Here is a 243,793-nt window from a genome sequence, read left to right on the forward strand (position 1 = left end):
AACTTTTTTACAGTCTGGACCCAGTCTCTCTCAAGTCATGCTCATCAGGAAAAAAAGTCACAACGTTTTTTGTGGAAAAAAATCCTTGAACAATATATTTAACAGCAATATTCCATTGTATTGTCTTAACTCGTTATCATTTAAAATTAAAAGTATTCACTAAAAAAGAGTGGATATATGTATATATATAACTGATTCACGTTGCTGTACACCTGAAACTAACACAACATTGTAAATCAACTATACTCCAATAAAAACTTTTTTAAAAGACCTAAAACATTTTACTTTATTAAAAAAATTATAAAATAAAAAGTATTCACAAAAACACTAATTCAAAAAGATATATGCACCCCGTGTTCATTGCAGCATTATTTACAATAGCCAAGATATGGAAACAACATAAGTGCCCATCAATGGATGAATGGATAAAGAAGATGTGATATATATATATATAACTGAATACTCCTCAGCCATTTAAAAAAAAAAAAATGAAGTCTTGCCATTTACAACAACATGGATAGACCTTGATAGTATTACACTAAGTGAAATAAGTCAGAGAAAAACAAATACCATATGGTTTCACTCATTTGTGGAATATAAAAAACAAACACAACAAAGACAAACATATAAATACAGAGAACAGAGTAGTGGGGGAGGGTGAAATGGGTAAAGGGGATCAACTGTATGGTGATGGGTAGAAACTAAATTTTGGGTGGTGAGCAAGTGTAGTGCATATGGAAGTAGAAATATAATGTTATACACATGAGACTTACGTAATGTTATAAACCAATGTTACCTGAATAAAGCATATTTCAAAATTAAATTAAATGAGTATTCAGCATGAAAACTGTGTTTGCAAAACAGACTCATGTTTTCAGTGTTTGGAGCAAGGATCTTTTATTACGTAGTGACAACTCAAAACTTTTGTAATCCAGTGTCCTTGAGCAGTTTTTAGTGAAACTGTGCAAATAAAAGAGGTCTTTGGAGCAGAAGCATCAAGGAGGTTACGGGATGGTTTATGGAACAGGACCCCTGCTACTGAGATTCCTAATTTCTCAAAAAACAGAAAGAAAGAATGAAATTTATATCACTATTTCTAACACTAGTGGGTTATTTTCAGCTATTTTATTTTTAATAATTTAATGTTTTATAAGTAAATATAGACATACATTAATAAATGGAAAAAATTCTTTTAACTTAAATACCAAATAACTTTTTAATTTTAGAGCTGTCGTTTGAATGGGGACCAGTTAACATTTGGAAGATGAAATATGAGGACAAAAAGCTAATTAAGTTATCTGATTACAACCAAAGGATACTTCAAATGACAATATATGATAAATGCCTTCCAGGGTTTTAGAAATCACAATACATTTGATCTTAATTTATTTTTATTTCACTTTTCTTTCTTTCTCTGGCTCTAATATTCAGAACTATATTAACTTACCAAGATTTATTCTTTTCCCTCTTGTGTCACTTCCATATAAAAAAATTAGCTACTTCTGTTAGTAAAACTCTGGAAGGATTAAAATTAAGAACAAGAGCTTTGGGCTTCCCCGGTGGCACAGTGGTTGAGAATCTGCCTGCCAATGCAGGGGACACGGGTTCGAGCCCTGGTCTGGGAAGATCCCACATGCCGCGGAGCAACTGGGCCCGTGAGCCACAACTACTGAGCCTGCGCGTCTGGAGCCTGTGCTCCGCAACAAGAGAGGCCGCGATAGTGAGAGGCCCGCGCACTGCGATGAAGAGTGGCCCCCGCTTGCCGCAACTGGAGAAAGCCCTCGCACAGAAACGAAGACCCAACACAGCCATAAATAAATAAATAAATAAGTAAAAAAAAAAAAAAAAAATAGTGTTATTCAAAAAAAAAAAAAAAAAAGAACAAGAGCTTTGTAACCCTCTTGTTAATTGGGAACAACATACGACTTAAAGCCTAAATAAAATGTGCTTAAAGTGGATTTTCTTCCACTTCTGAAAGACTTGGTCCTTTTGCCTGGCTGTCCTATAAGCCCATTGGGTTTAATGTCTAATAATTTTATTAGATATATTATAGTGTTGGTTCCACTGGATCAGTTTTTTCTGAAAAAAAAAATGGTATGCCTTTTAAAATACGAAGATTCAAGTTTTCTTTAATTTACAGAAAGTTTTCTTAAATTACAGTTTAAAATATGTAATTCAAAAGCCCTCTTTTCATGCTATTCTGCTATACTGTATTTTACATTTACATTATAACTCATTGGCAGAATTTAATATTTGGGAATGTCTTTTGTATGAGGCTTTGTCTGAGCTGTTTTACGTGTTATTATATGAACATATATATTACCTATTTATAAGCTCAGTAGATAGGCATTAATATTCTCATTTTTATAGCTGATGACTAAGGTTCAGAGCTAGTAGCTGTCAGAACTGGGACTTGAACCACGTCTTTTCCCTCTGCAAACCATATATTTTCCAGTACATCATCATCACGAACAAAACTTGGACGTACACAAATTATATAATCACGTAGAAGGGAATACATATATATCCATTTTTAGATGTTCAATTATCTGAATTCGAAGCAATGTGAAAAAATTTAAAATGGCCAGTCTAAACAGTTTTTTTTTCTTAATAGTAATGTACAAAGTCCTCCTAGGTGACCTATTTGTTGACCTTTAGTAATAACTTACTTTAAGTAAGAAAGATGCAACAAGATGAAGTTCTAGATATATTTGAGTCAGAAAAAAGTATTTACACTTACCTAGATCTGTCTCCTGATTCCATAGATGAGAAAACCCAAGACCCAGAGAATTGAAGGCAAGTGTCCAAGATGATGTAACAGTCTGTTAAATTCAGAGCTGGAGCTTCTTCGAGCATTTGAAACAGTCTTTAATAGGAGGAGAGTAAGGTACTAAGAGGAGTTCAGTATAATTTAGAACTAACCTTACAAGAGGATTTGCCTTCTTCAATTAATTTTGACCTTCAAGAACTGGATAGAATAGAGGAACAATGACTCAGTGTAGCACCTGCCAAACTTTACATGTTTATTGCTTTAATGACAATTTTTAGTGCTTGAAAGACCCTTACTTTGACCTTTTATAGAGAGGCAAGCAAAGGATATCTGGCGAAGCCACCCTGCGTAGTTCACTAATGGGTGTCTTGGTGGTTTGTTCCGACCATTACACTATCCCTTTATTAGTGGGAGGGGCAACTGTAACATAATACACATCCAGACAGAACAAACCATATTATGGCAGCAGGCACTGAGGCAATGGAAAATCTGAACACTCATTATAGAATGAGATGCAGTTTATAGATCTAATATTAGCAAACAAATGTTATACCGTGTGCTTCTCTTAGGACATCTCATGTCTTCTCATAGGGGATGGTTCTTCTTCAGTCTGATACGTATCTCATCCTTTCTGCTTCTGAAGCACTGGTTTGCTAACCCTCTTCCTTATAGTATATAGTCTTCTCAATCCAGTCTAATATGAAATGAAACTGCTGCTTCCATGTTTGGGGCATATAATATAGGCCACAGACATTTTTCAGTCTCTCTGTATATGACTCAGACTGTTAGTACTTACCTGTACTTACCTGTTTTGGACTAGGGTAATGGTAAAGTAGAGAGATGAAAAATCACCAATTTTTTTTAATGAGGTTACTCTAGAACTCATTGATGCAATGGTGAAGCAGAGAAAATAAAGGATAACACCTAGCCTTCCAGCTTGAGCAGTTAGATAGTAGGTGGTAATGCATTTTACTATTGACTGATAGGACTAGAATAAAAGTAGGTTTGGTACAAGGGAAAAATCAAAGATTTCATTTTGGGCTCATTAAGTTTAAAAACCCTATTAGACACCTACATGAAGATATCAGGGAGGCAGTGGCAACAGAAGAGAAGCTTCAACTGGGAGTGAATTGGGGAGTTTTCAGCATATAAATGATATTTGAAGCCAAGGAGAATGGCTGTAATGAACAAGAGAAATATAATGAACTTGGTCTAAATTTTACATGCCACCTGGTGCCAAGGTCCTTGTCCTTTATAATGTTGATGTACTTTTCAAATGTCTTCCTTGGTGGTAAGTACTTTTCAAATGTCTTCCTTGGTGGTAACTAACTGGGGATTTACAATTTTTTCATTTCACTTCTGCTATATACATTAGGCAACAAATCTCCTAATAAATGGGTTATTCTTCATTTTTCTAAAGCCAGTGGCTTGTTGTTGTCTTTTTTCTTTAGTGAAGAATATGTGGTTTATTTTATATTGTATTAAATAACAATCCTAACATTAATTAAGTCCCTATTGCAGCATTGTCCAAAGAGCTTTACATATATTTATTCTTTACATTATTAAATTCTCACAGCAATACTAAAAGGTAGGAACAATTATCATTCCCATTTTATAGATGAAGAAACTGAGGTTTAAAAGGGTTGCATAACCTGCCCACGATCAAATTGTTTATAAGTGGCAAAGCCAGAACCCACTTGTAGAGCCAGTAGTTTTTACACATTTTTTTAAACAGGGGCATTATTTTTAATACTGTATCAGGTAGCACCCCACAGTGACAAAAGAAGAAAGAAGGGGCTGAGGCCGGAGACTCCAGGACTCAGCCCCTTCCTTCTCCTACCTACTTCCCTCTCTCTCCCTCCCTCCCTCCTTGGAGGCAGCCTCTGATGAGCTTCCATGGAAACCTAGAGTCCATTGACCTCACATCTGAATTTCACTCCCCTCGCTCTGTTCATGTAATCACATTTAATATTTTGATTTCTGTTTCACAATCATATCATATCCAATTTAGCACGAATTCTTTCTAATCCAAATGTCTTCTATTTGTATTTGTAATTGTCTTTGGCCATCGCTGTACAAAGTTAGATAATTCTCTAAATGTCTGCATTCTGATTTTTTTGGAGATGAAATGAATTTGAAAGTAAATTGCTCAGAATTAGTTATTTGCTTTTCTAGTAAGCAGTATTCACCAAAGCTTGTAGATTTCTCTTCCAAGCTAGGCATATTCACCTCTCTCTCTCTCTCTCTCTCATTTTATAATTATCATATTGTCATCATAATATATAATAGCAAAACCTATTTCAGAATTACAATATTCTTTATAAAGATTTTATTAATTATATTTTGCTGTTGTTAGTTAGAGGGGAGTGTTGAAAACTTCTACTGGGAAATTATTTTTCAATAAAATGAATTATTGTTACTATCACTGTAAGAAGAGAAAAGCATATTAATTCAAACATGTAGCAATCCAACAGAGGAGAATAATACTGTTTAAAAGTAGAGGATATGTTAAAATATCTATATCCTTAATTTCCTATCCTCGTAGATAACCAGTAAATGGATGGAGTCATTTACTTACCTCTTACTCATTGCTTCTCAGACCAGCAGCACGGACAGTGAACTTAGACATTAGAAATTTACTGGGCATAAGTTCACACAAACAGATTGAAGTGGGGAAGAGAATCAGTCAGCCAAATAATTGCAAAAATTGCACCACTGCCTTAAATATCTTGACCGATTCAACAAATGTTGAACTTTCGACAAAAGAATTCCAATAATAATTACAAGCCTCCCTTTTATTTGAATATTACATACAAGGTTGTATGTACTATAACTAGCTATAAAAAAACCTCTCTGAATTTTTTTTTTTTCCCCTCCTGGGTAAGTAAGTCCAAAGATGCATTTTAGATATTTAAAGAAAGAATTTTCCATTCAACTTGTGTCTCAGTAAAAAGGTATGTCTCTAACACAATGCTATAAATCAACTATACTTAAATTTTAAAAAAAGAAAAAAAAAGGTTGTGTCTCTATTGTCAAAGTGCTTTTTTTTTTTAAAGGAATTCCTTTATTTTTATTATTTATTTATTTATTTATTTATTTTTGGCTGTGTTGGGTCTTCGTTTCTGTGCGAGGGCTTTCTCTAGTTGCAGCAAGCGGGGGCCACTCTTCATCGCGGTGTGCGGGCCTCTCACTGTTGCGGCCTCTCTTGTTGCGGAGCACAGGCTCCAGACGCGCAGGCTCAGTAGTTGTGGCGCACGGGCCCAGTTGCTCCGCGGCATGTGGGATCCTCCCAGACCAGGGCTCGATCCCGCGTCCCCTGCATTGGCAGGCAGATTCTCAACCACTGCGCCACCGGGGAAGCCCTGGCAAAGTGCTTTTAAGTGTATTTATGAGCCTGTGAGCTGGGAGCTGTCCCATGGGACAATATGTACCAGTGCCTCTTTCTCTTCCACCACAAGAAAAATACCCAGAAGGACCCCTTCATGGCTTCTGGCCAGCACACGAGATCCACGGCTGCCCATTAGAGAACTCAAAGACATTAGAAACAGGTATCATCCTTCTAAAATGAGGGTATATGAACTGCCCCAAAGGGAGAGCCAAGTGCTAACTCTGTTGGTAGCACTGCAGGGTAGGTTGTGGGAGTGATATTGTCAACCCTGAAAAGGTAAGGAATGTCCCCCAAATAACACCATTGGGCATTTAACTAAATATCTTTAGCTAGATAGGAACTCAGCTTAGACTGTGATTTTGGAACTGACTGAAAAATCCTCCCACTCTTCCTCATGTTATTGTATGTAATTGCAATATACAATTTTCCAATAATGAAATGATTTTACTGTGACTTTGATGTTCATGTATCATCTTGAATTTTACATTCCACTTCAAAAAGTTCCTTTAAGTCACCTATATAGGAGGTCGGCAAATTCAGAAAAGGTCTTAAAAAATGAGTCCCAGATGATGTGTCAAAGTTTCCCCCCGACCCCCTTAAGATTTCTCTGGATTCACGTCTGTCCCTTCGACTTCTCACTTGTGACTGTGGAATCCTTATGCCACTTTCATGTTCCTGCTTAAGGGATTGCTGAAGAAACGTCTATAACTATGAAAATCAACCGCTGCTTCTTGAAAATGTTCTCCAGATGCATCACTCCAGGGCGGCTAGTGAGACTCCTTACTCCTCCTCTTCCAAGTCACCTTGGGGCCAGAAGAAACCTTGATTTGAGGACAAACACCAGAGTCGGCTAGATCTCACCCACAGATTTAAGGAAAGCAGCCTTGCTCAGCCTCTTTCATCTTCCTTCTCCTTCTGCCCAAGGGAGTGTTTGCTTTCCCCAGAGAGCGAAATTTGCTCCAAGCAGGAATTGTGAACATAGACATTAGCACTTGAATTTTCCTTTAGCCATCATAACAAATAACCAAGAATTAGTAAAATGCACCATTTAAATGGAAAAAGTAGGTTTTGCAAGCAAAAACCAAAAATATTATTCTCTTTGCTGGTGTCTTATTTTGGTTATTGAAATTCTTCCCCTCACTTCCGCAAACCCTCTCCAGTGTAAGGAGCCTGCCGCACAAGGATAAATGTTAGACTAATACACCTGACTATTCTTCCAGAAGATAACGGGTATGTGTGTCATCAGAACAAAGTAAGAAGGGAAAAGAAAGTCAGAGTCACCCTGAACACCAGCAAACAAGTCGTCGTAGCCTGGGGCTCCTGCTTTTCCCCCTTGTCTCTCCAAGGGTATTGGTGGGACCGGGCAGTGGAGTTATTAGGTGTCTGGTATCGGGAATGAAAAAAACTCAAATTAAGAGGAAGGCACATGCTCACGTTTTAAAAACTCCTGGCAAAAATATAATTTTTCAAATTATTAGGAGATATAAAAGTATATAGGCAAATACATCATTAATCTTGAGCATTGAATTGTCACAGTATAATAGCACGTAACATGTTTGTCATTCTAGCGACATCTGTTAAAAACAAATTTTCAAAATGCCATTTGAATTCGCACAATTGATGAAAAGAGTGACTTCTGGAAGCAAACTCTGCTCCCCCATTTAATAAATATTTGACTTTGAACCAGTTAAATAACATTCTAAGTCTCAATGTCCTCATTTGTGAAAAGGAAATAATAGTGCCCATATCAGAGCACTGATTTGTGTGTTATATGTACTAATCCGAAAAAAAAAAATCTTACCAGAATGCCTAACAAAATAAGTCCTCAAAAATATTAGCACTACCTGAGAAAAGCATTAGTGACCAAACAAAATAGCCTGGAGGAGGGAAGAATTAGAAAAGAGGTCCTGCTTTATAAAGATGAACATCAAATATTTAAAATCTGGATCAAAATAAGCTAAGAAGGGACATAATACAATTCTTAAAAGCACACCCCAAAGTATAGACTGAAAATATGTTGGCAAAATGTGTCAAAATGACAAATTTATGCACTAGAAATATATAAGAGGCTATTAAAGAAAAACTGGGATGCTTTGAGGCATTTTCATATTTATTTTGAGAGACTGTTAATGGAAAAAAAATGACCCCCTCTCAAACTCTTTTCCAGCATTACCGTTTGGAGTTGAGAGCTCACTGAATGCACAAGAACAACATTTTTTTGTCCACTGATGAGAATATACACGAGGCAGAGTTTCAACAGAGAAAAGTTACTATTTCAAGACAGTGCTGAGCCCAGTCATTTATTCATTAGGCCAACAACTATTTACTGACTGCGGTCCGTGCTTGGACACAGTGAAACACAGAGGATTGAAAAACAAACAGACAAAAACCAGAAAGCAGTGAACATAAGCAAACGTGGCCCAGTTGTTTCCACATGTTGCCTTTTATCAATAATGATTCAATGAACATGGGTGTGCAGATATCACTTCTGGAACTTATGGTCACCAAAGGGGAAAAGTCTGGGAAGGGAGGGATAAATTAGGAGGTTGGGATTAACATAGACACACTACTATGTATAAAATAGATAATCAACAAGGACCTACTGTAGAACACAGGGAACTCTACTCAGTACTCTGTAATAACCTATATGGGAAAAGAATCTGAAAAAGAACAGATACATGTATATGTATAACTAAATAACTTTGCTGTACACCTGAAACTAACACAACATTGTAAATCAACTATACTCCAATATAAAATAAAAATTTTAAACAAGAAAGAAAGACGTTAAGAAAGAAAAAGAGAAAACAAACAAAAACCAAAAAACAGTGAACATAAGCAAATGTGGCCCAGTTGTTTACATATGTTGGCTTTTATCAATAATGATTCAATGAACATGGGAGTGTAGATAGCACTTCAAAATCCTGATTTCAATTTTTTTGGATATATACCCAGGAGTGGGATCACTGGATCATACAGTAGTTCTATTTTTAATTTTATTCATTGTGGCTCGCAGGTTTCTCTCTAGTTGCAGCGTGCGGGCTTAGTTGCACTGCGGCATGAGGGATCTTAGTTCCCCGACCGGGGATCGAACCCATGTCCCCTGCATTGGAAGATGGATTCTTAACCACTGGACCACCAGGGAAGTCCCTATTTTTAATTTTTTGAGGAACCTCCGTACTGTTCTCCATTGGGCGGCACCAGTTTACATTCCCACCAACAGTGTGAAAAGAGTTCCAATTTCTCCATATCGTGGCCAACACAAATTTTCTTTTCTTTTTTGATAACAGCCATCCCAGCAGGTGTGAAGTGATATCTCATTGTGGTTTGATTTGCATTTCCCTGATGATCAGTGATGGAGAGTATCTTTGCGTATACCTGTTGGCCATTTGCCTGTCTTCACTGAAAAAATGTCTATTCAACATAGAGAAACAGAGAATAGAACGGTGGTTGCCAAGCAACTGGGGAAGGGGGAAATGGACAGTTGCTTTTCAACGGGAATAAAGTTCCAGTTACGCAAGATAAGTGAGTTCCAGAGATCTCCCTCACAACCTCGTGCCTGTAGTTAATGATACTGTATTGTGCACTTAAAAGTTTGTTAAGGGGATAAATCTCAAGTTAAATGAAAGAAAGAAATAAAAATAATAAATAATAAAAATAAATAAAATTGATTACGGTGAAAGTTAAATTTTAAAAAAAGCAAACATGGCCCACACTTTCACGGTACCCACACTCCACTGTCTGGGGAGAGGCTGGACATTAACCAAATAGCAATCCCAATGGTTGTTTATTATAAACTGGGCAAAGAGCAAAGTAAAGGAAAGAAATGTGGCCCTAAGAGATCAACGAAAATAGGAATTACTGAGAGTGGGGTGTGTGTAGTATCTGGAGAAGAAAGATTTGTGCTGAAATCTGAAGAATGAATAGTAATTAACTAGGTATGGCGGTTGAGTAGAGGATTGGAAGTGGTGTTTCTGGTCTTAGGGAATAGCATGTGCCAAAGTCCTGTGGTGGGAAAGAGTAGGTTTAGCTGAAAGACACATGGGATTAAAACAAGCTGGAGAGCAGGAAGCGGGGTGGGGGGGGGGCAGAAAAACCGCATAATCAGTGACAGCCACTATTGCCTTAAATCCATATGAAGTGAACAGCATTCCCAGCTGAAAACTCAATTATGACTCTTTGTCTCAGCATCTGATAAAATTATGGAAACCTCCTTTTGTGGTGCAAGCCAGTACTTAGATTCCTTTGATAATCATGGAACAGAAATATTGGTAAAATAAAAGGCAGAAAATTGTCAGAGTTTCACTGCATTCTCCCTTTATTCCTCACCAATGTCAGTGCTGAGGAATGCCCCAGGAACATGCACGCCTCTCCTGCACTCTGTCTAAAGATGGGATTCGTCAGTTTTCCAAATGGTCTCAGGGCCCCAGAGCAGGTGCAGTTCACTCAGAGGGCGAATGTCCTCATTTTCACTTTGGGCAGAAATCAAGGGTAAGTGATGGTGACATGCAATCACAGTCTTCTTTTATTTTACTTGAGACACTGTTAGACCAACTGCCTCCTATTCTTTTGTAAAAACATAAAAGTAAGCAGCATAATTTCTAGAAGAGGGACATTTAAAAGAGATCTTTTAGACCTTATGTTTCTCCTTATGCATTATGAATGGCAGAATCCAGCAAGTGTCTTAAGGACAATACAGACGAGACTCACACCATTAATCTTATCCACGTCCAACGAGAAATCATTATATGGTGGCACTGGGATGACTCGAGGTCCTCTAAGGGGACTTCCCTGAGGGAACCTGTCAAACAGGCTGTTAGGACAATCCAGGTGAGAAACGATAAGGAAAGGCAATAATAAGAGGGATGAAGGAGATTCACTGGGGTGACTTAGGGATTAGTTGGAGAAATAAAAATGAGATTATTTTGGGATATTTTGAATTTGAGTACCTGAAGAATGTACTGTCCAGTTGTCCAAGAGCAACTGGATTTTAAAGCCTGAGACTCAGAAAGTTCTGGGCTGCAGATTTCAGATCTCTCAGATTAAAAATAATGGATTTTAACATCAGAGGTGACAGAGGCATCCACAAAAAGTGTGCAGAGTGAGCAGGAGAGAAGAGGGGCCAGACATGGTAAGACATGGTAAGAAAGTGAGCTCTCGGGGACCACGGAGTTGGGTGAAGAAGGAAATAACCAATGATGTTAAAGGCTCTGAAAAATTTCAGTGAGATGAGACCTGAAAGGTTCCCCATTGTGTTTGACAATTAGTAAGTCTTGGTGGCCTTCGCAAGAGTGATTTCAGGGACTTCCCTGGTGGTCCAGTGGTAAAGAATCCACCTTAGAAGGCAGGGGACGTGGGTTCCATCCCTGGTCAGGGAACTATGATCCCACATGCCTCAGGGCAACTAAGCCCATGTGCCACAGCTACTGAGCTCACGCACCCTGGAGCCTGTGCGCCAAAACTAGAGAGAGAAAATGTGCACACCACCGCTAGAGAGAAAGCCACGCACCACAACGGAAGATCCCGAATGTCGCAACTAAGACTCAACACAGCCCAAAAAAATAAATAATAAATTAAAATAAATAAATAAATAAGAGTGATTTCAATAGAGGCAGGGAGCAGACGTCAGATTTCAAAGGGCTGAGGGATGAATGGCAGGTAAGAAGGTGGAGTGGGGGGGGGGTGTGGCCTAAGGTTCTGAGATGCTTTGATGAAAAGAGAGAATAGGTACCAGAGGATGGGGGGTTGGGGAGAAGTGGTTACAGATCAAGGAGTTTGCGGTGGTTGTTACTTTCAGGTGTTTCAAGCAAAAGGCTAAAATGGAGAAAGTGAACAGGAGTCAGGATTCAAGTTCAATTCAGTTACTCTATAAACTGGGTAAAATCATTCAATTCCTTAAGAACGGATTCACTTTTTAAATTTCTGTAATTAAATATATGTCTTTATAGTCTTCTCTTAGAAAGGGTCGGTGTTCAATTCAGGGGAACCTGGGCTAGCCATTTGGTGCCTTGACAAGGAAAAACCCTTTTTCGATGCTTTAAAAATAAATGTTTCCATCCAGGCCCAGCAAGGAGAGTGAACACAGCTCAGGGTTAACTCTGTGAGGCCGAGCTAAGTAAAGCCTTTGCCTAAGGCTCCAAAAAACCCATTTCTGGAAGATAATAATGTCCAAATAACTGTTTCTTGGGGGAAATAAAAAACGCAATTTCTACTCTTGGGAGTAGGCATTTTTGCCTATTCGTTCTTTTTTCTAATTATGGGTTTCATTACATTTCATCAATGCATAGGCTTATCTCTGGTTGAAATAGGTCTGTTTGTCAAGGCTCCAATTTACTGTGTCTGGGATTTATCCTGGGTTTGCTGACCTCTGGCAAAGCTCTGCCAGGACTGGATGCCCTCCTTTTCACTAAGACTGTCTTGACAGATTGCCTTAACTAGGGGATCTCATAGGCATGGAAGACGTCCTTGCTCTGGGAGGTTTCTATTTACTTTTGGTCTTAGCGGCATTTGTCTAAGGCTGGGCCGCATTCTCCCAGAATCCCTGCCCCTTCGTCTCTTTATGCACTCAGCGCTACACCTTGGTTACGAGCCGACCCTTTGTCACGACTGCTGTTTACTTGGAGAGCTTAAGGATTTATCAAATGACCTAGATAAAGGGACTCGATGCATGTCATCTGTGTGTTGTCCAAAGAAAAGTACGACTTGTTTCAGACCTAACATGACTACAGATCACAGTTATGAATGTATCATCTTGGAAGTGTTTGAAGATGACTTTAAAAAGAAAGAAATTTAGAGGTCAGTAAAGAACAGACTATTGTTGACAGAGAAGCTAGGTAATTGGTATGTTATGGAAGGTTCAAATCACCAAAAATGAGCTGACTTTGACTTTAAAAAGACAAAATAAAATGAGTATGCTCTCAGCCCCGTGTTCTGTATGTAACCCTGCACCACTGCTAATGGAGATAAAGGACAACCGTGGTCAGATCATTTTCAAATAATTAGCAACTTTTGGTTAACAGGCCATAGACATTATATTTATTTGTTTTTTTGTTTTTGTCTTGTTTTGTCTTTATAATTTTTTAAAATTTATTTTATTTATTTATTTTTGACTGCATTGGGTCTTCATTGCTGCACTCGGGCTTTCTCTAGTTGCGGCGAGAGGGGGCTTCTCCTCGTCGTGGTGCGCGGGCTTTGCATTGCGGTGGCTTCTCTTGTTGCAGAGCACAGGCTCTAGGCATGCGGGCTTCAGTAGTTGTGGCTCGCGGGCTCTTGAGCGCAGGCTCAGTAGCTGCTCCGCGGCATGTGGGATCCTCCCGGGCCAGGGCTCGAACCCTTATCCCCTGCAGTGGTAGGCGGATTCTTAACCACTGCGCCACCAGGGAAGCCCCATATTTATTTGTTATTCAACAAGTATTTATTGAATTACTTACCAGGCATTGTTCTAGGTTCTAGAGCTAAAGTAGTAAAGAAAAGAGACAAAGTTCCAGGCTCATGAAGCTTACATTCTAGTAGGGAAAGACTGGCAGCCAAATAAGCAAGGGAATGCGTACTGTGCCAAGTGGTGATACAAATAAAAGTCAAGGAAGGGAGATCGGTAGAAAGGGAAGTGTGGTAGGGGAACGCCTCAGTGAGGGAGCCTTCTGGCAGAGGTGTGAGAGAGGTAAGGGAGCAGACATGCTCGTATCTGGGGTGAGGACATTCCGGGCGGAAAGATCAGCATGTGCAAAGGCCCGGCACAGGCAGTGAGTGCCTGGTGTGTTTGAGGGACGGAATGCGTGGGAAAGAGGTAGGAAACGGGTTGAGAAGTGAGAGGTTGTCAGGTCATGCAGGGCCTTCCAGCACGTGGCAAGGATTTGGGCTTTTATTCTGAGTGAGATAGGAAGGCATTGGAGGGTCTCATAGTCTAAATTAGGTAGTTCTGGAGTCCATTCTGTATACTCTGTTGAAAATGTAACCATAGGGGCACAAGGGTGGAAGCTGAAAGAACAATTCAGGAGCTATTGAAATAATCCAGAGACGGCAGAAGATTGTACCAGGGCAGTGACAGCAGAGGTGATGGGACACAGTCAGATCTCTTTTAATGGTAGAGAAAATGTGCTAGTTAATTGGATGTACGATGTGAGAAAAAAAGCGATGAGTCCAGGATAAATCTAAATTTGTGACCAGAGCAACTAAAAGGATGGTAAGAAGATATTAGGAGCAATAATTTCGGGGGTAAAGGGAGTATCAAGAGTTTGATTTTGAACATGTTCATTTGAAGATATTTATTAGACTTCTACCTAGAGGCAGCTCCATATCCAAGTCTGGAGTCCAGGGGAGACATCCAGGCTGGAGCTAATGAATCTGAGACCTTACAAGATGAGACTGGGGTGAGATAGAGGAGATGAGATAGGAGGTGAGACAAAGAGACAAGGTCCGTGGACTACGTCCCGGGACTCTTAGACTGAGAAGGGCAAGGAGAAGCAACCAGTAAAGGAGCAGCCAGTGTGGGAGAAGGAACATCAGGAGTGTGTGGAGTCCACGCCAGGCAAGGGAAACACTCAGGGTGGTGGTGGTGGGTCTTTGGGTTAGTCTGTGTTATCAGCAGAGTAAGAATAATAAGGGCTAAGAACAGACCTTCAGGGTTAGCCCTATGGAGGGCATTGGAGACCTTGTCAAGAGCAGTTTTGCTGCAGTGATGAGGGTCAAAAGTGACTGGAGTAGTGACAGTGGGAGGGGAAAATACAGAAATAATGAATATGGACAGCATATTAGTTGTTCTTCAGTGAAACAGAACCAATAGGATGTATATATACAGAGAGAGAGAGAGAGATTTATTTTAAGAAATTGGTGCACGTGATATGGAGACTGGCAAGCCAGGAGGCTGGAGACCCAGGGAAGAGCTGCTGTTGGGGTGCAGGGCTGAAGGTGGTCTGCTGGAAGAATCCCCTCATCTTCCTGTCCTTTTCTATTAAGACCTTTGGCTGATAAATGAGGCCCACCCACATTACGGCAGGTCTCAAAGTCTACTGATTTAAATGTTAATCTCATCTTTTAAAAAATACCTTGCAGAAACATCTAGAATGATGTTTGATCAAGCCTCTAGGTACCATGGCCCAGCCAAGTTAATTCATAAAATGAACCATTGAGACAACTCCAGGAGTACTGTCGCGAAGAGGAGAAACATAGGCAGTAGGTGGAGGGGGATATAGAGTCCAGAGGGTTTTTTTGTTTAGGATAAGAGGAATAATAGCATGATTTTGAGGCTGATAGAAATGAAAGTGTGGAGAGGGGAAAATGGACAATGCAGGAGAGAGAGGGGAGAACCGCAGGAACACTGTCCTTGAGTGCGTGAGAGGAAAGGTTCCCGTGCACAAATGGAAGGATTGACCTTTGATGGGAACCAGGAAAGTCAGCCCTGTTCCAGGAAAAGTTCTGAGGATAAGACCCAGTGTGGGGAGGAGAGTCAATGCGGAGATAGGAGCTTATCCAAGTTGTCTTCTGAATTCTTCCATTTTCTTAGTGAAGTAAGAAGCAAGGCCACCAGTGAAAGGTGAGAACAGAGGAGGTATTAGAGGCTTGAAGATCCAAGGAAAGCTATAAAACACTGGTCAAGAAGAATATGAGATTGAACCGCTAAGGAAATTGAATAGGATTTTTAGATTGCATTCAGGATTCATTTAAAGTTAAGTGTCATGAATTGAAGGCATGATCAGTCTGCACAGTTGTGTTTTTCTGCAGCCATGCTCAGCAGAACCACTGCAGGCGCTGGGCAGGCTAAGAGTTTGAATCCATCAGACCACAGGCATTTGCCAGGTGAATGCAACGCAAGGAGAAAGGGGCAAGGGAGTGGAGAGTTCATGTGAGGGAGTGATTATGATGATAAACCATGAAGCCGAAGCTGCATAAGAAAGGAAGTATGAATGTCAGGGTGATGAAGGACAGAAAAAAGCTGGTAGGATCAATGGATGTCTTGTTGGGGTCAAGAAATTGCTGAAATTGGGATCCTAGAGGGAGTGAGCTGGAAAATAGGCGGAGGGGGTTGGGAGAATAAAATACTGAAATTATGGAGATTACAGAGGGGTGTCAGTCCTTGATAATGGCAACTGCTATGGTATGCATGGCTGAGGACAGTACCATCAGAGTAGAGAAGACAAAAAAATTCAAAGGCCAAGGTATTTCAGAGTTGCTCTCTATGGATATTGAAATCACCACCATAAATACAACAAGAACACCATTGGAGAGAGTGACAGTGAGGCAGGAGCTGAAATCAAGGAATGAGGGAGGTGGCTTGGGGGTTGGTGTGACTAGTATGGAGGGATAGTGGGTTGAACAGTCTGATGACATGGAGGCCACGTTGGAGGAGGTGGTCCCTCCCCCCGCCTCCCCATCACCGTAGGCAGGAACGGAGATGGGCCTAGAGCTCTGCTGAGGGGTTTAGGAAGAGACATAAAGTATAATCAGCGAGTGACAAAGAAGCAAGGAGTAAAGTTCTCCCATTTCCAGACACCCTGGGATGAGGGTTGTGGGAAAGGAAATGGCCATGACCTGAGGGGGCTGCAGGGGAGGACACGGTGGTCTTGGGGCTGGGCCCAGTTTCAAGTAGAGTGAGCAGGTACTGGCGGATGTCAGCAAAAAGGCTGAGGATGGAGGGGAGATGGGAGATGCAGGTGATGTCAGGAGGGGGAGGGGCGGGCAGGTGAAGTGAGGAGGAAGAAAGACGGATGATGATTAGAGTCTGGGGGTGAGAATTCCTTGCTTCCTGTGGGGACTGATAGGAGTAAAGATAAACAGTGTAAAGAGAAGAGTCTTGATGTTCTCAAGGCAGATAGTTCATATTGCTAATTTATATTGTTAGGAAAGAGCGGTGACTACTGTTAGTTGGCATGACTTATATTGGGGGTGGGCGGGAAGAAGAATCTCAGACACCGTTTCCACTCCCATCTCGGGAGATACGATGGCAGGAGCGTGTCTCATCTAACCTGAGCATCATGAATTCCTGGTCCCTCCTGGCTCACTCTCTCGACTCCAGGAGCATCTAGAGCTCTTGGCGCCACGTTTGCCTTACAGATTAGGTTTTTTCTCCTCAGCCCAGGGGCTGGATCTCTTAACCCAATTTGACTTGGACTCGGTGCCAAAGACTTCCATGAACAGTCTAGCTAACAGTCAAGGTCCTTAACTTTGTCAGAACAAATCTGTCTCTCTCAGCAGAACTTTTTTCCAAGGCTCAGCTCCCGCTGTGCCTACATTTGCACTGAGTTAAAATGCCAGAGTCAGGACAGCCTGGAGCCATAGCGCTGGCCTGGGTGGGAGGAAACTTGGGCTCCAATCCTGCCTTTGCCTCTAGGGGGAACCCCACACCTCTCTCAGCTTGATTCTTCGGCTGTTGAAGGAAAGTGTGGAGCTGTGAGAATAGATTCAGCTCACAAATTCTCCAACCGTCCCTGTGCTCAAATGTGGTGGGCACACCAAATGATTATTCCTCAAAAGCACTATTCAAGAATGAAGGAAACTAGAGGAATGAAGGTAATTTTTTTCAGTGATGTGCTCTACATCAAAAGAAGAATGTCAGGGCTTCCCCGGTGGCGCAGTGGTTGAGAATCTGCCTGCCAATGCAGGGGACACGGGTTCGAGTCCTGCTCTGGGAAGATCCCATGTGCCGCAGAGCAACTGGGCCCGTGAGCCACAACTGCTGAGCCTGTGCGTCTGGAGCCTGTGCTCTGCAACAAGAGAGGCCGCGAGAGTGAAAGGCCCGCGCACCGCGATGAAGAGTGGCCCCCGCTTGCCGCAACTAGAGAAAGCCCTCGCACAGAAACAAAGACCCAACACAGCCAAAAAAATTAATTAAAAAAAAAAAAAAAAGAAGAAGAATGTCAGATACGTTTGAGATCACCCCCCATGGACAGGGCAAGTCAGAGCGACAGGATGCAAATCCCCTGCAGCCCAGGATCATTAGGGATGGTCTGGAGACTGAGAGAAACACTTGTGGACCCGATAACTGAGAAACAGGTCACAAATTTGAATGCCTACAGAGGCCTAGAAGGAAGTAGAAGGAAGTAACATGGGCCAGCTGTAATACAATAGGGCATATTAAAACTACTTCATGGGTGTTTGAAACAAACAAGCAAACAAACAAAAAACACTTACAGGTAGATTTGACCTTCAGGCTTCCAATATACAAAGAGTATTCTAAGGTTACACATGGGAGAAATGCAAGTTTAATCAAGGCATGCAGAAGACTGTGAAGTCCTCCGAAGTCTCCAGTCACAGGTTAGCGAATCATACAATCCTTGGCACAGAGAAGGTTCTCCTTCAATATTTCTTGAATGAGTGAACATACAGAGTCAAAGCACTACAGCAACTATTTAGACCAGTTGTTTTCACATGTCTTTTGGCTTCTTTTCTCTAGTCAGGTTTCCTGGGAAACAGACTGTCAGCTGGAGACGTGGGTACAGCTGCTTTACTAGGAAGACGCTCTCGGAAGCAACACCTTCTTGGGTCTAAGAGAAGCAGGACTGGGCAGGGAAGGAAGTGAGCTGGGAAGCAGCTGCGACACAGACCCAGCCAGTCGCTCGGGGAGCTCTGAAGCTGGGTTGGTGCTTCAGGGAGCCCCGGATTGAGGCTGGGGGCTGGGCCTTTGTCATCAGACATGAGCTGCCCCTATGAATGGGCAGGAGAGGGGTTCAGCTCTGAGCTGTCGTCAGCCAACACCCTGGTGGCTGGGGCAGTGGCTGCCCGGCCCTAAAGCGGGCACGTGGGCACTGCACCATGGCATCCCCTCTACTTCTCAACCCTTCGGTATGTGAAACCGCACAGAGAAATTTAATGTAAAGCAGAGGCAACCAGAGTTGCTCTGGTTATAAATGGGGTGCAGAATTCTACCTCACCCTTGCCTTTCCTCTCCTTACTTGCTTCCTCCAGGGAGGCTCTAGGAAGGCATCTTCATCTTTGACCGTGAAAACAGCCCTCAGAAGTTACTCGCTTAATTCTCAAGAATCCCCTCATCTGAGACCCTAGAAAGCCCCTTCAGGGAGACCTCACCCCACCTCCCAACTAGAGAGCAGCCCTGCCCCCCTTTCATGTCCCACCTGGGCTCTCAGCACCCCAGTGCCACAGCTCACCTCCTTGGCAGGGGGCTTGGGGGAGCTACACCGCTTCAGGGGAACCACTTAAATAGCACACGTCGCCTTTTTAGGGAATATTCTCTGATAGGGGTGAGATGATCTGAAAATCATGATCAAGGGTTCTTTCACTGTAAGTGACTCATCTCTGTGGCGATTGCTTAGGTTTTCTTTCTCAGAGAAATCTCCCCGGCATACTTGGCTTCCCCTTTGAAGAACAATATAATTATAGAAAAGAACAGAGAGCGCCATGCAGATTAAAATGACAGGTTCTTCATCCTTACAGGCACCCCAGTGCTGAACGGAACGGCACTCAGATGTCCCTGAGTTCACCTTCCAGTGTGCACTTTCTCAGAACTGGAAACTTTTTCAAAGGAGGCATGCTCGCTGACTGAACTCTCTTTTCTTTCACGTAACCACTTACCTTCCTTGCCTCATGTTAAGGAGCTCATTAAATTGCCTCAGACCTGTTTATTTTCCCCAGAAATTGCCTCTCTCTTAGTCTCTCCACTGAGTTTCTTTGATATCTTTGTTCGAATAATACGTCTGAGTTGCTGCTGTGACATTAAAAAAAGTCCTGGTCGCGCAAAATGGCCTATCCACCGCATCCATCATTTACAAGCTCATTCCGCAAAGCGAGGTCTAGTTTGTATTCATGATGCTTCTCTTTTCTCCTTCCCTGGTCGTCCTTTCACCTCTCGTCACCCTTCTCCCTCACCCGCTCCACCACACGCACTCAGCTCCCTAAGGGCGATCGCGGAGCAGAATGTATGCCTCCTTGTCCCAGCAATGGACCATCTTTTTGCTCATTATCTGTAGCAGTGCATTTGGCTGGATGCCTATTTATTTCCTCTGCTTACTCAGCTAAAGCATGTCATCTGGGAAGATTTCAACCATCAAATTCAAGAAAGCAATCTGAGGGCAGCGTTTGAAAATGGAGACATGTTATTGACACATGCTACAAATCCGCGGTTTATGTCGTGTCCATGAATCCTGTGCCAGCTTCTCTTTCATTCAGGCACCAAAATAAGGAAAGATGACACACAACAGCACAAGAGCAGCCCATCAAACAACCAAGAAGCTGACATGCTCAGCAGGACTCTAGGAAACTTGCCATCTCGCCTGTCAGAAATAACCTTTTCTTCTCAGTTCTGTGCTCTTCTGAAAAGGTAGGGAATGATTGCTTACGTTTCTGAGGTTGGCACATTAAAAATTCCAGGGAATAGCACACAAAGCATTTGATGGTTTAAGTGGGACATTTTTTATCTCAATAACACAGGCTCCCTTCCCCCTACAGAATACAGCTCCCTACCGGGACTATCTTCAGTCTCTGCAGAAGCCCCAACCTCCACCACCTCTTCCGATGGTCACTGGAGGGGGAGCTTCTACACCTGCCCTTTAAGATAAACTCAGCAGACTCTATAGCTGACAGCCTTTCCCTCCACCTGCTTGGGCTGAGACTTGTGAAGCTATTGCGCTAAGAATCATCCAATGAAAACCCCAAGTGGCAACACCACGCCACGCCAGAAGTAAACATTTTTCCAGATACACACAGTACATCCCTTTCCCACAAAGGCCAACACTTTTAATTTCATCAATAAATCATTTGTAATCAAGATATTCAAGCTCAGGTTCAAACAGACTGGAAGTTGAACTCCTGGAATTGACAGGGATAAATATGTCAGATGTAGACTTACATGGATAAACAGTAGAAAAGAAGGATCTATTACCTCAGGAATTCTTTTAAAAACTGGAAATTTGACTCAGACGTGAAATTAAAGTTGAAAGCTTATTAAGGATTTGCTCTTTTCTCAGCTCCCATACTTTTGATTGTTATTTCTACCATAATCTGAAATACACATTCTTGAAAGTGATAGCTCTGTCTAGTTCAATTTGTGTAGCTTAACTGGAAGAAGAGAAACTTCTCTTTATATTCCATCAACCACGTAATCAAATTAACTTTAGAAATTTCATGTAGAAAAGAGTGGTTATTTACCTCTGAGTTCGTAGACACATGTCACCTAGAAGCACTTACAGAGATACATGTGCTCTGACAGTCACCAGGTCCAACTAAAGGAAACACAGAGAGGTGCTTTTTTGTGTTTTCAAAAACAACAGTTGATGTTTTTACCTACACTGAAAATCACAAAATAAGATGGTCTCTCTATAAAGTGCATTATGCGTAAGCTCAGATTGAGTGGTGTTTATAAACCAACCCATTTTGGAAAGACCAAAAGTGAAAGACTTTTAGAAGTAGAAGGGATTATATAACTGAAACCCTTTTATTTTATGAACGAAGCTACTGAAGGAACATCTACCCCTACTTCCTAGGATAAAAGTCACAGACCCCACAGTCAACAGTCCCGCCCTCTACCTACTTCATCTGAAATTTGTGAAGCAGTTATGACCAGAATCATCCAGTGAAAAACCAAAGGAGCAGTGCCACACCAGGATGAAAATTTTCCTCTGCTCTCTTCACTCAACATCCAGTGAGTTTCTGTAGTATGCTGCTCCCTTAAGAAGAAAAAGCATTTGTTTTTCACAAAATAATACGAAGTATTCTGCTTTGTAAATGAGCAATAATATGACAGATAGAGATTATTAAATTACCAACAAGAGGTCGCTTACTTGGAGACCTGAGCTAGTCAGAGAATTCTCATATCCTGTGGTCTGATGGTAATCACTTCTCTTAACAACAGGGATTGAATATCAGTTTGGAAGGAAGAATCAGAAAGCCAGATCCATGCTGTTTTTTTTAAAAAACAGAGACAATGGTAAAGTGCTCTCTTATTTTTAAGGCGCATCAACTGAATCTATAGCTTATATTTATTATATAGTTAAATAGCCACTACAATTTTCATGTCTTCTGGCAATTTTCTTTTGCTTTATAGGTTAGGTTTAACAACAAGGCCACCTAAGTGAATATCTTGTGATTTTCCTATTTAAGGGTTTGCCAGATCTAAGTTATTTAGAAATATGAGGTTTCCTAACAAGGGAGAGAGACTGAAATCAGTTCTTCAATCCAGTAAGCTCACTTTAACGTGAATGGAATCTTGAAATCAGTACTCTAGGTGGGGAAATACTTTCTTGCTGGCATGACCCCTAGTCACAATTATTGAAGGATGAATACTTCTGATTTTCATTTAAATGACTTTTCTAGGATATAGAAAAGTAAAAATGAACTTCAGCTTGTCTCATGCAAAAAGTGAATATAAAAATACAATATGCATTCAGGGATCCAGTGACCACTGGCATCTGAAATTATGTCAGTGAAATGAAGAAAATGTTGTGAGTCTCTCAAATTGTCAAGACCAAGCTGGAAATGTAATTGTTCAAAAACCAAGAGTAGGATGGAAGGTGCCAGGTCGATTAAATTTCTGACAGGCAGGGTTAGGAGTTGATGGCCACTTCTGGCCGCTATCTCTTTTGGTTTTTACCACATTATTTTGCAAAGTTTAAAAATAAGACAAGGCTATTGATACAAGGGCAAAGGGAAACTATAAGGAGAAACCATAAAAACTGAAATTTATAAAAACTGAATTTATAGCCTATAAAAGACAGTTCAGGAGAACTTCAATTTTTGGATATAAAGTCTTAACCAGACTCGTTAATGCCAAACTCAGTTACTATTTTTTCAAAAGACAGATAAGAAAGCTCCAAGCGTAACTGCAAACAAAGAAAAATAAATTTGAAACAGATGTCATAAAATCACCCCCAACTCTTACTTTTTTAAATTATTGAAAAATCATGAGCTTGTGTATACAAAAGCTTACTGGAAAAAAATAGCAAAACATAAACACTGGGAGATCTTTCAAGAAATAATTACTGTAACTAGAGTCCTGAGGGAATTGGAATACTAAGAGAAGATAAATCTTAGAATGAATAGGCTTCAATTATTCCCTGAGATTTTTTATTTTCTTAAACCTTAAATGAAGTACAGTAGAAAAGGATAAATTAGAAGGGCCCAGGCAAATTTTTTCCCCCCTATAAACTTGATTCCTACTGAAGAACCAATGTTCAAATCTATATATTTTTTAAATATTTGAAAGGATCAGACTTTCTTTTCTTCAGGAAAATCCAATGGCCCCAGCTCTTGCCTAAATTTCATTCAGCTGCTCCTAATAGCTTTTTAATATTGGTTCCATAGCTTAAGATATCTGGAAAGTTTCCAGGATAAAAACCAGTAAATGTGCAAATCCTCACTATGAACCAAGAAAAGAAAGTGTTTATGACAAAATGTACCATCTTTGCACTAAATTTCCAAATAGTGGGTTTTGACATCAATATTTTGCTTCTGAAGGTGTAAGTGATTTAGGCAAAAACTTACTTAGATTTTATTTCCCATGTGGAAACCCTTTAATTAATAAGATTTTCCTCTTCATTTTGGTAGAGTTGTTTGGTGAAGTTTAAATTAAAAATTACATTTAATGACTGAATAGAGGGTTGAATAGATGGATAGAAGAGCAACAAATCAAACAGGATAATGGTAGAATCCAGGCTATAGAAAAATGGGTGTTCACTATACACTTTATTTCAAGTTTACTATGTATTTGAAAAATGTTATCATTAAATGTTGGGAGAAAAAAAAAATCAAAGTTAAGAAGGAATGACCTTTCCGAACTCCACCAACAGCAAAAAAAAACAAAGGCTTATTTCACCAGCTGCAAGTCAAACCAAACAGCAATGAACTTTCAAGTGAGTCCGCGATGGGTGACTAGCTCATATCGTGTAGCGGTATTAGACCCAGAGGGTTGAGTCCAAATTGAAGGGCATTTGGCAGATATTCCAGGCATTCTAGATATTTCTAGCCTATCTGCAAAGCCCATACCCTAGAGATTAGGCACTCAGAGGACCTCACGGTGCCTAAGGCAGACAGAGAACAGACAGGTCTAGACAAAATAGGACCACAGGAGTCCGGAACTTCCCTCATTTCCCCAAGTACCTCTGTCCCCAAACCTGGTTCTCTTCTCTCTTTACCCATCATTAGCAAAGTCTCTATCAGTTGAGAGTGCCCAGCAAGCACCACAGGCTTCAGCAGCCACAGGAAGAGGCCTAAGGCTCCTGGGAGCCCAGGTTGGGGGACACGTCTGCAGCTTGGGAGCAGCAGGGCCCTCAGTGGGTTCAGATACACAGACAACCTGCAGCCCGGGTGGCCCGGAGAAGTAGTCCAGGCAAACAGCCTTGTGCCTTCTGATTCTAGGGCTGGCTTGTGGCCTCAGATTTTGTCATTTAGTCATCTGGGGGAGACAAGAGCTTTTCGGTATGCTTTTTTCAGGTAGAGAAAGGCCAAGTCCCATAGTTGTCAATGATTCTAGGTTGCCATGGGGCAGCAGTTCTCAATGGTTTTGACCTCAGGAACCCTTTAAACTTTTAAAAATTATGAGAGCCTCCAAAGTGCTTTTGTGTATGAGGGTCATCTATCAATATTTATAACACTCAAAATTAAAAGGGAGAATTTTTAAAAATATTCATTTATTCATTTATTTTAAAAATGGCAATAATGAATTGATTACATATTAATGTAAATAATCTTTTTAATGTGACATGTAGCCTCTGGATAACTTTACTGCTATTCACTCTTGAAAGAAAGAGAGTGAAAAAAAAGGGGGAATGTTTTAGTATAGTTATGAAAATAGTTTTGACCTCGTGGTTCCCCTGAGAGGGTCTTGGCACTCTCCCTCCAAGTAGTCCTGGAACACACTGTGAGAACCCCTGACACAGAGGCAATGGCTAAAACTTTGAGGGTTCTTGACCATATCTGCCATTGTAAAAGTAGCCTCCAGGTTGGTAATCGTAGTACACACACACACACACACACACACACACACACACACACACCCTTTTGTAGTAGTAATGAGCTTCAAGGAGAGGTGAGTGACCTACTTACTTTTTACAGACTACCAAATTGGCTCAGATAACTTTGACAATGTAGGCAGATTATCCTCCAGATTTTAATTCTTCAAGGGGTTTTGCTTTCTTCCCCTTCTGAGCCTTTAAAACTGATTTTTAACAATTTAGCAGCTTGGAAACACAGTTAACAAATGATTTCCTCATGTTCGCATTCTTATGATGTAGATAAATAAATTGATTAAACCCAACACAGGTCATCAGCGGACAGAAGACTGGTCTTTACCCTCTGATGGGCACCTAGGTACGTCCTGCCTCTCCACACAGGTCTCACTGAGCCCACACGAGCTCCCCGGGCGCCATCAGGAACCAGGTTACTGTTCCTTTCCTCATGTCCTTTGTGCAGCAAACTCCACCTTGTTCTGAAGGCCAACCAAAATTGTATTTGGCAATCTATGAGCCATTCTCATCTAATGACTCAGAAATTCTAAGCCCTGTTTTTAAGAAAGAACAAACTGAGCCACAAGGAGGAAGTAAATGTCCCCCGATCCCGTACAATTAATCGGCCTGGACAAGAGTAATACACAGATCATCTTCGATCATCATCATCCACAATCCAATTAATTGTCTCCTCTGCCTCTTTGCAAAGTAGACTGCGTTCCTGACTCAATAAGTCAAATGTGTTTGTCTTTCATGTTAAAACTGGAAGGGCATTTATTTATGTTATACCTCTTTTTTGTACCGCACTAAAACAATGCCGAGTTCTGCAACAATGAACACGATTTGTGTTGAAATCTGAACTGCAGAGTTGTTCAAGAGCAAAGGCTGCCCTACATTCCTTCAGCGTCTCCTCTGTGGGTTCACACAGCACTCTCTCTCCTCAGTGGCTCCTCAAGAGGTAAAGACTTTGCTTCTTCTCCTCTCCAGAATTAACTAATTTCAGCACTAGTCATCTCATCCATTCATTCATTCATCAGCCAACAAATATCTATTAGACATCAATCACATGTGTTAGATGCTGGAGATACATGGCCTCCATGTGTCTTTCTTACAAGGTTATTCACATCCGCGGAGAGTTCCCGAAACCCGTGTGATCTTGGTAACACTGCTGTACCTCCTAAACCCAAATCCTCAGAGCCTTGCCACCACATCTCCCAAAAGACCAACAGGAAGAGCCCCACTTGGTTTACTTCACTCACACAGATGCTGCCTTCCTTCTGTACAACTATCCTCCACGAACTGCCACCTCCTCCATCTCCCAAATCCAAATCCAAAATCCAAATCCAGCACGCCAGTACAAAGTCTCGTTGTTTTTTCCTAATCTGAGTAAAGACTGTCCTTTCCCAGCAGGTTCTCTCCTCTGAGCAACCTTATCCAAACTCAGAAACTGGTTGCATATGTGAACGTGTCTTCTGTCTCTTGCTCCCCTAAGAAGGTCTCATCTTTTGGGAATTTAATTCTTTTAGACGTTTTTGAGTCCATAGCTACTCCATGGCTTTAAAGAAAAGTATGACTGGGGGTGGGGGGGTTCATTTAAAAATTTCTTGTTGTTTCAGCAGAAATAAAGGTACTCCTACATTTTAACCAGAAGTGAAAACTAATACTTCTTAATGATGATTTAAAATGCAGTGTAAGGAAGATGATGTACAATTTACTCCTGGTAGACTCATAAAATGACCAAGTGTGCTTCAGTAACATCAGCCATTTCCCCAAAGGGAGAAAAATGACAGATGGTACTCTTTGAAGAAAAATGAAAAGGAATAAATGCTGCCTTCCATTCTAGTAATTGAAAAATAGCTTCATTGCTGCTGCTAACACTGGAAATTTCATACCATCTGTCTAAAGTAGAGACCTCTATTGTTAGGTATTAAAATAGCATTTACTATAAATGGAGTTCGTTATAGGCAGTAACTGTTTGTAATCAAACTTCCATAAAGATTTTTGGTCAGTGAATGGAAAATAAGCACAGATATACAATGAATGGGACAGGATCTACAGCTTTATGATCCATCTTGGTCAAAGCTCTCCTTCCTCAACTGGCATTAGCATCATGGATTCTAATATAAATTCAATATTGTTATCAGTCTATCAATATGTTTTACAAAGAGTTCTGAATACTTTATGGTTTAGAAATAATCTTCCAAGAAAGTATCATCTGTAGTAATTTACCGCTGCTACAACAAAGTACTCCTTCCCCTAAGCTGAATAGAGCTACACAGAACTGGCTTTCTCCGTGAATCAGAACATAGATTAAAACATATAAACATTTTAAAGCACTGTGAGTCTGAGAGTCTGCTTTCTTGCACTGGAGTGTCCAGAGCCAATCAACCATGTAGTCTTACTCATCAAGGAAAAACGGAATTTTTTAATCATTGTTATAGATGAAGACCTCTTTCTATGACACCTGTGTATATTTTATGAATTATTCTTATAATTATTTTCATGAATTTGTTCAAGGAAGGTTCTAATTTTACAAGGATATTGATCTAGGAATAAGTGGCAGGCAAAACTATCCCTCCCAAGAGGTCATCATTTTTTTTTTTTAACATCTTTATTGGAGTATAATTGCTTTACAATGGTGTGTTAGTTTCTGCTTTATAACAAAGTGAATCAGTTATACACATACATATATCCCCATATCTCTTCCCTCTTGCATCTCCCTCCCTCCCACCCTCCCTATCCTTCCCCACTACATGGTCACAAAGCACTGAGCTGATCTCCCTGTGCTATGCGGCTGCTTCTCACTGGCTATCTATTTTACGTTTGGTAGTGTATATATGTCCATGCCACTCTCTCACTTTGTCCCAGCTTACCCTTCCCCCTCCCCGTATCCTCAAGTCCGTTCTCTAGTAGGTCTGAATCTTTATTCCCGTCTTGCCCCTAGGTTCTTCTGACCATTTTTTTTTTCTTTCTTTAGATTCCATATATATGTGTTAGCATATGGTATTTGTTTTTCTCTGACTTACTTCACTCTGAATGACAGTCTCTAGGTCCATCCACCTCACTACAAATAACTCAGTTTCGTTCCTTTCTATGGCTGAGCAATATTCCATTGTATATATGTGCCACATCTTCTTTATCCATTCATCTGTTGATGGACACTTAGGTTGCTTCCATGTCCTGGCTATTGTAAATAGAGCTGCAATGAACATTTTGGTACATAACTCTTTTTGAATTATGGTTTTCTCAGGGTATATGCCCAGTAGTGGAATTGCTAGGTCGTATGGTAGTTCTATTTTTAGTTTTTTAAGGAACCTCCATACTGTTCTGCATAGTGGTTGTATCAATTTACATTCCCACCAACAGTGCAAGAAGGTTCCCTTTTCTCCACACCCTCTCCAGCATTTATTGTTTGTAGATTTTTTGATGATGGCCATTCTGACTGGTGTGAGATGATACCTCATTGTAGTTTTGATTTGCCTTTCTCTAATGATTAATGATGTTGAGCATTCTTTCATGTGTTTGTTGGCAATCTGTATATCTTCTTTGGAGAAATGTCTATTTAGGTCTTCTGCCCATTTTTGGACTGGATTTTTTTTTTTTTTATATTGAGCTGCATGAGCTGCTTGTAAATTTTGGAGATTAATCCTTTGTCAGTTGCTTCATTTGCAAATATTTTCTCCCATTCTGAGGGTTGTCTTTTCATCTTGTTTATGGTTTCCTTTGCTGTGCAAAAGCTTTTAAGTTTCATTAGGTCCCATTTGTTTATTTTTGTTTTTATTTCCATTTCTCTAGGAGGTGGGTCAAAGAGGATCTTGCTGTGATTTATGTCATAGAGTGTTCTGCCTATGTTTTCCTCTAAGAGTTTGATGGTGTCTTGCCTTACATTTAGGTCTTTAATCCATTTTGAGTTTATTTTGTGTATGGTGTTAGTGTTCTAATTTCATTCTTTTCCCAGCACCACTTATTGAAGAGGCTGTCTTTTCTCCACTGTATATTCTTGCCTCCTTTATCAAAGATAAGGTGAACATATGTGCATGGGTTTATCTCTGGGCTTTCTATCCTGTTCCATTGATCTATATTTCTGTTTCTGTGCCAGTACCATACTGTCTTGATTACTGTAGTTTTGTAGTATAGTCTGAAGTCAGGGAGCCTGATTCCTCCAGCTCCGTTTTTCTTTCTCAAGATTGCTTTGGCAATCTTGAGATTGCCAAAGATTTTTCATCATTAGTGTATAGGAATGCAAGAGACTTCTGTGCATTAATTTTGTATCCAGCTACTTTACCAAATTCATTGATTAGCTCTAGTAGTTTTCTGGTAGCATCTTTAGGATTCTCTACGTATAGTACCATGTTATCTGCAAACAGTGACACCTTTACTTCTTCTTTTCCAACTTGGATTCCTTTTATTTCTTTTTCTTCTCTGATTGCTGTGGCTAAAACTTCCAGAACTATGTTGAATAATAGTGGTGAGAGTGGGCAACCTTGTCTTGTTCCTGATCTTAGTGGAAATGGTTTCAGTTTTTCACCATTGAGGACGATGTTGGCTGTGGGGTTGTCACATATGGCCTTTATTATGTTGAGGAAAGTTCCCTCTATGCCTACTTTCTGGAGGGTTTTTTTTTTTTTAGAAATCTCCATTTTAATTTTTATTTATTAATTTATTTATTTTTGGCTGTGTTGGGTCTTCGTTTCTGTGCGAGGGCTTTCTCTAGTTGCGGCAAGTGGGGGGGGGTCACTCTTCATCGCAGTGTGCGGGCCTCTCACTATCGCGGCCCCTCTTGTTGTGGAGCACAGGCTCCAGATGTGCAGGCTCAGTAGTTGTGGCTTACAGGCCCAGCCGCTCCGTGGCATGTGGGATCTTCCCAGACCAGGGCTTGAACCCGTGTCCCCTGCATTGGCAGGCGGATTCTCAACCACTGCGCCACCAGGGAAGCCCTCTGGAGGGTTTTTATCATAAATGGGTGTTGAATTTTGTCGAAAGATTTCTCTGCATCTATTGAGATGATCATATGGTTTTTCTCCTTCAATTTGTTAATATGGTGTATCACGTTGATTGATTTGCATATATTGAAGAATCCTTGCATTCCTGGGATAAACCCCACTTGATCATAGTGTATGATCCTTTTAATGTGCTGTTGGATTCTGTTTGCTAGTATTTTGTTGAGGATTTTTGCATCTATGTTCAGCAGTGATATTGGCCTGTAGTTTTCTTTCTTTGTGACATCTTTGTCTAGTTTTGGTATCAGAGTGATGGTGGCTTCATAGAATGACTTTGGGAGTGTTCCTCCCTCTGCTATATTTTGGAAGAGTTTGAGAAGGATAGGTGTTAGCTCTTCTCTAAATGTTCGATAGAATTCGCCTGTGAAGCCATCTGATCCTGGGCTTTTGTTTGTTGGAAGATTTTTAATCACAGTTTCAATTTCAGTGCTTGTGATTGGTCTGTTCATATTTTCTATTTCTTCCTGGTTCAGTCTCGGAAGGTTGTGCATTTCTAAGAATTTGTCCATTTCTTCCAGGTTGTCCATTTTATTGGCATATAGTTGCTTGTAGTAATCTCTCATGATCCTTTGTATTTCTGCAGTGTCAGTTGTTGCGTCTCCTTTTTCATTTCTAATTCTATTGATTTGAGTCTTCTCCCTTTTCTTCTTGATAAGTCTGGCTAATAGTTTATCAATTTTGTTTATCTTCTCAAAGAACCAGCTTTTAGTTTTATTAAGAGGTCATCATTTTAAATGGAAATTCTTGCTCTATGATCCAAAAAGAAAAAACAATTATTTTTTTAATTCTCTTATCTCTTAACTTCTGTTGCTTATCAAACTGGAGTCCTTTACCCTAATTACTCATCTCCCACTTTGCTGCCCCAATGTCAGCACACACACACTTGACCTCAGCATCCTGTCCTGGCAGGTCCCGGTAGGGCAATACTGACTCCAATACCCTAAATGAGGAACCCCTGAACTTGGAAAGTCAGATCGTTCCCCTGTTTCCTTGACCACATTCTTCACTCCCTCTTTACAGTATTTAGTAACAGAGGAGTAGCATGAGTATTGATGAATCAGCTTGGATTTTTTCCTAAACAAAGGTCGACATACATCTAAATAAAGGTTGTTGCCCAGAAAGGCATCATCACAGGAGGCTTTGCTCTTGCTGTGCAAAGATTTTTTGAAACTTCTCATTGGGAACAGCTTTTAAAGCCCGTGGTGCCACAGCAGCAATGGTGGAGCACAAATTGCCATAAATAGTAGATTTGATTTTTGAGAATCTATATAACAGGACAATGTCATTTGTTTAGGAAAATACCTTGCTAGAACACTTGTGGGTGGAAAGAAGTTTCATACTGCATGGTCTACAGCAGTGGCATAAAACACGCTTCACAACAGGATGGAATCTACTGAAAAATTCCACTTTACCATGAGCAATGCACTTGGGTATTTTCTATCTGATTCTATTTTCTTAAAATGCTAGTTTCAAATTATGGAATAAATTTCTCAGCCCACTACTTGATCACAACCTGCAACTGTAAGAGCACTAGTCTAAAAGGAATCATTAAAACATAGAGAAAGCTAATCTACTTTGAATGAAAACTTAACAGGAATTTGGAGGTGAAAGGGAGGAGTGGGGAAAATGAGGAAAAGGGAGGTAAAGACTGAGGCACATGGCAAGAGGTTGGAAGCCAGAGAAACTGGCCAGGGAGAAACCCTCAGTGACAAAATGAATGAAGACTTCTAAATTGAGGATTAATAATCTGTCTTAAAGTGTCTAGGGACAGCAAGGTAATTAACCACCCCTATTGCTACAAAACAACATTAAAATTGTGCTGCATTTTACAGTTTTGTCTTTGTTGCATTTTGGAGAGACAAGTAAGAATGATGTGTGCATAAGGCAGAATAAAAAGAGCTTGGAAAACACAGCAAGATCATTCAGAGACTGACATAGTTCAATGAAGTTAAGCTCAGAGCCAGTAGAGACCACATAAAATAACTCCCTCCCTCCCCTAACACTCCCTTGCAAAAATAAAATAAAATCTTTTCATTCTATACATTATAGTAAAAAAATAATAACTAAATAAATAAATAAAATAAAATCAACAACAACCAAAAACTCAGAGATATTTCAAGGACACTAGATGTCTTAGGGCTTGTAGAGTGGAGACAAGTCTATTTTATTTGAGTCTCAAAGGCTAGGATGATTGCAGATGGGATCAAGGTTGCACACCCACAATTTTATTCGTAGTCAAGTCAGGTGAGTAAGGAAAGTTGCCTAGCTGGGTATTTCTGTTTGAAGGAAAGAGTTTCACAGGAAGCAGGCTGTCTGTTGAGCCCTGTTCCAGTGAAAACATCAAATATGGGGACTTCGGTCACTCTCTTTGCTTTGCATAGATCTTCTTAAATACTTCAGAACCTGATGCCTGGTCTGCCCTTGTGAAGACAAATACTGCAGAGCAAATTCTTTGAGCTCGAAGAAACAAACCAAGTCTGTCTTCCTTTGTTTCAACATATGGACCTTCTGAGATGTCAGATGTTTGGCTTTGATATTTGCTTTCTTGATCAGAGCGAAAAGAATCTGTTTTATTCAATATTTATTCTTGCCTTCCCTGGCCCCTGTGCTAGTTTAACCCATCCAGACGGCAAGTTCCTAAATCAATCTTGACCGAAGTGGGCCAGAGATCAGTAAGCTTTTATCGACCAGCGGTGCCACCTGAACCTGCTTTCATTGCTAATAAATCAATACCCAGGGAGGCTGGGGAGAGCCCAGGTCAGCTGCTTGCTCATTGCACGTGGGCCATCAGGTGACCTTCGCTCTTAGTCCAAGTCTATCCAACAAGGCTTCTGCCTAAATTCTTAGGGGACCTTATCCCAAACTCCAGTCAGCTTGACTTTGACCCTATGCCCCCCTGTAACCACTGAATCGTCTCACTTGTACTCCCTGCGCTGCAGGCAGGAACCCTAATAAATTGTGTGGATATACATACACCTAACTGACACTGACTGACTCTCTTCCCAAGACCCTGGAGCTCCAGCTGCCACGTCCCATGTCAGGAGCAGAGCTTCTTAAAGACCAGCATTGATCCAGATCGGATCTAGATGTAATTCTTCTGCCCACTGCCCCCATTCCTAACCATCCCTGGGCTGGCTCAGGACCCCTCAGTGTGTCTCACTTCACCCCACCTTCCTCCTCTCACTCTCCTGAGCAAGAGCATCATGACACCCATCCTGTGCCTGCACTCACCCAGCAGAGACGGTCAACGTTAGGCCATGTCAACCTACTTTTCGAAAAGAACAAATATTTTTAGACCCTTTCTGTTTCTCTCCCAAGATATGGCAGTATCTTCATAGAAATGTTTGTCATATTCATAATTTTCTGTCGGACCAAGTCTATCTGCTTACCTGAATCTTCAACAGTTTGAAGACCGTCTATTAGAGAAATCCAAATCTCTGAATTCTGGAAAACCACCTCATGCCTCACCATAGACGCCTGCTCTTCCCCTGTGAAACTCCCTCACTCTTCAGAAGCTCTCGCTCTTGGCTTAACGAATGTTCCCTCTACCTGGTCACGGTACTACTCAGAAATATTTTATGCACTTTAGTGTATACTCTTTGCTCTAAAGAATGGTGATTTATTTTTATTTTTATGCTGACATGAAATAACATATATAAACAAACACAGCATAAGATGGCCAGCACTGCAAATCAAAGCCTGCACTGCCCACCTGAGATATGATTTATATACTCCTCTGGGGGTAGGAGCTACATCTTTCTCTAATCACACCCTGTATATCTTTTTAAATTCCAGTGTATTTAAATTAATTTTGATCTAAGAAATTTAGTATCCTCTAATACCCTTGGAGATTATGGGTAATGCCTTAGAGCAATACTATACAGTAGGACACAACAATTGTCTGTCAACCATTTTAGCAACTCACAGAGACCCAAGTCCACATGTAAACAGATCAAATGCTTCAGAGTCACAGATCTTTCTGTATTTCAGATGCCACAGACAAGACGACATTCAAGGTACCCTTTTTCTTCACAGAAGTTCCTCACCAATTATTTAAAGAGGCAATAATTCTATTTTTGTTTGAAGGCAGGGTGGCGAATTCTAATTTTTTTAAATTCCTTAAGGAAAAGAATTATCACTGATATTTTAAAATTTCTTCTCTAAGTGGAGAAGAAAGTTGAATAGCACATGTGATGGTAAAACAGACGTTTCTCTCAAAAATTCCTTACAAAATTAAAGAGGCACCTTACTGTCTACCTCATTTTAGTTTTCTTCCATGACAGCACAGTAGTTCTCAAATATGTTTTTGTTGGAGCCCCTGCTGTTTGCTGAGTCTCCTCACTGCACCAGGTTCATCTGGGTGATGGCAACAGAATTAAGCGCAAAGAATCATTGGAAAAACAACAAGCAGCAGAATCTGTTTTGCTCATGTTGACTGCAATTCACCTATCAAACTCACTTTACTTTCCTGATCTGTGTGCTACTGACTTTGTCATAGGAAAATTAGTCTAAGTAATTTTAAAAATTATTTCTGGATTTCAAGAACAGATGACAGAATTTTATATGAATGTAAGATGACTTTGGGGAATTCTACAGAATTCCAAATGCATCACGAGTTGAGAGTTTGTTTCCCCTCATTTTCCTCTTGAAGGAAATTCTGCAGCTCAGGAAATCCTGACCTAAAAGCAAAAGAGCAGGAGACAGTAGCACAAGTAGGAAAACATGCCTCCCACCCCGCCCTCTCTCCCCCTGTAGAGGAGTCTGGTTGAGAATTTCTTCCTAACTGCTGCCAGGGAAGCGTAGGTGGTGCAAAGGAGTGAGTGTTCCTCCCTTCTGTTCCAACAAACTACAGCAAGATGCAGGTTGAAATTACTATCCAGAGAGATTTTAACAAGTTTCAAATGTTATCGCTGGCTGCTCAGAGACTTCCCACAAGGTTGCATTTACCTTGATGAATTCACTACAGCCCAAGGTCTGGTCTCAGGCTTGCAGGTTAAGAAACCTGACTTTACTGAGCCCTTTGGAAGCAGCTCTGCCACCCCTCAGAGGCAAACTTGCCTTCATCAATTCATGGAGCCCAAATGCCTGTTTATGGTCATCTAATGAGAAGCAAGCATATGGGAGACCAAGTTATTAGAGGGTTTCATGGCGAGCACAGAGGCAGAACTCAGGAGCGAGGTGATCTTAAAATGAATCTCCCAGTGAACGGTGCATCAGATGGTCACTAGCCGCAGGAATAGCTCCGCCAGTGAATCCATAATGTTGATGGACCGAACTCTCCTCCTCCCTGGATGGTGTTTGGACATAACAGCATTGATTTGGGGGGAAATTTCTTTTGTCTCAGCTATCAGACTGACCAACTCTTTTGGCTCAAACATGTATAGATAATACCTTGGCATCCACTCATTCACAACCACAGCAAGTAAGCCCACCCACTGTGTTCAACTCTCAAGCCCTCGAGAGGGCGGGATAGATGCCCTCTGTGTGCATAAGGCTTACCTGCTGTGGTTCCCATGTGCCCACAGCAGCGATTAGGTCAATTAACAAATCCACTGATAATTAATGAGCACCGACTCTGCTCCTGGAATTCTACTAGGCAGGATGATATACACAAGAGAGGTAAATGTCTCCAGTGCCCACATGCTTTTGTCTGTCTCTGGAGGGCAAACTACTGCATGTAAAAATAATTTAAACTACAAATGGCTGTAAAAGACCATAAATGCAACAAGAGTTTTAAATATGGAGGAATTATCATTGAGTTAAAATAGGAGTGGCTTCCTAGAGAAAGTAGGACAGAGCTAGAATCTGAAAGGTGAGTGGAAAAAATAATAAAAAGTGATTTTCCTGTCTGGAAAAGCAGCATTAACGAAGGAAATAATATGGAAATTAGTACAAAAGTCTGGAACGTATTGGAACATAGTAGGCACTCAAAAATATATATTGAATAAGTGAATGTAGTTAAGGGTGCAGAGTTGAAACACCATAAGAAATAAGATTCATTTAGTAATATGAGAAAAAGTAGACTAAGTTTGGAAATCCAGGAAGAGTAATATATATAGACTTGATATCTTATTATATACCAAAAAAATACTGGAGATTCACCTACAATAATTACTTTCCGAGTTCTTTTTTTGCTTTCCCAATTAAGAGGCCAGCATTTTTATCATGGCATAATTCCATCTGCAGAAGTGCTACTCAAAACACACTGTGCTTAGTGTGAAATTTCCAGACACATTACAGCTAATGATCCAAGTAGATAGTTTATATAATAACCATTCGCCTACAGCATTCTCTACAATTCTTTTTAAATTCAAAAGCTATTTCCAACTTTAAAATTATGAGGGTGGGGAAGACCCATTTATCCTCATTTATTTTTCCCTTTTCCCTTCCCCTCTCTTTCTACAGTTCTCATTCATTTATCCATTCAACAAATATATAGGGCTTATTATTTTTCAGGCCCGTGCTAAGAACACAGTATGTGCTGAAAAAGAAAACTGCCAAGATGTTCACCTAGTGGAGAAAATAGACAAGGAGAGGAAAGGAAATAAGGACTGCTCCACAGCAAAACTGTGCCGGATCAACTCCTGCATATAAAATAGGCAACTAGTGAGAACGTACTGTGCAGCACAGGGACCTCTACTCAGTGCTCTGTGGTGACCCAAATGGGAAGGAAATCCAAAAAAGAGGGGATATGTGTATACACATAGCTGATTCACTTTGCTGTACAGCAGAAATTAACACAACATTGTAAAGCAACTAGACTCCAATAAAAATTAATCAAAAAAAAAAAAAAAAACCTGTGACAGATGCAAAATCCAGGATTAAGATGAAGGGGCAGAGAATGAGAGGAGGGAAAACACTCAGACACAGGGCATCAGGAGGCTTCTTGGAAGGGGAGACTTGGAGTCAAGACCTGCCTGGGAGGAGCCTGCCGTGTGCATGTGTGTGTGTGTGTGTGTGTGTGTGTGTGTGTGTGTGTGTGAACGTCTGTGCACAGGGCGTGGTGCTGGAGTTCAGGAGCGAGGAAAAGGAGAAAGCAAGAATGTCTGCTTCTCTCTCCCCACCTCCTTCTGGTATAAATCTCACAGTCTGGTCACGAATATTTTTATAGTATGTATTTCATGGTGCTACTCTCCTTCTTAGGTCAAAGGAGGGTTCAACAGCAGTGAACCCCAAACAAATAAGCATTTTATTTTAGACAGTGCTAGAAATAAGTAGAAATACCTGCAATATAACTCTCAAATGACACTTTTAATTGTATAAGAAAGAAAAGCAGGAGATAATGGCATGCCATACATTTGTCATCAAACGAGAAACCATTATCGTTCATTGGGAATCAGCTAGAGACACCACAGTTAAAGTTACAACCTCTTCTGCGGAGTTAATTAACGTGAGAGGGATTTAATCATACAAACCAATGTAATGTCAAGGAAAGTCCCCACACACACCTCCTATGAAGTGGAAGTTTAGTCCCTATATCCCATGATGGCAAATGCTTAACAAATGAAGCCAAGGAAATAGGGGGAAAGAGGGCACGTGTCATTGAGTGCAGCCCCTGAATCACAGCACGCGAGGTCCTGGCCCAGCCTCTCTCCCGCACCAAATGAAGCCTCCTCCATCTCCAAGCTGCAGGGGACGGTACAAAGTGATTATAAGGAAATCCCACCTTTGAACACACAGACTGGTTTATGAGTAGAAATAGAACAGGATTTTTTAAGTGTTTTCTCAAAACCACCTTTAGAAGCGGGCTTTCCCCCATCCCCATCAATTGCAGCAAGTTGAAAAATTAAGTCTGCAAGTTCCTTCATCGCCTGAGTCCTTTTGCCTTAACACAGTCAGTCCCAGAAAGGCTTGTTCAATTTGAAGTCTGATCATTAAGGTAGCAGTGACTTAAAACAAATAATTGTGCATGGGAGAGTTGTTCCTTTCATGCAGTAGAACACAGAGCTCCCTAACATCCTGTTAGGATTCTAAATCATAACTGTGGCCAAAATAGGTGCTGATCCAAGCACAAAAATCCTTCTCATATTTGCAGTTCTGAATTAGAAGTGTCTGAATGCTATTTGGTTCACGAATGTTAGTAATGCAAGTAAAACTTCCTTTTTTAAAGAATTGTTTCTGTGTTATTTTTCTCTCATTTTTAGCTGCCACTATGAGGTTACCTTCAGACAGCTCCTTAGTTGCACAACAAATATACCTTAAAGATCTATTTTTTGTTCAGGAACCAGATTTGTCTGGGGGAAAAATGTCAGAAAATCAGAATGTCTGAAGAGCACATCTAGGTCATGTCCACATAAAGCAGAGACAATGGTACTTTGGTCCAAGCAATGGTAGGAGCCATATCTTAGTCTGACTTCCAGTTTAAACTGGCTCCACATCCAGGCATAGAGAAGAAAGAAGACTTGAATTATGTCCCCACCAAATGCTTATGTTGAAGTCCTAACCTCCAGTACTTTAGATGTGACCTTATTTGGAAATAGAGTCATCGCAGATGTAATTGGTTAAGATGAGGTCATAATGGAGTAGGATGGGGCCCTAATCCAATGTAACTGGTGTCCTTATAAAAGTCATGTGCACAGGGTGAACACTGTGTGAAGGCGAGAGGTATGCTGATGTAAGCTGAGGAACTCCCAGAAGTTGGGGGTGGGGTGCTGCCTAGAACAGAACCTCCCTTAGCATCTTCAGAAGGACCATGTGGTACTTTGCTACAGTAGCCCTAGAAATCTAATACAAGGACCTCACAAGTATCCCACAGCACTTACCTTCCTTATGAAGGAAGGGCTTCTTTCTCCTAAGCACATGTTAGAAACTCCCAGGTGATTCCCAGGTTCAGCCTGGGTAGAAGAAATCACTGTATATCTTCCCATAAGCCTGAAGAGCCAACTGTGTGACCAGGCAGGCAGGGTTCAGGTAGGAGATCACCTGGGCAAAGCCACTGATATGAGGTGGACCCCAGGCTTCCAGGAGAGAAAGAGGAGTGGAACTCATGGGGTAATTTGGGTGGAGCTTCCCTAGAAGAATTTCTAGATTAACCTAAGTTATGTTCACTTTAGGATTCGGGAATGACAAGAGAATGGGTGGGATGGAATCTTCAGAAGATCGTTTATGAGATGAACCCAAAAATTTCCTGGGGAGAAGGGAGAATCATATAGGAGAGAGTTGTTACACATGTTTTGTATCAGAAGAGTAGCATCGCCTTGAAAAGGACCATCCCAAGCACTGTTGAAGTTCTGCTATGTAGTGAGCCTTCTAGCCCCTCACCTATGGTTTCATGGGTGAAAATATAAAACACGGGAATAAAAATCAAAGTGTCTGTGGCACTGAGAGTTCAAATCCCAACAGAATGGGTACCAGCATTCAGGAATGAGAGCCCTCACTCCCTGGAGAAGACAGCATCCTGACAGGGGACACGGCGAGCCTCCCCAAAGGCTTCTGGGAGCTGTGTCTGCAGCATCCAGTCAGCTACACCCCCAGGAATAACCAGCAAACCCCACAATGTGGGGCAGACCACTATTGCACATGGCATGAAGAATCGTGTTCAGAACACATATGAAGCGTCTTCTAGGAACTAACTCCACTTCTCTGGAGGATCGTAAGGAGGGGCTATGGGCAGGGCAGGGCTATAGGGGAGGAACTAGAAAAATATATGCATTTGTGATTCTTCCTGTCATCCAATCACTCCCAGGAAAGGGATACAGATTTCTTCTTCACCATAGCTGACATGAATGGAGAGGCAGATCTGAGCACATGTCAGTCACAATAAACCCAAATCGAATTGGGAGGACTCGTGAGGGCTCTGATTATCTGGGACACTTTACCTAGTAAGTTCATACCATTATTATTTAAAAATCAATTTCATGAATGAGTGCCTATTTGTTAACACTCTCGCCTTATCAAGGGAAGAAAAGATATGAATATATGATTGATATGCTTCAAGGGTCCTTAAAACTTGGTTCAAATTACTGCAGAAAAGACTGACACCGAAGAGGAGAGATGTAAATGGAAAGAAAGATACGGGCAGCTCTGAGAGGAAAGGTGGTGTGATGCCATCAAGACCAATAGACCCAACCAGTAAAACCAGTAAAAAAAAAAAAAAAAAAAAAGACCTTTAAAAATGTCTAAAAGCCACATGATATACTTCCGACTTCTCTAACAAAGAAAGCAATTTGCCTTTTTATTAAGAGATGCCCCAGTTATGATTCTGGGGAAACTGAATCGCACAGGAAGTTGCTCAAGATCAAATAAGTTATTTTAAAAACTATGAAAAGACACAAAAACTCTGGAATTCCATCCGGTCCCTTGCTCTTGTCAGAACACTAAGCTTGTGACTTTGTTTGCAACACCCCCCAACCATAAAAAGAGCTCTAAGAGCATGACAAGGGCAGCAAACAGCTCTCCCTCCTATGTAAAGGAATCTCCTTTCCTTAGCCCCAAGGACTCTGAATTTTCCCTCATATTACCCATCGTAAATTCTGTCGCCATCTGTCACAGACGCCCTACTTACGAAGCTAAATGCTGAACTGTTGGCTTAAGGTCTTCTGACTAAAAAATGGGTGTTTCTCATTTCTGATCCACTGTATTTGGACACTGCTTTCCTCTGAGGAAACGCCGGCCTCCAGGTCTGACTGGGCTTTCTCAGCTGCCTAAGGGTGTGGGACCCAGGCTGGCCATGGGGAGAAGGGGTCAGGAGAGGGAATGCCCCTCAGAGCAAGTATTGGGATGCTCCCAGCTGCCTTTGTGGTGTGGGTGAAGGGGAAAATACTGATCAGGAACGCATAGGCACACTTGATGTACCGCAATACAGAGGGTGAGCGGAACACTGAGGGTTACGTTAGGGTCAAAACTATACCAACCAATCAGAATATTGGTCCACGAGATGGGATACAGAGAAGGAATGCGTGACAAACTAACCATTCAGTCTTCCTTAAACTTAAACAAGAAAGAAAGAGAGAGAGAAAGGAAGGAAGGAAGGGAGGAAGGAAGAGAGGGAGGGAAGGAGGAAGAAGAAAGGAAAGAAGAGAAAAGAAAAGATAAAGAAAAAAGCCCTTACTATATATCTTCTTTTCTCTACCAGCCTAGAAGCTTTGGGTCACATTTTACTTTCTGTAGTTGGTATTATTAAAACATAGGTATAAAAAAAACCATCATCTACCAATACCACCCCCTCCTCCATGCTGGCATATTCTTCTCTGTTGGGATCCTCACTCAGGTATTTAGAGAAGAAAACAGTAGCCATTTCTGGGGTGTGATGTTGCTCTCTTAGGGTAGGTATGAGATGAGGGAAAGGAGGATGTGTCCTCACCCAGCGAGGATGGTGTCATGTTACATCGGGGGAGGCTGGGGTAGGAGATGGGGGGTGTGTGTGTCATAAAATGACTTCCCGCACCACAGGGACTGTTTTCAGCCTGGTCCCAACAAAAGAAAAAACCTTAAGAACACAATTCCTATCTCTGCTAAGTGAGTTGGTCAAAGATGCCATTGAGCAAGAGACCCAGATACCAGCACATGAGGGACCACACGATTGCTGGGGTGATGAATAACAGCAGCGGGTATTTTTACAGAATGCTGAATGGAGAATAAACCACTTGGAAAGCAATTGACAAAAACTCTCTATTTAGGGTAAACTTCGAGATTTTTAGCATAAGGTCAGCCTAAAACTTCTGAATTTTTTAAAGCTTAAATATAGTTATTTATATGTCTCTGCATATGTACATTAGTCAGTGTCAATACAGAATGACATAAGGTGAGTCTGGTGTAGGATTTTCCAAACAGAATCAGTAGAAAATGAATCATATAAGATGAAATAAGAGAATTCCCCAGCCCTACTTGGCTAAGGATGCCATCAATTTCTATTGAGGAAGAATCGAAAGTTTAGAAGTTTATATCGGAACTTCATTGTGTATTACGTCTGGTTCACAGCATAACTGTACTTCAGTTAACTGTATGGTGAACTATTATTCTCGTTCCATAAGTTGATTCTGTTTCAAGTAAGCTTATTGGAAACCTTCTATGGACAATTAAGTGTGCTAGGTAGGCCCTGGAGATACGAAAAGTCTGAGTTCAGTCATTTTCAAAATCCTTTTGTCTTTTTGCAATTTCTAGTTAAATCCTCCTCGAAATATTGCCATAACAAGCCAGGTAGAGCCCAAAGGGCCAGTCATAACTCCAGTGGTCAGAGAGGGTGTACAAAATAGGTCATCATCCCAACTGAAGTATTCTGCCTTAAAGACTTATCCAACTGGGGGTGCTACATGTCAAAAATGCATTTGCTTTTTTCCTGATTGAATATTTCCATGAACTACTTTTCTGGCTGTTTTTGGCAACCATACAATCTACTAAAATGGAATTTTAAAAGTTCAAGGAACTTTTGAAATCAGATACCTAAAGTGCAGTTTGGACCTTCTGAAATTTTAAGGTGGATATTTTTGAATTGTACTCATTAATGCATGCTCCTCTACTAAAAGTGGAACAGCCATGGTTGAACTAATGTTTAAGTGATCTAACGACCCAGAAATCCGGGATTTCTAACACCTTGCTTTCATCTCTGGGCAAAACGATGAGCATTCATTAAAATAAAAATCAAACTTAAATAGCTTGGACTATTTCAAGCTGTGAACATCAACCGTATGTGCAAACCTGGGCAAGTTTTGCCTCTGTGGAATTTTGCGAGTGGGAGGAGGAAATGGATGATCAGATGACTGGACGGACGTTCAAAAAGATCCTGACACGGCAAGACAACCCGCATCCATTTCAGCTTCCTTAGAGGCACACAGAAAGAACAAACAAAAGCCTGGAGGTAAGGCAAAGAAAGCAGATTGCAGCTGGATGATAAAGCAACTTAAAGAGAAGATTCAATTAACAGTAAAACACATGTTTTTCTTAGGAACAAAGAGAAAAGAAGTAAAATTAGGGTGTTGGTACCTAGTAAATGTGTAACCACCACAAAGGGTTTGAAGCCAGGACAGTTTCTCAAATCAATACACTGCAGTTGACACAAAAACAAAAGGCTAAGACTCAACCTACATGAATCAGAAGTAACTTTTCCTCCGTCTTTGGTCTGCAGGGAAATGTTGTGGATATGTTTCCTTCTGCTTTCAACGACTCACAAGTGCCTACATAGGAATCGATCTATGAAAAGAAGCTGAGGAAGGCTGCGTGGAAACGTGAGAAGAAAGTGACAGAAGGTCTTAGAGTCTTTGTCACATGTTACTCTGTAGGGGATCTTGTTCACTGGGTTTTCTTACTCTGGGCATCGGAATCATGACTGTCCAAAACCAGTAGGGTTCACAGTGGGTTCAATACATTAGAAAAGTGGCTGCCATGACACTTTTTGTAACATCATTAAACAACTCACCCAGGTACCAACTGGATAGAACCATTTCCACTTGTCTTCTTAGGGTCCACACTTCTAGCTCTTCAAAACCAATCAGCGTCTAACTTTTCTGAGTTACATAGTGATAGATATCGACAGATGAGAAGCTGAAGCTGATTTGACTAATCCTCATCACTGCCTGGTGAGAACCAGTTTAAAAAAAAAAAAAAAAAAAAAAGATGTATTTTACCAAACCTTGTGGTTGTCTCCTTTACACAAGATATCGTGTTCTAGGACCTCCTTTCACTTGACCAAATACCTCTCTTTGCTTTGACTTGATTCTACTTCCAAATATATGTTTTGCCAAAATAAATGCTTGTATTTAGTTGTCAACTAAGAAATACAGGCTGAATTCATGAGGTTTTCCTGTTTTCCTGCTTCCCCAGATGGGTGTTTATCTGTTTCTCAATTTCCTAAAGAAGCCATTATAGCTTCTTCAATAAGTTAGAGATTCTCTGCTGCTTTTAATTGACCTGAGTGCATTTCACATTAAAAATAAGTAAATAACATGAATACTTAAGTTCACACAAAAATCTGCACATGAATATTTATAGAAGTTTCATTCATAATTGCCAAAAAACTAGGACTATCCCAAAGGTCCTTCACTTGCTGAGTGGATAAATACATACACACAATGGGATACTACTCAGCAGGAACCTTTTTATCACTAATGAAACTTGTGAAAACATGAATAAACCTACAATGTATCATCCTTAGTGAAAGAAGTCAGACTCAAAAGGCTATATGCTACATGATTCAATTTCCATGACATTCGGCAAAATGATCATAGGGACAGAAAACAAATCAGTGATTGCCAGAGTCTGGGAAAGGGTTGAATACGAAAGAACACAGGTGAATTTGAAGGATAATAGAACTGTTCTTTGATTGTGTTGATTATACAATTGCATGCAATTGTCAAAGGGTGAGATTTTACTGTATGTAAATTATATGCCTCCCTCAATGTTTGCTCTCCATCAGTGCCTGCTCATAACTTGTCCTCTTAAGATAGAACTTGTATAAGGGCAGGTAGATCTAAACTTATGAATTGCTCCAGAGACCCCTTCCAAAAGCTGGGGTAAATGGAAGGTATGGTGCCATAAAAAATGCTACAACTGGCAGGGGGGTTTCTAGGCAGGCCTTCAAACTCTGCCTGCCTACAAAGCAGGTCAATAATGGAACTCTTGGTTCTAGCCAGAGTATGGAAATAAGTAGCCAAGAGGCATATGCAAAAGGAAGATGGTAGGTCTGGATCAACTCATTCCTTTCTTGTTGCAGGGCCAGTCCTAGACCAACTTTAGAAATAGATGACTTGAGCCTTTGGCCTTCCGCTTTTTCCATAATTCTTTTCCCAATCTCCTTGCCCCTTGTCTTAGGTGACTATTGTCTTCAATCAATAGAAGGACCATGCTCAGTTCTGCCCTCCCTACCAGCTCCACCCGCTGGGTTTTAGGAGAGAAATCAGTCAATAAAACTGCTTCACATTAAAGTATAAAGAACAAAAAGAATCTTTTGCTTCTCCCAAGGAATTTATAATTAAAAAGAAATGCAGCACTGAGTCAGAAGGCAAACTGGTAAGTTATCTAGTTTAACACAACTTATTTTACATAAATAAATTTTAGCCTAAGATAAAGTTTCTCGCCCAAGACAAGAAGCTTTTTAGCCCAAATAAATCACAAATCTATAACAAAGTAAAAAAAAGAGAAAGCTAGTAAAAGGAGCAAGATTTTTATGTTCTGCGTATGGGAACAAAGTTAATGATTTGAATTTACTTAATTCCTGATGTCGCAAGTTGAATCACTTGTAATTTTTCTATTCTTGTTCTCCATCCTACAATCCCTACATTAACAAGTGGAAAGGTTTACATATGTAAATTCTCAGCACTTACAAATGAATCCATGAGACAAAAATCCAGCTTCTTTTTCTATTTCAAATCAGTAGGAACTTGTAGTAATCTTGTTGCACAATTTTCCCAAACTTCAATCATTAAGGCACTACCTTCACAATTTTTGCCATACCTGAGATCACAGTACTCACACGTCCTTAATATTTTTCTTTAGCTGAAACTGCATTAAAAAGGAAGACTTATATTACTAGTTAAAATGGGGGCTTAGTAATTAATTAAAATAAATATATCATTCTTAAGAAAAATCTCAGAAAGTGAAAAATCAGCCCTGCTGGTAGTCAGACAGGAATGTCCCTAATAGCGCAGCAACAATGTTTCTAACAGAACCTATGCAAAGCCACATGGCTGCTGCAAAATGAACAGTTCTTTCTTTTAAATGATCAGGGCTTTCTTACAATTAATATTCCCAGTGCCCTCTCCTTCCTTCTACCCTCTGGGCAAGTATCACTGAGATAGCGTTTGCCAAACTGAGCTAAGCAACAATCCAGAGTGAAGTTGACTCCCTCAACCCCTGTATCAGTTTCCTAGAGCTGCTGTAACAAAGTACCACAAACTGGGTAGCTTCAAACAACAGAAATGTATCCTCTCACAGTTCTGGAGGCCACATGGTATCCCTGGGGCCATGCTCTTCCTTGCCTCTTCTAGGTCGGGGTGTCTGCCTGCAATCCTTGGCACTCCTTGCCTTATAGACGCTTCACTCCATTTATATGGCCATCTTCCCCTGTGTGTCTTCACATCATCTTCCCTCTGTGCACGTCTGTCTCCGCACCCAAATTTCTCCTTTTTACAAGGACACCAGTCATACTGGATTGGGATTCACCCTACTGACCTAATTTTCACTTGATTATTTCTGTAAAGACCCTATTTCTAAATAAGGTGACATTCTGAGATACTAGTGGTTAGGATTTCAACATATCTTTTTGGGGGGAAACACAATTCAACCCGTAACAACCCCTTCTTAGAACCTTCGGCACGAGCCCAAACTCTGTACTAGGTGGGCCCCAACTCTGTTACTGGGACATTCCATGGTTCCTCTGTACCCTCTCCCTTCTGCAGTGAGTTGAATAATTTTTCCCCCCAGAAACAAAGGACTTTATTATTCATGGTGCAGAAAGTAGCATGAGCATCATGTGGGTTCGTGTCATTTCCCCATGTCACCAAAGTGTCTTGGGGGTGATAGAAGAGGGGCTAGTGGATGCCACATACACAGTAGGTTGCAGTGTCTGAGCCTGGGGTACCACAGCTGTAGAGTAACCTGTAATTCAGCCTGCTTTTCTTACTGGGCGGGGGGGTGGGCAGCACTATATCATCTGTCAAGGCTGCTCGCTGCCAACACAACCTTGAGAAATAGCCCAGGGAAGGATGGGTCAGGACCCTCAGTTCTTGGCATACTCAGCAAGACGTCATAGGAGCTTAAAGAGACCCGAGAAAATCTGTCTCTGAATAATCTTAACATTGACTTCAGATGTCTTCCTGGTGGTCTTTGACAGCTGGACTTCAAAAGTTCTAATATCACTTTTGATTGTTTTACACACCACTGGGGTATACACACCATGCTTTACTAAACTCTGCTTTAACAAGCCTAGTCTAAGCTCAGTACTAACCAAATACCTATGCTAGTGGCATAACATAATGGTTAGAGCATATAACCAAACCAGAAAGCCACATAACCAGCATTCAGTTGGAAGCACCTCCATCTATTAGCTGTAAGTTACAGATTCTTTCTAAACCCCAGTCATCTTATCTATAAATAAGGGTATTATAATTGCACTTACCTCATTTGTAATAAAGATTATATGAAGTCATAATGCATACAAAGAGTTCACTCTGCACAGCCTGGGCACATTCTAATTATGCAATTAATGTTGGCAATAATTATGATGATTGATAGTGATGTCAGTTACTAGACTAAAACTGTCTGGAGAATAACAGAAATACTAATTTCTGGAACTCCCCAGGATCCATGCAATTTCAGAATGATGGTGCTAGATTGGTGCTGAGAGATCCTGGTCCAACTTCCTCATCTGTTGGAGGAAGAAGCTGAGCACGTGACGGACTGGGTATCATAGGAGGCCACCTTGAGGTGTCTGTGGTTCTCATTGTCAACAGCACACAAAATCGAAAAGCTCTGCTGAACTCTTAGACACAACCTTATATAAGTCCTCTTTCCTGAAAACAAAGCACAGGCTAATGAATTGTTTCCTATCTGATTCTAGTTTTCCATCAGTCCCTTCACATGTCAATGTTAAATCCTCAGTAGGAGGATTTAATCACACTGAGGGTGGAAACAAAATGTGGCAACGATCCTAATAAAGTCATTTTTAGAAGTGAATTACATTGAAATGCCACCTATTTTCAATCCCCCACCTGGCAAGTAAATAAACAAAATTGAGTTCTATAACTAACTTTCTGAATCCTAGAACACAGAATTTTTCTGGTTGTCTAAATTTAAACACATTCCAAAAATCCAAAGGAAATGGTAGGAATGAACAGCCTTAAAGAAAAGGAGAAAATTAAAAATTATAAAATGTATCTATCTCTTTAAATTGTATTAACTCTATTCTTAAAATAATCTTTTATAAAGTGTAAGGTAATTCTTAGTGTTTTCCTTTATTCCCCTGGCCTCAGGAAGTCAGAATTGAGCCCAGTACTAATCGCAACATGAAGATTTAGCAACATGATAACCCTGGGTTTCTGGTCTGATTGGTTGCACATACCTTTCTTCTCTTCTTTTTCCCCCTCCTTCTTTCTGATCGCCTTCTTCTCCATGACCTTTGATCTTTCACTCTTTCACTTATTCTCACACTAATTGACAGTCTGCTTAAGGACTAGGTGTTGGCAAAGCGAAATGGAAAGCTGTTATCGCCTGAATTGTGTCTCCCCAGAAATCACACGTGGAAGTCCTAAGCCGCAGTGTCTCAGAATGTGACCCGATTTGGAGACAGAGACTCTAAAGTGGCCGTTAAGGTAAAGTAGGGTCATTCAGCTGGGCCTGATCCAATATGACTGGTGTCCTTATAAGAAGAGATTAGGACACAGAGAAGATGGCTACCGACAAGCCAAGGAGAGAGACCTCAGAAGAAACCAAACCTGCCAACACCTTGATCTCAAACTTCTAGCCACCAGAACTGTGAGGAAAATAAATTTCTGTGTTTAAGCCACCCAGTCTGTGGTATTTTGTTATGGCAGTTGTAACAGACTAATACAAAGGCACAATTCCTACATCTGATAGCTTGCAATTTAGAGGCAGGGGTAGTAAGAAGCAGAAAATTACAGTGTGGTAATTGCTGTGACACAAGGAAGCAAGAGAAAAAGAACTGATACCCATACTGAAGGTGGAAGACATCAGAGAAGGCTTCCTGGAGGAGGAGGAAAGGAGCTACCAGGCATTCTAGAACAAAAGAACAGCATGGGCTGAGACAAGGACAGAGTTATAACACACAGAGAGTTTGAGAAAGTGAACACTTTATTATAGCTAATATGTGGGTAGAAGGTGGGAGGGGAAAGTAATGGAAGAGATTGGAGAAGCAGGAAAGGGTCAGATCAGATGAGGCCTGATTTGCCTTCCTGAGGCCGTTAGCCTGGTTCCAAAGGGCAAAGGACAATAATGGAGGAATTGAAGCAGATGAGAGAGTGACAGTCAAAGATGACTACAGAAGGATTGTAGAGAACGGACTGAGATGATCTGGAAGACAAAACAACCTGCTAAGGGGTTATTAAACCAATCTAGGGTTTAACATTTACTTCTCATAGCTCCGGGAAGTCCAAGATCAAGGCGCCGACAGTTTCAGTGTGTGGCGAGAGCCCACTTCCTAGATGGCAGTCTTCTCGTTGTAAACTCTCGTGGCAGCAGGAATGTACTTGTTCTGTGGGATTTCTGAGGACCCCACTCTCATGACCTAATCACCTCCCAAAGGCTCCACCTCCAAATAACATGACTTTGAGGATTAGAATTTCAACATACGAATTCTGAGGGCACACAAACATTCAGACCATAGCAGCCACATTGCATGATTACAGTTTTATGAAATTTCCAAAACCGGCAAATCTATAGAGACAGAAAGTAGATTAGTGGTTGCCAAGGATTTGGAGAGAAGGGGTTGAGGAGTGATTGTTAATGGGTATAGGGTTTATTTTGGGGGTGATGAAAATGTTCTGAAATTAGACAGTGGTAATGGTTATACAGTCTTGTAAATCTACTAAAAACCACTGAATTATACACTTTTAAAGTGTACAGTTTGTGTTTGTGAATTTATATACAATTTATCATGTGTGAATTACACTTCAATTTAAAAAAAAACTCTGGACACAGAAAAAAAATTATCTATCATAACATATAAGTGATTGTTGAAGTTGTAGGCATGAATGAGTTTTCCCAGGAGGAGCAGGGGAGGAAAAAGTCATAAATCGTGCTTTTATTGTAAAGCCTGTAAGTCCTTTTTGAAAATGGCCCAACAAACAAACAAATAAGCATGAGGCTTTCCTTATCTTTTGGAGAAGCCGAACTCTTTCAAAATATCTGTGAATACTTCATAATTTATTATAACAACTTGGGATAAAATGTAAGTGACAGCAGCACACAAAACCAAGGCTTGTGGTGTCCAGCCCCTGCCTGGCCATAAGCTTTGCCCCAGTACTCACTGATATGTGCCGTCCAAGTCACGGCAAATGTCCATCTCTCAGTGATCAATTTGAAATGAGGCTATATTCTAACTTTAATATAATAGTTTATTCATTTAGCTATTGGTCAGTATCCCCACTAGGGGCTGTTAGCCCTTCAAAACAGTGCTTGTTGAGTATTCTTTGTTGTTTCGAATTAGCTTCTAGATAAATGTTAGCTGTGTAAGGAAAGATGGTGGGTGAAGGTTAATTGCACGAATATGTAACCTGTGGAGGTAAATTTCTTAATGTCTTTAAGGCTGTAATTCTATTTAGTGAATGCTTGTTAAGTGCAATATGTTTTAAAGCCGTGGATTTTGCTCACCTTCTACCCATGATATTTGGCAGTGTCTGGAGACATTTTTGATTGTCAAGTCTTGGCAAGGGGTGAAGGTGGGAGTTCCTATTCCATTTAGTGCTAGAGGCTAGAGATGCTGCTGAATATCCCATAATGCACAGGACAGCCCTGACAACAAAAATTATCCAGCCCAATATGTCAGTAATGCCCAGGTTGAGACACTCTGCCTTAAAGTAACGCTGACATATAACGGCCATAATATTAACAGGAGACCACCCATGTTCCAGGGTCATATATATGAGTCAATCTGGCATAATAATTTGTTGAAACGAGATCAGATTGGGGCAGGACTTATGCAAACTCTTACCAATTTTTTCACAACTTCTGCATTAAAAAGCCATGGCGTTCATTTTAAATAGCCCACATGGCATTCCGTAACCCATGTAGTACATCGTTTGTGTTTTTTTCTCTTTGCTCTTGTCCTCACATTATCTCCATCCATATCACAGACTGCAAACCAGTGGGGAACTATAATAAACAAGACAGCATCACCTTCTCACAGATCTACAGAGATCCTCAAGTTGGGCAGACCAATTTGCACTGAGCAAACAGAAAGAAGGTTGATTTTTTTTTCTCTATGCATTTAAATTAGCGAATGAAGAAGCTGGTAAAACAAGCTTATGGCCTGGTTAAAGTCTGGCACCTCAAAATTTCACCTCATTATGTGGGCTTAATATAAACGTGAAATCAACTTAATTAATCTTGACCATGAGAGCTATAAAATTTCTTCCCAGCAGGATTTCCCATAAACCCTGGGGGATATGCAAGACTAACTTAACCACTTAACTACCTTCCTCCTGGACCAGAACCCTGTGACTTTCTAGCCATTTCCTCCTTCCTAATAACTAAGAAGAGAATGAGCACTGCAGATAATGAGTGAGTATAAATGGACAGACAACAGAAATGTGCCCTGTTTTATGTTTGACAAAGACAATTCATCACTCAAAGTTTCAGCTCCTTGGGAATGGAGTGGTCTGTCTGCTTTCCAGCCTCAGGGCCCGGGAGGACTTGAAAATATCTCTCCTCCAATTTTCTGTCAACTGAGATAAGCCCAAGTGTGAATGTTGACAGTTTGGAGAATGAAGACAAAGCCTTTTTCCCTGAAGGAGCCCCTTTCCTGAGCCTCCCTTCCCCTCTGGAAGCCATTTGGCTGGAGTCTGTTAGCCTTCAGGACAGAGAGATAGGATTATCTGGGTTTCAGATTATTTCCAAAGAAGAAAGAAGGGTTTAATGGGTTTTAGGCCTGAATTTTTAATCACTCTGTTTTTTATTTCTGATTTATCATTGCCCAGGTGACCACCGACAATTGGATACATTGTTTTATGAATATGAACATGAATAATAGAACAAAGAATTGATGATTCAACTCACAAGTGACCATCACAACTGCCCAAAACTGGAAGCCAACTGTTCACACAAAGAGAAAAAAGTTACTTGGTAAGTGAGCTTAAAGGTAAATCCAAAATGCCCACATCAGTCTATTAAAATGAAACAAATGGATAAGCATTCTTTAGGTGAGAAAAAATTATAAAATTTCATTCATTAATCATTAATTAATTTCATTTAATTAATCAAAAACAATCCTAGAAAATCTGCTGTCTGCAAAATAGTCTGGTAAACTTTGTAGTGAACACAGAGATGAAACAAAGGTAGGCTCTGTCCATGAGGAAGATATAGTCTAGTTTAGAAACTATACTTATAAATATGTAATTATAATATAAGGTGGAGAAAGATAATAAGTGAAATAAAATCCTTCAACTGCTCTCATAACTTGCAGAATGAAGTACAAACTCCAGAGCTCATCAAACAAAACCCTTTATTATTTCGCTTCTGGCTACATTTCCTGCTTCGTTTCCTGACATTTCTCTATATGCTCTGGTTACTTCCACCGAAATGAACTGCTAGCACCAGGCCTTCGCACATGACTTTTCCCTTTAGCTGGAATACGCTTCCCACCTCCCTTTTCATCTAATCAACACTTTGCCTTCAAAATTCAACCCAAGCATCACTCGTGTAGAAAATCTTCCATGAAGACTCTTCTACACTACCCCTAAGGTCTAGGCTTCCCTCACTGTACCAGTCCCTGCTACTGCACCTGTCATGCCACACAGTAAACACTATTTTATTTGTCTTTCCAGCTAAGCCCTGAAGTGCCTAACACAGACCCTGAGCAGTAAAAGAACTTAGAAGATCAGGAGATTACGAGCGATTTCATACATCACATAAGTTGTACCTAAAAGAAAGTAGGGCTCGGATAGTCACAGGTCAGAAAAGGGTATTACATCCAGAATGATGGAATGTAGATAACAGCAAACTTGTGTACGAGACACATGCAAGTGTAGAGGCCATCCTGCCTTTACAGAGCCTTTACTAGGTGCAAAGAGTGTACAAGTTGCTTTATTAATTTATCTAGCTTAATCTTTACAGTAGCAAATAGCATACACTATGTCTAGGGCATAACACTCACCCATTGGAATAATGGGAATATAGGTGGGACAGGTAAATCAGGGCCATACTCTGAAAGAGGGGTTCGGACTGGTAATATTACCAACTCCTGGGGAGCAGGTGGACCTGTCTGGTTGTCAGAGTAACAGGAAGACCATACATGCTGGACATCCTGCGATATATAGGGCAACCCCTCACAACGAAGGATCGTCTGGTTGAAATGTCATTATGGACCAACGGAACGTGCTCAGAGATCTTAAAAGCCAGGCTAAGGAGTTGGAACATTATTTAGTAGCAAATGGGGAGTGGTTGAAGCCCTTATAGTGTCACAGGAATTGTGAGAATAAGACTTTTACCACTTGTACTTCCCCATGAAGCTCTGGTCACATCCCAGGGGGAATCCAAGGAGGAATGGCCGTGAAAGCAGAACTACTCACTTCTCCTTCTCAAGTGTAGGTGGAGATCAAAGCATCCTGGCCAAGAATTCATTTGGAAATTTGCACCATGCTATTCATCCTGCCCCAGATGTGCTGTATGAACAAACTGAAGCCCCACAGGAATAGTTCTTGAGCCTCCTCAAGCTTTTCAGAAAGGTTAAGCTTGGTGTTGAAAAAACAAGTTTTTCTTTTACTCTGAGTTGAGATTGAACTGGAAAGATATTTTTACTGCTTTTGGAAAAGACTTCAAATGAGCAACTTTTCAAAAAGAATGCATCATTAAACAGATGTCAGAAGTCAAACCCTGATCCAAAGGTGTCACAACAATGATGGTTGAATTTTACCATTGGTCTCGAGTGGCCCTGCTGGGAGGTATAGTCATTAGCCTTCAAGTACAAAACAAAATAACATCCCAGGCCCCTCATATAAGAAGAGCAGGGCCTGAGTGGTGTTTCTGAAGTAATTATAGACTGCATTTTGGTAGGGGGTGCAGTCCTGAGTGCTTCAGGTCTGGACACTTAATAGTGGAAACTTCAAAAGTAATGGCTGCGCTCTTCTAACTTATGACTCAGAAAATGCGGCAGAACATGGGAATCAGGAGGATAATTTAGTAATTTGACCATTTTGGTGGACAAATTTATACCTCTGTGTGGCCCTGATGGCCCATTTACAAAGATGCTGTGAGCTAGTATAAACCTCACACATCTGCACTCTAAAGATACAAAATATCCCACCTGGGGGAAAGCAAATGGATGCACTACATTCCAGAATTTCACACCACAGACTAGATTTTGCATTTTACGTTTGCCTAAATGATGAGGTTCTGTCTGTTTTCATCTCTTTTCCTTCGTTCTCTGCATCACCAGCTGCTACATATTTATTTATCTGGGTTTACAGAAGCACTCTGATATAAAAATTGTAAATGTCCTTCTATCCCCACCTGAATCCAGGTAACAACAGCTGGCTCAACCAGCTGCAAAATATCGTGTGCTAATGACTGGAGTGAGGGTGCAGAGGGAAAGGATTATAGATGTGAATTGCTGTAGTTAAGAAGTCAGATCTCCTTTTTTATGCATTTTTCTAAAGGCCTCTATCTCTATGCGCAGATGCTAATGATGCCGAATTTGTGGGATTCTCAGCATGATGCTCTAAGGAGTCCTTTCTTCATTCAGAAGTCCAGAATCAGAGAGTGGCGAGAAGAGGGAAGGGGGATTGAGTTTGATTGGATTACTTAGTTACTGATACATTAAGGTTGCCAGAAAAATACATTTACATTTGAATTTCAGATACACAAAGAATACTGTTTTAGTATAAAGTATATCCCATGCAATATTTGTCCAAGTATTGCATGGAACGTACTTACACTCAAAAACTACCCTCGTATATCTGAAATTCAAGTTTAACTGGGTGCCCTGTGTCTTGGTGAAATCTGGCAACCCTAATTAAGATGGAAAATTGATGAGCAGAGACATCCATTCAATTCCCAAATTTCAATGTGTTGAAAGGGAGGAGTGATGCCATTCTTAACGACCACAAAGGCCTAATGTTTTAAAATTTGCGTTTAGCTTTGAGGTAAGTTGGAGTGTTTACATGTAAATATGGGTGCGCTCTGATGTTCTAGGAACTCACATCACTAAAAACTAAATTCACAGCACTAAACGTTATCAGTACTTCTCCAGCCTCTGTTCCCTCCCCCGGCCAAATCATCCCAGCAACACATACAGGCTTCTTCTCAAACTAACGGAAAGCAGAAATCAAAGCAGGAAGGTACATGTTTGCCAGTCTTTCCAGAATTTACAACTGAGTTAAGTTTTTATGTTTCAAATAGGAGCTTTTCCTTATTAAAGTCTGTACCCAAGGTCTTAGAAAAGTAGATAGTCGATAGTTTGCCTTCAACCAGGACACAGTGCAAATATCATTGGTATAAATTTGGAAGAAAAAAATAAAAAATGATATGCTATGGGTACATTGAAATGTCAATATATTGTGAAAAGAAGTGTTAGCTTTGGTCTCCAGTGGTAAACCAAGTAGCTGTGTGCTGCTCAAAAGTGCATAGGTAAAAATTCCATCACCTACCAGAAACCCGATGTGTCTCCTATCTCATTATGTACTAGTTGGGTCATGAAGAGAAGCACAAGGCGGTATGTGGGAAAATCAGCAAGCGTAGGGAAGCAAGATTTGCCACCCCAAAATGTCTCTTTGGCATGTGGGTTATTTCAAGCTGAAAACAATCAAGGCCCAAAAGACTCAGGAAGAAACTCTGACCTTCTGCATAACTGCCTAAAAGAATTTAGATAGAGAGCCTGTTCCAAGAATTGAGCTATCACCAGATATATCTTCAAAGAATATGGACTTGGTGAAGTAGGGGAAACTTGGCAGGGCCTAGAGGTCAGGGTCCTCTCTGTGTCCCCTTGTCACTACAGGACTCAGCAAACATTTGTTTATCAAACGTTTGCTTTTCCATCTCCATTTCCTTCCTCCCCCTTGAAGTCTCAAACCATACCCCCGACATTCTCTTTTGTCTTTAATTGAAGATGTTATTTAAGGTGAGGGCTTCAGCCATTTTGGCGAGTTACTCAGTCTTCCTGGATCTCTCCCATTTGTACATGTTATTCAACTTTTGTTTGATTTTCTCCTGTTCATCTGCCTCATGTCAATTTAATTCTTAGACCACTCAGAAGAACCTAGAAGGGTAGAGGAACATTTCTTCCTCCCCAACACAAGCATTGCTGTTAAAGCTCCCCTGAAAATCCTAAAGATGGACCGGAAATATCGAGACAACACTATCTTCCCGAAACAAAGGTCAGTGACACAAAGGGAAACTGTACTGTAACAAATTCTGCCTCTCAAGGTGGAGAAAACTTAAGCATGTGAAATGCAAAATGACATAAATTGTTGAGATTTCTGTGGTGCTGCCTGATGTACAGCCCAGCCAAGTAAACACAAGGCAGTGTAAACAATGTTTACCAACCATGTCTCCTCAAGATGCTGTGGAAACAAGTTACAGCTGTGGCTTTGGAGGGACCCAGACTGCCGCCTGGAGATTTCAAAGCCAAGTTATTTGATGTACAAATCTGGATTCAAAGAGCTTTTGTGAAGTGGGAGAAGGTGCCAGGGAAGCACCTTCTGGAAACAACTGAAGACCAGACATGAACCTATAGATTGAGAGATATGACCTGAGGAGACTAATAAACTAAAAAGATTCAGGAACAAGAACATGATCCCAGAACCTTGATTGTCACATTATTTGGTAGAGATGTGACTGGGAAAACACTATAATTTCAAAACGCACAAAAACAGAGTGGGTGTGAAAGTCATATTATAATTTCTCAAATACAGACCTTAGTTCAATCCAATTTAATCTAGCGAGCATTTAGTAAGGCCCAGATGAGTGAGTTAGTATAGCAATTACCACAGATTCTTAGCTGAGCTGTAGCACAAAATACGAGGGATTCCTCCCTTCCTTTTTACCTCTTTCCTTCTGAAAAAAGTATTGCCATCTTTGGGGTTTAAACATAAATTTGAAATGGATTGAAGAAGAATCCAGTCAGAAAGGGTCAACTTATGAATTAGATTTAGAAAAGTTTGCTAATCCTAGCTTTGATTTGGGAAAGTAAGGATAAATCCACCCTCAAGATTAAACCTCAGGATTTATCAGCAGGAGAATTTTGCTGACCTTCAATGCCCTCCTGGTATAGGAGGCTAAATGAAAAGTCTAAGTTAAAGTGATCTAAAACTGTGACTCTCGTAATTTAAGAAAAAAAAAAACACTTTAAGTAGAATCCACAAATATATAAGAAATTATTGCAACTTATAAATATTGGTATATTGAGACTGTGATAAGGTTCTGCTACCAAGAATAGCTCCCAAGTAGCCTAACATAAGACAGCATATAGAATATATAGACTCCTTTGTATCCAAACAGTAAGATTTCCTGGTTAAAGGTAAGACTTTTATCTGGGAGAATCATTCATTAATTTATGTGCACTAACACCGCAGTGCCTGATTGACAAGTGATGAAATAAGGTTTTCGGAGAGAAATGAACACCAAGCAGGGTGGATGGACGAGATGAGGCATTGAGGCAGCAAGAAAAGCAAGAAGAGAGAGCTTGGAGGTAAGAGGAAAGATGTTCAACAGCAGAATGGAAAAGCCTCAAATAACTAACTTTCTGCCAAATGGATCCTAGGCACATCAGAGACCAGAAGCATGCTTCTCAAAGTTCAGCCAGGATACGATGATATATCCCCACCTGCGAGTCTAGGAAACAAAACTGAGCGACTCCATAGGCAATGAAAGTAAGAGGTGGCAACCAAACGAGAATAGAGTGAGTAGTAAAATATAATGGTGATTTGGGGGAGAAAAGCTACAATTCGGTATGGCTGTGCCATTTGTGAGTAATATGATTCTCTGACACATGTGGCAATAAGAACTTCACAATTTCCAGCATTTTCCTTCTCCCAGGATATTGCTGCATTGGATATAGAGACCTTTCAAGCCATCCTTATTTACCACTTTAATAAATATTCATGAAGCCCTTTACTGTAATCCTTTCAGGCTCCCACACTGCAGGGGTGCTACCATTAAGCTATTCCACAAGCCCCTTTCCAAATAAAATGCTGTAATGTACATCTGTTTACACCCTGTATGTTTTGCAGTTGAATTTTCGTACCTGGAATGTTTACAGCTTGGCTCTAAAAGGAAATGCCACCTGCATTTGAGATCAGGATTCAGTACTGAATGCTAAAACAGAAAACTCATCTGAGGCAGTAAGCCTCAGAGAATCTACTACTATTCATTTTTCCTTCTCTAGCCTGTTGTCTAGAACAGAGAACTGCCTTACCGATTTTTCTCCTGGTAGCTACAAAAATGAACTTTTAATCAAACACAGGTTTTCCTAGTCATTTAAATTAAATTTACCAAGCCACGGAATGATAGACTTATGTCTGTAAGGGGTAACATGTTTGCAGAACTTGATACCCTAAGGAATTTTGCCTCCGTCAACAAGATTTTCGACAGCAAGTTGTGTGCGACTGCCAAGTGCTCTAAAGCGACAGCTCAGCTGCTTGCCTTTCCCTTTTTTCTGCTTTCTGAATCATTGTTCCCAGCCCTGGGTACTTTTTCTGATGTCTAGTTTTTCATTCACATTAGAATGGTTTTGTTTTGTTGATTTGTTTGTGGTAGGGAGCCTCTCTCCCTCTCTTTCTTTTTAGAATTGCTTTCAGGCACTACATTGACTCTTCTCCGAGTTTATTGATTTGGGTGTGTATTCACGATTTCCCGTTGTTTCTGGCACCTACTTCTTCTTAGGACATTAATAGAATTTTCTCTCTCTTGCAGTTTACATTTTGCCTGCCCTTGCTTCAGCTAACACCAGGTCAGCTTCAGGACTGCAGAGAGTGAAGGACAAGTCAATGATTTCCACTCAAACTGCGTGACTCTAACATGGGACCGTTTACTTCATTTTTATTCCATTTTTCTGCTTCAGTCATCAAAGCTTTCTGGGTAGTTCAGCAAAGATGCACTAGTTGCCATTGTTACTTAACTTAATTCTTACCTTGTGAAGATTTCCCCCACCCCCCCAAAAAGCAAAATCAATCAATCAAAATAAAATTCTTACTTCTCAGCAAGGACATGAGTGAAATCAGACAAGGGTGGCTTCCCTTCCTGTTGCTTCCTTTTGATTTTTTTGCCAGCATCTTTTCACTTTCCATCATGTAGTGGCTTCTTGTTCTCCCTATTCTCTCTCCAATTCCATCCACCTCAAGCTCCAGCTGTCCACTTGGAAAGGTTCAGATACATGACTATCTTATTACTCTGAGGATTTAATAGAAAATACCTCATCATCCAAGAGAATGAGTCTCTAATGGAAGAATTTCATTCCTGACAAATAGAAAGAAAAGAGATTTGAGGACAGAGGGAAGTTTTCTGATGTTCTTCAAATTGTGCCAGATTTAATACTTCCTTGATCTGTACTCTCTTTTGAAAACTGGATTTGAGGTACCTTATAGGAATACACCAAAAATTAACATGATAAAATTAGGGGTGAGGGTACAAAAAATAAAAGAGGGTAAGATAAGTCAGGGATAATGTTACCACACAAAATACACACACACAACAACAACTTGAATGATTGCTAGAACTGGCCTATTGCCAGAAAGCATATCAATGGTTACCTGAGAATAGGGGTTGGGGGTGTGGGAAGGACTTTGAAGGAGCATGAGAAAACTTGGGGGGATTATGGGTATGTTCCTTATCTTGATTGTGGTGATGGTTTCACAGGTATATGCCACAATGTGCCGAATCATCCACTTTAAATATATGTATCTTACTGTATGTCAGTTATACTTCAATAAAGCTGTTTAAAAATAAACACAGAACAAAACCTCTCAAATGCCTCTCTTCTATGCACATTTCTCTCTCTGGCTCCACCACTGGCCCTAAGCTCTAGCAGGGAAGGAGCACGTGGGTTTAGCTCTGCCCCTCCCAGGGCGTGGTCTGGTTCACTGATGCCACTCAGTAAGTATCTGGTGAATCGTATTGTGATGTCTGATAGTAATGGCTACCATTTCTGGTGTCTATTATCTGCCAGCACTTTTCACTGATTAACTCTTTAACCCTCCCCAAAGTTCTCTAAGTTGAGTCCTGTTATTACTCCACTTTGCTCTTGAGGAAACCCAGGCACCCACTCCAGGGGCCTTGCTCTCTTTAATATGAACCAGATACTGCCTTTATGCATTACACTCAAAATAAATGAGAATCTTCAGAAATCTTAAGCCAAGACCTTAGAGCCTGTGGTGTGGGGATGCCAGAGAGTTTAGGAACTAAGATAATGAACCCAAAAGACCAAAGGAATAGGACTAAACTTGGCATTAGAAAATTTGGTGTTAAGTCCCAACAGGGCCACGTCAGAGTTACTGCAAGGATCAAATGAAAAAATGACTAGAGAATTATCATGTCAATTGAACAGCATCATGATCAAACTCCAGGATACATCCATTTGGATGATAAGAATTCTAATTAGGAGAGAAGGTTCATATAATACCTAGTTCTCCCTGCAGCACACTTCCCCTCCATTACAAAGATAAATTTAGATTTCACATGCCAAGCAGCTGGCAGCGTAAAACAAGAGCCACCTCTTGTCACTCTCATAGTCGTATTGTTGCCACATGTAGCATATGGTTCTTTCAGGATCCTCACTGTTGGCTCATTCTATAGTCCTGAGGATCTCATGGAATGAATATTTTGCTTTCATCGATCTCTTTGGTCTCTACTATTCTGTTTGGTTCTTTTATTAAATGTTTAATTATAAAGACATCGCGTATCATGTTTGTACATTTCGTGAGCTTTGTCCTAAGCATCCTAATTGCTACATACCATTTATTACATAAGTCACCTACACAAGAGCTAGTCCAGAAGACGCCATAGCACAGAGTTATCACAGGAAGTTCATTGCCTGCTATGCCACAATTGCTAACGTTAACTGTTCATATTATCAGGTCCGTTTAATAGAATTCAGTGTTGTGTTAGCATAAATGGGTATTAAGTTGGAGGTCCAAGTATGCTTTAAAAGTTTTTCCATTGAAATTAATCATAATTATATACTTGACTTAGAAATTTACTTTTAGAGGGGTTTTCGGGGGAACAAATTAACCCTTGAGTAGTGAGGGAAAGGCTATAAATAATATAAGGAATTAATATAATGGCCTTTATATTTTAAGCCCACAACATCCCATTTGTTGGGCACTGTTTCCCAAATTGAATTCAAAGAAACAATACGGGGCCATTGTTTGGATGGAAAACACTGGTTGAAATTAAGTCAAGTAAGGCTATATTGTAGGATTTCTCAAAAGATATAATACCCAAGAAGAGAATATAGAACAGAGTATTTCCCCAAAATATATATCTTACACTAACGTTTCCTGGTTAGAAATGAATGTTCAAGTAATTTGAAATTTAGTTGGTTGAAAGTGGGAGACATTTAAGGATATAATCAGTATGCAGTGAAAAAAATAGTCTTTTGAATCAGAAGACCTGAGTTCAAATGCTGACTCAAAAGCTTTTTAGGCAAGTGATCTAACATCTCTAATTCTTAGTCTCTTCATCTGTAAATCAAAACAATAAAAATAAGAATATCTATTCCACTGGTGTGTGTAAATGAAAGCAAAATGCTATGCAAGTGAGAGTTAGTTTGGGGAAGCATTCAGATTTTTCTAGTTCTCCTTCAACTACTCAATTCAGGGTCAGTAAACAGTTCACTAAATTCTGCAATGTATTTTAGATTTCTAAATCCTTGGACTAATTTAAAAGGTATTTGCCATAGGTAAAATAAATAGGAAGAAGGGGAAATGTCTTCACCTTGGGAGGTCTCTACTCAAAGGTAGGGTTGACTTAGGCAAAAGCTCCAGGAAGCTCAGGCATCACTCCATAAATTGCCTTTCCCTTTAACTTTCATTCTCTTAGAAATCTTCTCTTTCTTTAAGGAGTTTTATACTCCCGTATAATTCATACTACAGTGTTAGTGACAGATATAGGCATATTTGATTTTTAAATGGTTTAAGGGAAGACATATAGGGAACACTGGAAGTATTTTTTATTCCAATATTTCTTCTTCTTTAAGGCTGAATAGTATTCTGTTGTATGTATATACCACGTATTAATATCTATTCATCTGGCAATGGACATTTAGATTGTTTCCACATCTCAGCTATTGTAAATATTGAGATTTCAATTCTTTGGGTACCCAGAAGGTGGGATCATATGGTGTTCTATTTGCTGGACATGGTATCCATTTCTTCTAGGTTATTTAGTTTGTTGGCATATAATTGTTCATAGTAGTCTGTTTTAATCCTTTCCTTTTCTGTGTCATTAGTTGTAATTTCTCCTCTTTCATTTCTGATTTTATTTATTTGAGTCTTCTTTTTCTCTTAGTCTAGCTAAGGGTTTGTCAATTTTTTTATTTCAAAAAAACAAGTCTTAGTTTTGTTAATTTTTTTCTATTTTCTATCTCCTTTATTGTTGCTTTAATCTTTGCAATTTCCTTTCTTCTGCTAACTTTGGCCTTGGTTTATTCCTCTTTTTCTAGCTCCTTAAGGTGTAAAGTTAGATTATTTATTTGAGATCCTTCTTCTTCTTTTATGTATGTGTTTATTGCTAGGAACTTCCCTCTTACAACCGCTTTTGCTGCACCCCATAGTTTTGTTTGGTATGTTGTATTTTTGGTTTTGTTTGTCTCGTGGTGTTTTTCTAATTTCCTTTTTTATTTCTTCTTTGACCCAATGGAGGCTCAAGAGTATGCTGTTTAATTTCCAAATTTTTGTGAAATTTCCAGTTTTTCTTTTGCTCTTGATCTTTAGTTTCATCTCACCATGGTCAGAAAAGATACTTGGAATAATTTCAGTCTTCTTAAATTTGTTGAGACTTGATTTATGGCCTAACATGTGATTTATCCTTGAGAAACATCTATGTGGCTTGAGAAGAATTTGTATTTTCCTGTCCTTGGGTTCAATGTTTTGCATATGTCTGTTAGGTCCATTTGATGATAGTGTTTTTCAAGTCTTATGCTTCCTTATTGATCATCTGTGTGAATGTTCTCTGTTGTTGAAAGTGGAGTGCTGAAATCTCCTACAATCATCTACTTCTCCCTTCAGTTCTGTCAATGCTTTTTTATTCAGTTGCTCTGATGTTGTGTGCATATATATTTATCATTGTTACATCTTCCTGGTAGATTGACCTTATTTATCATTATGTAATATCCTTTTTTGTCTCTTGTGATAGTTTTGGAAAGTCTATTTTGTGTAAATATGGCCATCCTGCTCTCTTTGGTTACTGCTTGCGTGGGATATCTTTTTCTATCCCTTCACTTTTAATCTATGTATGTTCTTAAATCTGAAGTGAGTTTCTTATAGGCAGTATATAGATGGATTTTTTTTTAAATCCATTCAGCCACTCTTATGTTTTTGACTGGGGAATTTAATCCACTTATATTTAAACTAATTATTTGTAGAGAAGGATTTACTGTTGCCATTTTCTTGTTTTCTGTTAGTTTCTGTTTGTCTGTCTTTCCTGCTCTTACTATCTACCTTTGTATTTTATTGATTTTTTTTGTATTGGTATGCTTTGATTCCTTTCTGCTTTTCTCTTGTGTACATTCTATAGGTGTTTTGATCTAATCTGCTATTGAATCCCTCTAGTGAATTTTTCAGTACAGTTATTGCGTTCTTCAGCTTCCTAATTTGTTTGATATATTTAAAAAATATTTTCTATCTCTTTGTTGAAATTCTCACTTTTTTCATGAGTTGTTCTCTTGACTTCAGTAAGCATCTTTATGACAGCTATTTTTCATTATTTTTCAAGTAGATCATGTAACTATGTTTCATTTGGGTCAGCCTGGAAACACATCTTGTTCCTTTGGAACATCTTCCCCTAATGTTACATTGTTGTTGACTCTTTGTGTTTGTGTTTTCACACATTAGATAAAGCAGGCACCTCTCCTTGTCCTCACTGACTGGCCTCATACAGGAGATGCCCCCACCAACCTGGGGACCTCTACCAACTCTTTCCATCCCCAGGGAGAAGCAAGCAGCTGTCAGATGGCTTTGTGGTAAAACTAAACGTGAAGCTGAAGAATGCAATAACTGTACTGAAAAATTCACTAGAGGGATTCAGTAGCAGATTAGATCAAAATACCTATATGGGATGGGGAGCTATACCATCTGCTATTCCAAGCTGCCATCTCTAGTCTCCCCCAGGCTGCTAGACTGCAGTGGACCCATCCTAGTTCCTACTCTGTGAGGACAAAATTCAGTCCTATAGGGAGCCCTCTCAGAAAAGTTGGGTGCTGGATGTGTGAACCAACCCATTCCCACCACTAAGAGAAGCTGAGAGCTAGAGAGGCTCTGTCTGATCATATGGTGCTGCAGTGAGGGAAGGGACTCTGGTATGCTAATTACAATATCTAGGTCATCTCAGAATCTATTCAATTTAGCTACTTTTCTTTTGATTACAAGTCATATTTTCCTGCTTTCTGATTATTTCACGATTTGTGAATATGCTAGACCTTGTGGATGATACATTGTAGAGAGTGGATTATGTGGCCTTTCTTTAAGTGATGTTGCATTTTATTCTGGCAGGCAGTTAATTACTGACTGATCTTTTCAATCCTGTCAAGTTTCATTTTCTTCCTTGTTAGGACAGGTCTATTTCAGTCTTGTCCTTCATCCTAAGGAATGGCCCCTAGTCCAGAGGGTGATCCTTAATCCAAAGGCATGAGCAAAACAGCCACTTGATTTAAATGAAAAGCTGTGCTTCTCAAAGAGACATATAAACAGATCTTCTGCAGTGCCTGTGATAACTTGTTAGTTTAAAACAACTAATTTTTAAAGAGATAATGATGTGTCCTTAGCAGACTTGTGTCTTCTGGTCTTCATATAGTCACTGATACCACCATCATCTGTTTCATAGATCAGAAATGTAAGTTACACATTCATCATCAACCTGTCTGAGAAAATTAAATATCAGTGTTCAATTTTTCAGTAAACATTTCTTTCTCTTTTTTAAGTCATTGCTCTGGATGGTTTGTTGTAAAAAAATTTTTTAACTGCCAAACAATAAAAGAAATAAATAGTTGTAGATTAATACTATAAAATGAATGAGTTAATGGAGCAAGTGCATTCAGACCACTCTCTAAATTCTCTGTGGTAGGAATGTTTAGCCTCTAGCTCTCACACAAATTTCATATATATGTATAATTCCCCATTTTCCACTGACTTCACTGACCAGCAGCCTGATGATTTTGTGCATCTTGAAGGTTACAGCAAAGCTATAGGACAACTAGCTGATATACCAAGTGGCAACAGGTAACAGGCATCAAATATTTCCCCTATCATAATCTGAAACAGGAAGGAGTTGAGTTAGTTATCCTTTGCTATTTGTGTCCAGGAGCACTTGGTTGTATCACTGGATGCCCTGAAAAAATAATGCCCTTTAAAGGATATTATTAGTTATCTTGAGTCTGGAAAGATTCATATTAAAAGAGAGATAGGTCATTGTTAGTGGTCTTTCATATTTAACCATGCTTTAAGGTTATTAAAGGGAGAACCCTTTACCCATGCCTTTAATATAATGTGGGATGAGACCATAGCAGAAGATAAAAGGATAAAATGAAGGTCTATCAACCTCCACTGTTACTGTAAATGCAACTATTAACAGTAAGATTAAGCATAATTAAAAACCATATCAATGCAACTAAATAATTTTTAAAACTGTATTTAAAAGAATTTGGACAAAACTTGGATGGATCCCAGGGCAACTGCTATAATTCAGGATTGATTGTGCCTGGCAAACTAGAATGTGTGATCACCCTGATAGATAAGCTATTTAAAGAACAGTGAAATTCTTAAAAATGAAGAGGAAGGAGGAGGAGGAGGAGGGTACAGAGGAGGGGAGATTATGACTATATGAGAAAGAAATTATATATCCAAGGCAACTTGGAAAAATGAGACTGTTTTTTGACACTAAAAGATGCTGTTTCTGTTCTGGTTTAGCCTGAAACCATGTGCTGTTGTTTCTTCCTACCCCTTTCCAAAAATGATTTGTGTTTACTTAACTGCCAAAAGGGGTGAACTAAATATTGTATAAAATCCCTCTAGGGGCTTTCCTGGTGGCGCAGTGGTTGAGAATCTGCCTGCCAATGCAGGGGACACGGGTTCGAGCCCTGGTCTGGGAAGATCCCACATGCTGCGGAGCAACTGGGCCCGTGAGCCACAACTACTGAGCCTGCGCGTCTGGAACCTGTGCTCCGCAACAAGAGGCCGCGACAGTGAGAGGCCCGCGCACCGCGATGAAGAGAGCCCCCACTTGCCGCAACTAGAGAAAGCCCTCGCACAGAAACGAAGTCCCAACACAGCCAAAAATTAATTAATTAATTAATTAATTTTTTAAAAAGTTGCTATGTTAATAAATAAAGATCCTTGAAGAAACAGGAAGGCAAGCAAATTAAAAAAAAAAAATCCCTCTAGCTTTCACATATTGTGGTCTCTTTCCAGCCTTTTTAAGCCTAACACATTAAAAAATCAGAAACTTTTCTGTGTTTTACAACAGGTTCAAAGCTAACTTAATTTTTTCATCATCACTCTATTTTTATGTTAATAGTTCATCACACACACTATACAGAAATATTGCATAATTCCAGTGTCATGTAACAATCTTCATTAAGCGACTTAGGTTTTATTTTCACCTGTGAATTTTAAACATCATTACTCCACGTGTGAGGAGAAGTAATATTCCTTTTTTCTTTGCATAATACTTGTCATTCCCAAAGCTATTTCTAATGAAAGCAACTCTCCTGATCCTGAAAAGAAAACCACAGTAGTCACCGTCTTCACCTCTTCCTCCTTTACTTTCAGCTTACTCAGCATTTACAACTTAACACTAATTAATTTGTGTGTCCCTCATTACATGTGCACTGATTGGAGGTGGCAGTTATGGGCTGAAAAGCTCGTCAAGCAATTTCATCTTCTTTCAGTATAATGAATACACCAGGAGTATCAGCCATTTCCTGATCTGTGGACTTCCAAGCTGACAACTACCACCCTTGGTCCCACATTGAGGACTGGTCACTGAACTTGACCAGGTGGTAACTCTGACCCTCGGCCCGGCTCCTAACCCAAGGGCAGTGCTTACACCCTTGGAACCGGAAATGCGGGAATGATCCTCATGAGAAGAGGGGATGTGTCAGTTCTTAAACTGTGGGTTTCTATAACCACCACCCTTGAGGACAAGTTCAAAAGTATGAGCTCTCATTCTGTTTCTGGGCAGCATCTGCTTGATCCAACCCAGCCCTAGGTATTCATATGCTTTCATATGTACCCATGCTCACAAAGGTTTTTAAGATATCAGTAAAATATAAAATATACAAACAGCTCATACAACTTGATAACAAAAAAAACAAACAACCCAATCAAAAAAATGGGCAGAAGACCTAAAGAGACATTTCTCCGAAGAAAAAATACAGATGGCCAACAGGCATATGAAAAGATGCTCAACATCACTAATTATTAGAGAAATGCAAATCAAAACTACAATGAGGAACCACCTCATGCAGGTCAGAAAGGTCATCATTGAAAAGTCTATAAATAACAAATGCTGGAGAGGGAACCCTCCTACACTGTTGGTGGGAATGTAAGTTGGTGCAGCCACTATGGAAAACAGTATGAAGGTTCCTCAGGAAACTAAAAATAGAATTACCATATGATCCAGCAATCCCACTCCCGGGCATATATCCAGACAAAACTATAATTCAAAAAGATACATGCACCCCTATGTTCATAGCAGCACTATTCACAGTAGACAAGACATGTAAACAACCTAAATGTCCACCAACAGATGAATAGATAAAGAAGATGTGGTACATATATACAATGGAATACTACTCAGCCATAAAAAAGAATGAAACGATGCCATTTGCAGCAACATGGATGTAACTAGAGATGATCATACTAAGTGAAGTAAGTCAGAAGGAGAAAGACAAATACCATATGATATCACTTATATGTGGAATCTAAAATATGACACAAATGAACCTATCTATGAAACAGAAACAAAATCAGGGACATAGAGAATAGACTGATGGTTGCCAAGGGGGAGGGATGGAGTGGGAGTTTGGGATTAGCAGATGCAAACTGGTATATATGGAATGGATAAACAACAAGGTCCTACTGTATAGCACAGGGAACCATATTCAATATCCTGTGATAAAACATAATGGAAAAGAATATGAAAAAGAATGTGTATATATATATATATGTATAACTGAGTCACTTAGCTGTACAGCAATAATTAACACAACATTGTAATTCAACTATACTTCAATAAAAAATAAATGAAAAAAAGATATCAGTAAGATATAAATAAATTGATCTCCCTTCTGCAAGGTTAAAAGCACACTGGGAATGGGTCACAGATTTCACCTTCAAGGTTAGAAAGTTTTAGGGTTTCATCTCCAGATTCTGGCTACGGCTGTGTCCCAGCCATGAGAATAAAACAGGATCCCCGAGAGCCGCGCGTCTCTAACTGAGCACTGTGACTTACTGCTGGGTCCCGAGTAATCCAGTGGATCTTGATCAGCAATTTTTTTTAATGAAACAGAAGAGAATTGAAAATGCCAGAAGAATGCGCCTGTACTAAGCATGAGCATTGTTTTCTGAAACATTCATTTAAGCTTCGTGTGTGTACAATGGGTTGTGATGCAAAATATAATTTTTTTTCCTCTGAGTATGAATCAAAACAAGTTGGAGGAACACCACTGCCTTAAGTAACTCAGTATATTTACTAAGAAAGTACTTATTTGAAGGCGCAGGTGGGAAAAAGAATGAGGGCTTACACTATAGGGAGGATTAGAACTAAGGGCAGAAAGTATGCATTGTAAAGGACAAATTTCAACTTAGCCAATGGAAGCACAATCCCTTTCCAGTAATGAAACATCCAACCTCTCCAACCTCATGGGGAAATGGGTTGCTATTTTTAAGAAGTAGCTAGTTGGTCAACTGCATGAGCTGTGGAAACAGTGATTCCTGCATTTAGTGAGTAGTAGCTCTGGATGATTTTTATCCACTCCTTTGGATGTCTTTATTTTTCTACAATGATCACAAATTCCCAAGTTGCTGATTTCTGCTATTGAACTCTTAAGTTTTTAAGCTATTAAGGATGTTTTTTAAAACCTTTTTCTATAACTTGGCCCTTTTTCTGCCTTTTAATATATGCCCTAATTTTAAAATAGCACTTTTAGGGTTTGGGACTGAGAAATTTCAAAATGGTAAAAAGCAAATGCTGTAGTTGAAAAAATAGTCCAAGTTACGTTCCATTTTATTTCTTTTTCCTTTATGTTAAAAAAAGAAGAACCATGTATTACAAAATAGGCAAGAACAAATAAAATAATACCAGTTGCAGTGGGAACACTTTGAAATTAGTAGTTATAAAAATAGCCTTATTTTCCACTGAAGGCTACAGCATATTTTAAAATGAGAAACTCTATAAAATGGTATTAGTATGCTTGTGCTTCTCAATGAGGAAGGCATATAAATTCAGGACAGGATGTTATGTTGGACAAAGATGCCATAAAATAAAATAAAATGAGTACTTGTGTGGGTTTTGATTTCTAATTTCAAAATTCAGCATGCTGAATTTATGGCTTCTCAGATACAGGCCTGGACCCTAGTACATGGTCATAAAAGGTTTAAGCATTTTGAATAGGGATAGTCTCCAATAAATAGGATGAAATGCCAGCCTGGGTTTTACACAGATCATTTTGGTAAAGAAAATTTACAAGTAGAGCTCACTTAAACTACATGTGGTTCCACAGTGGAGGAGGGTCCCCGGAGAGTGGTGTGACTTGCTTGCCAGAGAGAATGTAGACTTGGAACACCGATCTTCTGCTCTATCTTCCATTCTCTTTCTTCCATTCTATTATACCTAAGCTAATGGCTCCTAATTGCCAAAAGGAATCAACTAATTCAAAACCCACAAAGCGCTATACCCTACATTGGCCTTCAGGGTCCCCCATGGGTGAATGTAAAGCCGGTGGAAACAAGAAGTGACTTCCTGAGACAAACTGGCAGTTCACCCCAACATAACGAGCCTTGGAAGACGTGTAGGGTCACAAGCTTTAAAAGGTCAAAATTCATTTTACATTCAATCCACTCAGAAATTCAAGTGCAGTTAAGTAAGCTATGCTGATTAATTCAATTTCTTTAAGCATGCAAAACAGACATTCTATATGGTTAATCACAGGGGTTGCAGTATCTACTAAATTACTTCACAAACTTAGAAATCATATGTATTCCTAGTATGGAAGCCCAAATTTCTCACCCAGTCCAGCTTTCCATCAGCAATAAAATTTCCACTATAGCTTAAACAAATTAGTTGGCATAATGAATAACACCCATGAGACCTAGAACATTCTCAATTTCTTTTTACTTTTTCAGTAATGTAGCTGCCTGTGTTCCTATTATGTAGAAGAACGAGACAGAGTTGGTACAGTGGCCAGTGGTCTAGGATGACTAGATTTTAAAAGCCCTAGGAATTAATTTAGGCTATTTACACCCTGGGAATGTGGCGTCAACCACTTGTCATTGGCCAAGAAGTTCAAGAGCTCTCACCCTCACAGATGACTGCTCCTTTCTGTCATAATATAATTAGTAACCTCATTACACTAATGATTTTATAAAACATATCCCCATCTACGACCTTAGCCTTTGCCACTGGTAGGAAAGATATCATGTTAGTTAAACAGGATTTTCTTTTCATATGTTCCACACTTTTCTCACTCATTAAAATCCCTGCTAATACAGAAGCATATCTTCTTCTCTCATGTCTGGCTCTCTGCAGTCATTATTCCTTTGACAGCACTTCTCATCTGCAGCTTCTTTATCATATTCCTTACCCTTTCTAGTATCATTTCATAAAATTCCTTTTTATTTCCTTTCAATCCCACTGTCTGCTTTTCAGTTCACGGGCACTTTTTATTCCCGTTGCTCCCTAACTAATGAATCTTTTCAGTCCTTCTACTATCTAATCTCTTAGGCCTCAACAAGATTTTCAGAAGTTCAGACTTCAACGTTGTAGGCCATTCCAACTTACTTTACTGTGTAGAGCAAGGAAGTCTGCTGTGTTTAATTATGCTGTCTCTTAGGATGCTCCCAAGGGCACTCGTGAGTTTTAACTCTTCTTTCTAGTGCACCAAAATGACTCAGTTTCTCAGTGCACTTCCAAAAGAACCTACTAAGTATAACATCCCTATTCTGCTGCCATCTATAAAAATATGTCTTTGGAGCAGCTTATGGACTCTTGGGTTTGTGGGGTTTTCTTTTCTATTTCTCAGCCTTAATTAAGCTTTTTTGATTTTTATATCTCAAAGCTACCCTTTTTTTAAATTGAATTGTAGTTGATATACAATATTATATTAGTTTCAGGTGTACAGCATAGTGATTCAGTATTTTTAATAGACTGTACTTCATTTAAAGTTGTCATAAAATATTGGCTATATTTCCTCTGCTGTACAATATATCCTTGTAGCTTATTTATTTTATACATAGTAGTTTGTGCTTCTTAATCCCCCACCCTTATCTTTGCCCTTCCCCCCTTTCCTCTCCCCACTGGTAACCACTAGTTTGTTCTCTATAACTGTAAGCCTGTTTCTGTTTTGTCATATTCACTAGTTTGTTTTATTTTTAAGGTTCCACATACAAGTGATAAGATACAGTATTTCTCTTTCTCTGTCTGACTTATTTCACTAAGCATGATACCCTCTTGGTCCATCCATGTTGTTGCAAATGGCAGAATTTCATTCTTTTGTATGGCTAAGTAATATTCCATTGTGGAGATATCTATCCTCACAATGGCATATATATATGTATATTTCACATCTTCTTTATTCATTCATCTCTTGATGGACCTTTAGGTTGCTTCCATATCTTGGCTATTATAAAGATTCTGCTACGAACACTGAGGTGCATGTACTTTTTCAAATTAGTGTTCTGTTTTCTTCGGATATATACCCAGGAGTAGAATTGCTGGATCATATGGTAGTTCTATTTTTAGTTTTTGAGGAACCTCCATAATGGTTTCCATAGTGCTACACCAATTTACAATCCCACCAACAATGTACTAGGGTTCCCTTTTCTCCACACCCTCGCCAGCATTTGTTATTTGTAGACTTTTTGATGATGACCATTCTGACAGGTGCCAGGTGATATCTCACTGTGGTTTTGATTTGCTTTTCTCTGATGATTAATGATGTTGAGCATCTTTTCATGTGCTTGTTGGCCATCTGTTTATCTTCTTTGGAAAGATGTCTATTCAGGTCTTCTGACCATTTTTTAATTGTTTTTTTTAAATATTGAGTTGTATGAGCTATTTTTATATTTTGGATATTAACCCCTTTTGATGATATCATTCAAATCTATTCTTGACCTGAGATGACAAGTTGCCATTCTATAACTGACCCAATTAATCCTAACCAGTTCCTTTCCACTTAGAACAGGATTCATTCTATATGAGCAGGAGAGGAATGGGGCCAAATCTTAGTTCACCTGTGCCTCTGACCTCCTGCTGGAAAGAACCAGCCACACCCAGCAGTCCTCTGTCCGATGAGATTTCTGAGGACTAACTCCAATTCCAGGATTTTCCAGACAGTACATGTAGTAGGTAGACTGCAGATTCTGGCTTTGGGTGTTTGTAGATTTGCATTCCAGCTCTACCTCTTACTAACTGCGGGATCTTAGGCAAATTATTTAACCTCTCAGATCCTTGACTGCCTCTCAGGGCTGCAGTGAGGAAGAAAAGACATGCATATAACATGGTAAGGGTTAGCTATTATTATCTTTATCAGTAGGACTTCAGCAAAGTGTTAATTGCTTCTCTTTCATTTATTTAAAGATGTTGGAATTTCACAGTATGTTGGGGTTAGAATAACTTCCTTGAGTTTTCCTACTTTTTTTTTTTTTTTTTTTTTGGCTACACTGCGCGGCATGTGGGATCTCAGTTCCCTGACCAAGGGATCGAACCTGCACCCCTTCATTGGAAGCGCAGAGTCTTAACTACTGGACCGCCAGGGAAGTCCATGAGTTTTCCTACAGCTCAATCTCTATAGAACCTTTATATTTTAGATACTATTATGAAAAGGACCATGTGGAAGAAAGGAAAACAATTCAAGACTAACAGGTGAAAAAATAATCCTTGTTACCCAGACAGTATGTTTCTACAAGATGGAGATTTTCTTTCATTTTTCTTTTCCATCAATTCAATCACTAGTTATTGTGGGCAGTACCATGCTACACTCTGTGGAAAAATCAAGAGAAGAGATAACCCGTCTCTGACTTACAGATGTCACAAGGTGATTCAGGAAACCAGACTCATATACATGAGTGGTTGTCTATACAGGATGGAATATAATTAAATGCCAGCAGATATGAGCTGGAAATTAGGAGGGGCTAGTTTGGTGCTCTAAACACAGCTGACCTTCAGGCAAAGCTCCTTAACTAATACCAGTAATAGTTTATAACCAATCCCATCAGAAAGTATATGCCTGGCATTCCCAGATAATAATTTTCAGAACATAAAAATGTGTTGTCCTTGCCACTAATACCAGTAGGGTCTGTAAAAGTTGGCTTCCTGTTTTTATCTTAATTAACAAATAAAACAAAATAAAGGGAACAAAAACTTTTAAGACACACTACATCATAGGAGAGCTGCGTAGAGAGCTAGAGCAAGATGAGTGGAGTGAGGGTCATTTTACCCCCAGGCCCTCGCAATTGCTGTAATTCATACATATTTGAGATTATGTTCCCGGGAAACAATCTTATCAGCAAGCTTCCCTCCAGTGTTCACCTCTACAAAGGCACTTTCTTCCCCTAGATTCTTGTCATTGTTCCCGTCAACTGCTGATGAGAGATCAACGGCCCAAACATACCCTGCAGCCTATCTACCTGGAGCACAGGACCCACCGGAAGCTAAGAGAACACAATTTTTTCTTCTCGGATAAGCGTCTCTCCTTTGTTACTTTATCCTCAGGTCTATGAACCCTTCTGGCTTGAAAAAGAAACACTCTTAAGAATCTTAATATGAAAAGAGGCCAAGAAAATATTACCATTCACCCACCTGAAGCAATATCCAGTTATTACAGTAAAAAGACAGAGAAAATCTGTGTTGGGTAGAAATTTCATTATCTTGCAGGATATTAAAATCTTGATATCAAGGTTGTCAACAATGTGATAATAAATGCAGCCCTAAGAGTGATTGCTTCTTGAAATATACCTTTAAAGATCATTTATAATTCAGTAATATCTCTACTACCCTGACTGCTAATATTGATTAGCAGTCAACTGCATTTATCAACTGCATACAATGAGAAATTCAGGGAATAAGAAACACAAAAATGAAGAGAAGCCAGAAGGAACTTTTGCAGGACAGTTTTTATAAAGGGAAAAATCACCTTGCTTTTCTTTGACTTCTGGTTTCTCTGTAATAATAATAATAACCAAAAGGAAGCTACAATTTCAATAGAGAAGTAGAAAAGATACAAAGAATATACTAGAAACTTACTATAATACTAAACTTGACTTCTATATTCTAAGTTTAAAAATAAAATAAAACCAAAGGTTATAAAGAGATCTTCTGGCACCTTTAGTAAGATAGCCCTTATGGTAAGATTCAAAGTTGTTAGGCAGAGCTTTCTTAGAAGATTCCTGTAGGCATTTGCCATGCTCTAAGAGCTGAAAGCCAGTATTATTGAAGCCTGTAGGACAAGATTCACAATGGTATGTAAGGCTCCCAAAGTTCCCCAAGTTTGGGAGATGGACCAGTGTATGCAACATTCAAGCAAATAACTCAAGAGAAAGACCTAAAAATGCTCTGTATTATTTACTCAAAAGCATAAGGTATGTCCCCCCAGAACGTCTGTTTCTAGAATGGTTTCTACCCCATCTTACTTTGGACGCACTGGTTGCCAAATAGTACTTTAGCAAATCCCAGGATATGGATATGTGGAATATTTAGGAGGTTATATTGACAAGGTCACCCAATCAACAATAGCCCCAGCTCGGATCCCCCATGGTAGCCCCATACCAAGAATGGGTCCTTTCAAGTTACTATATCAATAACAATTGACTCACCTAAACTTAAGGATGGTTAGTGTTTGAGCATCACTTGCCTAAGTATTCCTATCACCAGGCCCCGTCTTTTATATTCCTGTCCAGAAACAATTCTTGGGATTTCCAGATGACCCTTTGTGTCCACCTGGGTCATGGGAACGTTACTTAGAAATGAACACTCAACAAAGAGGACAGCTGTATCACTATAGCCAATTTTGGCTCCTTGTGCCTCTGAGTCCATAAGCAAAGAAGAGAGTTACTATACTCGTCGGGGTGACTGATCCTGACTACCCAGGGGAAACTGGACTGCTCCTCCACAACGGAGGCAAGGAAGACTATGTCTGGAATACAGGAGATTCCTTGGAGTGTCTCTTAATATTACTGCGACCTGTGTTTAAAGGCAATGGAAAACTACAAGACCCAATCCAGGCAGGACTAATAATGGCCCAGACCCTTCAGGAATGAAGATTTGGGTCACCCCACCAGGTGAATAACTACGACAAGCTGAGGTGCTTGCTGAAGGCAAAAATAATGTGGAATGAATAGTAGAAGAAGGTTGTTATAAGTAACAGCTATGACTATGTGAAAAAAAAAAAGAGCAATCGAGTAAGAGGGTCTAACTGAGAAGACCTTATGGAACGCTCTAAGAAAGCATATAATTAACCTTTAGTTTAAGGATAGCCACATGTGCCCATACAATCAATCCAGCCTGCCATGGTGTGGGAGCAAAAGAGTAGAATATTGGCCATTTCTCCTCTTGCTTGTTCGTAATCTTTACTCTCAGGGATTCCTCTCTTTTCTGACCTCCAGATCCCAGTGACTACTTGGAGATTTTCTAATCCTTTAGTCCAATTATCTCTTAAGACCCTATGCTCAGCAATTTGGACAGGCTGTTTCTCCTTTCTCTGTGTTTTGAAAGTGAAGTTAATAGCTTCTGTGAAAAAGGTTTAAAGGAAGATTCTTCCCTTGGCGATAACAGGTTACTTGTTTACATTCTTTTCCTTTTTAAAAATAACACTTCCACACCCCCCACACATACATGCCACAAGTGATGCAAGGGAACGATGAACATTTATAAAATAAAAAAATGAAGACTCGAGCAAGGTGTTAAGTAGGAAGCTTTGTCCTGTCCTCACAGAATTTTGGCTGAAGCCTAAGAGCTGAGAACACAAAATATTTGGTGTTTACATATTCTAAAGAAAGGGGATGATCAATATAAAACATGCTAAGAGGTGACTTTTTAAAAAACCCAGACAGGTAACTTCAGCTCCCTTACCCCCACCTCAAGCCAAGTAAGGAAGGCTTCCGGAGAAACACTCACAGATGGTGGGAATGCTTTCTAGGACAGAAACATCCTCTGATTGGATGCTTACCAAGCTATATAAAGACATGGGTCCTTTTCTACTAAGGGTCCTAGAAGAGTGTGGAAACAGATATCTTGAAAAACCTGATATGTGTCCCCTTGAGTTTAAGCAACACAGACACTGCGGCCTGACACTTACTTGGAGAAATTCCGAAGATAAGAGACTAGCTGGAGTTGTCCTTCTAGCAGAGTAAGTAGAGAGCCTGTAGTGAAAGCAAAATGCCTTTCCAGTGATGCATTTACCCGTGGAAAAGAGCAGACCCCACAGAAGTTAGCTGGGCTTGCTTGATCTTGAAAGATACATTATCCAAGATGTGTGCCAAGGAGTTGGGTGATCCCAGCAGAAACAGGGCGTGAGAGATGAGCCTCAGCAGGCTAAGTAATAAGACATTAGTCAGAGTATGACAGGAAATTTCAAGGGGGAGGATTTCTGAAGAAATCTGTATTAGTTATTTTTTCATACCTATCACTGTGAAAAAATAGAAATATAAACTTTGGAAACAACTCACAGTTTCCGTGGGTCACAAGTCCAGGCATGGCTGAACTGTGTGCTCTGCAAGGCTGCAGTTGAGGAGCTGGTTGGGACTGTGGTCTCATCTGGGGCTCGACTGGGCAAGGATCCACTTCCAACCTCACGTGGTGGTGGGCAGCTTCAAGTTCCTCGTGAGTGTCATGTTGAGGGCTTCAGTTTCTTGCTGACTGTTAGCCGGGGACTGCTTTCAGCCCTTTGCCACATGGCCCTTTCCACAGGCAGCTCACAACATAGCAATCAGTTTCAAAGCCAGCAGGGGAGATAGAGTCCTCTCACAAGAAAAAGAAATGCTTGTTATGAGAGAAAGAGCCAGCCTTGGATGTTTACCATGACCAAGGGCATTTGGGAACCAAGGGAGAGATGCAGACAACACCAGCCATCTGAGATTTAGCTCTCCCATCTTTCTTCCCTTTCATCCAATCCTGGAGGAGCCAGGACCAGCAGCACGAAGGACAGGAAATGAAAGAACCAGGAGTAGTAGCTGAAATGTCAAGCCATAGTCCCTTCCCCTCCGTAGACTGAGAGGGCAGGGAAAAGCTTCAAGATAAATGAGGTTACATTTTTTTCTATTATAGCTAAATAAACTTTAAAAATCTGGACCCAAGACTCTACATGAACACATGGAAGTGACTGAAAAATCTATAAGATCATCAAAGATACCATCTTAGGAATATCATTGAGGAAAAAGTCAATGTGTTCTATAGTTTCACTTCTGTTAAGTACAGGTTGATCATTAAACTATTTTTCATGAGCTTATACAGGAGGTTTCAAGAATCAGTGAGAAATACTGATGTGCACAGGACTCATTTAACAAAGAAAAGGGAAAAGGAAGAGAAGAGGTAGTAGTAGAAGAATGAGGAGGGAAAATAGGAAGAGGAAGAGGTTGAGGAGGAGAGAAGAAAGGAAAGAAGGGAGGAAGGAGAGAGAGAGGGAGGGAGGATGGGAAAGAAAGAAAAGGGAAGAGATCGACTCAGCAGAATCTTGTTTGTATGAGACATCTAGCTCAGACATCATAGAGGAAGGGCAAAGACCAGTGAAAGATAGGTCGTTTACTGATTTGTACCCAAACAAGTCTAGTTTGTTCATAAAACAGATTGCCTCTGCCTTCAAAGAGTTGATATTTCAGTAAAAAGTGAAACTAATTACTATTAAATCATTGAATTACTCCCTGCTCTCTCTTTTGGATTATATTTACACCTAATTTAAATTGCTATTCAAAAGCCAATCAGATAATGCCTCTAAGTAGCGTTGTTCATCTGAAAGATACACTATCATTCTTTTTCAGTTTACATAAATAAATTTATTTTAAATTTACATAATTTGGTTTCTTTAATCAAAGGGGAAAAAAATCAAAAGTATCAGAAGTCTCAAAATGACTTCTGTGTATCTCTCATCACCTCTAGGCCTGGTTTCTGGTCATGATTTTTTTTTACTCCCTAGGCTCTGTCTTCTGTTAGTATCCTCTATTTTTCTAAATATCATGCTTTATTTTTGCATCTTAATTTTTAAAATGTTAGACATTATTAATTTGCCATTGTGATAAAGGTTTATCTTTCTTATACTACTAACACACCATCTCTCACTCACCTTTCCATCGCACCACTATTTTAAGTTAAATAAATCATTATTTGCTATTGACTTATGTGGGAAAAGTGTGTATGTAATATTTTTTCCTGCAACACGAAGTTTAAATCCATGATTACAATTTTTTTCTATTTTTCTTTTTCCTAGTTTATAGTTGCCTAAAAAAAAAAAAAAAAAACAGGCTTGGTCTAATTTCTCTTCATGTTTTTTCTAAACACAGTGGACCCTTGAACAACACAGGTCTGAACTGCACGAGTCCATTTACACGTGGATTTTTTTTTTCACTAAATACGACAGTACCACATGATCATGTTGGTTGAATGTGCAGATGCAGAACCACAGATACAGAGGGCCAGCTGTAAAGTTACATGGGGATTTTCAACTACATGGAGGGTTGGTGCCCTTAACCCCCTCGTTGTTCGAGGGTCAACTCTCATAAACAACACACCTTTCCTCAACATCTGCCTTCTCTTTGGAGAGCCACCCTCTGGAGTTGTTCATTCTCCTGCTCCAAATCAGACCGGTTCTTTTGTGGGCTTTCTCCTCCCTATCATTTTGGGACTTCTTGCTGATTCCCTGGGTTGGATCTACTGTTTTCATAAGCCCATGTCTTCTATTTTGGTTTACTCTCCTGTTTTCTTGAAGTACATCTTCAGCTTCCTTTAAAAGGTTCATGGCAAAAAGAAATTTCTAACTTTCTGCTCTATCATTTGCAGATGGAAATTAACTTTACGAAACAGGGTAACAAAGACTGTTAAATATGTTTAAAGTACTAAAGAGATAGATAAAGTTTCTTGATGATGACTGACTTATTGAACAAACCTTAGGAACCCTATGGATTTTTTTATGTGATAATAAATGTCCTCATTTATTAAGTCAGGTTTTTTTTTACTTATAACCAAAAAGCTTCCTAACTTCTACACATCTCACAAAGTGTCAAGATGATCCAGGTAAACAAGGCTAGAGAGGAACCAACTTGTAGCCCAGTAGTTATAAACTTTGCTCTAAGTATACCATAGAGACTATACTGCCATAAAATAAAATTAATTTAGAAATAAAAGCAAAAGATATCTGTAATCAAAACAAAAAGTAGGCATTCAAAAGTACATTTATAAAAGAGTTATTCTTAAAGATGTACTCATGGTAGAAACTACCAAGTACTTAGGAGTGAATGACAAATTCTACACAGCGAAACTGGGGGGGATTCAGCTAAAATGGTACATATTGATGTTTATAGTACTAAGTTCTAAGCTATTAAAAAAATAAGAGACTCCTGACTTCAAGAAGCTAGAAAACTAACAACCAAGGAAGTAGAAGGAAACAAATATTAAAGACAGGAATATATGTTAATGAAATGAAAAACAAAGCTAAAGCATCAAAATAATTAAAATCTAATTCTTAAAAAAACTAATAAAAAATACCTCCTGCAAGACAGAGGAAAAAAGAGAAAGGGAAGAAATAAACATTATTAGCAACAAAAATGGGCATCACATTAAGAGCTAAAAATCAAAAGAGGACACAGAAAATATGCAAATTAACTCTAAAACTTTAATGAGAATAATAACTTTTTAGAATTCTATATACCTTCCAATTCTCAAGAAGAAATAAAAAACCTCAATACATCTACAATAACCACTAAAGAAATTTAAGTGTTAAAAAGCACAACTGAAAAAAAAAAATCATAACCAGTAAAACAGTTAAACTCCTCTGTATGTGTCAGGAACAGATCATTCCTATCTTACACAAGCTATGTCAGAAAATAAATAGAAGCTCTTGCTTGGCATTAATCTTTACTAATAGTTTCAAAGATATAAGAAATTAAGAGGCACTGGAGAAGCAAAGAGAGGTCCTGTACCTCTCACATCTCACCCCAGAGCCATACTCCCCAGAACCACTTCTCTGGTCTTGGAAACAAGACCTCTATAAAGTACACATATTATTACCTCACATAGCAAGGAACACTGAGGTCCTAAAACATCTGCATTTATGCCCCAGATAGTTCAATAGTTTACGTACATTCCCTATGTCTCACAAATCTATAGATGCTAGGTTTGTTACCTTAAGTGATCTTAAACAGAGACATCTTGCTAAGAGGATTTTGAAAATTAGGATTCTCCTCCTGGCAAATATCATTAGTCTGTTGACTGGGACATCCACTTACTAGCATGTTTACAAAGATTTTTCAGGATACATTCACCTATCTTCTTTCCTGGGAGAAAGAATGATAGTGCAGCTGCTTTTACTCCTTTCTCCTCTCTTGCCTGCTGATTTTATGAGGCTGATGCACCCTCGATGTTCTAAACAGACAAAGGAAAAATTAAGATCAAACTCATTTACAAACATAAGTACAAAAATCCTGGATAAAATGCTAGCAACATTTCTTTTAAAAACTAGCGAAATGAATGTGGGTTTATCCCAGGAATTCAAGATAATTCTATGTTAACAAATCCCATTTAAAAATTAAAGGGGAAGTCTCTTCAATAAGTGGTGCTGGGAAAACTGGACAGCTACATGTAAAAGAATGAAATTAGAACACTCCCTAACACCATACACAAAAATAAACTCAAAATGGATTAAAGACCTAAATGTAAGACCAGACACTATAAAACTCTTAGAGGAAAACATAGGAAGAACACTCTGACATAAATCACAGCAAGATCTTTTTTGACCCACCTCCTAGAGGACGGAAATAAAAACAAAAATAAACAAATGGGACCTAATGAAACTTAAAAGCTTTTGCACAGCCAAGGAAACCATAAACAAGATGAAAAGACAACCCTCAGAATGGGAGAAAATATTTGCAAAGGAATCAACAGATAAAGGATTAATCTCCAAAATATATAAACAGCTCATGCAGTTCAATATTAAAAAAACAAACAACCCAATCAAAAAATGGGCAGAAGACCTAAATAGACATTTCTCCAAAGAAGATACACAGATTACCAACAAACACATGAAAGAATGCTCAACATCACTAATTATTAGAGAAATGCAAATCAAAACTACAATGAGGTATTATCTCATACCAGTCAGAATGGCCATCATCAAAAAATCTACAAACAATAAATGTTGGAAAGGGTGTGGAGAAAAGAGAACCCTTTTGCACTGTTGGTGGGAATGTAAATTGATACAGTCACTATGGAGAACAGCATGGAGGTTCCTTAAAAAACTAAATAGAATTACCATATGACCAAGCAATCCCACTATTGGGCATATACCCAGAGAAAACCATAATTCAAAAAGACACATGCACCCCAATGTTCATTGCAGCACTATTTACAATAGCCAGGTCATGGAAGCAACCTAAATGCCCATTGACAGATGAATGGATAAAGAAGTTGTGGTACATATATACAATGGAATATTACTCAGTCATAAAAAGGAATGAAATTTGGTCATTTGTAGAGACATGGATGGACCTAGAGACTGTCTTACAGAATGAAGTAAGTCAGAAAGAGAAAAACAAATATCATATATAAACGCATATATGTGGAATCTAGAAAAATGTTACAGATGAACCAGTTTGCAAGGCAGAAATAGAGACACAGATGTAGAGAACAAACGTATGGACACCAAGGGGGGAAAGCAGGGGTGGGAGGTGGTTTGGGATGAACTGGGAGATTGGGATTGACATGTATACACTAATATGTATAAAATAGATAACTAATAAGAACCTGCTGTAGGACTTCCCCGGTGGCACAGTGGTTAAGAATCCGCCCACCAATGCAGGAGACACGGGTTTGAGCCCTGGTCCAGGAAGATCCCACATGCCATGGAGCAACTAAGCCCGTGTGCCACAACTACTGAGCCTGCGCTCTAGAGCCCGTGAGCCACAAGTACTGAAGCCCGCGGCGCCTAGGGCCCGTGCTCCACAACAAGAGAAGCCACCACAATGAGAAGCCCGCGCACTGCAATGAAGAGCAGCCCCCGCTCGCCGCAACTAGAGAAAGCCCTCACACAGCAGTGAAGATCCAACGCAGCCAAAAATAAATAAATAAAATAAATAAAATTTTTAAAAATTGTTAAAAAAAAAAAAGAACGTCCTGTATAAAAAATAAAATAAAATGAAATTTTTTAAAAATCAAAAAAAAACATGAAAATGAGCACTGAAAAATAAATAAATAAAAATTAAAGGGGAAACCATGTTCTCTCAGATTCAGAAATAGTATTTAATAAAAGTCAGTACATGTTAAGCATGTATCCAATAAACAATTAGTGACAAAATATATTTTTAGAATTCCTGTACATGTTCCTTACACGTTATAAATATTTTAAATTACTCAATATTTATTAAAATATTTAAAACTCCTAAAGCCTATAAGCAAGGAAAAACAAATTGATGTTTGCAAAAGACATGAAGTCAATTTACAGAAGAAATCTGAATAGAAAAAAAAATTGAAACGCTCAATCTCACTAATAATAAGGGAAAAGCAAATTAAAACAACAATGAAATACTTATGATTGTCAAATATAAAAAAGCAATCCAATCAGCTGGGCCATATTCAGTAGCATTGAAGAGGTGCATACCTTTGAAAAAGCAATTCTCCCTTCTAAATGCTACTTTAAGCAAATGCTTTTACATCTGCACAGAGACCTGTACAAGAATATTCACTGCAGCACTGGTGGTAATATTTAAAAACTGGGAAAAGTAGGAGAAAATAAATAGTTTTTGGCATATCCAAAATGAACCAATTACATCTACTTTGTCTCAATGGATTAAAAAAATATATACTGAATGAGAAAAGTAAGTAGCAGAAGGATAGTGGTCATATAATACTGTTCACACGAAATGTGAAATCGTGCAAAACAATATTTTTATTGTTTATGGATAGATGCATACTTATTAATGGCATAAAAAGATGTATAGTTATGATCAACACAAAATTCAGGAGAGCAGTTACTTCCAGGAGAGAGAAAGGAAGAAAAATGAGATCAGAGGTGGCTTCTATGCTCCTCTTGTATACTCCCTAAAAATCCTAAACAAATATGACAAAAGGTTTATAGCTGATAAAGCTCATTTGTGTCATGCTGGTGGTCATTTTCTTGCTCATTATTCTTTCTATTGATTTTAAGGAAATATTAAAAGACTGGTTGGCAGCTCTGTGTCTGAATACGGGGTCTGCTGATGGCTGGGATTCATCGAAGGGCAAGGGAACCAGGAGTGCCCGGTACTCTGGGATTCCCCAGATACCAAAATGTGGAGGGCTTTTCTCTGGCAACTTTCAGTCTCTCCTCCAGCCTAGGAGTGAATGCCTGCTTGCTGAGAAGCTACCGGTGAACAGGGAAGGGAACGGGGATTCTACCCTCCCAGCACCATGGCTGGTCTCTCTGACGCCCTGGGGTGCTGTGGGACACACTGGAATCTAGTCCTTCCCCTCATAGCACCCATGCCCTGGGGCAGCGGCTTTGAATTCTGCTCTCCCAGTCACCCTCTCCCCACCTGCTTTCCATCGAAATCACTCAGATTCAGACTCTCCACTTCACTTTGTCCCTGTAGGTTTATCCCCCTTTTGTCCCTTTACTATTATTTTAAGGGGGTCTTTGGAGACCGAAAAGATAATGTGTGTGATCATCTGACATCCTGAGCCCAAATGGATAATGAATCTGTATGAAGAGAAAAGTGAAAAACAGAGGGTTTTGCTGTGGACCGAATGTTTTTGCCCACACCACACCCCATTTATATGTCGATGTGATGGGAAATGGACACAGGGCTTTTGGGAGGTAGGGAACTAGGGCATAAGGGTGCCCTAATCAGAAGAGAATAGAAAGAGCTTGCTTCCCCTCTCTGCTCTCCGCCACGTGAGGATATGAGGAGAAGGTGGCCACGGACAAACCAGGAAGCTGTTCTTCACCAGACACCAGATCTGCCGGCACCTTGATCCTGGACTTCCCAGCCTCTGGTACTGTGAGAAGTCAATGTTTGTTGTTTAAGCCACCCGGGCTATGGTATTTTGTATCAGCAGCCCAAGTAGACTAAGACGGGGTAGTGGAATAATCCATTTACATGTCCTGGGTGACTTGGGTATATTTTCATGTTTCTGCATGCAAAAACTAGCAGATATGACCCAATAACACAAAACCAATATGGAAAAGAGGAATGAGAAATTTCCTTGGAACTGTGTGCAAGTGATTTCCTGGACAATTCCTGCCCCTAGTCCATTATGCAGCAGTGCTTTTGATCTCATGTTCCATAGACAAATATCCTGCTTAGGAGCAAAATAACCCATGGCACGACTGCCTTAGGTAGTTAACTTTCCAATCAACGAGGAGCTCTTCATGAACCATACCGTGTACCACAGATGGAGACCTAATGATTGGTGTATATTTCACACCTAAAATGTTTTTAATGCCAAAGGAATATCTTGGCAGCAAAAGTAATACCAAACAGAGAGTTTCTAATTACAAAATTCACCCTAGAAATTATTCAAGTAAATTAATAATCCAATAAGACTTTTGAAAATAAATTCATTTACCCTTGAGTTTCTAATCTAATGTATAAAAGTGCCTGCTAGAAGTGAAACATTTAAGAAAAATATCAAAGGATAAAAGGATGACCATAAGCAGTAGCTTAGGCATGATAAATAACCTAAGAATATTTTCTGAATTTTGTGAAATATTGATAGCTTGGGGAAGAATTTTCCATGCACTGCTCTAAGGGTAGAAAGTCAAGTTCCCTTGGCCCCACGCGACCTTCAGAGAGCTTCTTCACACTGTTTGCACCCTTGGACTGGAGAACTGAGTTCATCCAGAATCAGCTGTTTCATTGCTCACTGAGAAAACATTGTGGTTTTCAGCAGATGTGGCATCCAAAATATGAAGTGGTTTGTTTTCAGTGATGTCGTTCTCCCTGCCTACCTCTCCCATACACACAAATAAACAGGTATTCATCATAGAAAGAGCTCGTGTGTGTGTGTGTTTTCAGCACACGAGGCAGAGTGAACCAAACCTTTCAAATGCTGCACTTGTTCAATCATCTGGAAAAAACAAAAGAAGTAATTTACATTTTCAGTTTAAATAATGCAAACCCTCTCATCAGAAGATGACAAATGGCTTATGAACACTGTCTCTGTCAAACACTACAAAATCACTCTGTTTTTGAGAATAAAAATGCATGCTGCACACAGGTCAATAGTCTTTCCAGCATTAGCAAGGAATGAGCTGAGCTAATTTCAACACCACAGTTTGTGTCTCTCCCGACAGTAACTGGGTAACAGCCACGTGCTGACTGCGTGTATTTTGCTGCTAGTTGTGCCCCACAAACGGCAAAGCATCCCACTGCCAGAGACAGATTTGATTTCACATAATTTATGCTCAGCCTGATTCCCCTTTCATTCTTTGTTTAGATGCCCTCATTTTAATCTTATGGATTCTTTATGATCTTTCAGCATACATCTGTCCATCACTACAGCCTCTCAAATATCACAGGGCCTCTGCTGAAGGGGATGCTTTTGAAGAATTAACTCATTCAATCTTTCAACATTTTCCAAGCCAGTTATCTTGCATCCTAATGCCAATGAACATACGCCACATCCAGACTGATGTGAGGTGTGCTTTCATTATCAGGTACATTCACGTCTCCCAATACCTCCTATACCACTACTTCTCCTGTCACTCATCATCACAGCGACGGGGGTTGAGCTGACAATCTCTCGTTGCCTGTTATCCTCACCCTCAGCAGTCCACATTCTTCCACATCATTCTCCACACTCAGGATCAAGGCAGAAAACTGAGAGGCGAGGAGAATAACTCCTCATTACTTTGGAGGACCTGAAATCCATCCTGAATGGTACCTTAGTGTTGGAGCTGGCAAGAACCTAGACCCTAAATCCTCGTGTACGAGTCAGGGTTCTCCATAGAACCAACAGGATGCGTAGATAGATAGATACATGCATACATAGATACATACATAGATAATAAGGAATTTACTCATCCAATTATGGAGGCTGAGAAATTCCAAGATCGGGGGTTAGCAAGCTGAAGACCTAGGAGAACCAATGGTGTAAATTCCAGTTCGATAGCCATCAGGCTCAAGACCCAAGAAGAGCCGAAGTTTCCATTCAAATCTGAGGGCAGGAAAAATACTGATGTCCCAGCTAAAGCATTCAAGCAAGAGGAGTTCCCTTTTGTTTGAGGGAAGATGTCAGGCTTTTTGTTCTATTCAGGCCTTCAAATGAATGGATGAGGGCCGCCCACAGTAGGGAGGGCAATCTGCTTTACTCAGTCTACCCCATTCAAACATTAATCTCATCTGAAAACCGCTCACAGACAAACCCAGAATAATGTTTGGCCAAATATCTGGATACCCCATGGCCCAGTCAAGCTGACACACAAAATTAACCATCACACCTTGGTTTACAATCTTAGCTGTAAACTAGAATCAATTGAGAGCTTTTAAAAACCTTGATGTCAAATCTGTACCCCAGATCAATTAAATCAGAATCTCTCGAATGTGAACTCATTTTTAATGAGTATCCAGGCAATTGCAATATAAGTCCAAAGCTGAGAACTACTGCCCAAGAGATCACCCTAAATAGAATTATCCTTTTTGCTATGTAATATATCATTTGCACCTGGGCAGGAAAGCAATTCAATGACTATGCACACCACGTATTGGGCAGGATGTAGATGAAGTGAAACTCTTGTACAGTGCTGATGGCAATGTAAATTGGTACAACCAATTTAGAAAACAATCTGGCAGTTTCTTAAAAGTTAAATATACACCTACCATATGCTACAGTCATTCCACTGTTATTTATTTATGCAAAAGAAATGGATACCTTTGTCCATACAAAGATGTGCACATCAATGTTCACAGCAGCTTTGTTTGTCATAGCCAAAAACTGGAAACCCCTCTAATACTCATCAACAGGCAAATGGACACATCAAAACACACTGCATGATTCCACTGACATAAATTTCTAGAAAATGCAAATTAATCCATAAATACAAACAGCGTATCAGTGGTTTCTTAGGGGACGGGGAGTGGAGGAAGGAAGGACGTGTGGAAATCTGGGGGGTGATGAATATGCCCATTATCTTGACTGAGGTGCTGGTTTCACTTGTTTATATATTTGCTAAAAGAACAAATTATACACTTTAAATATGGGCAATTCATTGTATTTCAATTACTTCAATAAAGCTGAAAAAATATTTAGGCCCTGACATGTGGCTGTTTACTAATCTTGAGTCTATAATCATTTTCCTCATGGATTAATTCTCAGAATCCCTCTGTCCCATTTGTCCCTCCTTCCAAAAACCATTCCTATTTTCTTTCATCCCAGAAATGCATGTCTAATAGTTCCTTACTTTGTCTTCAAGGCAAAGTAGATATTCACACGGCATATAAAATTTCTCATGCAATCCTCGGAGAAGGGATTAGAGAAAAGGAAAATCAGAGGTGTGGGGTCCCTAGCTAATCATACACTCTGTAAAATACAGGGAAGCAGCCAAACCACAGCACGAGGCCACGGGAAAAGCATGGAACACAGGGTCATGGCATGCATCCCTCCTTCCCATGGAGTAGAGACGTAGCAGGTTGTGTTTTCCAAAGATGCCCACATTATCTCCCGCACACGTGGCCCTCTGTCAATGGATTTGACACCTTTTCCATTGAGAGGTGGGTCTATATTGTCTCCACTTGAATATGTGCAGGCTTGTGACAAGGGCTGAACTGACCCAATGTGACCTCTGAGGCCAATCATAAAAGATGATACAGCTTCTGCCTGGTTCCCGTGGGGCACTCGCTGTTAGAACCCAGGCTCTATGCTGTGAGGAATCTCAGACAGCCATGGGGAGAACTAATGTCTAGGTGTTCTAGCCACTGGCTCCATTTGAGATCCCAGCTGAAAGCAACGTCAGCTGCCAGTCATGCTAGCAAATGAGCTTTCAGATAATTCCAGTTCCCCAGCCATGGAATCTTCCTAACTGAAGTCCCAGATATTGTACAACAGAGACAAACTTTCCCCATAGGCTCTTTCCAAATACCAAACCAACAATATATTAGCTTAATAAAATGGTTGCCTTCTGTCTTTAAGTTTCAGGTAATTTGTTACAGTACAGTAGTAACTAGAACAGGAGGCCAGGCCATCATTTTTTTCATTAATTTCTATCTGTAGGAATCTGTCATTATTGCTGTTATTCTCAAAATTACTGTGAAGATACTTTAATTGGGAGGAAAACTCAAAACAACATTCTCTACAGCATGTTTCTGAAGAGGTCATGACCATGAAATACATTGACAAGAGTGTGACTTTAATATATTGATGCTATGGCAATGAATAACAAAAAACCAAACAGGATGCTTTCCATTACAAATTCAAAACCACATACTCTTTTAATGAGGAATCCTTAAAATGAAGTAATTAATTAATTAAAATGAAGCTAATGTCTATTGACCCATAGGAACATTTTTTATCAGAGCCCTTATTTTATTAATTACCATAGAATTGGAAGCGGAGAAAACAGGCAAAAAAAAGCAACATCCTTAGTTTTGGTGAAGTATAACATTTTATAGTAAATTTAACTTTATTTTGCTTGAAAATATTTTATATTTCATTCCACCTTCAAAATAATAAAACCTTCACCAGCAGAGGCACAGCTTGGTTGAAAGTACATGGGTGTGGCTTTGGTTCTCCAGCTCAGTGAGAAAAATCACATATTCAGAAAGTGAAGCCACAATTCTCCAGCTTAGTTCAATATAAATTTATTAAGCACCTACTAGAAGACATCAGTGGGATGGCTCCACTTCCTCTGGCCAAGTTCACTTGTCCACAGACATCTTAACACAGTCAATTTTCTGACGGGAATAGGATATGAAAGGGAGGTCCGCTGAAATGAATGGAATGACACAGTTACTGGCAAATCCCAAGGCACATTCTCTGAGCCGGATGCCATCCACTCAGGACAAGTGATGCAGTGTTTCAGAATAAACTGGCTCTCTCAGTTAAATAAACTTTGGGACTAACGGCTTCTCAGACTCCTAATTGTTTCCCTGCACTGATGGATCTGACTGGCTATTTTGGAATTACACAGATCCATTACTCCCCATACCTATCATGCCATAAGATGGATAGTTTCATTTTCATTTATACAGCTTTCCTGAGCTAACAAAAAGAAGGGCATCACAATCACAGTTCTTAAAACTGTCTATGCCAAGAAGCATAAATGAAATTTTTTAATATCATTTTTTCCTGCCAAAAAAATAACCATGTGCTAAAAAGAGCACTTATTTGAGACAGTTGACATCTGGTTGAGTCATGTCATTGTCGCCAACTAGCTCTATGACCTAAGCGAGGTCCTCCTCTTCCTCATTTTTGTTGTGAATCCATGATTCTAATATAGTTAACAGTGCCACTTTGGCTCAATAAATGCGCTATTGCCTAAGCTTTAACAAATATTAGAAATATCAAGTTACAGTTGAGATTTTTGTTGTGAGAATCCAAGTCACAGGATTTTTAATTCCTGATCCAAGTAATAGAATGTCTGGGCTAAACAAATGTACTTTTAGACTTTCCAGCTCCCAGAGAAGCTGTTTATCTTTGGTAAATCACAGGATGCTACATTAGAGAGAGAATTAAAAACCCAGAGCTAGTTTCGGCTTTAGTGCTATGACTACTGATACCCTGGCTTTTTAGTTTCTGCGGTTCTTCATCACTTGGTCACATTTCTTGGCCTTTATGATTTGGTTTGAAAGGATAGAAGAGGAAATAAGCTAACATTTACCAAATGAATAACCTTTGTTGAGTACATAATCTGTTTCTGGAGAGAAAAAAAAGTTATGGCAAGTTTTCAAAATAATTCTATGAGACAGAGATCATTTTCCCAAGGTCATCCCAGTCATAACTGCTAGAACTGGGACCTGAACATAGGTCTCTCTGGCCACAGAATTCATTTTCCACCTTCAGTGCAAAATGACATTGGCAAAATACTGGAACAAATATTGACTTCAATATCATTTCCTCTCTTCAAAATATCTCACCAACAGACTTATTTCTGGAGCCCTAAATTCCACCATTCATTGATCATATCAACTCACTGATATGATACACTGATGCCCATTAAAATAATAATTGCTGGCTTCCCTGGTGGCACAGTGGTTGAGAATCTGCCTGCCAATGCAGGGGACACGGGTTCGAGCCCTGGTCTGGGAAGATCCCACATGCCACGGAGCAACTGGGCCCGTGAGCCACAATTACTGAGCCTGCGCATCTGGAGCCTGTGCTCCGCAACAAGAGAGGCCGCGATGGTGAGAGGCCCGCGCACCGCGATGAAGAGTGGTCCCCACTTGCCACAACTAGAGAAAGCCCTCGCACAGAAACGAAGACTCAACACAGTCATAAATAAATAAAGAAAGAAAGAAAGAAAGAAAGAAAGAACGTGAATTTCTTTAAAAAAAAAAAAAAAAGGAACGTTTAAAAAAATAATAATAATAATAATAATTGCTATAGGATAATATAGTAAGCATCTAATTATTCCCATTTTGCTTCATTTTTGTGTGCATTTTATCAAGGCTTTACCAATGTACCTTTCAATAAATATATATAGTGAAAAAAAATGTATACTGGGAAAGGTCTGATAAAGATTCTTTACCAAATGATAGGGCACATAGATGTTCCTACACTGGCAGAACTCATTGTCTAGGGAGTGTTAACAGAAATACAAACCTCTGCTCTGCAGCTGTTCACAATCAAAGATCAATAATAGAAGAACACAGAAAGTGATATAGGGAAACAGAAGAGTCAAAAAAGGTTTCGACTAAATGATGACAGGTCATTGGAAGATTGGAATGGATGCTGTCAGTTTCCTCCGAAAGAGAAGAAAATGTCAAAAAGAGAATGTATTAGTCAAGGTCCCAATAGAAAAAGAAATGGCTCTCTCAAACTGTGTATTTTGAAGAGACTATAACCAAGAGATGACTTACAAAGTATTGAGACAGGCCGGGACCTGGGACCCTGAGTTGCCGTACTGCAGTGCTTGCACCTGGACACACCTCTGCTCAAACAACAAAATACAAAGAAACTATAAGGGACTAAAATTAACTGTGTGCATGGCTAGTTGGGGCAAATTCTGGACAAAAGATACAAAAAGACCAAAAAACCCCTACTGCCACTTTTGAAGAACCCGCAGCAAAAACAGGGTGCTGGGCACAAAAGCAGGGTACTGAGCATGCCCCCTGCACTCAACACCACCAGAGGGGTGGGCAAACCAACTAAGCTACCCCTCCGGCCCGAGCCCTGGACCCACCCCTACTCTCACCCCACATAAGGAACAAGCTCGTCCCCCCCTCAGGAAGCGAGCAAGCAAGGGAACCTTTTGCTTGTTCTCGCTCCCCCCCTGCTGCAGCAGGGGCCCCAGTAAAGCCCTGCCTGAATTTCTTGTCTGGCCTCTTGTCAATTTCTATTGATTGGGGAAGGCCAAGAACCCTGGTTGGTATCAGTATGGGCAGGTGTAGGGACTCATGGGGGCAACGTAGTGTCCCAGGACTAGTTACCATCCGAGGTGTGAAGGAGCGAAAGGAGAGAGTGACATTGAACACACAGACAGGGCCACCTGACCAGGGGTACAACCTTGGTCTAGAGACAGAGCCCACCGTTGGTGACTGCACTTAGAGGGAGACATGAAAATAAGTACCTCAGCCTCACTCTCCTCCTGCCCTCCAATCTCCTGTGGGTGCTCTCCATGGGCCAGACCCAACCAGGAGTCAGAGGTCAAAGGAACCAGTTTATGTAGTTTGAACAATCTCACCTCCTAGGATAGAAAGCAGAGTAGAAAATGAATCTGGGTGGACAAAAAGAAAGTATTCAGGCAGGGAAATAGGAACATAATTTGTCAACATCCTGCATAGGGAGGAAATAGGACAGAGCCTTAGGTAACAAAGCTTGACCCTAAACCCTGGTTGGACAACTGTTTAGAGCCACGTGTTGATTTAAAACACAGTGAGCAAAGATACGGCACTTTTGAATGCATGCTTGAAGCTGATAGTCTTATCTCATGGAAAAGACTTCATCTTTTTGAGGAAACAATGTAGTGGAAATAATGACCCACTTGCATTTGGAGACAGAACAATAATATATTTTAAAGCCCTTTATCGAATGGAAGAAAGAACAATTCATCAGAAAGCTATGTTCCCACAATCTACATACACATAGATAGAATGAGTGCCAACCAAATTACCAGGGCTGAAAAGAATTTGTGCAATCATTACGTTTTTTGAAAGCTAAAAATACACCTTTCCCAGAAACAAAAATAATAATTGAGTAAAAACTTGAAGCAAAGGATCACACTTCGGAGATTGTACCAGTTTCAGATGATGTCCAATTTAAAGGTTTTATGGTTTCAGGGAATTCACTAGAATCAATCAGTTTTATACACAGTCTGAAACTCTCACACATAATGTTTCACTTCTTGAAGGGTCTTCCTGTTTGTTATTTTTAAATCTTTTCCACATTATGTCCTTGTAGAAACTTTGATGATTTAAGAAACTACTAGAATTCTAAGTTTACAGAATTTGAGAAGTGTAATTCCAAGACAACAGATAGGCAGAGTCTCTTCGTATTTAGGGCCACACCTCCTAATCAATGACCAATACTATTCTGGGAGCTCAATTGCCTAGGAAGCTCGACTTAACATGTTTCAGAAGATAGAGTCAGAAATTCGTTTTCTTTCATGGAAGCCTGGTCGGTCAAGTTGCAACAAGTGTAGCCCCACGTCATCTCCAAGAAGATACATTATACTATCCCCCCAACCCCAAACTCACCTGAACCAAGAGGTCCCCCTCCCAGTCAAGTGTGAGTCAGATAAGACTGTATAGATGCTTCAAAAGCATGAAAATACCCAGAAAAGTTTAACCAGTGTCTTGGACTAGCTGGGATCACTTTACTGACAAACAGGAAACAGCTTGATTTCCTCCTTCACTCTCTTTAAGATGCTCTGGTAGCTCTCCCTTCCCCACCCTGAAATGGGAAGAACCTATCATTTTTTTCTAGGTACCCTGGGTACTAATAAATAAATAAATAGTCCATAACCAGGTATTAAAATTTTCCATTTGTCATCCCATCCATAGCTTCTCCCCTTCCCCATAGCTCAGAGCTTAACCACATTCAAAGACCTCGAGTAGGAATTTTTTTTCTCCTGTCTCAGCGTCCCCCCCACTCAGGAACTGCTAGTGGTTCCTCAAGGGTTGGGGCCGGAGGGGTCAAAAAACGTTAAAGGGACAAAAGGTCTCTGTGGGGTGGTGCTCAGGAGGCAGGTGTTGGTGCCCTCCATGCGGAAGATGCTCAAGTGGCAGCTCTTCACCCACGTGGCTGCAGGTGGCTGTGGGGCTGTGACTACCTCTTAGGCACCTATGAGCAAACCCCGCCCGTGGAGGAGGCAGCACTGGTCTTTAGAATGTGTTCTTCTCAGCTAAAAATCCAAGACCGGAAAACTCACGTTTAACGTTCTTTTATACCTTTAAAACTGCCTGTACGCTGAGGGGAAAAAATCGAAGCCGTAAGGTGACAGGATATAATGACAGCAGCCTTGCCCTCAGCATCAGAACAGCTGGATGCCTTCTATGGAATAATTACTGGCTGCATTAGACTGACCAATTCAACTAACTTATCTTGGCCTTAGTTGCTTCATCTATATTCTGTATTTGGTTGCATAAGGATATCTCAAAGTCTTTTTCCATATCTAGTATACTATTTTCCTATGAAACTGCTACTGCAAATATTATATAGTCCCAAAGTATTAGAAATGTTCCAACACATACAAGAGATTTACACAGAGTATCTCTCTGGCATGTCAGAAACCATGTCTAGGCGAATGTAGGACATGAACCTATCAAGCCGCAGAATCTGGAATTCTTGCTGTTTTCTAAAACCTGTCTGCCTACCCCATTCTGCCCTGCCTTCACAAACATCACAAACATCTTTGTATTTTCTTTGCATATGCTCTGCCATATTTACATGGATTTCTACCTGATAACGTTTTTTAAAGTATTTTCAAAAACTATCCAAACCAAATTCAGAAAATAAAAATCCCTGAATTTTCAGGCTGTCAGAAAACATAAAACTTTGCAATGCTCAGACACAGGGTTTTCTGACCTGAAACTGTCAGTCCTTTTCCATCTGCCTTCATCCACTTCCACCTTTAACCAATTGTAATTCATTAATTATCAAAACAGGAGAAACTGACAAATATTCTTTTTAATTGCTAATTTGAGGCGCTTCATATAAGAAGCAAAGAACTCAGAAAAAGAAAATGCAAACAGACACTCATTAATGGCATTAAGATAGTGCTGGGTAAAGAAAACTCTTGAGAGACAAGATTCCCAGTGTTAGGACTTTTGATTAAATCAGACTATAGGTCATGTGGCCAGTACCATTCTGTTAAATCTCAGTACTCTTTTGTAATGAAATAGATACCTGAAAACATACTGGAGACATTACCTAGCCACATAAATTCAGGCTACATTATATATAAACTAAAAACAAATGTACCAAACTATTAATATTTTCAAAGGATCTATTGTGGACAATGGAAACCACCCCAAGCCACCAAATTAGGAGTCATGACTCATCTGTGTCACTTTGAGTAATTTATTTGAGTTCTCTGGGCTACAATTCCCACCTTTTTTCAGTTTTCTCATCAATTTATCCAGTTGATCCAGTTGATCCAGCACCAGTCCTTGTTGAAATGCTTTGGCATGTTTGTCAAAATCAATTGACCACATAAGTGCAGGGCTCTTTCTAGACTATATTCTATTCCATCATCTGCATGATGCCATTATTATGTCTTTGTTGACATAATTTTAAAATCTTGAAATCGAATAGTGTAGGTCCTTCAACTTTATTATTTTGCAAGATTGTTTTGACTATTCTAGATCCTTTGCATTTCCATATAAACTTAAAATCGGCTTGTATATTTTGCCTCCCAAATGCTGCATTTTTAATGTGTGTCATCTATAGATGAAACTGGGGAGAATTGATGCTCAACAAATGATGAGTTTTCCAATCCATGAACAGCAATATTTCATAGTTTTCAGTAAAGCAATCTTGTACACCTTTTGTTAAATTTATCCCTAAGAATTTTAAGATTTATGCTATTGCAAATGATTTTTTAACTTTTGTTTTCCATGATTTGTTACTATTTATAGAAATATATTTGATTTTTGTATATTGACCTTGTATCCTGAGAATTTGTTCACTCTAGTTGTTATTTTGCATCTTCCAGAGGGTTTTTGACATATGTAAATGTCATCTGAAAATAAAGGTAGTTTCATTTCTTCCTTTCTAATATTTATGCCTTTTCTTTCTTTTTCTTCCTTTATTGGACTATAACATTCAGTAAAACATAGAATAGAAGTGGTGACAGTGGGCATCCTTGTCCTGTTCCAGGTTTTGGAAGAAAGTATTCAAGTTTCCCTTTTAAGTTTTTGGTAGGTGCCCTTTTCCAGATTGAGAACATTTCCTTCTATTTCTACTTTGCTGAAAGTTTTTTCATTATAAATCGGTTTTGAATTTTTCAAATGCCTTTTCTAAATCTGTTTGAAATCATCATATGATTTTTTTCTTTATTCTGTTCATTTTTGGTTATTATGCATATTGGTTTTCTAGGGCTGCCATAACAAAGTGCCATAGACTGGGTGGCTTAAGCAACAGAAATTTATTTCCTCACAGTTCTGGAGACTCGAAGGCCCAGATCAAGGTGTCAGTAGGTGTGGTCTCCTCTGAGGGCCATGAGGGAAGGATCTGCTCCAGGCCTCTCTCCTTGGTTTGTAGATGGTCACCTTCTCCCTGTGTCATGACAAGGTCTTCCCCCTGTGTGTGTCTGTGTCTGAATTTTATCTTCTTACCAGGACCCGAGTCATACTGGATTAGGGCCTCCCCTAATGACCTCAGTGTAACTTAATCACCTCTTCAAAGACCCGACCTCCAAATAGAGTCACATTCTGAGGTGTTAGGAGTACAACATATGAATTTGGAAGGGAGACACAACTCAGCCCCTAGACACGATGCATTATCCTTCTGTATGTTGCTGAGTTCCATTTGCTAACATTTTGTTAAGGATTTTTGTATTTGTATTCATAAGAAATATTGACCTAGAATTTTAATTTCTTGATGTCCTCATTAGATGATCAGTCTCCTTTCAGCTCTAACAGTCAATGATAGTACAGTGCTGAGAAGAACAGTGCTATGGAATGCTTGCTTTCTATAAGCTAAGTACCAAGAGATGTTTAACATGCAAAATGGCGTGACCAGGTCAGCTGCACTATTGCACATGGAACTGTCATGTTTTGCTCAGTAAACTGTCATTAATAACGACTGTGAGGCAGATCTGAGGTTCAAAACAAATAAGACAGATCCTTCGTCCTCAACGTGTTCACAACCAAACACAGAGAAAACTGCAGACTCAAGACAGCATCCAATCAAAATCGTGAAGTAGAACACACAATGGAGAACCAGTTCAGACTCCAGAAATGTGAGGATAAAGATACTAATATGATTCTCACTAAGAAAACAGAAACGGAGGAGAAATCCCAAGACTCCAAAAGTAAAACCCAAATGAACGGGGCAGACACAATGATGACACACACGTAGAAACTTTGCAGCTTGCATGTCCATGATTACACACCTCACGTCCAAGCATTTCCCCATCTCGATGTCTCCCCACCTCCACATCCAAATTCATCCATTCTCCAGGCTATCCCTCCTTCTTTACGAAGGCTGCCCCTGCATTCCCCGAGAAGAAATAATTCTCACACTTCTCACTCCCTACCTTTTATCATGTGCATGTGGTCTCACTGCGACTAGAAATACTAAATCCTCTGAAGGGAAAAATAAGTCCGTCCAGTTTATCTGTGTGTGTCTCTCAGAATCTAGGACACAGTGAAAGCATAACAAATTTTAGTAAAGGTAAATTTCTCACCTCCTTACCTGCAGTGTATATACGTATCTGTCCTGCATTTGGGCACGATCCACCCACTCCTGTGTTCTGTCAAGTCACTACAAGTGAGAGTTTTCATGTCACTACAAGCCCCATAGTCTCAGTACGAGACAACCTAAACTTGACAGCAAAAATATATGAATCACTTCTCTTCAAATTTCAAAATCTCCTTTTGACTAGACTACAGAGCCTACTTCAAAGACATTTAACTGAATTGCCAGTTGTGGCAAAAACACATTTGCAAAACTACATTTTTCATAATTTTTAATATATCCTAATGTTTGCTTGTGATATCTATCTATCTATATGTATATGCCCATATTTTATTACGGTCATAAGCACCTACTTTTTGATTTATGACCTTCATGTACTAGAAAATCAGATTGGCTGGAGTTAACAGTGCTTCCATGTCCTGTACAGTCCTGAAACTTGGTAAGGGAGCAGGATGGCTGGTCATGCAAACCACCCTCCAGGAAATAGCTGCTTAATGCATGGCATCTGTCTGCCAAGTGTGAAATGGCAGGAATGGGTTACGGGGAATGGAAATAGATTCTCAAATCTCAACGTGCCATCCTATGAGTTGAGCGCCTGGCTTATTATGTCTTCTTTTAAATGTGATTACTTTGAGAACACAGCTGAAGAAAACTCAAAGTAATTCCGTTTTGAAATGCAGTCTTAGCCAGGGAACTTGATTTGGTATCAAGAGCCATTATGCAGAGACTGGGTTCCCAAATGATCTTTCTCTGTTCACTGGATTATGATGTTTTAAGTAACTGGCTTAGTATACCACAGTGTCTGTCTTGCCTGCCCTAGACTCCTGTGGTCTGGAAGGGTGACCGCATCTTCCAAATGTCTGTCATCTCTAGCCAGGAAGATTCGGGGTTATGGTGGCCTGATCTGTATAAACAGCTGTAGTAATAGTTACAGAACATCTGGTTCTCTTATCGGCCTCCCCACTAACTAGCTATCTCATCTTGGGACAAACACTTAAACTCCCTATTAAACTGCTTTCCAATCTAGAGGAATTCCTGTACTATAAACACCTTCTAGAGAGGCGTTGAGGTATGTACAGTGTACCATTCTTGCTGTATATGTTTGATCAGAGATATTTTTTCATGAAATTTTGCTTGAGATGATAACAATTCCTTAGGATACTGGTTTGGGAAACACAAACCTAGCCAGATGCCACAAACAATAGGCCTGACTCATCGGTTACATGTACAAGGCATACTATTAGTATTCGCTAAGCAAGATCGGGTCATGAAGGGCTCAGGCATCACAACTTCAAGGGCCAGGCTACTGATTCTTTGGTTTGTAGAGCAAATGGGGGAGTCCGTGAATGCCAACAGAAACAGGGGTTACCATGAGTAAGAGCAAACAGATGAAAGAATAGGATTGTTTTAAATCCCATTTTCATGGCCATTGATGTAGACGGCAATAAAAGAGAAGAAAGGCCCTGCCAGGATTGAGAGAAGCAAAATTTTTCCGTCCTCCTTGGGCAAGCTCCATAGAGGACGAAGGCCAAGGCTGCACTTCTTTGGAGAGGCAGAAAGACACGGTGGATGAAACAAGGGCTCCAGGTTCACACAGAGCTGGGTGGAGGTGGGCTTTGCCACATGGTCCAGCTGCGTGACAGCAGAGCGCTTGTGTGTAGGGCAAGCCTCGAGGGGAAAGTGTCACCTAGAAAGCAAGGCCTATACGATTTGTACACGCACGGCAGGAGGAGAGGTTGTCAGATCATGAGAGGGCCCATGAAGACGCTTCATCCAAAAGGCAGTAGGTTTCCTCAGAGAGAAATGACATAAGTAGGACGTGATTAGGGAAAGAAAGAACTAGCTTCTCCATGTGAACCATTAGATGCAGGGAAAAAGGAGCCACAAGTCCAGAACAGTGTCCAGTTTTCTGGATTAGGCAATTGCGTGAATGAAGCAAAGATCAGAAGCAAAAAAAAAAAAAAATTAGTCCAAGAGGCAAAGTTGTGATCAAAGTCCAACATGGCTCTCAGATTCCAAAGTGACAGCTGCTCATGGCAGTGGCAGCGGAAAGAATGACAAAGAAACAAACCCGGCTTTTGCATCCGCATGAACACGTCAGCAGCACATCAATGACTTTAAACAAGAAGAAAAATGCTCGCCACAGCGCTGTATTGAGCGTCATTCAAATTAAATAATTTGGATAATGGGGTGAAGTTGGAATCCTTCTAAAGGACTCCAGGCCAGGGCCAGCACCTAGAAAATATTTGAGGCATTATGGGATATTTTAGAAGCCAACTGTCTGCTTTGCCTTCTTCACACAAGAAATTCAGTGAGCCTGGAAAAGTTCAGCTTCACCAGCTAGAGTGTTTCAAGGCCCACAAGGTGGAAGTCACTGAAGGTAAAAGGAAATTTCAGGCACTGATGGTTAGGTTTCGTAATAAATTGTCCAGCGAAGGACACTGAGACCTTCAAAATAGCACATGGTAGGGGAAATGGCAATGACTACAATTTCTGCAGGGTGTTGTTGGTTCTAATAATAGAGTTTATTTAATGAAAAATAGAGTTTGTTTAATTTTTTTTAAGTGGCTATTTAAACAGTGTTGAGCTTAAGAGCTTAGAAGGCCCTTGCCCCTCCAATGCAGAAATCCTGGGTTGTGTGTTTCAGGGAGGGAGCCCCACCCATGGAAAGTTAGAAAGAAGTAAAGCTGACTCACTTCCTACCACTTTGCCTGACTGTTTGGGGACAAAATGGAATCAGGCTAGATACACGTGTTGTAGCCTTATTCAAACTCCCTGAACAGTTTCTCAAATGTATGTTCTTTCTTTTCCTTTGCCCATAATTCTACTGTATGCTTTGGCTTGAAATGTCCTTGAGCTTCTGTTGTTTCTTATTTCTCTCACTCGGGGACCTAAGATGCCACCAGGATTTTTTAAACATGGGCTCCTTATATCACTATCCTTTTTATCATCATCAAGCCGCCTGGGGCACCACCCCTGTGTGGGTTCTGTGCGCTTTCCTCCTCTCTACAGCCGCCAATCAAATGGCCTCCAGCTACAGTCACATCAAATCACCCAAGTTAACAGAACGAAGATGAGTCAGTCCGAGGTCAGAACATCTTCAGTGGAGACGGGTGGCTGTATTTACTAGGTATTTACTAGGCATCACGGCACATTGAAGGGAACATTCCTTCTGTATCATGTTTAGCAAAGTTATGGGAAAATGTACTTATATATTACATTACTTTTTGGAAGACAAAGTGTGACAGTCTAATTGAAATGCAGTATTTAATAGCAATAATATTTAGAGCTTCGTACGGGAACTTTTATCCATGATCTTAGAGATTTCTCTCCCTCATCACCCACCGCCATGGGAGTTACTGCTAAGGTATCTGATAATCAGACTCACACACACACACAATTCTAACTGTAGGACATGAGGACATAGAGTTATTTCTAATACCTCAGCAGTAAACCTCAATGAAACAATCAATCCTTTAATAATTCTTGTTCCCTGAAAAACATGAAGCTGGCAATAAATCTATAAGCAAAGGCCAGATCTACATTAGCAAAATGAAGCGGAGGATTAAAGCAATTATCTAAATAGTTTATCATGAGCCTGGGGTAGGTAGTTGGATTACTTAAATGAATATTTCAGGGGGAAAATGCATTTTGGGTTTAAAAAAAAAAGACTTTTGAAGACTCTCTCTTGGCTCATTGCACATAGAACAGGAAAATCATTATAATGATGAAGTCTATGTGTACAGGGAAGGTATCCCCTGCTGGAGCTTTGCTTTGAAAATGTTCAAAAATGGTACTGTGGTTTAGAATTTTTGGCATTTGGCTAAAAAAATAAATAAATAAAAACCTAGGAGGACCAAACAATGATTCACTCACTTGGGATTCGGTTCTCTCCTCCATTCTTTCCTGGGTCCCACAATGTAAAGGCTCCAAGAACCTTCCAGGTGTAATTTCCTTCCCTGCACTCATCTCTAGGTGAGTCCAAGGTCAACACCTACCTCAACTGCAGAAGACAGAGGCAAATTTGAAAGTTTCTCATGATGAGATATTTCTTCACTTCCTTCAGTGCTCAGCCCATCTCGGGAGGAAGGTTTCTGTTGCTCTGACTTGGTCTCACTCTGTTCCTATATGCCTGCCACACAAGAGCCTTGGGTCACACCCTCTGAACTGGCCAGGAGGATGCAGGGCAGGGTACCAGGCTCTCTTTCCAAGCAGGGGGATTTTAGATCCTTGCAACTAAAAGTGTAGCTCATACACCACCAGCAGCAGCAGCAACACCTGGGAGCTTGTTAGGAATGCAGAGTCTCAGGCCCCACCCAGACCTGCTTATTCAGAATCTGAACCAGCTCCCCAGGAAATCACCATTGGTGAAGCACTGATCATGAGGGCACTGTGGGACTAAGAGAGGAAGGGGGAAATGTTGAGCAAACCGGCCAAGGCGGAAGAAAAAGGAGAGAAGGATCACAGAGGGCTGCAAGAGTCCAGAGCTCAGGCATCTGAGAAAAAGCAAAAGGACTGTGAACAAAGTGGGTTGTTGAATCGTGAGCCCAGGGCCCGCTGTCTGTTGCTTCCAGCTGAGCGTCAGTGCCTCAGGATCACAGGGGTTAATCACGGCCACAAAGCGCTCAGAGGCCTGGCTGTGAATCATCACCTTCATCCCTGTAAACGGTGTCCTTCCCTGGAGGCAGGTGATGTATATAGAAGCCGTCCAGCCCCTCAGTCTTCATTAGGAGCTGGGGGAGGTGGGCTGAGAGCAAACTGGGTACAGATGAGAATGCCCATTTTAAAATCTTTCCTCACCTGAGCTGAGCATGATGCAAACACGCTGTTTCCACAGTACACATTGTGTTAGCTTCTATTTGAACATATTATTGCTGCCATTAATTTGATTATTTTATTGACTGATTTTGCAGAGCTTGCATCCTGAGGCCTTTTTTTTTTTTTTCTAAGGAGAAAGCTCATTTCAGGATGAATGTACAGATTCCACATGTGGCTGAAACCCATTTCCTCTTGATTTGTTCTCAGAAAAGATGGAAAGCAGCTGGCTGGCTTCTTCCACGTGTCCTTAAAGAGCACAACTGAGTCCTAAGAATGCCCTAATTTCTGAAACCCAGCAGGACCCTGTGGGGCTCCTGGGCATGGAAGCCTTTCTGTGTCCCCCGTTTCTTGTTTGTAGGGAATAGGCTTCAGCCTCCATGACCTTCCCTGAGTTCCAAAGGGCAGGTTCAAACAGCTGCTAATCAGGGAAGGGAGGGGGTGCAGAGACAAGGGAGAAGAAACAATAGTGCAGCCTTGGGGCAGGATCCTGGTTCTACCTCGAGGGGGATACATGACAACATCTTTGAGCTCTTCTACAGAACTAAAACCCCAACAAACGGAAGATGTTAGCTACCTGACGAAGCGTTCTTCATTCCAGAGAGAAGGTCACAGCTTGATAACCTCCAGAACCACAGAAGCTCCTCAGGAGACCACCAGATTAAAGGCCAGATTAAAGGAGTGCAGGCCCTGCACACGCCCTGATCCTTCTCAGCAACCCCACCCTTGAACCATTGTTATAAAACTCCTCACCAAATCCCTCCGGGTTGGGACACACAGTTTTGAGGGCATTAGATCTCTGTGTCCCCCCCTTTGCCTGGCAAAGCAATAAAGCTCTTCTTTTCCACTTCACTCAAAACTCGGTCTCCAGGACTCCATTTGGCACTGGTGCACAGGGGCCGAGTTTCAGCATCATTTCCAGGCTGAAGAACCCCAGGCCCAATCCCCTTTGTCAGCAGTATCAATAAGACCATTACTGTTGCCAGCTATGTGCACAGTACGACGCTGTTGTCTCTTAGTTTCGTAATAGACCCAAGTTCCCACTGGGTTCTAGTCTCAGCTTCAAAAACTCCACCATTTAACTTCTCTTTTCCTGACCAGACTACCTGCCCTGGCTGCACACCAAGGTTGTTTTTAAACATCCCATTAGAACATCCAGAGGGAGGGAGCAGTTCACCATGTAAAGGCTCACTGCTCCCCTGGAGCTTCTGTTTTCACCTGGAACTTCTTCCACAGAAATTCCCAAGTGGGACACGGAGGAAGCCTGTTACCTGCGCTGACTACCACAGGCCACGCTGAGCTGCCACGATCAATAGCCACCTCTCTGTGCAAATAAGCCAGCCCTCCCGCATCAGACAATGGGGGCTCTGGCTTTCCCTCCCAAAATGAATCACACTCTCTTGCTCGCTATTAAACTTGTCCAACTTTATATTTAATTCCAACGCTGTCCTTCACACTATTAGCCACACTCGCCCCATTTGCAGCCATCAGTGGGTCCCTCCCAGAGCCCCACTGGGTCACAATCACCCAAACACTATCAGTTACTTCCTTCACCCAGGAACGGCGAGGGAGTTTAACTTATTTCAACATCGAATGTCTTGGCAAAGTCTCACTGCACTTTAACATATGCAATCAATACTTCAAATGCTCTAGGATGAAATGCGGGATTCCAGATAACCAATCTAGTGACGTAAGACTCAGATTCAACATAATGTTTATTCAATAGCGTCTCCCTCTCCATTGAGCCCTGGCCAGGTATTTCACCTGTGTTAGATTCTCAGTCCTTACAATAGCCTTATGAGATAAACAGTATTATCCCAATTCTACAGTTAAGGAAACGGAGGCTCAGAGATCCTAAATGCCTTGTCCAGAGTCATGTTGCTACTTGGGAAAACTGAAGTTCAAGTCCAGGACTCCCAATTCCCAGTCCAGACGGCTGCTCACAATGCCACAGTTACCATCAAGAGCCATGTGGAAGGAACATTTACAGCGCTCTTCATGGAAAGCCTTCCCTTTATTACATCTGGGAGCTTTGTAGAAGTGTCTTGAGATCCTTAAAGAGGAATGTCACTTGCTTGATTTAGCTGAATATCTATTTTCCTGTCACTACTTACTTCATAAGGGTGCAAAACACATGAAGTACTGACTGCAATGCTTTATAGTGCTCATCTAAAATGACTCAGTGTTATTTCATATTTGGCAGGGATTAGTACATTTTGTCAGCCTGAAAGAATTTTTGGCCAACAGGTTTTATTTGGATCCACAGTTGTTAACTATTAGAGATGTCTGAAAAAACATTCGCATTGGGCTGATTGAAATATTTAACTAACAGCCAGAGTCAACTGAAACTGAGAATCTCTAGTTCTATAATGAAATGCCACAGGCATCCAAAAGCAAAGGAGAATTTAATTGTCTCTCACCATTCAGGACATAGATTTCGGGATGCAAATGAAACCTTCCTGTTCTAAGACGAGCTATATGGACGATACGGTCCTGCAGGTTTAGACTCTCCATCCTGTTGAACTGAGTTGTCATTTATGAGAGAAAGCCCAATGAGCTGTATTACTTAGAAATCACATTCAATTACTGGCAACAAAGACCAGAAAGACAGTGACTTCTTTTCTCATTTTCATAAAGAAATCTGGAGTTAGGCACTTTAGGACTTGGGTGACAGTTCTATCGTGTCATCAACAGCCCAGGATCCTTCTCTCTTTCTACCAACCATTGCATTGGCTTCCACTGTTAATACGGTTTCTTGGTCCTTGCTGGCTACTGGGGCTCCAGCTAGTATTTCCACATTCCAAGGAAGCGGGAGGAAGGAAGATGGGCAAAAGAGGACCTAAGAGCTGTCTGTTGCCTCCTTAGGAAGCCTTCTCAGACCTTCTACACAAAGTTTCCTAGCTTCAAGAGAAGCCAAGTTTCTATCTTTTCATTCCCAGCCAATAAAAACTGGGCTTTCTTACTAAAGAAAAAAGAGTGAATGGATATTGAATAGTTGACTAAGAGTCTCTGTCAGTTACCAAGAGATAAAAGACTCCCTGTCCATTTGGAAAGTTCTTTGGGTGGATTCCAACCATGGATTCATAAGCTTTTAGAAAGACCTAGTCCAACACCTGCATTTTAAAGTTGAAAAATGGAGGGCCAGAAAAGCCACTGGACCTGGCAAAGACAGCAAAGGCAGTGAGCATTAGAGCTTGGACCAGAAACGGGAGCCTGAGATCAGGGTCTGAGAACAGGGTGCCAGCAGGTCAGGTACTTGGTGAGGGCTCTCTTCCCAGTTTCCTCCTTTATGGTCACTCCTTGGTGTGTGTGCACGCAGAGAGAGAAATCTTCCTCTTTTTATAAAGGCATGAGTCCCATCTTAGGGCCTCCACCCTCATGACCTAATTTAACCCTAATCACCTCCCAAAGGTCCCACCTCCAAATTCCATCACCCTGGGGATTAGGGTTTCAACATATGAATTGGGGCGAGGGGGAGTGGCCGCAAATATTCAGTCCATAGCACCCACCCAACCGCTAACTGCCCCAGGCCCCTACCTCAGGGGGCCGGCAGAGGGTGTGGAGGGACACACCAGAAGCCACACCCCCTGCAGGAACCCCGGCTCAGAAGAGAAGGGGCGGGGCTGAGCGCGCTCTGCACCTTCTCCCAGGGAGAGGAATCTTTCCAACGCCCCCAGCAGGGCACAAGAGGAAGCAAGCAAAGACCAGACGTGGTTCTCTAAAGGGTTTCTCCAAATGGAACTTCCTCCGCATGAGACCAGAGAAGAAGAGTGCCCCTCAACGCCTATGTTTATTTGTACCCTTCATGCTTCCTTCATAATATTCTACATAGCTAGACTGCTGTGCGCCCTCCCTGACTTATTATATGAGACTTACTATGTGGTTGGCTATGAAAGGGTCTGGAAAGTAAGGCACCAAAAGGTTAGGAGACTTGCTCCAAGTCACCCAGCAAGTTGGGGACCAGCTGAAAGTGCCCCACTTCCTGGGAGTTTTCTACACTTGGCTGCCTGTCTGACAAACCAACTGTACACTAACCAGCTAGGGACCACCTGGGGCACTGGAATAGCTCCCGAGACTTTTGCTGGATTTATATGGCTGTCCGTCGCAGTGAGCAAAAGTCTCTGAGGGTACAGGATACTCAGGCTTCATGACACTGGCTGATGGGCTGGAGAATGAACTCAACTTGTCAAGAAACATTTTCACTCACCTTCTGGGTGCCAGGCTATTAGTGGGATAAAGTGGTTTAAAAAAACCCGAAAAAACTAGCTGAAAGCTGTCTGAGCCTAGTGGGGAAGACAGACTTTACAGTGACAAGTACGATGACAGACGTGTGCTATGTGGGGGGGGGGGGGGGTGGACAGGATTTGAGAGCACAAAGCAAGCAGGGGTGGGAGACCATGTCTCCCTCTGATCATCGCAAGTCACTTCGAACGGCTGGATCACACGATGTAAGGGAAGAACGGAAGGGAAAAAATTTCCTAGGGACGCACGCAGGTTGATGTTCCAGCTACTCAGGCAAACTGTGAAGGGCCCATCAAAGTGCGAGGTCATCACAGGGGCATCTGTCACTTGAATAAGAATAAACCTAGAAGATACCCATTTGAAAATTATTCATTTGAACCTCCTTTCAACTGTTCCAACCCCTGTGGTGAAGTATTACCGCTGACCCCAACACAGAGCCATCGCTATGCCTGATTCCCTACCAGTTTCCTTTTATGCGGACCCAGATGTGCACTTAGCAACGTAGCTTATGTGTTTCCTTAGATGGACTCTTCTCTTTATGCTCAGCATTTTCACTTAAGCTTTGTTTGTAGCTCTGGCTCCTTTCTGAAGGAGGCCGGCTGTACGTTGGAAGTGACTTCACATCGACTTGGCACGTTGGAGAACAGACGACGGAACAGGTTGAACGGGAATCACTCTTGCTTCATTCTTAGTCTCCACTTCAGGTTTCAAGTCCTCAGAATGACTTTCTACATGTAGATTTTCAAAACTTCTAAGCCCCTAATCCTGCCTCACCTCCGTGGCAGCCCCTGAGATACATTCACAGACCCGTGTCCCCCTGGGAGACACGGAGAAAACCGCTGGTCTGATCAGGGTAGAGACTTGCGGGCAGGGCCCCTCTACAAAACGATCCTCTCGGCGCCTCCCACCTCACCCGGGCTGCGGGCATGCAGACGACTGCAGGCCACCTCAACCCCCTCCCAAACCCACCCCGTGCCCTCGTAAGAGCTCCAGCTCTGACCCCCAGCCGCGCCGTGGGTAAGCCAATTCCAGTCCCGTGGGAACAGATGAAACTACAGGATCCCACTCACCTGAGATTCCCAAGCTCCAGTCAAAGGCACACTTCCTTTAAAAATAGCAAATGCAAAACAACTCCTGTAATTAACTGTTCCCTGTGTCATGTGGTTTCCAGGCCTGCTCACTACCTTGAGAAGTTTCTCCTGGATAGATTCCAGTTTGCCAGAGTCTAAGAAAAAAAAAAAATTTAAGAATACAATTAAATTCTCCAGAACGGGAGGGCAGAATTATAAAGGATTTTTTTTTTTTTGGGGGGGGTGGGAGAAACACATGGGAGACAAAAATATTAGTGATGGCTTACAATGTCTGGGCATTTCACATATGTTACATCTTCTCATCTTTAGGTAACACGTATGACAAAGCTAGATCACCAGTAAGACAGAAAGTCTTTCTCTGGTAGCAAAACCAACAAACAGCAACAAAACAGTAAAACAAGATTCAGGCCTGTGGGTCTGCTTGGATTCTTCAGGGATCAAGCGCCTTCTCGTTCACAATTCCATGATCCCTAAGGGGTTGCCCTTGCCCTCATGGTCCAAGGAAGTATTTCCTTCCAGATGGAAAGGAAAAAAGAGAGACGGGGCCAAGAGCAGGTGTCGCGTCTCTCTTCAGGAAGGTCTGTGGACACCAGCACCCAGCTCTCCTCTTGGGTCCTGTTGGTCAGAACTTTGTCACATGACCATATCTAAGTGCAAAGAGCCCAGGATATTTATTCTTTTTTTGATGGCCATTGGCTCAGCCAAAATCTATTTTACTCTGAAGGAAGGGGAAATAGATATTTGGGGGCAATCAGCAGTGCCTACTACACCTTCCAACAGCTCCGTGAACAGGTATTAGTAAACTCATGGGACACATGGGGAAACTGGGGTTCACAGTGTTTAAATAACTTGTCTGCGGTCATACATCTAGCATGTGCTATAGCCACTACCTAAATTAGAAATTTTTATACCAAGACCGTTTTATTTCCCTTGTATGCTGCCATAATAAGTGTGGAATGACATTTATACAGAAAATTGTCCAATTTCCCTGCAGTGGTATCACAGCATTGGTTTCCGGGATGCCCTGGTGAACTAAAGCAAGTTGCCTTTCTCTTCTATTTCATTTGCCACTGCTGCCAGCCTAGTGCAACCACATTGCCTGCCTATTGCCACTGCCTACTAATCAGATTCTCTTCTCTTCTCCCCTCTTCTCCCCCTCTGATTGATTCTCCACACGGCAGAAAGGTGGGCTTTTAAAATCTCAACTTTAATCATTGTATTTCACTGCTTAAAAACCTTTAACTTCTCATTGCTTTTTGGATAAAGACCAACACTGTCCGTGAGGTTCCCAGGCCTTGTGTGCTCTGTCCCTGCCTACCTCCTCAGCTGCCTCACTCATGACTCTCCTCCTTCCCTCTCCGGGCTACTCTGGACTTCTGTGGACACTCCACGGGTCCTCCTATCTTGGGGCCTTACCCATGCCATTCCCTCTGTCCTCAGTCTCTTCCCCCTATATCTTTGTCAAGTCCAAAAAAAGAAATTCTTCATGATTTTGTTAGGATCTATTAAACTTGTAATTAATTATGGAAGAATTAACGTATTTATGATGTTTAATTTTCTCATTCAGGAATGGGCCTCTCCATTTATTCATACTTTTATATCACTTAGCAGAGTTCTATCATTTTCTTCTTATAGGTCCATTCATTTCTTATAGAATTAGTCTTCGGTTTTGTTCTGCCTTGTGACTGGAGTCTTTCTTCCCATGCAGAAGGGGGAGATATCCAGTTTCCTAATTTTATAGAATCTATGTTTCTAAAGCAGAGGAGGAGAAAAGAGCAGGTCTTTCTACCTACATATAGGCAGTTATTTATAGATTACTGATTGTCATTTTCTTCAGCCTTGAATTTAGTAAAATTAGTGCTTGATCCTGGCACTAATGTGGTAGGCAGTCCTAATTTCAGTTTTCTTCTTTCCTGGGTGTTCACAGGTTCTCTAGTAAGAATTTGCAAGAGTCAACAGGGGAACTCACTGAATGTCATTGTGTAGAAAATTTTTTGTTCTTACATTCTGAGCACAATTTTCAAACAGGTCCCAGCCGTCTGAGAGTACTTTCATTACTATGTGTGTTTTGCCATATTATACACAGTGATATCTTGACTGATTTTGCCAAACGTTTTCCTAAAACTAAGAAACACTAGATCTCTGTTACTCCCCCAATCTCCCACGTCAGTAAAAAATGCTTTCATAAAAGATGAGGTTAGTTTGGCATGACTTGTTCCTGGTGATTCCATGTCTTCTAGCAGTCAACACATTCCTTTCAAAGTGTTCATAAGACATCTGCTTTAAATTCATTCTATAATTTGACCAAACGTTGACCAAAGTTAATAGTCTGTAGTTTCTGGGGTCCACCCCTTTTCATAACTTGTGACATTTACTTGTCATTAATTTTCTGATTCTTCGCTTGTTGTACATGATTTTTTAAAGATGACCAGTGGTGACTCCCTGATTACATATTTGAATTCTTCCAGCACTCTGGGAGGAAACTTGGCTATACCTGAAGACATGAACTTATGACATGAATTAAGGCTCGCTCTCCATTTCCAGTCATTTGGGGCTGCGATTCCTTTATGATATAGATTGTTCTACTCTGCTAGAATTCTCTGGGACTCTCCAGAGAACCAGCAAGCTGTGGGGATGTTCTTGTCCTTTCAAGGAAAAATGTCTTAAACCAACACAGAAAGCAAAGTGTTTCCTGACTTGCGATCAATGACATCCAGACTTGTGGTGGCATTGTTTACTCTCTGATCTGGTTGCTCTTCCTGGCTTCTCAATTTCTGAGCTTTGCCCTGTTTCCTCTCATTGAAAACCCGCATGCACCATGCCCATTTTGAATATCCAGCTCAAACCTCTGGATTTATATTTTGTCCCTAATTCTTGAATTGGGCCTGGCGTGAGGACCTTTGCACACACAGCCCTGCCCCTGTTGTTTCTGGATGAACAGCCCCATAGCCAGTTCTTGGGTCTCTATGCCACTCCCCCTCTGGCCTGCCCTGCCCTCGCGGCCAGTATTGGTTCCACTGTATGTTCTCCCCGGGAAGTCACACACACTGTGCACCAGGGTCATGGGTGTGTTCCCTCAGACTCCAGTAATATCATTATGAATTTGTCAAACCAGCATGCACTGCACAAACTACTGTCCCCATGGCCCTACTGTGTCCCATCACCCCTCCCCCCCACCTCCTCCCTGATCAGTTCAAGTCAGAAGACCCTGTGTTGCTTCTCTGCACCCATATGAACTGGATCTGGCCACATGTAGAAAATTAATAAATGCTTATTGGAGTGATTTAAGTAACAATGATCCACCTACGTTCACTTTGGGAAAAACTCTATTATAAGTTTTGCAGCTGCCCATTTTCACAAACCAGATTTGTCCTTCCAACACGACATCTGAAGCACAGGAGGATCCATTACAGCTCTATCCCTGATCTATGCCGAGACACAGCCCTCTCTCCAGCTGTCCTCATGCAACTGCCCAAGCCCCTGAAACCGGATGCAATTCAGACCTGGAACCTTCTAGGCGTCCTCAGCATCCGTCAGCTCGGCTTCATTATCCTGGTGCCCAGGACCTCTCTGACCCCCAGGATGGGACACACTGACAGAGTCACACCACAGCTCTGGCAAGGAGGCTCTAGGTATCATGCAGGATATTTACCCGCTGTGGGTTCAAAGGATGACAACCAAAGGTATCAGAAGTAAGCCAACCTCCAAGATCTGTGTGAAAACACAGAGGCTGAGACATTCTTCTCCAGCCCCACAGGACTGCTAAACTCTGCGGCACCAGACACACATTTCATTCCAACATACAGGCTTCCCGTGGGGACCAGGCTGTGCCTTGATTTATCAGCCCCTCCACCCCTTCTCCCACCGTACCCTCAGATCAGTCAAATGATCTTTAAGCATCACCAGGAAGTTCTACGTCAACATAGTAACTATGGGTAATCAGTAGGATATTAATTGTATCATTACTTGTCAGCCTTTATTTGCCAATATGGATTTGAGAGGTATACAGAACTAAGTTATTTCTAAATAAAATAATTTTATTTCATCTATGTAATAAGAAGTTTAAGAAAGTTAATTTCCTATCATACTGATTATTCACATATTCAGTTTTAACCTAATCTACTGTAGCAAAAGGTATTCAGAAACAGTACACAGCTGCCCTCTTGTGTCACTTTCATATAATTAAATCTATTAGTGTTTAAATACCAGGATTCAATTAGCTATGCATTTTTAAAGGTCACCACATAGCACTACTTTTCTACTTTTGAAATTAATATCCTAAATGGTAATTTACAAAGCACAATACGTAAAAATATGCCAGATATCTCTATCAATTAAACAGAACTTATTGGCATAAACATCTAAATATTTAAAAAGTAATGTAGTTACTCTGTCGAGGTCCTCTCTTAACCCAATACCCAGAAGTCTTTACATGCATTTGTATTATCTCATTATACTTAATTAGTGCTCAATTAATATATCATCTGCTCTTATTAAGTGCATGGATTTGCACTAATCTTTTGCTACTGGCCACTCAATGGCCCCGTAGATGGTGAAATGGAAGCGAGTTCTCTTTTGTAACAGTTGACAAGGGCATCCCCCAGAGACGGCCACTATGGCCTCTGTTGCCATTTACTAAGCACCTAGTATGAGCTAAATCCTGTGCTAGGTTCTTTACAAACAGAATATGCAGAACATATGTGAAAGGGAAACCTTATCTCCGTTGGACAGATAAAGAAACTCAGGCGCAGGAGTTAGGTAGCGCCTTCCAAGAAGCTAAAGGTGGTGTCATTCTCCAGACTATAACCCTGCCCACCCAGACGACTGCTCTGTTCTTTGGCATCCCTCCGCCATAAGCCGTCTCCATGAGCGCACGGTCTGCCAGCCGTTCAGCATCCTGAAAACAATCTGATTAAAGTGAGAGGAAGCTTAGACAATGAAGATGTTTATCATCAGTGTTGACACAAATGGATGTTGTTTATTAAGTTGTTGTGTTTCCTTACTAAGTACTATATGCTTCTAGCTCTGTATAATGTTTTCCATATTAGGAAAGAGTGGATATAAAAACTGAACACCAGCCATATTGTTTCAGGGAGATTAGGAACTGTGCTTTTGCACAGGTCAACACTGATTTGGTGGTTACATACAATAACCAGGTAGAGAGAGGATCCAGCAGTGGTACAAGAGGACAAACCAGCTGTGCAGTCTCAGTCCCTCACCTCCTGGGAAATGGAACTTCTATAAGAACTTACAACAAAGAGACAGAAATAAGATGTAGTGAAGAAAGTATAAACTGAGGTCCAACATTCTGTGACTATAACCAGGTATGCAAGGAGGTGGAAAGGGGAGGTTCTGGGGAGGCCTGGGAGGTGGAGAAAGGGGGAGGGATGCGGGATACAGGGCAAGGAGGAGACTGGCCCCCCAGTTTCAATATAGAAACCAGCTCCTCCAGCAGAGCCCGAGGTGGGCTCCCTCCAGACAGGGCACCAAGTGAAACTGATCTTGCTACACTGGCTCCAACCTGAGGGAGAGGAGAGGTGGGAAATCATCCTTCCACAGAGCGTAATTTAGCAACAGTGATTTGGGGCCTGTAGCAGTGAATTGCTGAGCTCAAGATCACTGCCAAGGGTTGGAGTCAGAGCAGGAGAGACACAAGGGCACAGCCTCACTGAAGAGTTGAGCTTTCTGAGGCGGTGCAGTGCGACAGGAAAACCAGGAGAGTTGAAACCCTGAGCCCTGGGCTCCTGTCCTAGCTCTACAACTAACTTGCTGTGACTTTGGGCCAACTGGCTCACCTTTCTGGTTCCTAGTTCCTTCATCTTTCAAGTGTCTTCCTTGGGCACTCAGACAGTCCCTCTAAAAGTTCTCTAAATTCAATCCCTTCCAAGCTACCCCTGTTTGTGCCTGGCTGCCCACAAGTACTGATTTTTTCAGTCCTCTCATGGGCAGAACTTTGTTCCCCCAAAATTCCTATGTTGAAGCCCTAACCCCCAGTACCTCAAAATGTGACTATATTTAGATATAAGGTCTTTAAAGAGGTAATTAAGTTAAAATGAGGTAATGAGGATGGGCTCTGATCCAATATTGACTGGTGTCCTTATAAGAGGAAATTTGGACACAGACAGGTATAGAGGGTAGAGCACGTGAGAAGACACAGGGGGAAGACGCCCATGTGCAGGCCAAGGAGAGAAGCCTCCGAAGAAACCAGTCCTGCTCAGGTCTGCACCTCGGACTTCCAGTCTCCAGAACAGTGAGAAAATATCAATAAATTTCTGTTTAAGCGACCCAGTCTGCAGTACTTTGTCATGGCAGTCCTAGCAGACTAATTCGACTCCATACTCTTTTTCCTAGTCATCCGTTCTCCTTCATACCCGACTCCTTCTCTGCATTTTCTATTTATACTTCCTCTCCTGCAAAATTCTGTCCGTCTGTCTGTCTCTCTCTCTGTTCTGTACTGTCTCTGAGGTTTTAACGCACAGCAATTGCATATGTAAAAATGATGGCATTAACAGTTTCTGTAACTAAAAGGGGGCACTCACAAAAATTAAAACAAACAGTAGCATTCAGTGTCAGAAAGGGCTTGATGGAACAAACAAACTGTTGATGGCAGTATAAATTAGAGGAAACTTTCTGGATGGTAATTTGGTCATACATACCAAATTGAAAACAAACAAACAAACATTCAGACACCAGTGCTGAATATCCCAAGCAACAGAATGGAAGACCAGGAAGTTGGGGGCAGGGAGAATGAACTGCAAACAGCCAATAGCATGTGAAGAAAATGTTCAACCTCACTAGCAATCACAGAAATAAAAGATGTAAAAGAGGAACAATCTATTGATAGTAGGTATCTAAATTGTAAATTTTGCTGAGTGACAAGTTAGTAACAGTATTTATTAAAAGCCTTGAAATTATATGATCCTTTTAGCCCAGCAATTCCCTTTTGATGGAATTTACCCTAAGGAAATAATAATGGAAATAATAATATGAAAATATTCACTGCATTATTTTAAAAGGAAAACAATCTAAGTGTCCAGTAAGAAGGTTAAATAATTCATACATATGATGGAATGTTTTCCAAAAATTACTTAATGATAAAAGAAATTTTCATTATGCAACGTCAAATGGGAAAAAGGTCCATAAAATTGTCTATAAGACAATTATCATTAAAAATGTACACATATGTATCAATAAATACTCTGCAAGGGTACACAGTAACACGCATAGTTTCTGATAGTGGGCTTAGAAGTCATTGTTTCCTTCTCTTTACTCTTTTGAATGTGGATAGATTACTTTTTTAAATAGAGAACCAATACATTCTTTTAAAAACAGGAAACAGAAGGGATGGAATAAAAGGAAAGAAAAGGAAGGGGAAAACAGGATGGCACATAATTGGGAGGGGGTGATTTGTCGCGAGCCCCAAATCTATCTTATGCATCCAAATCCAAACCCTGCTGGCATCACAAGTGGGACAAATGTTTAAGTGTTTAAAAAGTGCTTGTGGAAATGACATTTAAAAACCAAGCTGGTTAGAAGTCCTGAGGCATTCTAACTACCCGAACGACAAGAGGTTTGAGTTTGGACCAGATGGTAGCTTCACTCATCCTATTAAAGTCCCCCCGGGAGAAGAAAGGGCTGGACATGGAACAGAACGCTTTCTGACTTCAAATCAGTGCTCTAAAGACCCTGTTCTCCTTTTATCTTAATTTGCAGTTGCAGAGTCTTAAAGGAAATGAGATACTGCCTTCCCGACCTGTGATATGAGAGTCTGGACACCATCACTTCTTCTGCTACTCCAAAGTGTCCTTGCCATGGTTTGGGTGATCAAAGCAGGGCACCGCCTGGGATCACTTTCCTCAGCGCTCACAGCTGTGCAGCAGAGCCAGTATTGGGACATTAAAGGAACAAGAAGGGCAGCTCCAGATAAGCGCTCACTCTCCTCCTCCCCATCTGAACCAGATCGAGCGGACATCGAGAGCAACAGTGTGTGAGGGGAGAGGCACAGTGACCGAAGACAGAGGAGCTAGGTTTTTATCCACCCTTCAAAGTACAGCCATTAGATTATGATAGAGTCACCAACTTTCTCAGGCCCTGGTCTTCCAATCAGTACAACGAGACAATCATGCCATGTCTTCCTGATGGTAGGGGTTTGACTGAAGGTCTCTGCTCCCCTGAAAATCTGTGAGTCCAAAGGCAACAAGTGTGGAAGGGCACACATGTTGCTGGTTGAAACTTGTCCCTCTCAGAGATGTGAGACACCCAAATTCTACCTAACGCAGGACCTACTCAGCTCCGCTCCGATTAACATGGCTTTCTCAGACTTTAAAGAAAAAAAAGTCCATATAAAGGCTGGGGCATCACACAATCCTAAATTCAAAGACTATATCCCAACTTGCACTCACACAAAGTGAATTTTCAGCATTTTCCAGATGCTTTCTAAATCCATCGTTCCCCCAGAAAAGCTCAGCAACACAACTGAGTGCAGCATTATTTTGTGGACATGACAAAACTGCAAAGACATGGGAAGTTTACCAAGGCCAACACAGAGAAATTCTACCTCCTGAGACTGGAATAATTTTGAAAGATTCAATTCCAGTTGAAGCAAAAACTGTGACCTTTCATCCAAGTGAGGCCTTGGGCTCTTCAGATCTGCCCTTGCCCCAGCTACGTCTTTCCTTCTCTTTCCTGCGATGCTACCATTCCACAGGTATTCACTCACTCACCTGACACGGTTATCTTTGGTACAAGACTTCTTTTGGCTGATAACTCCCCTCTACCCCAATCGATCATAATGTAGATCTTGGATCTGTGCCGAAATATAACTAAATTAGCTCTGTCAAATTCTTAAGGATTCTACATTACGAAACTACCATTTTAGGGTCTCCGTCATGATCAAGTAGCATATCAAGACCAGAAGCCCCATTCGAAGTTCTGAAAATGTTTCAATACGCTTCAGGCATGAAATCTTTCAATACTACTAAGAGCTGACATACTATAATAATGTTCTCATACCATAAACATTTTTATTTGCCTGCTTTGAAAAATAAATCATCATAGGAGCCATCCTCTCCCCCACTCTCACACCTTTCTAGGACTTAAATCATGGAAGATGGAAAAATCTCCCCGTGTCCGTCCCTTGTTTTTCTGGGTGGAGGTTGGCTGCAGGCAGATGCTTTCCACATTCACCTGGACCACCGGGTGGGTCACACAAAACAAGTTTGTCCCCCGGGTTTTCAGGCACCTCTTCTCCCGACCCCACTAAAATGAATGTAAAGCAGTGGGTATATGGTTGTAAACAAAAGAAACTGTGTTACAGTACAAATATGATGGCTGTAGTTGGATCATCAGAGCTACCCTCTTGGGAAGAAAAGCAACATAACAAAAAGATGTAGAAGTTCAGAAATCGCTTTATGCGGCACCATCTTGAAAGTCAAAACACTTCTTTCTAAAAGAAAGATGTACATGCAGCCAGGAAGTATTTATAAATATCAAAAAGTGTTCCCACACAAGCATTATATTATATGAGAGAGCCAAATACATCCAAAATATTATTGATCATGAATTTAACTGGGGCAAGGGTACCCCAGATAAAATGTGCAAACATACTGTCAGATTTTTAAAGGAGACAGATGTTCAACAATCTTGCCAGAATTCTATAAACAAAGCTATGATTTACCTCCAAGCAAGGACTTATTATAAATAATTACCAACAACTATCTGGCTTTGTGAGTGATTTTTCCCTGTGTTGTCCAGCTAATGTTGAAAATCTAACTCATATCACATATTAGATGGAAGGACAATTCCCAAATCTGTGGAATCTAAAACAGGAGAGAACAGCATTTTTAATCAATGGTTCTGCTTCAGACTGTATGACCGTAAACTCCAGTAAGCACATGCTTTCCAAAAATACTCAAGGAGGAAGTAAGGACACAGGAAAGTCTACATAATAACCAATTATCCAAAAAAGGAAGTGAAGTATTCCACATCTGTACAACTTTGTGTATATAATTAACTCTTTGCAACCTGCTGACTTTCTAAGTGGAATAAGTCATAATTAGAATAATCAAAGGGTAGGGCATGCACACATATTCATGCACGTGCATACCCCAACTTTTGTGCATGAAAATCTAATTGTATGAAAATTACGAAAACCTGCCATTGCTATTTAAATTAAAATCTGGCAGAAGACTAGAGTATTTCTATCATTAGCTGCCAGTGACTAAATTTTCCCACACCTCTAAGGCTTAGATGGACCGAGACAGCTCTCAGTGCAGCTTTCAGCTCAGTTCAAATAGCAGATCCTCAAAGAAGTCTTCCACACCCTCCCCCGCGCCGAGTCCACAGGTCACCCTGGCCCAGCTCTAAGAACTCAGGGGGCACTAGGCTTCCCTTTCACAACATCTCTCAAACTGCAATGAAGCAATTAACTGTATAAGTATACACAACTGTATACAAGTGGATAAATGTATATCATTGGTTGTTTAATGTAAGTCTCCCCTACCAATACAGTATGAAAGTTCCTGTGTTCTGTTCCTTGAATCACGTAAGCATTGAATAAATCCATGCTGAGTGAGTTACAGTTACTGCTTCATCCACCTTAATCAAGAACTATCACCGAGGAAACCTGGAAGAATTAGGTATTTCTGAAAGCTCTGCAAAAACAATTCAGCTTTTGTCCCTGGGACACCAGTGCCTGAGTCACTCTCTAAGGTGGCCCAGTCGTTCCCATGTTCTTTTCCAAACACTTAGAAATTGATGAGAACATTCCTCTCCCTATCCTTTCTTTGTACAAACCCACTGGTTGAAGTTAAACTCATCTGTTATTAATTATTGATACCCTTCATAGAGCCTAGGGAAACAACTTCTAACTAAAGTGGTTTTCAGTAGCATGTATACAGTGTAATATGTCGCATCATAAAAGAAAACAAAATTATTCAAGACAACCTTGGAACATTTCAACTGCAAAAATTGGCATTTTAATCACATTGGCCACTTGGTGTTTCGTTTGGGGGACACCCTGCAAGGGTTTCCAACATTCATGAAATTTGTTCCTTATCGAGACAGGGGGAGGAGGCCTCACATTGGCAGCAGGACCAGGATGGAACCTTGAGCATCTGACATGGAGTGTGGCCGCTTCGTCTGCAGCAGGGGCTGGGGCTCGCTACTCTCAGGGGCCGCCGTGAGCAAGAATCAGTGTCTTCCCATCTCCAGGGCTCGTGCCACCACCATCCATCCTCTCTATTCTTTGCTCCATCTGTCCTAAATATCTTTTCCCCATCTCATGAGCTTTCCCCATCTCATGCCTTCTGCTTACTCACAGCTCTGCTTACTCTTGACTTCCTCCTCCTTTCTCTATGTCTTTTAGCTTTTAATAATCAGACCAGTTAACCAACCTGCTCTATATTGTGAACTTGGGCTCCTCAGGGAGATGTGGACAGGTTCAGTGACCATCACCCCTGTTGGGCAAAGTTCTTGTGGGGCTCCTGTCAAGGGCTCCTGGGCATGCTATAGATGGGTCACCTCCATCCAGCCGCCTGTCACGAGTGGCGAGATAACAAACGTTAATAAGGGCCACGTGGCCTTGGGTAGAAACCCTCTGGAAAAAGTGGGGCTATCCTGGCTCAAGAACCAGAAACGAGTTCATTTTAAAAGCAATCGAATAACTAAATTTGGGATGCAGAAAAGTTCCTTATTTTCTCAAGTGAAATAACAGGCATTCAGATTTTGCTAATTTCTCTATTTTAGTCTATTATTCTCTTTCATGTTTGCTACTTTTAAAAAAAAGTGAAAGCAAAGATCAAAATGCCACGGTATAAATACAAAATCAGTAACTGGGTCTTTTGTTCTAATATTGACTTTTCACCCTTTAAACCCACTTTCTCATTCTATTTTTCATCAGAACTCTGCTGCTCCCAAGTACAAATATAAATGGACAAAGGCCTGAGAATTTTGCTTAGAACTGCAGAAAGTAGTTGAAGTTCACACTTGGACCATATCCAGTTTTCTGCCATCACAAGACTCTATTCAATCCCCCTGCTTAGAAGAAGCAAATTACATAAAGAAAGGAACAAAACTTTCCTTTTATCTACTTTTCAATTTATTATGTATAAGTATTTTTGTAAAAAGTTACTTCGGTAGACTTCTAGTGGTCACGTATGTCTCAATTACTTGTACAACTCACTTCACAAATTTTTAAGTTAATAAAAATATAAGCATAGTTTATTCTAAACCTAAATTATTTTAATTCAGAAAAAAAAAAAACCTTACTAAGTGACTCATTTCTCTGTGGGTCGGGTTCCAAAGAGTAAAATTTGTGAGTATGGTGGGGAAAAAAAAAACTTCGAGAGAGAGAAAAAAAGTAAATTCTTCAAATAAATAAATAAATAAAGAAGCAAGCTGTTTTGTCATTTGAAATATTATCAGTATGTCTGCTGATTAATATCATACAAATATTCATTTCATACTTTTGGAATATGAGCAACACAAAATTCAAGACTCGGAAGAGTGTTTATTCTATGGGCAAGAGCACTAAACGTGTCAGCAGCAGAGTTTATCAGTTTACAGTTAGGAGGGTTTAGGCACCATCAAAGAGGAACTTTTACAAAATAACGCAATAAAGCTAAGATCCTAGTCTCAGTAGATTTATATGAGGGCAAAAAAAGGAAGTAACTCACTTTTTCCAACTATGGGAAACTTAGGACAAAAGCAATTCTCCTCTATGATAAATGAGCCCTTCTGAGCTGGAAAATCAGAGCATCTCCCTGTTTCATGCACTCAGTTTGTGCATTTTCTATTCTTTGCTGCAAGCTGTTTCTTTCATCTTACAAATACAAGAAAATTAAAACTGTACTATTGAGGACATATGAGGAATTTAACCTTGAAAGAAGTGAACTACGATGATGTATTATTATAGTACTTTGATATAAAATCAGAAGGAGATTGAGTTTGCAAAAGCATAATATTGTTATCATTTAAAGCTAAGTTTATTTGGGGGAAGAAGACACATTCTGAATGACTCACCAAGGTAAGTGCACTGAGGCCACCACAGACCTTCGAGGCCATTTGACGTGAGTTGTCTCGATAAACCCATACCCAGGGTGTTACCAATGACCCCTGCTCCAAGAAACCAAGGTGAGAACCAACAAGTGGAACCATTTTGTTATATCCTGCATTTATTTAAGCAAACCAAATGTGTAGAGATAGGAAATTAAAGCGTTATAATGTTTTACAAATACAGAAAGAAGACACAGAATAATAATACCCTGGAGAGAGCGCATCTGAGAACGCGGTTCTATCACAGGAGAACGCTTGCAGGGACCACTTGGAAGCCAAGGCCGACGCATCCATCTGTCATTCTTGTTCTGACATCGTTGACGTCGTTTTAACAGATAAATCAGCGATCTGCTCTTACACGAATGGTAATACTAATGATTATGGTAGCTGTGAAGGGTCTGTGAGTAACTATCTATACATACATGATGCTAGGCTTAATGTGTTATTTCAATGCCGCTGTCCATTATGCAGGGGGAAATAACGTCTTGCTACACAATTACTGTGACATCCACTGAAATGTGAACTAGTTTGCATAGGTTAGTCCTGTGGGCAGCACGATGTTGCTCTAGTTCACCAAGGCTTAAAGATTCACAGTGTAGAGGAAAAAACCATGAATTAAAGCATTTCTACTAAAATATATTTTAATAGCTGGTGTTAACAATTTGCATAACAAAAGCCAGATTACATTAATAACATTGTATTGTTCTGTAAGCCCCTTCATTTTAAAAACATGAAGTGTCTCCTGTAAAACTGTAGGCTCTCAAAGTTAGAACAATCTTGCAAATGAATCATCAACCACAATGCTACATATTTTGAAGCAAAGAGAAGCCAATCTGCACAATGATTCAATTTTGGGTTTTAATCACAGGTCAAAGACCAACGGTTCCACACCCCTCCTGTAACACACTCAGTGCTGCTTCTAAATGCTCAGCAGTTCACTGTATGAACACTGAAGAAGGGAACTATGATGCAGTTTTCTCTTTTCCTTTAAGATAAATCATTCTTAACAGCAACTGGATTACAAAGAAGTATATACTATGCAAATTGAATACCACATATCAAACACAAAAAGCATATGGAATTCCCATGAAGATACTGAAGTAACAAGGACAACTGGGGAGGAGATTTGCCTTAGGGGTCACTCCAGGCCTGTGGATCAGGGAATGATGGCCACAGAAGCATCGTACAATGTCTTGACTTTTTTTGGATCAGCACTGGTTGACAGTGCCTGGAAAGAACCCTAACGGGCATGGAATACTTCAGAAACAGACCTTCATTTTAGCATTCTTAACTTGGTTTACACAGCTTCTTATTAACTAAAGCTTTCTCACCTCCATGTCGAGTTACCCCAAACAACCGTACTCTAGCCACTTTCAGATTATCAGAAGCAAACAGCTACGGTATAATGAATTTATGAAGCGAATTTCATCTTGTTCATGAATTCAGCCTCATAACATAATTCTTCTATCTTACAATAGGTATTTTAAATCTCAAACCTAAAGTTAATGTTTATGCATCTCAACTATATATAAATCCACAAAGAACCTTTCAGAAATAGACGGAAGAAGTCAGTATTTTCTAAACCTCTAGAGGTAAAATACAATCATCTATCACCTTTCGTATCTGTCAGGAGCATGTCACTTCCCCGCCATAAAAAATACCAATCATATAATAAAATATTACTATAGAATAGGCAGAAGCTTGCTTGCTTGGTTTTCTTTCCAAGACCACAGTGAATAAACAAGGGTAATCAAAAAGGCACCTATATTTTTGTTATATCTCTATATTATAATTTTTGTATAAACTATTAATATATCCACTTTATATAGGGAGGTGTTATTAAAGGATCACACACATTTTCTTTATCTTTTCATCAAAAACATTCCACTGGAGATGGACAAACCTGAAAAAGAGGTGCACCTCTTGAGCTTCCACTGTGTGTTTAGAAAAGTCTGCTTCCCAAATCCCCGAGTGTTGTCTAGCTCAACATGCAGGGTAAGGAAAGAAAGACTGTGGCGAGACTGGCGAAACTGTGTCTTCGTCATCCTCATGCAATGAACCTGGTGGCAAGAGAGGGGCTGGTCTAATCGCATCCATATTCATGCAAGGTGCTTCTGGGAATTGTGCTTGCAAACTCCTGTGTGGTCTCTGAGGTGGGGGAGGCCTGAGACGATGCAGGGACAGCTCGGAGATCTGACAACCAGATAAATATTTCAAAGTGGGCTACACTGCGGATGTGTAAACAATCACAAGAAGACATGAAGACTCTGTCTTGCCACAGGTTAGGAATAGAAAGCTTTCCCAAAGAACGAGAATTAGTAAAAACGCCTACTACAAAAACTTACACCAAAAGCAATATATTCTGTTGCCACGCTCTTCTCAAGAGAGAGATGATCCACGTACAGCTCTGTTTTCGGAACTCTGAAAAGCGTTTCAAACTGCCCTTGTGCTTTTATCAGGTTTGAGAACACATTTAGAAAATCAGGTGCATGCTCTCTGTGCTCGGGCATTTACACAGTCTTCTTTAACTTGATTTTTAAAAGGACTGTTTTTGAAACCCTTCTTGAGTTGTCAGCGTTATATGTAGTATCTGCCTGCTGCCAAATTGAAGGCGAGAGGGGGAGTGTGGAAAGGGGAAAAGTTGTTCGAGAGTACAGTTTTGAAAATGATGCTGTAAAAATAGCACTTTGGTTTTATACATCCATTGTCTCCTATATTTCTGCTGAGATGCTTAATATCCTGACAGGCTTTAGTAATGGTGACAACACTATCAAATCACAGCATCAGGAACATGTGCAACTTGTTCTCCCTCAGTCTTTACTGTAAAATAACTGCCCTCTAGTTAAATTCTGATCCGATCTTAATTCCTAAAGGCTGGAAAGCAGAAACATTTTACTATGCAAACATTATGTGAAGCTTAAAACTTTAGGAGAATTATTCCCCAAATAAGTATTGACGTTTACATTCAGTGAATCTGATTTTGAAATCAGTGGATGAGAAAAACAAGGAAACATCAAGCTGTTACTTTGTGGTTACTTCCCCGATTATAATCATCATTTCAAATCGGTTTCCTTTGAGCTTCCTGTAAATGTGCTATTTATCAAAAATTGTACCCGTCTTACATTTCATCTGCAAATTTAATCAACAACTACTCTTTTATAATCACAAAAAAGTAGTCTGTCTGGGTGAATCTTAAATATTTACTTAATGGTATAATCAAACTAAGCAAGCTTATTGCCCTCAGTTTTAATGCACAGAAATTTTTGCAAGAATATTGCAAGTTCCGCTTGTCTTTGCAGGTTTTTGTATAAGACACCAAGATCGATATGGGGCTTAATCAGTTGAATCACAACTGGTCATTTCAATGATAGAAAATCAGCCAAGCTGGCTATGTGGTAATATGTAAAACCCCCTCAAAAAATCTCTAGTTATTTGCCTTAATTTCTCTCTTTTCAATTTTACATCAGTGTCATGTAGATGCAGCTTGAATGTAATAAAGCTTATTTAATTACTCTTTTAGCCCGATAAAAATAAGACTACAGATTTTCAAAATGATGTGCTTACTTTTCAAAGGTGTAAATGAATTAACATTTGCCTTTGGACCAATAAACATTTCAGTAGAAGATGTTTTACAGCATATTTTGTTAATTTCTTTGAATATATCATTAAGGCAGAAAGCCCCAAGGCCCACACATTTGATTACATTTTTGTAACTTTACTTTTTCAGTTTCATTACAGCTATAGAGTCAGACCCTACATGACTGCTACCCTGTTGCAAGTCTCACTAACCGCATGGTCAGAAAAACAGAGTTGCTGATGGACCTTAGTCTCTCCAGTGATCTTGACTGTGGACTCCAGGTAAAACTTCACTACATGACGGTCACGGCTGTGAATCCAGCAAGAGCCTGCAAAGTCACTCATTTGGAAATGAAAATGTGACAACGATCTCTTTTTTAATGAACAACCTGTTGGGCCTGTACCTCAAATCTCTGGTGACGTCCCAATCTCACCCCTGGATGTGATTTACAAAATAAAAACCAGAAAGTGGAAAGGAAATCTTTTCATTAAGCGGTTTCAGTGGCTAGATTTCCATTCCAGAATCTGAATACCATTTTCCCAAATAAGAAACCAGATCACCTGTCTCTGTGTGCAGAGCTGGTAATCTTTTGTTCGCTGGCTTCCCCCAGCACACTTCATATTCCAACTTTGTAACTGGCTTTTATGAAGTTTTCTTTGCTTTTAAATCAATAGCGGCATTAAGTTAATGAAAGCTGTTCAATAAACACCTAAATCACTTATTTGCTAGAGTATACATCTATTTCCTAAGGTGTAAATCCTTCAAATCTAGAGTGCAATGCGGCAAGAGAATCTCAAGCAACTTTTCAAGTTATGTTTTTCTGATGAGCTGGCAACTAGAGGAAAGGGCTTTTAGATATCGGCCACACTTTTAGTTTTAATAACAGGAACAGGCAGTGCAGCTGCCTATGTTACAGAAGCTTGAACCTACATGACATGCAACAGGGTAAAGGCTATTAGTATTAGGGAAATAATATAGATGACCTTAAAATTTGCCCTTTGTAGAGTAGCTGTGAAGTTATTTGGTCCTGACATTCTATTCAGCCAAGCATATACTTAGGTCCATAGAATGTAAATGGAGAGTAGGATACACCTTGGTACAAATGAGAAATAAATAGACCCAAGTTGGCCCAGGGAACAAGGAAATTTCTTTGTTCGGTAGAAGTTTCTAGATCCCTAAGGCCACCAGTCAATATAATTTTAACCAAACTGTCATTCTGCCACTGCTTACATTTAATATATTTAGGCAATTTTCACTTGAATTGGAAATTGCCTCGTGACTCAAAAGCTAAATGGTTTTTAAATTATCGGCTGTGTTACTGAATTAAGAGGACTGGCTTCTGGTGATTCCAAAGTGACAGCGAGGAAATTTCATATACTTGTGACATTTAAGGGACAATCAACGTCTCTATTAAAGTCTACAAAAATACATTTCCCCAGAAGGGTTCACGATAGCCAATCAAAGGAAACCATTAACACAATTAGCAGCACCAGGTCTCCAGACCTAATTATTTTGTTTATACGAATCACCGAAAATGCTGCTGTTTTCAGCCCAGAAGTCATTCCTTCTTCCTGGTACCTGCGTGTCTAATTGTCAAAGGAAGGATAGATTACTGTAAAATAACTGCCAAGTTGTCTTAAAAGTATCTTCTATCTTTTAAAAAGATTACGTTTAGTGTACATTAGAACAAAGCTCAAAGGGCAAGGAAAAATGATTAATTAACAAACTCAATGTAATTCGCCGGCAGCATCCCGGTTTTCCCAGTTCTCTGCACCGTGCCGTACATCCAGCCGTCGTCGATGGGCTGCACGTTGACGATGTAGTCGCCATCCCTGAAGGAGACTTCATCTTCATCCTGGGCACTGTAATCGTACATGGCTCGGTAGGTCCTCTGAGGAAGGAAAGACGGGGTCACACGATGGACACCAAGATAGTCACGGCCGCAAATGCTGATCGCAACAAACCAACCCACGCATAAAGTAACGATCAGCAATCTTCCCAAGCACATCTATTTCTGGAGTCCTGCAAACCAGAGCGTACTGTCTGTCCTGACTGTGTTCATCTCAAGGTTACTAGTCTGGCAAAAGACGTAATGCTGGGGGCCAGAATGGGGCCAGAGCAAGCCGCTGAATACAATAGCTAGCCCGTCAAAAAGTAAGCTCTGAAGCAGTAAAGCCACTCCCCCAGCTTCAGATAAGCCCAGAGACCTTAGATTATGTAGATTCTCCCCTAGTCCACATTCTTCAGAGAACAAAACCCACCATAGTGGCAGACAGCTCCAAGTCACTGCCAAATCACTACCGTCGGTCCCCTGGCAGAGGTAATGAACTTTACTAAAAATTTTTGTTTCCTCTTAAAAATATTTAAAACAAATAAAAGAAAAAATCCATAATATAGTCAATAGGTTTTTGTATCACAGTGATAGAAATTTAGCATATAAATGTCCTGAATATTTAAGTACATATAATTAAATCCTTGTTATAATGAGGAAATTTTTAAAATGAGTTTTACTATATTTGTTTTCATCTGAGGCCAAGAGTTTAGCTAATAATATCAGACAATCTCAAAATCAAGTGTATTCATAGACTGAGGAAACTGGCTGAGATGCAAAGAACTTTAGAGTGAATAAAGATACCTTACTACCAGTTATAAAAAATAAGTAGGTCACAGACGTGTGATGTATAGCCCAGAAAAAGTCAATAATATTATAATAACTTTAATGGTGCATAATCTATAAAAACACCAAATCACTATGTTGTATACCTGAAACTAATATAATATTGTAAGTCAACTATACTTCAACAAAAATACATTTTAAAAGAGGTATTTTACAAGCTTAGAAGGGCCACCTGTTTCTAAGTGCACAGGCAAAGGCCAAGGGACTGTGTCGGGAGCCTGGAGAAGCAATTTCAGCAGAAGATGCCACATTTGACTAAATGACCCGGAACACTGCTTCCAAACCTTACATTCAGTGAATGAATCAGCACTCCAAGATTTCCAGAGGAGGACTCAAAGACATATGTTGGCTGTGTCATTTAGCTCTCAGTGGCCATTTTGATTAACTAGTTAACATGACCAGATATTTGTGCTTTTTTTTACTGAATGAAGACCATAGTTGACTACTTCCAATCATGAGGTAACAATTAGGATATATAGTACTGGTAGAGTCTTTGTATGTTTTACTGTTTACATGTTTTCTCATTGTGCCTTCCCTTCTCAACGGTTTACCCCTATATGTCTTCCACTTCCTTAGGGAAGCTTGTAAAAATGCAACACATCGTCATTTACCCTTTATATAAAAAAATGTACCATATTCAATTCAACTGTATTCTATGTGCATTTATATTCTGGGGAAAAATATGAAGACCAGGGAAGGAGGAACGCTTCAAATGGGCACTTACTAGATTTGGTGAATGCTGCATTGACCTCATGGATGACAAGCTGGTCTGATGCATGTACCCATACCCTTGAGAATGGCTTTGCTGGTAGGCTCCAGGAAGAACAGGTGCTGGACATTAAACAGACACACACACAAAGAATCCTTAAACCGAGTCTCGAAGTACCCCTCCCAAGCCCTCAGGTGACCCCATGCTCTGCTAGACATTTCTGAAACAAAATGTCATTTTCAGTGTCATGTGAAATTTGAAGAGTGATATTATAAGTGATCTCTAGAGCAGTATAAATTTCAGTAATTAAGGACATATATAGGTAATCAGTTTAACATGCAGTTAAATATGTTAGAAATATTTGTATTAGTCTATTGCAGATGCTATGTTAAAACAACACAAATACAAAACAAAAATTTCCCACAATCCCTTAACAAAATCCTGTTTTCATTTGGCCATGTGATCCTTGTAGGTATTTTCCAAAATAAAAATTAGAAATTTAAAGGAATTTACAACAAGGACCTACTGTATAGCACAGGGAATTATACTCAATATTTTATAATAACCTATAAGGGAAAAGAATCTGAAAAAGAACAGGTTTACATATATATGCATAACTGAATCACTGTGCTGTACACCTGAAACTAACACAGCATTATAAATCAACTATACTTCAATAAAAAAAAAAAAGAAATTTAAAGGAATTTAATTGGATTGTCAATGACAGGGTATAAGTGTTTTCACAGGATATTTAATAACGGGTGCTTTCAATATTTTGAGACATACTGTTGAATATTACCTTTACAAAGATGGTAAACATAGCATATGTTTAGCAACAAATGTTTGTTAAGCCTTAAAAGAAAATTTTACTTAGAATACTATGAATTATCCATTTTATTTTTGGCTATAAGTTAGCTGGATAATGTTATGAAAGCCTGAGGAACGAAACCACTTAAAGAATTTCATAAACATTATCCTTCTATAATACATAAAAAAAGATAGTATTCACTTAGTTTGTGCTGTTCTCACCACTAATTAATGACATTCAAAAGACATAGTTACTGTTTTGAAGAAAACTGAATTCTAGAGAAACCAATACAGAAGCTAGATAAAACCCTACAACATCAGTAGTGTGTGTTTAAGTATTTGTAACCAGAATCATGGGCTATAAATGAAGGTATTTTAGTAGGCATGCCCTTCGTTGTGGTTTGAATAATTATATGATGCACTAGCAAAACTTTTATGATATATGTGCTATAAAAACCCACAATAGGTTGCCATCTTTGTTCAATCAGGTTGAGTATATAAAGTAATTATCATGGGTTGATTTATTCAGGACAGTTATAATAAAAGAATAAAGCAGATGTAATTCTTGGGTATTATGAATATTTAATATTTTATAAGTGGCACACTCATTCTAATGATATATGAGAACATCAAACTTTAAAGAAGTTTAATCATCAGAAAATTACAAATCATTAAACTGTTCTCCAGACAATAATGATATTAGGTTAAATGGGGATTTTTAAAATAGTTCTTGAATTAATTCATATTACAATGTTGTTACAACTGTGTTTATTTAACGTCTTTCTCGAGAAAGATCTTTACTTGGATTGTAGTATATTATAAAGTGATTAAACATCAAATACTTCAGAGAACAGCACTTTTTAACATGATCAACTCAATTTGAATATTAACGTCAATAGATGTCAAGGATGTTGTCATAATTCACTCATGAAGAAAAAATACTGAAATTCCCATAAATATCTAGACCTACTTAACTAGCTGAGTAAAAGAGCTTTTTCTTGTGTTGGAAGCTGGAAGCAATGACCATTCATTTATTTACTCCCTTGACTCTCAGCAAGTATTGAAGAGACTTCATGCACGCACAGAGCTTACTACACTTCCTGTCACTTAGTAAGCTTGCATGCATGTTAACAATAATCCCTGTCCACTATGCTCAAAGCACGCAGGCGTAAGAGGAGTGACAAAACTAACTGCCCTCCTAGAGCAGTGATGGCCTTGGACATCTGTCCTTTGCCCAATTAAGGAGATGGCTCAGGATACTTAGGGCATTTCCTTAAATACATTATTAGTCAATGACTCCAACTGCATCCCCAGGCTAGCAGTCTTGAACTGGTTTTTATCCATTTAAAAAAGTCATTTCTTCATTATTATTTTGATCTATTTGTAAATACTTAAGATTAAATAAGTAACCCTTGACAATTAATTAAAATAAAGAATTAAACACTTAATCCTTTGTTACACTACTTAACTATGGTCTTTAAATTTTGATGTACAGAATCACGCACAACCATCTTAAAATATTTTGGGGAAAAAAACGATCAGGAAAGGACAATGATGAAAAAACTCTTAAATATGCTATCTCATCAGCTGTAACACGTTTATGTTTACACAGGTTGTGCATGATAATCCCAGTTTAGCACCCATCAGTACTGACAACTCAAGAATGTCATTTAACAGTGTTCTCTAGATACAGAACCATAATTCAAAAAGACACATGCACCCCAATGTTCATTGCAGCACTATTTACAATAGCCAAGACATGGAAGCAACCTAAATGCTCATCGACCAATGAATGGATAAAGAAGATGTGGTACATATATACAATGGAATATTACTCAGCCATAAAAAAGAATGAAATAATGCCATTTGCAGCAACATGGGTGGACCTAGAGATTACCATACTAAGTCAGACAGAGAAAGACAAATATCATACGATATCGCTTATATGTGGAATCTAAAAACATGGTACAAATGAACTTATTTACAAAACAGAAATAGGATCACAGATGTAGAAAACAAACTTATGGTACCAAAGGGGAAATGGGGGGGGGGATAAATTGGGAGATTGGGATTGACATATACACACTACTATATATAAATAGATAACTAATAAGGACCTACTGTATAGCACAGGGAACTCTACTCAATATTCTGTAAATAACCTATATGGGAAAAGAATCTAAAAAGGAATGGATATATGTATATGTATAACTGATTCACTTTGTCGTGTACCTGAAACTAACACAACATTGTAAATCAACTATACTCCAATAAAAATTTTTTAAAAAAGAAGAAAAAGAAAAGTGTTCTCTAACTTTGGCTTTTAAAAATGAAACTTCATGCCTACTCAATTGTTCAGATCCGACCTTCAAAAGGAATCTGTAGCTACAGTCAAATACAGAAGGAGAAGAAGGTATTTATCCTAAACATGTGTGGGTTGGAGAGAGGAGAGTTTAGAATGAGAAACCTTGGAGTAAATACAAATTACCTTGTCCTTATGGTCTCTCCTCATGCCTTTATTGATTATTTCTATCTCCATCTCTGTTTACATTATTTAACGCAAGTCTCTTTAGGGTTATCAAACTTGTTATCAACCTTATACCTGGTACAATAGAAGATATTTTTGGAAGCTCCTATTAAGACTATGAAAAATATAACTGAGAGCTCAGAGGAATCAACTTACTAAAAGCAAATTCCTATTTAAAAAGAGGCACAAACATTGCTTTTTTATTGTTGTGCTACATGAATGTTTTTTATGAAACATAGGTGAAACAAGCAAAAGGAAATTTCAGGTAATGGCTTTGGAAATTGGGTTTATTATGGATTTGGGTAAAAGATAGCTATTCCATGTGAGTATGAGACATTGTCCACAAAAATATGGAATTCAATGGGTTTTGCAAAAGCAAGATGTTAGGCTAATTTTGCAACAAACAAGTACTTCTTATGAAAGAGAAAAACACACAGTGCCCTCCTTATTAAACTAGTGGTCAGACAGTATGAGCGTTTTTTTTCTTTTGGCCGCACAGAGCGGCATACAGTATCTTAGCTCCCCCTGACCAGGGAATTGAACCCACATCCCCTTGCTGTGGAAGCTCGGAGTCCTAACCCATGGGCATTAGTACAGATGGTGGTAAAGGTATGATGGTCTTCCAACCCAAGAGTCTTGAGGTTGAGCTGTTTCTATTTCAATAGCATAAAAGCCACAAAACAGTAGCTTTCATTATACTAAGGCAACAACAAAACACAAAAGTGTGACTCAACTTTCATTTCACATTGGTAAGATTTATTGACCAGAGGTCTGGAAGATGACTAAAGCTCTGAGGGTTTCAGGCTCTATTTGAAATGTCCTATAGTATTTATAAAACTGAAATCTCTCTTCTAGTGCACAATAAATTCTTACATAAACAGCCAACACTAATATTTTCTAATTAAGGCTTATTCTTATGATTGAAGGAGGTAAAATCAAGATAAAGAAAGAAGTAAGTAGATAAGAAGATCATAAAACAGAAGGTAAAAATGGAGGAAGAAAAATTTTTAGGAGCCTTCAGAAATCTGAAACTGGAAAAATAAGGGAATACATGTAAACATACAAAGATTAGAGTAAATGAACCACAGAAATTCACCCAAATTAAAAGTAGAAAAAGCACCCCCAAAAATGTCCACTCTGGCGGAGGTACCCAGAGTAGATGGGAGAAGAGAAAGAGAATTATGGAAGTGTCCTCCGTGTGCCTGGTGCTTTATATATTGCCCCTTAATTAACAGAATAACTCTCTAATACAAGTGTCATTCCCACTTTATAGAATAAAAATACAGAGGCTGGGAGATTAAGCAGGAAGGCATCAGAACAATCATCTCTGCACAGTGACACCACAATAAAAGTCTCAGGTCATTACAGAAGGAGTGGAGGTTTTGACAGCCTCACAATGACCATAGAGTAATAGTATATGACCAAACTCCAAATGCAGAACATAAAAATGGTGCTTTACTGATGTCTTAGGTCATCTGGGGTGGGTATAAAAAAATACCATAAACTGCGGGGCTTAAACAACAAACATTTATTTCTCACAGTTCTGGAGACTGGGAAGTCCAAGAGTACAGCTTCAGCAGATTCGGTGTCTGGTGAGAATCTGCTTCCTGATTCACAGAAGGCCATCTTTTTGCTGAGTCCTTACATGGCAGGAGGTGAGGGAGCTCTGTGGGGTCTCTTTCATAATGGCACTAAATCCCATTCATGAGGACTTCACCCTCATGACCTAATCACCTGCCAAAGGCTACATCTCCTAGTACTATCATATTGGGGGTTAGGATTTCAATATATGAATTTGGACAGGGGGACAAAAGCATTAAGTCTGTAGCAATTAGCTAACTACAGACATAGAATGTACAGAGAAAATAATTTTGGGGTTTTTCTCATAGGCTTACTTTTTAAAAAATCTAGAATAAGGAGAAAATCAGCCCTCGGGAATTTTCCAATGAAGAATACAAGGTGCAATGAAATCATCATATTTTCTAACACTTGACTATGGTTTTATCAGTTAATGCATGTCAAAGAACTTAATGAGGTGTTTTTTTTTTTTTTCTAGGACAGAAAAATCTCTATTTAGACAACCACAGGAAAATTGCTAAACTGAACGAAGACATAAACATAAAAGAGAAAGTATGAAGATGCTGCTAGTTTTGAAGTAAATATTAAATAATGAGCTAGATCCTAACTAGATCTCATGTAGGCCATGAACAAGGTGGCTGAGCTAACTGGTAATAAAATAGGCCCATGATGTGAACCTGTTTGGTCAAATGGCTTTTGCACGTGCCACCAAGAGTTCCATGCCAGAGCCTCAAGTCCTCGTGGCCTCTGATTCTCTCCACAAGCCACAGTGGGTACTAAATCCACAACAATTATGCCTAATCCAGCAACAAGATGCTATTTTTTAATCTGAGAGAATTCCTAGCACTATAGAAAATGCTTTTCCGTCCCTGCAGTAAACAGAAACAAGCCAGACTGCCTCTAGGTTTTAGTTGTTGGTTTTTAACGATAAGCTGTGAATAGACAACTGCCTAAGAAACAGCCTTGCTACATAATAAACTATGAATAAACAGACTTTAACGTAAAAGTGAAACCATCTACCACTGAGTTAAAACCACCAAGTTTTAGAGACAGGCACAGTCGTCACTGTGATATGAAATATTGCTCAAACTTTGGAAGCCATATGTAAAAATAAAAGCAATCATTACTATATCATATTTTACATTTTCAGCTCCAGTATGGGCCATGAACTGTGGGAAGGAAAGGAGGAGACAGGAGGATTCAGTTACTTGCAGTGAGTTTCAACCCTGGCTGCATATTAAATTCACCTGGGATATTTTAAAACCATGCTATGTCCAGGTCCCCCAGATTAAATCAGAGTCTCTGGGGTGGGAGTGGGAGGGAGTAGACACTGGTGTTTTATTTTTTAAATCTTCCAAGTGATTCAAATGGGCAGCCATGATGAAGAACAACTAAGCTACTATTGGTGTCCTTCTTCTCCACCTGACACAAATTTAGAGGCACATGTGACCCTATTTACGCTACTTCCAAATTCCCTCTCTCCCCCTGCAATGGACTAAATGTCTGTATCCTCACAAATTCATATGTTGAAATCCTAACCGCCCCCCTACAATGTGATGGTCTTTGGAGGTGGGGCCTTTGGGTGATTAGGTCATGAGGGTGGAGCCCTCATGAATGGGATAAGTGTCCTTATGAGAAGAGGCCAGAGAGTTAGCTAGCTCTCCTTCCATCATGTGAGGACACAAGGAGAAGACGGCAGTCTGCAACCAAGAAGAGGGCCCTCAGCAGACCTGACCATGCTGGCACTCTCATCTCTGCCTTCCAGCCTCCAGGACTGTGAGAAATAAATATGTGTTGTTTCTAATCCACCCAGTCTATGGTATTCTGTTATAGCAGCTGAACAGGCTAAAGCACACACACACCCCATGACTTTTTTCTACTTGTGGAGGCAAATGTTTAACCCAGGACTCAAGAAGCAACCGGGGATTGTGGGAAGAAAGCTGAGCCACGAGGAAGCTCACCACAGGATAACTGGGGGCGGGGGTGGGGGGGGTGGGGGTGTGGACTAACATTTGACACTCCTGGTGAGGCAAGAGCCACGTGGCACCAGTAACGGGGGGGCGGACTAATAAAGTCCCCACTTCCGGGTCACCATCTGAGAGGAAAGGAAGACTGGGCAGCCAAGAACCATCTTTGCAATAATAAAGTCTCCCTTTCCTCCCCAGAGAAGACTTGCTTCCTAACCAGGCTGATACAGATAATGTCTCCCTGTGGGGCAAAGGTTGGGCAGGTTTGCTAGTGGTCCCCTTACACGATTGCGAGCTTCCTAAGCTTAGCACTTCTCAGCTGTGACAAAGATCCACTGTGTGCTCAGCATCTACCTGCGCTTGCTCCCATGACCCACCGGCCACGTTCTTCCTTGGGACTCAGGGGGTGGAGGGGCAAGGGGAACTGTGGCCACACGAAGCCCATGCTGCCTGCTGTGTCGTGGGTATAAAGGTTTCTTTGTTTTCTTACCAGCTGGGTTTATGCAGTGTGGCGAGACAGCCCTGCAGCTACACCGCGCTTAGGGATTGCTTGATCTCTTGATTTAACAGTAGCAATCTGTGATTATATTTTCTTTTGTGTAGGATGTTTTCCTGTAGGTAATCGTTAACCTCTTTTATTATTTGCAGTGTTCTAGGCATTTGGGATACATTTAAAAAAATGTCTTTGCAAAATCAAAAATTATCTCTCAAGCCAATGCTACATTCCTAACAATTTCTCCTTCTAGACTCCCATGTCATCTTTGTTTTAATTTTCCAGTGTTTTATGAATTTTATTACTATAAAGTACTGCAAACCTCCTTTAAGAAAATGCAGTACTCATGAAGATGTTTAAGCACCTAGGTATGCGCCTCTGTGAACCTTAATGGGGGAAAGATGTAACATAGGATTCCCAAGGAATACAAAATATGAATACGATAAAATTTGAATAATATAAATGAAATGCTTACAACTAGGAGGACTAACTCAGTTTGCTTGGGACTTTCTCGGATTTCACACTGAAAGTTCAGCTTCCCAGGAACCTCCTTAGTCTCGGGCAAATTGGCACGGTCGGTCCCTCTCCTTATGCCACGTGGGGCCCTGTGCCTAGAGTGTCACGTGCGTGAGCTGGTGGAATCGTCACCATCTGACAGATGGTAAATGCCCATTTTACAGACAGAGAGTCTGAAGGTTAGCAAGATTCATAACTTGGTCAAAAATATCAGAGCTATGCAGGAGCTAGTATTTAAATGCCAACAGTCTGACTCCAGAAACCAAACTCTGGGCTGTACCACACCAAAATGATCATGGAAGAAATGACAAGATAGCATGAGGTTAATTTACAAATAAGCATTGTGAATTCAGAAATGTGGAAGAGCGCTATGGTCTGGAGAGGAGCTTCTAGGAGTGGGGAGGACCTGCCCTGAAGTCGGAAGAGTCAGCATCAGCCACGCACTCCTGCCAGTGGGGCAGACAGGAGTTAGAGGGAGGGAACGAAGAAAGAAAGAGGTTTAATGGGGAGATATGCAAAGCAGGCTTCTCACGCTCACAGGGGCAACTCTACTTGTCACTGACTTTTCTGTGGTAAACGCTGGGGTACAAACCCCACAAAAAGTTTCTGTGTCTGTGGTTGATGAGGTGTGCCAGGACATCCCTGGAAGGAATTATAGTGAGAATAATTCATTCACTTTTGGAAAAGCAAGCTCAAATCACAGACAGTAGCATCACTTCTGGAGCGACGGCTTTTAGATTTCTTCTAAGGGTCATTTTGGCATCTGATAATTCTCTGGAGTGTGTGTGTGTGCGCACATGTTTAACCTTTGCTTCTTCTTCCCATTGCCAATGCTATCCTACGTTACCTAGGGCGCTTGTCATTCAGTCACCTCATCCTGTATGAATAATTTCAGGTCTATGTTCAAGTCACGTCTCCTAGTATGAATCAACCACTTTCCCACTGAGCGGCGAAGACCCCCATCATGACGCCACCTAACAATTTTCAAAGTCATTCTGTAGAAACTGCCTGAAAAATGTTACTGCCTTAAGTCATCATCAGAGTAGTGACAAGCTCTACTCCCGCAGACATTCAAAGAATCTAACTGAAAATACAATTAAGTCCAGGAAACTATTTAACTATTTTCTTCCCTAAACTTAAATGATAGACTTATAATGTTGCTTCAATCAAATATAAGTTGGCTATTTAAAGATTCCTAATTACCTGTTAACCGCAAAAGGAAACATATATATGTTACGTACTTTTTAGAACCATGCATACATACATTACATTTCACCATTTCATTTATATATTTGGCTTAGTTGTCTCAAGCAAGAATTTCTAAAATATTGTTTTGGGACTCTGCAATTCCTAAATGTTGAAAAAGACACAAAATTAGTTTTATTTTAAATTATCTGCCAGTTACACTTAATTACTCTCAAAAGCCCAGAAAAGCAATACGTTTTGATTTCAAAGCTGTTTTTTCTCTAGAAAACGTAAGTCTGTGGATCTTCTCTGACAGAACTGAGCTAAGATGTAATGTGGTTTGAATAGAAATTGAGCACTTTGGATTGAAGAATGTCTGCTATTTTGCTTCAGAATAATCTAGCCAATTTACTCCTACATTTAGATTTGAATTTCAACTTGCGTAGTTTTTTTCTCAGATTTATTTCTAATTTTTAGCTATCAAAGCCAGAATAAACTTCCCAACTTGTAACCATAACCCAAACCGCAAATACGAGCAGGTCTGTCACTGATGGAAAAGGAAATAATTTCTGCCCCAGATTAGAGAGTCTTTAATAATATTCTCATGGCACAAAATCCATATGGCATGTATCTGTGTCTACAGGCATACGTACATGATCCCTCAAAACAAGTCAAAAAAGAAAACCAAGGAATGTACAGTGTGGATATGTATGTGGTTTCCTGACATAACTATATAATTTGGGGCAGTTCTTTGATAAGATGAAATCAATAAAGAACTTAAGGATAGCAGGTAGATGGGGGCGCTGTTTCCATTTAGGTAAGCCATACCACCGAGACTAGCTTTTACACACAAATTATGCCATGACTGAAAAGTCAGCTCATAGCAAATCCCAATTTTCCTCAGTGACCACTACTGCTGATATTGTGTAAATCAATCTTATATAGCAAGATTCATCATCATTCAAGTACAGTGAAAGAAAATCTCATTACACTATTGAAGAGGCAATTCTGTAAATACTTGTTGGATCGATATACGTAATATATTCTCAAAGACTTAAAACTGGACTATGCATTTAGTTTATTCTCACACTAATCAATTCAGATACTGACCCTTAAGGAATACCATCGATCCACGAGGAGTTCTTGAATAGTTTTACATTAGACTCCCCTAGCGATAACCCACACTAAATATCACATCTAGACATGTCTCAGTATTGATTACATTTGTGAATGAGCAGGTATGTTTTCTTCAACCAATGAACATTTATGAAACTGACTCAATGTGTTCCTGACATGATTTGAAGTTAGGGAAATGTGGGAAAATGAGTGTTAAAGGATTGTCTGGCTTTCCCAGAGCCCAAGCTCTAAGTTCAAGGTGAGTGGCAGGGGCTGGTGAAATAGGCAGGTATGAAGCGTCACAGTCAGGTAGGGAGGTGAGCAACGGGTCGTTGTTGATCACACAAGTATAAGGACCTTGAGACAGGGTCTAGGAAAGAGCTTGACAGAGAGACTAGTAAACAATAAGTTCGGTACACATGGGCCAGGTATATGGCATAAGATAAAGATCAAGAACCAGAATGTCTGAGAAATTCAGCATGGACAGATCAGGAATATTTGGGGGGAGGGAGATCACACAATAAGAAATAGGAAATCTGGTCACAAGAGAAACGGCACATGACAACGAGCCCAGGCAACAGGAGCTAATGAGCAAACGAAAGGCAGAAACTCGATACATCGCCCAGCTGTATCAGCCCGTGGACATCTTAAGTAGTTCCTGTAAAGTCAGGATCCAACCCTCACGACCTACTAGCCTGGGGCTTGGGGCGGGAGGATGTGGGCACCTAGATGAAATAGGAAGTTGGGGGAGAACAGGGAAATTCGTGACTACAAAGATAACATTACGACTTGACTGTTTTATGTGCAAGACAGAAATGTAAATATACGTACACTCAGTCTAGTATCCAACTTGGACATCAATTTTGATCCATAAAAAACAAAAGCTACCATTTCCATTTTCATTGCTAATGTTTAACAGTACCTAATAATAAATAATAAACAAAATAAGAAATAAAAAACCAAGAATACCTATTCTCTCCTTTACATGTACGCCACTTAACGATTTATAAAGCTCTTCCAAAGTTTACTCATTTGACACATATGCTATAGCCACATTTATATCCTTCCTGATGATCAAACCTTCTCTTTTTCCCAATCAACTCAGCTTCACAGGAAATATATTTTTAAAGTTTTATTGTTTGCTACTTTAAGTGTCAGATGGTTCTCCTTCAGACACATATGGAACCCTTTGATTTAATTTTGGCAAATCAATGAAAGACACATGTGCATCTTGGAACAAGTGCTATTCATTAGTATTTGATCCTTTCCCCAACTTCACACTCAGAAAAGGAAACTTATGACGTTTCTTTCATTCCAAGTCTATTGATACTAGGAATATGAGCTTCTCTAAGGACTTCAAATTCAGTCAGTCCTGAACCTTTTTCTTGGGGGAGTAACAGAACTAACTAAAAGTTTCTAACAATTTACATTGTGTGCTTTTTTTTCTAGGCTAGATGTACTGCCTAGATGGCTAAATATAATTGTCATATTCTACTAATTGGATTTTATATTATAAAGGAATATTTGTTTTCTTATAGATTAGTTTTCATCACAGAAATTTCATATTTCAATCATCAACTCCTTAAATCTTCCTAAACTTAAATGAAGATACTAAACCATCACTTTTTTGACAGATGCTAGCAAACGTCTCAAATTTCGATCGGAAATAACAGTCAAATATACAAGGGAAATAATACAACTGGGATTCTCGTACTGAATGTATTTTATTTACAGAAGTCAGGCTGGGAAGGAGTTGGATTTTTTTCAAGGGATTGTCAATCAGTAATCAGAAAACTGAATTAGTGGCGAACATAGAATTACTGGAGAGTTTATTTCAAATGATGGCAAAGAGTTTAAAATTTGGAGTGTATTTTCTTGTAGGTTGTTCTGGTTATCTAATTTTAAAATTGCTCATCACTGAAAGCCAATAACATGAAATTGGGACAAAATGGCATCTATAAATCATAAGAAATAGATTTTCAATGGCAAAAGAGAATCAACAGAAAAATTAATGTGAATACTGGGCAAAGGATTATGACTTTATGGACACTATTCATATTAAAAGAGATTTGGCAACAGTGCTGGTTGGATACAATCCATCCCTTTCAAAATATATTAGGAGTTTATTACTGCGCCTGCGTTCAACATTTCTGTTCCCAGTTTCATGGCAAATTCAGCTTTGAATGACAGCTATTGTCCTTAGGAGCTTAAGGCAGATCCTAGTGGTCTTCGCTGAGCCTAGGAAAGCGATGACTTGCTTTCGCTCTTCACTGATCACCCGCAGTCCTGTGCCAGGCTCTGGAAGGAAAGCCACATGGCACATTCTATTCTGTCTCCACGGAGTTCATGATTGAACAATAAACTAGAGTACACTGAGACAGAAGCCATGGAAGGTATGAATTTCAGAATTCTCATGGGCACTTCTACTCTATTGAGTCCCTACTGAGGACAGATGTCCTCAATAAACAAGCAAAACACTGAGAGAGAAGTATTTATATGAGAATGAAAGTGTTAACGTAGGAATAATTAACTGATTTCTTGGTTATGAAAGGTCATTAGCTGACTCAGGTTTTGTAATAAACACAGGTCACAAGGTTACATTCTGGTGATACATCCTTCATGACTGCTTTTTAAAAAGTTATAATAAGGATTATTATTGCACTGTTACTCTCAGGTCAAAGTAACTTTAATTAGACACTAATAAATTAAAGACTAATGCCAAGTTTTAGTGATTTAACACATGCAACAAAGCTGTTTCTTTATATTTCAGATCAGATTTAATTTGAATATATTTATATATTTAACAATATTTACTGAGTGTCTAATACAAGTACTGTTCTAGGTGCTAGATATAGAATAGAGAACCAAGCATGCAGAAAGATTCTGTTCTAATAGAGTTTATATTCTGGGGGAAACATAGACACTACACAAACAAACTAATTAATACATAATGAAATGTCAGGTAGTAAAAAAGAGTTATGAATCCTACTCAGAAGTAGGATTGCTGGAACATATCTAGAACATTTTGGAGAACCTCCATACTGTTTTCCATAGTGGCTGCACCATTCTACATCCCCACCAACAGTGCGTAAGAGTTCCAATTTCTCCACTTCGTCACCAACTCTTATCTTTTTTTGGTTTTGGTTTTGTTTTGGTAATAGCCATCCTAACAGATGAGGTGATATCTCATTTGATCTTGAAGAGATCTGCATTTCACTGATCTCTAAGAGACATCTGTGGTCCCGTATTCACTGCGGCCAGACATGCATGCAACCCAAATGACTATTGGCAGGTGAATGGAAAAAGAAAATGTGGTATACACACACAATGGATTATTATCCAGCCTTAAAAAAGAAGGCAATCCTGCCATTTGCAACAACATGGATGAACCTACAGGACATTATACTAAGCAAATAGAAGGGCAAATACTGCATGATTCTACTTATATGAGGTTCCTAAAATAGTCAAACTCATAGAGCAAAGAATAGAATGGCAGTTGCTAAGGGCTGGGGGTTTAAAATGCTCTTTCCTTATTTTTACTGTTAGGTATTTTCTATTTTCTTTCCACTCTTGAAGAGGCAACTTTCTTTCTCTTTCACCAAACCTGTACCTCACCTACTTTCCAACACCTCTTTCAATACTTACTTCCCATTTCCCTCATTCTCCCAGTGTAGTAAGTGTAGTTATGTTATTCCAACTATCTAAATGGTAATCACACCTGGGACATTGGTTATATATGTGTGATTGGAGCCATTAGATTATTTTGAGCAAAGATGTAATGGGATCAGGTGCAAGTTTTTAAGGTCACTGGCAGCCAGGTGGAGGCCAGACCGATGGGGTAAGAATGGAATTACAAAGACCAGGAGCTGATTTCCGTGATCTCAAGGAGACAGGATGGTGACTCACTCGGGGTGCAGTGGATGTGATGAGAAGTGGCTGGATGAGGGGCAGATACATTTTGAAGACAGAGTCGACAGGCTTACGGATGGCTTAGATGTGAAGTGTGAGAGGAAGAAAGGTAATGGGATGAAGCCACAGTTTTTGCCTGAGTAGTAGGGTGAAGGAGTGTGTCATCAGCTGAGATGGTGAACAAAGGCAAGAACAGATGTTTGTTTGTTTGTTTGTTTGTTTTGTGGGGAAGACAGGAAATAAAATTTTGGTTCCAGACATAAGATTTAAGATGTGTATTAAACATCCAGCTGTTGGCTATTTTGTCTGGAGTCTGGGAGTCGTTAGAGTTTTAGTGTTTCTGCTCTTCTACACAAATGACAAATGTCAACAGTAAGAGTGGTTGTGATGTTTGAAATAAAAATCCGCAATGCTGTCTCTACACTATTAACCCTTCCAGAAGACTGATAAGAAGGCCTTCTGGTTGTTTGATGCCCAAGGAGTCAAGTCTCTTGGTAGAGTCTAAATCATCCAATGCAGACTGGATGCTTAGACAAGCTCCCAAAGTGGATTAAAACTTCCAAGGCAGAGACTCAATTACCTTCCAGTCTAGGTAACTGGCCCTCTAAATAGCCTCTAAATCTCCTGCACGATAAAGCCCAAGGATAAATGCCCAGAAATCATATTCAGCAGAACCCTGTCTCTGAAGAGACACTGGCTCAGCCCTGCCCACACTGTGGTTCTGGCCTTCCTCAGCCCATCTCCTAGACACACAGCCCCTGGGCTCAAGATATGCCAAAACACACCAGGTTTCCAATGTGCTGTGTTCTCTCTCATATGCTACCTCTCTTCCTAAAACACTTCTTTCCCATTTCTCTGCTTGGCTAATTCTAACTCTTTATATTACTCTATCATAAGGCCTTCCTGAGCACAGTGGATTTATGTATCTGGTTCACCCACCAGAACGCAAGTTCTCTGAAGACAATAAGTATATTTTTTATTTTTTTTGTTTCCAGCATCTCACACATATGGGAAATACTAGATAAATGTTTGGTGAATAAACAGATGGAGTTATGGGTGTTTACCAGGGCTACTGGCTACCTAATTGGTGCACTGCCCTCTTGGCACGCGTATGGGCAATAACTGAGCATTCCAGGATGTACTGAAGCGTCTCTTGCAACCTAACCTCTTTTGAGGACATGTTACATGGGATGGGGTGCTATAAGCACAGCACAGCTGGAGCTGTCCTAGAACTCAGAAACTTGTTTTCCACCAGTTAAGGCAGGACTAGGTCATACCAATAAGATTCTTTCACAGCAAAATGGAAAAGTTCACAAGGCTGGAACACTGACAATGTCTGCTTTGAAAAGTGCCTCTGGGTTTCCTCCCTGTCACACCCCCATCCTCTTTATGCTCCAGAGGAAAACAGAAACACATAAAATACCTGAAGCAAAACTGAACACAAGTTCAAACTGAGAAGGGTAAATATTGGGTGAGACAGGCAAACACATAAAAATACCAGCAATACAAAACACTGTGAATTAAGGAAAACCAAAGGAATACAAAGCAGTACCAGAAGGCAAATACATGTTGCTGGTAAGTGACCTAAAGACAAACACAGAGATCAAAGAAAACTTCACAGTGAAATAAACAGAAACCATCAGGATTGTTTCCACTCAAGAAACTGTGTGTCAAATGAAAATAAGTTAACCTAATCGAATACCAGAAGGCAATAAAGATAATTTCAAATAATACTATTCAAGAATCAAAACAAAATTAGATGAAATTTAAATAAAAGCCTCCTTTATTGAATCGAAGGAACACAGTAGATACGGAAAATGCAAACCCTTTGGTAATGTAATACCTCAGAAAGTAGACCGAAAACTAAAGAAAGCCCAAAATAATCACATAAGACAATGAAAATATTCAGCAATCAAAGCAAGATGGGAAAACATTATGAGAAATGCATAACTAAAACAATGATAAAAATGTAAAGGAGAAGGCTTTTATGTTAATGCTCATGAAAACCAAATGTGAATGATGAAAACTTTGTACTTCTGCCTCAAGGAAATGAGCTGATTGTTTAACCCTTTGTCCTAACAAGCTAAATTTCCTGTAACTCAGAAAAAAGGACCCTGAAACTATGACTCTCATAACTGCCCAGCCATTTAATTCAAAAAGTAAAACAGGTCACCTTCAGGACATAAACACATTCTCATACATAGAAAGAAGAGAAAGAAAAAGGAGTTTATTTAATTTACGGCACTTAGCTTAGGAAATGTAAAGTATCTTAGAATAGAAAAGCTACTTGTTCTACATCCTTCTTGTTACAGATGTGGAATCCGAGCTTGATAAGGTTAGGTGACCTCCCGAGAACCCAGACCAAGCAGTGGGAGAGCGGGATGGTCTCTTGCCCCCACACAGTGTTCTGTCCACCATGGGACCGTGTTGCCACACACGTCACCTCAAAGGCGGGAAGACAGCCCAATACTAAAGGACACCTTTCTAGGACATAACACATTTTATCATACAAAATTCCAATCTAAATTTAAAGAAATCAATAAAATCTGGAAGAAAGGGCTTCCCTGGTGGCACAGTGGTTAAGAATCCACCTACCAATGCAGGGGACACGGGTTCAAGCCCTGGTCCAGGAAGATCCCACATGCTGCGGCGCAACGAAGCCCGTGCGCCACAACTGCTGAGCCTGCGCTCTAGAGTCTGCGAGCCACAACTACTGAGCCCACGTGCCGCAACTACTGAAGCCCACGTGCCACAACTACTGAAGCCCGCGTGCCTAGAGCCCGTGCTCTGAAACAAGAGAAGCCACCGCAATGAGAGGCCCACGCACTGCAATGAAAAGCAGCCCCCGCTCGCCACAACTAGAGAAAGCCCGCACGCAGCAACAAAGACCCAACACAGCCAAAAATAAATAAATAAAATAAGTAAATAAATTTTTTAAAAAATCATATTAAAAAGCTATTAATGAGATTTAAAAAAAATTTGTAAGAAAAAAGATGGCATCTCTCAATACGAACATTCCCTGTTTTTCTTCATCTTACCACTAACAAGTATTGTTCTAAAATTCTTTCCAATTTCTAGAATAGTATTTAAACAAATGCATATGGTTAACTAAGGACACTAAAGGTTTTCAGCAAACAGCTCTCATCACCATGAAAGTTTCCTCCTCCTATGCAGTCACTCAGCACCTCCTTACCAGGGCCCAGTGTAATACACATTTCAAAGGGGACCCCAAATTTCAAAGCAACCAAGACATCATGGATACTACTTCTTTGCCTCCTGACCAGAAAAGAAAATACCCTGGGAATGTTTCCACTTTAGGGGGTTTTTTTTTCAGCTATGCTTTAATGTCATTGAAACATATCAAAACATCATCAAAACAAAAATGGAAGAATTTTCTTGAAAGGCTTCCACAACAGAATTTTAATTTCTAAAAAAACTCATGTATTTATATATGCAGTTCTAATTTTTAAGATATTAATTTTTGTACACCTACAATTATTACAATGTATTACAATAATACAATGTTGTATGTCAATTATATTTCAATTTGTTTAAAAAGTGAAGTGGCATGAGTGGAAAAAAATATTAATTTGACCATTTCATTCATTCACCAAGTATTTGCTGAGTGCTTATTCTAAGAGCTGGAGACAGAGTAGTATACAAAATAGCCAATATCCCAGCCATTGTGGGGCGTCTATCCCAGTGAGGAAGAGGCAGACAAGCACATAAACAAATAAATACATATTTCAGGTGTCAAGTGCTATGAAGAAAGAGTAAAGGGCCAGACAGAATGGGAAGGGGTGCCGTCTTATCTCTGGTAGTTAGAGACGGTCTCTCTGATAAAGTGACATCTGAGCAGAAACATGAAGCAAAACGGATGCAGGCAAGCACACACCTTGGGTGTGGCAGGAGGGGGAGTTTCCCAAGCAGGGGGAACAGCAGATGTGAAGGCCCGGGGTGGGCGCTTTCTTGGAAGGTGTGAGTAAAGCGGGGAGACCAGGATGGCGGGAGTGGACGAGTCTACCGAAAACGGCAGCAAATGGCTCAGGACGGCAGTCAGGGCCCATATCAGGTGCGGGCCCTGTAGGGCAACGGTAAGGATTTGGGTTATACTCTGAATGAAATGGTAGCAAAAGAATAACATGATCTAACTTGTGTTTCAAAGAGATGCTCTGGTTGCCACGTGGAGAACAGACCAGGGCAGAGGGTTGGTGCCTCAGGGTGGCAAGAGCAGAAGCAGAAAACTAGTCTGGAAGCTTCTGTGATGACCCGAGGGAGAGAGGGCAGTCGCTGAAACAAGCAGCGAGGGCAGAGGTGGGCACAAGGGGTCAGATTCTGGATATATTTCTCCCGGGAGAGCTGACAAGATTTGCTAACGGTTTGGATGTGGATGGGAGTAAAAGACAAGTGTGGAGGATGATTTCTAAGGGTTTGAAGTCCGTATCTGGAAAGTTGCAGTTCCTACTTAGCAAGGTGGGAAGCCTGGAAAAGCAGCAGATGTTGCGGGGAAGGTGGTTTTGGACTTATTAGGTTAGATGCGTCACTGATCATTTGAATACAGACAGATATAAAGTACCAATCAGTAGAATGTGATGTGCTTCACTTAAAATAAATAAAATTAGAAGCGTATTCCCAGGTATTCTAAAATCTTTTTGAATTAACTCAGATACCCTGTGGGTATGCCACCACTTGTGTTAATGTTATAAAACTTATTGGTACATCTTTACTTTTGCTTCATACCTCAATACCTAGTTTCCGAAATTGGAAATGTCACCGAACACAGGCCTTGTAACAGGTAACTGAGAATGACAGGCTATAAATGCCTTCGAGGAGTCAGCTTTTCTTACAAGGCATTATTTAAGCTACTGAGACACTCCTTCCTGTCAAAAAATCTCCCCCTACCACCTTCATGGAGTCTGAAATTCCTCCACTTTAAAAAATGTAATCATTCCCTCTTAACCATGTGTTACTCTTCCCCAAATTCTTGTATAAGTGCAAGAATATTTATGTGTACTTTCTTTTAACGGAGACGTTTTCTTAGGCAGTTTGGCATAGTGTAGGGTCCTCTTGCTAGAAATACTTAGGAAGAAAAGGAGTGGTGGCTTGAGAGGAGAAAGAGGAGATAAACCAACAGCAGTAGGTTTTTAGAATGCAGCCTTCGAGGAGCCAGTGGAATTTGGAGATGCGCGAACCTGGCGGGGAAGGAGCCGAGGAACCTGCCAGAGGGGTCTCAAATTCTCCTTCTCTGCATAGACTCATCCAAGGCCTGATCACGGACACAGGTGATGGCTTCTGCACTTATCTGCAGTGCGGCCTCCTCCTGTGGACTCTGCCTGCCTGCTCGATGCCTCCATTTGAATGTCTCTTTGATGCACCACTTCTGTGCTCTGTTCTCTCAAGGAGAAACATTATTTTCCCACAGCCCCCTTGGCCTAGCTAACTTCCATTTAGCATTCCCATCTCAGCTCAAATCTTCCTACCCTGGGGAAGGCTTCCTTGACATTGAGGCCAGATGGAGTCCCCCCTTTGTGGCCCCCATGACCTCCCCTCAGAGCACTTACTGAGTCCATAATTATATATTACTTGGGTAAATATCTGCTCAATGTCAGGGCCCCCCCCCACCCCGCCCCAGACTCCAAGCCCCTTAGAGCAGATGCATATCTCTGCTGCTCAGTGCCGTATGCATTGCCAGATCCGAGCTCTTGGCTGCTGTACAAAGAGCACTCAAACATTTGGTGAGTAAATGAATGAATGCCTTGTTTGTGTGTACAGACATGAAGTAAAAGGGTCCCTGACGAAGCAAACACTAAGGTGCGCCGCATTTGCGAGAGACATCAGCTCCAGTACACTGAACTGAGTGAAGTTAAATAAGGTTGATCGAAATTTGTTCTCGTATTTGCTTTGGGTTTTATTTATCTCATCAGGCATCAACATTATTCTGTACCTCTAGAGCCACAGAGGACACTGAAGGGAGAAATCAACAACCCTAAGTCCAAAGAAAAAAAAAAGTTACTGAATCCTTTGTTAGATAAGCAGACACATGTCTGTAGTAGTTGCCAGAGGTTGGGGGGTGCGGGAGATAGGGAGAGATTGGTAAAAGGGTACAAATTTTCAGCTATACAGTGAATAAGATCCAAGGATCTAAAGAATAACACAGTGACTATAGTTGATAACACTGTATTGTATAAATGAAATTTGCTGACAGAGTAGAACTTAAGTGTTCCTGCCAAAAACAAAAGAAAAAAAAAGAAGAAAAAAGATAAATCTGCGAGGTGATGGATGTGCTAATTAACTAGGTGGGGGGACATCTCTTCACAACGTACACATACATCAAACCACCACGATGTATACTTTAAATATCTTACAATTTTATATGTCAATTATACCTCAACAAATCTGAAATTTAAGAAAAGAAAAACCTTTCTACCAAGGTAGGGCCAGTCTGAATGTATAATTTAAGACGTATTGACTATAACTGATTTTATTCTCATAGGTGTTTTCCTATGAATGCAAAAAAACAATTACTCAATTACAAGAGATTTCATAGTTTCATCAGGTCCTCAGTCCCATTACATGTTCCCCCAAGATGTTAAACTGCTCAACTTCAAAATCTCCTGCCTCAGCAATTTCAGCCCTATGGACTTTGGTTGAAAAGGAAATTCAGTTTTCCTTTTGTTCTTCTGTGCTCACTACTCTCTCCCTCCCCATGTCACTAAACCGAAGTTATACCTCAGTCTCAACCTTTAACAACAGCTTTATCAGCAGGAGTAGTTAACATCCAAAACAATTTCAACTACCAATTTCTAGACCTAACCCACCAGCTTGGATGCAGAAAACAGGAGAAGGTAGAGGAAAAGTATGGTTATATAAAATACAGAGAAGATTATTAACAATCAACAGTATTTTCCATTAAAAAAAATCTCATATCCCAAGTACATACTCCATTTCTTTTTGGCAAGATCTAACTCTGTCTGCAGCTGTAAATCAATATTTAAACACACAAATTCATAGCAACCTCTTAGCCACTCAAATATAACCGAAAGATTGATTTTCCTTAATGGAAATCAGATACAAACTCTGTAGAACTCAAGTTTCCACTCTGGCTGTGTATATCCATCACATATAACTCCTGTGAAACAAACTCACGTAGCAGAACCCAAGACCCTGTTGTCATTAAAGATCCATTTGTAGCAAAAACAGTGAAGTAAGACAGGAAAAACAAGCATGCAAAAATGCAAATTAGTAGTTTAAAAAAAAAAAAAAAGACTCAACTTTCTAAACATAATTTAAAATGTTCAGATACACCCAGGCCAAACGCTTGCGCAAAAGTGACAAATTTGTTAAAGACACGCTTGTGGCACATTAAAAAAAATTTCTGAGAGTGGTTAACGTCTGATACCTCCTTCATCAGACGGTCTTGTTACCTCACTGGAGCACGAAAAGCTAGGGTAAATCTCGGATATTTCTGATTTGTCATCTCCCAGACCTGTACCAAAAGTACTGCTCGAATGAGATCGAGACCGTTGTCTCCTATAATGATTCGCCTTTTCTATATTGGAGGGAAAATATTCATACTTGTGATTAAGTGACTTGAAGAACAAAGGAAACAAAAAAATTACTTAAAAATTTAACAAGAAAAATAATCCCTTATTAAATTACAATCCAAAAGCTCAGGTATTAGAAATTCTAGTCACCTATTCCCAAACTTCAGCACACATTGCATCAACTATATAATTGACTTAATGATTATTTATACTCATTTTTTGTCTAAATTTTAAAGGAGAGATGAGGGATGGGAAATTGACAAGAACTAAGAAAACACTGGCAAACTAGTAAACTTCTATCAAACAAAAGGTTTGGTTATAAATAATTCTTTTCAAATATCACCAAGGATACAGCATTTGTTGCCTTTATTTTTAGAAAATTAAATACAATTTGGCTGATTATGTAGATCAAATTAACTATACAAATATTAGAATCCCTACTTTGCCTTGGGCTTTCAATTTTGTTAATGTCAACAATTAAACGTGGAGTGTAAATCAGGGGGCAGAGTAAGACCTAAATGATATATCTATTTATATTTTTAAAATACTTGCATAACTGTCAAATCTTCAGTTTGCTAAATGTGGTCTGAAAGTCTGAAAAGTCAACCCATGCTATCACTATACGCAAACATCCAAACCATTTGGGTTTTGCTTTTAATTATAAACATGCAGTCTAAGTTAAAAGTCAAATAAACTTCCTAGGTAAACTACAAATTTTGCATTTTCTAAAAACTCAGAGATAAATTTTAAGGATACGTGAAAATCTATTTTAAGACATTTATGATACTATATAGAAAATCTCCCCACTGTTTTACATAGAATTCTTAATTAAAGAAGTCTTTAAAGAACTATACCTTTAAAATGTTGCGTTTTTCATGAAACAAATCTCCTTTATGTCTTAGCAGTTTAGTGCAGTCCAAAGAGCTGCATTTGAAAGCCCAGAAAACCTCTAAAATCATATTCACTAATAGAAAGGGGATGTAAGTAAGCTCTAGACACCTTTAAAATAAATCTAGAACAAACTAATCTAGGATATATTAAAAAGCCCTTTTGCAAGTTTTGTTTTCATAAATGATTAATGGTATATTAAATAGCACAGCAACTTTTTCAGTTTTTCAAATCCCAAACTTAAAAATTCACACTACACAAACGGCACAATGAGACTCCACAGCTCACAGTAGCTTCTCTTTGAGGACAAAACCACGTAAATGGGGAGGAACTCAAAATGTAAGCAGTACCAGAGAGCATATGTAGACTTCTAGACTGAATATTGTCTTCCAGGGGATCAATGTCGAAGATGGAGCCAGGATCTGTGCGCCAAACTTTGAGGTCTTTTACCAAAGGAAGAAATCAACAAATCAAGAATGAATAAAAAAAAGTCAGCACCCAAGAGAGTCAAGCAAAAGTCTGAAAAGGGGCGTATGCAAAAAGCAAGCATGTAATAGGCAAACCCACTGTGCAGCCTACTTCAGAGAACAAAGGGATATTCACACTCACTGGATTTGCTAAGAAAACTTTGTGATCAAATTTAAGTTGCCTGGTTTATTCTTCATTGACCTTCCACGGGGAGCCTGTGAATCATCACCCAACACACGTGCACGCCAGACAACTCCCCGCATCCCTGAACCCTCACCACTCGTGCTCTCCACACACTGAAACAGGTAAAATGTTGGGTTAAAACTCCTGATTAAGGACATGTGAGTAATTCATAAGAAGCGACTAAAAGGTTTTTGTCTAAGAAAACAAAATAAAAATCAAAAACTTCTCCCCCTACGACAGAAACAAATGTTGAACAAATTGAAAAATTAGTAACTTTCCTTTCTAGCCCTGCCTTAGATTTTAGTATAAGCCTTGCTCTGTCACCACTCAACACTATGTTCCTAAGGTTTTCCCAGGCTGACAAGAAGGAACGGCAGGATGAGAGGTTCCTTCCTCTCTGATTTGTGAGACTTTCAGACAGCTCTCGATTCTCCCAGTTCAGAGATAATATTAAAAAATATATAAGCTATTCATATTGCGGAAACCATCAGAATCTCTCCGGCATGTCTATTTGCAGTAAAAGGACGTAAATGGGATTACTTCTGTTATGTCACCCACGCAGACAACGTCTGCAGTACAATTATACAGTACATAAGTTAAAGGGAAACAAAAAAATTGCTCAACCTTCATTATCACCCATGTCTGATATTTGGGCTGCTTCTTTGCATAACAAGTAGGAACACTCTTAAGACCAGAAGGTTATTAAAGACAAGAGAACGTCCAACAACAGAATGGATTTGCAATGATACCTGGCAAAGGCCATGAATCCCATCCAACACGGTGCAAACCATATTACCTGTGGTCCACTTTCACCTGGGCACCACCTCAAGCATTGGAGGAGGAGTCCGATGAATAAGGAAGCGAATTTTAAAGCCAGGGCAAGCACGACCTTTTTGACTGTGCAGACTTGCCAAGCAGGCCCGTCAGCTTACCAACGATGATTCCAGGTCTCCTGTCCATCTCCACGATGTGAGGATGGACCCCTTTATAGGCGGCATCGCTGACGACCTGGGTGTTTTTCCTCACTCGCTCTGTCACAGGGTCATCCACAACAGGAGTGAAGCCCCTTCCCTTTGTCTTTTCAAAATCTTCATGATATTTCACCTGAAAAAGGGAAAAACCATATTAACTCAAACTGAAATTTCCTGACTGTTACACAGCTCACAAAATTTTGATATAACGACAGTTGTCACTGTACCAGCTGCATCTAGATTATTTTCTACATAGATGTATCTTTTCCAATTATTCCAAAAATAATGTCTGAAACTTCAGTTTCCTAGCATCAGAAATCAAGCTGACATTTTCACAATGATTTTCATCGTTATGGTTAGCAGCTCTTTTAATATACAAACCTGTGTATCAGTAAGATGTGTTAAAAGATATATTTTTAAAATCCTGGTTACTTCCTAAAATGAACTCACTTAGGTATAAAGTAATATCCTTTCTCTTAAACTTTAGTATGCAATAAAATGATAAGGTATTTCTACACAATTATTCAAGAAAGCCATATTATTTAAAATTAGATTGACAGTTACAAATAATTATATATATATATATTTTTGTATATAATTACAAAAACATATATATATTTCAAAACATATGTTTTTCATGTTCTGAAATTGGATTAGGGTGATGGTTGTTCAACTCTGCAAATTATACTAGAAACCACTGAATTGTATACTTTAAATGGGTGAACTTTATGGTATATAAAATACATCTCATGAAACTGTTTTTAAAAAATACATATTTTTATATTCTTTAAACATGTAAACATACCAAACTCAACCTTAAAATTAATTGAAAAGAAGTCCAAGCAAATATCTTTCATAAAGTACGTTTACAGCAGTCATGTTAGAAATAAAAAACACACCCAAAAAAATCACTGAGAAAAATTATTTTATTAGACTAAATATTTTCATTACATTTCAGTGTGATTAGAAAGCTCCCCCCAAAGGACGGGCCCATCGGCCTTTCCATGCTTTGTTAGTTATCCAGATTAATGGTGAACAACGCCATCAGTGCATTGGGTGGTGCCATTCCTTAGTATGTTTTAGTCACAGATGGAGGACCTGGTTGGACCCTACCATTGAAATATGATTTTGAGCTTCTTTGACATGTCTGAGACCAGGTGTATCTAAAATCAGACTTGGTCTACCTTTCATCTGTCTCTGGTCCTGGGTATATTTTACCTGCAAAGTAAACAGTAGAACATACTTAAAAATAAGACAATTATAGTTGAAAAAAATTACATAACTTTTTCAAGCTTCCCAAGTGAGTGGAACATATACAGCGTATCGTGAATTACTTCCCAGGTAACTTGTTTGGTGAATTACATTTCGTTCTAGAATAAGGATCTAAAATTGTACTCTCGATGGTCTCCTTTAAAGGCTGCAGCCAAGATGACCTAAATCTCTCTACCAACTGAAAACAAATGTGAGTGAGCAACATCCACTAACAATGAGTCAGTAAAAGTGGTTACCACACTTAAACAGGAAAAATCCAAAGCTAAATGGAACCTAAATTTATTTTTCCATTTCTCTATTTCCCCATTTCCCACCATAACACTGAAAGAATGCATATGGAACATCCCTCTAATTCCTTTTATTCGCCCACTGCCGACAACAAGAATCAATAAGTAACAAATTTAGGTTCCCTCTAAACAGCCACCACTTAAAGGTAGTTTATGTTGAATACAATCAGCATCTCTGGACAGAAATGCCACTAGAGAGCTGTGCACTGTAAAACCTAAATGCTGATTCCTAGGCATAAAGCTCTTTTTGACATCTGACCATCAGAACACTGCTATTTGTGAAGCTGATTATGTATAAGTTTAGGATACCAATTATTGCAGACCTGAGGGCATATGTGCATTCAGAACGGAAGCCCTGGTATTTCCTAAGAGAAAGTCACCGATGTGCACCAAGGGACTTTAATGAGTAACTGAATTCTGTGTTAAATATATTTAAAAAAATTTTTCCCCTCTAAGTCCTTACTCTGGAGTTATGAGTCATTTCTTATTTTGTTTTGCAGAGAGGATTTAACAATCCACATTCAATGGAATACATCTGTAAAATAACAATTGTTTAACTTACACATCAAAGACTTTACTACTTTCAAAGACACTGGCTAAAATAACATGAATCATTGTTTAAATGAACATAATACAGTTTAAAACAAAACTTTAAATGTAAGTGTTGGTCACATCTGGAAATATCAACAAAGAGTTGCCGGATAATATAAAGTTAGACAGTGGCAGCTTTTGGAAGTCATCTGAAATAATACATGTACTTATTGCATATATTACAAAGGTTTCTTGGAAATCGATTTTATTTTCACAAGGAGAAAACAGGTTTGCAAGTAAATAATATAAAGGACATGCCCTTTGTGATAGCCCCAAGTGAATAAAACAACTTGCCGAACTAATATTTTCTTGATTCTTCTTTACTCTTTCCATTTCAGGAGTTATACTTAAAGCCGTAGCTCTTCCCAGCTGACCTTTATAATAAACCTATCATTTCAGAAAACAAAAAGCAGAGCACTGTGAATCAATTCACCTAAGAGTCTCATAGTACTTATTTTAAAGAGCTAGCCAAGGAAAGGAAGCTATGAAAAAAAAAAAAAAAGGATGCTATCAGAGGTTTAGTCATATTTAAAATGTTTGCATCTTAAATCATTCTATTTTAATTCATCCCATAGCAGTGAATCACTGTGAATAAAATCACTATTAATGTACTCATTATATGGGCATACCATCGGTAGAGCCGTAATAAGCATTTTATCACAAAGGACTATGATGTGAAATGTCTTCATGGATATTACTTTAAGGTACTCTTACCTATATAGGATGCTGCTATACTGTTATGGCTTTAGTAATTAACTGTGGCAGAACTTTTGCCAGCATGCCTAAGTAGTAACCACAGTCATCCATGAGGCCAGCATTCTTCCCACTGCTCCATCCCTCCTTCTCCAGAATCATGTTCCCTTTTGAGAGTAACAGAGTTACATCAACTGTGACTCTGAATACATTGGGAAAAAGTGAGCATCTACTTCTCCAAAATATAGTTGTCAGGGAAAGTGCCAAACAAGAAACTGCCTTTCCTTTATAATCCGGTCAAAAGGACTTTAAAGGTTTGAAGAATAAAAGATTTCTTTGAACCTAACAGATTTCCAAATTTCCTCTTCCAAAGAACCCAATTTATATGTTAATGACTTCAAAAAAGGATTCTCTCAGTGAACTGCATGCACGGATTACATAACAGAAAGGAGTCAGAGCAGGACAGGAGTTGGTGTCTGAGTAAAAGCTAACAGCCCCTCAGCAAGTGGCCCCCAAATGGACCTGTCCCATGTGACCTACTCAGCCAGGCACACTTTATAATTTTCCCCCAGCATCATCCAAAAATAAAGTGACAACAGCTGGGAGTGGGAGATAGGGCCGCAAAGGCTACAGAACAAGAATATGTATATATATGCAGGAAAGGGACTGGGAAAGCGTATTTGTAGGGCCAAGATGCCAGAAGCTGCCACTGTAAGCCTTTGGGGCACCACAGAAACCACAAGCGTGAAGGAAGACCGGGTAAGAGGGATGCACAATAACCTGCAAACAAAAATCACACTGTAGGGGCTTCCCTGGTGGCGCAGTGGTTGGGAGTCTGCCTGCCAACGCAGGGGACACGGGTTCGAGCCCTGGTCCGGGAAGATCCCACATGCCGCGGAGCAACTAGGCCCGTGAGCCACAACTACTGAGCCTGCGCATCTGGAGCCTGTGCTCCGCAACAAGAGAGGCCGCGACAGTGAGAGGCCCGCGCACCGCGATGAAGAGTGGCCCCCGCTTGCCGCAACTAGAGAAAAGCCCTCGCACAGAAACAAAGACCCAACACAGCCAAAAATAAATTAAAAAAAAAAAAAAAAATCACACTGTAGTCACTGGGAACTCTATCAGGGAATGCCTGGCTGGACTCACAATACCTAAGACCCTGAAACCTTTCCAATAAATTGGCAGTCAATTGAGAGCAGGCTATCAACTCAAGGTCATGAAAACTTTGTAAACACGATTGCTTCACTGACATGTTGACAATATGTTTGCTCTTGTAAGAAAAAAGTTACTAAGATCACACATTGCTGAGGTTCTTCTGGTTTTCTTTAACCCTCTTCAGCTCTGGTGGATCAGAAATTGCCGTTGCCTGTTTAATCTCTCCTCTGTATTTTACCTGTGGAGGATAAATAAGACTTTTAACAAATAGTATAATGGTCTCCACCCAAATAGCAACAGAGGACGAGCCTCAAGATTAACCCTAATTTTTAAGCATCTTTTTCCACAGTAGATGCGTGTCAACCTTTCAGTTCAAATGCATCTGGATTCTGATTCTTCTAACTTAGCAGGCACGAAGCGCTGTTGTGCTTCTTAAAAATGATTTTTTTAATAAATATATTGCTGTTCAATACCAAAACTAACTGCAAATGCCACAACTAAAGGTAATGGAAATATAAGGGGAAAACATTGTAATGAAATCATTACAAGAGAACTACAGTGAAGTAGCCACAGCAGCCTGGGACGCTGGCTTTGCTCCCATCCTGACCCTGGAGCCTCCACCTTCAAAAGAAGCTGCAGATCCCTCACTCCTACCACCATCAGGGATCTTGTAAGGATAAAGCAGTCATCAGCCTGAACTCACTCTTAAATTTTAAAGTCTCTCAAAATTACCCATTTTAGAAGAAGGTTACTGTTTATAATGGTAAAAGTTCCATAAAAGGGTGAAAGAATGGGAAAAATAACTATTGGGGGACACATCTGAAAGAGATTTCTGAATTCAGGGAGGCCTGGGTTCAAATCCCAGCCCTGCTGCCACAAACCATGGGTTCCCCAGCATGTTCTCTAACTCCTCAAGCCTTAGTTTCCCACACCTACAAACCAGGGGAGTAAATCGTGCCAACCTCACGGATTTATATAAAGCATTTAGCACAGGGTCCACATTAGAGGAACCTCATGATTGTTAACTACCATTGCTTTATTAGCAATAGATTGCTGACCGATTGGATAATGTTTTCTGTTTTATTTATAAGGTTCCCTGCCCTGACATTATGTCTTAGAACCCCAGTCAAGCCAGGTCTTCTTTTGCCTTATGCCAACAGACAATTTGTTTTCTCAGACTGACAACAGACCCACTATACTGCTCTTTAAATCTGCATGTAGTTTTAGAGATTTACCAACTATGAGGTCTTATCCATCTTTGTGTACCAGTGACCAGGATAATGCCTGGCACGTTGCCTAATGAAGATTTCTTGAATAAACAAGCAGGACTGAAGGTCAGCAAGACAGTCCCCAATTTCCTGGACTAACACGAGAGGTCTACTGTCCCTCAATATGTGACTGTGGAAAGGAAGCAGCCAAGATGTAGAGGGTCTAATGCTTTTCAGAAGGCGTTGTAAAGAATAAAAATATACACTGTTTGGTAAAATATAAGAGGAAACAGAAACAACTTGCCGTGCTCAGATGCTCCTGGTTTTTCCTCACTCTCTCTATCTCTGGCGTCATGCTCACTGGAGTTGCTGTGTAACATTGCTCTTTGTACCGGAGCTGAGAGACAAGCGCAAGACAGTGTGGGATTATGGGAAGGAAGTGTGAGCTAGCACACTGCAACTGACTAAAAGAAACGTTACACAGTCACAGAGCATTCATTAGCTAAAATCTTCATTAGGATTTTATAGCGAAATATGCTTTGCTAAAAGACTTCGTCAACACAGTGATCCCAGATCTAAACCTTTTCTTGCCCAAATGTTTTGAATTCTACCTTGGGTTGTTATTCTTCAAACTGCATAATTTAGTGGTGGCCTCTCTGCGTTCGATCTTATCAGCTATGATAAACGATCCCTTCTGTGAGCTCACAGCACGAAAGCACCATTACCAAATGACCGTTTTATATTTAAAAATTAAAATGCTGCATTCTTATCATTAGAAAGGAGGGCTATGCCAGTCCTATGCCCGCACCTCACTGAGTGCCTGTAACTATGTAAAGAAACCCTGAACCTCAAAGTTTCCTCCTCTGCCAAGTTCCAACATTAGAAGCCCATGCTCTGGCTAGCATTATGGAGATATTTCTGACTGACTGCATAAAGGTGGCTCTTTCTTAGCTGGGGGATCAGACCCAACGTTTGTGGTCAGCTTTCCTGGCAATTCCACAACACCCCAGGAAATAAATGAGGATCCAACACAGAGAGATAGAATGGCATGTCCATCAAATGAACTTTTGACAGGTAAAAGGAAAACTAGAGGTTAAAAAATCCCATTATAAGGAACTCCACAGGGACAGTCTTAATGATTTTTTGGAGTTTAAATTTAGTGTTAGAGAATTTTTTTTTTGTAAGACATCACAAGGCCTACAGGGCCTGCAGATAAAATGGACTTGAGATGTACACCCTCAGCAGTGCATGTGCAAGTGAACAGATATTTGATAAGCCTGGAAAATAAATGAAAAAGGGTCAGGTCCCTGCCAGTGTGATTTCTTTCTCTGTGCCGTGGTATGCAGTTTGAGAGTTTAGGCAGATTCTGTGTCGGATAATTGCCTGAAGTGAGGAAAGGTCCAGTGTAATCTCTATTGATGGCAGGATACAAAGAAAGATTACTCTGGGCTGAGTTCAGAGGAGAAAAAATTGTTGAACAGCATTACTGATGTTGAGAAACTGTTGTAGCCAATTTCTAGTGGATATAAGTTTGGGGACAAATGTTTGATATGGAGACTCTTCACGTATTGCATTCATCCACTCACAAACATGCTGAGCGCTTTACAGGCAATATCTCACTTAATATTCTAGTCCCTGTTTTATAGATGAGGAAACTGAGGCTTGGAGAGGGGTTGGTAGCTTATGAAGGTTATACAGCAGGTAGGGTCTGAAGCTGGGATCAAACCAACAGTCCCGGGCCCACGTTCTTCTCCACTACTCCAGTGTTACCCAAACTTCCACCATGTACACACCACTTCCCATATGACATGCCAGATGTCACCTGTGCTGTGATTTATAGTATTTTCTTATTAAATTAACTCATTTTTGTTTTCAAATAGTTATTTTAAGGGAGTGTTATATTTCTATGATAAATTGAAAACTAGTAACCCTTCTTTTAGAAAAAGGGACACATTATGACAATCTCTAGGCCATACTGAGTGAAGTAAGTCAGACAGAGAAAGACAAATATCATACGATATCGCTTATATGTGGAATCTAAAAAAATGGTACAAATGAACCTATTTACAAAACAGAAGTAGAGTCACAGATGTAGAAAACAAACTTATGGTTACCAAAGGGGAAATGGGGGGAGGGATAAATTGGGAGATTGGGATTGACATATACACACTACTATATATAGATAGATACCTAATAAGAACCTACCGTACAGCACAGGGAACTCTACTCAATACTCTGTAATGACCTATATGGGAATAGAATCTAAAAAAGAGTGGATACATGCATATGTATAACTGATTCACTCTGCTGTACAGCAGAAACTAACACAACACTGTAAATCAACTATACTGCAATATAAAATAACTTTTAAAAAAAGGACACATTAAAACAATTTAATCCCTAAGTCAAGGCCAGCGCATCAGCAGCGACCGTGTGCATCTGAATCATCCTGTCGGGGCACTGGCACTGCCAACAGCCTCCTCGTGGCCTGAGTTATGATTTCTCCCTCCACCGCCTTTCTCCTGCCATCTTCCACCCCAAGCACCCATCACACTAAACCTTCCCCTCTCTGAACAGATCTTGGATCCTGAACACATTCAGTTTGCACTGCCAGGAGGGCCCCTTCTCACGAAATCCACCCCAAACTTTTATCAGTTCCTCAAGATCTAACTCAAATGTGACTCTTTCTCCAAGGGTCTTCCTCTCTCTCACTGACATAGCCCTCCTTCTCTGCATTTCCCCAGCGCTTTGCAAACGGAATTATTACTTAATATTAAATGAGATGTTGCATGTAAAGAACTCAAAAAGCGTAGTAAACACTCGGCAAATATTAATTATTGTTATAGCACTTAATGCACAATCTTTATTTATTGCCACAGCTGTTTCTCCTAGAGACCCTGAGAATACACACCGCCCCTAAGACCCTAACCTCATCTCTGAATGCCCCCAAGAACAAGAACAGAGTAGGCATTCAATACCATGTGCTTTAATAAGCAAATGCACATGCTTGGTGTAATGCTACCCCAACATAAATATGTGTGAAATCTTATCTCCACCTTTCAGGAACTGGCCCTCCTACAATGGTATTCATCGTAGTAGGACTTCACCCGTACAAGTGTCATGCCCACAGAAAACAATACTTAAAGGAATATGATCACACATTGCTGATGTTCTTCTGGTTTTCTTTAACTCTCTTGAGCTCTGGTGGATCAGAAATGGCTGTTCCATGGTTCATCTCTTCCTTGTATTTTACCTGCATGATTTATTTTTTAAAATGTAAGTTTTATTCAACACAAGGCTTAAAAAATAGCTAAGAATTCTTCATTTGTAACTACTGCATAGTTGAATTTTTAATTCCAATATTAATTTTCCTTCAGTGGGAACACAAATTTTTATTTCGTCTGGTGCTTTCAGGATTCCTTTATCCTGAAGTACAAACAAACCCACATCTATTCACCTATCCGTCACTGAAGAGGTTTTTTAATTAAAATAAGCATATATTGCTTGTGAAAATAAATTTTATCATCAGGCAGATGCACCAAAAACCTTGGAAATTATCTTAACATAATAACTTATTATTTTCTATTTGAAAAGCAGTTTCTATTTATTAACATGTTAATTGAAATTCACCATGTATTTAAAGGCAAAAGTCAAACTGAGTTAGCTACAAAGTCTTGGAAACACTGCGTATCCATCTGGATCCAAATGATCCAGAATAAGAAAAAAATAAAAGAAGAGAAAGGGGAAGGTGGAGGGAAATGTACTATGAGCAGAGGCCACTGACTGCTGATCGCTATAGATGGGCCAGTGGCAGAAAGTCAGGAAGCGTCTTCTACCCACACAATCATGTTATGTAAAGCCCGCCTATATCCCGGCATTTGCCTCAATCAAAAGCTCCTCGTTCAAGTCTATTTAGAGGAAGATCAACCAGACAAATGATAATGCCAACACACAGTTATGCCTGGGACAAGCTCTTTAAATTTATGAAATGATTAGTGATGCTATCGTATCAGGTGGTATTTTAATGTGTAAAATTCATGGAAGATTGGATTCGAGAAAAAGGACACATACATATATGTACGGAAACATAGGCTAGACTTAAGAGGCATATGTTGAAATTTAGCCAAGACCTAGATCTACATAAAACATCTTTTAGCAATCACTTGGTAATGTTTAAAATGATTAAAGCTGAAATCCACACTGACAGTCATAAAGAAACGATACCTAAATATCTTTGCTATCATCTATATCTTAGCATCTGTACATTTAATATGAGATATGAGTAACAATGTCAGTATTAGGCCAGATCCAAAACAGTTAAATGGAGAGTACACTGAGACAGACTACCTCTAACTAAGATTCAAAAGTAGTTCTTAACAGAGAAAGCTAATAGCCAAAAGACTTTTGCTCTGGAGGTGGAAAATGTCGAGATCTTTAAATGTTAGAGAATCCTATCTTGGTTTGACAGATCTAGCTAATCTTGAAAGGGCAACTTTCCATTTGAATACTAAGCAGGAGTTTAGGGCCCAACCTCATAGAGATACAGAACTACTATTGTTTGCTAGAAGGGGCAGTGGGATGCTGGGAGATGAAATGATAGACTGTACTAATTTCCGTGATTTTCCTCGGGTGAGAAGCTAAACATGATGAAAGATGAACATTTTTGTTTCTCATATGACTCCAAACTAATCAAAATGGCACAGTCATTTCACTGTAGGCAATAGAATTGCACAGTACAGAACATTTATAACATTATATACCCCAGTACACTGATGGGTACATTTCAGATATTATCATTTGGAAGTGAAGGAAACAACCATTTCACATTTCTCAGCGGAACGCATTTCTCCACCAGACTCGAGTGCTGCCTGACACAGGCTCTCGCCACGGTGGATGGGAATCGTCATGGTCAGGTCCTCCTCCTCATGCCTTCCTCAGGAGAGAGCTTCATTCATGCTACGGGGATTTCAGTGCACTAGGATTCTGCAGATTTTTTGTAAGTTCATTTTGAAGTCTGTTTACCACAGCGTTACCTTGCCTCTCCTACTCTGTCTCCACAAATGCCAGTGCACACATATTCTAAGATGCCAGGTAACCGTCAGAGTTCCTGACAGAGGAGTTTAATCAAGGCAGTTCTACCTGGATGACTTCAAGAAAACTCTGCCTCTAAGGGTGAAGGTGAAGAGAAAGGTCAGGCAAGGGCACGTGAGGAAAGAACCCTACTGAGTTCCTCAGCAAGAAGCTAAATACAGTAGGCCCTCCACTTCCTCAGTGTGAAACCGTGGATATGGAGGGCCAACAGTAAGGCAGTTGAGCATCTGCAGATTTTGGTATGAATGTGTATGAGTGTGTGTGAGTGTGTGTGAGTGTGGGTTGGCGGGGCTCCTGGAACCAAGGCCCGTGGATACCAAGGAATGACTGTATGACAACTATTACCAAATATGCCTATTGGTAAGGATAGCAATTATCCATTGTAAATGTCAAGCACTGAATGAAGAAGTTTTTAATCCATAACATTAAACATCTCCTCTACCCTTCCCCCAAGCTCAAAGGGAACTGGGGGTGGGGAGGCAGGTAATTTATTTTACAAAATTATAGTGAAGGTGTGTGCTTTCCTTTGCTGGAAATTGGAAGAAGCAGAAAGCGAATGGGGCCTTTGAAACCTTCTCTTAAGCCACCAAATGAATGTTCTAGGGCCTTTAATCATTCTGTCAGGGTAAAATTTCTTTCCTCCAAGTTGTGGAAAGGTATTGAAATTTATCCTTTCTCTGAAAAATTTAATACAGTTAAAATTCTGTTCAAAAGGGTGAAATCTAATCCTAGATTTCATTACTGTACTATTAAAGTGATCTATCTCTTATGCACTATGATATATCAAGATGAAATACTGCTTTAGGTTCAAGGGGAACAAGGCTACAGTTTCCTTCTGAAAGTTAGACCTTTGATATTTGATGAAATAGTGTTTCAACAAAGTGAAGAAAAAAAGGCAGCCAGTTTAGTAAAGAACCAAAAACATTTATCTAGCTTATGTTTGCTTTTGGAAAGGATGATTAATGCTATAGAGAACTGGGGGCTTCCCTGGTGGCGCAGTGGTTAACAACCTGCCTGCCAATGCAAGGGACACGGGTTCGAGCCCTGGTCCGGTAAGATCTCACATGCTGCGGAGCAACTAAGCCCGTGCACCACAACTACTGAAGCCTGCGCTCAAGAGCCCGTGAGCCACAACTACTGAGCCCACATGCCACAACTACTGAAGCCTGAGCACCTAGAGCCCGTGCTCCGCAACAAGAGAAGCCACCGCAATGAGAAGCCCGTGCACCGCATTGAAGAGTAGCCCCTGCTCACCACAATGTAGAGAAAGTCCGTGTGCAGCAACAATGACCCAATACAGCCAAAAATAAAAACAAATAAATAAATAAATAAATTTATATTAAAAATAATGCTATAGAGAACTTACTGAACTAATATTCTGCTGATTTTTCTTCACTCGTTCAATCTCTGGAGTATCTTTTACTGCTGTGCCAGCTCCTACTTCTTTCTTATAAAATACCTTTATTATAAGAGAAGGAAAAGAATAACTGTAAGCTTATTAGAATTCAAGTCCTAGAGATCTGATTCGTGAAAAAGAAAATCTCTCAGATTTTAAAGTAACGTGAATACAGCTTCTATTTATGAGAACCAATGTCACGTTAATCAATTAAATAATCCATTATGAGAATAAATGCAAAACTTTGGTTTTGTATTCCACAATATTACAAGTAAACCTCTACTACCTGTTCTAGGGTATGCTTGGTAACTTACATGGCTGCAGATTACTTGCTCTAAGAATATAAATCAGCAAACTAGAGTTTCCTTCTCAAATACAAATATATATCACATGTGTATTTGAGAAAAATCAAAGGACATATTAAAAAAGCTCACTAAGCAGTTATCATTTAATTCAAAAACAGCATGAAGTTTTAAGCAACTGCTATTCTCCAAATGAGAGCAAAGATGCTCTCGTTCTCTTCAAAGAAAACATTAGCTCTATCTTCAACATCAACACTAAGTCAGCCTATTTTCCTTATCTTTCCACTTATTCCTTAGACCTTCCCATGTCTCTCCATCCCTACCAATACCTACCCCTTTCAAACACAAAGCAAAAGAAAAAACAAAGTGTCCTACAGAAAAATAGAATAATTATAAGGAAGTCATACGAGGACAGAACTACTCCCTCTCTTGATATTTGTTAACCCGTAGGTCCCGTGAGTGTTTGTGAGTCGGGGTGGGGAGAGGGGGGTCCTGAAACCACCAGGACCAGTGCGGGTCAGGAGAGCAGGACATGAGAGATGTTCCCCTGCAAAAGCTAGAAATCTGGGCGACCGTGGAATCACAGGAGATAAGGGCCACACTGCCCTTCTCCCTCATCGTCTCCTCCAGCAAGATTTCTCCATTTCTTAGCACCGCCTGCCTGTGAAGACCCTAAAGGTACCTGAGCAGCAAATCTGGAGGGTTAAGAGTTTGCCAATTTACTAGAAGTAGAAAATATTCCAGAAATCTTCAGAAATAACAGAATTTATATTTTTAATAACACATTTGCTTAACTACTAAATGAGTTCATTCTACATTAAAACATTAGCTGTACCATCAATTTTTATTTTAGAATTCAAGTTTATATATCCCTTAAATATAAGCCCAATATCTTAATTAATGGTGCTGACAAAATTCCTATGCCTCAGAACAAAAATACGAAAGTTTAGGAACTGGTTACAAACTGGTAAATCCCTAAGTATATTATCAATGTAAATAATGAATGACCAGGAAGGAAATCACTTCATATGACTATTTTCATCTTCAAAGTAAAATCTGTGTGGAAGATTAAGATCTCTTTCTTGAGTAAAATTTTAAAATTCAGTTAAAAATAGCAGTCGCTTGTACCAAAGAAGGAGATTTGAATTTGTAATTCTACAACAATCACGATAAATTACAAGTTGTAAGAACATTTGGTATTCTTATTATTTTAAAGAAGGAAAGATATACATTTGACAGAAAATTCCAGCAATGCAGCCAAAAATCAGACAATGAGGGAAAAAGGCCCTCCTTACAAAACATAATTTCAAGGTGGCAACTGAAAAGAAATAATGACTACTCACCGCACTAATGTTTTGTTGAGTTGTCTTAATTCTCTGGATTTCAGGAGTATCTGCCACAGTAGAATAGCTAGAAAGCATCTTCTCTGCCTCATCTTTATACTTTTTCTAAAATTATAAACAGTGAATGTGAATCTGAAACTCTGTGTGTGCATGTACAAGAGAGACAGAGACAAAGAAAATGGTACTACTTTTTCCAACTCTACTATATACCACCTGGCTCTAAATTGTATCTTAGGATTCAAAGCAGTTGTTGATGTGCTTATGCAATAGTAAAAATAAGAGCATATGCAAACAGAGTAAGCAAACAGTCTAGGAAAGCACATTCACCTCCACTCAGGCAATGGTTCCCACCCCAGACTATTCAAACGCCCTGGGAGGGCTTGACCTTAACAGCATTCCTAAGCCTAGAACCTACTCTCTCAGGAGCAGTCCCAGTTCCTGTTCAAAGTAGCCCTAATAACTCCTACCAGTAACCTGACTCTCTTTGCTTACTTGTTTTCATGCTTCTGGATTTATGCTTTGCTTCCTGCTTCAGATAAAGATACATTTGATTAAGGGAAAGGTACTAGTATTTTGTAGTGGAGACTGAAATCTCAATTTTCTTTCTACTAAATGTACTCTGAGCTCTGATCCATCCTGGGCAATACCTTCTACTAGTGCCAGCATTTACATAGTAATAGGTATTGTCCTAAATACTTAACACACGTTAACTCATTTAATTAACCCCACAAGCAGATACCATTATTATCCACTCTTACAGATGGGGAAATTTAGGGATTAGCTAAGAAGTGTCAGAACCAGGATTTAAACCCAGGCACTCCGGTTCCAAAGTCAGTGGAGAGAACTGCACGGCATACGGATGCTTGTCAGGAAAGGTAATTCCTGCTCATGTTGAAATGCACCACAGCATCATTACACCCTTTAAGTATTCCATTGTATCCCAAATAACTAAAATTCCTTAAAATCAGATGTACCCTCATCATACTCAAAAAATCAACACCGTTAAGTTAAAGCAGGAATTCTAACAGCTCAGGCATCACTTCCTATGGGAAGCTTTTACTCTTGATACCGTTACTTTCTGGTAGGATATATCATAGTTTGTCATACCATATTTGCACGATTATTTGATTATTAGATTAGCCTGTAGTTTCCCAAAGGCAAAACCATGTCTAATTTGGCATGTAAATGGGTGCTCAGGAAGTATCTGCTGAATGAATGAATGAGCTTGGCAACTTTTCTCCCCTGACTCAAATGGCCATATGCCCGTTTTAACTATTTATCTATGATTTTAGTCCAGCTGATATAGCTAGAGACAACTTCTCCAAGCTCACATGCTGTTACGAGACACTGAGGACAGATGAACACACACTTCAGGACCATCCCAACTGCTTTGTCAAGGAGAAGGCTGAGAAGCAGGCAGCTCCTCTGATACTTGATTCTGGCCTCTTGATACCCTTGAAACGGAGCAGGACCCTATGGGGCCTTCCCAGGACAGATCCTCCTCCCCCATTACCGTCACCTGCCTCTTGTCTATAGAAAAACTTTAGTCAAAGAATAAATTTAATCAGAGAAATTAGAAATACAGAAACAAAGGTAATCAGTCAAACAAGACCAAATAATAATTTAGTCATTAAACAAAGTCAAGGACCCTTAGTTCCTCCTCAAGGGCTATAGATAATATTCTGAGCCATATCCTTTGAGCTGTTTTGTAGATACTGAAACCCCCCACCAGGTAGAAGAAGTGAACTACATGATGACCAGACTGTAGCCATGACATAAGCTGCCACAATTCTGAGAACTGGACTCAGGGAAATTGGAACAAACTGACCTTGGAGCTGAAGACTGATTGTACTTAAAACAATCAAGATGACGCTGATCAGACCACCGAAGACCAATGTCAAGATGACTGTCAGAGCTGACTGTGCTGCTCTGCACACAGCCTCCTCCCTCTGCCTATACACCCCTGAAATTCCCCTTTAAAAAGTCCTGCTCCTGGGCTTCCCTGGTGGCGCGGTGGTTAAGAATCCACCTGCCAATGCAGGAGACACAGGTTCGAGCCCCGGTCCGGGAAGATCCCACATACCACGGGGCAACTAAGCCTGTGCACCACAACTACTGAAGCCTGCGCTCTAGAGCCTGCAAGCCACAACTACTGAGCCCGTGTGCCACAACTACTGAAGCCCGCACACCTAGAGCCCATGCTCTGCAACAAGAGAAGCCACCATAATGAGAAGCCTGCTCACCACAACAAAGAGTAGCCCCCACTCGCCACAACTAGAGAAAGCCCACACACAGCAACAAAGACCCAACACAGCCAAAAATAAAATATAAATAAATAAATAAACAAACAAATAAATAAATAAATAAAACAAAAAAAACCTCTTGCTCCTGATTGGCAGGAGGAACTTGGTTCTTTGGGACATGAGTCCACCTTCTCCCCAGGATTGCTGGCTTCCTCAATAATGCTATCTTTCCTTTTACCCAACACTTGTCTCTCAGTATTGGATTCTTGAGTGACAAGCAGCCGAACCTGAGTTCTGTAACACTCTCATTTTGAACCAGCGAATGTTTAGACTCTTTGCTCATGTCAACCAGAATTTTGACAAATTTGGTCAAATTTGGTTAAAAATTATTTCAACACAAACTCCATTAACCAAATTCAATTCCTTCATCATTTTTCTTTAACCATTTTATTTTTTTCATTCCCTTTACTATTTTTCCATTAGGATTCATTCTTTTTATAACAAATTTTATAACAAAGAAATTATTCACTAATGAATATTTTTGCCCAAATCAGATTTTATCAATAAACTTTCTTCTTCCAATAAACACTTTGTTTTGTGGTCATTATTTCTCTCACATCCAGTTTTCTAGAGGATATGTCATGGGTATACCTGGCAAATTAAATTTTATCAAGAAAACTTAGTTCTTCCATTAAATTTTAGTTAATATTCAATTTCACTTTGTGCAGTTTTATTAACTCTTAGTTTCAGTTGAAGTTGATTACTTTAATTAAAACATTCATGATGAAATGGATAAAAGACAAATTGTTTGTAATTTTTTTCTGTAGTATAAGCATTAGAGCCAAGTTCACAATAGAGTCAAAAAATGGAAATTAAAATGGTCAAAATGCCCTTGGACCCAAAACAGAGGGCCCCAACACGGGCGCTCTGACACTCAATAATGTCTGTTGAACTGAATCTAAAGCAGTTGTCCCTTTCATTAATGAGGTAATCAGGTTTGGTCAATGGTTCCTTTATAATAGAGTGCATTGACTTTGAATAGAAAGCCCTCAAAAAGACACCAATCACAGAGACACACACAGCACAAGGTGACTGGATATTAGAATACATTATCCTAAGCATCTTCATTCTCTACCAACCTGGCTATAGATTTCAGATGCCCTCTTGGCTCGAAGCATATCCGGAATATCCATGCTCACTTGCATTCCTTTCCCTTTAATTTCATTTTCTAAGTCTTTCTTATATTCTTTCTAAAAGAACAGAAAACAATCTTCAGAGCTTTGCATGGCCTTCCATAGCAATGTAGATATTTATGTGTTTGAATCTCAATGCCACACATATGGAAACGCTACTTATACTTTTTCTGTATACAATTCGATATGTTTGTTTTAAACTTTGTGTGCCATTAGTTTCTTACCTGGCTGGCCATTTCAGATGCTTTCTTAGCTCTCTGGATATCGAGGGTACCTGTGCTCACCTGCATGCCTTTCCCTCTAATTTCAGTCTCCAGATCTCTTTTATAATCTTTCTGCAGAAAATAAAACCTGCAATTAGGGCTTTACAATAATTTGAAAATCTGTGTTGAAAAACTCGATGTCATTTTTGACATCAAGATCATGGCTTTTAGAAATAAGTCGGACCTTTATGTCTTTTATTTCTAGGAAACAACAAAGATTTTTAATTTGTGGCAAGAACACAACTTGGAGTGATGTATTCGCAAGGAATCAGGAGGTTTTTCTCTAATAACCTGACTTAATAAAGAAAACAGAGTGAGCTGAGGGAAAATGTTTTATATTTTTATATGATAAAATTGATAAATTATTGGTTAATATATAACTCAGTTGATGATATCAATAAAATGTGAGCATAAAATTGTCAGGTCTTGTTCTGTAGTGAATAATTGCTGGTTGCTTCCCTGGAATCCCACTCCTCTTTTTCCTTCATTAGCTCCTTGATTTGCCACTGGGCAACTCACTGCTTCCTGTTCTAAACCCCCAGCTTGGCTGAGACTGGCCGCCATCCAAGGGCCCTATTGGGCTTAAGTAAATCGTTATAGCCCATCCCTGGCCCTTCATGATTGGTTCAAGGATAGGTACATTAATTTTTCCATACAAGGTATCAAGAGATTTTCTCTTTCCTTCTGGACATGAATGGAGAAGTCTGTAGCCCTACGATCTGCCAGATGTCTCTTTGCAAACAGGAGAAGAAAGCCTGCCTGAGAACAGAAAGATAGAAAATGAAACGGAATCACACTGTTTGAGTCCTAGATCAAGCCACACCCAAGAATTCCTCTACTGTTTGGTTACAAGAACAATAAGTTATCTGCTTTTTTGAGCCAGCTTGAGTTGGATTACCTGTTACTTATAATAAAATGTCATAATTACACAGACACGACTGTCTTAAGAGACTCTTGTCACATTTTAAAACTGATTATAAAATTCAGCAAGCTGTACTCTTATAATTGTACATTTTTCTGTATGTATGTTTTTCTTCAATGAAAATTATATTAAAAGGAAAAAAACTATTGATTATCTCTTATTAAATTCTTTCAAAAACAGTTATTTTCTATTATGTTGACATACTCTAGATTTGTGATTCCCTGCTCTAAAGTAAATTTTGCTTTGCTTATTTGTGGTGTTCTAAATTTAGAGAAGTCATAAACAAAAATCTCAATCTCAGAGAAATACTATATTTTTCCCCATCTACTACCCATAAATCTGCCTATTTTCACTGACTTACAGTCTCAGTTTCACTTTTCTGAATGAAAGTTCAAGTAATAATGTTTAACTTTCAAACTAATAATATTAAATTATTACTATGTCTGTAAAAAGCTCTGTTTTTAGCAAGCCTCTTTAGGCCCAAAAGCAAAATACCTCATTTGAAGGGCAATATACGTAGAAACTAAGGTACTGATCATAGATCGCCACCAAAGTCTCAGGGTAGAAGTATGTCATCTAATTTTCCGATATGAACTTTCAAATCTAAAAGCATTCAAAAGCACATAAATAGACTCCATAGGACACTAATCACATCAGTTAATATTGATGCATAATAAAATACCCTAAAACTTAGAAAACTTAAAAGAAAAACATGATGACATCTAGGTTCCACGCAAACCCCAATGCACACATGCTTTTAGAGCCTGAGTCAAATTTGTTAATGACCCAGTGGCTAAAGAAAGTCACATGGTCAAGCCCACAGGTACAGGAAGGTTTGAATATTAGACGTCATTTGTGTAATAATATAGCACATTGACTTTACCTGAAAAAATAAACATTGAGCTATAGCAAAGTCCCTAAGTCTGGTTGAAAAGGATCTGAGAGCCTGTCATTTGGGCAAACTGGGACATGGTTATAATTACACGCAAATGAGACCTCCAGATTACAAAGATAATAGCATCACCAAAATTGGTTTAAGCTACCTGTAACCACAGTACAGCTGACTCCCCTAGGCCTGTTTTTCCCATAGGCTCTCAATAACAAAAATGCACCATTTCCCTAGTAAGTTTGAGCCTTGAACAACATGGGTTTGAACTGCGCGGGTTCACTTATACATGGATATTTTTCAATAGTAAATACCACAGTACTACCTGGTCTGTGGTTGGATCAATCAGTGGGTGCAGTGGAACCACAGATACATAGGGGAGACCATAAATTATATGTGGGTTAACCCCCCTGTGTTGTTCAAGTGTCAACTGTATACAGTCCCAAGGTACTCAGAGAAATCTAAACCAGCACATGGCTGAATAAAGTAATGTATTACCATACTAAGGAAAGATGCAACACTCCAACTTTTCATAAAAGGAATATGTCACAGAAGGTTCTTAGGTAAAAGTGTGAAATGCAAAATTTCTCTATTCTTCCCACATTCTTTTCTCCAGAGGAAGTATGCTTTCTTTTGGCTTCAAGTCTCAGCCCCATGAGGGTGATTTGGAAAACTCTTCTACAGCTCCAAATTCCCCACCCCACTCCCACACTCCAATCCAGGACCTTGAACTAATACCGGATGTCACACTCTCCTCATAATAACAAAAATAGCAGAAAATTGTGAGTAGTGATTTGATAGTTACTGGGTAGTTAGCTACTCAGAAGCTCAAGGAGGCCACCATAAGAAAGTACTAATACATCTAAGAAATGAATGGCAAGAGAGAGCACAAGAAAGAACCAACCATGCAAAACCCAGGGGAAGGACTTTCAGGAAGACGACAGCGCTGTACAGAGACCATAAACCTTGTGCAGGTACAGCGTGGAAGCCTGTGAGGCTAGAACATAACGAGCAAGGCAAGAAGGGTACAGGATTGAGGACGAGAAGCAGGGGGCTCTGAAACCAGAGCAAGGAGTATGGCACCCATGCTGCACGTGACTGGAGACCACTGGGGAGTTTTCAGTGGGAGGAATCACATAACTTAATTCTTCAAGGATTGTTCTGGCTGCTGGGTAGAGAATGGGTACTAAGAGGTCAATGATGGAAGCAAAATTCTGGTTAGGAAGCTACTGCAATGATCCAGGTGATAGAGATGGCAGCTTGGAGGAGGGTGGGGGAGAGTAGATGGATCTAGGAAGTCATTATGGGGCTGGAGTAAATGAAACGTGCTGACAAGAGAAATCAAAGTGACTTCTGGGATTTCACTGACACCATTTGCTAAGAAGAGGGTGGAAGAGGGAAGCAGATCCAGGGAAAAATTAAGGGTTTTTGGCATGTAATGTTGAGTCCCTGTTACAATACATTTAAATGTCATTTACATGTGGTAATGCCTATGGGACATTAGATGTAAATGGTTGCATATTCACATCCACGTTATAGAACACAATTTTTCTATAAGAATGAAGTAGAACTATGTGAAGTAACATGGAAAAGGGTCCGTAATATTTAGTGAGAAAAGCAAGCACAAAGTACATGGTATTTATTTAAGGTTTTTTTAAGTCTCTGTGTGCACAAGTGTATAGTTATCTATATACAAATAAAAATGGACCTGGAAGGCTCTACAGCAAATTCGTAACAATGGCTATCTCTCAGGGGGACGACAGAATTAAGGGCAGAGTCAAAGAAGGTTTTCAAGTGCCTGTTCAGCATGCATCCTCCCACCACACCCCCCACCATTTCTAAATGGAATCCCTATTGGTCAAGAATTCTCTGCCAGCCCTAGTTTCTTTGACTAAGTCAGTTATGGCTATTCCATTCCCCTGGCCAGTACCTAACCCTGGGGATGGAAGCAGATCCCAACACAGCAGTAACTCCCCCGGCAGTTAATCAGCTACCTCTCAACCTCCAGATTTCCTGGGTGGGACTCAGTCCTAAGCCAGCTCTTCCTAACAGCACTTGTCACATCGTAGCTCTCCCAGTAACCCCACTGAAGCCTCACCCTAGCCAGCCTTGAGGTAAGTGAGCTGCACCCCTTAACCTGTACCCCAACTTTCTCTTTATGTATTCTTCTTCTAAGTCATCTCTTCCCAAATGCTCTCTGCTCCAGTGGCCCTGTTACATTTTCAAAATTTCTGGGGGAATTCAAGAGATGTGGAACTGACTCTGGGGTATTTCCTTCGAAAAATACACATTTCCTTCTGACTGCTACAACTTTGTTATCTTGTATCTATCATGTCATAGCATCTAAGACAAAACTTCTAAATTAATATCCTGTTGTTCATGTGTTACATGAAGAAGAAAATGGCATTAGATGAATCAACCTCAACCCAAAATGCTGACCCTACAGAAATTTCAGACGTGTTGATGAGGTCAACAGAGGATATTTTGAGAACATGCAACCAAATCACACAGAAATGCCATGATTGTCATGTTATAGTCTCGATGTGTGATTTTCAAGTTCTGCTCACAAAGTTGGAAACGCAGATATGCCAAGTAGCACACGATCCATCCTTAAAGAAAAAATGGTATGAAAATATTTATCATAGTTTAAAATTAACATGAAATTTGTATTACGGAATAAAGTGAGCAGGTGTGTGGGTGTGTGTGTGTGTGTGTGTGTGTGGGTGTGTGTGTGTGTTCTATTAAAATGCCTTTCCCCAAGTTTTCTTTGATATACTTGAAGTTAATGAGCAAAGCAGAAACTGTAAATTTTCCCAGTAAGCATGATGACTGCAGATGGTTTCCATTCCAAACTGTTAAACTAGTCACAGAAAGCTTTGGAAAATTTCATGTACTAATCAGTTTGTTATTATGATTTGTTAAGTTCCAAAATACGAGTCTCAAGGTCTGCATCACTCACTCTACTAACCTCACTAGCTATCTCGGAAGCTCTTTTGGCATGCTGAATTCCAAGGGTGTCAGTGCCAACTTGCATTCCCTTCCCTTTAATTTTTGACTCCAGATCTTTCTTGTATTCTTTCTGTAAAAAAGCAACATTTTACAACATTCAGACACTCAGGGGACAAACATACATCTGTATTCAATGATACCAAAAATGGCTAAACATATTTTTTTAAAAAAGAAAACGTAGCTTACTTTGTACTATGAATGACCACCTAGAACTAAATTTTCTGAACTGCTTAGAACTATATTCACTATTCTCACTGAAGAAGAGTATATACACTCTGAAGATTTTTATTATAAAAAGGCAATTGCCAGGTGAGAATCTTCACTGACAATTGTCTTGAGGCCTGAAGGATAGAGAGGCAAGTTTAAATGAGTTGATATTTTAGAAAGAAGACTGATTTTGAGGTCAGAGCACTCTTGGCTGTGTGTGTGACGTTGGGAATGTTTCTTCACATTTCTGGTTTACTCATCTGCAAATGGGGATAATAATTCCTCCGTGCAGGATCACCGTGAGGGTCAGTGAGACAGCAGGTAGCCTAGTGCCCAGCACAGAGCAGGTTCTCCGTAACTGATAGCTTTTTCTGGTCTTTCACTCCTATACCCACACGCTAAGACCTGGGTTTTTTGCTGCTCCTGCTACCGTGTTGCCATTCAACTTTCACTGGCTGAACTCTGCCATTGAGAGTTTAAAACAACTTTTCCAAGTATTATTGACAAGTGATTTACAAGATCTGACTCTGAATGTCACTGGATATGTCACCACAACAGAAGAATTTGTAGAAAATTACTAACGCAGGTAAGTGTAATGACAATATTAGCCAAAGACATCGTGGCAGAGAGCTGCTGTTTCTGCCCGAACAGCATCTATCCCTCCCTCTCCTGGCAAAAATTTCTATAATTTTCTCTTGAGGAATTACCTCTAACCCCTCTCAATCCATAAACTTTGGGTGGGTTGATTTCCTACTACCCATATATACTTTTAATTCCACTAAAATGCTTTTAATGTTTCCTTTAATTTATGTAAAGAACACTAGCCAAAGATGAATGTAAATCTTTAAAAACACATATCAATTTAGAATATTTTATATTTAAAACATCATTAAACTACCTAGAAAGTTAACTGACTCCTGACCCCAGACTTGATTGGGTCAAGTGTGGGCACAGGACAGAAGGTGACCCAATGAGATTCAATCCTTAGACCTTAATCCTATTTTAAAGAAACAGATGCTCACTTCCTACTGGGATTAGTGGCCACAGATATGAGTTATCCTGTCGTAAAGAGGGGCCATCACATAGAAGCAGCCTCTCACAAATGAAGCAACAGCGAAGATAACAGAACTGAGGGATGAAGGAAGAGAGACATCATTCGAATTCCAACCTGGTCTTCGGATTTCTCTGTTCTTAAACCAAAACAAAGTTTCTTTGTTGCTTAACCCAGTTTGAGTTGGGTTTCTATCATTTGCAACCTAATAGGGTCACCACCATCATCACCACCACCATCATCACCGCCATTTATTAACATATGGGGATCAAACTTTAAATTTTTTCACTGCTAAAGTCAGCTAGATTCTCCTCAAAGCACAGTGCCATTATTTACTATTAAAGTAATGACATAACACAAGGATTAAAAGGACTTAAAGCACTTCAGAGGCACTTCATTCTTATAAACTTCATGTAAAGTAAGTAACGGCCACTATCATTTTATACAGAGGTTTAAGTGGACTCAGTAGCTAGGCAAGGACTAGGACAGTCATTTTGTCTATGGGCAGGAGAGCATGGGAACTTTTAAACTACAGTTATTGACAGACCATGATAACACACCTTCCTAATATGCCTTTCACTTGTTTAAAAGATGAAGTTAAACCTTATTAAATTATTTTGGTTAATTATATAGAATTTTCCCTAAAATGAGGAAATGGTCATTTGTCTCACACCACATAGACAGGAGATGGTGGGCATCATTTTTTTTTAATTCATTGATTGGGAAAAGACTATTAGGTCATAGCTGCTTATAATCATCTCACACATAAAAGCTGTGGAACATTTATACTGTATACAGTTGACCCTTAAACAACAAGAGGATTAATCCACCTGTTACTCATCATCGGCTCTCCACACCCAAGGTTCTTCGGCATCCACAGATGCAGCGAACCACGGGCTGTGGAGTACTGTAGAATTTACAGCTGAAAAATATATGTAAGGGGACCTGCACCGTTCAAACCCATGCTGTTCAAGGGTCAACTGTAAAATCTCTGAGAAAGATTTACAGACAAGGAAATCAGCTGAAAATTCATACATTCTCAATTGTTAAATAAACGTACTCACCTCACTAGCCATTTCAGATGCACGTTTTGCTCTCTGAATATCGAGTACTTCTGAATTAAGTTCCATTCCTTTCCCTTTTATTTCATTTTCCAAATCTTTTTTATATTCCTTCTATGAGACAAGAATATTACTGCTTGAAATTTATTAGGAAACTCTAATTTATGTATTGTTTTACATGTTTTCCAGAGACCACAGAAAGAAAATATTTCTAGAAAGGAATGAACCAGATTTCTGAGCATTCATGCTCTTTATTACCTACAGATACTTCATTTTCTTTTTTAATCATGTTTGAGTGGCTTCCAATATTATCAGTCTTTTTTCTTTCATCCTTTCCTCTCATATATTTTTGGTACCATATTGGTGCCATATTTTAAAAAGACATCTTCCCTTTAAATGGTGAGGAAGATCTTAGGAATGCATGTTTCTTACTAATTATTTGAAGTATTTCTTTGAAAGCTGTCTATAAAATATGAATCATCAAAAGAACATAATTGGAAAAGAATGAAAAGTTACAAAATCAAAAGGACTGATATGGCCAAAATTTTTTTTAAGTTTCCGTTTTATTCAAAGATTTGTAAAACCAAATAATTTCCTACAGATTGATAATATATAGTCTGAATTTCACCCATTTTAATATATTTTAAGTAGATCCAAATGTCTTTACTAATCCTTATATATAACATGGGTTTTTTTGTGTGTGCTAATGAATTTGTTGTCTTCTTACTAATTGAATTATGAAAACAATATATATCTTAATCCAATTCAACTAAGCTGCCTTTATGACTAACTTGTCAGATGAAAGATGAGACTTCCTTTAATGATAAGAAATCATGTTCTAGTTAATTCTAGGATTCATTTGATGTTATTTTCTCTTTGTCCAGTTTAATTAAATTAGCCGGTACTCTGCTTAAGTAATAGCCTACAAGACATTGTAATGACCTGCATGTAATTTTGGAAAGAGCTCTGGAGTCAAATGACCTGGATGAAAGTCAGAGTTCTTTCACTTATTTGGTCATGTGACCTTCAAGAGAACTTTAAGTAACTGAGCCTTGATTTCCACATGAACAAAATGAAAATAAAAGTACTTGTTCTACCAGTGTCAAGGACAATTGACGAAATCAAATGAAATGAAGTATAAAATGATACTTTGAATACTTTAAATGGCAACAGAAATGCAAAGACCATAAAGTAAAGAATGAGAAGACAATTTAAAGCTAAATGCTCATACTTTCAAAGGGAAGTCAAAATTTCATTAAGTCACTGAGTCTCTTTCTAAAATTAGACATCACTATAACTTAATTAAAAGATTTTTAATCATCGTCTCTAGGCTTTTTTCCTACACTGATGCATACATTCTGAATCAGTAAGTCTAAAATAAGATTCATTCAAAAAGAAAAATAAAAGAGAATGGCGATGGCATGTATATTAAAGTCTTTTTTTTTTTTTGGCCACGCCATGCGGGATCTTAGCTCCCTGACTAGGGATCGAACCCAGGCCGCCTGCAATGGAAGCACGGAGTCCTAACCATTGGACCACCAGGGAATTCTTAAGTCATTTATGATTCTCAAAATAGATCTCACATTGGCATTTGTATGTAAATAAGAAAAAGATTCCCCTTTAAAAAATTCATATAAATAATGCATATTTTTTAAATGGAAGACAGTAATATCAGGAAGCTGCCACATGATCACCCTTCAACTTCAAAAGCTTTTATAGGATCTAGAAGTGAGAAGAGTAGGGTAGCAAGGACTCTCTTCCATAAATTATATGCCTATTTCAGCCCAGCATATATTACAACAGTGAATCACATTAAATTTCTAAAAGCAGTTAAATGGTAAAGGCCAGCTGGCATTTGCTTATTTAAAAAGTTCATGATGATTCATGTCTGTGTAGGTAATTATACTCCAATTTATTTCACTGGTTTAAGACATTTCTTTCAGGAATAGTTTCTTCAGTTCAAAATTCCGGATGAAATGGAGTTCTCTAACGCTTTCTCTTAATGTAAAGAGAATCTATTTAAACAGGGAATTGAAAGAGCTCCAAGTTACTTAGCAACCATTTAAAAAAAAAAGAAACAAAAACAAAACTTTTAAGCTGTGAACATGATATTTTTAATTGTTAGATTTGAGGGCCTTAATGTTCAACAAATTTAATACGCCGTGAGCCAAAATGTACCACTAAGTTTGGGGGTTGGGAGGAAGTCCTGCTGAGTACAAAATGAAAAATGGACATGAATTCCTATGTTCTATATGCTAAACATATTATTTTTCCCTACTTAGAACAAAAACCACTTATAAATGTACCATTTATCCAGACTGTCACACATAAGCACCTCATTTCTGATATCAAATGTCATGAGAATGCTGCAGGGAAGTTACAGGAAAAAATGGTTCTAATATGTGTTTTTACAATAACTAAATTTGAGAGAATCAAGCTAGCCTCATCCATATTGAAAATATTTTTTTGAAAAACTAACTGCTATAAAGCTGTAAAACTACTTATAGAGCTTCTAAGCTACAACCCAAACACAAAATCAAACTATTTTTCAAGTTTTTCCAGGAAATCTGGGTAATTTCTTCCCTTATCTTTAAATGGAAATGTTAACACTTACCTGTTTTTAATGAAAATGGAAAACTCTATTAGTAAAGCTCAAAGTGAGGGAAAGAGTAATGGATGAATAACTCAAACACTGAATTAGAGAATTAGTAGAGAATTGTTTAGTACCTATTTCCTGGGTTATCTCTTTAAATGTCTTTTGTAGAATTGTATAGCAATAGTAGGATCATACCTCCTTCAGAAGGCTGGTGATGTACTTTACATGTAAAAACTCTGGAGTCTTGTCTAAATCCATCGATGACCTTCCTTTAATCTCCTTCTCAAAATCCTCTCTGTAAACTTTCTGTTAGATAAGACCATATGATTTTAAATTTAGAAAATATTAGTGACTGTTGAAAAGATAATAGAACAAGGGTTCCCGGAACAAAACTGATGTTTTTCATATATAATTCTACCACCTCTGAGTATTTTATTTACAGGAAAATAACTCCAACTTTATCATAAATTTTAGAATTCTGCCAAACAAAAGCGGGCTCTTCAAGTACACCAGCTCCCTCTAGGAAAGCATTCTGAGAGGGGCTACTTAACATCTCAGACTCTGTTATTGTTTGACATCAGCCCGTTTCAGGAGGAGAACCAATACAGCTGGCTGTTTGACTGCATCACCTGATTGGTTCGCCCAAAAGATAGTGGATCCACCCACTGGAAGAAGATCTAGAGGCACGGAAATCCACTCAAACCAAAGTAGAATGAACGTTCATGTCCCCATCATCCCCCTCAACGGTTAGTCTTACGTGAATTCAAGGAAGACCATTTCTGGGAATTCCCTGGTGGTTCAATGGTTAAGACTTGGCACTTTCACTGCCGAGGGCTGGGGGGTGGGGGCGGTTGGTGGGGGTCAATCCTTGATCCGGGAACTAAGACCCCGCAAGCAAGCCGCGTGGCACGGCCAAGAAAAAAGAAAGGACCATTTCTAAGATGTAATGGAGGCTGGAGGAGATTTTCCTTTAATGATTTTGGCATTGAGAATATTTCTCTACCATCTACGGAGTTGATATGAATCAAGTTACACTGTGAGGAGAATCTTACCTGGAACCTGATAAACTGTTCTTTGGGTAAGAGTTCACGACAAAAAATGAAAGAAGATTGCGGAGGGCCTAAATCCATATCCCCATCTGCCCTTTTGACATTGCCACCCTTTGGTTATTAGGCTCTAAATTCTACATTTGAGCTAGGCGTTTGGAAATCAATGGAAACCCAGGATCCATGACTATAAAAACAGTCTCCCTAAATAACAAAAATATCCATCCATGTGAAATATGTATCAGACAAACAAGGGTCCAGATTTTACCAGCTAAATATTTTATTCAAATAGCAACACAAAGATCATACAAATAAATTCTGCATGAATTTATTCCTATTAATGCAAAATGAAAAGCTATTTCCAGGATCATTATGTACTTATTACAGGGATAGGTAATTGTACACAGAAATTCTCCAAACTGTGAGGCAGGATAAGAGAATATGCTGTCCCCTCCCCTACATTTGAGTTACACATGGCCATTTACCATTTAACAATCCAGGAATAGCCATGAGAAATAGATGTTCTTCAAAAACTAACAGAGCTAATTAAGAAGAAAACATCCTGAATTAAAGGAACTACAGACACACCAAAGAACAATGATGAGAAGTGGTCCTCTTTATGTGGAACTAACTGAGATCATAATTATAAAGCTGAATCTAGGGCATTTTGAGGCCAAAAATGACTCTTAAAAATGAAATACAAATATATGCATATTTATTTATTTCATATTTTTCACTTCAAAAGGCCCTTCTCTGAAAAAAAAATTATTTGACAGAAGTAACTCACTAGGAAGATTGATGATGACTTCAACTCGCCAGTATATGACTAGAAAATAGAAAAAAACACTGAAGTATGCTTTTTGTAGGAGAGCTCTATTTGTGGAACAGAAGACAAAGAACTTCTCAAAGCCAGATTTAGAGACTTCTAGAAAACACACTGGCTAAACCTACATCTGGCATTAGAAGAAAGTGAGAGAAGCTTAATTATAGGCTATAACAAAAAATTAGTGGCTTTTCCTGAGTTCATACTTAGCTTTACCTGTGGGATGCTCTTAAAGAAGCACATGGTCAAGCTTTTCCCTTAGGAATAAGAACCATCTCTTGTATCTACTTCACTGGTCCTGCATTTAAAGACATCTTTCACATCAAACTTTGTCTAAGATTTTTAGATACATTATTTTTCTAGTATAAAAATTATCTGCCAATTTATATAGAATAAATTATAGAGTATAAGTCTTTATAGTATAAATGTGGTTCAAAGATATTTTCCATTGGAAGATTTCTTCCTCCTCAAGCCCTGATGAGCAGAAACATAATTGCTGAGCCTAAAAATCTAATAGCCAATGGCTATAATTTAAGGGAAAACATGTCTCAGCCTCTGCAAAGGATAATTCTCCCCTAGTGACAATACCAGAAATCAGAATAGCAAAAATTGAAAGCCAATATTAATGAAAGACCCACACAGTCCCCAACGTAAGTTAATTCCACAGCATATGATAAATGTATAACTACAGTTAAACGTTAAAGCTGATTTACACCTAATGTCAGAAACAGCCAACCAGTGTAGTGTACTTTCTTCCGGACCCACTAAACTTTCTGAACCACTCTACTGGCTCCTTTCAATGATAAAACATCCAATTTGCATTAAACAGTTGATAACAAAACAAAGGGACCCACCTCACTCTGCATCTTCTGAGCCTCCTTTGAAGCTTGATATGATGGTGTTTCAACAAATTCAAGCATCGATTTCCCCTTATTTTTCTCATACTCTTCTTTGTACTTAACCTTCATTGAAAAAGAGTATAAAAGGCACATAAAGCTCACAAGCCCTTACACAAATAGAGCAAAGTCAAATAAATACATGTGCAAAACCAATCACCCTATTTTCTAAAATCACATTCTTCTGGCCATTTAGGTTGATGACTGGATTCTCTGTGGTTAATGATATACAGTGAAAGTAAACAGGTAATATATTAAAAAGTTTAAGGGATAAAAATGATTTAGAACTAAATAATGTAGTTCTAGGACTCGTATAAGTAGTTAGACAGCTGGGATATATAGATAGGTATCATATATGTGGGGTTACATATGTATACACACACGTTACACACACAGGTATAGGTACATATAGAGAGAGAGAGAGACAAAGAGACAGAGAGGCTGAGACAGAGAAAAAAGGAGAGAGAAAAAAGAGAGAGAGAGAGAGATCTCCGTGATAACTTTGAATGCCTAGCAGTAAATCATGAACAAGAAGAAAAACATAGCTGTGATTCTCTCTTTCTGACAAAGGAAAGACAGTGTTCTTTGGGACTGCTGAATTTTTTCGTAGACACTGAGTAAAACACACACACAGATCTTTTATGTGACTTCTTTCAGTTTCACTAAGCATTATTTAATAATATCATAACATGAATTATTTATTTCAGTTACAACCAATCCCCATCTTATTTCGGTTTATAAAACGATCGATATTTTCTATCTCCGAAAAACAAAAACTAGAATTATATTCTGTAAACTGTCAGAGTGGTTGGCTTTTTTAGCAATATACCTTTTTAAATTAAATTCACAGAAAAGTTTTGATCATGATTCATTTCATTCAGAAATGTATTTTCATTAAAATCCTTAGGTATAATAATTACTTATGAAATTGGTTCTTAAGTTATATTATAATAATAATAATTTTAATGGTAATTAAATCCAAAAGAACCTTTTCAAAACTTAGAACTTTGTGGTGGCAGGAAATATAACAAATTTTTAAATTCCTATTTTTAGGAATACTTTTGTTTTAGAGAAGTATAATAGAATGATCGATGAGAGTGTGTGAAGTATAATAATACACTATGTTAGGATAAAATTTTGTGGGGAAAGCGAAATAAAAGTAAGAACACAAGAGAAAAACACATACATTTCCAAACCTTAAAGGAGAGTGGGTTTGTATATTTTTTAAATAAATGAAGGTGGATATCAAATCATTATGGAATTTATGTACCATGGGATCCATTTAAAAGAGTGATGTAAAATTTTATCTTAATAGATGCTGGAAATAACATTTTTTGCAACCATTGAAATTCAGAACCAAAAAAAAGTTATCAACTTTAAGTGTTCAAGAAAAAATATATTTTTAAAGATTTCTTTCAGAGAGTACATAGAATTTCATAGTCGAAAGAAACATTAACGTAGAATACACTGGTAAGATAGTTTTTCCTTTTTAATACACTTATAATTGAACTGAGAAATTATAATGAACTTTGTGCCTGGAAAATTACTTTTGCAGCTCAAAATGACAAATCAGTACACTATAAAATTGAAATTATGAGATATGATCATCATTTAATTAATTAACTCATATATTGTAAGTTTTAACTTGTGTATAGTAACTATAATATTATGAAATGCCTGCATATGAAACATGGTTCAAGCTTCCCCAGCCCAATAAATATAGAGAGCGTAGTGTTTGAGATTTTTTTCACGACGCACATTCCTTCCAGCAGCTGCACATTCTCGGTCCAGGTGCCCGGCAGTGAGTGTTACAGGGTCTGGGTTGGGGAGGTCTCATACCTGACTCTGGAGCATGGCATTGCCTTTATGGTGCAGGTGTTCCACAGCGTCCGTGTCAAAATGATACATGCCTTTGTTTTCCTCAAAAAGCTTTCTATACTCTCGCTAAAATAGAGAACATGAAAATAAAGTCAGAATAGAATAGGCCGATGAGAGCAACTAATGCTTAGGAATGCAAGCTGAAAAATGCAAGCCAGCAAGAGCTGCAAAGCTACCACCAGGTTCCCATGGCTGGTTGTACAGATTTCTGACCCTGAGCTAAACCAACAATGCAAGATAGACCAGCTCTAGGTGGTCAATGTGAACAGCATCTAAAACACTCAAGAGAAGCAGAGGACAACTGGCTGTAAACACAATGTAAAAGATATTTGCGACACTGAGGAGTGACAACAGAAAACCCCTGACTTGTGTGAACAGGCAAAGTGGGCAAAATAAAGGCAACTTGTCCTGCCCTTATTCTAGAACAGAAATGTATTTAATTGCATCTACAAGAAGAGAGGGAAAGAAAAGAAAAAAGAACATAGGAACGGAAAGCTGGAGTCAGAAAAGAAAAAAAAGTTGTATACAACGGTTCAGCCCTGAGAAAGATTGGGGTTCATAAGGAAAATGAGAGGGTGAGAAATAATTTAACTAATTTTCCTAAAAGGAGAGGGTAGGAGGTGCCTGGAAGAGAAACTGAGGAATCTGGGTATGGTTGGTTGCATTTTTAAGGTGAAGAAACTGGATTAAGACATTATTTAGACATACAGACAAAAAGGTGAATTTGGGGTTTCCCTGGTGGCGCAGTGGTTAAGAATCCACCTGCCAATGCAGGGGACACGGGTTCGAGCCCTGGTCTGGGAAGATCCCACATGCGGCAGAGCAACTAAGCCCATGCGCCACAACTACTGAGCCTGCACTCTAGAGCCCATGAGCCACAACTACTGAAACCGGCGCACCTAGAGCCCGTGCTCTCAACGGGAGATGCCACTGCAATGAGAAGCCTGCGCACCGCAAAGAAGAGTGACCCCCGCTCGCCGCAACTAGAGAAAGCCCGTGCACAACAACGAAGACCCAAGGCAACCAAAAATAAATAAATAAAATAAATATATTTATTTAAAAAAAAAAAAAAAAGGTGAATTTGGAAGAGACCAGAATGGATAAGGATGTCAAATTTGGCAAGTGTAGGACTCTAAATACAACAGGCAGCAATAAGACAAAAACTGCTTCCTGATTTTTATCATTGAAGATTGGACACTTAGTTGTTTTGCCTTATTTGGAAGAGACTTTTAGAGGTAAATGGTAACTCTCAAAGACTCACATCTACAGAGACTTAAGCTAAAGTTTGTTGCTCCTAAGACAATGAGGATTTCAGTGAAAATGGCAGTTTTGTGTAGAGTGGAGGGAGAGGTAAGCAGCATTTGAAAGGGAGCAGGAAAGAGCTAGGACATTTGGGTCTTAGGAGATGTTCCAGTGATCTGAGAGTGAAGCAGGAAGAAGGCCCAGTGCCAGGGATGGGAAGGATGGAAGGTCCAAGTGGCCTACACATGAAAACTGCTTTCCCTGGGGACGCAGCAATGGTCCCCAGAGTCATTTTCAGCCAATTAGGGAACTAAGACATGTGTCTCCCAAAACTCTAACCCGAATACATTAGGGAGAATAGCACCCCCAGGAAGCTCATGAAAATGTTCACATAGTACATCTTGACGCAAGAGAACAAGTTCTAAATAAATTTTGGCTTCTCTACTAATTTTTTTAAAAAAAGATAATTTCAAAGAATAACAATATACTTAGAGATGTTATAATTTGATTACAACTTATTTTATAATATATATTTATAAAATAGTTATGAACTGAATGTAACAAGCTAGGATATATTCCATTACTAAGTTAAAATCCAGAACTAATAAAGTCTGGGATAACGGGTATATACGGAGAAAAGGTCAAAAAATACTGTCCCTAACTCAATGATCTACTGTAGTTACAGAGAATTTCAGAAACTCCTATTTTAAAACCAAAACGAAACCACCCTATTTGAACTAAGATCTGCAAAAGAATTACCAATACTTGCTTTTTCTTATATAATAGTCTCTGTTGCCTCCTAGTGGGAATTATATAGAGTAACACACAATATATATTTTTAATTTATGCAAAGTTATAAAAGAAACTGAAAGCTAATAGAGCTCTATTTTCCAAAGGAAAATGTTCTCTCAAAAATTTAATCAGTATGGCTGTACAAACTCATAAGGCACTAATTTTACTCTACACACTACAATTTTTTAAATTATGATTTATATCAAAGACATTCAGAGGTCTTTGAAAAAACAGCCATTTATAACAAACTGACAACTAATTCTGGCAGAATGTCTGTTTAAGCATTCCCTTACTCAATCTTTTAATAAAATTAAGTTGCCTTTATAAATCAACAAAATCCCAATTCTCTTTACATTAAAATTTAAAAGAAGGCAATTCTGATGTACAATAAATTCGAGCCCGTGTAACATCGTGCAACTTTAATAAGTAGACACTTCAGAGTAACACCTTTTTTGGCTCAAACTTTCTCTTCCATGAAGTAACCATTCAGTCACAATTCTATGACTGAACGGGAAAAAAATCTATAATCCAGGCAAAAGCAACCTGAATGAAGGTTTAAACTTTATAAGTGGTATATAAAACAAGTGGAATATACAAATTTGGTGGGTTTTCTCTGTTGAAGAGAAAATAGAAACAATTACTATTATTGCTTTTCACCACTATTATAAAATAAAGGTCAATATTTTTTAAAAGAATTATTGCCTGTGAGTGGCATGCCTTTTTCCTAGCTACCAAATTTTTGAATTACCACTATGATATTTTTGTTGGCTTATTTACACATGAAACCTTGTGTCCTAAGGAAATTTAACCCAAATAGGGATGAGAAAGAGTCCCAGGTCAAATGCTACTGCAATGATCAAACTGCATGAGCAAAGACTGAACATGAAGAAAGCAGAGGCTCAGAGCACAGAAACATATTGATTTTTAGAAGCATACCTATGAGTCGTGGCAGAAAATGTATAACTGAAACAGAGCCACTCAAGGAATAGAGGCATGTGGGCAGAGGAGGAGGGGATAAGCATTGAAATGGCAGGACAGCATGAATTAAGCATCCAGGGACTGAGTCTAATTCTGTGCCTGACAGTCTCCCAACCTTCATCTCTGCTCAACAGACAGGAAAGAATAATGGACTGCTTTTCCTCCAGAGACCAGTGATAATTAATTAATTAATTAATCTCCGTAAATACAAATTATTTACACGCAGATTACATTTCAAGAAGAAAAGAGGATTACAAAGTAATGAGCAGAAGTTTCAATATATCAAAGCCAAGTGTAGACATTTTTAACCTGAACTGAAGCTGTTATCTCATTATTTAATGGTTTGGGAACCAGGTTTTGACTACAGATTTTTCTCATGCATGACCGTGGGTACATCTCTTGAAGATGACTGTTTTTGCTTTTTCACATTCTTTGCCAACATATCAATACTTTGCCATCAAATCTGTGCCTGATTCAAAGCAGATATATGATAAATGTGGATAATTTTTGAGTAATTATTAAATAGGCATAGAAATAACTTGAGGTCATATTAGAGTTCATCATCACCGTGGGCCATTCTGAGATGTAGGAAATACAGGCACAGGTGAGCCGGGGTCATCAGGAATGAGAGCCAGTGAAGTCAGGGTTCAGATGCACTGCGTGCTGGAAACAGCATCTAAGAGCTGAGCTCTGATGGAATGGCCCACTTGGCAGTGGACCCAGGTATTTTCATCAGGACATGAGGAAATCACCCTCTCCTCCTAGTTGCGTTGAAGAAAACATCGAAACCTTCGTAAGAGTAAAAGTATAGCATCAACACAAACACCCTTGAAATTTATTTTTAGAGGAGATATAATTTAGACTAAGATAACTTTTATGCTACCTACTGAATAGCAGACACTCTGCTCTGGCCTGTACAGAATAAAAGATCCCTGACTTAACAGCCTGACCTCCAAGTGGCTTCAATCTACTACAGACAAAGAAAGGGGAAGGAGAAAGACAGAAAGGACGCTGGTACAAACACCTGGAAGGGTAGCTGTTCAACAAGAAAGTTTGTATTCCAGAGATATTAAAGAGCTAGCTTTGTAAAGCGACAGCCTGGGTGGGATTTACGCAAGGCACTACTTTGCATTAAGTTAGTTACTGAGGGAGGAGTGAAGGCCTAAGGAAGCAGGTGTGCTCATGAGCACTGCAGACACATCGGCTCCAGAGAGCCAAACACCTACAGTTGTCAACAAACGACCACTTACTCCGCTGAGCATTTTGCTGGCTTTCAGAGCATGGTTTAAAAACAAGTTTGGGAGATCTGAAACTGGATCATGCATATTTTGAATGTCTTTCTTGTAGTTCACCTATGAAAATAACATGGAACAATATACCATCTAGGAGAAGAAAATATTATGCTTTTGCATTACGGCCATTATTATTTTAAACACAACAAAGTATTATTTAATGGGGAATTGACAAATGAATTTACAAGGAGCCACTAGATGGTGCTCATTTACTACGGAATGAATAAAAGAAAACTACAGGGACTTGAAAAAATTTTGGTAACTCCTTTTGTTTTATGTGATCAGAAAGGGTGATGTTAACAGAATCAAGTAACTTTAAGAGAAATTCTGCTTTCAAAAAATAAAGAAAATAGAAACTTTACTCTTTAGAAATTACCACCATCTTTCAATTATATTTTCTGTCTATTTTAGAGCTTCTGGTGGTTTTCATCCTATTACTATATAGAATGTTTCTTTTCTCTTTAATCAGTTGCTTTGGAAACATAATAATATTAGTAACAATAATAATAAAATGTTAATAATAGAAAACATCAAGCACTTACTGTGTAAGTAAGTAAACAAGTAAAAACTTTTCTGTTTAAACACTTTATATGTATTAAGTAATCTCCACAATCCTAGTAGGTAAATACTTTAAATATCCCCATTTTACAGATGAGGAAACTGAGGCACAAAGATGAAAGCATAATATTAAGTGGTGGAGCAAGATTCAAATCCAGGCAATTGATTCTAAACCTTGAGCTTTCAGTACTGTGCTCTAGGTTCCTTTAAGTATATCCCAACTCTATTTGCTTTACGTTTGTACACACACAAAAATAATCAAATAAGAAAAATAAATCATTATGATATTCCCAAAGGTCCTAAAAGACAGAAACACCTATTTCAATTGCTGGTAACAAAAGCTGGCTAATGAACACAAATTACAATACCTTCTAAACATTAATGAAAATAAAATATACCAAGTCCCAAGGATATGACAGGAGTTGAAAGGTTTAAATGCTTTAACAAAGCAACAGTTCAACAATAGTCAAACTTAATATTTAAAAAGGTACTCTATACATCATTCAATTATAGCAAAGTAATTGATTTTTTCCCATGTTTCTTTTTTCATACTCTTCCTAATTCTAATAAAAAATTAAGACCTCTTTTCTTATAAATTGAAACTTTATTTTTTTTATTTTTTATTTTTTTGAAACTTTATTTTTAAAGATATGAAATGAAAACAAAACTTACGAAGAGGTATTTCACAGAATTTACATAAGGGATAAGAAAGAAATTGTAAGCCATCTCAAGTACAATTTCTGGAAATTTCCTTATGATAAACTACTATGCACCAGGTATACTTTACAATATGCACAATTTCATGCATAATTACATGAGTTAACTATTGTCATAATCACTAATTTATGATACTACACACTACTTTTCTGAAAAACTAATCTATTTCTATTCTTGATCAGCTATAATAGTTTTATTAGCAATACTGTTCCTACTTATTAATTAATTAGTAATCAGTAACCATTAATAGTAAATTACAATATGAAATTTTTCTCAGAAAAGCTTCAGGAAAATATGCTTCAGCTTTTTCTAAAATTATTTGGAAATTACATGATCTTGATTAAGTATCACAAGAACCACACAGCCAAGTCCGACAAAACAAGAATCAAAATATACTGAAAATAATCTTCTGTGAATTACAAGTCATGAGGCAGAAAGTAACTTACATTACTCGCCAGGGCAGTGGCCAGCTGACTTTGCCTAAAAGAAGCACTTTCAAGAGGATTGTAATGATGTTTCTTATCCTTCATTTCATTATCAAATTTTTCTTTGTATTTAACCTTCCATAAAAGAAACAAAAAGGATAAATTAAATAGCACATTTACCTTTAAGCTTTCAAAGTAACACGTTTGATTTTTAATTAGATCAGATCAAAGCTACCTTAAAAATGTATGATAGCAAAAGTTTAAATTCCTGGTATTCCCCCCCCCATAAAGCTTAATTAGGCATAAAGGGTTCTTTTTAATTAAAAAACACCTCTACTTGAACATGGATCATAAATGCAATTAGGCATGAACTCAAATCCTATTAACAAGAATAATATACTAAAATCTGGGGATTTTTAAATGTCAGTTTCCACTTCTGCATTCCTAACATTTATGATCAGTTAGAAATCAAGACCACAAATGTCTTAACATCTACCACATTTAGAAAATGGGTCTCAAATCTCAGAATTTGAATATTAATTTTCCTAAAAGAATTATTCCAAATGCAGGACATAGCTCGTACCATGGTTTTTCTCATCATTTCCCATTTGTTCAAAAACTCATTGTTAGGGATTATATTTTCTGAAATATCCTGGGTCTATTTAATGTCATTTTTCATTTCTCTGCTTTAACTCCACAATTGTATTCAGCGGCAGAACCATCTCCAATCTTCACTGTGGATTTTTTTTTTAAGTAGTCTTAAGGCAACCAAAAGAAGGATTATCAACTTATTGTGTAGAACTATATTTTTCTCCACGAATAGAGAAATATGTGAATGTATGTTATGATAACTAATTAGAATATATATACAAATTCTTTACAAAAATAAAACAAAAATAGCTAGTCTCATTTCACATCTGCTTTGATTCCTGTAGGCAGGAAAGGATGCACAGATCTTAAAAGCAAAAGTAAGCTCTTTTGTCTTCTTGTAATATTTTTATTACATAATGATTCTTACACGATGTTGTTTTCTTAACAACATTCAGAATGCACCTTTATTCTACATCCTAAGCTCTGCCTTGCAGAAACCTTTACAAAAAAGCAGTTTGGGAATGGCTCATGTTACCTCTTTTAATCTAGTGTGTATTGGGTGATGGTCTCCCCCTCAGGGACACATGCCGGGTACCTACGAGTGGGAGCTTGTGAAAACCCTGGTGGGAACGCATTTGGAAAATATGTCAAGATGGTTCACAGGGAACATTTTCTGTTGCAGTTCCATTTGCTAATAATAACTTTTGATACTCAGTTTACCTTATAAATTCAAGCAAAATCTTGTTTATTCTAATTAACAGGCAAGGTCTCCCTAAAACAAGAAAATCTTTGATTTTTAGAAAATTATTTTATCTTGAAATCAGGGCCAACATCACCAACGGAATAAATTTAGACCTCCTTTACTACCTTCCACAGTAGCTGGCACCAAAGCCAAGACTCTCCCTACCTGGTCCTCCCCTAAACGCACAATGCCGCTCCCCAGCACTCCTCTGCTGTGGCCTTTTTCACAGTTTTCTTATCTGTGTTTTTGTCTCTTCTAGGTTTTAGTGCCTGAAAGGTATTCACTTAATGATGATAGTAGATTCTCTGAACTGACTTCCCCTAGAATGGCACTCCCGATTCAGCCAGATTCACCAACGCTTTCCACCTACTGAGGAAAACACGCTGCCTGATGCCACAGTGCCGTAAACCCTCTCAGCTGGTAGCTGTTTCCATCTAATCAACTGATTCTATGTAACATGGGCTTGCATCATTTCCTGTCAGTTATTCACAGTTCCCAACCTCAGGCACCATGAGTATCTTCGTTATGTATTAGCTAAAAGGCAGAACTTGAGCACAGAGAGCCCATCATACTGTCTTTGTACCCAGCCCTGGGGTTCCCAGCACAATCACACTAAGCCTAGAGGCAACATGGAAGGAAGTGTTACTTGGAAATTAACCTGACACGTTCTCATCTGTTATATAACCTGGCAGCATTTACTCTTTCCGAGTAAATGAATAATTTCTGAAAAACAATAATCAATCTACATTGTAATGATGCCTTCCTTCCTCTATTCATTAAACATTGAGCCTGCACTGGGTTCCCACTATGAGTCAGGATGAGTTCCTATCTGAGGTTGGGAATGCTGATATGACCCAGACACACTCCATCAGGCTTGGAGTCAGTAATCTCTTCCAAAAGCAAATCTGATCAAGTCACATACATGCTTAAACTCACTTCTTATTGGCCTTAGCATGAAGACCAGGATCCCAGACATGGCTACAAGGTTCAGTGGGACCTGGCATTCCCAGCTCTCCATTCTCCCCTTTAATTTCTGTCCTCTGGCCATCCTCGTGTTCTGAAGTTCCTTGAACATGCTGCATGTGCCCCTCTCTGGCCTTCCATATGCTGTCCCCTCTGTGTCAGATTAATTTCCAAGTAACACCCCGCTCCGTGTTGTGTCTGCTCCTAGTGTAACTGTGCTGAGAACTACAGGGGTACAAAGGCAGTCTGATGGGCTCTCTGTGCTCAAGGATGATATGACCTATTTTTGCCATTTAGCTAATGCATAACTAAGACACTCACGATGTCTGAGGTTGAAGAATATGAATAATTGAAAGAAAACTTGATGCAAGCCAGCACTACTCAGCTGGATTAATTGATTAGATTTAAATACTTCAATACAAACAGAACCCTGCATTTTTTCACCTGATGTTTTACAAGACACACTTTTAGTAATACTAACCTATTATTAAAGGTGAGTTTTCCCTGGAAATATAAGATTAGACTATTTTCTAAGTTTTGGACATATTTGAATTATCTGTGCATGTCTGCTCTCCCACTAGACAGTGAACAAGAATTAGATTTTTATTCATTTTTGTATCCCTAGTGCCTGACACAGTGCTTTGAATGGATTTGGCACTTAATATATGTTTATTAAAGAAACATATAAATTAAAGAGAAAATGATAAGCAATCAACTCTCTATTAGGACTCAGAATGAGTCATACCCTGAGGTAGGTGTTGGAACTATATATAATACTTCTCTAATTTCCCAAGTCTGTTCCCCCAACACACACCCCCCACAGTCATTGATAAATTGGTTTGAACAACATCCTATTAGGAAGAAAAAAATGCAAAAGGAAATGAAAAACAATAGATATAAAAATAACATTTTGCATCTGTATCATACTTTATAGTTCCTGCCAGACTTTTATTCATTCATTCATTCATTCAAGAATTATTTATCTAACGCATACTCTACATCACTTACTATGCTGAAGAGTTCTATACTGAAGAGATTTGGGAATCGGGCGGTAACTGTCTTCAAACATTTGCAAAAACAGAAAAATAGCATTTGTTCTACTACAAAAGGTAAAGCTAGTATTGATAGGTAGAAGTTGTAGCCAATGAGATTTCTGCTGATTATAAGGAAAATGTTCTATCAGCTGAGCTGCCCACCAGCGGAACAGCTTTCCTGTTCTGTTTTCCCCTTCTGCCCTCCCGCTCAAATCACTGCTCCCTACCTCCTCCCAATGTTCACCTGAATAATTTCTACACATCTTGCATCTGCCCAAATGTAACTTCTTTCTGAAAGCCCTCTCTGACCTTCTAAACTATAATATTTACTGCTGATATATTTTTGAAGCACCCCAAATTTACCTGGTCACTCATCACACATTGCTGCAATTATCTGCAAAACTGTCTCTGGTGCTGGTCTTCCCCATTAGACTCTAAGTTTGGTGAAGGCATGGGCTATATCTGTTCTGTTCACCCTTGAAAATCTAACCCCAAGCATAGTGTCTGGCATGTAATATCTGGTTCAGAAACTGTATTGTTTGAATGAATAAGTGGATGGATTACATTGAGAAGGGATTCTTTCATTGAAAAGCAGGACCAGGTAACTTTCATGGTGTCTCCAAATTTTGCAATAGTCTTGTAATAGATTTTTATGAGAACTTTCTTCTTAAAGATTTCTACCACTGCTATGCATTGGGCTACACACCCTAAAATTTGAATTTTAAAATGCTGTCTAACCTTTCCAGGTTATTTCTGTAGCATGAGATTAATTATTTAAAGTATATCTGTCATTCATGTACTTCTAATGAGTTTAATAATAAGCAAAGTGCTGTAAAATTTATCTTATTTTAACCTTCAGAACTCTGTGTGATCTGATTTAAAAGATACCTAAAGAACAAAAATGCAAGAGTTTCCCTCATTAATTAACCAGAAAGTAAAATAACTGAATTACGTAAAAAATATATTTACCAGACACTGATACCAACTGTTTCTTATCTTGCTGTAAGGTTTGCACATAAATGAACTAAGAAAATAGCCAAATAGTTTGGTTCACTCACTGGTTCACTCACTAACTTCACATACACACTGAACATTCTATCCTACTTTCAACCCACGGTTCACACATCTGAGTGCCCACCTGCTCACGCACACTCACTTCTGCTAAGGGATCAGGGTAATGCTTTCCTTTCATTATAATGGGTGACTCAACCATGGAACAAAGTATCTTCCTTCCAGTTTTAAGACCATTTGAGACAAGAGGAAATAGGTGTTGGGTGAATTTGCTATGGTTTTAAGGCACAATGTTACCCCTTCTACATAAATCAATCACTGGAAACAAATGAAAAGTTATACCTATGACTGATTTTATTCACATTATGAATATCATATCTAAAAGTTCATGACTACCAACTTTTTAAAAAATATAGGTTAGGTATATGGGATGAAACTCCTAAAAGTTTTATAAAGAATTTTAACAGACTTAGCAGAACTTTCAGAGGTACACACTACAAAAAAACACTAGAACTGCTCAACCGCAATGATAGAACTTAACCTAGTTCCTCATAACTGCATCTGAACAGGGCTGTGTTTCAATAGTCAAAGCCTGACTTCCAATCTCAGTAGTTCAAAGCTTTCAGCACGAGGAGTGCTGGGCTTCGTGACATCACGTATGGCTCAGTTTCACAAAGTGCCAGAAAAGCAGAAAAAAAGCAGACCCTGAACGAAAGCTTTTCATCATAGTCATAGAAACATATGCTAGGAAAGAAGTGGAAAATTGGATAAGGGCACTTAATTATCAGTGAAAATGAAAAGTAAACAACAACACAAAGCCACATATCCATGGGCATCAATTCCCTCCAATTTTGGATGAAACTGAACTAAAAGCTGTTGAGGAAGAGAGTAAAAACAGATTTTTATGTAGAATTCATCATAAAATCCATGCATTTAAGTCTGAATTTTACCCAAAATATACTCTGCCCTTATTTTCATAATAAAATAATACCTTACTGACTTTGAACCAAATGTGAATGATCTAGAGAAATTTGTTTAATCAGTCTCTATGTATTTCTTGAAAGCCTAATCTGTGCCATTAATGCCATTAAACCCTGTCCCCACAGAGCCTGCTGAGTGGTAGTGAATAGATGTTTAAAACACACACATATACATTTATATGACTAATATACATTGTGTTAAGAACTATAAAGAAAAACAGAATAAAGGGGAACAGAGCAATATAATTTAAATCAGCAAGTCAAAGACGTGACATGTAAGCCAAAAGTTGGGTGGAAGGAGGTTGGAAGGGAGAGTGCTTGCCCAGAAGGGAGAATGGGAGATTCTCCAAACCAATTAATACCCCTTTACAATTTAAGGACAATACCTATTATTAAATTTTAACATCAATCTAATTAGTAATGTTTAGGTTTAAAACCCTCTCTTACCAATACATTAAATGCAATTTTAGAAGAAACACTAATCACTATAAATACAAAATTTTCTTTGACATTATAAAACTAAAGGAATTCCATTCATCACATAGACAAATTCCAATTCATAAATTAAGATGATCTATGAATATGAAAACAAAATAACCACTCTTAGAAGAATTTTTTTAAGATGATGACTTCAATAATTACTGCCCTAATATTTGAGATACTTATAAATACACCCATCTCTTTATCTTAGCACATGAGATTTCACTTTCATTTTTCACTGATTTTCTTTTAATTACTTGATCATAATTTTATGTGCCTCCTAGACTTTACAACTATGGGAGCAAAGCTATTGTACAAGTTAACATAGGAAGAGTTTTGTTTCCATTACTTTTTCCGGGTTCAATCCCACAGAGCTCAATTTCCAGGTAAAATGGGAGAAGTGTGCCCTCTTGCTTTCTCTTTCTGTCTTTTCATCAGGGGTGTCTTATCTCTCCACACCATGGGCACTGCCCCGTCATCACCTTCCCTCTCACAATCCGGGTGCTCTCTTACTCTTTCTGTTCTGCATCTTGCATCCTGCCCCTAGCTTCCCAGCTTACTGCATTCCTAACTTATTTCCCTTCTACGTATCTACTTGCCTTCGTGGGCTCCTATATTCACAATCTCATTAGCTTAGGAGCAAGAGAATACATGATCTCCAAAGTTGTCAATAAAAATAAGAAACTACACTTTCTGCCTTTATTTCTAGTCAACGCACCTGAAAATACAAATGAATATACCAAGTTCATTCCGGAAGTCCTATATATTCATCTGCCCAGTTTTTCCCTTTTCTAATGAGTTTGTACACTGTGAGATCAGCAAAAATGTCATGAAAAAACAAAGATGACAGATATAATGTAACTTGCAAATTACAATCTGCTTAGGCATCTGATAATTCAGTTATTAAATGATTTGAGATTTTTTTTTTTTTAAAGTCTGCCTAAGAACCCAGGTAGGATCAAATGGTAGGATTTTTGGTGACTGCATTTGAAATGTGAAAATAAAAACTCAAATACTAAAACTTTCTTCTAAGGACTCTCAAATAAGATTGTGAAGGAATGAATTTAAGACCAGAATCTAAGGGCCAGTCAACTATTTCTGCTTCATTTTGTGCATGAGTTCATGTAAAAAATGCAGAGTAGAAAACTATTCTAAATAGCTACAGTAAAATTATTCCTGGGAAATGATGCAGTGTTTCTATGGGCCAGGCAGTATTTTAAGCTGCTCGCGGTAATTCATTTAATCCTCACAACAACCCTAAGAAGCAGTATTGCTGCCATGCCATTTTACGGGCCAGGAAACTGCAGATGGAGAAATTAAGCCATCTGTCCAAAGTCACTCAGTAAGCCAGCGGCAGGACCAGGAACTCAGGGTCCAGGTCCACAGCCCATTTTCTGATTACTCAACCAAATTGTACTGCTTTTCTAGAATCTGCCGCTTCTCCTACACAACCGAGAGGAACTCTTTGCCCCCAAAAAAGGCTGAAAATGTAAGAAGTCAGAAAATCTAAAGCGATACCGGAAGAGTTGCCAGGTCTGTGCCAATATCCCCTGCTCCTCAATGAGTGTTATTTGGGCTGAGAAGAGCTTGGAGTCACAGCCCTTCTCAGGCCCTCCAAAGCTAAGAACATAGTAGGTCTTCTCATTTTTTCAGATAGTATTTTATGTTCTTCAGTTAGATTTTACAGTTTTCCTCTTTTACATCTCTCCATTTTGAAGTATAATCAAATTAAGACTTTTGCAACTTGAGGAATGGACATTTTCAAAGTTGAAAACACTATACATGCATAAAAATTACTGTTTGTTATCATTGACTTTGCAAATGTTACCTTTTCCCATTACAAGAGTTGTTAATTTTTATATAGTCAAGCATGTCTAACTATTATTTTATAGCTTCTGGTTCTCCAGTTTTTAGAAGAACTCTGTTATCCCTATGTGGTATATATAGTTTCTTGGATTTTCTTTTAAGGTTTAAAAAAATTTTTTGGTTTACATTCATATCTTTAATCCATCTGGAATTCATTTTGTAGATGGTTTAAGATTCAGGTCCAATTTTATTTTTACCCAGATGGATGGCCAGTTATGTCAGCACCGTTTATTAACTAATACAACTTTTTCCCACTGACTTGAACCAACACTTTTATCATATATTAAATTCTTATACACATTGGAACCTATTCCAGGATTCCCTAGTCTATCCTACTGATTATTTTATCTCTTACTATATCAATCCCATATTGATGTAATTTCAGTGGTTTTATACTATGTTATGGTAACTCACAACTTAAGTTCTCCTTCACTGGTCTTCGCTTTCATACTTTTAAAGGCTATTCTCAGGCATTTCCTTTCCATTCAAACTCTAAGATCATTTACCCATACTTCAAAAAAACTGTTGGATTCTAATTGAAATTGCATGACATTTATATATTAATTTGGGGAAAATTGAAATTTTTATCTATTGAGACGTTCAGCCAAAAATATGGCATGTCTTTACACTTTTTCAGATCCTTTTTATGATTTCAATGTTCTCTTCATTTACATTACCTCTTTTTTACTTTGTGGTTAAAGCATTTGAAAATTGAGAAAATAGCTATTTTTCTTACTAAGTTAAAAGTTCTGTGTATGCGTGTATAGATAGAAATTTAATTATTCTTCTAATCTAATTGATATGACTATTGCTAAATTCTAGAAATCCTAGGAAATGTGACAACATGGCTGAACTCATTGAAAAAGGTTAGAATTTGAGCCAAGAGAAAAGAAAACTTAGTTTTATGCTTAAAATTGGACTTATTTTATCCCTTACTGAAATTTACAATTATTGTAATCCTATCTGACATGGTTACAGAAACATTATCTTTACGTATTCTTGCAATTAAAGACATTACCTAAAGTAAAATATCTTCCAGTGCTGCTAGAAACAAAATCTCTGAATAAAATCATTGTGGAATCATCACTAGATTCTTACTTGACTAGAAAGTTTAGAAGCTTCCACAGCATGTTCAAAATCTGGTCTTCCAATTACAGCGGGCTCTTTATTCATTACTCCTTGCCCTTTCTTGTATTCAGCCTAAAATGAATAAATAAGAGAATGTTGAATATTTCTACTTTCCAATGAAAAATTACATTGATAATAGCCAAAATAAAATTGACCCTCAGTCCATAAAAAATATTCCTTACAACTCACCAAATACTAAAATGCTGACTGCTAAGAAGAAACTGATTTTATAAATACAACTTTTTTGTAGTAAAATAATTACTAAGTTTGAGTCCATGAATCCAGTCACCATCATCATCGTGTTTATGTTATCCAGGAGAAATTTCTAGATAATTGAGACCCTGCATTCTGCATACAGATGTCTTCCGGCTTTGTTTAGTCTTAGGAACTGATCTAACCCTGTCTGGTTATCATGCAGTTGAATTTAGTAAATAATTATTGATTTTTAAAGGTGAGTATAGCCTATGTTACTCAAATATTTGGTTCAAGTTAAGTAATCATTTTTAATTAGGATGTAAGGTATGTTTACGTAAAATGGTATTAACCAAGAAGGATGTCTTAGGGAAGATAAAAACAGCCATGATGTATAGGAAGTGTGCATGGGTAAATGCTGACCAAAGAGAACCTACACAATTAACAGCAACAAGATGGAAAGGAGGCCAAGTGAAGTTCTTTGGGACAAGGTGAGAGATAATATGGGACCAGACAAATGACAAACTTGATTCTCAGGCTCAGACATTTGAATGTTATCTTATGCCTGAATAGTATTTATTTTTTTAAAAGCATGACAACAGAGCCATGGTCAAGTCAAGTCTGCTCAGTTTCTGCACATATCCAAATAATTTACATAGTGAAATGGATAATTCAGATGAAAAAATTGAGATGTCATTAATTCAGATGGATTAATTTCACTAACTAAATTAACCATCCAACAACCAAAGCCACTTTGTCTCCTGCAAAAATGAGAAATCAATTCTGCTCAAGATAAGAAAGAGAGATTACATTGCTTATGATCTTGGAGATCTGTGTCGCCATCTTGATGTCTGGTCTGTCAAGCTCCGCATTATACATGTGGGTGTCCTGCACATCTTTTCTATAAAAAATCTGATCAAAGAGACAGTTTTGATTGAAAAAAGAAAACAGAAATGAGTAGTTTCATATAGCTGCTAGCCTTAATGTCCATAACATAATTTTTCCTTGCCATAATCTTCTAAGAAAGCCACTGACCCTAAGTTTTTTTTTTTAATTTTTATGTGCAACATTTATTTGGATAACTATATTCTCTTTTTACTATGCCAATGCCTCACTAACATTATTGCATATGAACTGAATTTATACAACATAAAAAATATAATCCCAAGACCTTGGCACAGAACCAATCTTATAAGATTTTACATATACCATCCTTATAAGCATGTCATTCTGTGTAAGTGTATATGTGCATATTCACATACAGAATATCCTCACCAAGGGCGTTAACTTGTCTACCACACAGTCTTGACCCCCAGGGGATACAGGATAAGCTCCAGCACACGAATATGGAAAATCATTTCCTGGGGTGAGGGTATGTGAAACTCTGGAACTCTCCAGCTTTCACCCTCCCAACCACACCTTTCTCTTCCTTTTCTGATTGGACTCTTCAAATGCCCCTTATCTGGGAGGCCTAGCGATGGGTACTGATAGTTTTATTCTAGTAAATATCATTGCAATGACTTGATCCTCCAACAATAAAAGGATTCACATTAAGGAATATTCATCCTCTGAATACACATTAGATGCAATCAAATCAAAGTGTGGAAAATAGAGATTTAAAGAGAAAAATATATATAAATTTTGCCAAACGTACTTTAGATGACAGTGGTCATTTACATTAACTTGACTGACAAATGAGAGGAGAGACCAGAAGCCAACTCATATAATCCCCGATGGGCAAACATCTCAGTCTGTCTGCTTCTCTATTTCCTGAGATTGGTCATGAGCTGAAGAAATATTTATCTATTTGCCAGATGGAGTTCTATATGGCAAATTCACCAGTGGGTGGCTAGTCAACTTGTCCATTACATTAGATACTATTAAATTTATAATGCAAAGGGTGTAGTAACAGTCACTTTTAAAACCCATCTTCACTTTTTCAAGATGGAAAAGGTAGAACACAGAAATGTACAACTGAACATCTATACAAAATGCACAATTAATTGCATTTGTACAAAACAAGTATTTCTAATGTTGCCTGCAAGCTTTCTGCAATAGCATCATCTGGGGTACTTATTAAAATTTTTAGATTCCTGAGATCCATCCTCAATCCTCTGTAACAGAATTTTGGTAAATGGGGCCCAAGAATCCGCATTTTAATGAATTCCCCAGTTGACCACTATGAATCAGTGCTCTGGATAATATCAGTGTATCTTGTTATTTTCCTTTCAACCTTGCAGCGTTAAAAAAAATTTGTACATTTTTATTTCTTTCAAAAATAATATCAAGTGTACGAAATGACAATGCATTAAAACTTTCATAGGATCCTTAATGCATTATATGATTTTATTTCCATGAAGCATGTATATGCACTTCTATTTAAGAACTTGCACTGGGACTTCCCTGGTGGTCCAGTGGCTAAGGCTCCACGCTCCCAGTGCAGAGGGCCCAGGTTCAATCCCTGGTTAGGGAACCTGGATCCCGCGTGCCACAACTAAGACCTGATGCAGCCAAATAAATTAATTAATTTAAAAAAAAAAAAAAAAAGAGCTTGCATTGGCTTCACCACCAACTACTTTTTAAACTATGTTTATAATTATGAACCTGTCTGACAAGTGAACACAGCTTAAATATAATTAGCATAATTTTGGCAAGAACATCTTTTCCTTCACTACTTGTATTTTCATAGTCTTTACGTTAAGCCATTTTAAGTAGGTTTTGTGCACACCGGTAGCAAAAGAAACAAAAATAATCTGAAAACTGAGTTATTTTGTTGGGTGAGTTTAAAATCTTCAGGGATTTAAAATAAGCCAATTTTGATTGGTTTCAAAAAGCAACACACTCGTCTACAAATGATGGCCAATCAACCTCAGCCTGCACCGAGTTAAACACAAACTGTGTCAACAAAAGCGGACTCTCAGGTGAAAACAATCCAAAATTACTACCCACCTACAAGACTAACTGTTTCTAAGTTACTACATTCAGATGAAAGCCGTAGGGGGGAATGTCTTTTTGTTTAGAAAAGAATGAGGGTAAAAATGTAAACCCTTACTTTCTGAAAAGAGCTGCAACCTTTCAGAAATCTATGCTTTACATGGGTTACCTAATTATATGCTGTTCAGCCTAATGGCTGTGTGAAGAGAGGCGAACAGCACAAAGACGGCGGGAGCGGGGCAATGAATAGGGCCCCACCGTCCATGTAAATTGCAAATTAGAGGCCAGCCTACGTGACTCAAAACAAATATTAAGATTGACATGAGCTGCACATTCAAACAAGCGGACACCACAGAGCCACACAGGAGAAAAACCCAGGAGCCTGGTCTCTACCGAGCTCCCAGAATATCAAGGTTTGAGGTTATCCCACAGGAACGGGGGCTTACGCTGAGGGACACTGAGAGCGGCAAGCTCCTGATTTTCGCTACCTGCAAGGACGTCTGAACATTGGAAACAAGGTTACCCGAGCAGATTACTCATCTTCCTCCACCTAACCTGTTACTTAGGGCCAAGGGAAGCTCATCTGACATTTCTCAAATGTCTGCAACATGTGTTTGCTCCCTTCCTCAGGCCGTCACAACTGAGGGAGAATAAAAACGTTACAGTGGAAGAGAGGTTTGTGAGAGGAAGGGCAAAGAAAAAAAAAAAATATATATATATATATACACACACGCACACATACACTCTTTTTTTTCTGAATAATCCAAACCCTAAATGCTCACTGTGTTGGGACGACGACAGATGGGACCCCATTCTCCAGGCACTCTTCTCAAGATGAGATGGCGTTCTATAAAAAACTGTTTTGAATAAGAAGAAAGACAGAGATTCCTGAAAATCTCTGAAAATTCCTGAAAATCAACCCAGGACAGGTGCAGGCCTGAGGGTCAATGACTGATTTTGCCTCGTTTTATTTAATGTTTTGTTCCCTATCCTGTCCTCAGAGTAAGAGAATGAAAAAGAAGGCGGAGGGAGGAGAAGTGAAAGGGGGAGGGAAGAAAGAGGAGGAGGAAGAAGAGGAGAAATAATAATAATAACAGTAATAATAATTGTCATTTTAGGCCATTTATTATGTACCAGCTACCATATTAAGGACTTAACATTCACTGTCTCACTCACACATTTCTTAAATGTATGACTATAACGATTTATATCCATTAAACCAAGTTCCCTTTATGACTCTTCTATTTCAAATTTTTTCTTAATTTTAAACTAGTTATTCTCACTAATGAACATTAGAATAATCCTAGTAAGTTCCACATAGGAAACAAATGGAATTTTAATGGGCATTGCACTAAACCTACCAAACAATGTAGGGAAAAATGATATCTCAACATGATTTCAGTCTGTTCACAGGAGAAGGTATATTTCTCCATTTCTTTAAATCTTTTATTTTAGCTTTCAGTGAAGTTTCATCCTTATCTTCCATAGGTCCTATACAGGAAAATACAATCATTATCATATTATTATCACTTTTATACATTTATTTTGCACTCAAGATAAACTGCTTTATCTTTTTAGCAGTATATAATATTTTCGCAAAGACTAGTTATGGTTTCTTCCACCGAAGCACCTAGAATTATTACTGTACATGCTTGATCTCTTCCTCCCGCCTTTTTTTTCCCCACTGAATTTACTTCCTTGCCCTTTTCCACATATCTGGATCATTTTCCTAAATTATTCCTTTGTAGTGGACATGTGTTAATTTTTTAAAAATCTGCCTAGCAGCATTATTTATTTGGAAACTGCCCTTCCCTCACTCCACGTGATCTCGCGGGGCCATCAAAAGCAGCCTTCCTGCCTAGTGACAGGAGTGGCCATGTGACAGGTTGTCCAATCAGATAGCCCAACCCTTGGGAAACCATGATTAAATCGAGGGCAGACACATAACCAAGCAAGGCCAGAGTCATTGATGGATCTGAGGCTGGGGGAAAAAGAACTGCTGTCCTTTCCTCTGGGATCAGTTGCTGTGAGGATGATTTAATTTTGGAAACACCAGCCTTGAGACCACCTAGACAGAGTTTGTCTGCAAGTGAAGTCATACAGAAGCAAGCCGAGCCAAGAGATGGGAAGAGAAGGAGAGTCCTCGTGACACTGTGCAGCCTCTGGAGCCCGTTATGCCTGAAGGTAGCTTGAATTTCCCAGTTACACAAACCAATAAATTCTCGTTTTTCACTTGAGCTAACATAAGATGGATTTCTGTTACTGAACCTAGAAACTCCAAATGCAGCCTCCATTTCATACGTTTTTCTGCAGTGTCAAATCTGTTCTTTATGGCCTCCAATAAAGATTTTAATTTTATCACCTGAAACTAACACAATATTGCAAATCAACTATAGTTAAACTTTTTTTTAAAGATTTTAATTCTGTCAAAATCTGTCATTGAATTTCTTCCTTATCTCACCATGTTCACTTTCTCCCTCAGCTTGTATTTTCATCTCATTTCATTGTCTTTTAATCTCAGCTTATTCTCCCCTTATAATCTTTCTACTTCTGTTTCATAAGGCCACATCTTTTGCATGTATCCTACAGTCATGCTGAGCGTCCCACGTGCCAGGCGCTGTTCTAAACACTTTAAACACATTCATTTCTTAAATCCTCACCCCTCCCTTGCTGTGCTCGATTGTCTGTACTCAACTGGGCTCCATCAACACTCCCTCCCAAGGCTAGAACTAGTTATCCAGAATCCCCTTCCTTGTATCGTTAGAACTAGTTATCCAGAATCCCCTCCTTGTATCGTTCTTGGTTGGACTTGGCCAATAAGAGGAACTTTCAATTAGATATTGAAAATGGAAGTGAAATGGCTGCCTTTATTCTTCACGTACAGCCAGACACATTGAGCAAAGGATTCCCAGTGACTCTGCAGCAAGCTCTTCATGTTTAGACAACAGTGATTTGAGATTCTTCAATAGGTGAGTTAATAAACTAGAGAAAAGCAAAACCTCCACCATGATGGTCCATACAGTGAAATTCAAGCACTTGGAGATGCGAAGAGCGAGAGCTGAGGGATGGCAGGCAGGATGGAAGCCACAGACAGACACCTGCGAGGCTAAGGGCAAGGTGAGCAGACAGACCAAAAGAAATCAAATCCAACTGGCCCCGAACTCATTCATTCCCTTTGCTTCTCTGGTGAAGGTTAAAATGATTCTTGGTGAGAAGAAACTAGACAGGGTAAGTATGTAGGACAGAAGTAAGTAGTGTAAACTGTATTCAGTCATAATCTCAAAAACACCAGTTCAGTCAGCCTCAAGAAATTCTTTTGTCATAAACTCTTACATTTGAGAAGCCCTCCAAGTGTCATCAAGTAGTCGCATGGACTGGAAATTCTATCTTAATAAGACTTACTTCTGTTTGGGTATGCTGCATGTAAAAAACAACTGAATCATTAAATTGTAAATATTATTTTTAAAGGAAAATGTAAACCTTTGAAATATAAGTAAATGCAGGATCTGATATTCATCAGAAAACAAAATTGTTTTTCAATTTTCTGAACAGTGGAGTAAAATATAGAGCTGTATCTAACAGTTTATCATTATTAGCAGTATTATCATTGTTTATAAAAGCATTTTAGAGTTGAAAAAAAAAAGTTGAAAAGTTGAAAGTTGAAAAGTTTTCTCATACATGATTTAATTTAATCACCACCACAATCTTGTGAAGAAAGCAGGATAGGTATTGCTAACTATTCTGCCTTAGAGATGAACAAAATACTAATATACCTATTTTAATACTAAATTCTAAAAGCGCTGTTATTTTAAGTCACATCACGGAATCACAGAGTCACAAATGTTTTTCCAGTATCATTTAACTGATTTATCCTTAAAGATTTCTCTCTGTCTGACGGAATAGAAATTCTGTCTGCTTATTAGGTTTGTTTTTTTATATTTACTGGAGTATAACTGCTTTATAATGTTGTGTTAGTTTCTGTTGCACAACAAAGTGAATCAGCTATAAGTATACATATATCCCCATATCCCCTCCCTCTTGCATCTCCCTCCCATCCTATCCCACCCCTCTAAGTGGTCACAAAGCACCAAGCTGATCTCCCTGTGCCATGCAGCAGCTTCCCACCAGCCATCCATTTTACATTTGGTAGTGTATATATGTCAGTGCTACTCTCTTACTTCGTCCCAGCTTACCCTTCACCCCGAGTCCTCAAGTCCATTCCCTACATCTGCATCTTTATTCCTGCCCTGCCACTAGGCTCATCAGTACCATTTTTCTAGATTCCATATAAATGTGTGTTAGTATACGGTATTTGTTTTTCTCTTTCTGACTTACTTCACTCTGTATGACAGACTCTAGGTCCATCCACCTCATTACAAATAACTCAATTTCGTTCCTTTTTATGGCTGGGTAATATTCCATTGTATATATGTGCCACATCTTCTTTATCCACTCGTCTGTCGATGGACATTTAGGCTGCTTTCATGACCTGGCTTTGGAAATAGAGCTGCAATGAACATTGTGGTACATGACTCTTTTTGAATTATGGTTTTCTCAGGGTATATGCCCAGTAGTGGGATTGCTGGGTCATATGGTAGTTCTATTTTTAGTTCTTTAAGGAACCTCCATACTGTTCTCCACAGTGGCTGTCTCAATTTACATTCGCACCAACAGTGCAGGAAGGTTCCCTTTTCTCTACACCCTCTCCAGCATTTATTGTTCGTAGATTTTTTGATGATGGCCATTCTGACCAGTGTGAGGTGATACCTCTTTGTGGTTTTGATTTGAATTTCTCTAATGATTAGTGATGTTGAGTATCTTTTCATGTGTTTGTTGGCAATCTGTATGTCTTCTTTGGAGAAATGTCTATTTAGGTCTTCTGCCCATTTTTGGATTGGGCTGTTTGTTTTTTCTGATATTGAGCTGCATGAGCTGCTTGTATATTTTGGAGATTAATCCTTCGTCAGTTGCTTCGTTTGCAAATATTTTCTCCCATTTGAGGGTTGTCTTTTCGTCTTGTTTATGGTTTCCTTTGCTGTGCAAAAGCTTTTAAGTTTCATTAGGTCCCATTTGTTTATTTTTTATTTTATTTCCATTATTCTAGGAGGTGGGTCAAAAAAGATCTTGCTGTGATTTATGTCAAAGAGTGTTCTGCCTATGTTTTCCTCTAAGAGAAAAGTTTTTATTAATGTTAAGAAAGTACATATATCATTCTTGAAAAGAACATTAAGTCTCTAGTTTCCCCTGCTGGATACTTCTTTCTAATACACATTGAACTGATTACCAATATGGCATTTTGGGAAAGTTTACCACTCTAATTTCATCACAAGTCTATACAGACCACATTATTTATAAAACTTAAAATGGCAGTTTAAAATTTGTTTGACTTACTTTAGAAGTACTGGACTTCATGTCTCTGATAAGATTCATGAAAACTATTAATGTTACTGGGGTTTTCATTTCAAGCCCATCTTTAGGGGAAAGTAACAGGATAGAATATCTCCAGTTCCTCTAATTACATTAGAAAAAATTTGGCAGGGGTACATCCCTGAAGATACAAAAAAATTTAGATTGGCTCTTTTTAATCATTTTTTGACTGCAGTATCAACAAGATAGGTAGTTAACTGGGTTCAGGAACCTTCTGAATATGCCCTTCTGACCTAAATGCTTCTTAATATAAATTTCATATTGATTTGGCCTTTTTAGAAATCTAATCTAGTTTCATTGTTTTGAATTAACTATGATATCACCCTAAACTCTTTTTTTTTTTTAGTATCTTTATTGGAGTATAATTGCGTTACAATGTCGTGTTAGTTTCTGCTGTACCACAAAGTGAATCAGCTATATGTATCACCCTAAACTCTTAAATCACCCTTCAAAACTGAAGGAGGACCAAACAGAACTAATATTTTATGGACTGGCTCTTCTACAGAGCCCTTTACATATCATATCTCATTTATCACTTGCAAGAGCCCTGTGAGATGGGTATCACTGCCCCAACTTTAGATGAAAAAAAAAAAAAAACAGATTTGGAGACATTTGTAACTTGTCCAAGGTCATCCAGGCAACACGTGGCAAAGGAAGCATTTTAACCCTGGCCTGACTCCCAACTCCTTTTCTATCATATGTGACAGTGGAGGATATTATGAGAAATAATTTTTTCCTGTTCCATGATCATCGAATTTGGGGGTGAAAGAAGAGACTACTGCCCCCAGAATACTCTTCCCCTTGGAACTCTCAGTTATTCAGAGGTGGAAATTCAGTTGGCCAGTCAGAAAGAATCCTCTCTGCTGCTTATTCACATCTCCAAAGGCATAAGGGACAGTAAGGTTCTGAAATAAAAATGATTCCATTTGGCCCATTGATGATTGTTCTAATAAAAAGTTTGACCAAAAAGGAGGTAGAAATTAAAAGCTTTTAAATGTAATCACCCCAGTTTCTTGGTTCTCTAACAGATATCAGAAAGCTGACTCGATTTTGGTGGAAACATAAAAAGATAAGCAAAGATGCTGACATGCATTGTTTCTAGGTAAATCAGATGCACATGTGACAACACATTTTATTTTAAATTAAATTAAGTCATTAATAGGCATAGTGCAAAGTGACATTCCGCATCATGAAAAGGTAACCCTATTAGTTAAATTCTCTGCAGATGAGTTTCATTTTACTGAAGTCTTCTGGGAGACACGGTTTTGTCTTTCATGGAGAAGCTGCAGCCTCACCTACTGAACCAAGAGACGTACTTGCTTTCCTGTGGTTTTCAAGACCCACGTTTAAATTTCATATCTTTGGGACAACAAATGTATTATTCTAAGTGACTTGACTCTAGGGGAATATCAACTACTTCACAGGTAGAATACAAATATCATTCTCCCCTTAAATCTGAGTAAATAGTCTTAAACACTTTCTAAATCCTATTATATGTACAAACTTTGCATGTAAAGGTTGAGCCAAGCAGGCAGAGGACTGTAAGTAAATACATCCTTCTCCCATAAGTACACAGTACTGAATGGAGGAGAAAGGGGCTTTATACTCTATTCCCTCAATCCCTCAATCAAAGACTTTTTAAAAGAAAAGGCAGAATTAAAATAATAACCTCAGCTCTATGATAAGGAACTTCCGTATTTGAATTTCATTGAATTTTAGAGTGAGAAAGGTCTCCCCAGGAGCTGTGTAATGCCAGCCGTCTCCCCAGACCACCAGACCATCCTCGAAGCCACGTCATCTATGGGAGTTCAAAGTTTCTTCCGCTCCAAACAGTGGAAGCTCAGGGTCCGGTTTTTCTTTCTTGCAAATGCACTGGATCCATTGATCTGAATTCTAATGATAACCTATTTTGCCCTACATTTTAAAATTTTCATTTAAAATCTTGACCAATAACCAGTGACCTTCAAGAGGGAGGCAGCAGGGTGTAACGGAAAGAGTGGACTAGGGAGTTTGATTCTTTAGTCTCATTTTCTTCATCTGCAAAATGGGAATCAGTACACGGATTCTGCAAGAACTGGCAATGATCAAAGTCTCGGCACAGTCTCTTGTGCGCGGCAGTGCTTGCTAAGCGGTAGTTATTAGGATTATGATAGTCATTCTGTAAGCAGAAGTTCTCATAAAGCCTCCTGGTAAAATGGCCTAGCTGGTAATTACAGACATGTAGCTTCTTCATCTCTTATCAATCTTAACCCATTTTAGAAAAGCACTTTTGGTATGGGCACGTGTTTATACATTTGGATTAAAATGTAAAAGCTCACTCAGCTTTTACTTAAGCATTGACCTATTGCAATTTAATATCAGATAACTGTTGCCATCCTACAAAGAGACACTGCACAGCTGGGGCTCTGGAGGCCCTGAGGCAGCAAAGCACCATTCAGTAAGAGAACTAAGTGGTGGGGCAGAGCCTGTATGAGATGACAGAGATGTTTCAGGTACTTTTCAAAGAAAGGGAGTTTTTTAACTCAACGAAGGCAAACACTTTATCTTAACTGATTCTAACCCATAAAGGACCTGACAAACAGTTCCTACGTTCCTTCTAGAAAGCAAAGAATTCATGATAATGAGACAAATAAGCTTCCACTGAAATTTCAGGAAGAAATATTCTTCTAGGCCCCCAAGATAGTAGTGGTAATCGAGCAAACACATGAAGGTTTTGATGTACTTGTTACCTTATAGCCAAAGAATAAATGTGTTTTCTATGGGCTTGTTTCCTCTCTCTTGGCTTCTGCTTCTAAGCCAGCCGTTACACATCTATTGCTTTCCTACTCCTCTTGGGTCTTAAGTGTGACAATCTGCCCCCCACATGAATTCCAGAAGAAACCACAGTGGGGTACAATCTCACTAGCATCCCAGTTCTGCAATTCTGCACTGTAAACCGTGGGAGTAACGCCATCAAGTCAAGGAAGTTCTAGGAATTGCTGTTAAAAACCCAATTTCCCAGTTCTGCAAGTGCCTGACATTTTGAAGGCATTCTACAAGGTTCTAATAACAACTGACAGAATAATTCAGATGTGCTTCTGACTGAACACTGGGACATAAAAATAAAAGAAACTCTGAAGTCCTTTTTGAACAGGAATGTTGTAACGTTTAAACTTCAACAACACTCCCATTAGGCCTGATGTCAGTTAACTACAATTTTCCAGAAAATCATGAGGAATGGCTTGCTTACGTGACTCTGGTGCTTATTGACCTCCATGGCATGTTTGATCTCAGGCAGTTCCTTCATGTGGGCATAATCTGAGAATCCTTTGGCAGCATCGTGCTTCTGCTTGTAAGCAATCTTAAGAAAAACACAAATAATTGTTAGTTTCATTTACAGGTGTATGAAATTCCTTACTTTTTAAATTTCAGTGTTCTGTTAGGATTTCATATAGTTGAATACCACCATTAATGGTCAAATTTGCCTAAGCTTCTATAACAAAATGATATACATAATACTTTAATCTTTGTGCTTCTGTTTAGACTCCTAATTCTAAGTCTTTGTCATTTATTTCAAAAGTCTTTGTCCACACGCTGAACTCCCCACTCGTATTCATCTAGCTTAAATCTCAGCTACGGTTTTGGGAAATCTTCCACATCCAAGAGGTTTTAGGGTCATAAATGTTCAAGGTTTGAAGCTTGGGAAAGAAAATGACAAAACTGGGGATGTGGCTGGATATTTAAAAGTGAAATGTTCATTTTTTAATTGATTGTTATGATTTTATGGAGGTACAGCTATAATAGAATACAAACCTTATTAAAAGCCCTAAACTTTGGGAGAAAATATAACAAAATTCTCACATATGTCAAGCCTTGTTCTCTGTTAGGGAAATAAGCATCATAGCAATGCCACCCATCACCACCATATTAAATCTGTCCCACACAGGGATGGAGAGAAGGCATGAGAATAATCAGAAGTACTTCAGAAGTAGAACTAACCAAACTCAACAGAGTTAAAAAGTAAAGAAGATCCATAAGACAGCAAATTATCCCCTTACTCTCAGTCTAATGCTATATTATCCTATTTATTTCCTTCACAAATTTAAATTACTCAGTTTAATTTTTGTAAAATTACTTATTTTCTGTCTTCTCTTACTAGAATATAACTGTCTAGTTCACTAAATGCTCAGAACCCAGAATAGTGCCTGACATAAACTGCAATAAATATTTGCTCAGTGAGTGAAGAAATAGGACCCCAGAAAATATTTGAAGAGATTATAGTCGAAAACTTCCCTAACATGGGACAGGAAATAGCCACCCAAGTCGAAGAAGCGCAGCAAGTCCCATACAGGATAAACCCAAGGAGAAACACGCTGAGACACATAGTAATCAAATTGGCAAAAATTAAAGACAAAGAAAAATTACTGAAAACAGCAAGGGAAAAACGACAAATAACATACAAGGGAACTCCCATAAGGTTAACAGCTGATTTCTCAGCAGAAGCTCTGCAGGCCAGAAGGGAGTGGCATGATATACTTAAAGTGATGAAAAGGAAGAACCTACAACCAAGATTACTCTACCTGGCAAGGATCTCATTCAGATCCGATGGAGAAATCAAAAGCTTTACAGACAAGCAAAAGCAAAGAGAATTCACCACCACCAAACCAGCTCTACAACAAATGCTAAAGGAACTTTTCTAAGTGGGAAACACAAGAGAAGAAAAAGGACCTACAAAAACAAACCCAAAACAATTAAGAAAATGATCATAGGAACATACATATTGATAATTACCTTAAACGTGAATGGATTAAATGCTCCAACCAAAAGACACAGGCTTGCTGAATGGATACAAAAACAAGACTCATATATATGCTGTCTACAAGAGACCCACTTCAGACCTAGGGACACATACAGACTGAAAGTGAGGGGATGGAAAAAGATATTCCATGCAAATGGAGATCAAAAGAAAGCTGGAGTAGCTATACTCATATCAGATAAAATAGACTTTAAAATAAAAAATGTTACAAGAGACAAGGAAGGACACTACATAGTGATCAAGGGATCAATCCAAGAAGAAGATATAACAATTATAAATATATATGCACCCAACATAGGAGCACCTCAATACATAAGGCAAATGCTAACAGCTATAAAAGAGGAAGTCGAGAGTAACACAATAATAGTGGGGGACTTTAACACCTCACTTACACCAATGGACAGATCATCCAAAATGAAAATAAATAAGGAACAGAAGCTTTAAATGACACAATAGACCAGATAGATTTAATTGATATTTATAGGACATTCCATCCAAAAACTGCAGATTACACTTTCTTCTCAAGTGCGCATGGAACATTCTCCAGGATAGATCACATCTTGGGTCACAAACCAAGCCTCAGTAAATTTAAGAAAACTGAAATCATATCAAGCATCTTTTCTGACCAGAACGCTATGAGATTAGAAATGAATTACAGGGAAAAAAACGTAAAAAACACAAACACATGGAGGCTAAACAATACGTTACTAAATAACCAATAGATCACTGAAGAAATCAAAGAGGAAATCAAAAAATACCTAGAGACGAATGACAATGAAAACACGATGATCCAAAACCTATGGGATGCAGCAAAAGCAGGTCTAAGAGGGAAGTTTATAGCTATACAAGCCTACCTCAAGAAACAAGAAAAATCTCAAATAAACAATCTAACCTTACACCTAAAGGAACTAGAGAAAGAAGAACAAACAAAACCCAAAGTTAGCAGAAGGAAAGAAATCATAAAGATCAGAGCAGAAATAAATGAAATAGAAACAAAGAAAACAATAGCAAAGATCAATAAAACTAAAAGCTGGTTCTCTGAGAAGATAAACAAAATTGATAAACCATTAGACAGACTCATCAAGAAAAACAGGGAGAGGACTCAAATCAATAAAATTAGAAATGAAAAAGGAGAAGTTACAACAGACACCGCAGAAATACAAAGCATCCTAAGAGACTACTGCAAACAATTCTATGCCAATAAAATGGACAACCTGGAAGAAATGGACAAATTCTTAGAAAGGTATAACCTTCCAAGACTGAACCAGGAAGAAATAGAAAATATGAACAGACCAATCATAAGTAATGAAATTGAAACTGTGATTAAAAATCTTCCAAGAAACAAAAGTCCAGGACCAGATGGCTTCACAGGTGAATTCTACCAAACATTTAGAGAAGAGCTAACACCCATCCTTCTCAAACTCTTCCAAAAAATTGCAGAGGAAGGAACACTCCCAAACTCATTCTATGAGGCCACCATCACCCTGATACCAAAATCAGACAAAGATACTACAAAAAAAGAAAATTACAGACCAATATCACTGATGAATATAGATGCAAAAATCCTCAACAAAATACTGGCAAACAGAATCCAACAACACATTAAAAGGATCATACACCATGATCAAGTGGGACTTATCCCAGGGATGCAAGGATTCTTCAATACACGCAAATCAATCAATGTGATACACCATATTAACAAACTGAAGAATAAAAACCATATGATCATCTCAATAGATGCAGAAAAAGCTTTTGACAAAATTCAACACTCATTTATGATAAAAACTCTCCAGAAAGTGGGCATAGAGGGAACCTATCGCAACATAATAAAGGCCATATGCCACAAACCCACAGCAAACATCATTCTCAACGGTGAAAAACTGAAACCACTTCCTCTAAGATCAGGAACAAGACAAGGATGTCCACTCTCACCACAATTATACAACATAGTTTTGGAAGTCCTGGCCACGGCAATCAGAGAAGAAAAAGAAATAAAAGGAATACAAATTGGAAAAGAAGAAGTGAAACTGTCACTGTTTGCAGATGACATGATACTATACATAGAGAATCCGAAAGATGCCACCAGAAAACTACTAGAGCTAATCAATGAATGTGGTAAAGTTGCAGGATAGAAAATTAATGCACAAAAATCTCTTGCATTCCTATACACTAATGATGAAAAATCTGAAAGAGAAATTAAGGAAACACTCCCATTTACCATTGCAACAAAAAGAATAAAACACCTCGGAATAAACCTACCTAGGGAGACAAAAGACCTGTATGCAGAAAACTATAAGACACTGATGAAAGAAATTAAAGATGATACCAACAGATAGAGAGATATACCATGTTCTTGGATTGGAAGAATCAATACTGTGAAAATGACTATACTACCCAAAGCAATCTACAGATGCAATGCAATCCTTATCAAATTACCAATGGCATTTTTTACGAAACTAGAACAAAAAATCTTAAAATTTGTATGGAGACATAAAAGACCCTGAATAGCCAAAGCAGTCTTGAGGGAAATAAAAGGAGCTGGAGGAATCAGACTCCCTGACTTCAGACTATGCTACAAAGCTACAGTAATCAAGACAGTATGGTACTGGCACAAAAACAGAAACATAGATCAATGGAACAAGATAGAAGCCCAGAGATAAACCCACGCACCTATGGTCAACTAATCTATGACAAAGGAGGCAAGGATATACAATGGAGAAAAGACAGTCTCTTCAATAAGTGGTGCTGGGAAAACTGGACAGCTACATGTAAAAGAATGAAATTAGAACACTCCCTAACACCAAACACAAAAATAAACTCAAAATGGATTTGAGACCTAAATGTAAGACTGGACACTATAAAACTCTTAGAGGAAAACATAGGAAGAACACTCTTTGACATAAATCACAGCAAGATCTTTTTTGATCCACCTCCTAGAGTAATGGAAATAAAAACAAAAATAAACAGATAGGACTTAATGAAACTTCAAAGCTTTTGCACAGCAAAGGAAACCATAAACAAGATGAAAAGACAACCCTCAGAATGGGAGAAAACATTTGCAAACGGATCAACGGACAAAGGATTAATCTCCAAATATACAAGCAGCTCATGCAGTTCAATATTAAAGAAACAAACAACCCAATCCAAAAATGGGCAGAAGACCTAAATAGACATTTTTCCAAAGAAGACACACAGATGGCCAAGAAGCACATGAAAAGCTGCTCAACATCACTAATCATTAGAGAAATGCAAATCAAAACTACAATGAGGTACCACCTCATACCAATTAGAATGGGCATCATCAGAAAATCTACAAACAACAAATGCTGGAGAGGGTGTGGAGAAAAGGGAACTCTCTTGCACTGTTGGTGGGAATGTAAATTGATACAGCCACTATGGAGAACAGTATGGAGGTTCCTTAAAAAACTAAAAATAGAATTACCATATGATCCAGCAATCCCACTACTGGGCATATACCCAGAGAAAACCATAATTCAAAAAGACACATGCACCCCAATGTTCATTGCAGCACTATTTACAATAGCCAGGTCATGGAAGCAACCTAAATGCCCACCGACAGATGAATGGATGAAGAAGATATGGTACATATATACAATGGAATATTACTCAGCCATAAAAATGAACGAAATTGGGTCATTTGTTGAGACGTGGATGGATCTAGAGACTGTCATACAGTGAAGTAAGTCAGAAAGAGAAAAACAAATATCGTATATTAACGCATGTATGTGGAACCTAGAAAAATGGTACAGATGAACTGGTTTGTAGGGCAGAAGTTGAGACATAGATGTAGAGAACAAACGTATGGACACCAAGGGGGGGAAAGCCGTGGGTCAGTGGGGATGGTGGTGTGATGAATTGGGCGATTGGGATTGACGTGTATACACTGACGTGTATAAAATTGATGACCAATAAGAACCTACTGTATAAAAAAGTAAATAAAAAAAAGTATAACTAAACGGATGAGAATAAAACAAGAATAAATTAATGAATTATTTTTAAATTAATTTAAATTATATATATTAAAAGTTTAATAATAAGATATTAAATGGAACTGGAATTACTTGGCACAGAATAAAGGTAACTTAAAAAAGAAAAACTAGAACAGTGGTCACCAAGACAAAACAAGATCTAATTTTTAATGAAAGTATACAGTTACACTTAAGGAAAAACTTTTTACCAACATGAGCTCCTTGAGAGCTGTGTCCGTATCTTACACATCTTTTAATATCCTGTGCCAGTCATACTGAATGACACAGAATAGAAACGCAATAAATGTTTAGTGAATGAATGAGTAACTGAGTTTATTAAACATTCTCACGAGCTTAAACTCTTTGTAGGCTTTAATAAGTAGAATTAACCACCCACTTAACTTAGATAATATACTTGTCTAAAGGATTCAAGTGATAATTACAAAAATAATTTTTTTAAGTAAAAGCATCCGATCCTACCAAAAAAAAGGGAAAGTCATCTAGTACAAATATCAATGTTCAAATCCCTTCTCTGGCTTCCCCCACCGAGTTTTTCTTGAAAACTTCCAGTGAAAGAGAACTCAACCTGGGTATCACAGTCTTTAAATTTTGAAGATTCTGATACAAAGTTCCTCCTTTAATGAAACTTAAGTCTATCTCCCCAGAGCTGCATCCATTTGGCCATAAGGGAAGAATCTGGTTCACAGGACAGAACTCCAAACATGGGAACACAGCTGTCAGTGGCTTCCATTCCCCGGACCTGTCTGCATAGATTAAGGTACTGAACCCCTGTACACTCTAAACGCTCTCCGAAGTACAATTCCAACTTTTCCTCCTCTTTCTTAAGGTGTCCACAATATCCCAGATATGGCCTGACCTATCCTAATTAGAACTGTTCAGTTTAATCTAGGTTATCATCTCAAATGTGCTATATGCTATTAACACATCCATGGATCACACCATTTTCCTTTTGATTACTGTGTTGAGACTTCTGTCAGCTAATGCCCCTAAGTCTTGTTCACTCCTGCTCAGCCCTGTTCCCACATCTGGTTGATTATTAGGCCTCGCACACAGCACCTCACATTATTCCAGGGATAATTCATCTTGCTAGAGTCTGTCCGTTGATTTAATCCATCAGGATATCTAATTCTGATGGACATATCTTTTACATTTTCACCAATTAATTATGTTAAACAGGAAACCCATTAAGAAACTCCATTCAGGCTGAGAAAGTCCATTATCTCAGTTTCATTACATTATCTATTATAACTTGTGGGGAGGAAGGAGGAGTTTAGTGAGTGGCCAAGTCTCTTAAGCCAAGAAACAACTTCTATGAGATCTGTTATAAGGAAAAAAACACTAGCACATGCCTGTCTCCTTTTTGCTGGATGCCTGGTTGATTTTGCGTTTTTGACTATGGTACTTGTGAACTTACAAACATAACCAATGCAGCTGATCATTTTGTGGGTTATCATAGAAGTGGTGAGTCATCAAGCACAATTTTAAAAAGCACTCTTTCTTAAAAAGGCTATGTAATTTTCTACTTGCAGCATTAAAATAGTCATTTCATTTATAGCTGCTGCTAAGCGCCACTTTAGAATTAAGATTACATCAAATTGGAGGCAGCTGAACTTTATCATATTAATTTTCGTCCTTAAAATAGCTAATGGAAAATTATGTCACACTAATAAATTTTCTGATAAATTTGATTTCTTAGGATTTGTCATTATTGTGTGGCATTTCCCTAGATTAATACTGTTTTCTTCCAACCTTGTGAATTAAGGTTGCTATGGCACTAGATGCCTAACTAGTGGAAGATAGTTGCAATAGTCTTATATAAATTATACGTAAATATGTTTATGCAAATAATATACACATTTATGTTATATATTTCATCTTATATGTTTATATCTCATATATACATATATTTCTGATTTACAGTATATTTCATAACTACTATATAGGTAAATGTACTTTTAATCCCATAACACAGGCAGCCCTGAAGCTCCTGAAACAGGACCTTGTGGCCACTGTAGATAAAAACATAAGCTCTCATAAATCTCCTCAGTTCAGATGCCTGAGTAGCCTGTATCACTTCTGTGATAAGGGATTATTTAGTCTCTGCTTGAGACAGCCCTGGTGAGAAGGGTCACAGCACTTCATGGCACAGCCCATCCATTTCCAGAAGATTTCTTTGTGATCTTTGCTTGTAAAATTTTTAATGAGAGTTATCTAACAAAATGGCTTCCTAAAATCTCCACATCTGTCTCTCTCTCTTTTTTTTAAGGTGCTTCTTCCTATCAGCCATTTTCTACAAGGAGTATTAACCTAGCTAACTTCACCTCATCACTCTAGTTTGAATGTAAGCATCTGAGAATGTTTGCAAATTGATTTTAAGATAATATTTTGTTCCAATGTCAAAAGTTTAGGATACTTTTTAACAGAAGTTGGAAGACAGTTAAATTTTAGTATTTGCCTAATACTAATACTCTAATTCAGGTTGCCACAAATCTGATACTATTTGGACACAGTAAAAGGTTAGTTCTATAATTATCACAGACACTATCAAATAGTTCTACTTTCTTGCCTGTCTTATTAGGCAATTGAGAATTGCAATTTTAACAATAATAAAATAGATTTATGTAAATCTAAAGAAATGTTATTACAATTACATAAATCTTTGAAATAGATCCCTTCTTCGGAATCCAGGTTTTTCCTTTCAGACAAGTTCAGGGACTAATTATAACACTGGGCAGTGCTGCTCCTTGAGAGCACACGTATGTCTTTCCTAGGGTGCATATTCTAACGTAAGTGATAACCTATTCTGCAAAAAAAGAGATAGATTCCAAAATATACAATATGGATTATTTTGCATGTTAAGTTCTATGTGCACATATTTATGTACTTTAGATGTGTTTATGCCATAAAAATTTGAGAAAAGTTGTGCCCTTCCAAAGCAATTAGGATGCAAATATCTGAAAATCTTACCTTCCCAAGTATAAAAATAAGAAAAGATTGTTTCTTTTCTTTATCGCATAATTGTTGCTTATTATTATTATTATTGTATAAATGTTGTCAAACATCAAGTGTTGTAATTGCTTGCTTTATAAAGTAGTCCATGTGATCAGCAAGTGGCTGGGTTACCAGGTGTTGGCAGGAAAAAAAGGGGGCATATTAGTCATGGTCAGCCATGCAGAACCCTGACATATATTTTTAGCCTCATGTGCACAGCTGAGATTAGCTTACTGCCAAGCTGGGTACATAGTGGACATTTAAGTTTGTGATAATGAAGTACTTAAAGATATTCTGCAAAGGATGACTATACTTGGTATTGTTCAAGAGTCATCTATTTTCAGACTATTTTAAAATTATCTAGGTATCCTCTACTTAAAAGTAAAAAGATTCTGAAAAAAGAAGTAACTTGTTTAATAAGAAAAAGAGGGATAGAAATAGTAAAAAGAGGTGGTAAGGGGTATAGTTAAGAACCCAGACTCTGGAGCCAATCTATCCATGTTCATGTGCTGGGTCTGCCATGTATTAGCTGTGTGACCTTGGGCAAGTTACCTAACCTCTCTGTGCTTCAGTTTCTACATCTCCAAAATGAGGATATCTCATGCAGCTGTGAGGATTAAATGATATAAATATATGTGAAATGCATAGAACAGTACCTGACACATAGTAAGCATTTCTTTGTATTTATTATTATTAACCAAAAATGTAGCATGAAAAATATAAACTATGTAAAAGGAAACATCTCCTTAGAAAGGAAATCAATAAATTGAACAAAAATCCATTTTACAAGTATTTACTAAATCCTCCCTGTGTTCCAGGGCCTGTTCTAAGTACAGAGGTGGAGCAGGGAACAAGACAGATAAGGTCCCTGCTCTCTTAGGGACTAATAAAGTAACCAAAAAAAAAAAAAAAAAAAAAAAAATCAGATCGTGCTATGAAGAAAACAAAGCAATAATAGGAGTGAGAAAGAGGCAAAATATTCTGCTTTGAAATTCTGTTTTAAGAAACACAATAGATTAAATGCATTAAGGATTCCTTCTGTGTTGATGTACTATAAAGGGAAAATTACTCCTAAACTCTTGTGGATTCAAAATGAGTTTACATGATGACAGTTCTTAAGTTCATCTGCAACTTGCAATCACTAAAACGGCCATTTCCGCCTGGTGGAGGCTCTTTTTTGGTAGCCTGAGATAGTCTACCAAGTGAAAAACACCATCCACAGAAAAGAAATTCAGGAACCACTTGTCTAATTGATGGAGCACAGATCTGTGGATCCTGAATTTAACCATTAATTCTTTATGCAACTTTTAATAAGCTACTGGAATGTTCTCCACTTAAAGATCATAGTTAAAGACTAGTTTAATATTTGCTATAAGATTGTAATCTAAGTAAACTGTCTAAATAAGATTCAAATTTGCTCTATTAGCAGTGGTGAATGGGACTAGGAAAAACAGCGTCATGTAACTGACATACTGGCAGGTCCTTGTCATTATCTGTGATTCCACCAGCGACAGCTGACAGCACACGCATCAGTCGCTTCCAACTTCTCACTCCGTATTTAATATCTAAGACAAACAACTCTTTTTAAAATGCTAAACAATTGGTACTAGGTATATGTTTGGTCTACATAATTGTATAATAATTCAGGAAAACCACACCTCACTCTGTAGCTGTGTAACTTCTCTTGCAAAGACACTGTCAATTGTGGCTGGCATCTGCTTATAAAGAGAATTGGAAAGGTCCGCCTTAATGGTGCCTTTGTATTTTGCCTGGGCGGGGAGAAAGAAAAGGGAAAAAATATTTCTTAGCTTTTTTTATTGTGAATATTGAAAGAGAATAAAAAAGTACTTTCTTCAGAAACAGAATCAGTTAAAAAATATAAAGTCCATTTTAATCTTAGATGCTGAACCTGATGAACATATTTGAAGAAAGATAAAGAAATCCAATTTATCATGGTAAAACCTTTAAATGAAACATGCAAGAAAATAACGACTGGGAGAGGGGGGTTGAGTGATGGGGGAAATGGGTGAAAGGAGTTAAGAGGTACAAAGTTCCAGTCATAAAATAAATACATGGGGACATAAGGTCCAGCATGGTGACTATAGTTAATAACACTGTACTGCACATTTGAAAGTTGCTAGGAGAGTAGATATTAAAAGTTCTCATCACAAGGGAAAAAAAAGAAATAAGATGTGTGACTCTGTGTGGTGACAGATGGTAACCAGACATTGCTGTGATCCTTTCAGAATGCATACAAGTATCGAATCATGTACACTGTGCACCTGAAACTAATAAAATGTTAAATGTCAATTATACCTCAAATTAAAAATCTTAAATCAATTTGGTAAAAAATAATAATGACTATTTTTCTGTTTAAACCCATGCACATTTCTCAAAGTAAATCTATTTGTATTGACAATTTCATGTTTGATCAGCAAAGAAACATATGAGAACAATGAGACATTTAAATCGTTCCAGAAAACACAAGTCATTAGAATTTACAGTCTAGAACCTGAATGCAAAGGACAACATTCCTTTATTCAAGTCCTCTTAACTCCTTCCACCACAATGGCAGGGTGCAGGGGGTACTTTTTTGCTGTTTGTGCACCTTCCCATGTGCAATCTGCACTGTCTCTCAGTGATCTCAATCATTACTCATAAAGAGAGACACTCATTCACTATTTATTCTTGGGAACATTAAGTTCAAAGGAACATAACAGATTGCCCTCTTCCTTTTCTCTGTGCAGGAGAACTAATACCTAACACAAATAAACAAAACCGTGGTTTTCCCCACTCTGTCCACAGGTCCCTGCTGTTACTCCCACTTGGAGCTAGATTTGAGTGCTGATTTATTGAGCATATAGCCTGTGTAAGCCTTGCGTTCCCATAACTCTTTGGATTTGGGTACTTAAAATTTACCAATTTTCTTCAAAATGTTTTCATGTTGACAGAAATAATCCCGAGAATATCATGTTGATCTTTTTCCAACATAACTTATGAAACACTAGAGGTCAGTCATTTACAACACTATCTAATCATCTTCCTTTCAAGTTTATCTCTTTGAAATGATATATTCACAGAAACCAGCAGTGTCTCATCACAGAAATCACTGTTAACATTGTGCTTTATAAGACAACGTAAGTTGCAGTTCTAAATGCTCTCAGAAAAAGACTCTATGATATTTCAGCTGGAAAATGAATGTAGTGTATTTCTCACTCTATGGTTTCATAACAGGTATCTCTGTTGAACTGATCCTACTCAAAAATAGTTCAAATTGATTTAAAGTTACTTACCAAAGGTACCACACTTTATGGAATCTGCTGGTTTCACTTATTTTCAAAATTATATTGAATCATTTATATCTAATAAGTCTGTTAAGAAATAAAATAATGGAACTTCTAAAACTCTTTTGCCAATACTTTCTATTGAATAAAAATATCCCTTTTTAAGAGTAATTTTATGTATATAAGAAAGGGTTAGAGTCAAAATAGACATATAATAAAATACATCAACCATAAATAATAAAACTTATCAGTTTACATGAGTTAATTGACATGGTGCACAGAATTATGTAATTATACAGATATTACCAACATTCAGTGGTGTTATCAAAAATATTATTGTCTAACTTTCATGCACAGACTTTTACTTACACAAATAGAAAAAGAAAGTGCAAGCCATTTTGCAAGTTTTGATACCTTACCTCAGAAATAAAAGCGCCAATATGTTTTACATGTTTTAGCATAGGCGTGTCAGTCACAAATGTACACTTGTCTTTAGACTTTTTATACTCTTCTTTATAATGGATCTAAAAGAATATTTTACATAAGAAGAGAAAGAAAAACAATTTTAATGCTCCTTTTTTGAACAGAAGAATTAACTTGAGAAAATCTGTTTTCTTAAGTAAATACTCCAATGTGGAAGGATGCTCAAAACAAGCCAAATCAAATGAACTGATATCCAGCCCGGAACAGCAAAGGTGATGCGGCAAAGGAGGGAAAAGGCTGCTCTTTACATAAGCCAGGGTCTAGTTATCACCCAGGATCATGTGTGTCGGCTAATGAGAACCTACTGTATGGTACAGGGAACTCTACTCAATGCTGTGGTGACCTAAATGGGAAGGAAATCCAAAAGAGGGGGGATAGATGTATACGTACAACTGAGTCACTTTGCTGTACAGCAGAAACTAACACAACATTGTAAAGCAACTATACTCCAATAAAAATTAATAAAAAAATAAAGTAGAAAACAAACAAACAAACCAAAAAAAGGATCATGTGTGTTGGACCCACAGTAACTGTGGGTCCTGTTTGCCCAGCTTGTTCAGCATGATTATTAAACGTTCTCCATTTCACTCGTACAACTGTCCTAGTTTATTGTTACTTTTAAGCCACAGACCCTAATAGGTAAGCGTGCAGTCAAACAGAAACATAGCTGCCTACCTCTAGGTTTAAAACAAGGCATCATCAGGACAGATGTAACCAGTTAAGAAGAGGCAGAAATTAAACAAATGGAGAATACTTCTAGCATCATTAGCTAGACATGCTGGCTTAGAGGAAGGGGCCTAAATTGTGGCCACAATGGGCTTCCTGTTACTAATTAATTATGCTCAAATCAAACTTATCCAATTTATGAGCACCCACAGGCCTCCCCAACCTCCTCCCCACCCCCAAGCATAGGACCCACCCAGAAAGCCTGCCACCTGGTGGAGATCATTGCAGAATGCCCCCTGTGGTGGGCCGGCAGAGGAGCAAGGCAAAGTCCAGAGAGGCTTAGCTGGGCAATGCTCATTTCTTCTCTCCAACTCACTAGTGAAAGGAGTCACTCCTTTCCCCCTGGGGAGAGGCCAGAATTAATGTGGGGGAAGATCCCACACAGACACATGAACCAAAAAGAGGTCAGGAACTATGGAGAGGGACCTAAAATAATCCCACTGTCACACTAACTGCCATCCAATCTAAAAACTGAGCAGGCAAAACTTAACGACTAGTTGAGAGGATGAAGGTAATTTGCTAAAAGTTGTATCACCCTGTAAAAAAGTCATGTTTATCTACCCAAAACTATAAATACTTAGGCCAAAAAAAATGTCCTAGTTCAGATGATAAATTACATGGTCTCCCTAATTACAGCCTAAAAGTGAAGTTTAATTGTATACCCTACCTGGTTCTTAAAGATCATGACTAATACTGATGTTACACTTTAACATGACATAGAGATTTTACCATATTCAAACCTCATTTGAGGGGCATTATCTGACCTGAGGTATAACCAGACATGAACATACTAAGTAACGTTCTTTTAAAATGTGGTATTTCACAGCTATGACTCAGATATTAGATGCTGACCACATTAAACATTTGCTTTATTCATGAAATCAACATTAGAACATATTTATCTTATCTGAGCACTAAATTGCTTTTTTTTCTTCTCAGAGATTAGCCATAATTTCAGGTCTCTGCAAATCACCCTCCTCAGTCACTAGTAATTAAACCGTTAATGGCAGTATGATAAATAGTAGGCTATTTTGATCATAAGGAGAAAAAAAAAAAGGTATCTCCGTTATATAATTAAGTGTGAGAGAACATAACCTATCATTAGGCTTAAGTTTGGCTCATTATTTTTATCCTTCGCCACCATCTCTTCCGTCTCGCATGCACATTCTTCACGCAGCGCAGAGGTATGTGCCATGGCCACAGGCCTCCTGATAAGCTCTGACCTAAGCAGAATGCTCAGGACAGGCACTCGGGATAAGGGCGAGGTATTTACCTCCTTTCCTGTGCAGGCAGATAGTTCAGTCTTAAACGTGCTCTCCATGCCTTTCTCTGGTCTTATTTAAAAGATACACACACACACGTATTATATGCTTATTGTCATTCGTATTTCTAATGAATTTTACAATATGAGTGACAATAAGCAAATGATCTTAAATTTTTACATAAAGAATACTACATATTAGTAGCCTTCCTATACCAGGAGAATAGGAAAAAATGGATGAAAGGGTACTGCATCGATGACTGATACTCAATCTTAGGTAAAATAAAAATCACTGAGTAGACAGTCAATTCCTAATACAACCATGGTCCCACCTATTGGATAGATTGCCTACCCAATCCCTTTCTTTGCTAACAGTAGAACTCAAATGTATTTATGAGAGTAGACATGCCCCTACCCCAGCCCCAGAGGACAAATTGCTCTGAACTAGGCATGGTTTTCTCATTCCCCTTGGCCAGTGATTGGCCGGGGAGGACAAGTGCCTAGCTCTGGCCATGAGACATTCTTGGAAGTCTTCCCAGCATTATTACTGGTGTAGCTGATATAAAGGGAGAGACTTGCTGACATGGCCCTTTGACCCCTGGCCCTTCCGCCTTTTGTCTTCCCCAACCACAGGGAAACAGCCGCAATGATGCCATCATATGACAATAAGCCATCACACCAACGATGGCAGAGCAGAAGGAAAGGCGCCTGAGAGACTGATAACATCCACTGCACCAAGACTGAACCCCCTACCTCCAGGATTCATATGTGAAAAAAACAGACATCTGTTAAGCCTCTGTGCTAGGACTTTCCTGTAACCCGCAGCCAGCCACCTGCACTCACAACCAACACACAATCCAAAGTTGATGACTTAATGATCAATAAGATGCCCTAAATATTTACTTTCTGCTTTAACCTCACCCATTAATCCCACCATGTCTCAACTACAGTTAGAGTTAAATTAGTTGAGTGAGCTTCCTCTTCCTAGCCTACTTTCTTTTACTTACTATGAGATCAGCTAATGGCTGACAGTAGATGACAGATGTAGAAATGTTAGAGGACATTTCCTTTTAGAAGCATTCTTAACCGAAAGGAGCTAGGAAGCCTTTTCACAAATGGAGCCACGATGGCTAAATGCAGTGAACCCCAGAAGACAGAACTGTGGCTCCTGCCCTGTGTGTTAACTGGGGCACTCGGAGCCAAGGCTGCTCTCTCAGGTTTCCTAACACCGTCGGAGCTTTCTCTGGAGGGGTAACCACGGAATGCCATGTTTTCAGCACTGGAAGGGTTTACCCACAACAAACAATGTTCACTTGCCTGGAAAATGTTCGTTCTGCTGCCACGCAAATGAACACCCTAGAAAAGGTTTGACTCAAAACACTGAATCAGAGGCTTCATGCAGATGTGGACTAATTTGCTCTGCAGAGACTCTTTATCCTAATTTACAAGAAACATATAAAGGGTCCCTTTTAACCTACTATTTTTTATGACCACCCTACAAAAGGCTCCCAGATCCATGATTCTGACTGTTTAATGTAGTCAGTAGGTTTGATTTATTCAAAGAATTGATTAGATAGCTGAGTAACAGGACAAAACAACAGAGAAAGGTTATCTGGGGAAATAAAAAGCATTACATGGTTAACAGAAAAATAAAAAAGGCTGCCTCAGAGGACCAGGTGTCTTTCAAGACTGGGAAGTGAGTTATGCAGAGGGAAACCCCACAACATGGGCAGAGCACGTGCAAAGCTGAAACTAGGCGAGGCAAAACAAATTTTTTTTGAAAAATTCCTCATACTGATCCCCAAAATGAAGCCACCTGATCTGAAAAACAGACATTTCTTTCTATGGAGAATTCTAAACAGTGCAGCCCTCCCAGGACTGACTGCCAGGCCATTCTTATTTCACATTTTAATAAATTATCTGGCAGGGGCATGCTACAGCGAAGTCTGCGGGTCTGCTGATGACCCCACGCTCTCATGGAGAGGGAAATGGTAAACCGAAAGAGATGAACCGCGGAAGCTCTCAAAGGGCCGTGCGAGAGGGCGGAAAACTACAGATTACATCACTAGCAAGGGAAAAATCATTCAAACTATTAAAAGGGAATGGGCCCTACGTGATCAGCTACAAGTCAAAAACTAGGACTGAAAATGGCTGAGCATGATGCCCTTACTGGGGTTGATCTGACAGCTTTCTGCAGCCCTAAGTCCAAGAAACACTAAATATCATCACAAAGGGGGCAGAAACATCATCCTTCCCCACTCATAATCACAGCCACCCACATCTGGACTTCTGTGCACAGTTCTGGTTATTACATCCCGATAAAGACACATGAAAGCTAAAAGAGCTCCAAAGAGGGATGACTAGAATGATAATGAAGGGGATGTAGAGAGACTGCTCCATGAAGAGAAACCCATAAAACTACCCTTCTCATTTGAAAAATGGAGCAGAATAGCGAGTGGCTACCGGCCAGGCCAGACCTAAACCTGAATCTTGTCCCCACCCCTGAGTAGCCAGGTGGCCGTAGACAAGCTACTCAATGTTGGGTTTCACCACCTCTGAACTGAGGCTCACAGGACCTACGGCACTAGCTTGCTGTGGCATGAAATACAATATTGCACGTGGAGTGCCTGGCACACAGCAGCAGAGAAAGGACATCGTGGTGGCCAAGGCTTGGGAATCAGACAGACCTTGTTCCAAATTCCAGGTCAGTGGCTCACTAGCTGTGTGATTTGATCAAGAAAATGTGAGTCTGCTTCCTAAAGCTTCAAGATGTAGGACTCTACAAAGCAGGCAAACAAAACACCAAATTCACATGGTGACAGGCTGCGAACAGATTGCCTTCAAACAAACAAAAAGGCTCAGGTAAACACATGGATTCCCCCTTGGGATATAAAGGATTATAAAACAAAACTAAAGTCCTTGAAGCTTTGTCTTTAAGATTGACACCTGGGCAGAGACTGGTAGACTAAATTAAATGTGAGCACGAACAGATGGGCACTATCAGAGACGTAATAAAGTCTTGACTGGAACTCCAATGTAACTCAATTCGTCCTTTTTTATATTTGTTTTTAGCTCCGTATTGATGCAATTTCAAATATACATTTTAGACAACCATCTAGACATGCAGACAACACAACAGAGAAAAGCACTTCAAATTTAAGTTCATCGGCCCCATATAAAAACATTCATGACACCAAGAGTGAATGAGCAAGTTATTACTTGATAATATTATTTAACCACACTTCTAAAAAACCAGAAATTTGATTTAGTCCAATACGTGAAGCCCTTCCAGAAAGGGTAAATTAAAATCTGATTTTCAAATGACTGTACAAACTCTTCTTTTCATTTTTTTAGAAACAAAGTCATTGTTCAGATTGTTCACTGGTAGATATAAAAATTCCAAAAATTAAACCAGTATCTTAATGAGTATGGAATTCTCTTTGGAAATAAAATGTAAACATGTACACAGATATAAACGAGATATCACAGCAATATGACCTAAATATTTAAGTAGTACAGGCATTCTGCATTGCAATATAAACCTATACTAAACAGAAATTACTCCCACGCACTTGATTTCACTTGCATGAGAGTGGAATAACGGCTTTCGCTTTGGCAAAACGGTAAAGGCCATCGCCCCTCACCACAAGACTGAAGTCACTGAGAAACGCTCTTATCCAAAACAACTCCAACAAAATCACCTACTAACTAAAGTTGCCACTTTAGTTTAATGGTTTATATAATATAATTTAGCTCAGCCACAAATACACTTCAAACAAAACATAACAACACCGGAAGAGGTACTATCTCCAGAGTTATGGAACTTAAGGTTTTAAATGGTCGCATTACTATCACTAATATTTGTGTAATACATAATGATAAAGCTAAGGTAAACTGCATGAAAGCTACAGTGAGAGATAACACGGCAAACTGGCTAAGAGAGAGGGCTCTGTGTTCAAGTCCTACTCCCCACTGCTTAACTGTGTGACCCAAGGAGGTTACTTAACCTCTCTGAGCCTTCTTTTCTTCACCTCTAAAATGGGAAAACAAGAGAACCTATCTCACAAGTTGCAATGCCTGGCACATAGTACTCAATAAATCCTAACTGTTGCTGATATTATTATCATTGTTGTTGTCATTATCATTTCATTATTATTACAGTTTACAAAGAACTTTTACATACATTAGCTTGTGACTATTATTAAGCAATGGCACAAAGAAATACTCAATTTAAAATTTGGTTACAGTGCATGTCAAGTATACAGGAAGGGGTCTGATTCCCACCATCCTTTGGCTCTTTCTGACAAACCAGAAGGGAATACAGAATCATATATAAAATGTGATTGGACAGATACAAAATTAATTTGCAGAGGCAGTAGTTAATAACAGCTAGCATCTCTTGAGTACTCACAATGTTCCAGACAATTTACTAAACACTTCAGATGTGTTACGATTTCTTAATCTTACTATTAGAAATGCTGCCCTTGAGGAACTGAGCCCAGCCAGCCTGCCCAGGGTTACTGTTAAACTGACTCAGGCAGGTTGACTTCAGAGAACAGACCGGCACATGACCGTAAGGCCCAGGATTGACTTCCTCCGCAAACAAACGTTTGCAAAATATTCTGATCACTTTGCTTAACAACAACAGAAACAACCAGTTCTCTGCTCCCCTCTCTAAATAAGACAGGCACCCACTCACGCTTCACGAGCCATCTTTCCTGTGTACCGGCGACTTTCTTTCCTACAACTGTTCTGATGAGGATCATCTAAATTCTCATCCCGAGTGAAGAACACATTTCCCTGTGCTGCTGTAATTCTAGTTTACATATTTACTATAGATAGGAAGGTAGACAGATAAATATACAGATATATACATATGAATTAATTCCATAATTCTAGGATTCCCTTGAAATATAACATAAACCGATCCCAGTTAACGAAAAAAGTCGCAACAAAAATGCTCCTTTCACTAATATCCATCATCATCATATAGTTCAGGGTTCTCAACACACAGTTCAGTAATCCGTGAATCCTAAATTGTTAATAAGTGTTATATGCAGGTATATATGCATGATTCTGGTTTAGAAAAATACTGAATTCATCAGATTCCAAAAAAGTTCCCCAAGATGCTAAAAATCATTCATTTAGATAGAGATCCTCTCAAAACAAATTACATCATTATACAAATTGTAAAAAAGCTTTGGGTTCTCAATGGAGTGTGTTCTGAAATTCGATGCTTTGTGATTTCACGCCAGAGTGACAGTGAAATTCAAGAAGGGACAAGATTCTGGCTAAACAACACGGAGACCTGTCCCCACAGAAATTCTCTGTCTGGGAGACCTTGGGAAAATCACCTAAAATATCTGGACTTATTTCCATGATCTGGAAAATCACAGTGTTTTAAATAAATGATTTCAGGGTTTTCCCCTCAGCTCTCTGATTCCATGACATAATAGTGCCACACGTGCAATGCAAAATCAGACAAAAATTACTTAAGCCACTTACATCACTAATGAGTTCGGTGCGTTTTCTGGCCAATTCCATGCTCAGGTCTTCAATAACAGGCTTAAAGAACACCTGCCCGGAAAAAAAAAAAGAAAAGGAAACATTTTTCTAATCATCGACCTGGAGGAACAAATACTGTTCTTCAGCAATGCCTTCTCACCCACCTTGTCTTCTTCATTTTCTTCTTCCCCTGTTTTTTCTTCTTCAGTTTCATCTTTTACATCCTCAAATACAGGGACCCTCATTTCTACTCTTTCTATATATGTGTGTGTGTGTGTATATATATATATATATATATATATTTTTTTTTTTTTTTTTTTTTTAATTCACTAGTGCAGCACCTTTTTCTATACTACAGCACCTTGAGGTCTTGGCGTCTCTGTGTTCTGGCAAAAATGACCGTGCCCAGGCCTCTTCCCTATTTAGCTCACACTTCATCCTCCTTATCACAGCGGGGTGTGAGTGGATGGAACAGCATCACTGAGGTCGGCCAGAGCTAGCCTCATAAGCGGAAATAATATTTTAACAGGCAAAATTCAATTTTGAGAACGTTTAAAGTCAACATTCTCTAAACTGGTTAAGAAATCCAAAAGAGACAACTTACTAATATTTCATGAATTCAATTCATTCATAAAATCATTTGAAAAAGACTTAAAGATTCTGGGTGAACCACTCAGCTGTAACACTCAAGATAGCACAGTGCAAAGCCTATTATCTCAAAGATTCCTCAACTCCATCTAAATAAAGCTTTCACTGGAATGTCAGACATATCCCGGATTTGGTATGGTGAATCTGGATCATTCAAACTCATTTCATTAACCTAAATTAAATTTTTTATGAGACATATATGTACTTCTCCAGTCTAAAAAAAAATACTTTATATTAACTGATTAAAGGCTAGTAATTTATTATGAAAAACCCTTTGAACCACTTCAAAGAATCTATTCTGAGTTAATTATGACTGTTAATCTTATATTGCTATTGTATTATTTTAATTGTAAACATCATTAAACGTGAGAAGCTGCAGCTAACATAAGCTGATATATCATTTAAGAATTCTAGAAATATCGTTTCAAAAAATAATAATTACCCTTTTTCAATTCTGCCCATTGTGTCAATTTTTACAAATCCACTAGTTATTTGTATATTTCTCAATGTGTAATACATGCTTGGAAATGTTTGGAAAAATAAACTATAACAATATTTATAATGGGGTATATGTTACATAATTTAAAATATATTTCTCAAAACTAATCCTTTAATGTCAATTGAGGTAATTCTAAGACTATACAGCTCAATTTATCAAATTTGGTTATTTAAATCCTAGGATAAATTAATATTTATAAAGCCATAGCATATCAGTGTGGGACATAATAAAAAAATACCCTAGGGTTGGGCTTCCCTGGTGGCGCAGTGGTTGAGAATCTGCCTGCCAATGCAGGGGGCACGGGTTCGAGCCCTGGTCTGGGAAGATCCCACATGCCGCGGAGCAACTGGGCCCGTGAGCCACAATTACTGAGCCTGCGCGTCTGGAGCCTGTGCTCCGCAACGAGAGAGGCCGCGATAGTGAGAGGCCCGCGCACCGCGATGAAGAGTGGCCCCCCACTTGCCGCAACTGGAGAAAGTCCTCGCACAGAAACAAAAGACCCAACACAGCCATAAATAAATAAATAAATAAATAAATAAATAAAAATTTTTTTTAAAAAGTGTTAGTTTCAGGTGTACAGCAAAATGATTGTTTTTTAAAAAAAAAAATACCCTAGGGTGAATAATGAAACTAATGATATAAAATATAACTTTAATCAAAAAATACATCATTCTAGGTAGACAAGTATAATACTGTTTTCTCTTGATATCATATTTAGTTTTAAATTTTTAAAATTACCTTGGCCTTGCCTAAAAATTCCAAAAAGAAAAAAATTCTATACAGTCATCATGTATAGATTATTTCTCAAATTGTGTTCTATGAAGCTAAAGTTCCACAGAATACTCGGAACAGAAAAGGGGGTTTCTTCAACAAACATGTTTGGGGAAACCTATATACTAATCTCTCCCCCTGCCACTTAGAGATCCACATGGCACAATGACACATTAGAAGCTCTAAGAAGACCCACAACCAAGAAAACTATTAAGTTTGCTTAACCCAGCATTTCCCAAATATGAAACCTATTCATCTCATCTAATCTAACCTATCTACCTACCTACTTACATACCTACCTACTTACCTATTTTTTTATTGACATCTGACACTCTAGAAAACTAACATTCTTCTGTGAAATATTACTTGGGGAAACATCGTTTTATTCTGAAACAACGTTGTGTTCTATAATAGTAGTTGATTGTTTCATGAAATGACTTTTAATACAGGCTAACTTAATGGCATCACACATCCTGCTTACCGGCAAAATGCCAAGAAGAAATGCCCCGAGGGTGCCGAAATTGGAAACCTTAACTTTAAAATCATAGTCATGTCATGCCTATGTAGAGAATTCTACAAGGAAATTCTCTGTACATTATATTCGTTCCATAAAGGAGCAGAATGTGTAGACTCTGCTTGTTTCCCTCAAGTCCTTTGCCAAAAGACTCTTCTAATATTCCATAGAAGCTCTATTACATTATCTTTATTGGGAAATAGGGAAAAGAGCATTTTCTATAAGCTTTTCTTGCAAACTTCTAAAAGCGTAGGGAGAAAATCTTGCCAAAGCTGCCTAAGATGCACTGCCTGGCTAGTGTCTGAGGTGACAGTACCTGCGATGCTCGTGGTGACATCTATTCCCCGTGGTGAATTACCTGCGTCAGACTTCAGTGGCTGCTATTTTTCTCATTTCCCATCATACAATAAATTCTTATTGTCTCTCCACTGTGCTGGAAGAAAATGATCTGTTGAGACTATGCACAAAAGTTTTGAAAGCAAAAACAAACACCATATACAATGTGAACACGAATTTTCCATTTGAGATTTTAGAATCAGAATTTTAAAGCTACAGGGGTCCTTAAGAAATCAATCCTACTAAAGCCTCCTCTTTCACAGAGGACAAAATTGAGGTCAAGAGAAATTAATTATTTGTCTTATTCACAAAGTTACTCAGTGGAGCACTAGGACCAGAATTTAACTAGAGCCCTAGGTTCATTCATTCAAAGAAACGTGGGTGGTTATGCCAGGCACTGTGCTGGATGTTAGAGATGCAATGGTGAGTAAAATATACTTTGTGCTAAAATGAGATAGGAATTGTTCTAAAAAACCATCATTCGAGATTTGCTGGAGGAACTCCTTAATGGAGTGTTTGGCAAGCTAGATACATTATTACTTTTGATTGAATACATCTTTTTTCTTTTCACCTGTAGGTATAATATAAAATTCACATAAAGTTTTCTCTACAATATTTTAAGCCCTGAACTTAATCACAGCAATGCTCTCTTGTCAATAGCTCCAAAATGGAACTTGGGGAATATGAAGAAAGTGTTCTTCGTGGATAGCTATCATGTTTCAAAATTCCCCCATTATCCTCTTTTTTTTTTTAAACCATGTTAAATGTTGTACTTTAATACATATTTGCATCTTGGGGTGCCCCAAAAGGGAATATCTATGTAGTTGCTAATCCCTTTCACTTACTGAGCATTTCATTTATGTTGTCTATTTTTTACTTTCGTACTCTACCCATGCCCTGGTTGAGAATGAGACCAAGGTGGGAATCACATTACCTACAGCTAGACCCCCTACTTCCAGGTCTGGCTCGCCCACACCCTCTAGGGCAAATTATTTAATCCCTCTCTGCCTCTAATTCTCCATCGTTGAGCAGAAAAACTGAATTGCCATAAGTTAATACAAGGAAAGCACCTAAAAAATAGGAAAGCCCCTTACAAACAAAAGAGTTTTCAACAAACAAAAGAGTTTTCAACTATCGAATAAAGGTACACAGTTCCAGGGAAAGTACTTGGTATGAAAGGATCTTCTCATTTGAAAGGGTATATTCTATAGCATCAATATGTTTTTAAAGGCCAGGAGGGGGACTTCCCTGGCAGTCCAGTGGTTAAGACTTCACCTTCCAATGCAGGGGGTGTGGGTTTGAGCCCTGGTCGGGGAGCTAAGATCCCACATGCCTCAGGGCCAAAAAACCAAAACATAAAATGAAGCAATATTGTAACAAATTCAATAGAGGCTTTAAAAATGGTCCACATCAAATTTTTTAAAAATCTTTTAAAAAATATAAATAAAAAAATAAAGGCCAGGAGGGCCTCCTGCAGCATAAAAGCCCGAAGATAAGAGCTAACTTGTGTATTTGTAATACAGAAGTCTTCCATCTTTTTATAGTCTGATGTTTATATGTAACCAAATGTATTTCTGTAACAACTGCCAGGTCCTAGGGGTAATTCAGGTCTCTGGGGACACAGCCCCTGGCCAAAGTTTGACTGTCTTCATGTTCTTAAGGTCACATACAACAAGAATCTCTTGGATTTTGAGAAATGTTTCATACTTATTTCACTTCTTTCTCCTTTCTTTTCTCTACAGTGATAGAAAATGTGTTCTTCCCCAACATGGTGATGAAGTGACTTGCAAATGAAAATCCATATTCAACAACTGAAATAGATTGAGATTCAGCTCTGCGTGAAGGAACATTTACAGAGATAAACTGAATATTTCCACTTTGAAAATTAATTCAACATTTCCTATTAAAAAATATTCCCCCTAAATGGTAGATGAGAGAGAAATTAGTTCATCTGACTTGTTTGCCTGCCTTGGCAGTCTTTTCATGTACTCATTTTTAGTTGCCTGGGTTTTTTTTATGACTATCCCCAAAAGGTTCTTGCTTCTCAGTTAAATCCCTGGTTATTTTACTTTTGCCTCATGTATTTCTTCATCGTTTGGCATCTATCCAAAAGAGAACTTTACTAATAGATGAGGGAGAGAAATTGTTTTTTAAAACAAGAAATGTAAGCTCTCTAGGGCATTTTGTCTTCTTTATAAAAGAGAAGAGTTCTGCTTATTATTAGCCCAATCTATTTTTACAATTAACATTCATTAAGCCTATCTTCTCCTTCTTAATGGCTACTTCATTACTGTTTGTTAATTAGAAATCAAAAGAATACAAAACAACCTGAATAACTGTCACCATTACCAATTTTGCTATTAAAATAAGATTTATTAGTGTTTTTCTATATTCATGCTCCTATTTTCACAAATACAGATCCTACTCACATACGAAAGCCACACATCTAGACTGGTGTTGGAGAAGAACAAGAAACCAAAAATAATTTTTGGCTCAACAATTTTCAGGTTGGAGGTGGCTGGGATGCCAAAATGTAAAATACCTATTCTTCTAAGCATATTGACAGGGGAAAACAAAGTCCTCTTATTCAGAGTCTACATTAACATAACCACCAAGTGAACTGAAAGACTTTGGTTTAATTTGCTGCTTACTTGAGATATTTGTTCCAATTTAATAACAACAAAGCTAAAACCATAAACACTTCCGCAATCCTTCCCACTGAGAGAAGTCCAAGGTTTGAACGGCCTCTGTGTGGCTTGTAATCAGAACCAAAGGCTCAAGCACGAAAAAACAGCTTGGCTATCCCAAAAAGTATCCCTTTCCTGAAGTTCTGTGTGAGATGTGGCAGGAAAAATTGTGAAAGACTTTGAAACTGACACACACAAAAAATTACACCATGTCTTATCTAGTGTTACCTTCTGGCTAATTTGGCCTTTCTCTGTCTTTGAACTACTTTACCACACCCTAAATTGTTGAAAACTGATAACAATGTTAATGATGCTTTAGCCATACAAATGCAAATTAATTGTGTCCTGGGGAAAAGCAATTGATTATTGGCTTGTTGATAGACCCTTTTGTATCTATCTGTAAATTCAATTCCGAATTCCTTATTACTCATTTACATTTTGGTTCTTCAAATTCAACTTTGAACCAACTGTAACATCTTACTGGTGGCCTCTTTAATTAATGAGTTAAAATCTTTGAAATGTGTTCCTTTTATGCTTTACGAGTATCATGATTTCACCTTTTCTTAAGAAAATCCTTTAACAGATGCAAATGATTTCATTTCTTCTCTTTAACATTCAGCAAAAGCAGAAATTGAGAAGGTATTACTGGATAAAGCCCTAGTCTCTCAATTGTGAGATATAGCTGTAAAAATTTTTGGTGTTTATGAAAATGAGCTTTTTGTTTTGTTTTGTTTTGTTTTGTTTTTAAAAGGTCTGATCTCATTTGACTACTGGCAATGCCACATGTGTGCTTGTATATATGTACATTCACACGCAAAACACACACACAACACACACATGCACTCAGGCAGAGTTAATTCATCACAGCTGCCAGTTCCCTCTTGAAAAGCGTACAAGGCTTCAATAAATGCAAAGACTTAATTACTTCTCACATCTGGAAAAACTTGAATATGAGAGTGGATTTATTGAAGAAGCTCTTTGCTTGGCTGTCAACACCATATCAAGAGCCAGAGAGAGCAGGCTTGATCAGTGTTGGCAATTCTTTAACCCTTCAGAGATAGATGTTCTACCAATTAATTCATAACATGTCCTGCTTACATGATTTATGAATTTTATGAAAACGCAGTAAATAATTTCCTAGTCATTTATGGAGAAAAGCTGTTTCTGTCATGTTTCCAGACGGGAAGAATCATATATTAAAATGTGGAAATAATGAGGAAGTTCTTATAGTCAAGGAAAAAGGGAAAGGCTTTGGAGTTGAAGAGCATATTGAAAACAGCCATTAGAACAATAACTTATGTAAACATATGTGAAACTCAACAATTCAGCCCTTTTTGGAGAAAGTTTAACAGCGTCTCTAAAATGCAAGTAGGGAGTTACATGAGCTCATAACAAGAAGATTTAGCAGGAACCAAGGAATGGGCAGATCTCCCTCTAGAGAGAATATTTAAGCCGGAATTAGGCAAAGAAATGGGGTGTAGGGACGACATCCAAAAAACATTTGCAAAGATCCAGAGACAAGATTTGGAGGAACCAAGAGTTCAGTGTCACTGGAGCATACAATGGGGAGAGATGAGGGCAGCAGGGAGAGCTCCCTGAAGTAAATGTATGGAAATCACTTTTCCTAACACAATAAGCCTAAGCGGGTTTGAGCCATGAACCTTTACGAATAACACGGCTCCTGGTCAATTAACTGCAAAAACATCTGCTTTACACCTACTCTATTCCCTTCATTTGCCTTGAATTTAATTTTTACCCCTTCATTGTATCATTAGCCAATTGAAATACTCCTCTTACCTGGACTTTATGAAAACTCATAGTGAAGAAATTATTCCCAATTTTATCAGTCTAATGAAGAAAAATATTCAAGGGAAATATATTTGTATTATATATCCCCGCAAATAAATGGAAATTATGTTATATGTGTTTATGATATAAATTTCACACTTCTACGATGCTACAATTACAGTTTAATTATTAAAACGCACCTATTTTCTTCTACTTTTTACTAAATAAGCATTATTGATATTTCTACTTGAACCTTAAGCATCCAATTACTACACCTAAATTCGCTAAGTATTTCTATCTTGAAGTCATGATTTCAATATCAGTAAAGCCAAGGAAAACAACACAACTGACCTTCACAAGTTTGGAACTTTTGAAGCACTAATTCCTGAGTTTTGTTCCAATTGTTTCCATGGAGTTTCTTCATGTGTAACTCAAAATATAAGATACTATCAAAATAAGACCATTATTAAAGTAAATGTATCGTTAAAACAGCTATAAATTTAGTGATGTTTTAAAATAATTGGTACTCTTTGAATAGTGAGAACTAGTTTAATGTATATTGGTGGTAATTTCTCTCTGAGGACTTTATCTTCTTTATGATTTAATGTGTGTGTGTGTCTAACTTCATTCATTCATTTCACAAATATTTCTTGGGTGCATTCTATGGGCTAGGCACTATTTTAATTTTAATCTCTTCAGATAATCAATGAATAACACCAACAAAAATCTCTACCCTCTCCTATTTCAATCACATATTCATTCATTAAATATTTATTGAGCATCTACTTTATATCATGTGTTGTACTAGGCTTTGCATCTCCGGTATATTTCAGATACTAAATATACATGTGATAGTCAACATTCACTAGTATAGTCAGTTAAAAATACATATTTTTTATAGTATGATAAATTTATTGGACTTATAAAACCTGCATTTTCTAACATTGTAAATCAGCTATACTTCAATTTTAAAAATTAAAAATAAATAAAAAACAAAAGCTGCATTTTCAAAAATGTAGCAGCATGTTTTTAAAAGTTTTTATCAATGTTCAAATAATTTTGTAGATATCAATTTTCTGTTCTTTTGTACACTAGTTATATCTACAGGTGGTTTTCCCCATCCATCTTTTTTGTCTTAAGTTGTGTGTGCAAAATTTTTCTTCAAAACCCCAATATGCTTGGCCTATTTTTGATTTGCTCATAAAGTGACATCTCCCAGGCAAAGTCTATCTATGTTGTTTTAACTACTTCCAAAATCATTCTCTGGAGCAGCTCTGTCCAGTAGAATTGTAATGTGAGCCACATATGTAATTTTAAATATTTTAGTTGCCACGTTAAAAAAAGAAACAGATTAAATTGATTTTAATGATATGCTTTATGTAACTCAATATATCCAGAATATTATCTTTCAACATATGTGATATTTTATCTTTTTTTATACTAGGCCTTCGAAATCCCATGTGTTTTAATCTTACACTTACAGCACATCTCAGTTCAGAAGAGCCATATTGGAGAGCGGCTCCGTAGTGGCCAGTGCAGCTCTATGGTAATGCTGTGAGACTGGAAATCATTCGCTATTTTTTCATTTTTGATCACATGTAATTTAAATATGAAATAATACATTTAAAATTAAATTTCTTAAGATGAGAATTTCAGAATCCTAATAATCAAGCAATAAAAACTGTAATCTACTTTAGTTTCCAAAACTATCTAAATCAGAGTCCTTTGTATGGGAATGTATTTTATTAAAGGGTTTAAATTGTTATTATAAATAATGAATTAACTCTTTAAATTATGTTTTAATTAACTTCACCAAAGGTGTATTTTCAAAATGCTATCTTGTTTCATTAATGAGAATGACATATTTAAAGTCCCAGCAGTTTTCAGGATAAATATTCACTCATTAATTATTTTTCTAACAAATAGATAATTATATGAGTGAATAATAAATATTCTCTCTTTTTCTCTCTAAACAACAAAAGCCCAAATAGTGAAATATCCTCCATCAATGCTCCCTTTTTTTTTAAACTCACATTTTTAACTCACATTGTGCAATTTAAAACACACCAGCAATTTCTTCATCAATATGGCCAGGTAAGTCCTTTTTAAACCATGTTGTAAAGCAGTGTCACAATGAAGTATGAGATTTTAATAAAGAAACTGATGGACCACTTAAAGAACCTAAGTGTTTTACTGAAATGAGACTTTTCTATTAAAAACTTGAAATCTTCAAATACTCAACAGAAAAGATCTTGAGGAATTAAGGGAAATACAGCATCTCCTATTTCTGTTCCACAGAGGACCCAGCTTCTTTCCTTGATGGAGCCAGCAAAATGGCTATTTTTAAACTGCTGGGATCTTTAATAATATCCAATTGCCATGAAGTGTTTGAATCAAAAATACTGTTACATAAAATGATATCCAAAGCCTTCAATTTCATTTGTGTTATCCCTCATACAAACTCTGCTGAAAATTTTGGAGAAAGGTAACTCCATATAAAAGTGGAGGGAGGCAGTCAAGAACTCTTAGAAGCCCCCTCTTCTGGCCCCTACCAGGTACTCTGAGAGGGCATGAAAGGGTAATTGCCATATGCCAAGCACTTGCCTTGGGCTTTACATATAAAATCCTACTTAATCCTCCCAACATCCATTTCACAGATGAGACACTGAGACGCAGAGTGAACCCGCCCAAGTTCTCACAGTAAGAGATTCAAACCCAGGTCTGTATTACTTCAGTGCATGTAAAACCCACTAGACCATAGAGCAATAATAGAATGCTGACTCACTGACTGACTTCTGGTAGCAATATTATTATTTTCTATTATCTTTTTCGATTTCCAACTTCAAAGGAATTGTCGTTACTGATGGTTCTTGAAAGGAAGAGTACTTGTGGTATAGAGACAATTTGGTTCCTGGGATGGGCAAAAGCAAGACTCCCCCAGAGTTAGAATCAAAGGTAAAAGCAGGTAACAGTGAAAGCACGATGAGCATCCTTGACCTGACACAACCTAATCTGAGACGCTTTCCTGCTTTTCATTCATTAATGGTACATTTATAAGCAGTAGTGAGCCAGCAAATATTTAACAACCATCTTTCCCAGGGAAAGAAAGGAAGAAAAGAAGGAAGGGTGGGAGGGAGAGAGGGAGGGCGGAGCACAATTGGCTGGGATGAGCTCTTAGGAGCCGGCACCTCGCACGAAGCGCTGTGAGTAACAACAACAAAAGCCTGTATCTCCCAGTAAATGGACCAAGTGTCACCAGGCCACCTGAGAAACTAATCTTCCAAAATTTAAAATACGCATTTCAAGATATACCATTATGCCATAGTGCTATTCTGTTCCTTACCTACATGTTGAAATCATTCTAAATAATAAGATTTCAAATTTATTTAAGCAGTGCTTTTTCTCTTCCGATCATCATATACTGAGGTCATAAAGTCTGTGTTTGTGGTCCTCTTAATGATAATTCAGATGCATATAAGACATTGCACACACACATGAAGGAAGTGGAAAGGAAAATAATTTAAGAGGCAGATTTCATTGTGTCCAAATAGAGTCTGCTCTTTCTACATAGCTGCCTTGACACCCAAAAAGATCTGGTGTGTTTTCTTTTAATGGGATTCAATACATAACAGTTCAGAATATAGTTAAGTATTCATTGAAAATAGTGTGACAGCAATGACTTTTATGGTAAGGTTTCTCTGATTGACACAAAACTGATGAAGATAACTTACCAAAAAAACTGAAGAATTCTCTAGATTTAGACTAGAATATTAGGAAAAATTCACCCCCAAATTTAAGAGCAATTATAATTGTATAAAAGAAATACTGACCTTATATGTGCTCCTGAGCTGAAAATGAGAATTTCATTTAACAAAATGGATAATTTTTTAAATGAATGTTCTCTAGCCATTTCTTGTAAGTCTACCATTTTTAAAGCATGAAGTAGCTACTTTTAAGGTTTTCTATCATAAACTGTCCAAAAAAGTGAACTTTATAAAGAGCATTCCCACTCTGAGGGTCTTTTTTATGTCAAAATTTTACTCAGGTATAAAGTTTGCTGAAAAGGAGGTAATTTTGTTGACACATATTAATGAAGTAACAAGGACATCTTTTTTTCAAGATTTTTAATTAAGCTTTGATACTACGCCACTATCATCATAGTCCTATGAAATATTTTTTTCTTACAGAAATATCACTACGTGTGCATTTGATCAAGGCTGTACTTGGTTTCTTATTTTAGGATTTAAAATCATTAGATATGTTATTTCCTTTGACAATTCTTTATGGTATTTACATTACTCTCTCGTACAAACAGCCATGAGTAAGGAAATCTCAGATGTTCATTTAATCAGATTAAATAGCTAAATTGTATAATCCTATTTTAAAGTATTCATCTGTATGGATTTTAAAAAACTTATCATAATAGCTTTAGATTTTCTAAATAAACCTTACAAGATTCTTTTTAGAGACCACCTGTAGCCAACTCAAAATACAAAAATTTCTATAAGGGGTGAATTATCTTTATTATAAAATCTAATCATCTGGGATAGAGTTGCAGAAGACTTTCTTGTAAAGAAGATTATGCTTTAACTAGTTCTTTATTTGTCTTTTTATTAAATCTTAAGTTCAACATTTTATTCTTTTTTTTTCACTTTTCCAAACACAGCACTATCTTTGTTTAAATAGTCAAAGGTTCGAATGTTTATGCTATAAGGACTAAATAGTTTTCAAAATATCATCAAATATGTATCTTTTAAAGTATATTACAGGCTTTTATAATGTTTGTATCTCAGAAACAGGACTAGTGATTTTATTTGGGCCATGATTTGACGAAGATCATAACTGACTCATGAAATACGTTATAATGGAGATTCTGCTCAAGTTCTTTATGTTATACTAAAAAAACAGAACCCATGCATGAGATCATATTCCACACCGAATTGATAGCAGAACTTTACTTTTTAGCCTGGCAAAAACACTACGACTGACCAGGCAAGAATGACTACGGACAGAAGAGATACGAAGCCCACTAGCTCCTCAATGAATGAACTGTAGTCACAGAACCATCACTTGGAAAGGGTGAGCTCTGGAAGCACCACTCTGGTGTGCAGAGAGGAGAAAGTGCCTCAGGAGGAGGAGTCCCAAGATCTGGGTTCAAAACCCCACTCTGCTACTGACCTGTTGTGTGGTAGCTGGTGGGTCACTTGAGGTCTTTGGTCCTTTATTTTCTCAAGTGTAAAAAATTAGGCCAGCCTTTCCAGTTCTTAGATTGTATGATTACCTGATTACCAAATTTATCTTATCTACTAATCACCATGGTACAAAGCATTCAAAGATGAAAACATTATCATCAACAAATTCTTTGATCAAATCACTTTTTTTTTTTTTTTTGGTCAAAGAGTAATAGAAGTCAACTATGTTGAATAGTAGACACTGGGGTAAGTCCTTTACATATCTTATCTCCTGGCAGCCTCATCAACTCTCTAGAAAGTAAATACTATCTGGACCCCCAAACTGAAGATCAAAAGGGTACAGCACTTGCTTAAAAGTAACAGCAACAGGACTAGAACCAAGATCTTCTATATATTTTATGTATTGCCTCACCATTTATAACCACGGTGTGCATTCAACACTGTGATGTCATACAGCGGGAATCTACTTTTAAAAACACCCTTTGTATTTTGACTACAGGTCAGAACCTAACCAGGTATGATTGAGTGGCTGATAAAGTACAGGACGTTTATAAAGCCCATTTCCATACCCATCAAAATGTTTTTAACTATTAAAAAGACTTAGCCTTTAAACAAGAACATTTTCATAGTCTAGTCTAAAAACAGAGTATTTAATTCAAGGTACTTACATATAAGAATATATAAGTGGGTTCCATATGCATATAAAACAGTGATATAGTCCCAAGGCATGGGAAATCATCGGTGATGTAGCTATGCTGAGTATATACATGGCCATGTGTTCCAAAATCGATATAAACATAATCAGTGGGAAATTAAATTCTGATAGAGCCAAGAGTATGGCTTTGAAAAGCTTTTAAGCATTTATCTCTCCAATGATCTCGTGAGGAGTTCAAGCTTGCTTTTCAAGCCACGACACTGTCCAAAGCTCTAAAAAGCAGATATTTATCATAGCACTCAGTCTGTTGCAAGAATTTCTTGGCAGTTTGACTCAACATAAGAAAATAAAGTTTTCATGTCGTCACAAATGGGGAAAGAAGTTATCTTAAGCACTATCTTTCCTTAACCCTCAATTTAATTAACATACTCTCTCAAGGTTATAATAATAACTTTTATTATTCTTCACACTAATAATATTTTAGTGGTCCTGCAAATATGAATGTAAATGTGAAAAAAATAAAAATAACTTTTTAAAAATGACACTAGATGACCAACACAAAATAGATGACCAACTTTATTTACATTAGTTCTGTTTTATATTTTCAGTTGTATTACCATCTCCCGAAGGAATACTTTGGAGACAATGGCACTGATATGTTTGAAATACAAATGTATATTGTTCATATATACATTACTTTCAAATAATTCAGTATTTGATTCAAAATATCAATATTTGAACTATTATGTATAAATCACCATGTTAGGCATTATAAGAAATATAAAACAATAAAATCTAGCCTTTTATACTCAAGAAGCTTTTAATCCATGAGTAGAGATGAAACAATCAGAAAATACACTGAAGTCATCAGGGAATTACAGAGTGCTATGACAGCTCAGAAAACGAAGGAAATCACAAATATCAGGGAGACTCTAAAGTTTCATGAACATTGCCTTGGATCTGCACATTATGAAGATAAGTCAGTTTTTCATAAGTGAGAAAAGGAAGGCTGGAAGACAAAGCATGAGAAAAGATAACAGAATGACCACACTATGGCCCCCATGAGAAATGAGTTCAGCATGCATGGGGAAGGTCTAGGAGTAAGGAATACATGAAAGACAAAATGAAGACAGCTTCAAATGCCAAGCCAACAATTTTAAATATAATTCAATCAGAAATGCTGCCTCACAAAGTTTTAAGCAGGGGAGTGACATATAAATCAAATATAGAAAGATTAGTTGCAGTGCAGGTGAAATATGCTGAAATGGAAGGAAGAAGGATATCAGAAGACTTCTGCAAAATAGT

At 38.8% G+C, this 243,793-nt stretch overlaps 1 protein-coding gene across 12 annotated transcripts; it reads right to left on the reverse strand.

Moving 5' to 3' along the window:
* Positions 1-120,565: 120,565 nt before the first annotated feature.
* NEBL (nebulette) lies at positions 120,566-232,129 on the reverse strand. Of its 12 annotated transcripts, XM_082385317.1 has the most exons (29): positions 229,563-231,074; positions 229,399-229,470; positions 221,843-221,947; positions 219,798-219,908; positions 209,573-209,683; positions 201,699-201,773; positions 198,793-198,894; positions 197,761-197,862; positions 189,017-189,130; positions 187,254-187,355; positions 182,953-183,057; positions 181,072-181,179; positions 178,544-178,654; positions 175,756-175,866; positions 173,393-173,503; positions 168,578-168,688; positions 168,300-168,410; positions 164,918-165,022; positions 163,243-163,335; positions 159,946-160,038; positions 157,090-157,182; positions 155,723-155,815; positions 154,024-154,116; positions 152,693-152,797; positions 151,541-151,712; positions 150,308-150,400; positions 148,925-149,074; positions 127,443-127,549; positions 120,566-125,932 (listed from the first exon to the last, which is right to left on the reverse strand). In XM_082385317.1, the coding sequence occupies exons 1-29, from the start codon at positions 229,641-229,643 to the stop codon at positions 125,756-125,758; spliced, it is 3,117 nt and encodes a 1,038-aa protein (XP_082241443.1). In that variant the 5' UTR covers positions 229,644-231,074; the 3' UTR covers positions 120,566-125,755. The 12 variants fall into 12 exon arrangements, with proteins under 12 accessions (XP_082241443.1, XP_082241449.1, XP_082241450.1 ...); XM_082385323.1 differs by lacking the exon at positions 154,024-154,116 and having other exon boundaries at positions 229,563-231,076; XM_082385324.1 differs by lacking the exon at positions 187,254-187,355 and having other exon boundaries at positions 229,563-231,075.
* Positions 232,130-243,793: the final 11,664 nt, after the last annotated feature.

Source organism: Balaenoptera borealis, assembly GCF_965194805.1.
Source record: "Balaenoptera borealis genome assembly, chromosome: 3".
NCBI classification, from domain to species: Eukaryota; Metazoa; Chordata; class Mammalia; order Artiodactyla; family Balaenopteridae; genus Balaenoptera; species Balaenoptera borealis.

Excerpts from the sequence above, each read along its gene's own strand:
- NEBL (XM_082385317.1), bottom strand. The coding sequence starts at position 229,643 with ATGAGGGTCCCTGTATTTGAGGATGTAAAAGATGAAACTGAAGAAGAA. Across the intron at positions 198,895-201,698 it reads TCTGTCGTCGTCCCAACACA|ATTTTTTATAGAAAAGATGT; the intron begins GTGAGCATTTAG and ends CTCTTTGATCAG. Across the intron at positions 160,039-163,242 it reads ATCAGCAGAATATTAGTTCA|GTAAAATACAAGGAAGAGAT; the intron begins GTAAGTTCTCTA and ends TAAATCATGCAG.